Source organism: Gobius niger (genome assembly GCF_951799975.1).
Source record: "Gobius niger genome assembly, chromosome: 12".
NCBI classification, from domain to species: domain Eukaryota; kingdom Metazoa; phylum Chordata; class Actinopteri; order Gobiiformes; family Gobiidae; genus Gobius; species Gobius niger.
This window is the reverse complement of record NC_136863.1, coordinates 10,118,730-10,407,087: the sequence shown is the minus strand read 5'-3', so window position 1 is coordinate 10,407,087 and position 288,358 is coordinate 10,118,730. Positions and strand designations below refer to the sequence as shown.

The 288,358-nt window shown below is 41.6% G+C and overlaps 13 protein-coding genes across 15 annotated transcripts; 6 read left to right on the top strand and 7 right to left on the bottom strand.

Annotated features, from left to right (window-relative positions):
• Window positions 1–37,349: 37,349 nt before the first annotated feature.
• Window positions 37,350–38,728, bottom strand: foxb1a (forkhead box B1a). Its single transcript, XM_079568038.1, has one exon. The coding sequence runs from the start codon at window positions 38,422–38,424 to the stop codon at window positions 37,498–37,500; it is 927 nt and encodes a 308-aa protein (XP_079424164.1). The 5' UTR covers window positions 38,425–38,728; the 3' UTR covers window positions 37,350–37,497.
• Window positions 38,729–72,695: 33,967 nt separating this feature from the next.
• Window positions 72,696–80,606, top strand: bnip2 (BCL2 interacting protein 2). Of its 2 annotated transcripts, XM_079568036.1 has the most exons (11): window positions 72,696–73,551; window positions 74,818–74,913; window positions 75,000–75,064; window positions 75,223–75,399; window positions 76,772–76,954; window positions 77,083–77,185; window positions 77,262–77,393; window positions 77,494–77,580; window positions 77,660–77,758; window positions 78,272–78,307; window positions 79,504–80,606. In XM_079568036.1, exons 1-11 carry the CDS (start codon window positions 73,217–73,219, stop codon window positions 79,559–79,561), a joined length of 1,371 nt encoding a protein of 456 aa, XP_079424162.1. In that variant the 5' UTR covers window positions 72,696–73,216; the 3' UTR covers window positions 79,562–80,606. The 2 variants fall into 2 exon arrangements, with proteins under 2 accessions (XP_079424162.1, XP_079424163.1); XM_079568037.1 differs by lacking the exon at window positions 78,272–78,307 and having other exon boundaries at window positions 72,697–73,551; window positions 79,504–80,604.
• Window positions 80,607–81,768: 1,162 nt separating this feature from the next.
• On the bottom strand, window positions 81,769–92,684 carry LOC306971626 (uncharacterized protein). The gene is made up of 16 exons (XM_079567963.1): window positions 92,352–92,684; window positions 91,373–91,576; window positions 91,060–91,128; window positions 90,909–90,951; window positions 88,677–88,822; window positions 87,972–88,166; window positions 87,355–87,441; window positions 87,088–87,286; window positions 86,304–86,527; window positions 85,950–86,192; window positions 85,633–85,872; window positions 83,880–84,075; window positions 83,500–83,705; window positions 83,272–83,372; window positions 82,757–82,928; window positions 81,769–82,185 (listed from the first exon to the last, which is right to left on the bottom strand). Exons 1-16 carry the CDS (start codon window positions 92,527–92,529, stop codon window positions 81,839–81,841), a joined length of 2,850 nt encoding a protein of 949 aa, XP_079424089.1. The 5' UTR covers window positions 92,530–92,684; the 3' UTR covers window positions 81,769–81,838.
• Window positions 92,685–93,125: 441 nt separating this feature from the next.
• otud7a (OTU deubiquitinase 7A) lies at window positions 93,126–114,313 on the top strand. Its single transcript, XM_079568187.1, has 13 exons — window positions 93,126–93,292; window positions 97,417–97,539; window positions 98,701–98,899; window positions 99,501–99,689; window positions 100,508–100,726; window positions 101,396–101,497; window positions 101,970–102,097; window positions 102,273–102,385; window positions 103,384–103,511; window positions 104,231–104,380; window positions 109,864–109,978; window positions 111,152–111,236; window positions 112,414–114,313. The coding sequence occupies exons 3-13, from the start codon at window positions 98,770–98,772 to the stop codon at window positions 113,920–113,922; spliced, it is 2,868 nt and encodes a 955-aa protein (XP_079424313.1). The 5' UTR covers window positions 93,126–93,292; window positions 97,417–97,539; window positions 98,701–98,769; the 3' UTR covers window positions 113,923–114,313.
• A 13,859-nt stretch (window positions 114,314–128,172) lies between these two features.
• klf13 (Kruppel like factor 13) lies at window positions 128,173–137,619 on the bottom strand. Its single transcript, XM_079568200.1, has 2 exons — window positions 136,376–137,619; window positions 128,173–128,496 (listed from the first exon to the last, which is right to left on the bottom strand). The coding sequence occupies exons 1-2, from the start codon at window positions 136,869–136,871 to the stop codon at window positions 128,174–128,176; spliced, it is 819 nt and encodes a 272-aa protein (XP_079424326.1). The 5' UTR covers window positions 136,872–137,619; the 3' UTR covers window position 128,173.
• A 24,451-nt stretch (window positions 137,620–162,070) lies between these two features.
• Window positions 162,071–187,876, top strand: trpm1b (transient receptor potential cation channel, subfamily M, member 1b; the record flags this gene model as incomplete). The annotated part of the gene is made up of 27 exons (XM_079568368.1): window positions 162,071–162,130; window positions 171,103–171,179; window positions 171,842–172,034; window positions 172,729–172,942; window positions 173,516–173,640; window positions 173,721–173,892; window positions 174,289–174,463; window positions 175,070–175,193; window positions 176,467–176,539; window positions 176,643–176,743; window positions 177,044–177,217; window positions 177,468–177,602; window positions 177,670–177,720; window positions 177,855–177,995; window positions 178,074–178,103; window positions 178,168–178,460; window positions 179,230–179,458; window positions 179,671–179,793; window positions 179,875–180,003; window positions 180,084–180,212; window positions 180,368–180,619; window positions 181,727–181,919; window positions 183,858–183,878; window positions 183,968–184,112; window positions 184,864–185,069; window positions 186,353–186,485; window positions 186,556–187,876. The coding sequence occupies 27 exons, from the start codon at window positions 162,071–162,073 to the stop codon at window positions 187,874–187,876; spliced, it is 5,019 nt and encodes a 1,672-aa protein (XP_079424494.1).
• A 2,529-nt stretch (window positions 187,877–190,405) lies between these two features.
• Window positions 190,406–194,013, bottom strand: dnaja (DnaJ heat shock protein family (Hsp40) member A). Its single transcript, XM_079568199.1, has 7 exons — window positions 193,876–194,013; window positions 192,546–192,720; window positions 192,368–192,472; window positions 192,058–192,285; window positions 191,745–191,975; window positions 191,559–191,659; window positions 190,406–190,759 (listed from the first exon to the last, which is right to left on the bottom strand). Exons 1-7 carry the CDS (start codon window positions 194,005–194,007, stop codon window positions 190,532–190,534), a joined length of 1,200 nt encoding a protein of 399 aa, XP_079424325.1. The 5' UTR covers window positions 194,008–194,013; the 3' UTR covers window positions 190,406–190,531.
• Window positions 194,014–195,339: 1,326 nt separating this feature from the next.
• On the bottom strand, window positions 195,340–197,988 carry lrrc61 (leucine rich repeat containing 61). The gene is made up of 9 exons (XM_079567701.1): window positions 197,761–197,988; window positions 196,961–197,056; window positions 196,745–196,891; window positions 196,600–196,660; window positions 196,440–196,525; window positions 196,305–196,370; window positions 196,163–196,231; window positions 195,969–196,094; window positions 195,340–195,894 (listed from the first exon to the last, which is right to left on the bottom strand). The coding sequence occupies exons 1-9, from the start codon at window positions 197,786–197,788 to the stop codon at window positions 195,788–195,790; spliced, it is 786 nt and encodes a 261-aa protein (XP_079423827.1). The 5' UTR covers window positions 197,789–197,988; the 3' UTR covers window positions 195,340–195,787.
• A 77-nt stretch (window positions 197,989–198,065) lies between these two features.
• cib2 (calcium and integrin binding family member 2) lies at window positions 198,066–202,483 on the top strand. 2 transcript variants are annotated; one of them, XM_079568151.1, is made up of 7 exons: window positions 198,066–198,087; window positions 198,900–199,198; window positions 200,066–200,100; window positions 201,260–201,371; window positions 201,702–201,849; window positions 202,070–202,265; window positions 202,342–202,483. In XM_079568151.1, the coding sequence occupies exons 2-7, from the start codon at window positions 199,148–199,150 to the stop codon at window positions 202,361–202,363; spliced, it is 564 nt and encodes a 187-aa protein (XP_079424277.1). In that variant the 5' UTR covers window positions 198,066–198,087; window positions 198,900–199,147; the 3' UTR covers window positions 202,364–202,483. The 2 variants fall into 2 exon arrangements, with proteins under 2 accessions (XP_079424277.1, XP_079424276.1); XM_079568150.1 differs by lacking the exon at window positions 198,066–198,087 and having other exon boundaries at window positions 198,828–199,198.
• Window positions 202,484–204,068: 1,585 nt separating this feature from the next.
• Window positions 204,069–208,011, bottom strand: LOC306971256 (uncharacterized protein). The gene is made up of 8 exons (XM_079567478.1): window positions 207,757–208,011; window positions 207,571–207,680; window positions 206,279–206,475; window positions 205,711–205,800; window positions 205,458–205,623; window positions 204,954–205,103; window positions 204,313–204,873; window positions 204,069–204,204 (listed from the first exon to the last, which is right to left on the bottom strand). Exons 1-8 carry the CDS (start codon window positions 207,791–207,793, stop codon window positions 204,157–204,159), a joined length of 1,359 nt encoding a protein of 452 aa, XP_079423604.1. The 5' UTR covers window positions 207,794–208,011; the 3' UTR covers window positions 204,069–204,156.
• A 1,657-nt stretch (window positions 208,012–209,668) lies between these two features.
• tbc1d2b (TBC1 domain family, member 2B) lies at window positions 209,669–224,459 on the top strand. Its single transcript, XM_079567477.1, has 13 exons — window positions 209,669–210,193; window positions 211,131–211,281; window positions 211,544–211,715; window positions 214,566–214,717; window positions 215,449–215,672; window positions 216,615–217,061; window positions 217,805–217,915; window positions 218,218–218,411; window positions 220,449–220,943; window positions 221,021–221,138; window positions 222,195–222,380; window positions 222,684–222,805; window positions 223,972–224,459. The coding sequence occupies exons 1-13, from the start codon at window positions 209,852–209,854 to the stop codon at window positions 224,165–224,167; spliced, it is 2,910 nt and encodes a 969-aa protein (XP_079423603.1). The 5' UTR covers window positions 209,669–209,851; the 3' UTR covers window positions 224,168–224,459.
• A 2,910-nt stretch (window positions 224,460–227,369) lies between these two features.
• dapk2b (death-associated protein kinase 2b) lies at window positions 227,370–248,349 on the top strand. Its single transcript, XM_079567886.1, has 12 exons — window positions 227,370–227,479; window positions 228,291–228,432; window positions 238,285–238,506; window positions 238,706–238,844; window positions 240,339–240,468; window positions 240,555–240,603; window positions 240,690–240,716; window positions 240,790–240,942; window positions 242,302–242,347; window positions 245,638–245,727; window positions 245,797–245,874; window positions 247,623–248,349. The coding sequence occupies exons 2-12, from the start codon at window positions 228,356–228,358 to the stop codon at window positions 247,698–247,700; spliced, it is 1,089 nt and encodes a 362-aa protein (XP_079424012.1). The 5' UTR covers window positions 227,370–227,479; window positions 228,291–228,355; the 3' UTR covers window positions 247,701–248,349.
• Window positions 248,350–258,793: 10,444 nt separating this feature from the next.
• ciartb (circadian associated repressor of transcription b) lies at window positions 258,794–265,132 on the bottom strand. The gene is made up of 6 exons (XM_079567168.1): window positions 264,987–265,132; window positions 262,884–263,141; window positions 262,703–262,778; window positions 261,559–261,637; window positions 260,495–260,621; window positions 258,794–259,334 (listed from the first exon to the last, which is right to left on the bottom strand). Exons 2-6 carry the CDS (start codon window positions 263,103–263,105, stop codon window positions 258,984–258,986), a joined length of 855 nt encoding a protein of 284 aa, XP_079423294.1. The 5' UTR covers window positions 263,106–263,141; window positions 264,987–265,132; the 3' UTR covers window positions 258,794–258,983.
• Window positions 265,133–288,358: the final 23,226 nt, after the last annotated feature.

Genomic DNA, 288,358 nt, shown 5'->3' with positions numbered 1-288,358 from the left:
ACGCCCAGGGTGACTTCTCCGACGGCACGCGCTTCAATCTTTTCTGCTTGAGCAAAAAATGGCAGAGGGAGGGCTGATAAGCTCCGAAACTAAAAGTATGATTAAAGAAGAGGACATATTAGTCTTTATTCTGGCATATCATACATTTGGACATGTTTGTGTTGTAACTTTGGATTGTTGTAATGGGTTAATCCTTTCCATTTCAACACTTGGATTATGTGTGTGCATCTGCTGATAACAATAAGGCACTTTTAAATCACAGTGTACTTTTAGAGCTGATTTTTATTTGTTTTTTTTTTAGCACAAACATGTATAAGAATCATTTGTGCTCCTACATTTTACAGAATGATGCTTCAAAATGCAAAAATATGAAGCAATCTTTATTTTAAGTAACAATATGAAACCTATCACTTGCAGATGGTGTGTTAAAGTAGAAAACTAAACAGTATAAACTATACACTAGCATTATTTAGCCTTTTACAAATATTTTTGGAGACATTTCAGACATCGTTTGGCATTAGACTTAAGTTAAATAAAGACAAAACTAAATCAGTTTCTTTAATGATGAAGCAACTTTGTTAAATGTCATGTTATTAGAACACGCACATTTCCACATCCCCTTCAGATATCGTTTTTCAGGCTAAATCTCTACAGAGAATTCTTGTTACATATTGTTAATATTTTCAAAATAGCCGAGCATCAACATGCAATTTTATAAAAGCACAAATTTGGATTTCTGTTTTGGCCTGCGTGCCTTTTAACTCTGGGCCTAAATATATACTTACATTTGATTTCAAAGAGAGAGAGAGGGAGAGAGATAAATCCTCTCTGGCTAAAGCAGGCAGGCGCTGGAGAACTGTACTCAGGGATAGGAAACACATCATTAAGAGTGTGCCGAGATGTAACCGCGCGATCTGAAGCTGCTCTCGCCCGTGGCTACTCCGAGCGCTTCAAAAACATCTCCAGATCCTCTCCCTTGTTATTGCACTGTATTTGCTGCTCACACTAATTCGAGAGCTGCAGTTTTTGTGCTAAATAATCTATCACAAACGCCTTCATGAAAGCAAAGGCGCCGCACCATGAGAAGGGGGGGGCCGGCGAAGCTACCGGTCACAACACTCACTGAAGTCTGGTTTTACTGAGGAGAAAGTAAACCGCAAAAAACACTGACACATGTAGCATTCGTGATTACCAAACTAAAGTTCATAATGATGTATCCTTACGTAACGCTTTATCCTTCACTCTCCGCACTTCATGGCAGAGCTCGGGACTGTGTTATCAAAAACGATTTTTGATATTCCATAATGTATTCCATAATGATGAAGCACTGGAGATTTTAAAATGTAAAATACTGGAGTTTCTCTTCACATGAAAGCATTTGGACACCACAGTGTGTTAGATGCAGCCGTGACTCGGCAGAAAACTACTTTTTAATACTGCATTGGATCATGTTAACCTACACAGACATTGCTACATTTATTAGCATTTCGATCCCAAACTCTATAAGCAACTTGCAGTATGTAGTCACAACTGCCCTGACAAAACCATGACCGCCAATCTGCACCTTCCCCACTAAAAATCAAACGGGTTAAAGTGTCTTGCTTAAGAACACAATAACAGTGTGTCTCAGTGAGAGCTGGAATTGAAGCGCTGCTGTCGGACTGGTTCTCTGTAACAACTCCTATTGAAAAAGCAGATCATCACTCTACTCAAAACTGGGTAAAATTGCACTTAAAGCAGACAGGCGATTCTCCTTTATTTAAATGTACAGGATCTCTTATTACTGGACTGTATCTCACAGAGGATTCCCTGCACCATTAGGCGTTATGTGATTTCAAACAAAGCAACACGATCGAAGCGTCAGAAACAATGTAAAGTGTATAGTGAGCCCTGATTGTCCCGAGACCGTGGAGAAGACTTGAGGTAATGACCTGCTCTTCGAGTGCCGCCTTTGTCTGTGCGTGTGCCGTCCGCCCGCTCCCCCGTGTGCTCTCACAGATAATGGAACCAGCTTTGAATTTGAATGATAAACAAAATGACTTGGAGACACTGAAAGATGGAGACACCCCCCCCCCCCCCCCCCCCCCTCTCCCTCCTCACATCCACACATAAAGTGTATTATGCAAAATGTGAAGAATTTGGATGCGCCCTCAGTGTCTCGCAGGCATGTTGGACAATTATGACCGCACACACCTTGATGATATTATTCACAGTTGAGGACTTTGAAGTAAGTTGAGTCTGCTGAACATTTGCATAGTGACCCATAATAAAGGGACAACAAACGCTGCGGCCCGACTGTGTCCAGGTTAATAAATAATTCTGTGCTGTGTCAGAACAATCAAAAATAAGAGGAGAGATGAAATATTCATACCCACCTTAAATATAGTATATATAAATATATAACACTCTGCGGCACATAGCTGCAGAGCTGTTTATTTTCATTTAAGGAGACTTTCAATTCAAAACAAACTCAAGTTATTTTAGTTTATTTGTTGCTGATAAACAGCTGGGGGGATGTTGTTGTGCAGCGACTAAAAAGGTGCTATTTAAGTCTCTCCTGGAATCTCCCGTGCCGTAGCTCATGGATGCTTGAAGAGCATTCCTCACAACTGCGCGTCTAAAAGGAAGTGTTGAATATATATTGGTTAACATCCACTACAACGACAGTGCGCCGCAGCTCGGATCGCTCTCCAGCTGCCAATCACTCTGTTAGCAGAGCAGGATCACAGTGTGTCACTGCATTCAGCCTCCTTTGTTTCCACTGGATTGTGTTTACTGGGCGTTTGAAGACGAGACGCTGCGGCACAGACTGCAAAGACTGCAAATTGTACAAGGGACGTGAAAAAAGATGAGTGTGTGTCTGTGTAGGCCCAAGACCAAGTGCACACTTCTGCATGTTCCTGTTGTGGCTGTGCTTGAACTGGCACTGATGATTCCTAAACTGCCTAATGGAGTTGAAAGGAGATACATAGTCATTCTGCTTTTGCAATAATAAACTGGATAAGATTGACTTCACCTGCTGATGCCGTGGCTGAAGGCTGTGTGCAGAGCTGGGTCTCAGTGAGACACAGTGGACATGTCTTTGGGCTCTGTGCACTGGAGGAACGAGCTGCCTCAAACAGGCCCTCGGACAGACAGCTCCTCTGGCTCTGCACTCACTGTCACCGGGGGAGTCAGCACCGGTGGAGACTCCAAACCTGATTTTACTGGTCCACACGTATTTGCTCATCCGCCTGAGAGTTAGCTGACAATCACTGAAGGTGTGTGTTTAAATGTTTAAATGGAGTCTGGAGAGTGGGCACTGCAATTGTTTAAAAGCTACATTGTGGAACATTCCAGGTTAATGTTTGCCACAAGAACGACTGAACTGTTGTGAACTCAAAGCGTAAATAACATGTTCACAACTACGAGATTTTTGTTTTGTTTTGTCGTTCAAGCGTCCAACATAAAACATACTGTATAACACATAACTTAGATATAAAATGAACTATAAAAACTTAAAACTATAAGACTATAAGGGCATGCTTAAGAAGATTAAATTTAATTTGGAAGAGGTATTAAAACCTGGCTTTGGCAATTGGTATTCAAAGCAACATCATCTCCAATATTTGGGGGTGGGAGCTCACGCTGAGTGGCTTTAAGATTTAATTGTTGGTAAATTGAGTTGCATTCTTTAGAGGTAAGAGAAAACAATGAAATATATTTTAAGGTGAAGAAGCAAAGAATCTCTCAGAGTCCAGAGAACTCCTCACAATGACAAAGTCTAAAAGTAATGGTCAAGGTCAAGTTTAACACATTTTTTAAAAGTCAGAAGAATTCATTGTCTAACGTCTTCTTCGAGATAATAATAGAAAAAAAATGTGCAACAAATGTGTTTCTTGTATTTTTTATAACCCAAACACGTGCACTTGGTTAGACTTACTTTGATTTGTTTGATCCATCCATCTTCGTCCACTTTATCCAGGGTCAGGTCACAGAGGCTTCAGTCTGAGCAGAGATGGCCAGACTTCCCTATCGATTATGGTCTGACCCGTTTACATTTCATTTGTTTGCACACGGGGCTGTCCTGGATTAAAAAGATACAGCACCGGCTTTATGCATCGGCCACTTTGCTAATGAGATGGATTAAAATGTGCTCTGGGAGGGTAGCTCATTTGCAAATGAATGGCAGTTAGTGGGCAAACATGTTGAGCAGATGACACAGGCCCCGGGGGTGTTCCACGCTTAGTTTGCTACAATTTAGAAATTACACAACTCGTTTACTAAATAACAAGCTCATTTTTCCTTCACTGCGTTCTCCAGCGCATGTGTGCAAGTTGACTTTCAGATGCTGAGAAAATAGGTTAGTCTATTCCCGAGCAGCCTCCTGGTGCCGCTGCAGTAATGGCCATTTATAATTCATGAGGTGGCTAGTCCCCCAAGTTAATTTTGCCCACGGCACTGTTTACTTCTGCTTTGTACTTTGTTTAAAGTCAGTTGTTGACAACTCTGGTACATGTCAAACTATCACCGCTAATAATTGCTTTAGGAGATAGAACTTTTGCAAATGTTGGTTCCACCAGAGGTATCCTCGCCTCGCCCTGCCGCACCAGCTCTTCAGATGAATTTTTGATTTATCTTCTGCTCACTTTTGACAAAAAAGTCCTCTGTAATTCAAAGCAATCGCTGTAAGAGATTTTATAAAAAAGAATAATGTAGTATGCGCTTCATAACATCCCAGTTTCCATGTGAGATAGAAACGTTTCCCCTCCCCGTGCAGCTCCTTCTCTTTCTGAGCTTCTTTGCATATTGACCAAAGCCTGACGACTGTCACACGCACAGATTGACAGACTTTTATAGAAGAACGCAGGCCCTGGGCACTGCATCCGTGGGTCAGTCCCTTTGTGTAGATACAGACCGTCTCAATGCGCCTCTGACTTGATTAGTGCCAATTATCCGTGCTGTCACTTTCCCTGGTGAGGGTGGCCCAGGATGCGCCCTGGCCCCCACGCTTCCCGTCTAGAGCGGACGTGCACTAAAAGTCTGCGCGCACCGCTCCGGGCTGTGGGATGATTCCGAATGCACAGATAGGAGAATGAAAGAGACGCGGGGAGCGAGATGAGCGTTTGACAGAGTGATGGCACTGACTTCCGCGGCAGTACGAGATGTTGGGCTCAAAGATGTCTCCTCAGGGCTGTCATCAGTGCTTCATATTCAGATGTGCTCCTGTCTACAGGAGCCTGATCACACACTGCAGCCGGCATATGAGCCTGTGGGTTTAATGCTGCTGAAAAGGACAACATAATGAAGAATACAGCCACAATTTATTCAAAATATGTAGCATAGTAGAAGGTTGTTTAGTCAGGGTGCTCAGATGTCAATAAAGACTGAAAGAACATTTTTAAATCTTTGAAAACAATTGAATTGGTAGACTTCATGGCTACACTTATTTTACTGCTTACTAAATGCAGACTAGCTCATAATTAGCATCTAATCTATAACACTAATAATAATAATGCTTCATTCTGCATCACCTTATTTTGCAGCTAATTAGCCATTAACAAACATGTTTGCATTAATAAATCTCAAATTACTGCATCATAGTTTTAAAAGTTAGGACTTAGTTGAACATGAATTATGATATTAAACAGCATTCTGTATTAGGAGTGTTACAATGAGTTAAATAGAGGGGAATTGTAGTTCTTATCAACATTGACACACTAGTGTCTTTAAACTATCAATTATACAGCTTACCGTCCCCATTCTCCTCCTCAAACCTCCACTTTAACGTGCGGGAGGGGCATACGCGCCCAAATGTTTCCTGGAACTATATGTTGTCAGGGGTTTCGTGCCCCTGTTGGGTCCCATGGAAAACAGACCCTAGATCAGGGGTCTCCAAGTAAATTTCCCTGGGGGCCAAAATATATCAGGAGTGTATTACCCGGGTCCATAAACAAAAGCTCCAGTAAAATATGTTTTAATAAAACGATTCAGGAAAATTGTATCAATAAATGACTCATAATGAGCCGGACCTCATTAAAACGGTTTACACTTGTATTGCACTTAACAAGCCTGTGTCACAAGTTTCTGCTACACTGTAGTCATTATTTATTCACTCTACGCTTGGTGGTAAGTGATGGTAAGCTACTGCTGTAGCCACAGCCGCCCAGGGGCAGACTGTCCGTTTACCATGTGGCTATAATGTGTTGTTTACATCCTGATCATATTATGCCAATGCCCTCTGCTGGACATGTTTGTGATTCTTCCTTTTTTTTTTTTTTAATTTATGCTGCCCCCTGGACTGAGCAGTCTGGCTTTAAAAATACAAAGCTCTGCACAGGAATGGGCTAGAGACTTACTCTTTTTTGACATGCTCAAGAATTTGTGCTCTACAAGTCATGGGCTGGATTGAAACATCTCACTGGAAGTGGCCGCCTGTTGGAGACCCCTGCCCTATAGATAATGGGCCAGACAAAGAGCTGGGCAGTTCCACCAACTGCAGGAGGAGCCGTAAGGGACCAGTGATCTGGGCATCACAGAATATACTTCCCCGGGACCCGGCAACAAATAGGTGGAAGAAGATGGATGGATGTGAAAGTGATGTCATCTGCTGCAGCCTCGACCCCTCGAAGGCCTCTTCATGTTCCTGTATGCTTCCCTGTCCTTTTTGCTTAACGCCACAGTAACAATACACACTGGATTGATTGGAAAAGAGACCAGTTGCATGTATTTGAAGTATTATTGCAATTTTAAAAAAAAACACACACACAGTTTAAACTAAGCCAGGAAAGTCATCTGTTTTTCTGGTGACTTTGTACAACTAATACCTCCACCAGCATTATTCCATCAAGCTAATTGTATGTGAAAATATGTGGGTATGTGAAACCCTATGTGCAATGACTTTCGTGCACAGTCTTCAACACATCCTAGTCTCTGCTTTGTCTACATTAAATCCAGTCGTTGCTCACATGGCACGAGCCAAGTGAGATATTCAGATGGCTGCTGTGACGAGCTGCTGTTGTGGGCTGTGGCTCTGAAGTGCAGTATTTCCTCTCCTGTCTCACTGCTTCATGTCTGTGGAGCTGAGCGCAGTGCCCCCATGTCTGCAGGGGCGCACGCACAGCACGGCACTCTCTATCAGCGCACATTCATAATTCATATCTGCTTCATTGTGCGCGATGTGTCGGGATGTGTGCCAATAAACAACAGTGTTCGGGCTGGGACGAAGCGGATCCGCAGCTGTTGATCTCAGTGTGAGGAGAGCTGCAGAATATGGTGGGGATAGAGCATTCATGGAAATATTTACTCTTCGCTGATGTTTATGCGACTGATGGTGAAGATTATCTTTCAGCCGGGGGAGACTTAAAACACACAGACAAATAAGTGAGGTGGGATTCAGAGTGTCAGCTTTTTGTGGATCGTCGTGTCCATCGGTGAGACACTCCCCCTTTGAATGAATTACATGAAAGTGAGCGATCGATCCGTGGTTCCTGATCAGTCAGCCCCAGGGCAGTTGTGGCTTCATCATCATTGTTTGATCCATAGGACACTGATCGTCCAATAAATGACAGACAAACACTGCATTTTGTAGCTCAATATTTATCATCAGCCCATTTCTTTATAATCTTTTGGCCTATCTTTGTAATATTTGAAAAACTAAACTTCTTGACTTCATGTTTATTGTTTATTTGCAACTCCTGTGTTAGTAAAGATTTTAAAACAATGGAATATTGAGATTTCCATTTTGAGATTGAGATTTTGAGATTTTTTTTTTAGTCACATGACTTTATCCCTTACTCCTTTTCTATTCATTTGGATTATTAAAAAAAAAAAAAATTGCAATGTTTTAATTGAGCCCACTTTATATACCTTTTTATGAGTCATGTATTTTTAATTCTGGGTTCAGGTGACATCACAGCGTTCTAAAGGCCTATAATATTATATAGAGGTATAATTATTTTGTTTTTGAGGTCATTTTTGGTCTTGTACAGAGAGCTCGTGAACCCAGTGACTGATATTAATGATCATTTGTAATTCATACATTTTCTTTTTAGATTCGACTTGTGAAAGTGTTATGCAGTTAATAGTGAAAACTGGCTCCTGCCCCGCACTGGGACCTGTGACATCATCACATTCCAGAACCTGAAAACAACCAATATCATTGATTGCTTTGACATGTATATTCATGCACATGTTCTATGTCTACCTTATTAAACCATGATGATTGGCTGGTGGTTCTGCTGCTTTGCTTAGCTACAACAGCAGAAAGAAAAATAGTAGATTTCTTATTATTATTTAGGGGCTACGAGCCAAGTGACAGGTATTGAAACACAGCAGAATGACCCGGCAACCGACAAGTGGACGAAAATGAATGGATGGATGGATGGATGGATACAATTGCAAATAATGTGCACATGTAAACTGGACTGATTAGGATTATTGTTTGCAAAAATGAATTAATAAATTCAACTTGAAGTCTTTTCATTGGCTGTATATGAATTAATTCAGTGTGGTTGTTAGTTTGAAGTGATAAATTACTCACTGTTAAGAAAGCAAACTTGTTTTATTTATTTTTTTGAATTATTTACAACAGCGATGTTCAGTCCAAAGGAATGTTCCGGTTTAATAATAAGCAGTTTGTGTTTATTTTGTCCAAACTAAACTCCAGCTTATACACAGACACCTATAGGTCCTTAGGGTTCTTCTCAGTTTGGTCTGTTGCTGTTTTCCGGGGGACCCTCCTCTCTTTCATGCCCCCCGTGCACCCGCCCCTCTGAGGTGTCTCCCTGTCCCCCCACACACCCCTCCCCGGGGAAAACAGCGCGATCAGGACAGCATGCCCGAGCCGGCGCTGTAATTGCCATCTCCTCCTCGTACCCACAGTGCACTGCAGCAAAGGGTGATTAAATCCCAAATCTTTACCTCGCAGGCAAAACAGCGGCTCCTCTGGGACAGGGTCATCACAGCCCCCTCTGTTTTCTGTGATCTCTCTCAAAAACAAGGCACCAGTTTGGGGGTGCAGTCTATGGATATGTGCGAGGCGGAAAGTGTTGGCCAGTGAGGTGTGTTCATTTCATTAGAGGGAAGTTTAGTGCCATTTTATGTGATTTATTTACATTTTTACTTTTTTTTTTTCCGTATTTATTGTTAATAAGAAATAATAATTCCATCATTAATAATACATCATATTGTATATAAATAGAAATATTATTTCAGCCCCACTCTCTGAGCAAACAAAAAGCCTGTGCTTGTTCTCTGCTGTCACAGAGGGGAGCAGCTACTGTATTGGCAAAACATAGGAGGCAATTTGAGATTGAAAATAGTAAGAATGAGGCCAGTGATGGTGTCTTGACTTTAACATCACATAGGAGCACCCCCTTAAGGCATCAGAAGGTGACAGTTTCTTGAGCTTTTGTGAAGGAGACAGACTGGATATGCAGGATTACTCAAAACAAAGCTCCGGGAGAGCTGTATTGAGAGGAAACAGAATTGTGGGTAATTAATATGGGAAAAGCTTGAAATTGATTCCATAAATCATTTTATTTTTATTTTTAGAGACAAACCCAGGGAACGTGTAAACTGTGTGATATTATAAACACAGATAAAAGCCATTTGAGATCTTAGTGAGTTTCACCCATTTGTCATGCGACCCTGGGACTTAATGTTGGTCATACATTTGTACAGATAAGATAAGATAAACCTTTATTGATATCACAATGGAGAAATTTACTTGTTACATTCAGCTGTCAGAAACTCTGAGGGTGTGCAAATAGGCAGGAAATGTGAAAAAAAAAGTAAATAGTGGTATCTTATATTCAATGACTACCAAGGACTTTGTGGGGACAAAAATTCATTGTCATGTTCCAAGTCATGTCAGCTCAGTACTAAAACCAAATCTGACCTGTTCAGTATGTGGTGTGCCAACGTTTCTGCTCTTTAATCAACCTAAAACATCCACAGTAGGGTGATCACCCAGTTGTAGATGTTTAAGACCAATACAATCTGGAGAAGTGTTCCATTAGTGCTGTGTTTTAGATGGGTCGAAAACAGAACAAACTCACAACCTCAACAGGGAAACGCTTCCTCTGTAATCATCGGTTTTCAGGATTAAGCGTCTCACGAAATCCATTGGCACTATTAAAAGCCTAGATCAATATTTAAAAACGTCGTGCCGTGGTGTAAATCACAATTTCATGGCCGTGAATGTATTTTGATGTGCAAATTAGCATGTATTATCTTGTTGTAACTGAGACGTGACCATAAAGCAACAATGATTCGGTGAAATGATAAGGACAATGAGAGGGGCACACGGACACGACGACTGCTTTGTGACCGCTACGATGTTCCCCGCAGCTTGTGAGTGAAATGTGGTGTATAGAGAGACGTCAAGGAGAGCAGCTTTCAGACTAGCAAGACACACATAGAAATATTCATACGTACAAACTTTCTCGGTATGTGTATAAAGTTGGATTTTTGGAGATGACAATCCATACGTAAAATCAAATAAATAAAGGTCCAATACCATGCTATTGTAAACATTGGAATACCTTATAACACAGGCTATTGAACTCCTGTTTGGAGCCATAGGAATATGCTGGGTAACAACATCTTTGGTTGTTTTACGTGACTAAGGGGAACGCACAAAGACCAGACAGGTACGCATCAACTCGTCTAAGCTCAGGTAAGACAATATCTCTGTATGTAAAAAAGCGGTGGCCTATTTCTTTAACCTTTAACCTTTTTCTATTAGATCAATATAAGTCCAGCCCGACTCTAGAGATTTTCGTTTCTGACAAATCCTCTTGTGCAACATTCCAGTACGGATACAGATTAAAAAGGCTTCTGACACACACAAAAAATCACAATACTATGAATAGTATTGTTCTACTGTTTTGTACCAAGGCTTATCTTACTTTATCCAATCTTCCATTATTATAATTTTTTTTACCTCAGTCACAATGTGTAACTTAAACATTTGATATGGATGCAATACAAGTACATTTATTCCAATGTGGATGCTAAAATGATCACCCACAAAGTTGCACATGGACTCAGGAGTGTTGCTATAGTTACGGGACCATTTTCAGTGGGTCGCAAGCCTATTCCAGGGAACAATTTTTTTCAGTATTTTCCATCTGAAATTGCATGAAAACACTACCAGAGACTTTAAAAATGACTGTCATTGGGTTACTTTGGTCACTATATCAGTCTTTGTTCTTCAAGCCAGACCACTTGAGGACCCCTGCAGATGAACGCGCTCAAAAGATATGACAGAAAATGGAGGAACAAACAGAGATAATCTAGAAACCATTATACGCTCTTTGGATATCAGCCTGGACTACGCTCTTCTCATTTAACTGTTTAACACGGCAAGATCTGGATTCAGTCATCTTTTCTGCTGCAGAGTGAATAGGGTTATCTCAGAGGGAGATTTGAGAGTAACACAATTTTGACTTTGGATTATGGCATCTCTTTACTATAACTCAAATAAAAGCAAGCAATTCATTAGAAAATGTTTCTAATATCCCCTTGATTTGCAAATCTACCTCCACAACTACAAACTGCTTAAGGAACTCCACTCTTTGATTTCATGTTTCTAATGCCCAGTTGGATGAGTTGGTCTCAAAAGTCCACCTACACCTCCATTGATACCACCTGCACATGCGTGGTCTACTGTAGAGATTAGGAACCAAATTTACTGGATAGTCTGTGGGGGAATTCTCCTTTGTGTGAAAGAGCACAAAGCTTTTCAATCTTTTAACTACTGTCTGTTGCATGTGACAGGAGTGCATCAAGGGAGCGACAAATCCACTTTATTACTCGCTTTTCTCCAAATGTTTTGTGCTAATTTGTTCACACGGGGGGGAAACGGTAAAGCGTCTGCTGCTCGCTCTTGTATTTTGTCTGGTACTTGTAAGTGATGTGCATAAGATCATCCTTCAATGCCTCATTAAGTTCAGATGTGTTTGCTCACAGCTTTGCATAAATAGCTCATGTTGTTTTTGTGTCTTAGCGGGAGCAGAGCCAGTGTTGTTGGGCCCCGGATGAGGCTCCTGAGGGCCGCTGTCTGTGCCTCCGACATGTGGTGTGGGTAAACAACATGCTTAAGCCTAAAACAATGCGCTCCCCGATGACTGCAATTATTTATGAAATCAAACACCGCTCTTGTTCGCCAAGTGGCACAGCTCTCAGAGTCACTCCACAGATCACCGCTGGTTACACTCCATCACGTCAATAGTGAGGAGTCGGACTGATCGGACACTTCACGCTGGGGCCATAGAGTTTATTTTCAGGAAACTGTGCCACTGGGGGCCACATTCGGAAACAGTGAAGTCATTAAAGTCATTGGTAGTTCGACCGCTCTACTTCCACTGAGCACTCAAAGCACTTTACCCTTCACTATTCACTCTCATTCATACACCTGTGTATGCAAACACTGGAGACAAGTGTTCAGTGTCTTGCCGCTGGTCAGGAACCGGGATTTGAGCCTCCAACATTCCTGTCATAGGACACCCTGCTCTACCATCTGAGCCACTTCGCCTCATCACCACAATGTAGTTTCACTCCTCGTTCTCCACATCTGGATGTACCAATGCCCTGCAGAAGGAGGCAGTAAAGAGTTACTCATGGCTCTAGTAACTGTTTTTTTCACATGCTTGAGTAACTGTTAAAAGACTGACCTGTGACATGCAAGTGATGTGGCTTAAGTAGCTGGGACACGAGAACAGGCTGCAGTGAAACGAATACTTTCTGCCGTGAATGCTGCTGATTGGTTGCACATTGAAATGTCAGAAGTACTCACAGCCCATTTAGACAAAGGCAGCAATGTGTTCAAACGCGAACATCTTTTAAAGAGAAAGGAACATGTGTAAACGCTGCTGCCTCCGGGCCTTTTCCCTCCAGGCCACCGTAGCGTGTGATCACTGCTGCCTCGCACAGAGGGCCCAGCTAAATTATTCAGGTGCTGCTGCGGAGTGAGGAATACCCTGTCAGGACAGTATGTGCGCTCAGGGCACAGCCTGCAGGCTGCAGCTGCTGCAGATGGCCCTCTCTCAGTCTCCACTCTCACAGGCTCAACACCGCGACTCATGAAGTCTGGCTTCAAAATGAGTTGCACTGCACCTCGTCCATCACAGTCAGTGCTTTGAAGAGCTTATGAGACTGGCAGCTCTTCACACCTTAACCTCCTTCAGAGCACGACCTCTCCATGGCCTCCTGACTTGGCTCTGAGGCAGATTTCTCACAAAAAAACAACAGTTCACATATTCAAGTCTGACAGTCAAGAAATAATATATGGTTATTGCATTTTTGCAATGTCAATATCTGCCAGGTTGACTAAAGCCTTTTTGGAGCCAACAGATCTACACTGTACCCCTGTCAGGACGATTAAGATGTTTGAACAGTTTAAAAGAACTTATGACAGCCTATAGTAAGCAAACAGACACCTGACACAAACCATAACACAGAGATGGTTTGTTGTTTTCGAGCAGATGATTCCAAAGGTATGTGTTGCAGCGAAGCATGAAGTCTGGTCTAGACAGTAAAGATGACGACTATATCCCAGCGCACCATATGAGGTTCATAAATCAGTGCAGAAGATAAATATGGGAAGGCCACTAAATTAAATGGTACTTAGCCTTGTGAAGTGCACGTAATAGATGTGAGGAGAGCGAGGGTCTGTGCCACATCGCAGACCTGGTGTGGGAGCAGCTCATTTACATGTGCACAGCTCTCCCAGCATTTTCTATTGCCCTCATTGGGAATATAGAAATAAGTCTTTGTCTGCCGCGTCCCTGAGCTCTTGTCAAAATCTTCTTAATTATGATTAATTACTCGGCTACACGGGAACACCTCCTCCAAGTATACAAATAGTACAAGGCTCTCACTAAACGCTGCATTATTCATTCAGAGTGGAGCTGATGGTGGCACAATGAGCAAAATCCTGCCGAGATTGTACGACGTGTCACAAGAATAATGTTTTTCCACTTGAAACGCAGCTGGGTAAAGTGTGCCCTAGCTTGAGGCTGCTCTGGTGTCTCTGCGGATCAGACGCTTATGAATGCTGTTTATGGTTGTGCTATGACAAGTGTGAAGGGCAGAAAGACGTATCGCGGTTTATGCCTGAATATGTTACAGCACACTAAATGACCCAGTATCAGACAGCGAAATGAAATCTCTCTGTTCTCCTAAACAGTTATTTGTTACGTTTGTGTCTTCTTTCAAGGAAGATGTTTTGACAAATGCACAACTTTTCCCATAAGTTTGTAAAGAAAGAAAGTTGTTTGACAAAAAATGCGGATACGCAGTTGCAGAAAGTGACATGCAGTGAACTAATGATAAGCTTTACAAGTTCTGATTTTTTTACGACCTTTCTTCGGAGCGGCGCGCATCACTGAAGGCGTGCTCTTGAGCAACGCACTGAGAACAATGTGCCTTTGAGACAGTCGCTGCACCGCGCCGCCTCATCCCTCCGCACTCGGCGCATGCTTTATAGCTGACAGTAAACCGTTTTAGTGCAAAATAAATTGGGATCGTATTGAAATGCCGGTGCTATATATGTCATGGAAGACATACAGTTATTTTTTAGCAAAGCCGGGGCGTACATTATCACCGGCGTAGTGCACCGCATCATTGGCTGCTGCTGCGGACACGGATGGTGAAGGTCAGAGTTCTCCGAGCGTTTATGGCTGTTTAACTTTGGAGAGTTATCACTTGGCGAGGCAGAGCTGACAGCTGCACAGGCCCACCTCAGCACAAATCACTTTCAAATGTACTTGTGAGTTAGGAGTGAAAGTATCCCACACAGATTCAACTAACGATTGACTTTAATGCAAGTTATACCAATGACATTCTTAAACCAGTGGCACAGAATAGAACTAATCTGTTTCTAGTATTTTCTGAATTCACTGTTCTGATGTTTCTAATGACCACTTTACTGAATCACTCATTCAATGAAACACAGCTGTAATTCTAACACCAGAAGTTTGACATGTGGAGTACCGCAGGGTAGAAGTCTTGGCCCTGTATTATTGTCCAAACCTATGACTTACCACTTGCTCTTACAAAGACCAACATTGTTACATATGCTGATGATTTACACATCAGCTGCTATTGAGGACAGTCAGAATTAAATGCAGCTTGAAAATACTGTCAAATTACATGAAAAGGACATTTACTTATAGGGGAATGATTTCAATCTACTTCCAATAGAAATTGTACATTTCAAATTGTATTGATGTTTATTTATCCAAATACATATCTAGCTTAACAGTAATAAATTAGATATTTGAATAAACAATAAGCACGGTTAAAAAAAAGGGATGGACTGAAAGACAAGAAAACACATTTTACAATAGCCTTGTCGTTAAGATTAAGATATTATCTGACATGCACAACTATAATTGTGTTAAGTTTTAGTATTCTGATGATGCTAAAACATTTAACAGTAATAACATGGTGATGAAAAGAGAAACATAACAAGCTAAAGTGGGACTTTTAAGAGAGTCAACTACAAAAGAAAATGTGCAGATAATCAGACATAATAGTAATAATGAACAACAATACAAATGCAATGATGATGATGGTGATGATGATTAAGGAGTATTAGTAAAATATTGCTTCCCACAAAAAAGCACCTTTTTTTTCTCCATTATGACAGTTTACTCTGCATGATGTTGCTTCCTATCGACTTAAACATTCCAGTCAGTGTGCCTATGCATTAGAGAAGACTAATATTAGATCTGCTAACACACTGCTTACTTATTCATGCGCTATTGATAAGTTGGCAGGAAGTGAGTAATCTTTAAAAACATCTAACACAAAAAGCTTTGTCAGAAGAATCAACACAGTTTGCATAATTTACACTGGTTACTTAGACGCACGCACAGCCGGGCCTAAAGTAAAGAAGTTTGTTTTCTCGTGTTTGTGCCTATTAGCCACAAATTAATTAATCTACCATCCAAAACCCAATGAGGCCACAAGCAATATTAATACACAGGCTGCTCCCTTGAAATCCAGAGGAAGTGCAGCGGAGGAAGCCATTATTTTCACAAACATAATTGCTTTTTGTTGCAACAACTGCACTGGTAGTCTACATTCACTGTTGCCTTTTTTAATGAACATTGTGTGAAATCATATCCGCAGCAGTGAAAATGTACATTAGCAGTGATTGAATATTTAAGATAGATGTATATTCATTAAGGTAATTCCCCTCAAGGTGACATTTTATAATTAGACATGCCTCATAAAAGCATTTACAAACACCAGTTAATCTTGAACTAACACAAAAACAATAATGAACAAACTAACTGAATCATCTACAAATGCTAATAGGCAATGACTTAAAGGGACTATACAGAGTTTAAGTGCTACAATTAAGTATTTTCCTCCCCCTACATGTTCCAGCCATGACCTATTCACCACAACTGCCTCTAAAATCCTGCACTGTCACTCAAAAAGGTGTTAATTCGGGTCCGAAGTGCTGTCATGCTTAATATAGAAGGTGCAGTTACATGTATGACCTGAGGTGGCAGTAGTGAGTATAAAATGACCATCTAGCCCCTTGAATTATGTATGTAATTCGCAAACGTTTAGTTACAATGAATAAGTATCAGCATCCACTCACTCACTCACAGACTACATTCACACAGGCATGTTGGGTGAAGTGTCTTGCCTGATGACACACTACTGCTGCCTGCAGAGGGCGCTCCAGGCCAACTGGAACTCCTGACAAGCCCAATCTCTCACTCCTTACTGTCTTTCCTTTACACGGACATTATTTCAAATGTAAAATGTTTCTAAGCCCCAATTCTTCATTTTAAGCCTTGAGAGCTGTCCCTATAATGCGAAATAAAGACGCCTTCCTTGGGCCACCCGAGGGACGTAACCCATGACCTGTCCCTGTGTGAAACAAGAGAAGAGTGTAAGATATGACTGTAGGGCTGACAGACAGAAAAGTCTCCTTGATTATTGCGCGCCGCATTCCTCTCCTCATGATCGGCTGCTGCGCCTCCATTGACTCCTGTTTGTTTTGCAGTTTGTTTTGTTGTTTGTGGACACAACACTGATGGAGGGCGCTCCTTTATGGGCCTGAGTTAAAGCGGTGGCAGAGACGAATGCAGGCAGCGTCGCCCCGGAGACCCATTCATGTGCTAATGTGTTCATTCACAAATTTTAAGAGGATCAGCGCAGATTACGCCAAAGTTTGACGGAGATAATTTGCAGGTTTGTGTAGCAGCTTTGTTTGGCCGGACCATTATTCAAGACGCGTCCGACACTTTCACCAGTCTCACCGTGTTTAATGAAGTTTACTTTTAAAAAATGTGTATACTCGCTTCACGCTTGGTGCAGTCTGGACGTCCCGGCTGACCTCCCACTGTACTCCATTGTCAACTTCAGTTTTACAAACTTGTATCTAGCACATTGAGTTACTTGTACAGCACTGTAGCAACAACAGCACTTCACTTTACAACACAGTAATAATATGGAAATAGTATGGTAACTCTAGTAAAAACAAGATATACCAAAAATACTCTTCTATCATCAACATCCTCCATGTAAAATTGAGTGTCCAAAGAAATAATGAAACAAATTTTGTGCCTCAAGATGGACTTTAATTTGGCTTCTGTTGCTGTACTGCAGCCCTGTTTCCATATCAAGAATATATAGTAATTCACAGTCTCTATCCTGGGTTGTGGTATTAGCGTTAAAAAAACTTGCCTGTGATCTATTTCCATGTAATACCATAACAACCATCTTTTTACTCTTTTAAATACAAAGATATTTCCATTCAATGATCAGATCAAACCAATAAAGCAGTAGTACTTATTTTAGACTTATTGTCTTATTACACTATGTACCTGCAAAGTACTTATACACATTATTCCATTGTGTATCTAACCCTTAGGTACAAGTAAAAGCCCATGACAACGTACTAAATTTGGCAAGTACAATGTGTCAAGTAAAATACAATGTGTAATAACTTGTACCTAAGGGTTAGATACACAATGGAATAATATGTATTAGAACTTTGCAGGTAGATAATGTAATAAGGCATAAGACATAACTCTAACCCTAACCTTAAGTCCTAACCCTAACAGTCTTATGTCTTATTACATTATGTACCTGCAAAGTAATACACATTATTCCATTGTGTATGTACTACATAGATACACGATTTTTATAAAGCAGATTACATTGTACTAAATTGTGTTAGGTGCAATGTATCAAGGTAGTGTTACCATAAAGTGATTTTATTACACACCAAAAATATCTGAAGTTTAGTCACATTTACTCTTCTTTAACTGTTTTTATCTACTGTTGCTTTTGTATTCTCAGCGATATTACATGTTAAAGTGAACTATGACTAGATTGGTATTTCTTTTTGATAATGTTTTAGTCCAGAAAAGTCTGTGTGTCGCTGCATTACTGTGAAACTTTCTGAATGTTTATCCCGAGAGCTTACTTGGGCATGCTGTCTGCGTGCGGGAATCTCCTTATCTGCCTCTCAACAACTCGGATATATTTGCTCTTTTTTGCATTATAGATAAACGCACCATGGAGACCCCCCAGTATTCGGTACAAGGGAGAGAAACTTAAATATTTATGCCAAAGCCTCTGGAGGCCCACTATTAGCAGTAAAAAGTTTTATTTTCCGTGGCTGTCACTCTGCCGCTGCTCCCATTAACAACGCCTCTGACACGGACCTCTGGGTCAAAGACTGGCAGGCAACAAAAGCCCAATGAAATCACTCAGCGAGACCCAAATTACTTCTGTGTCATTGCTGAACAATATTTGGTCCCCCAGCGCTGCAGCGGTGTTAGCGCGCTGACCCTGGTTTACATACGGAGGAGTGTTTGTGTGCAGAAGTTCAATGTTCCCCGGAGCTCCTCCCTGTGCAGCCGGACCCCACCCTCGCTTTGGTTGTGCTTTGGGACAAAAGTTGATCAAAACATGGAGTAAATGAAGATGGGCAGTTGGGTGGAGCAGAGAAGGGGGAATGCAAATAGACAAGGAAGGTTCATTATGCTTTAATACATGTATCTCATGTCATATAACCATTGCTTTGTTTCCATCAGTTTTATGCATGTAGGGGGTTCCTTGGTAATATGTGATAATAGTGATTATAACAACACATTTTGTAATTGTGTATTGTACAATTAACTCTCTCTTAAGTTTGGATTTACACATAGTTCATTGTAGCGTAACACTGATCGGGTGTGGAGGATGTTTGGATGTCCTTTCAATTTTGTTCTGTTATGTGAGGCAGTTCTCAACAGTCCTGGTGTCAGGACCCACCATCACAATAGGATTACGAGCTGCGACCCAAATGAAAATGTATTTTGTCTTAAACTCTTACCCCCCACCTTAACCCATGTAGCACATTTTCTCCAGTGCTGCATGACCCAAATCTAAACACTTCTTGACTGTACAGCCTCGTTTGAAAGCTAAGACCTACTGTTTTTTTTACGGGTTTTTGACCATATTTGTTGCCTTTTCACTGCCTTTTTGTCATTGCTTTTTTGTTGTGTTTTTATAACTGTCTTGTCACTTTTTGTCGCATTTTTGTTGAGTTTTCACTGCTTTTTTTTGTGCTTTTTCTCCTGTTCATGATGATTTTTGTTGCTTTTCCATTGGTAAATGGTCACATTTCTATAGTGCCTTTGGCACTCAAAGCGCTTTACATCAAGGAACCACTCACCCATTCACACTCTCAATCAGTTCACACAGACAATGGAGACAGTGTGCACCTGTGAGATTCGAACTGCCGATCCTCTGATTACAAGACGACCCGCTGCACTCTCTGCGCCACCGTCGCCAGCATTTCTTTTGTCATTGCTTTTGTGTCACTTTTGTGTTATTTTTTCCATCATTTTTTAGACGCATTGCTGTTGCTTTTCTATCGTATTATTGTTGCTTTTCCAGTGCGTTTTCATCTCTATTTTGACGGGTTTTTCACAAAGCAAAATATATTTTTCCCACAAATGACTGTTGTAACCTATAGAGCTGACATCATGGTGAAAACAAGCTGATAACAGTCATTCTAACAGACTCAGGTGGTGTTTTTATACTTTTTCTAAAGATAAATATTGAAAGTAATGACAACGCACTGAAAACGGCTCTGCAGCCCACTTTTGGATCTTGAGTCCTCCTGACCTACCAGTTAAGACCCACTGCTGTAACGGGTCCCCAGTCCCCAAATGTTTGAGAACCTCTGCTGTAGAGTCTATATCGTATTTCAAAAATTGACTAATGGATGTGTTTTGAGCTCTTGAGAAGCAGACAATCTCACAAACTTAGCCAAACATACAAGCATTCACAACAAGCAAACAGATATAACATGGGCGTAAGCTCATAATAGTCTATTTAGCATAATATGGGCCTTTAAAAAACAAACAAAGGTCAATTTGAATAAGTATGCACCCCTTTGAGCACCACCCTCTTCTTAAACAGCTAAATAATGAACTTTGCAATTATAATTTCCAAATGAAGAGAGGATTTTCGGGCAGGAAATCCTACACAATTCCTTCAGACATCCTCAAAGACACACAGACGGTTTCTGCTCCCATTGACAAAGCTTTCAACTCTGAGTGTGTACAATTGGGTGAACTGCAAACAGTAGAAGAGCCTTGCACAGGAATGAGCGGGCCGCGGCTAAAAAAAAAAAAAAAAAAATCCCCCTACTGCCCTAAGTGGGTGGTCCTCACCATGGGTAACCGTCCGGAGAGCAGAAGCGCACCATACATCCTCCGAATGAGCTTCATGCTAGACTGACTTCATTTAAGCCCCGTCCTGGCAGCGCGGGGTAAGTGACAGGCAGGCCGCTCTTTCTCTCAGGATTAAAGCATGATTCAGGAGAGGAAGGCACAAAGCAGTCATTCAGGGAGAAAGAGCGGCCCAGTTTATCTGACACAAGGAACCGAGCACTTTTGGCTGAGTGCAGAGATGGAGATGGATACAGGGGGAGATGCGATCCGGGCGTCTGACAAGAGAATGTTTTATTATATACATACGGGCCACATACATCATGGGACCTAATAAAGCAAAGCACGCTGGGATAGACATTGTCACTGTTTACATCCCAGTATTTTGAAAAACACACAAATCCTTTATGAACTTGAAAAGTGCTGGCAAAGAAAAGAAAGCTCTGAAATCAGAATATTCTGATCTAATAATACCTTTTTGATCCGGAAAGAATAAACAATTCTTATTTAAGATAAGATAGGACTTTAATCATCTATCAGTGGAGAAATTCACTTGTTGCAACGGCTCCTAAGAGAAAATGGGTGTGCAAATAGTCAGGAAATGTGCAATAAAAAAAGAAGAAAAAAGAAAAGGTAAGTGTGCAAGTACTATCTTATGTATAATGGATAATATAAAACTCTAAGAAAAGGGGCAAAGAATATAAATAGTTTTAAAAGTATGACAAGTAAAAGTATCAAAGTGTCTTTGCAGTACAAAGTTTACAGTCATAGTGCAGGTAATGAATAAAGTGGCACTGATAAAGAGCTTATTGCATATTAGTTACAGTGAGTGGAAGAAACTTTAAAGGGACAGGCCACTGTTTATCCATACTGAAATATGTTCTTACCTGAGCTTGGACGAGTTGATACGCACCTGTGTGGTCTTTGTGCATGCCCTCAGTCAAACAAAACAACCAAGGATGTTGTTAGCATTTGGCCTCTCCCAGCATATTCCTATGGCTCCAAACGGGGTGAAGTTAGAAGCGACCACACTCTTCCATGGGCACACACACAGACCAGACAGGTATGTATCAACCCGTCTAAGCTCAGGTAAGAACATATCTCAGCATGGGAAAATGGTGGCCTGTTCCTTTAAAATGGGCAAAACATATAATATCAGATCTACAGAATATAAAAATAACAAAAATAACAGTTGAACCATGTAAGAATATGACTCTCATGGCGTGATTAGGCTTTCTTCTCAAGCAAATACTTTCACGTTCACTCTTTTAGGGCCACAGTTGAAGTTTGAACCAATTGTTATCATCAAAAATGGTCCAAATAAGAGGACAACACACATAAACTTAACCAGCGCATTCATACAGAGGCAAGGTGGGTGAAGTGTTTTGCCCAAAGACACAAAGGCAGTATGTTCCAGCTGGATCTAGACCTGAGCCGCACACCATTACGGTATATCCATAGATGAATGCTCTGCCACTGAGCCACTGCTGCCCCGAGCTCACAGCACCTGGTATTCCCATGTGACACTAATCAGGCCTGACCTGCGGATCCCTTCACACGCAAAATGCAATTATTCCCAGTAGAGGGAGCTCTGACTGGAGAAAAGCAGTTTAAATGGGGCTAAACACAATAGCTGTAATAGAAAACACACAGGAGAAGAAAGAGGACGCACATGACTCTTGATAATATGCAAAATGACTCACACATGAATGAAACAAAACACAATAACTTCTGTATAAGAGTCACTTTATCAACACCTGCACTATGACTGTAAACTTTGTACAGCCACGGTTGAGTTTGATATTCATAGATATTTCTGTATTTCCATTTCTATTTTATTATTTATATGTATATTTCATTTCAAACACTTCAAAGACAATAACAATTTGATTTGTTTTTGAAAATTATCTTTTAACCCCCACCAGAACCGAGCATGTTTTCTAGCATTTCTAGCTTTACCCAAATCTAAAAGCTTCTTGAAACAGGTATCAAAATAGCAACAAAAATGAGCCGAGAAAGAGGATGAAAACGTAACAGAAACGTAGCAAAAAGCAACCGAAAAGTGACAAAAATGCGGCAAAAAAGTGACAAATGAGCAAGAAAAGAGTAACAGAAGAGTTGTCATTTTTATACTCACTACTGCCACCTCAGGTCTTACGTGTGACTGCAGTTTCTATATTAAGCTCGTGCATGACGGCACTTCGGACCCAAATTAACTTTCTGAATGACAGTGCAGGATTTTAGAGGCAGTCTGAGCTCAGTCTACACCTTAGGACATGGCTGGAACATGTAGGGGGAGGAAAATACATCATTTTAACATTTTTACACTCTGTATAATCCCTTTAAGCAATGTCTTGTAGGAAAAAGGAAACTGAAAAAGTGTCTGTGGCGCTAAAGTTAAGTTATTCATGTTGTATTTTAATGAATTATGTACCCTGATATATACTTTTGCCCTTTAAAGTTTTTTATTTATTGGATGTAAGATTCCTTTGATTGCACATGTCCTATCTATTTTACACCCCCTGAGTGGAAAAGGTGATTTTTTCCATTGTGAGATCAATAAAGTCCTTTCTTCTCTTATCTCTCATGCAGGACAACTTTAGAATATGGCTAAAAGCTCAAAAATGTGAATTTAGTACAAAAATATCCTCCCATCAAATGTGCTTGCAGTAATGACCAAACAAATGACCCTCTATAATGAAGGACTGGCTCTCGCCGCCTGATGGAGTGAATTCAAACAAATAGTCAATTACTCTGTGTCTTTTGGAATGCAAGCAAACAGTTAGCGGTGCTTTGTGAGTGTATTAGCTGCAGAGGTTTTTTCTCCCGCCGTCTTTGAAGTAGCTTTTTCCTCACGCGGGGGGCGCAGGCAGATGGAGGAGTGGGGCCTAATCTGCTCTCGTACATTTGAATGTCCCTGAGCTCATCCCAGCCGCTGTTTAAAGAGCCAGGTGCAGCACAGTGGCCGACGGTGGCGCGGGCGGGAGGGGAGAGGTATGCGAGAGGCTACCAGGGGTCAAGTGGAAGTGGTTTAGGATGACATGGTGTGATAATTGGCAATGCAAACCTGGGGAACATAAGTAATAAATTACATGAGGAGAGATTTTTCAAATGCCTGCCATTGTAGGAATTCCTCCGCGTAATACCCGGCAGTCGGCTGCATAAGAGTGCAAACAAAATGACAAGCTGATTAGAATGCGAACTCAAACCAGTTGTTCAGTGATTTGGAATTAGATTTGTTTTAATTACTTATAGAGTGCACAAAAGACCAAATTTAGCAAAGTGTGTAAGCAATAAATACAGTGTGAAAATAAATCAGCAACTAAACAAGCACAAACACATTAAACAAGCAAATGAAATAATATAAACAATTAATGATAATGCATAGAATTATCAGGTTAACATCACTGCACATTGACAATGTAAGACGTAAAACACAAAGTCCAAATAAGTGTCAGCAGCAGGTGGTGACGAGCCGCGTGGGTGTTCCCCGTCCTTAGACTCTCCAGCACGGCGAGGAAAAACTCTAAAACCCAGAGCTACAGTAGGAGAGATCCACTCCCATGGACGGACAGGCTATAGAGACCCAGGGCCGATGGGAGTCCCTCAGCGGACGGGCCAAGATCGCCGAAAGTCCAGTCCTTTTTGCAGCTTCAGTTCTTCCTGTCCAATCCCTGTCGGCGGGGTTCCTCCGTTCACCGGGGTTCCTCCGTTCACCGGGGTTCCTCCGTTCGATCGGAGACAGGCACTCCCAAGGGGAAGTGGGACAGAGGACACCATGTGAATAGTAATGAACAGACGTCATAAGAAATATTGTGTCATAATGAAAAGAAAGTCTGCAGTAAGAAGAACAAGAGGAGTGCTCCATGTACCATACTCCCCATAGCAGTGTTTCTCCTAAGGCAGCTTTACTTCAGGCTGTGGGGTTAGAGCTTTACCTAAATGACCTGATCATAAGCCAAATCGAAGAGGTAAGTTGTCAGCCTAGTCTTAAATGTAGAGACTGTATCTGCTTCTTTAACATGAGCTGGGAGTTTATTCCACATAAAAGGAACTTGGAGCTAAAGGCTCTACCTCCTACACTGATTTTGGCGACTCAAGGAATCAGCCCTGAGTTTTGAGATTGCGTCTTCGAGATAGATCGGAGCCATACCCTTTATGGCTTCAAATGTGAGGAGCAGGATTTTAAATTTGATTCTTAACTCAACAGGAAGCCAGTGGAGAGACTTTAGCACAGATGGGATGTGTTCTCTTCTCTTGCAGCTGCATTTTGAACTAATTGAAAACTTCTCAGGGAACTTTTAGGACACTCTGCTAGCAGGCGCTTACAGCTTACAGTAGTCCCACCTTGATGAAACAAATGCATGTTTTTTACTGCAGAGCTCAATGATATGCTAACATTATCCAGGGAGATGATCTGCTCAGATAAGTACTCTCTCAGTTTTTGAGGGTCTAGTATAATAACCTTGGTTTTAACAGGGTTAAGAAGGAGGTAATTCACAGTCATCCATGTCTAAGTATAGCTTTTAGGCAGGAACTCAGCCATCTAATTCACTCATCTAATTTTGGCATATCAATGTACATTACATATGAGACAACATTTTCACGCATGGATCGGCGACTTTTATTTTGATCAGGCAGTGAACATCTCCCCAGTCACAAACAATGTCATACAAATAGATGTTGTTTTTTAATCTCCAAAGTATATTTTTCTAAACAGATTTCCTGACACATTGGGCTGCACCTATACCCCACGGATACATCTTTTCTCTAATCTTTCGGTACAAAACTTCACTTTAGTTTAGAAGGTAGTTAGAGCTTCTCTTTGTATTCGTCACAATATAAAGTGCTGCTCTGGTTCTTTCCTCACATTTCATCATTCTGTGCTTTTGCTAATGAGAACTCACTTTAGATCTTCCACCAAAGTATTAAAACTGATCGGGAACTTTATGTATAAGTTGTATTCAGCAAGAAATCTCTGCTGGAAACCTACAAACTGTACCTCCAACTTTGAGATATTTGTGGAAGCTAATTATAAAATATGCAAAATATGTCTTTTATTTTACATTTTAGCCAGACCTCCTCAACTGGAGCTAAAATAATTATAGCTGGAGGAGCCAGTAAACCTTGAAAGGCTTTTAATGACAGAACATTACATCACCCGCAGAGGCACTTCTCCCAAGAGTATCCCGGGATCTTCAGCAGCAGACAGAGACACGAGGGAGGGGGGGGGAGGGCGGTTTGTGTCCTCTGCTCTCTGGGATGGGGCCGCTCATCGACTGCAAGCCTGGTGTGGACGTAACATTAAAATCTCATGGCTCCAGACAAACAATGTGGTTTGTTCACACCGGTGCGCCTCAGTTTTTCACTTAAGTGCACCTGAGATGATTTAGACTGACTGGACTGGACAGAAGCATCCTAGACACATGATTCAGAACCAATATTTGTATGTTGTGTGTATTGTGTGTCCGTTTGTGGCCCAAAAACCTCAAACGATGCCCAAATATCAGACAGTTGAAGCATCAGTATAAAGAAAGGATGTTCTGTAGATATGTATCTGATGAAAAATATATGACTCTTCAGAACTTGGATTTAGAGCGTAGTGCTCAAGCGATCATCAATAAGAAGCCTATTAAGTAACAGTAACAGGATACTGAGTTGAAAGGACATAAAAGGACCTCTTCTGGCAGCCTAACCTGTTACCTGCCGTCCCCCTTGAGCAGGGGGCTCGGGTCAGGATATGATTAGGGTTAAGAACGGACAAATGTAACGAAAGTTGTGTTTCACTCACACAGATCTCACACATATTTTTTAGAAACTAGAAGGTCTTGGCTTTCAAATGAGGTATCACACTGGCACATAGTCTGTAAGCTCTCCAGTCAATATGCTCTGAGAGTTAGATGTAAATAATTGTTAACCCTGACCCTAACCCTAAGGTGGCAGTTAAGTGGCTAAATTAAAAATGTACAAACTGCTTTGTTTGTCTAAAGTTGAAAATGTTTTGAGCTGCACATTGTTAGTATTAAGCTCACAACTGACTCACTCGTGGCAGGTTGAATACATTGTCTTCTCTTGAGTGTTTTTCATAGTCCAATGTTATTCATTCATTCACCTATGCTGCTAATATGATTTACTGTGATCAATCAACAAGTTAAAGGCCCTACCAGATTTTTTCCTTTCAAACAATGAAAAAGTGAAATGCCGGTGGGGGTACCAAGTCGTCCCTAATCTTCCTAAGATATTTGTAGCATCCCAGTTCTTTACAGGGTCATGTTTATAGGTACATTTCACAACTTGCAAGGTCACTTTTCAGGGTCACTCACTCACCAATTGAGAATCACCTCTCACATCCTTGTCATCCTCTATGCCGTTCGAAAAGGAGTCTGAAATGATGGGCATACAAGTTATCCTTGCATTGCATTATTGTATATCATTATGGTGATATTTGAAGAGATGCAGAACCATTTCAAGCTTGATGAAAGCCATTGCCTAAATGTTTCAGTCCCCTGCAAAGGTTTTGCTTAATAATGCCTTAGAGAAGCTTCATAAGCATGAATAATCTCTCAAACTAAAAGAACCAACAAAATGTAAGAAAACAAGAAAAGAGATGAGCAAATATGAAGCAGTTGATCACATGTTCTGCTTTGTGGTCAAGGGCAACAAACAGCTCTGAAAAAAGTGTATAATAGTTTAGTTCATTTGGCCTTTTCAAACTGTATCACTACTTATCATTAGTGAAATGACTGGATCCACACGAGTGAACTTGGTGGACAAATACGTCAAAGATGATCGCCTTTGGAGTTCCCTGTTGCATCTTGTTTCTCTTGTGTTGAACCAAAAAATCTCTTGTTTTGTGTCACAGTTTCATTAAAATAAAGTTTCCTCTGTTTCTCTTTTACAACTGTCTATCCCTTGATGAATCTCCCATTGCACCTCCACCTTTTCCTAAGCAGACCACACTGACTCAACCAGCACTGATGCCATGTGGCCACAATAACATAGTACAGTCCACATGTGGGGACGCCTTTCGCCGCAGTGGACGACACAAAGCCTTTGTCACCTTTTTGTGTCCGACTTCCTGAAGTGACCGGTGTGTGCGATGTGATCCGCAGCTGCCCTCCTGTCTCTGATCCGCCGCTGTTGACTTCCTGAGATTTGAATGAATTACTTGCTTCAGAAGAGAAAAGTGGCCCTTCAGAGCTCCACTCTTTCTTCACAAACTGCCCCACGGACTCGCCGGGCTTTCCCAGCGAGAACAATCATGGCGGGGATTGAGGCTCCGAGCTGCGTCCCATTCGGAACCATTCAAAACAGCTATAGGGAGGTGTGTGACTTAACATAAATTAGACCACCAGGGAGTAGGCATCTGGAGACGCAGGGGCAAGATCTCACACAAGTGCACGGAAACGAGTGCTCCTAGAGAGACGAAATCAGAGTGTGTGTCACAACATCACAGTCCCTGGGCCCGTGAAAAAAACTCTTTCATTTTATGTAACCCTGCAGTGATTTTGCTAATGCTCTGATGCCGTTCCGTTCAGATCCAGCAACACCCCAGGCAAGGTATTTTTACAAAGGTGAGATTTGAACCACCTTCACAGGTCTTAATACGTTTTATTCAGGCTTCTTTTTGAACTGCCTGACCAAAAAAAAAGTCACCACAACAAAAAGTCACACACTCATATTCTGTTGGATCGCCTTTAGCTTTAATTACAGCACACATTCACTATGGCATTGTTTCAATGGGCTTCTGCGCTGTCAAAAGATCCCGCGTTGCATTCATTTTCTGCCAAGATCTTGTATTGATGATGGGAGAGTGTAACCACTGTGCACAGTCTTCTCCAGCACATCCCCAAAGACTCTCAATGGGGTTAAGATCTGGCCTCTGTGGTGGCTAATCCATGTGTGTCTTATGTCTCCTAAACCACTCTTTCAAAATGTGGGCCCGATGAATCCTGGCATTGTCATCTTGGAATATGAAAGAAAGAAATCCATTGATGGAATAGCCTGGTCACTCGGGATATTCAGGTAGTCCAGCTCTCACTGTAGAGTTGCTGAACTTAGACCTGACCAACTGCAGCGACCCCAGATCATAACAGTTAGCAAAATCCAGGTGGCATCTTATTTTTTTTATAAAATGTTTTGGTCAGGCAGTGTATAAAGTCATTTAGTCCATTCTGTGCAAAAGGTAGCCCTACACTCTCCCAGTGTTTGGAACAAGAGGAGTGAAGCTATCAAATATAAGCTGCCAGGAATGATCAGGAAAGGAAAGGAAAGGAAAGTCAAATTGTCTGGATTTAGAATCACTGGCATCAGCACGTGGGAGGATAATATATTAAACTAATCAAGCAAGATTACTCAAACGTGCATGAGTGAAAGAAAACAAAAGCTCAACTATAGGTAAAGAAAGACCTTTCACTGTGGAACAACATTATGACTTAGATTAGATTATTATCATGACTAAGTTGTTCGTGATGTGCCTCTGTTTACTTATGCATCACAAAGGTTCAAATACTTACTCTTAAAATCCTGTCAAGGAGTAAACCTACTTCTTTTGTGTTGCTAATTAGCGGTCAAGCCTGCTTTGCTCTCCTCTTGTGTGTAGTAGTCCATTGTCGACTCTCAAACATGGGTAATAATGTGGAGGGAAAGGCATGGCAAAAAAAAAAAAAAAAAAAAAACTTGTTGTTCTATGGACCTCATAGGCTTGGTGACATGAGGGTGTGTCAAATGAGCATTCTGTGTTCCATTCAATCTGTCAAGTCTTTGATTTAATTAAGTGTGATTATAGGAGTCACCTTTGAGCGGAAATTATAATGTTGCGGTCGTGTTGACACTGTGGTGTTACTTTCATTTCTGAATATTCAAAAAGCTTCCAGAATGCATAAACTTGAAGTCTCACGTCCATTTTGAAGGACCATGCTTATAAAGTAATCCCCGGGAAGAATCAATATATATGACCAAAACATGACATCCGACTTCTTGTGTCTGCTTGAATGAACCTACTGTCAGAACACGATAGCTGTGGCTGGATGTCGACTCCATCAATTGGAATGTCCACTCTATTGTTTTATTCAACCTCTTTCTCCGCACTTGGTTTGTTTACAGCGGCTCAGAGGCAACAGTTAATGACATGTAGAGTCAGTGATCCTATTTGGTCTACGCTCTGAATGAGACTGGGGCAGGTTGCTTTCCATTCGGCTTCTCCTCTGTGTGGCCGACGCGCTGAGGGCTCTTCACTGTGATGAAGTGTCCACAACGCACAGGCTACCAGCGGCTGCTAATTAACCCTGCTTTGTGCGGGCTAACAAAGAAACAATGGAACAAAGTGGATGTGAATGTGGGAGATTATCCGAATGAGAATAGGCGTGCCGTGGATCATGCTCTCTGAGGGATTTTCACACCGGTCGGAACAACATGAGATCACATCAAAGGCTTGCGATACCAACAGGACATTCAGGATCGACGTGCACTGACTAACCGCCTCCTCTGAGCTCGCAAGCACTCCGCTTTCACTGCGTTTTACGTGATGACAGTCTAGAAAACCCAAGGGTGTTCAGGTCTCCAGAAGGATTCCTTTGACCCTAAGGACCAACTGAACTGCAACAGTCATCCATTTGCTTGGACGGTTTACTGTTTAATTCATTCATCTCCTTGTTTGTGTCATCATTTAATAAGAAGCTAACGCTCTAGTGGGCATAGCTAACTGCGGGCTAGCACCACTTGAACAGTATTTACAGGCAAGTTTGAGCGGAAAAAAAATGATCTCCTTTGTGTAATTGAATGTACAATATCCCTCTCTCCCTTTGTCTCTTCTGTCAGTGATTTATTTACTTTCACGGACAATTAATGAGTAAAAAACCGCAACATGCTGCGACACCTGCAGTGGTACATCTGGCCTCTAGGAGCGTGAGTTACTTAGTTCTGCTTTAACAGGATTTTGAGCAACCAGTTATTACTTGTTTGACCTCTATTTAACATTCATGCATCCACAGACAGGATCTAAGGCCTCTGTTCTCCTATACACCTGCATCAGCGAGATCTTTATGACATTGCCGTGGTGTCGGAGCTGGCATCCTTCCTCACACAGAGGAAGCAGCCGACTATTCCTTATTGTTGTCAATGTTTCTAAATGGCAACTACCTCTGACTTCCTCTGCTCGGACCCTCCTCCAGCTGCGGCCCCCGGCCCTGTTCTGATCAGCTTGAGGAGAGGAGAGGCTCCGGCTCGGATCCATGCAGGCCCTTCTCACCTCTGGCCCTCGCACACCTTTGAAGTCCCACACCAGTTTAGTTTATGGTCCCATGGGATAAACAAGTCACTGCTAAAAGCTACATGGCCTGTTCAGGTTGTAGCGCCTACGAGCTAACGGCGCGCTGGAAGAGCAATGCTGAGATGTCGGATGTGGCACGTGGCTTCATTAGAAGAGTTTATTTGGATTCCCACAATATCAACAAGCTTTAATAGTGATACATTACAGGATTATATATCACTGCAACAATTCACTGTACTTATGAGCTGCCACTAACAATGGCTTTAAGCTATTAACCAGATACAGAGAAAAAAGCCAAACTTGTATTGATGGTTTGGCAAATACAGCAAAAAGAACGGATTATATTTAGTTAGAGACAATTATTGCAGTCAATAAATCCAAATGCTCAAGGCAAAAATACTTGTCCTTTCGCTTAGACCTTAAAGATTGTATAGATGTTTTGAATGGCGGACCCACTGTACGCTTGGTTCACACGTCTGTGATTCCAGACGAAGTAACCATTGAAAGTAATATTGACAGATTTATTTGACCTCAAATCTTAAGAGTTACCGCTCAAGAGAACTCTACAGGCCTGTGGAACTTGTGGGAGTCGATCCTGCAGGACAAGTCAGAGCAGGGGACAGGCCCAGCCCAGGTATGTCTCCAGCCCACAGCTGTAATGGAAGCAGTATGGCAAGCTCTCCGGTCCACCTGAAGCACAGGGAGGGGCTAAGCTTGTACACGCCTCTCCCGGCTTTGAACCAGCCCCGCAATTATCCGCCTGAGCTGTGCAGTGCAGAGGTCAGAAATATTGCAGTTGATGAATGTAATGATGAACATGCAAACTGCACAGAGAAAGACCCCACCTGGGAAACAAGAAAATTGGATCAGGTTTAGTCCACAACGCAACTTATTTTACCAAGCCCCCTAGCTCAGCCAAAATAATTAAAAGGAAAGCAGGAACTAAAAAATAACAAATACAAATCTGTATTTGTCAAACAGACTGACTGAAGCTGGAAGTGAATGTTGAAGTAATTGTTCGTGCTGGGAAAGTGACAGAGGAAGAGCTGCTTATTGACTTTGAAATGACGCCTCACAAACGCATTGTTTGTTGGAGAAGAGGCTCATTAGAAGCTGTTTTCCTGCTGTCAGCATCACAGTGAGACCTCCCTGTGACAATACGCTCTTATCTCGAATAACTATTATCACCCGTTTCCTAAAGTCATTAAAGCCACCACCCGCACCCCCAGCCCTTTCACCAGGCTCTCAGCCCGACACTGACCTGCTCAAACACATGTCCTGATGTCTATGTCACAGCAGCATCAGAGGATCAGATCTTCCTTTCTTTGGGCGATGACCTCCTCTCAGTCTGTATATTACCAGTGGGTTGCCACCAATAATAATAACTTGCATTTTATCAGCCCGCAGCATAATTAGCATGGTCATGTTTTGGTGAAATTGAGGCTTTGTCAGTCAGAAGGTGTGCTACAACAAAAACGTCTTCTATCAGTCATTCTTTAATGCTCTGAGGCTGGCAATTTATCAATTTATATTGCGCTTTACAAGCTTGACAAGCCTCTCAAAGTGCTGGTTGTTATTCATTCACGTCATACTCAGTGGCTGCCTGCTATAATATTGCAGCTGCCCTCGAGACGGACCATAGTGAGGCTGCCAATCTGCGCCATTTGTCCTTCCGACCACCATCATTCACTCAATCCCTCACTCACCTGCAGGTGGATGAAGCGTCTTGATACAAGGACAGTCTGCTTCAGTCAGAGCCCGGATACGAACCACAAACCTTTGGATTCGTTGATGAAGCTCTACAACTGAGCCACAGTTCTGTTTCCTAATCCCCCAAACCTCTGCCTTTAAATCTGAAATCTGAAAATGATAAATGATACACCGACATCCAAAATATAGAATATCTGCAGTATATCATCTCAGTAATCCAGGACGTCTTAACAATTGAGTTACAATGTTCTTTTTTTTTTTTTCCTTGTTACAATGAAAATATGTGTATCACTTTAGATGTCCCATTTTTACCTTGGAGTTTGAACATTTCCTTCTCATAGCCCGGGAAACCAGCCATGTCTATTTTCTGTTTGGAAAGCTGGAGCAACTGGAGCCAGGCTCACTGCAAAAAATGTCCACCATCAGGTTTTATGGAAATGCTATGACAGCCGTTTGTTTGTTTGTGCTTCCTGTATGTGGACTCAAATATCCCCATATTATTCAGAAACACCAAACATTTGCTTGTATTCCTGTCACGTTTGTTTCTCTGACTGGTAAATCTGCCAGTCAAACACTCCCATTAGAACCAGCCTGTCTCTGTAGTTTCGCTGACTGAGCTGTATCTTTCTTGGTAGTATATGCCTATTGATTATATGCACTATACTGTTTAACCACAAATTCTGCAGATATATATTTTACATCTTAATGGGGAAGGATTCTCAAACCTAGATTGTCTTGATTTTCACTGTAGTGCTTGAGATGGCCACAAGTCCTATAGTTTTGTTAGAAATGTGGCCCTGACCCTCGAACAGGCAGGACGGAGGTTGTGCATAAGTGACAGGCTGAGGCACGGGTCGAGGTGGCTCCTGCTGCTCTCATTTGTTTCTTAGTGCCGTGTAAATCCCATGTTGACACATCATTTCATGCACATGTGGGAGTTCTGCTGGCCTGCCCTCTGCCCACCACTCCTCCCTCACACCATGCCCCCAGCCCACAGTGGAGAGGGGATCGCAGCTTGGAAACTGTCAATTGGAGGGATAGGGCCTTGAAATAGGTCACGGCTATGGAAGCCCTATGAGCTGATGGCCCTTAAAGAAGTAGCTGTTTTTCTGTCCCGCAGTCTCAGGGGCCCCGGTGATCAATGAAGCAGAAAGTGGCAAGAATTGTTGTTGTCACATGTCCGGAATAAACAAATGTTCTATTTTTAAGGGGAGGCAAAAAGGATTGTGTGGCGCTGGAGGTGGAGGAGCCTCTGTCAGGAGAACATGTTGCGCTCCTAAAATAAATGTGTTTACTGTGGTCCTCGCAAAATATTTGTTTAACTTTGTTGTTTTAAAAAAGTACATGTACTCGCAGGAAATAATATATAGCTCCTGGCCTGGTTTGTACACGCCGCAGCGCGTTGGAGATTGACACTTTTGCAGAGTATAATTAATGCACCTTTTGTCTATCACTGATTATTTGGGCCTCCGCGCTGTCAGGCTCCTCCGGCTCAGTCCACGGCCCCATTCTGTCAGCGCGCAAACTCATACGCACTCTTAAGTGACCAGCGCCGCATGTGCCAAAAAAAAAAGAAAAAAGAAGAAGAAGAAGCTGCGCAGTGAGGGCAGAGCGCTCCTCATGACAGCTCCTCCTGTGTGCGCGCGCATAAATCAACAAGATATAGCCATAAACAAATAAGTTGTTTGTGAGGAGCCAAACGGCGGTCGCTGCTTTATGAAACACTTGCTTCCTCTTGACAAACATCCAAACAATAAAGGCAGTAAATAACGGCGTGTCCGTATCCGCGGCCCGCACCGGGGTTAAGTTGAGTTTATTGCGGAGGCCACTGGCTGCATGCATTAAGCCAATCATAAATTATACATGCTAATTACCTAAGGCCCCACTTTAATGAATTATTTTAATTAAACGACAACACGGAGCTTTTGCACGCGCTCTATATTTCACAGTCCTGCCTGTGATAACCTTCTGCTGTGTCCAAGTGGAGCGGACACCAAGGACGCGGCGTGGACACGTTCGTCCGCGTTTTACGCACGTAACGCGCCTCTTCACAAGCGGCTTTTTCACGGCGCAAATCTCTCACTGCGATTATGATCCAGGGTTCTCAGCTGACCCCTGACCCTGGAATCTGTATACAATTATTGTTTTTCATTCATTCCTCGGTTTTATTTGTTTTAATATTGTACCACTTCATTGTATCTTCTTCGTTTGTCTTCATGGTACTATTCACTTCATTATGAGCCGTGGTCCAATATCCATGTCATTTACATTAGACACTTTTGGGCAACGACCACCAGTTGCTTATAAAAATTCAGTAGCCATGTGACCGTGCCGTTTTGTTTACACAGTGTCGCCTATAAAAAGTATACGACCGACAATACGCATGTGAATGACTAATTCGGGTGAAGTAAGAAATGACTGCCATATAGTTTGGAGACGCGCCACACTCGTTTGATTCATGTGGCTCTGACAGTTGCATGTATTATTTGTTCAGCCCTGTGCCAGTTTTCTTTCCTCACGTCATTCTCACGGAGCAAAAAAAAGGTGCCAATTTATAACTGAAGCCGACGCAGAAAGTAACACCCTGCTCCAGCCCCCTGGCAACCACGCGGACTGGGATTTTTTTAAACTATGCAATGACACTATAATTTAACAACTGTTTGGTCTGCGCGCACTTTCAGCGGTGCGTCACTTGTTGTGGTGATAGAAACTGAACAGGCATTTTTGTTCTGCCTTTTTATATATATATTTATATATAGTAGGCCTATGGCTGTTAACTTTTATTTAATTTGTTTTAGTCATGTAGGACTGATTCGATAAAGCGCAAAACAATGTGCTATTTTGCCTATGTTAATCATTCATAGGAGGTAAGTCAAGATGCTAAAGTTAAATTGAACAGAAAATAAGACAGTTCAACGTATTAAAACAAATGGGAGAAAAATAAACCAATAGCAGGCCAATATATGTCATTTTAATAATAGGACAACTTGTTGCAAGCCTATACACGTTCCCTTAAACAAACCTGATTGCATATCAGCAGATCGTGGCTACATATCGTTTTGGAACGTTGTTTTTTTTTTTATTGCAGCAATAATAATGACGCGTCCGTAAGTGTGAAATAACTGCGGTAATGTCTTTTGCGTGTTGCTCTAAATGTCATCAGTACCCCTACCACTCCACCCCGACGCTCCGAGTGTGAGCTGAGCGCAGTGGAACGAACGGCGCGGGGAGAGGGGGGGGAGGGGCGCATTTCAATTCCAAAAGAGTCTCGCAGCTCGTTTCCTAGTCCCCCAGTCAGCAATGTGTTTGTGAGAAATCAGGCTTTTTGTCTTGCTGGAAAAAGGCCTAAGTCTACATTGGTGGCCCAGTCGAGCTTTGCCATTCTTTGCGCTTTCAATTGAGCTGAATGAGGCCGAATGAAGTGGCCAGGAGCCTTTATTTGATCTGCCCTTTGCACGACTCAAATGTATTGGTTTAAAGCGCCTGAAATGGCCTGTTTCGCACTATAGGCGACACAAATAAACCGCTATATTTTTATTTTGCATCAGAATGGGGCAGGTTTGTTTATGTCGCTGCCTGACTGAATAAACTGTTGAATGGCGCTTCGCTGAAGCGAGGCCGAGGAGCGCAAGTGCTTGGCCGCGGTGCGTCTCCGAGCGGCTGATGGGGATGAGCCACCGAGAGTTTCCCCAAATGTTTCGTGAAAGAAATGCGTGAACGGCGGCCGTGCGCGTCTGTTGCTCCCCGAATTTATTGTGTATTATTATTATTATTATTGTGTATTATTATTATTATTATTATTATTATTATTATTATTATTATTATTATTATTATTATTATTATTATTATTATCATTATTATTATTATTATTATTATTATTATTATTATGTGTGTGTGTTTTTATCAGTAGGCCTATAACTGTATGCTAGGCTATAGAGTAAAAATAAAATGATTAACGTGCAAAATTTCCATCAGCAATATCATTTACAAACAAAACAATAGTTTAAAGACTCGTGCACAAGTATTGATTGTTTACCCCAATTTTAATGAGAAAATATTTGGATGACATTTTTTTTCTCCAGTTCACTGTATAGACTGTTGGCACACTTTGTCAAAGCACGCATGCTTTAGCAGAAATTAGAATTAATTTCTGGTGTGAAAAATAAACATTGACACCATCAACAGTAACACAGATGTTTGATCTTTTCTATCGCATGCTTTAGCTAAAAAAAAAAAAAAAAAAGAAAAAAAAAAGTTTAAAAAAAAAGTACAAATACAGCGCCTGACACAGGGTCACCACAGCCTTAAATTAAATGCTTCACAAACAGCTCGTGGGAGACAGATAGGCCTGTCTCCAACATAAAAGTGCATTTGACGACATTTCAGTTATTTGCAATATCCACATTTTGCAGTCTGAGAAACTCTTACAATACTACTTTTCAACTGCGTGAAAAAAATCCATAAGTCCATTTGCTTTAGTTTTTATACAAGAACAAATTCAGTCATATCTTCTATTTGGTATCATCCATCGGTCCAGACTAACAGCAAACGAAGACGGTGCAAAGTTTGGACACACAGGGCCAGAGAAATGGCTCACCTTGAAACATCTCACATCGAAACGAAAATAGAACTATCAAATAATTTATTTTCAAGAGCAATACTTCGCTGAGCGTTTTTGTGCTGGACTTCTATGACACAGTTAAAGCAACACATTCAACACGAACACAAATGAATGATACTGCCACTCGCCTGCTCCCTCCGACCGCGCATTGGGTTGAGTCACTAAACAAGTCCCGGTGCGCAAGTCACGGTCCATATGTTCAGGAGGCGCGCGGGTCAGTGCACGGCCACAGACTGCAGTGTGGATGGGCTCGTGAGGGTCTCGCTGGGGGTGGCGGGGCTGCTTTGGCTCGTGGCTGTCTGCGGGGACGTGGGGCTGAGTGACTGTGGAGAGTTTGACAGGAAAGCGGGCAGGTGTGGAGGCAGCGCCGAGAAGCCGGCCATGCTTGTCGGTGTGGGCTTGATGGGGACGGGGATAGCGGGGAGGGACTGCCCACCGTGGCAGAGGGTCTTGAGAGGCATGCCGTACGCCCCATAGTCGCTGCTCGCCATGGTGTCCATAACACTGCTGTTGTACACGTGCGGCCAGGCGCTGGTCAGCTGGTTGTGCAGCGGGTAACCGGCCGACATGGACTGCATTGTGGAGAAGGCCAGGCTCCCCGGGACCTTGTACTCTCTGGCGATGATGTTTTCTATGGCGAACGGGTGCTTGAATGTAGATGTCTGAGACACCCCTAAATTGTAGGTTGACATCTGCGGAAGGTGCGTGCCTGTAGCTGCCAGCGCGCTCAGGCGCAGTTTGGCTTGTTGTTGGAGGTAATGGGCAGCTTCTGATTGCTTACTGGGTGCCAAGTGATCAGGCGCACCTAACACCTTGAATCTCTTTCGACGCCGCAGAAAACTCCCGTTCTCGAACATATCTCCGCAGCTGGGGTGCAGCGCCCAGAAGCTGCCCTTACCTGGCTGGTCCGGCCGCCGGGGGATTTTAATGAAACAGTCGTTGAATGACAAGTTGTGGCGCAGAGAGTTCTGCCAGCGCTGCGTGTTTTCCCGGTAATATGGGAATCTGTCCATGATAAACTTATAGATTTCACTAAGAGGGAGCATCTTCTCGGGGCAGCTCTGGATGGCCATGGCGGTGAGAGAGATGTACGAATACGGCGGCTTCTGGTCGCTGTACGTGTTCCTCCCTGGACGAGGCATCCTGCACACTGTAGCACAAACACTTCCAAAAGTATCCTCTCTTTAGTTCCTCAGAGCTGTGGTCTGCCTCTTGGCGAAAAAGGAAAAAAAAGTTGTGCGTAAAAGAGCACGGTGCAGTGCGAAGAGGAGTGCGTCTGTCTGGAAGTCAACTTGTCCCGCCCGCAATAGACTTCATTAGGCGTGTTATGTTACGAGACGAGCGAAGCGGATGCCTCCATGCTCTTCCTGTGCGCGTCTGATAGTTTTATGTAGTGACATGAGCAGAAAAGACCCCTGTAGTGGCGCTCCATTAATGTGCCACCTCTTCGCTATCACATGACAATTGCCACGGGAGGAGGGGGCGAGGGAGGAAGGCATAATCTGCTTTCATTTACACCTATTTACATGGACACCTTGGGCCAATGGAAATCATTTCCATTTGAAGACAGAATAAGGGGTGAAAAGGCTCCATAACCGGAATCGAAGCGCGATGCTCGGTGTGTGAAGGTATGCCAGCTGCTGACTTTATTCTGCGGACTGTCATTTACCAGCACGGGGGTTATGGGATGATGGGATTGTCAAATATTTAATTGTGGTTTGTGCGTTTAAAGTTTACGTATTTGCTGACATGTTTTAATTCTTCTCGTAATTGCGTATTTTTTTCCCTTTCCTGATATGTGTCTTAATATAAAACATTCAATAACAATTTAACGTGTGTCTTAAACTGTCAAATTGAGAAATGACAGAAACTTTGTATGTGTTGTTTTAATTTGTTTTGTTATTATTCCATTGCAGCACAAATACTAGTTTGATTAGAAATAATGTGCCATCCTGCTGAGTCGATGTTAGTTTATGTGCTAATTTGGCCTGGAGCTGAACGGAAGAATATGAACACATTGCACAAAGCAAACAGTGCTGTTCAAACTGAAACTTCATGAGGCTAAAGGCCCTTTGTGTCTGTGTCAAAACATTCCAATCCGGGGCTTCTTCACAAATGCAAATACACCCTTCTGGATGGTGTGCTGAAAACTGTATAAAATATCCATAAGTCAATTATATGAATGTGAAAACCAAATGGGAAGCCTATTTTGAGCTATTGCTATTCAAGCTTTTGGCCAGGGCTACCTTTCCGCTTGGAGGGTTCGCAATGGCCCCGGACCACACACACGCACCACGCAAGAATTGCTCATAATTTATGCTAATTTCCCCTCCATAAATCCACAATGCACCCCATCACTGGGCTGACGGATTAGGAGAAGAATCGCATTGCGGGGGACGCAGCGGCGGCAAGAGTGCACCGGACAAATATGCACAGCGCCTTAATAACATGTGTATCTTTCAGGGCGGTGTTAAAATGAAGTTAAAATTAGTTCCACAAACTAACCGCCGCATTTTCATGTGTTTCCCGATTTTTGCTGCGTGCCATGTAACATTAAGGTTTATGGGCTAAGAAAAGAGAATGACATAGGTAATAATAAAATAAAGTGCAGCTCAAGTGAGGGAGAACATAATGATAAACACACTCCTCGCTGCTTTTGAATAACATGTAAAAAAAGAAAGAAAGGAAAAAAAAAGAAAGGAATTATTGTATTTTTCTTTTTATTGGCATTTCAAAATTAATTCATAATGCTGTGCAGAAATAAAAGGGCCAACACACAATATGTCTATATGTTTTGTTCCCTATAGTTTCTTTCTGTTCTATTTGCACGTAGTAAAGTTAAGCCTGCAACTCGCCTTATTAACCAGCCTCTCTCACTGCTGCGCTGGCTTCTTGAGCTCCGGGGTTATGGGATATTGGTAGCTATTTTGTCCCCGTCCAATGCACACAGTGAAAATACCACCATGACTCTGAATGTGAATAGTGTTTTTTTTTTTTTTTAGCTTTTCACAAACTCCCCGAGTTCAAGCGGCAGTAGATCAAGTCTGCACTATGTTTGGTCATTTGTAGAAACTTGAACAAAGGTTGGGATAAGCCAAATTGCATTGCACTTGTGAACCGTGCCTCAGTCTGAAGTATCTTTTATTGCGGGAGGGGAGAAGGGGGGGCACCAAGAACAATTTTGTGTGAGCTTTAAAAAAAAAAAAAAAAAAAAAAAAGAGAGGAGCCAAAACAAAAGGCACTTTCTGAAACATCTTAAAGTAGAGTAGTGAGGCGTGACATTCCCAGGGTGACGAGACACAAAGGCCGGGGTCACCGGGATGAAAAAGAGAATCAAACAGCCACTTTCACACGTCTGCCCTCCTCTGCTGCGCCGCGAACACAATAGGAAACAAATGTTGTTAAAAGAGGATCGATGCCATTCATCCTAAAGCAGCGCATGATAGCCAAACAATATTGTCACAGTGAAGCGAGTTGAGATATGCTGCCACCCAGACCCCAAAGAAGCGCCATTCAAGGTGCGATTCAGAACATTTTAAGTGTTTTTATTCCTTTTATTTCCTTGTTTATAATAATAAAAGACACAAAACAAGCACAACAACCAAAAAAATGCAAGCTTTAGTTTATGCGTAAAAATGTATTCAAATGTTTCGTTTAATTTTACGCGCCTTTTACGCACAGTCCTTTCTCTGCTGTCCCTCGGTTTTCTGCGTATTTTCCACATTTTTTTTCTTCCAAACAATGTACTTATATATCCTTGACCACAAGCGATCAACATTACACACTCAATAAATAAACAAATCCCAGCTAGAGGACTTGCTCCAAACAAACATTTGTAATCGAGGACTCGTGCCATTCACTTAATTGACGCGGCTATTTCAATGCAACCCATATTGGTCTATTTCCGTCCTTAACTCATCGCACCATGGTGGGGCCTGCGTGGTTAAAGGGTGTATTTCTAGTTTGGCCTTGACGCAGGTAAAACAAGTTTTGCGCGTGTGTTCCAAACTGACTTTCTCCATCCCGACCAGTGACTCCATCCGCGCTTCTAATTAAGTCCGTGGTGGTTTCGGCCCCTGGAGATGTTTTACGGTGCAATTAAGGACGCGCTGAAGATAAGGTATGAATATTCAGCAGGATGACAATTAATTAGCAGACGAAGGGCTCTCAAATGAAAGCCACTCCATTCGCAAATTTAGCCTATGACGGGAAATTACGCACCTTCCATGTTGGACAGTACCGCGTGGCGACATATGGGCTTTCATGGAAACGGAGAAGGAGGCGATGGTTTTGTGAAACGGTGTCTGCACTCGCGCGCGCCCTGGAAGCCTGTCCCATTATTAGCGGCTGCTGTGACATCAGAGGGGCTACCTGGTGGAAGCAGACCGCAGGGCATTCGGAACATATGCTCGGCTTACGCTTAATGGTCTAATTACATAAATTAGGCATTCATTATACAGCACATCATGTGAAACAGATATCTCTATTGTACGGAGGCATGGGTTGCTAATTCAATTTGTCTGGGCAGATTTTCGTCCAATTAGACACTAAAAGACTGGGGCACTGATATGATATGGTATTGTTTGTGGACTGCGCCACTTAAACATAATGAATGGAGTGGCGTGGCCTTTACGCGCGCAGTTCGCAGTTTGTCCATGAGGTGGAGATGTGCTCTTTAGAAACCATTTAGTGTCATGGTTTAAAAAAAAGAAAAAAAAAGAAAGAAAGAATAAAATAAAAAGGAGAGAACAAGCAAAGGGGCAAAACAGTAATAATGACAAAAAATACAGTTTTATCGCTAGAACAAAGACATAGGATTAAATAAACTACAAAACATGAGCTGCATTTTATTGTGCCATAATAATATTTTTGAACATTTTGAAACATATGTTAGTTTATAGACAACAATAATGCAATGTCATAACAACAAATTGAAGAAAAATAAATAGTATGGTAATTTACACAGAAACCTTGATCCAAATGTCTTCTAACCCATTTGCACCATGTACTTGTTAAATTTATGAACAAAAGTCATGCTGTACTTGTCTACTTTCCAAGGTGTTTCCCTGTCATTATCGGGCATGATTTCCGCAGCATTTGCAGGTATTTTGGGCAGTGCAGCCGTGTGTGTGTGTGTGTGTGTGTGCACTGTGCCAGCGTGGGAGGCAGTCCCAGTTCATTGGCTCCATATGGTGGGACGCAGCAGGACAGATGAGGGCCGTACCTGGGGCCTGTCTGTGGCACTGACCCGGAGCCTCTCTCCAGGCTGAGACACCAAAGAGCCGCTCCGAGAAGAGATGTGAGGAGCGAGCAGCCTCATTACCACTGTATGATAATGAAGAACGGCCCGGGAATGTATTGTGGCTTCATCAGATATTTACAATGAACTTTGTGGAAGAATGAACTTTCTGTTGAGAAGATGAAAAGACTGTTATTCATAAAAGGATAGATTAGCACAAATGAGACTGACAGCTTCAGCATGTAAAATAATGCAGAACATTATATATTTTTACCGTCTCAGCCCCCACAAGACCAGCTCAGATGGAACTTTATCTCAAACTGAGAGCATGGATTCTCAACATGAACTTTGGCTGTTGTGTATCATCGGTCACATGTCACAGCTGCCACAGTTTAAGCAGTGACCACTTTGGCTTGTGTGTGAGTCTGGTTATATGAAAGTATGCACGTTAATTTACAGATGTGTATGTGTATGCACTAGGCAGGGGTAATAACAAAGTAAATTTACTTAAGTACCCTAACTGTGTATGTTTTTTTGAGGATCTGTACTTAATCAGTATTTTTGCTCAGAACCTACACAAAATATTACTACTTCTGTACAAAGGCTCCACAGGATTTTATTTTTATTTTGTTTGACTTGTCAGCGTTTTATTGTTTCATTTAAAAGCCTTAAGACACACACACTGCAAAACACTGACTTACAATGACAAGACAAAAAAGATTTGTCCCCATTGTGTTGCCGTACAGGTGGTGAATATGGCTCAATATTCATGTTTTAAAGGCGCAAAGTAATTTTTTATTACACTAATATGTACTTTCATCTATAGATTAAAAAACGTTTTCTACAGCAAATTCTCATACCACAAATAAAATACTGAGCAAATATTTGACCCTTAGTATCTGTACTTTTACTCCGTAGTGAGATCAGTACGTTAACCACTACTCTGCGTTCACAGGTGTGCGTGCGTGAAATAAAAAAATGAAAAATAATTTGCTGTATAAGTACACGTATAGCCTTTTTGTTTGAATATTTACTATAGTTATTATTGTAGAATATTTGACACCTTTGATGGACCTGTGAGAAACAAGAAGTGACATCTGAACCCAAACATCATGGTCCTCTTTAAAGGATCATGTGGCCCCAGAGGTCAAAGCTGTGGGTTTAACACAACCTTCTACATGAGTTGATTTGTCTGTCAGGACCTCATGACAGAAAAATCAATACCAGCTGTCTGTTAAAGAGGGAGTAGTGCGTTTTATTAACCTACAGCTCTTTCAATTCAAATGGAAAGGCCCTGCAACTGATTTTACTTTTACAAATATTGGAGTTTTGACATTGTGCTCCAACTATATTCCTAAATGTCCTTATGCAATGAAATCTTCCCAATTCTTTTTTTGTTTTGTTTTTTGTTTGTTTATTTGACAGGGACAGTACAAGAAAACATTACTCGGTGGCCGATGTTATGTACATAAGGCGTCTAGTCAGGCTAATTTGCAGCCCCCGTCCCTGGTTAGGCCTTTCAAAGTGTGTATAAAAGAATAGAAAGATGAAAAATCTGTAAAAAAGCATCAAACAATACAACAATAAAAAGAAAGAAGAGAAGACCTCTGACCACTTCCCATCCTAAGTCCAGTCATACAGTTCAGTGTTCACACTTTTGTTTGTTCTTTAGCCACAGCTTCAGCTTTTGTGAGAAAAGTCTCAGGTCCATTTGGGACTTTAGCTCCAGTGGCAAAGAGTTCCATAACTGTGCCCCTTTCTTCATTTTATCCTGTATGTATAGGCACGAGTACGATCATAACTTCGCTTGAAAGAGCTACAAAGATCTTTTCTCTCAAGTTTATGTAATTGTTCATTGTCCTTATATAAACAAATCATATGGAAAATGAAAATGCAAAGAATAAGCCTGCTAGTTCACAAAATATAATGCAATACTTACATGCACATGCAGCACACAAGAGTCTTTTCCCACAATTGTCTCTTTTTGCAATATTTTATACAGTGCTTCCGAATGTGGGATCCGTGATCCCCTGGTGGGCCTCTGAGGTACTGCAGGGTTTGCGTACAAAAAGGTTTGTGTACAAAAAAAGTACATTGAAAACACAGATTTTGAAAGGAAATTTGGTAATGCTTTAGATCAAGGTGTTCTCATTAAGTATTAATAAGCATTAGTAATCATTTTAGGGTTAGGGTAAGGGTTATGGTTAGGGTTAGGTTTAGGGTTGGCTATGAATAAGCGTATCATTAATGGCAGATTAGTATGTTAACAGATAAAAGTATAATAAGCAGTGTGTTAATACTTTACAAACATATTATTTATGCTTATTAGTACCTTATTAATACTTAACAACACCATATAAAGCGTTATTTATGAGATCATGTGAGATCATTCGTTCCATAAGCGGGTCACGACACCCAGGACTTTGGGACTGCCTGTTTTACTAAAGGACAAAAACTATGTTTTATATGGATTTAATGTGGAATATAAAGTTAACTGAATAATTGTGAATGTGTGTGCCAGCCCTCCCATTGAAATGCATTTGGGGACATTGAGATTTCTACAGATGAGAACCACATGCAAACCCACTCAAACATGTTGATGTGTGCAGGGAGAAAACACAAGAGGACCTGGCTGAGCACGGTTGGTGAGGTGTGGATGGTTGGAGGCATGTTTCTTTGCTCCAGACCTTGGTGGTGATTTGAAGGCAGCACTCGCACTGGGACTGGACCAGGGGCTTTGTACTCAGGTCTTTCATCTTATCCATGAGGGAGCAGCCTGTGTCTCTGAGGAGGATACAAGACAACAACATAACAATACTCACGTAAACACAACAGCCACCCACTGGGACAGAGAGTCTCTCACACCAACACCTGCACATAATTGTTGCGGGAAAATGAGAAAGTTCTTTTTAACCCAAGAGCTTTAAGAGTTTTTCAATGAAACAGGGCAATTACTTACTAATTCCTAAAAAAATTCTAATGTCTTTGTTTCACATTAACTCTCAGGAAACAATGCTGTCATGTGTAAACAGCAACTTAAGCTAGTTCACAATCGATAAAAAGCCAATAATCAGATCCACGGCCTACAATATACTATCATATTTTTTCCTCTCAACTTGGTAGTCAGCTGACACATGGCCAGTGGAAGCAGCCAATCGTCTGCTCAGATTGGGGCTGGTGAAGTTACAAAGTTCATCATTTAATTTTGAAACACAACAAAAAACTCTGCTCCATGACCCGGCCCCGGATAAAGCGGAAGAAAACGGATGGACAGATTGAAGCAAAACAAAGAACAGTAAACATCAGAGACTCTTTGGTAATTAAAATAATTAAACTTCATCTTGTATCTTACTGTATTTCACTGCATGCCCATATAGCTTTATTAGTCAATCTGTCACTTGTGTTTGTTTGTTTCATGTTGCACAATTGCATATGAGAAACAAATTCCTAGTTTGATTTTTTCCTATTTTGACAATGGCAATACAAACTGTTCTAATAATGTGTTCTGATTCAGAAAAAAACATTTTAAGAGTCAAGATCAGATGACTTCCTTCCAACTCATTGTGAAATGTGAGCATTATATCCAGTTTGGTCAGACGCAAGGATGTATTATAAAACTATATCAATGATCAGAGCACCCTTATGTGCATGCACGTCAAACCACAAGAGTGAGAGAACACAGCTTGTGATGCCTTTAGGTTGTGTGGGAAATAAAACTTATGCTATCACTGCTATGACATTTCTACTTGAATTGCGGACATTTGCATTGCTTCTACTTTGATTTAGTTCACATAGGTTCACTTTCATCTTTAAGCCATCAAAACAATGAAACAATATAATTTAAATCGTGTGTAACATTTTCCTGCCTGATTCTATAGTGGCTCTGCTTAGAAACTACATGGGTCTGGATGAGTGCACTTGAATGCCTCTTCTAGTCGCTGTAGGCTGTTGCATGCAGAATCACAGGTTTCCCCCATTGTTCTAAAATGTGAGAAATTCGAATAACCAACTCAATAATCCAAGTTTTCCATTTACAAGTTTTTTGGAAATCCTGTATAATTGAAGCTGGATTTACCGTCATTCACAAACGTATTGAGTGAGTCTCATGAGAAAATAACAGTGATAGAGTAAAATGTCAAAGAGTGATACAACATGCATCGCCCAAAGCCATTGCATTTCAGTGGAGTCAACACTAACACAGAGAAACAGCCCATATAAACATGATGCACTGCTGAAGGAGGTTTGGCAAAGCACTGATAGATGTGATGGAGATGGTGTTGATTACTAGAGCCTCGAGAGCCGCCACTTGAAAATAATGCTGTTGACTCTGACCCGCTCGGAACAAGTGCCTCACGGCTCTAGCGTTTGAATTGTGCACACACAAAAGAATGCAATTAGCTCTCCATCAGACGAATGCCTCCTGCCCTGTCGACGGAGAAATCATGACATGTCAAGTATTTGTGCGGCAGAGGAGCAGCACTCGCAGACGTCACTGGGGAAACGCGTAGACAGTGGTGGTCGAAGTACTTCAAAACGTTACTCGAGTAAAAGTACAGATACTACTCCTCATATGTTAAAGGAATAGGCCACCGTTTTTACACACTAAAATATGTTCTTACCTCACTTTAGACGTGTTAATATATCCCCATCTGGTCTTTGTCCGTGCGCTCTGTCACGCAAACGGAGCACATACGCAGCCTCTCCCACATGTCACATAGCTCCGAAAAAGCTCACGATAGAAGCTACCAAGCTCTTCCACGTGTTCCCTATTTAAATAAAGTTACGTGAAGTGTTTTCATGCGAAGTATATTTACACAGAAATGTAACATGTCGATTTTATAAGCAAATAAAAAGGGGGACTATATTGTGAGGCGTAATGATACGAGGAGTAAAACGTCCGCGCAGTAACTCCTGAAGGTTATTGACGGAAGTGAGCGGGGGAAGTCTTTAGGAGTTACTACGCGGACGCTGTGCTCCTCGTATCATTATGCCTCACAATATAGTCCCCCTTTTTATTTGCTTATAAAATCGACATGTTACATTTCTGTGTAAATATACTTCGCATGAAAACACTTCACGTAACTTTATTTAAATAGGGAACACGTGGAAGAGCTTGGTAGCTTCTATCGTGAGCTTTTTCGGAGCTATGTGACATGTGGGAGAGGCTGCGTATGTGCTCCGTTTGCGTGACAGAGCGCACGGACAAAGACCAGACGGGATTATATTAACACGTCTAAAGTGAGGTAAGAACATATTTTAGTATGTAAAAACGGTGGCCTATTCCTTTAAATAGAAATAAATAAACAAACCTACGAGAAGCAATTTGTTACCGCATAGAATTTTACCAAAAAAATACAACTGAAATACTGAAATTGAAAATTAAACTGAAGCTTAAATTTATTTTATGACAGATATTTACAAACAAACATGAGCCTTTGCTGTGAGCGGCTCAGCTCTCCTAAGACCTGACTGTAACTTTACCGGGAGTGGATACGTCTCCAGCTCGTCTCCATGGAGATGTGACTAAAGTCAGCAGAATTTGAGATTTAAGAGCAGTCATTAGGAGCATGTTTTGTAGTGATAGAGACAGTAAACAGTAGTCCAAAATTTTACACAGTGTGCCTGTAAGTTAAAGTGCTGTTGTATTTGTAGATAATACTTAAAGCAGAACTAAGTAACTTGTTAACCTTAATAAATCCTTTTCGTAGTCCCTCTGGGGGTAATACAAGTGTTAATGGGATGATTGGGGGGGTCTTTCATCTCCCCCGGTGTCTGTGGCCAGAAAACCACAATTGCAACTTCGGTGCCTCCGGGTCGGTGGCCCCAATGCACACTAATAGAAATATGAAGAAGAAGCTAACAGGCAAAGCAGCACTAGACACTAGAAACACTAGCGCCAGGTATGTTTGTGATGAGAGAACAACATTGTCATTTGATTTGGCAAAACAACTAGGAGTGTGACAATATATCGATTTTCCGATATATTGTGATATTTTGCGGGTCGATGCGACACTGACACTTTTTATTCCGATATCGATACTTTTGTTGACGTCATGCATATTAATGAGGCAGCAGTGCTCCACTGATTTCACAGTCAATAGAAGCCAACAATGATCAACAACTCAGTCAGACCAACAGAGGGCAGCACTACAGTTTAAGCACATGGACCAAACACTATCACACAAATATATTACTTTTAAAGGGTTGGCCATTTTATACTCACTACTGCCACCTCAGGTCATACATGTAACTGCAGTTTCTATATTAAGCTCTTGCATGATGGCAATTTGGACTCAAATTAACAACGTTTTGAGTGACAGTGCAGGATTTTAGAGGCAGTTGTGGTGAACAGCTCTGGGCTCATCCTACACATTTTGGTGGGACATTTTTAAACCCCGTATAGTCCCTTTATTGAATGTTTATAAAATTATGAATAAGATCAATTTGGGATTGATTATTCCTTCTGAAATAGGACTGTGGTTTCTTGTTTATTTAAATGTTAACTGTTAAATTAAATGTTAAATGTTAATTTTCAGTAAGTTAGAGATAATTTATGTGCACATAAAAAGGGGTACAAAGCATATGAAAATAAATATAATGATGAATAATATGTAGCATGTTAAAATAAAGGTTTAAAGCAGCATGTTAAAAAAAAAAAAGATGATGCATCGTAGATTGTTTTCATGCAATATATCGATTATCGTAGTATCGGTGTATCATGAGATTATCGTTATCGTAAGCCATGTATCGCGCGTCGTATCGAATCGTGAGCTACCCAGACGTTCCCACCCCAACACGCCACCCCTGTCATCAAACTGCTACACTCTCTCTGCACCGGAAAAAAAGAAAAAGATTCAGAGATGTCAAAAAACATGGCCTGAAATGCAAACAAATCCAAACGAACAAAGATTAACATTTTCATTTCAAGCAATAGTAACTCATGCAGAAATCTACATTCTCTTTTTTTTGTCCAACAGGCGCCAAACCAGCCCGGGTGCCGCGGCCTCGTAAACACGCCGCAATAAAGCCCATTTCACTGTGACCATCAACATGATTAATTGTGCACTAAAATTCTTGAGAGACCTCCCAGACAAGGGGCCAGCGCCAGACACTCCCGCGTCCCAACCTTCTCCGTGTAGATCACATGAATATCAAATTAATAATTAGTCGTGTAATTCCTCCTCGGGAATCACGGTGCGCGCCTCAAACCGGTGTGAGAATTTCATTATTAGCCTCCTTTTTGTTTCCACATCCCTCTCATTACTGTCAGGATCGACGCAACGTAAACTTCATTAAAAATTAAAGCCCGGCTCTTAATTACCAGGCTTCACCGACTGAAGTTCGAATTAGCCAACTCAGTGATGTGCAAATGAGAGCATTATTTAAGAAAGATGCTGGAAGTAGTTATGCTAATTTCCACGGGTTCGCGGTAGCAGACCTTTCCACTTGCCGTTGCATATTCATTAAACACACTATGCAAATTTAATGTAGCTGTCTTAGTAATACCCCTTAATTTATTCACATTTATTGAATACGACTTGTAAAAAGTATCAATTTAATTAGCCTTCTCTTGCGAAAGGGGGTTCGGCGGCGTAAATCAGGATTAGCGTAGAACGGGAAATGCTTTTAATAAGTGTGTGAAAGACATGTTGATTTATCGGAGACCACATCCAAGCAAAATCTTTGGAGAGCGGCGCGACCAGCCCAGACCAAAGACGGCCAACATATGACGCGCTAAGCTAAAGGGGCTGTCCTACATCATATTTCACGGGAGCTAATAGGCGCCGGTGCAAATGCATGTGTTCACTTGAGAGCGTTTAGCACAATGAATAATTTAGTGTCTGTTTAACCCGCCTGTGCTGTGCTATCTGTGCTCTCCTTGTCAGAAGTGACCCACACGTGCATCAAACAAGGAGACGGCCTCGTAAGGTTCATCGTTTTTGCATTCGGCAAGCGCTCACGCACACATCGTTTTGGTTTCGTAATTCTATACAGTAAGTTGCACTGATTATAAGTATTCATTACATTCAAAGGCAGTATGGAGGAAGTGTCTGGAGGGTAGAGGGAATAGTTGCCGCCTATAATTGGCCGTCACCTGACTTTGGAAATCTCCCTTTGTTTGCACTTTTGTAAATGGAGTTGTGAATTGAATCGCATTCAGATTTTGGTGTTTGGTCATGAGCAAATCACATAGAATGCGACTATTCAAATTCAAGTTCCATAAACAATGAGAACCTTTAACCTTCATAGCAATTCGATATTGTATTTCCCCTCAAAACTGTTCAACACTAATCACAAGCATAAACTTTTCAATGGTTAGCCTTTATACAATGTGTTACAGAAAGCCTAAACCTAAGTCTATAGACCCAAGACTTCACAATACAATATAATGTAATACAGTAGATGTGCTTTTTGATGTCAAGAACATGAAGCCAGACTTAACCTTTTGTTTTATGGCCATTAAAAGATTTGAATAATTTATTGATTCATATGGTTTGACTTCCACACATACCTTTGCATTTCTTCTGATAAAATGAAGAAACTACAAGGGATGTGTGTTCTTATATTAATATGTCCACTGTCCCCAATCAAGTTATGGTAGACTTTATAATCCTCATGTGGAAATGTGTCCCCTGCATGGTTTGACGCTTCCTTCAGAGCACACAGGCATAGTGAGTGACTGCAGAGGTCATCATTGTCACTAGTGTCGATGGAGGCGTGTTTTGTCAATGGGTGGGTTTATACACTTATATTTGTGCTTATCTCCAGCCAGTTTTACACTACCCTGATTCATTTTACCTAACAACCCTTGTGACACTAGTACAATGTAATCTGTTATTTAACAGTCTGTAAAAACCAGTGCCTATGTAGTGCATACACAATGGAATAATGTGTAGATTATCTTAGATTATTTAATATGACATAAGGGGGTTAGGGTTAGACTTAGGGTCTTATTACATTACTAGCTGAGACCCGGCCTTCGGCCGGGCCTCGCTAGTCTCCACATTTGATATTCAGAGATGATGAGTTATTACACAGAAATGTCCAGTATAGTCCCTATAACCCGTCACTCAGTATAGCTGTAAACCTGCAGTAAGTAGACCAGTGGTTCCCAACCCATTCCTAAAACTATGGCCACTACAAATGTGTAAAATAATGAATGCTAAAAATAATTTCAAACAAACTGCAATTGGAGTGTTTGATGCACCTGTACTCCTTTCGTATATACTACAACGACAATATGTTCCATAAACTCAGGGAATAGAATTCAAGAGACAGTGGAACATGTAGGCCTATGGATTAATATTAGGGGTTCAGCTGTCACGGTTCGGTTCACGGTGCAGGACACGTGGTTTGGTGCATCACGGTGTAAGTGCAATCTAAAAAAGAATACGTTGGTTTTTATTAGACAGTATTTATATCCTTAGAATACAATTGGCAATGCTTTCAAAGCCGCTTTATAGAATGTAAAGGAGGGAAGGAAAAATAGAAAAGAAATGGTACAGCAGCAAAGGAAAAAGAAAAAAAAACGAAAAAAAAAAACGCTGCAGTGCAGGCCATGCGCTCGTTAAGTGTTAGTTTCACTTTCGCTTTCTGCACACGGAGGCTGAAGCTGTCGGAGCAGCGCGTTTCATGTGAAGCTCGTGTTTCTGCGTGTACTTTTTGTCGGAGACATAACGTTGGAGACCGAATATGGCCAGGATGGGATCTTACGCATTTATGTGCGCTCTGACATGACGCAGCACTGGATCTATAATGAACCACAGCCTCGGTCACTGCAGGAGAGACGTAAACAAAGAGACGCAGATGTGTTGTGGAGGAGGTAACTGTACCTGTGCGGAGCGTCTACAGCTGCAGTTTAGCGGTGAGTGACGATGACACACATCGCCCTGTTTGCATGCGCGCACACAGGCACGGCAGTCAGATCTCGTGCACTCGCGTTGTTGTGACGGCGGGTTGTCCTCGGCCAGCAGCACCGCGGTCCATATGGACCCGTGTCCAATGCCCGCGGATTTTGGGGAAATGAACATGGCAAGTCTTATATAGCGCTTTGACAGACGCTCGTCGGTGTACAATTGGTTGCAGTATTCATTCAGTCCACTGCGCACCTCAGCCCCCACCACCAACCACGCACAAACTCACTACTGTCGCCAGGCTTCCGGGTGTTCCCAAACGGTCTCCCATCCCAGTCCTAACCAGGCCCGTCCCTGCTTAGCTTCAAAGTCGGTATGGGGAATAAACATGGCGGCGCCCAGGCGGCGGCCATTGAGATAGCGTTTTCTATAATAGATGTGCCTTCAAACAGCAAATACATATTTTTCCATTGTGTATCTAACCTAGAGGTGTCTAAACTGCGGCCCACTTTTAATTGGCCCATTGCAAATTCTAAAATATACTTTATCTTTTAATTTTAATGTTAATTTTTTGCTTGAATTGAATATTTACAAAATAAATGGAAATCCACTAACTAAATGAAGGCTGTTTTTTGTTTTGTTTTTACTTTAAGCATATTCAATTAAAAGCATAGTTAACATTTTATTGAATTTGCTAACTTTAATACAACAGAGGTGAAGCTATACATCTGACCTCTACTGAGTGCGGCCCAGTTGGACGCCCCCGATCTAGCCCATAGGTGCAAGTTATTACACATTATTTTATAGCACATTACATTGTAGAAAAGTGCGTAGGTACAATGAAGTGTAGTGTAAAACAAAGTGTTTCCTAGATTTGTGATATATTATTACTCTATATTACTCAATTGAAATATGAATGATCCACTGTCTCTGTCCCTCTGAGTGGGCGAGGCACCCGATCAAATGTTATGTTTGGCCTGTGCTTTTCCTGCAAGTTCCACTCAGAAAGGACCTTCTTACTGTGAGTTAAAGTGCTAACCACTCAGTCACTATGTACATTTTTCATGCTGGATTTTAATGTCTGTTAGGAAAAATTACTAAGGAGAAACATTTCTTTTCACTCTCGTATCAAAAGATGGTTTTCAATCACACAAGATAAAAATTTGTGGACCCAGATCATATAAAACACGATTCAACCTATATTACTATTTGGTTATTTCTCTCACGTGTGGAAAGTTTTTGAGTGTGCCAGTTTATTTGTCTTGTGTCTCGTGACTAGAGCAGCAGTGGCAGCGAGCTCTGACAATTACAACCCACTCAGCAGTAAATGTTTATGTTCACTGCTCTGGAGCTAATCCAGAAGAGAGACTTACTGCACACAGAGCCATGTAAATGAATCTGCATTTAATAGAACATGTAAACCCCACAGAGGACATAAAGACGTCTGTGGGAATTAGACTCGAGCCGCTTCATGTCATAAAGCCGCGGTTTACTGGGGTTCAGCTTCGACCAATCACAACTCAAATACACAGAGAGGAAGAAGAAAGGCTTGTGTATTGACTATATTTTTTAAAACGTTTCACGATATTGTCATGTTGAAGCATATCCCACATTTAACTTAAAAATAATGCTGGCACAAGATCTGTGAGGAAACCGTTTAAAGGCTTGTTCTGAGAAAAATATCCTTCAGCCATGAATTGAAAACTGACAAAAAAAACAACCTGCAGACAGGACCGGTCTGGACACAGGACATCATTAGAGTGGCCCCTGAGTGTGGCCCCTGCAGAATCCCCCAGGGCCCCGGCTAACAAGACTTACTGAAGAGCGTTTGGTGCAGGCGGGCACACATAAATCAGATATCCAAACGTGTTAAACTCACTGATGTGACACATTTATTTAAAGCGAAGAGATGTTTTTATTGCAATGTCCATAAAGAGGAAGAAGAAACACACACCACAGCTGCCATAAACTGCTGATGCAACGGGATTTCACACCAAAACACTCATAATAAGCTTTATTTTATTAGAAAATAAATAAGAGATCTCTCATTTTTATGTTATTAGTTAAATAAAATGGCTCCGAAAGAAAAATCTGTGTGACTTGAGTTGATCAAACCCCAGAATGTTCAGTTCATAAACACATGACCTCCTCATGTCTCCTGTCACAGCCCGGCCTCACTGACGGCTTCATACTCCTCATCTTCTTCAGGGCAATGCTTTCAAATGTCCACACTAAGAGTGACAGATGTGAAGCGTCCCATTGACCATAATTAATCTTTGTTTAAATTGAGGCGTCCCCATCCGTGCAGCAGGGCCCGGGGTCTGAGGGCCCCATGCACTGCTCACTCTAATCCCGTTGGCATGAATAATCGGGAGCTTTGATAGGGCTGAGATGAGTTTCATCAGTTCATTGCATGGGCCAGACCGGTGCATCTCATCATCACACGGCGCTCTTTATGTGCCGCGCATTAACAGAACAATTTATGACGTTGTTAGCTTTAAGTGCTACCTCTATTGGGACAATGCACACTTAAAGCTCAGGCCTTTGTGCCTAAAGGCTTCATAAACAGGACAGAGGCAGGAGGGGCCGGTCAGATCGTATGGTCCACGAACAAGGTTACGCCACCAAATATCGCTCTGTAATTACGCCGCGCTGAAGGTGGGGCCTTCATGTAAATGTGAGGATGACCAGTCTGTGCAATTACATCACGCAATTGTGTTTTTTTTTATTGCATGCAAATGATCAAAATAATGGTCAATGCAAAATGGAAGTTTGAAGCTTCTTTGACTGAATTGATTTATATACATACTCATAGGTTCACCCACATTGTCAGCACATGCTCTCCTTGCTCCCACCTGATATTGTGTAGTTTGGCAAACACCAATGTCAAAATTGTATTGTTTAAAAGTTACTGCTCGCCTTCATATGCAGCACACCATTGGTGCAGCTACAAAAAGAAGAGCAAGCAGGCCCTGACAGTAGCATACAATAACTCTGTGAGAAAAGCTATTGAAAGTACCAAGGCACAGCAATGTGAGTGCGATGGGACTGTGGAATAAGATCTTGTGCAGCTGGTATAAGGCACTGTATCTATACATTGATGCGTAATCCAGAATCAGTCAAACTGTATTATGAGCTTTGGTCTGTCTGAGGAAAAGTTCGGTCAGGTTTACTTCAAGAATTTGGAAGCACTGGCGCTCCTGCCTATATGTGTAAATAATGATGATGTAACTTTCTGTTATTTTTATTAGCATAATTCGCTTTATTTGAACGTTACATCAAGGCAAAGGTAAAGGGTCTTTCCAGTTGATTTTATTGGCGTCGCAAGCCAAATATTGTCTTTGCATTTTCATCTGGTGTGTGTCATAAGCAAACCAATCCATCAAATCTATTTAACATAATAAGGTCAAAATGAGCACCTCCAGCTCATATGCAAAAGCCTCACAGTCACAGGCCACTGAGTGTTGCGGACAACATTCATGCGAGTCCAGAATGACAAAGGCAGTGGAGGAGCAAACATCCACCCCCGGCCCATAGCAGCGAAGTCCAGTCTCAGCCGCTCTTAGCTCCTCACAAAATACATGTTACAGCACATTTAGCAGCCATTCATCAAAGACAGCAGATTAATGACGCCTCAGGCATGAATTAGCCCTCCTCACTCATCAAGGTGTACCCTTGGTCCGGGACATGGGGGCGAGCAGACAGCGTGGGCTCTGAACAGCATTGTTCAGACAAAAATTAACATCCCCTTATCCCCAATTTACATATGAGCTATGACAATAACAGTTCCAAAGGGGGCGCTACATCAAGGCTACTCCTTCTCAACTATTGTGCACAGTGTGTGTATTACATGGCTTTAACCAGATAGAGATCTCTCAATATTGTAAAGCAGATGATGATGTTGTGCTTATAGAGATAGGTGCAGTAATAGCTGAAGAGTGAATTAATTACAGCATGGTCCCCGGTGTGTACACATGCTGTCTGTCCCTCTCCAGCGGGTCAGCCTGTGATGAATGGACTGTGAGCTGTAGCTTCAGGCCGAGATTGGGCTCCTCACAGGTCCAGGAGCACCTCCACTCGGCTGAAGGAAGCAGATGAAACTGATTACCTCAGAGTTGTGCCTCCCCAGAGCCCAGTATCACAGAATCATTAAGGATCTAATGTGCTATTATTCTGGCCCAGCCTTCGCCCGAAAACACTGTCCTGGGGGGGCTAGGTAATAGAGCGGGGCTTTCGGACCCTTCGCACAGACAGACAGCGGCCTGGAAAAGGGCTCTCGACTTCCTCTGTGAGTGCTTCCACAAAATTGACATTGTCAAGAGAGTAAAGCAATCAGACGCACAGTGTTAGCGAGCGTTTATACTGTCGACTCCATTAATGCTGGCACCCCTTGACAAATATGAGCAAAGAAGGCAGTGAAGGTTGTTGTCGTCTTTATTTTGTTATATTTGAAAGGAAATAACACATAAAAAGACTTTGTGGTGTAGTTTACTTGTTTTATATTACATTACATCAGAAACAAAAGTATGAAATAATGGCAAATACAATACAGTGGTATGCAAAGGTTATAGATGAGCTGTGAAACAAGATGCAAACAGACTTTTACAAACACATTGGAGGAAATTCCAGCCCTGTACTGTTATTAGTATCTACAAATGTTATTAAGAGCATCAGTATCACGGCGTCTTTGAGACACTTTTTTCTCCTCCATATGACATACATGCAATATTTATGCCAATTTGAGCTTGAGTTAGGACTTAAAAAGCCGTCGTATTTGATGATGTATGTCTATAATTGAATTAAATCCAGTCCAAAAGCAGAAATATTTGTCTTAAAGGCTTCAGCGCCCCCGAGCAGTGATTAAGGATGCAGCCTGTTAAAAAGAATATATCTCCACTTATGAATTATTAAAAGCTGTAGAGTAAGTACCACGTTCTCGCCCAGTCCAATTAGAAACTGTGTCAAATGACAGTGGTAATATTGATTGTAAGTAAGGGGAGCACTTTTTGTTTTTTATTTATGTGTCTATTTTCCCTTTTCCTCATAAACATTTCTACTTTCACGCACTTGGTTTTACACAGAGGCACTCTCTGTGCCATTTCATGGGACACCGTATAATGACAGATAAAGCACTTAAGATGTTGGTTGAATTTCTTACTGTTAAACGGATGTAGAGTTATCCAGGTTAATTCAATCTGGTATGGTATGGTATGGTATGGTATGGTACGGTACGGTACGGTAGGGTACGGTACGGTATGGTATGCTTTTATGTGACAGGGACAGTGCACAACAACACACTGACCAAGACAAAAGTCAGGAAAGAAGCTCAGTGCCAGGTTATAGCTCAAAAAATATTGCACAGTTTTGTTTGGACAGCAGCCATTACTTCGTCAGACAAATACAGTAAAATCTGTGCAGGTCAGAAACTCTGTTGGCAACTGATGGCCACTGAAGAGATGGTGGATTTAGAGTCCGCTTTAGTTTGGCTTAAGAGACTGATATCCATGTGTTTTTTTTTTTGTATTATTATTTGATTTAATTTATTTGAGCAATTATTTACATTGTTTACATTGTTTACATTTACATTATCACATCAAACCAAAAATAATAACTCGAAAGGAGTTAGGTCGAAGCAAGAAAGCTTTTAAGTGCTTTTTCAAGATACTTTCATGTGTTTCAGGATAATTTGCAAGAGATTACAAACATACAAGATATAAAAGAATACAGGGCGTTATTGTTCTGGACTTGCCAGGCTAGTGAGACGTGTCACACTTTTGATGTCAGAGACACGTCGTGGATAAAGAGCTGTGGTGGCTTGAAATAAGTTTAAAGGAGACCATGTAAAAGATCAGTGTGCCCGGCCCTCAAAAGGTATGGAGTACGTATATATCTGGTGAGTGTGGCGGTCATAAAAATCAGCCCTGGAAAAGCTTCTGAGATGGCGGGTGAAACGTCAGATTTTATTCTTTACTTTAATTAAAAACTAAGTTAAGGATACAGCAGATCTAAGTAAGTAAGTGCTTTATTTGTCTTGTACAACAAAATAGTGTTCAGGTGTTAGTCCTGAGCCGCTGCCACTGAGCCGTGCCGCCACTGTGGGCCAACCTGACCAGCATCTGGTAGAGGAAACCGTAGCACCCAGAGGAAACCTGGCTGCCTTCAGTCTCCTCTGATCCTCTGAAACGGTGCAGCGCCTCTTGGGTTTGTCCCTGTTTCAGAGCGTGGTGTCCTGCACTGCTCAGCTCCTCCACCTCCTCCTCCTCTCCCTCCGCTCCACAACAGTCTTTCACCATCTTCTGGCGAGAGCTTAGCAGTTAATCTGTTTCATTGAACATTAGCCAGAGTAGTAAGGATAGAAGGCATGTGAGGCTTAGCTGTGAGTCTTGCCCGGATACCTCCTTGTTTGTCCCTTTTTTTTTTCTTCTTGTTTCCCTCTTGGTGCCTCTTCGGTGTTTCAGAAATGTTTTGGTCTCAAATGCCTCATTTGTAGGTCTCAAATGTAGGAAACATTGTATGCAATTTCCCAAAGGTTTTGATCGCATTTAGTTGTAAAATGGAAAAGTGTGGCAGCCAATCATTTTCCTTCTCTGGTATGACCTGGTTTGGTATGACCATTATTTATTTATTTATTTATTTATTTGACCAAATGAGTAGTTCTCAAAATGGGTCCCTTTGCCAAAAGTTAAATTCCAGAGTAAACAAAGACATTTCCATCCTGTGCAAACTCTTTACAATGAAAATGTCATTGCATTCGGTCCTCAATCCACCCTTACTTTTGCCGTTTAGGCTCACTAAGGAAAAAAAGTCTGAAGTGAAGTGTCTTGCCCAAGGACACAAAAGAAGTGTGCGCTTAAAACTGGGATCCATCCTCCAACCTTCAGATTTGTGGACACTGAGCGACTGCCTATTCCAAATCTGACCCTCCCCTGACAACGGCAAGGTGCAAAATATCACAAATAAAAAATAAACAAAGTCGGAAATAAAACAGCGAGTAAGGCATTTTTAACAGCGGCACATGAAAGTCTGTGCATTTATGGATAGCTCGTCTTTGCCTGTTCCAGAACACACAAAACTTTTTCGCTCCGTGCCCCCAAAGTACAGCCTGCAAAAATGACAAGAGGTCAGCCCGGCCTCACCCCAAACAACGGCGCTAATCGTCTCACACCGCACTGAATAATTAGTGCAATAATTACCTTCCCAAAATGAGCCCCCTCTCACCGCGGAATCACAATAACAGGTGCGCCCGGTGCCTGGGAGGGACAGACATGAAAGATTACGGCGTGCGCCCGCTCCGCTCCCCCCACTGCACGGAGCTTTGGGGAGCCACCCGTGTGACAGAGACCGAGTGTTGTTTAATCTGCCGGTGTGGGTCGTCCTTGAGCTTCCCGGACTCGCGTGTCCACATAACCTCCAGCAGTGGCACTAATGCGCGGTTTGAGCTGCCACATCGCCTGCTGCTGGTCCGGGGAAATACCAATGTTTGTGCGCTAAAAGTAAAGACAAAGTAGATGACAAAGGCACTAAAGGCGAGTGATTGCAAATATGTGTACAGACCAAAAGGGTAACGGGGAATGTTTAGAAGTTTTAGAGTAAAAGAGCTGTTAAAGTGTATTGCTCTGACCTGAAGAAGTTTTCATTTCTTCATAATGTTGTTCCTGTTGTATTAAAGGGACTAGCATATGATTTCTTTTCCCTATAAACATTCTATTTATCCTCCCTTAGTGTAGATATTTGTGAAAGGGGAACATTGTACATCTAAGTATAAAGCATTTTTATCAATTTCGTGAACTTGCAGGTGAATTTTCTTGCATTTCTGTGACAATGACCCCAAAAATGACCCTGCAAGTTGTGTTGTGGTAAAACAAGGTTATACTTTAAATTACAACTAACCAGTTACTTTAGTGGCTTCCTCTTTTATTCTTAGTAATGAAAAAACAGGTACAGAGCCTTTAAATGAATGATAACATTATGTTGTTGTTTTTTTACGTCGAGCAACCTTTCACCTATTGAAACCTGAACTCCAAAGTGCACCAACACTGAACTAGGGGTTAAGAGTCTTTCCTAAATGACGATGTGCACGGACAAGGACAGGGATAGATCCACAAGGCTTCAGTCAGTGGCTCTTCTAACTGAGCTACTGTCATTTTATCTTCTTTATATCATCTCTATATCAGTGATCACCAATAGGCGACCCAGGAGCCAGATCAGGTGCTGCCTTGGACAGTCCCAAGCGTGATTCCACCTTTACTTTTACAAACAGATTGTTCCTAGTTTCTGCTCATAGTGGTATGAACCCCCACCTTAACCGAGCTCATTTTCTCCAGTTCGGCATCACCCAAATCGAAAAGCTTTGTGAAAGAAAGAGTCAAAATAGCGATGAAAACGAGACGTAAATGAAGATGAAAACTAAATGTGGCAACAACGTAAGGAAAAATCTCAGCTCTGTTTTGTCGTTCTAAGCTTTCAAATGATGATGTTACTCTGGCCTGTAGGCTGTAAGCTCCAGTTGAGAAGCCGAACTGGAGAAAATGTGTTTGGTTAAAGTGGAGGTGAAGAGGTTAAAATGGAAAAAAAAATATGTGTATGTAAGTGAAGGTCATCCAATGCACCAACATGATTGTTTTATTAACAATAATCTTGTCTTGGCAGGCTGTTTTTTTTCTCAAAATGTTGAAAAGATGTATAGCCTATTGATTGTGCTAATTTGGGGCTGATTCTCCAACTTGGTGCCTGTGTAATTAGTTCAGAATCCACTGAGCCCTGGGCTGTTTGTTCTGGTGAGAATTACTTAAGACTTGTCAAGATGCCACCATTGTGTTCCCGGGCTCTTTCCTGTTTCCTGACAGCAGCAGGTGGAACAGATCCTCCGCTAAATATTTGTTTGCGATCTTTAATAGAGTGTATTTTAATTACGAAGCGTCCCCGTGGCTTTGTGGAAGAAGGGGGGGGGGGGGAAAGAGAAAGAAAAGCCCACCGCATTTCCCTCAATAGTAATAATAATAGCCAGAAACCATATGTTCTGATTCCTGCTGTCATGCTCAGGGGCCGTATTCATGTGGGATCCTCCTTCAGAATATGTGAATGTCTATGCAAAATCAAGACAAATGCGTGGCTGGAATGGACTCTTGTGATTATAATATCAGCTTGACACGGTGCACTTAATCTCTGACCATGTCCGGGTGTCTGATAATGTTGCATCATTAGTTTTCCTGACAGTGATTTAGCATGCAGCCTCTTACCCCATTGACCTGTGCGGTGTTTAAAGCTAACCTTCTCTTAGCCCCTGCCTTCATTTGTCACTTGCGCGCTGTCAGGTGCACATAAATTGGACGCAAGTTGTTCCGTGGCCAGTGGTGGGGCGGCACAGAGGGGCTCGCCAAGGAACCGGGCCAATCCACTTACATTTACATGGTCCGGGAAGGTTAGCGGTTTCCTGAAAGATTACCACCTCTAATTTCTTTGGGGAGGGTGGGACCTTGGTTCGGCTGCCAACACTTTGAATGTTAACTAAAAGCCAGCGCAGGTCAGCATGCGGGTTGGGGACCAGAGGACCGCCACGCTTCACGCCGGGCAGGAAGTTCCCATCTATCTCTGGCACACTGCTAATGACCCGTACTGGGAAAGGTCTGTGGGCACCAGTGTGGAGCGCCTGCACCAAAATGCAGTTTGGATGAATATGTAGCGATTCGGTGGTGCTGGACCAGGCCCTTTTGGTAACCTGGCTCGCCCGACTTAATCCATTTCCCAATTTGGATGAACCAGCTTCAGTACAAGAGGGTGAAGCGCAACATACCCAGTGTAGTAAAAAGGGTGTAGGGGCTATTTGTCACACTTCTTTTTCCAGAGTTTTCTGCTCATCAACAGAAAATCCCACAAGAGTCAGACCTGCATTAAATGAAAGCTTGAACCCCTTGACTTGAAGTAGACCTCGCTTCCTTTTTTCTATCATATTGCGATAAATAGTTATTAACCATCAAACAAAACAAAATCGAGTGTGACAATGTGCCTCATGTGCGGGGCAAATTGTCACAAGGTGGGGGATTGGTTGTCACAATTGTTTTCGATGGAGTTTTTGATGTTCACTTCTGTTAACTTCAAATATGATAAACCTTTGAAAGCTTTTTTGCTTTTTGAGATGAAAGGACAAAATATGTTTTAAAACAGTTTCAGTGCAATGCAGATGTAGCCTATTCATAAAACCCATTTGATCTAACTGTTGAGGTGTATAATGTACAAATTCACTAAAAAGACCCAAACATTCGGCCTCTATAAAAAACTAATGTTAAAATAAAGTGATCAGAAAAACATATCTGACACAAAAGAAAAAAAAAGATCCCTCAGGTTTTGTGACAAATAGCCCCGAGTGTCCACTTTACCAATAGTGTAAGCTAGCTAACACAACAGCTTTAGCTTGTTAGCTCTAAAACAGCTCAAATCGAAGCTAACGTCGATGTCTTTCAGATCAGTGTCTTTTGTTTATGGCACTAACTAAAGGAAAGCTCTCACTACAGAAATAACCCAAACATTAAAGTTTAGGAAAAGGAATAAAAACAATTCAAATGTGTCCTGTCCTCATGTCTTTAGTCCAAATGAGAAAATGATTACTGGAAGAGAAAAGGAAAAACAAATGCACATGTATCAGTACGAGCGTACAGTGCACTCTTGTGTGGCTTTAAAAAACAGTGGGACAAATTACCCCACGTGACAAATAGTCCCGGTCTCCCCTACGCTTTGTTGTTTGTGGATAAAAATACTAACGCAGCTCGTTATGTACGGCTTTCATTTGTTTGGAAATAAGGCAGTGGTTCTTTTAATATAGGAGGCTGCAGACCAGACCTACGGGTATGACGAACAACATTGTTGAGTTGATGGTTTTGTTGAAAAGATTAATTTGACGATTGACACCTCCAACCGAAGACAATGGAGAAATCATGTAAGTTTAGGACAGTCATTGGGTTTTCTGTTGAACTTTGTTTTGCAGTTCAGGAGCTCTGTATCAACACAGAATACAGACAAGACATACAAATGTAAGTCAATTCACAAAGACATTATGAACACTCAGCCCCAAACTGATCCAGTCTGAACCCCCTTCTCTCGGGGTCCCTGCTGCTTTGTGAAACATCATGAATAAAATAAAAAAGCACAGAGTAAAGTGAACTAGAACGTGTTGGTGTATATTGTTTGGCTACAGCCGGACAGGGTCAGAGTCTTGCAAAGTTCAGGCATTGCAGGAGCACTGTGAGATAGGAAGGTACCAGTCACTCTTGGACTGTGGCCACTGGCCGAGATATCAGTCTCAAAGTTAGTTTCAAAGAAACATGATTTGATCTTCCACCTCGGGGCTAAATGTGTTTCTTTTGTAGATAAACTGAAATCATTGTAATCGTTATTGCTTCACAATGTAACTACTGTGTCCATGTGTTTAGTAAAAGTCCTCTCATGTGCTTTATTCAGGCTTTTAGATTTGCACGCGCAAGCCTTGGTATTATTATATATTATATATTATGCATGTAGATGGACTGACATGCAGGATTACTGAAAACAACAAAACAACACATTTGATCAGATGAAACATTATATCATGGTGAAAAAGCCCCAAAAGGTCCATATTGCAGGATATCGGACATATATAAATGTGTTAAAAACTATGTTGTGTGGAGGCAGATGTAGCAATGAACCACCCCAGACTGATGCGCTGATATTCATGAGGTAAATGGGGTCTGACGAGTCACAGCATCACTCTTTCTTAACAACACGTTCAGAGCAGCCCGTCATCATTATGTAGGCTTGTAAATCATTATACATGAGCTTTGGAAATACAGACACTCTGATACTCTGTAACATCCTCTCAATCCATTTCACAGTGTTATTCTGTTTGAATTGTGACTTCTATCATTTCAAGCACATATAAAATCATTTAATCACAGCATCTTAGGTCCCCTTGCCAGGCCAGCCATCCGCTCCGCTCCTGCTTTTTGTTTCTGACCCAATCACAGACAATATTTCCTTAAATGTACTTAACAACAGTGTACCGGTGTATATTGATGCTTCATCTTCTCTAAGAGTGTTTTCTTCCAGTTACCATCTATTGTAAGTCTTTTTGTCCAGCTCCAAACATACATTGATTGAAACAGACATTGCACATTAGTGTTGATTTCTCCCACATTTAAAATCTGAACCGAGTTGCTCATGACTCCTTGTATCCTTAGTCTCCGCTCTTCTGCCCGATGCCATATGACGCATGCGGCATATTTTGTACACAAGGAAGTCAAACTATTGACTATTATATATCCGCTCTTTCTGATTGGTTAACCTCTTGAGCCCCACCTTAACCGGGCACTTTTTCTCCAGGTCTGTTTTAACCAAATCCATAAATCCACTTTTTTCACACTTTTTTCCATTGCTTTTTTGTTGATTTTTCATCACATTTTTGCCACATTTTCATTGCTTTTTGTCACTTTAATGCTGCATTCTATTTTATTTTATTTATTTTTTGCTCTTTTCTTGCTTTTTTGTGAGTTTTTTGTCACTTTTTTGTCACTTTTCTCTTGCTCTTTTTTTGGCTTTTTTGTAGCATATCAGTCACACATTTTTACAAAGTTTTTGTCACGTTTTTGTCGCTCATTTTCATCCTCATTTTCATATCATTTTTGTTGCTTTGTTGATGCTTCTTTTGAGAAACTTTTTGATTTGGGTAAAGCAAAACTGTAGAAAATGCACTTGTTTCAGACGGGGGTTTAGACGTTAATATACTTGTCAATCACGGCCATCGGGAATTCCAAGAAATCACCCGTGATCCCACACGTCTTTGTAAAGAACAGGAAAAGTTTATATTGTCTATATATGCACTGAAAGAGAACATTTTTTTTGTATGTGTTCCTGTATAATGGGAAGGAGAACCACCAAACTGAGCATCTATATCATATTTATATATCTACACAGAAAATGCAGTGGTGTCCACAACTCTCCAAATCCTTTCTGAACTGCTGTGGTTCAACCTGTTTCATCCCTCCTATACCGTAGGCTCACATTCTCATCAGTTCAAATACTTCACAATTAGAACAAAAGAACGTCCCTTGTTCCCTGTGTCGGCAGTTTGCCCGCAGCCGAATAGCGAGAAAAGCTTTTAAACATGCACTTTAAAGGGGCCCTATACTCCACTTGGCTCAGTGTCGCAGCCTGGAGGAATCTCAGTGCTGCACACACCTAAACAACTATTGCTTTATGTGAGAGTTAGCAAACAGTTAGCATTTGCTGTGACATAAAAGAGGCCGCGCCAATACCGAGTGAAATAATAAAATATTGAAATGTCTATAAAACATGAATGTACATCTCTGTCTCTGGTTAATTGAGTTGCCACTGAGAAAGTGAAGGCTCTGGAGAATAATTTGTCAGTGGAAAACACGGAATGGACCAATTTATTAGTTGCTGCGGGCTGTGGCGTTCCGACCAGCTTTGATCAACCTTTTTAGGTCAGATTCTCGAAACACAGAGCGCAGAATTACATGGCAGGGAAGAGCATTTCATCTTTTTTAAATAACAAGATTTGTAGTTAGCTGCTAGTGAGTAAATTCCTCAGAGGGGCAAAGTCAGACAGAAGAAGCTGTGCATATTATTTATTGTTTTGAGGAGGTAAGTTAAACATTTATCATGAAAATAGTGACAGAGAGAGCAATTATAAGTTTTGCCGGGCGCTGGAGTCGGCTGACGTTGAGTGCGGGAGGATGACACGCTAAATTAAAAGCGTGCTTCAAAGTGCTTCACACGGACTGAAGAGGCTTTGATTTAACAACTCCGCTGTCAGTCTCACAGTGCTGCTGCAGGAGTGTTTTGTCGAAGTACTTTTTTGCCAAACAAAAGTAAAAAACTGTCTGCTAATATTGGCCTCAGACAGGGGACCATTTAACACGCAGGTTCACAATGGATTGTGGATTGTCCCGAAAGCCTTTCACCTGATGCATTCACAAAATCTGTTCATCTTTTTTTAATTAATTAATTGTTTATTTTTTGCCCTGAAGAAAACTTGTGAGGTCAATGAAATATTTCGAAAGATAGGAATTTCTTCACCGAAAGGAAATTGTTCACAAGTTGTGTATTGTACAAATGGATCTGACTCTTTCTTCTTCTTCTTCTTCTTCTTCTTCTTCTCCTTCTCCTTCTCCTTCTCCTTCTCCTTCTCCTTCTCCTTCTCCTTCTCCTTCTTCTTCTTCTTCTTCTTCTTCTTCTTCTTCTTCTTCTTCTTCTTCTTCTTCTTCTTCTTCTGTCAGGTTTATGCATAGAAATAATGCAAAAGTGCAGTCAACAATTCCCTCTTCCTTCATTATCCCCATTCTCTCATTAACCTCTTAACCCCCACCTGAACCCAAATCTAAACAAGGATTAAAAAGCAACAAAAAAGTAGCAAAAAAGAAACAGAAGAGGCAAAAAAAAGCCATAAAAATTGCAACAAAAAAGTGGCAAAAATGAGATGGAAAAGAACGTGAACAAACCAACAGCAACACGGCAACAGCGCAAGGAAAAAAGATCCGTTTAGATCAGTTTTGTAGGTTTTAGCTTTCAAATGAGGCGTTACACTGGCTGTAAGCTCCTGTCGAGAAGATTTTAGATTTGGGTAAAGCTGAACTGGAGAAAATGCACTCGGTCAAGGCGGAGGGTAAGAGGTTAACTACAGACTGCACATCTTATACACCAACCTCCAACTTGATCTGGCATGCTGCATTTTATTTGGGGGCATTTTTTTGTGTTCATACATTTGAATGCACTTGGAACTCGAGTTACTTGAATTGTAATGACTAATATATTCCCATATTTTGTTTCAGTAATATGTTATACTCCTTAGTTTATGAAAAAGGTCATATCTTTCATCCTTCCTCACCTGGGAGGACCCTTCTCCAGATCCTGAGCTGTAGCTTCTGACTTATAGCTGAAGGAAGAGCTATTCAACTCTATCCGAAAGGTCTGGAAATCGTATCTGGGACCCTCCTGCTGACTGCTTTGCTAATGTGTCTCTGCCATCCTTCTTTTTGGTCAGGATGTTATACCAATGGACATGTGCAAGTAAACATGACACGCCGGATTGTAACCATGGCCTTATTTGCATCCATTGTCCCCTATTTGCATCCACAAACGGTTGAACAGTCTTTCCCAGAAGATACAACAACAGTCAAAGCTCCTTTTTATTAAACGAGAATTATCATCCACACACTCTTTGCACAATATGTGACGTAAAGGGACATTACTTTATGCAATTCTTCTCCACCACTCATAAATTCAGGAGCTTTTTTTCTGTCTGCTTGGTATATTTTACTCATGGAATCCATCAGCTTTATTCTCTTCCAGGCCCTCCTGAATCCCGAGCAGTCGCCGGCCGGCTCAGCTGCGTGTGCGCCGCGGCGTCTCGAAGGAGCTGTAATTTCATGAGGAAAAGTCTGCGCGTGTGCTGCGAGGTTAAAGAGTGGCTGACAAGTGAAGGCAACCACAGCGGAATGCATTAATTAGCCCGGGCTGAAAGCATATTTATCAAAGGATAGGCCATATGGGGGGGGAGCGCGCCACGGATCAGGTTAAGAAGAAAGGCCAGGTACAAGCGTGTGTTAATACATGAAATATGCATGTAAAAGGATTATCGGGAGGTACTGGCCGCAATGGTCTGACAGTGGGGAAGGCCTTCTTCATACCAGGATGATTAAAAGGTCGGGACCTCTGACCGGGTTCAACGCGGCATTTTAAAACATTCTCCTACAGCCAATATTTGTGCAGAAAAGGAGACTGTTCACATTCATTATGGGTATTAAGATTACGGCGGATTCAACAGAGGCACAGCTGGTGTGTGAGCGCACAGTTTCAACACCTGCAATAACAGACACACAAATGTTTCAGCAACAGCAATGGTGGTAAGTCAATGAGATTATACACTGGTTTATTAGAGAGGGAAAACATGTAGAGGCTGCCATCTTATTGTGAGGATTTGGCATGGTGTTTCATTGTTGTGACATTTTGATTTTGACTCGTCACTGATCTAAAAAACGTGCTTTTTATTTATCCAAACCCTTAAAATGCAACCTCTGACAGACACTGGAGGCACAGTGGGTGAAGTGTTTTGCACAACGACGCAACAACAAAGATAAAGGATCAATCCCCTGACTTTTGGACCAGCAAACAAAATCTACTATTGCATCAAATATGATTGCTGATATTGCATTGTTCATGATTGACTTTGAGTTGTAGTGATCAGGACTATGATAATAAAACATCTTTGCTCTTGTAATAATCACATGGCTGAGATAAAGTTCATGGCTCAGGACCAGAAATGACGGGAACCACTTAATGAACCACTTCATTCTAAATCCTCCTAAAAAGGGGAACACACACACACAACTCCATATGTGTTTTTGATAAGCAACATCACAAACATCTTAAAATTGGTGAACACTCATTCCTGAACAGTAGAAACGTCTTGGCCGAGTTTTATCTCACAGTACGTTGTGCTTTGTTCTTGTGTAATATTATTTTGGAGTAAACACTTTAGAATACGGCCCGGTAACTCCTAGGTATTTACTGTGGTACATCCCTGGTACATAGAGGTAATTACCAGGTACTTACTGTGATATGTGTAGGTGATTTCACTGGTACTTCATAGTGCACTGCAGTAGTAATACTTCAAGGGGTCGTTTTTATGTAATAACAGTACTAGATATATACAGGTAAGAAATGGGTACTTAGAATTGAACTGATATTGTTGCTTATGATTATGATGACTTAATAATAATAATAATAATTAAAAAAAAGAATCATTTTAATGACACATGAGTCTCTTTATTTTGATGACAGTGTTTTCCTTGTGCTTGAAACTGTTTTGAAATGGTAAGCTCTGTATTGCTACGGTCTTTTGTGTTACTTATTCCAGATACTAATAAAGCTTTCCTTTATATTACTTACTATTACTATTTTACTTTGTTTTATCAAACAATGCTGACTAAATCATACAAATCTTCTAGAAATTACCACTGAATGTATCTAGAAGTACTACATTTACTACCTATAAAAATTTCTGTTGTAGTATCCTTGAATTACCACAATAAGCACCATCGATGTACCACATTATTATTAGTAATTACCACTGTAAGTAGCATGGATTAACTGGCCTTTTTATCTATTAATAACCACTGTATGTACCTCGAAGTACCACTGTTATTACTTAAGATGTACCACATAATTACTAATTACCACTGTACCAAGTACCATGGACTTCTTCTAAAGTGGTTCCGTTTTCTGTGATTCATTTACATAAGATAAACCTCTTTACTATTATTGCACATTATCCTCTTCTCCTTTGATTGCACATTTCCCCGACTATTTGCACCCCCTGAGTGTTTCTTGAGAGCTGTGAATTTCCCCATTGTGAGATCAATAAAGTTCTATCTTATCATATCTTATTTCAAGTAATACAATCTTTTATTCCCATCCAATTCTTGCTCTGTATTCTTATGACAAATTCTAAATATCTGTGTTATTATAAGTTTTGTTTAAGCTATTACATCAGCTCTTCTCAGACATAAATCAGATGTTTGCACTAAAAAGGTTACTCAGTGCTCAAATGTTCACACCAGGATGTTTTTATTTTATTTGTATTTTCTTCAACTTGACTTGAGTATTATTTTGGAGTAAATATTTGGGTTTGTGTACTCTCCTCACCTCTGGACAAACGCCGTGTCAATAACAAAGCGCCCTCGTCATGTGTGTGACTGATGGCTCGGGCTCGGGCGTCTGTGCCGCGGCTCACTCACTCCTGCTCATGTGGATCATTAATTCATTGTGTGTGCTCGCCGCGGTCTCAGAGGCGTCTTTGAGATAATTGTTCTCATCGACTTGAATAATTATTTGTTTGCTGATTTAATTATTCGCACATTTAGAAAACAAATGAACAAACCAGTTTTGTTATGTTGCCGCCTTACAGGACGTTGATCAAATTTGAGGTTGTGATTGATACGTTTACCTTATTCAGCAGATTGCCCCATGGGAAATGGAAATAATAGCTGCTTTCATTTACTGTGAATGATGATACGCGCTGGAGCTGGGTTCCTTTATGCTTTCTTTGAGCGTCATAGGTCAGGAAAGCATGACTGACCTGCACAATATGTAGGGAAAATGATTGCTAAATTTTGCTAAATCGCTCTTACTAATTTCTGTTCAATTAAAAGACAGAGTAAGCTTTTTGTGTTTTACATCAAACTGCATCAAAATAAGAAAGTACAGAATGAGAAAATGCAAATTAGAAACAAAACAAGGCTAAAATGATACTAAATTAGGAAAATCATGACTTTAAGTTGCCATGCATTTTAGTTTTTGGCTGCGTTAATAAAAATATGTTTAAATCACAGTCAGATGAGCTCAGAGGTTTAGCATTATACAGTATAGCTCGTGGTTTCTTGTGATATTTTGTCAACTGATAATGTTATCATGATAATTTGGTGATTTATTGCTCTGCTCTTTGTGGCCTCCATATTATATAAAACATTATTTGGGCATATGGCAATGTAAAACACATTGTACATCATTTAGGCTGGTTTAGAAGCCCATAGGATTTAGAAAATGTTGAGTCCAAAATGTATCACCATTTATTGAAATCCCAGAGTTTTTTTTTATTTTGTTGCTGACGTCACTATGATACTGTTACTGATTATTAAAATAGAAGAACCCATGCTTTTTACCAGTTTAATTGTGACTTCTGTTTGAGCTCTCACTTGTGTTTGAGAGCTATGAGCCGAGTCAAATGATCAGACCTTTTTAAGCACGGGCTCGTATTCATCATGCCCTTTAAATGTTTGGCTCATTTGTTTCCATTAAATATTTCATCTTGCCTTAAATATTCATTTAACTTCCTCTTTAAATTTTTCACCAGTTTCTTTGTGGTTGCGTCTCCCTGCCTCCCTTTTAGGCTTTGCAATCATGAATAATTATTCATCAACAGGCAGAAAGAGAGCACATAAAACATGCAGACGGCTGCCTTCCTTTTTGTCTTTTCTCATTAGTGATATACTCGCAGTGCCTAAACACTTCCCGGAGCCCACATATGGAAATATGGAAATAGTCGGAGGATCTTGCTAATGACTGTGCCTCACAGAAGCAGGAGGATCATGTGAGCTCTGAGCATGTGCCCAGGAATTGGCCCTGGAATCTGTATCACACTTTACATGAACGCACAAATATACTGGGATAGTTTATGTGACCCTTTAAAAAAAGAAATGCAGTCTTTCTTCTGGATCTAAATAACTGATCTGTGAAGGTGAGGATGAACACATTACGTTACACACTAATACGTTATTTCTTTGTCATCGTACCAAGAGGATAACAGCAGCACAACAGCAATACAAATTCATGCAAATTAAAATAAATAATAAGAACTTCATAAAAAAATATAGTCAAAATTGTGATTTCCTTGATGAACATAAAATATTCTAACATTAAAATTAAAATGTACATTTGTCCGAATAGTAATAGTTTATAAGCAAACATCTCATGATAAGAAGAAGATAAGTTTGAGAGGAGTCATTTTATTGGGAGATTAATGATATGAATTAGGGCAAGAGAAAAGTACTAGATTTTCAAACGCGGATAAATTGTGCTTCCCCTAGAGATTTGCTGCCATCTAGTGGCAAAAAGAGGCAGTTGAGTTTTAGACTTTTTAATGACTGGACAAATAAATAACTAAACTAGTACTACTACTAGTTTCATTTATATAACATTTATTTTCTATAGGCTCTATGAATAAACCGACATTTTGCTTCAACTTGGACTGAATATATAGGCTGAAACGGAAAATGTGAAATACTTAAAAGCTGGGAATGACTGTTCCTGTTCAAACTATGAAATTTGTAGTTTTGACCCCAACTTGTTCTCGTTCTCACAATCTCTCCTGCACATTCGAATTGTTCAAGCAAATTAATGATATGCACGTTTCACGCCCGTGTACTGCTTTGAGCAGTGGCAAAGTGAAGCAATGGGACCCACCTCCACAATAAATTGCTCTAATTTAGTTTCTCCTGAAAACACTATACACTGTATCTTCCATCGCTCAATAAAAAACGTGCATGTATGTATGCCTCCATGTATCTATTATTATTATTATTAGTATTATTATTATTATTATTATTATTATTATTATTATTATTATTATTATTATTATTATTATTATTATTATTATTATTATTATTATTATTATTATATCTGTTAAAAACGTATGCCCTCATGCTGTGCGTAGCATGGGCCTGCAGCGCCCTCTGCCGGCGGCGAGGCTGTAGCACACCGGAAGCAAATTAAATCAGAAACAGTCCAGCGAACAACAAACTCCACCGTGCTGTAAAACTTTGACTGTGGTGTAAATATCTGTGCTTAGTGCTTTAATGGTGATCTAGTGTCCAATGCTTTAACTTTTCGGACACGTAATCCTAACATTTCCATAAAAAATGCGGTGAAGTTTGTACAAAGTTTGTGTAAGTGTTAGCTAATGCTAATGGGCGCTTGTAGCGTGACGGTAGCATTCTCCACAGAGGAAGGAAGGAAACTGAGCTGTGCTTATGCAGAGCTAGCACACTTTAGGGGCTTCGACTTCGAAGCAGGCGCCGTGACGCACTTTGGAAATGTGCAATAACTTTTTAAAGAAGCCATTGAATTAATTCGTTGTTATGACGTTCGTCAGTCCAAGTGATCTGCCAGCAGAGCTCAGAGTTAACCACAAACTTGGGTGGAACTTTTAGTATGCAGCTTTCTCGGGGATAGGTTTTCACCAAACGGGTTTTTCGGAAGATCTTTCAGTCTAAACATTGAAGCACGGGCCAACCCATGGCATCGGATGTAATTGAGAGTGAAGCAGTGCTGAAGGGAGGACCGACAACTGATAGGGCTGTGAACAATAGCGACTCCGATGCAGCAGTCACACCCAGGACAGCAGCAGCAGAGTGGGGAAACGCTCACCCGTCCAGCCCGTCCACCTCTGGAGTGTCCGGAGAAGGAGACGACGACCTGGAAGAATCACAGAGTGGCGACGTATCCACAGCTGATAATGGGCTAAGTTTAAACCAAACACAAGACACAGGGCCGAGCTGTGAGCAGACTGCGGAGAGAAGGCGCTCAACCCCGGTCAAACTTTCTCCAACGAACCCTGTGCCCGCGGGAAGGTGAAAAGACTTCATGTTCTTATGAGCTTGATCTGTTTCTGTTTGTAAAACACTGTACGTTCAGAAAGATGAAGAATGTTGTTTTCAGCTAAGCCCACATGAACCAGTTTAGTGACTGTTCTCGAGTTTTCTATTTTTAAACTTGTTTGACAGGTCGTTTATTGCAAACACCAGCCAAACTCGACCCCATCATGTGTGCCATTCTGTACATATGTATGAAGGAAAACCGGCTCTACTTTGTTTTGTTTAGCTCGTATCCTACTCTCCTATCATTTCTGCATGTGAATCAATAATGCAACAGAGAAAGCTCAGCTTTAGCACTGACTTTGAAATACTTTGAGGATTAGTTGTATACATAAGTATGCAGCTTGACTAATATCTTAGAAAATGTTCAGAAAATGTGAGCCTCCAGTCAGGTGCAAAAGTACAGCTGAGCTGGATTACCCCATCAAAGGCCTCTCTATACTGTACAGATATTGATATCATTACCAGCACAGAGTAAAATGTTTCTGATTTCAAAGTGTGCCAGAGGAGGTGATTAAACACCTTGTGTACACAAACCAAAGGTAAACCCTAAATCATTAGGGTTTACCTTTGTTATAAACGCATTATACAGTGTAGTAGTGATAATCATCTCTGATATATTACTATGCAAATGACCTCAAACGGCATGTTGCAGACTCTCATATCCAGTAAAAGTGAAGTATGTGTTGGTAAAACTAAGAGAAATAATGCAGTGGTGAACCATACATTCAAACCAGCCCTTTTTCACAGTCGTACTGTGTTATGGAATGTGACATGTTTATCGTCAACAGTATTTGCTACAAGGTATTGTTTACTGTAAAGATCAAAAGTAACGCCAAGTATTGCTACAGATTTTTTTAAAGTAATCGAGCATATTACTAATATTCATTCTTTTCCTCTTCTGTGGTTATGGGACACGGGAGATACCTCGTCTCCAGCGAGAAGTTCAAAGGCAGCTTGATAAATGCTTAATTTCTGATCAAACCTACAAATACACGGTTACATTTTTTCAAAAATGTACTTGGAAAGTGCAGCTTTTCTTAAGCTCCTTGACTCTTGCCGATTTACAAGTCACAAGCTCTCGCCGACAGATGAAAACTTCTATGGTATAATTGACTTGACACAGACTGATGATCTGTGCAAAATTCTGATCTGATTTAATCTTATTATATTTGTTAGTTATTATTAGTTGACCTTACGGTTGGAGTCTTGAACATAGTGCGTGACATGTTTGTTCTGCAGTCTGGAGCGCCAAGAGTCCATCTCCACAACAGAGGCACGTTTACGGATGGAAGGAGTGGAGCTGAAGGAGGAGTGGCAGGATGAGGACTTTCCACAGTACTGTGTTAATTACTTATTTATTTTTGCTCATTTTATTAACACAGTGAACGACTAATAGTACTTGCATATGTTTGTCATTTCAGTCCGCTTCCAGAGGAGGAGCTTGAAGATGAGCTCTTTGCTGGAACTTCAGGGGAGGGCGATCATGGTACGGAGCATCCGCTGTTCCTAACGTTAAAAAGCAGGCTGTGAAATTTGATTTGGTTTTATATATATTTTGAGAAGTACCTTTTGATTCAGTCTCTTATACTTCTTTAACAAATTAAAAATGTAATCAAACTTTCTGCCCCTCTGTATGTCCCGCAGGTTATGAGTTCGACCCGGGGACGAAGCTGAGGAAGAAGCTGGCAGCCCCAGACATCAGCCTGACCCTGGACCGCAGCGAGGGCTCCATCCTCTCTGACGAACTGGACGAGAGCACAGAGCTGGACCTGGACGCCATCGACACGCCCTCAGACAACAGCAACGAGTTCGAGTGGGAAGGTACGCCTTTCATCACCTCAGCAACGTGATACGGTTTATGTACAGGAAAGAACTAAAGCAAAGAACTGTCAACTAACCCTTATGCCTTAGAGATGGCTGTATTTATGGAGACCATTTTGCTTAAGACAGATCGATATGTTTCAGTGATCCATGCGATGACCCTCAGTTAAATATGTTTGGGTTGTATTGAATCATCCAACATAGAAGTTAATAGCAGACATTTTGTACGCAAGGATTATAGATATAAATTAAATGAGCGTGTATTAAAACCACAGTAGTTGTTAATAGGAATCAAACAGGAATTTAACAAGACCTCCTTCATGAAAATCTTCTATTTTTGTTAATTCTTGTTAAATCATATAGGTAACTGTTGCTGGACTATAGAAAGAACTATTATAGAAATAACAATGATGTTCGTGAGAATAGATGAAAAATAGGCAAGAGTCTGGATGTCATATACAGTAGAAGTATATTTACCATCAGTGTGGGACCTGGAGACATGAACTCATGACGTTGTTCCAGTCTGACCATTGAAGTCTGGCTATGCATCCACATGAAGAGGGATAAATCCGTTGTTCGTCATACTGATATGCATGCCAAAACATACAGTGTGCCTGAGAGCTAAAGTTATGGCTGTGCTACAGAGATGGTCCAAGCATACAGCATGACCCAATACGATAAATAGCCATTTAATGTTATGCTCTCACAGTTAAGATTCTTGTTTTCTTGTCTCTTACTAACCTTTGTTCATAGGGTCACAACAATGTGAGAATAAATAGGTGTTTTTGTGTCTTTTTTTTACACTGCTGCCATCATTTTGTCTTGGACGATATGTTCTGGGCCTGAAACAGGCTGCAGGTTTCTTCTTGTGGTAAGATGTGTCGAAGAGCTGCCCAACCAATCAACCCCTGCACCACAGAAATCTATGTGCCCGCCCTTTTATCCCAGTGGACTCCTGACAAATGTGCCCAGACAATTTATTCACTTTTGTGCATGTTGTTGATGTTTTGTTTTTTTAAATATCTAAATTATTTAGCCATCCACACACTCTCACTCACTTATCAATGAATGAAATGGATGGCCAATGCCCTTTATTGCATGAAAATGTTATTCCAATATTCCAGGCATACAGTAAATTGTTCACCGTGGTACATAAAAGACGATAAAGGAAATGAAATGTCTCAAAAAAAAAAATCTCAAATATGTAAAAACGGTGGCCTCTTCCTTTAATTAATATGCAGTCGATTCACCTGTATTCTGATTACTCCGACAATAATCGGACAGTTCCTGATTCCCTGCACCTCGCCTGCATGACGTGAAAATGCACAGTCCTCCAGAGTGCAGGATGTGAACTTGTGCTCTACTCTGCCAGACGACCTGCCCAAGCCCAAAGCCACGGAGCTGCTGGAGAAGGGAGTGGACTCTGTGCAGCAGCTAACGGCCTCAGAGGAGAGAGAGGAGGGGCGCAGGTGGAGGCTCTTCCGCATCGGGGATCAGGAGCACAAGGTGGACATGAAGGCCATCGAGCCCTACAAGAGGGTCATCAGCCACGGAGGTCTGTGCTTTTCCCTTCATGAGGCCTTGTGTTATGACCACAAATGCTCTCATTAAAGCTGGACAAAGAAAATATAACTGATATCAAGGAAAACCCAGCCAGTAACACATATTCTGTCTATTATCCAGGTTACTATGGCGACGGTCTGAACGCGGTCATCGTATTTGCGGTGTGCTTTATGCCTGAAAGCAATCAACCCAACTACAGATATATCATGGACAATTTATTCAAGTAAGTATCACATCATCAAAGTTAGTCTCTCTGTCTTAAATTTTAAAATGAGTTTCAAAACGTGTCTCTCTCGTAGATATGTCATTGGCACGCTGGAGCTTCTGGTGGCTGAGAATTACATGATAGTTTATTTGAATGGAGCCACGTCACGGAAAAAGATGCCGACTGTTGGCTGGCTCAGGAAGTGCTATCAGCAGATCGATAGGAGGTGAGTTAATTTTAATAGCGAAGGATTGATTAGCAGAGGAAAAATACTGCAGCCCTTTAAGATTATCGAAGTAATAAGACAAAGCCACCTTGTATTTCAGGTTAAGAAAGAACTTAAAGTCTCTGATAATAGTGCATCCATCATGGTTTATCCGCACACTGCTGGCCCTGACAAAGCCTTTTATAAGGTATGTCGATATACTTATGATTATTTCAAGATGTAATTCATCTGTGAGAAGTTGTTCATCCCTGACTTTCTTTTTGCAGCACCAAATTTACTCAGAAAATTCAGTTTGTCTTCAGCCTGTCGGATCTGGCAGAACTGGTTCCAATGGAATATGTGTCTATTCCAGATTGTATCAAAGAGTAAGTATTACTGCTGATGTTTTGTGAGAAAACATGCAAAGATAATTGACCTGTGTGTTATAATAATAAGGTACATGAAAGCTCTTGATTTGTTATGGCTGCGTTTTCTTCTCTCTTTTATCAAACTGGTGTCTTTGTTCTGGAGGCATTTTCGCCAGACTAGCAAAAACATATATGTATAATATCTTTGTGACTCTAGTTATATATGTGGCAAGAGAAATAGTGAATGTTGAAAGTTTGTGTCTACATTCCTGTCATGTTCTATCTGATTGACGTTTATCTATGTCAAGGGTAATACCAGATGTAATGTGCCTTAAAATCACTCTTAGCTTGTGACCCTTCTTGCATTTATTGAACACATTTGTATATTACTAATGAACAATCAGTTTATTATTGGAGCCACATTTTCTTTTCTTTTTTGCTGTGAATTGGAAAAATGTGGACGGTTCACATACTTTTTTCTTGCGCCTGTATATCTTCGCTTTAACTTCCTCTTACTGCCTCCTCCTTAAGGTTTGACCAGGAAAAAAATAAGAAAAGTCGTAAAAGGTATAAGCACTTTTCCTGGATTTACGAGCGTCTAAATGTTTGACTAACAAATGGATGCACAGAGCACTTTCTCACTTCAGTAGGATCTACACACGCTCCTACAAATGTGTGAAACATTTGTAACAACGTTGTTCATTTTAAAGACTCTAACTTTGCCAGCCATTCCCTGCTTTTCAATTGAGTCATAGATTTGACTTGGCTGGCCAGGCTACTAAATGAATGCTTTGTCACTGGTGTGTTGGGAATCCATAGAGTGTAGTGGCTTCACGAAAGCACACTCATTTCCTCTCCACTTGGCTGGCACTCGTTTGCTAACGGCACACTTTGCTTACGGCACACTTTCACTTGAATGCTTAAAACAATATGAGCAGCATTTTATGTTATAGAGATACTAACACTTGCTACTCATTAAATGCCTGCAGTTGATATTAACGCAAATGCTGTGTGAGATGTGGCTGTGTTTGCTGAAAGGTCAGGTGATAACTTCCTATTAGGGATGTTATATTTCTGATTTCATCTTATCAGGAACAGGCCACCGTTTTTTCATACTGAGATGTTCTTACCTGAGCTTATACGAGTTGATGCGTACCTGTCTGGTCTTTGTGCGTGCCCGTGGAACAGCTTTGTCACTTCTAACTTCGCCCCGTTTGGAGCTATAGGAATATACTGGGAGAGGCCAAATGCTAACAACATCTTTGGTCTTTTTGCGTGACTGAGGGCACACAGTTCTTCCGTACTGTGATATGTTCTTACCTGAGCTTAGACGAGTTGATACGTATGTGCGTGCCCGTGGAAGAGCTTGGTAGCTTCCAACTTCACCCTCGTTTGAAGCTATAGGAATATGCGGTTAGAGGCCAAATGCTAACAACTTCTTTGGCCGTTTTGCATGACTGAGGGCACACATAAACACCAGACAGGTAAGTATCAACTCGTCTAAGCTCAGGTAAGAACATATCTCAGTATGTGGCCTGTTCCTTTAATTGTGACTTGTTCCACAATGATAATACTATTATTTTAAATGAAAAGAAACAGTGTTACAGTAGATTATTCTGTACATGTATCCCCACTTTGACTGTGAGCTGCTCTAGTTTGGGTATAGCTAATAGATGACCAAACCCTGAATAAATGTAGTAGAAACGTCCTTTTTGTTATTATTGTAGTTTGCCGTAATAATTGAATCGTTTGAATTGTTGCAGAGTGGACCAGGAGATGCACGGCAAAGTGGAGGTTGCGACTGCTGCAACTCCTGAGTGAGGCTGTACTGCAGAACGAGGAGCACTACATGAAGAATGTCTATACTCTCAGCTTAAGAGACACATGACTGGAACACTGTTGCCTGTTTCACTGGGAGATCGCCCCCAGATCGCTGGCTCTACCGATCTTAATCCTTTTTCTGCTGGAATCATGTTGAATATTTTTGGATGTCTCCCTGTTACTCACACTTTCTTCAAGACACTGTTACTGGTGGATGCATGTTCTGCTTTGCAAATGTCTATTTATCTACAAGAGACGACATAGGAGAAAATTTAATATATTTTATGATGATTTTAAGCCTTTTGAGACATTTTCATGAAGCACACTTTCACAGTTCACTATTGGTGTCCTGTTGGAACATGTTTGGGACAAGAAGTTATTTTTGAACCCTCACTGGAACTGCACTCTCCCCTGTGGAGGGAACACTCGGAGAGACAACTCCATGTGCTTTTACTCAAGTAAAGTCTGTCTTTCACTCTCTGATGGCGCAGTTTGCTTTTTTTAAGAAGTTAATTTTCAAAAGAGGGTGTTTGACTCTACACAGATTATCCTTGTCGAAAGGTAGGACTTTTAGTGATGCCGTGTAATCAATGAATCAATCGAGTTTATATCTATAGCACTTTACAACTACACTTGGCAGACCAAAGTGCGCTCCACAAAAACAAAAGATCACTGGTAAAAGTATCTGCAAAATATAACAAACCATACGGCAACCATACAACATTGCAGTTTCAATATATCTGCAGTTAGTACAAACTGAATTGATTCCCTCTGTTTTGTAACGTTTTTAAATTAGTCAGCGCAGTCAGACAAGTATTGACAATGAAGCAAAGTAGATGTAACTCACATTTTTTAGTCCTTATTCAGCTCTCACTAATCCTTTCATGCCTGAACAAGCTTAAGAAGACCAGGGGTCGTGCATGTAATTGAGTAACTTCATGAGGTAACCCTACTTTTTGGAACATTTTAGTTCTACTTCAGTGAAATTATGTTGAAGTCATGAGTCATTATTTTGGTTATGACAGCTCACACACATTTAATTAGTAAATGTGCAGAATACAATCTTTTAAGCCACTAAAATTCTGCAAACAACCCAGACCCCCCCGCCCCCCCTGTAAAAACTAATGGTCACTTCATTAATATTAAAGACACAAAAGAAAATCTGTGGATTTAAATGGATGATTGTTTTTCTTTTTTTTTTTTAGCTCAGTTCACAAATGTGTTGTTTGTACCAAAAACATTTTTTTTATTAAATGCCCCCCCCCAGCGCCTCACAACCCTATGATGGGGAAATAGCAATGTACAGCAGCTCATATCATGCATAATACAGGACTGCAGAATCATTTCAGAGAGTCCATGATTGATCTATGTTCTAAGATCATTGATAAATGTTAGACATCACAACATTGACTTAGAGATATCCTTATACTCCTCAAACTGAAAACCTTAAAAAATTGCACTGACAGTGGCTATTTTCACCATGGTCAATAAAATCAGATAACTGGTGTAATCAGATAAACCAAAAATCACATCTGAGGCATTTACATTCACTCCAAGGATATTGCATCTTCGACATTTGGTTCTGTTGCATGACAGTTCAGTGGTCACTGCACAGGTCGAGTAAGTCAGAAGGTGCAGGGTTCAAGCCCACTTTAATGTGTGGCACTTTCTTTAGCAATTGTAGTGATCTCAAAATTAGCTTTATCGTTTGTTCTAAGGATTTTTTGGGGAAAGACATTCAGCAAATTAGCCGGGACTTGAACTCACAACGCGGAGGACGGAACATCGTTCTGCTAAATGAGCATCAGCAAACTGATACAAATTTCTGATTTATTTTATAACTTAAATTAATTATTTTATTCTAATTTTCATAGGCACATGTGTGAAAGATTACATTAATATCATTTTAAATATATCATATATAAACGTAGCATAGATAGTGAAAGTGTCTTGAAGATCTATATCCAGTCTGATTCTCAGAAATTAAATAGTAAAGAAAAAGGCATGCTTTAATCAGTTCCCAGTTTTCTGTACAGTACGCTTGCAATTACTATCCATCCTCTGCTGTTGTGCTGCTTCTTGTGTTTCAACGTTCATTGCACATCTGTATAAAAGAATCCTAAATTAAAAGAAGTGGTAAATGAGTTGTTACTGGAGCACTTTTGAACTGGTATGTCGAACTGAGGGGAACAGGCCAAAACATTCACTGTAACATAAAAATACACAAAAAATGAAAAAGAGAAAAGGAAATATGTTCATCCAATATGGGAAATGAGTCTAAAGTTCCTCTGGCTCATGGATGAAGCTGTAGCGCCTGTACACGCAGCCTCCTCGGCTGGTGTAGATCACATCCACCTCGTCTCCGCTGTCCGGCTCTGGGACTCCGTGGGGCATGGCGGTGGTGGTGCTCCCGCTCAGCCTCTCATAGCTAGTATGTCTCCAGCACATTTTCCTCCTGGAGTGAGCCCGGTACAGCATTACCCCTCCACAGACCAGGAGCAGGGCGAGGAGCAGGCACAGAGGCAGGGCAGCTGAGGTGTGCTTCAGAGCCCTGGAGGCCGAGCTTAAGTCTGCCTCCCCCTGGTCTGCACCCAGCCTGGGCAGCGGAGCCTCCACACACAGGGCTGGAGGGGAACAGGCTTGGTGTTACTTACATTGCATGACAGGTTTAGACCACTCATAACAATCTTGCTAACAGGAAATTCACCCACTTTCCTTAGATTGACATGTATTATCATTTTACTTCTGCATTGGGAATTGGCGGCAGGATACATTATAATTCCAAAACTTATAATGCAATACTGTGTGTGTTTTTAACAGCATCTGAAAGCCAATTAGCCAAAGAAAGTCAAATACAAGGAGAAAATTCAAGTCATTTTTGGGGGTTAATGTCTTTAACTCTTAAGTATTAGTAGCTCTTTGATGATTTTGTAATGTAAAAGTAGCTCACCAGGTTAAAAGGGTGGAGAAACTTGCATTAGAAGAACATAAAACATACATACATTGATATATATGCATTAAATTACATCATTGTGAGACACTACAGCCCAAGTTCATCTTATCTAAACAACAATGACAGCTACTTTGACAGCGATATGGTGCATGATGCTTTTTGGAACAGCGATAGTACAAACATCTGCATCCTCCTCATTCCCTGTTTGTTTAAACTTGATGTACTGGGTTTGGCTTATTTACCTGTGCGTCTGTCACACACACAGCAGCCCGTGGTGTTGCCGCTGTTATGGCAGCAGGGGGCGCAGCGGTCCTCCACGGCGTGCAGGCCGGAGTGGACGGGGCAGGTCACACACTGCTGCGGGCTGGGACCGAAGCAGTACTGGCAGGAGCTGTGGCATGGCTCGCAGCTCTCCTGCAGTGAGCAAACACAATATGTATGTATATGTCCAAGTCACGACTCAAATAATAATGCAAATTTCAACATTGACTTATTGATGTTTATCCACAACCCACTGTATATTCGGTCCACTATTAAATCACGATCGATCAGATTAAAACCACTTCTCTACAAGATATTATATTCCCTTTCACTGCACATTTTCATATTCATCATAAGCTATTCTGTTTGATGGCTTCTTTTAGTCAGAGTAGTTGAAACAATCTTCTCATTTCTCTTATTATAAACTTTCAATGGATTCTCCAAAGAACCATTTCATCTGAGCTCTGAAGTGTATATTATGATGCCTTTTACACACCTGATCTGAGTAATGTGTCCCCCCTTCACAGCGAGGGAAGCAGATTTTGTCCTTCAGAGTGCTTCCATGATCACATGTCAGGCAGGACTGAGGCGAGGCATCTGCAAACACAAAGAAGCTCTGTAAGGCCAGTCTTTATATTAAATGCATCATCTGAATCACTTGTCGATTCAGATTTGTTTTCCACACATAGATTTCAGCATAATAATCCTATGTCATGCCACATACCTGAGCAGGTCTGGCAGCTGATGTGGCATTGCTTGCACACTTGTTCGCTCTGGTAGAAGCGTTGAGGGCAGCGCTCCACACACAGGTTAGTTCCTTGTATCTCCAGCAGAGGGGGGGCACAGACCCGGCAAGAGTCTGGACCAGGCCCGGAGCACATGACGCAGGAGTGATGGCACTTCACACACCGAGAGCTTTCATTGTAGTACCTGTGGACATATGTGTGTTAATATACAGCTGCAATAAGACTTTTATTATTCCTTTTGGCTGCTTACTCTTTAGTAACTCTATGAATCCATTAAGATGCAACAGTTAAATGTGCAATATAGTATTATATTTGTATAAGTTCATTTTTGACTTTAAAAGCACAGTTTCCCTCTCACCCTGTGGGACAGTGGCTGACGCAGAGGTGCAGGAGGCGCAGGTATCCCGGAGCACAGGTCTGGCAGTCTTTAGCCGATGCTTGAGTGCAGGAGGAGCAGACGGGGTCACAGGGCAGACAGAAGCCCAGCTGTTGTCCAGCAACATCCTGTGTGGAGCTGTACGTCCCGAGAGGACATTCAGGAACACACGTACTATCTGAAAGAACACATTCACCTAAATATAATCAACAAAATTCCCTGAGCTTATATTTTTCAGGAAGCAGGAGGCATCTGACGGCTGCATTTGATACAGTGGACCACGCAATTCTCCTCTCACGGCTTGAACACTGGGTGGGAATTCGTGGCTCAGCCTTGCAGTGGTTCAAGTCATATTTGACTGACAGATGCTTCCGTGTAAATTTCGGTGCATGCGTTTCCTCTCAGGCCCCTTTGTCATGTGGGGTACCACAAGGATCAATACTTGGCCCTTTATTGTTTTCCTTGTACATGCTCCCACTTGGTTCCATTCTGAGAAAACATGGCATGACTTTTCACTGTTATGCTGATGACAGTCAAATCTATATGCCTTTAAAGAAGGGTGATCCACATGCTGCCAGGCCCCTTTTCGACTGCATCAGCGATTTCAAAGCATGGATGGCCCTTAACTTTTTATGCCTAAATCAGGACAAAACTGAAGTCATGGTTTTTGACCCTAGTGGCCCAAATTGCACCCCTCCTGACCTTGGCTTTTTGTCGGATTTTGTCAAGCCGGTTGTTTCCAATTTGAGTGTAAGAGTGGATCCCGAACTCAAATTTGAGAAACAAATCAACGCAGTCGTTAAGTCCAGTTTTTTCCACTAGAGAAAACTGGCGAAATTGAAGTCCATTTTATCAAGGCAGCATTTTGAGACTGTAATACATGCCTTTGTAACGACCAGATTGGATTACTGTAACGGCCTTTATGCTGGTGTGAGCCAGGGGGCGCTCTCTCGACTGCAGCTCGTTCAGAACGCTGCAGCTCGGCTTTTAACAGGGACACGGAAACATGACCATATCTCACCGGTTTTAGCTTCTCTCCATTGGCTCCCAGTCAGATTTAGAGTTGATTTCAAAATTCTTCTCTTTACTTTTAAAAGTCTGAATGGCCTCGCCCCCTCCTATCTGTCTGACCTGATTCAGCCTTACGCCCCCTCTCGTGCTCTCAGGTCAGCGGATCAGCTGCAACTGGTTGTCCCAAAAACCAAGCGCAAACTTCGGGGAGATCGGGCCTTCTCTGTTGCTGGCCCGCGGCTGTGGAACCAGCTGCCATTAGAGATTAGACAGGCCCAGTCCCTTCCTGTTTTTAAATCTCTCCTAAAAACGCACCTTTTTTCTCTGGCGTTTAACGCAAATTGATGTTGCTGCTGTTGTGTTGTACTTTTTACCTCATATTTTTTACTGTAAATATTTGTATCTGTTTCTGTGTGCGGCACTTTGGCCAACTGTACAGTTTTTAAAGTGCTTTATAAATAAAGTTGGTATGGTATGGTATCAGTTTTACACATTCTGCCACTAGTCCAGACTCCCCCACTACCAATCTTCATGAGAGTGGCTTAACTCTCATTATTATTTCAATCATTACAATTTATTTTTAGCAAATCTGGAAGGGAATAGATTCTTGTTGTTGTAATTAATTGCCGTCTTTATGGAGTGGAATGGCACTAACATTTGTAATCTTCAGCTAAAATCCCTGTCACTGTGTTCGGTAAAAATGTAAAAACTGCAGTATTCTCACTGTGCAGGTAGTGGGGGGCAGCGCAGGTGGAGCAGAGCTGGGGCCCCTCACACGAGAGGCAGCCGCGGTGGCAGCTGGAGCAGGTGAACTGGTTGTGGTGCAGGTACGTCCCTTCAGGGCATTGAGCGTCCCCGGTCACACCACACAGGAGGGAGCTGGGATCCAGCACCAGCCCCCGCTCACATTCAGTGCAGTGGTGAGGCTCGGGGCCCCGGCAGCTCGCACAGGTCTGATGACACTCTGCACACATCGAATATACGTTTTACAGTAAAGGGTATTGTATACAAAGATTTGCTGGAGCTTCGATGTTGTTGCACCTTGACACTCGTTGGCAGTAGTCTGGTAGTATGTTCCAGCGGGGCACTCTCTGAAACAGGTGCCTTTGTAAAGCATAGGGCTGACAGAGGAGCAGGTGTCGCAGTCGTCCCCCAAGGGCCCGGAGCAAGAGCCACATGTGGGGTGACACGGTCCACAGCGACCCTCCTCCATGTCCTCGAAGTAGCCCTCAGGACACCTGGCTCTGCACACTCCGTTCAGCATCAGGTAGAGGAAACTGCACTCTGAAACAGAACAAGAGCCCTTATACATTCCTGTGTAATACAGTTATACAGGGAATGGCAAACCGCATCTTTGGAGACATCATTATCTGGAAGCGGTGACCCGTAACTTACTGAAGCAAGTGTGCAGGTCGGAGCAGACGTCGCAGTGGGCGGGGCAGTGTTTACACATCCCATCCTCGTCGGGGAACATCCTCTCCGAGCAGTTCAGTCTGCATGCCCTGTCCTCCAAAAAGTACCCCTCTGAGCAGGACAGGCACTGTGAGCTGCCCCCATCACACGTCTGACAGGGGCGCGCACAGGGGTCACACGCGCCCTCCTCAGACTCAAAGAAACCACTGAAACAGAACAGGCTTGGTCTAAAAGGGAAAGATAGACTCCCTCCGTGTTTGCAGGTATTCTTGACAAATATCAGCAGAGAAAATGATTGTGTTCATTGAAAATGTTGATCTTACGCCTAAGAAATTGGGAAAGAAGAATGTAGGGCTGCAATTGCAGGTCCAAGATCATCAACATTTGCAAAAACGCTGAAATATGAACTCCCAAAATTAATGCAAGAATATGGCCTACACTACAGAGTTTGCAGGTTTTATACATGATAAAACCACAGGAGATGTTGAATAAAGGAGTGACTAAATAATTGATCTTCTTGATTAACTAATTGCAACTATAACTATAACCTGTAATTGATAGGCTAATTAAAAAATAAAAAGTTGATGATTTGATAAATGTATCTGTATTCGCACTCTCAACTTCACATCAACATGGCTTGATTTAGGAGTCAAAAAATCATGAATTGCTACTTTGAAAGATTTTTGGGACAGAAACTTTCCTAAACGAAAGCAGACATTTATATCACTAATATTGGATGTGCATTACAAAAAGACCAAAGACTTACTCAGGGCATTCAGACCAGCACTTGCCCTGGTGGAGGAAGGGGGTATGCCCATGTTTGGAGCAGCTGACGCAGTTATCTGTGGAGCCGTCACAGACCTGACAGTTGGGAGAGCAGTTCTCACAAAGGCCGATGACTGGATTAGGGAAGGAGCCAGAGGGGCACTTGTCCACACAAGAGCCGTCCTGGTCCAAGAAGAGCCCTGACACAAAATTACTTTAGCGTTATAAAAAATAATGAAACTATCACTCACTAATAAATCAGGTTTACCTCTGTAGCAGGTGGAGCAGTCCAGGGACGTGGAGCCAAAACAGGTCATGCAGGAAATATCACAGACTGAACATGCACCAGCTCTCACTGAAAACACAAGAAGAAACATTGTCTGTCCGGTGTGGGGGAACAATAACATCAGCTGAAAATCTGTTCTGGTTCGCTCTTTTCCCATGTGGTCCAGCAGAGGGCACTAAAGCTTTTCAATAGAGATAAAGTGTGTTATATTGTTTCACAGCACAATAATGTTTCTAAAAGTGTAGCTCCTTTTGATGCTCAGGGCTTTCTTCTGTTTTCTCCCATTTGCTTTGACAACACATTATCTGCATAGATAGATATACATATTTATTTTTTCTTTAAATAAAGTGCTTTAAAATTGTCCTATGGCTTTGAACCCCTTTAGTTTTCATTTGGTTCTGGCTTTGGACAATTTTAGTCTTAGTTTATTTTGGATTTAGTTCTGATCTTCTTCTTGTAGTACACCTGTACATCCTAGTCATTTATGAGGCGGTACTTGGGATTAAAAGTTTCAGAACCACTGAATTAATAATTAGAACACACTTTCAATGGAATAGAGAGTGATTATACCTTTACATAAAAGTCTAGCATGTACTGACCATCAAAGTACTGTCCGAGAGGACAGCTGACCCCTGGACACTGCCCCCCAACAGGAGAGGCCCCTCCATGGCACTGGTCACAGTCTGAGGGCCCTGGGCCCCAACAGGATTGACAGGAGGAGTGACAGGGCTGACAGCGCCATCCGCTTTTGTCTTTGAAGGTCTGCACAGGGCACTGCTTCACACAGTTTCCTCCTGAAAGACAACAGAGGATGTGTTCATATATCACAGAGGTTTAAAGTAGATATGTACTGATGAGGATAACACAACACTCATAGTGTGTCATGCAGCAGATTCACTAAATAAACATCACTGAGGAAGAAGGGGGTTTGGGGCAAACTGCAGGAGCAACTCAGTTTCCAATTCCCAGGGCATCACTATGGTAACTTTAAACAAACCCAGTCTATGTGAAGAAGAGCTTCGACGGAGAATCCATTCTGTTGAGCAGTATCACTCCAATCCCTGTGACTTCATCATATCAGTGCACTCTGCCTGTGCGAAACACATTCTTCTCCCTGTCTATTTGCATTAAGTGTCATTTGCATATTTCCTGTGCGTGACTTAGAGCAGAGTTACCAAACAACTGAACAATCGTGCTTTTATTACTTACTGTGTAATTGATAGAAATGTATTTACAGAAAAACAAATAATTCACACTCAGCTACAACTTTAGTGGTGCCATGTAGATAATTGATGTAGCATTACCGTTGAGGAAGTATCCTGTCTGGCAGGCCAAGCACAGGCTGCTGCTGCTGCAGTCAGAGCAGGGAGTGGGACAGTTCACACACATCCTCCTCTCAGTGTCCGTGTAGGTGCGCTGGGGACAGTGCCTCCGACACTTGAGCCTGAAACTACAAGCAGCATTTACTCATGTCTGTGACTCGATTCAAATAATCTCTACCGTTGAACTTGAAGCACATTGTTCGACATTATAACATGAATGAGAAATGTGTGAAAGCTGTCGAGTAGTATTTTTTGTCGGATCAAAGGTTCTTCGTACACCAGTTAAGGCCCATTGTATAAGATTTACAGCTTATTGTTGTTTATTTCCATCTTTCAGATCACGTGTCAGAATGTGGGTTATCCAAGTGCAGCTGCAGCCAAAATCCTGTGTTCGTCGCACAGTGAAAACCCCCCTAATCTTTATTAATGCCCAAATGGAGGCTAACCGTTTGGCAGTAGCGCATGGTGCCATGTAACATTTTTCAATCTCTTGTCTCTGATACTGGCACCGGGACATGTTTTTGATATTCAAATGCACAAATGACTATCTATATCAGAGATTCTCAAATTTTCCCACCAACTACCAACGGATTAGACCAAAAACAAGTCATAAAATCCTAAATTATGACTAAAGTGGGTGTACATAGATCTAACTCAAGAAAAAATTGAACTTCAATGCACTACAAGAATTATAATTGATCTTGACTGAACCATGGAACAGAACAGACAAATAAAGTTGAATATATTTGAGCAAAAGTGTGGAGTAGTTTTGTTCATTTTTTGTGCTGGGATTTCCAAATAACTCTGGCATTGTCTCAGGACGTGCCTGGCACAGTATTTATACTTGGTACTGAATAGAAAAGCGTTTGATAAGGTTTAAAGGAATGTGAGGCGCTCAGAGGCATCGACTCCTGTATGGGCCTCGGCAAAGATTATTTGAAAGATGAATGCAACAACAACAACAACAAAAAACGAATTAGTGACACTCTGTGGTTGAAAACATCAAAGTGAGTATTTGTATTGAACCTGGAAAAGGCACATTAATATCCCAGCATGCACTGCTCCACAGCACTCCCTACTGCATTGTCCTCACTGGAGCACACAGGACACGCCCAGCAGAGACAGGCGACCTCAGCAGCCACAGAGATAAAACTGAATGAATCTACCTTTTCCCTTTGTATTATGACTTTGGCTGTAAGATATGAGGAATACAATGCCATATTCCATATTATTGCGATATTTTGATAAACCATTTCAATACAGTATGTTCAAATCGGAAACAAAATGCTTTCTTAATCAAAAACATGTCTATCTGCACTAACATGGGTGCATCATCAACCAGAGAAAACTAAAAAACCTTCAGGTCACAAGAGCATTCGCTTCAGTTGACTTCATCCATGGTGGACGACTCTCCACCAATAACCTGTAACATGGGTAAACAATCCGCAAGGCGATAGTGATATAACATTTAAAGCAATAATTTAAAGCGAATAATACAGCTGCAAGAGCCAAACTGCATTTGTCACCCATCATAGCGATCTGCGTTTCTCCTGGAGACAGTAAACGCATCAGGGGTCAGAGGTATGTTAAAGACCCTCTGTAAACACTAGAGTGACTGCAGACATTCCTGCAAACATCAGTTTTAAGTGGAAAAGGAGGGTAAATAATGAGGAAAAAATTAGCATTGAATTATTCGTTTTGCACAAATTAGGAGATAAATGTCAGCAAATACCAAACATCCATCATCTTCATCCATCAACTTTTTAATCAAACCCAAAGGAATATTCCTACGGCGTTCTAATGCTCCGGTGTAAACAGCATAATTGTAAATATGTGTGAGTAAGACTTAGGTGTAAGATTAAAGGAACGTTACAGGGAATTACAATCAATAAAAATCACAGTGGGATTATCAAGGGAAGCATGATAATCATGGAAGCGGTTCATTAATTTTGCACTAACATTTCACAGCAAGCAAAAGCATGCATTTTGAATATAAAAGTATATTTGAATATAAAAGTGTCATAATTTGTGAATATTCAAATAATATTATCCTGGTCCGACATATCCTCTACTTTATAAAATAAACAAATAAACAAACCGAGGAGAGGCCAGGCAATGAACACAACGATCAATGTGAGAGTAAAAGAAAAGATGATGATGACAATGATGCATACAATATTACAATACTATTCAATAATAGAGGGTAACACTTACAGAAAGTAGCCTGCAGTGCAGCTGACGCAGATGGCTCGATTTTCTGTGTGTGAAGAATGTAGATAATGACAAGTTTAAAATGTTTATGTAAAGTAATGTTCTGAGCTTTAACACGATTTACACTTTGATTTTGTTGAGTTGAAAGACTGACCTGTGGCGCATGTTTTACAGCCGACTTCACAGCCCACACACTCCCCGGTGTCTGGGTCATGAACTTGGCCTGGCACATGAACGCAGAAACATCAAATTATTCTGACCAAGAACCACTGCAAGAGTTACAAACCTACAGTATTTTGTCCTGAAATAACACTGATTAAAGGCTGAGATAAAACATCCATTTCCAAGAACTTGTTTGAGGTCTAAGCTCAGGGTTTGCAGGTTTTGTGCAAAGACCCCACAGACAATCTACTCAAATCTTTGGGGCAGGTCATCTGTGAAGCTGAATCACTGCAGGTGTGCAGTACCTATGTCACAGGAGGCTGTTTGGCAGCGTCCATTGTGTAGCTTGAAGTTGTCCTGGCACTTGGCACAGATACTGGCGTCGGTGCACAGCTCACAGTTGTTGAGACAATGCAGGCAAGCAGACACTCCTCTGTCGGGGTACAGGCCCCGGGGGCAGTGAGGCACACAGCGACCCATGTATAAGAACCGCTCCACACCATCCTCATCTGAGAGAACATCAACACACTGTTAGAACTGTCTGTCGATGCTTTAAAGGCACAGTAACGCTACACTTATATGCCATGATTGTTCACACAGATGATGTGGGCAATATGAAAACATCCACACCACTGTATCCTATTGCAAAAAGAAATAATTGAGCTACTGATTCACATTTCATCACATTACAGTTCTTATATGGCCATTATGTTCTTGGACAAAACACTTGGGGAGTGAATAAAGTGAAGCCCAGTAAAGTAAAGCCATAATCATTATTCCTTGATCTCATTGCTCACTCTTTCCTTGGTAACTTATGCATTAAGCTCTCTAACTCAATGCTTATGGTTAGTTGGTGAAACTCAGAGAAATGCAGCAGGTTGTGCAGCCTAGGGCCATATTTCCTCCTGTCCTTTAGTTAACAAAGGCTCCATTGGAAATGATCAGATTACACCCAAACCCAGTGTTTCTCATCCACCACACTGCTGCCTTTATGAAGCTGACTCAAAGTCATTCTTCAAAAATATCTAACCTGCAGAGGGCTGTTCCTTTAATACATAAGCTTTTGGGCCATGAAGTAGAACATTAGCCTGTATACTAATGTTATTGCAATGTACTGGTTGGATATTCATAGTTGAACAATTGCCAAACTCAATCCCCTTAAAATAAGAGGTTTACTTAATTAACTACCCAAAAAAGTATCAAGAAACTACGTGTTTGTTTGAATCAACAACTTCACCAGTCTTTTACAGCAGTCGATCATACAAATAGGAAGTTTTTACTCACCAACTCCGCAGACAGTGCACTGGAAAAGCTCGTGTCCGCTGCACTCGGAGCAGGTTGGATGGCAGAGGACGCACTGGTCTCTCAGTAAAAACTGCCCACTTGGACAAACTAATGACGACGATTTACAAACCACAAATCCCAACAACAGGTACAGCGAGGTGTGCGCAGAGAAACCCATGACTGTGTCCGGAGGAGAGTTCTTCTGACCCGGCCTGCCTTCGGAGACGCGGCAGGTGGACTCCGTGCTGGCACAGGTGTACGCGCTGGGGAGGTGGAGGAGCAGTCTGGGGCTTGGAAGCTCACTGACTCCAGACCAGCAAGTGGCCAGCTCAGTTTACACACGGCAGTGAGCGTGCACATACGAGTGTGTATTTTTGCTTTAATAAAAAAAGAAGGAAAAGAGATATTACACTGATGATTAATAATACTAGTAAAATAAAATAAATGAGCGTGCACAGAGTTTGTATTTTTGCTTTAATAATAATAAAAAATATAAATGTTTAATTTATTTATTTTTTATTATTTTTAATGCGTGCACCTCTTTCCGCACACCAGCAATAAACTTTTGACTATTTCTAAGTTACTGGCCTGAAATAATTAACTTATTCATCAATGTCTTGGCAAAACACGTCAAATTAAAGCTCACGCGGGATCTACGGAGAACTTTGATTTGGCAACACATGAATGAAGAGTCTCAAAGTGGGTTAACTACCTGTTTCGCCCATGTGCGGCGCCCTCTGGCGGTGATGCGCAGCAGGTGCGTGCGATGCGTGTGCATGACGTCAGACGGCGGCGGAGGAGGCGGGGAGAGGTTCTGCTGCAGCGGAGAGAGACCTGACATGGGGCTGAGCAGCGCCAGACAGCCCGACAGGAATTAACGGGACACGGGCAGAAGCTTCCCCCCCCCCACGGACGATGGCAGCATGACCGGACACAGCACGGTAAGGAACCGACACGCGCCTTTTATCCTCCCCCCCGTGCGCACACCGACTGAGCGGCTCGTGTCCCGGATGAGAGAGACACAATAGAGCGCTCCCGCAGACAGGTGCACCTGCCTTTTATGCGAGTACGTGCCTCGATGGATCCAAATACACTTTTACGAGCGGATACCTTTGATTCCGAGATGAGGCCGAAGTGAAGGAGGCCACGCGCCGAGGCGTTATAGTGCGGGCTCCATCAGCGTCAGTCGGTCCCGGGCAGGAGACATGGATGGAGAATTTAAATGTACATGCTTAGTCACAGACCGTAGGAGCCCCACTAGCCTGGATAACACATCTGATCATCATTGGGGAAAAAGAAATAGCCTATTCAAAAGATATCAAGCCTGCCCCAGACAATAAACCGGTGGCTATGTGTCTTTATGATCTTCCGAATTAGGCCACTCATCATCCTGTGTGAAACATGTACCCGGCTTTAATTGATCTGAAGGCAGCGGAGTCCTTTTGTGTTAAATTAAGCCTCAACATCGCGAAACTAGCACAGCCCTGCTCCATTTCTTTTCCATACATTTGTGTCGGTGCTGGCCTCATTTAGCTATACTCTTACCTCCCAAACGAGTGGACAAGGCCTTCACTCATCCCTGTCTGCCCAGCCTGTCCTGAAACCAGTGCGTTAAGTTGCCTGGCTAAAGAAGGGCACTGGTCCCAGGATAAAAAATGATCTTGCAGTTGCACTTGTTTTTTTTTTTTGTTTTTTTTTCAGTCAGTGGCCAGGGGTTGCTCGATTGTGCCCCCCATTCAAAATAGATGGTTAATGAAAGCCTGCACAGTTGCCTTTACATGGGCTTGTTTGTGTAACTCAGTCTTTCATGCTGCGTGTGTAATGCAGAGTAAATAGGCCTTTGTTGTGATATTTCATTTCAATTCCCATGCACTTCACTGGGACGTGTTTGTAGATGTGTGCACACAGTTGTCACAGAGAGAACATCTGTCAGTGAGGGACGAATCTAGGATACGCTTAAGTTATTCATGATACAGTGTAATTGCATTGCTGAACTGCTATTGAAATGAACCTAATCGAGATGAAGATCGCAGCCTACACTTGACACCAGAAAGTTAAGCCTTGACTAAACAGGCTCAGTCGCTTTATGGTTGCAGACAGAGTGTGTGCGTTCCCATATTGAACACAGACATGGTCAAACATCACACAGTTTGATGGGAATTGCATTGAAAGAGCAAACACAAGCATTAAAGTCATCGTGCCGTGAATATACCAGGCACCAGAGCTGACCACAGAATGTTTGGGGGGGAGTGTGGCCTGCTCCCTGTGCCGTTAGCAGGGCTTCATGTGGACAGGTGAGGCGCAGGGGGTCAGGCTCGGCGACTGACTGTGGGGCAAAGATCGCACTGATGTGGACCGACTGATGCTGAATGACAAGCCGCTGCCCACAAGACACAGCCTCTGAACAAGCCATTGTTAAAAGAGGAGCTGGTGTAGTAGCCGTATTGTTACCACCTGCTATCACGCCATCTCAACATCACCAGGGCAGGTACTAAATAGCGAGTGCTACTTTTTGGGCATATTGCACCTAATTTACCATTTGAAATATCCTGTATTGCAGAATTAGGGCCCCAAATCTGATAGGTAAATGAGAGTGTGCTATGTGTGTGCTTGCTGATCTACTTTTACACATATACCACACATGTTGCACTGAGCAAAGGCTTGGTAAATGACCCCAACTGTGCAACTTTGAACAGTGTCCCATCAAAACTGCAGATTGAGTTGCGATTAGTTAAAACTTTCATTGTATTAATATATTGTCTTAAAAATATCCTGTTTTCTCTGAGTCTTATCATGTATAAAAATACATACTGCAGTTTTCATCCCTACAAATACATTTGACTTTTGTAGTGACTTGAGCTGTTCATATTTCAGTCTCTTTCAAACTGATCATGATTTTTTTGATGCATAATATGAACTGAGTCGTTAAAACATCAATTGTTTTGTATAGCCCAATATAAGGAGTTGCCTCACAGAAAAATATTTCCCTAAAATTGTTTTGTTATGTTGCATTATGAAACTGTACACTGAAATGTGTCCTTGTTACAAATGCTACTGTAAAAGCATAATTTTGAGTATATTATTTATGAGGCATCACTTTGAATCCCTGATTACTGAATACTGAAGACATGTTGAAATAAATGAAAACTGTTCCATCTGAGCAAACATAATTGCCTAATAATGAGTTGCTGCTAAAATAATCACTTGCAAGTATGAGCGTTGCCTACCTCCGCCTCATGTCTCGGGTCTCGTGTGAAAATGACTCACCGTGGAAACCAATATACTTCGCGAAATGTTGATTGAAGCTTCCAAAATCGAAATTAGATTTATTGTAATTGTTATGTTATGTAAACTCCCAGTTTCATCAGTTTATTTTCTTTTTTGTGTGTGTTATGGATGCTAAAATATTATGCCGTAATTCCCATAGTGCATTGCTGCAGCAGAAGATTAGCACAGTGTCAGTGGTGCTCGACAGTGCAAAGTAACATCGCACACAATCATGATAACTGTGTCTTTTGTTCAACATCATCCTCATGTGTTTATTACATAAGCATAAACGTGGTGAATAATGGATTTGAGTAAAGAGCTTTGAGGAGCTAAAGCACAATTAATCCATCCTTTGTCATTATCGTCTTCATCTTAGAAACACTTTCTCGGCAAGACATTGGCCTAAGTGTAGCCACATCTTTGGCTCCATGTGCCTTGTTTAGGTCAAAGTGTGTTCATTTGTACTCAATGTTTACACAATGTTACACGATGTTACACAATGTTACACAATGTTACCAAGATCAGAGGCACAAGCTGGTGGTTATAGTGTAAAAAAAAGTGCTTTCTGAAATAGGTCATTGTTTTTGTCATGTTTGCAAACCATCAGAAAAGAGACAGAAAAATCACTTTGTTGATTCAAATGTTTTTCCCCAATTTATTTCCTATTTTTTCAATTTTTTTCCTCCTATTTTTAACATTTTTCCCCCATTTTATTTTACAATTTTTACAATTTTTTGCCATGTTTTTCCTGAATTGTTTGTCTTCACATTTCTTGACATTGGCGATGCACTCAATATTGTACATTTGCATACCTTCCAAACAACTATTTCAATATTATCTTATCTCGTAGACGATATATTGCCCGGTACAGTTTTTAATAAATTCAAATCATTTCTCTGGTCTCGAGTGAATGAAAGCAATTGTTCACAGCAAACGCGAAACAATTTAAGTTAGTTATCTGGAAGGCAGACCTTTCGCTGTTCCTTATGGCTAATTCTCTCTTCTCCAAAGCGAGCTGAGTTTTCTGCTCGCCGTCGTCTTCGTATGGAGAGTGTGAGTTTGTGACCTGAATATAGCTGTGGGCGTACAGTGCAGTAACAGTCTCCGGGGCTGCTCTGGGAGGACACCCTCAACGGAAACTCCAGCTGCCTCTGCTGCTCTGTCTCTTAGGAATAACATGATGAATCTGCACAGGACAGGCCTTCCCTCCGCAACCCTCGTCTATAAGATCATGAAAACAACAGCAGCTTCTCTGTGTTGTTTGCATGTTCTCCCGTTGTCTGCGTAGGTTTGCTCTGGGTGCTTTGGTTTCCCCTTCATTACCCTTTTATACGATTATTGATAGTGTTTCTTTTAATCCATGAACTGAATAACCACGAACATCCCTAGTTCATAAACATACACGGTCCCAATCGGATCGGATAAACTATCTGTGTGCATAAATGACCTGGATAAGTCGTCGTTGAAGTTGTCTTGACTTCAAAACACAGAGGAGCGCCGGATCACCACACAAGTGCTTTTTATTTGGCCTCTTGAGAAGCAGACGAGCTGAATACGCAGAATAACTCAGATGTGCAGGAATGAAACAAAACACAAGTCCAGCAATAGAACATGGTTAAAAGCTCAGTCAGCAAAGTCAGATTCGCACAACGTAAGTCTTTTCAAAACAGCTCTTACAAAAATGTACTGTAATAACCTATCTCTCTTTTCCATGTAGTAGTACAGTAGGAAAATATGATTCTTTTTTAAATATATGTCATTTTAATCTGATTGCGTGTCCGCTTTGTGTGTGTTGCAGGGTTCTGTCAGTCCCCAGTGTGGTCCTGTCTGCTGAGGTCATGGACTAGCCCAGCCCTGGTCCGGACAGTGCTGTGGTCTTCAGATGGCCTCACGACAACAACACTCAGACGAAATACAGACAGTAGGTTTGATTTTGCATTACGACAGTTTTTTCTCCTATTTGTCCTGTGCAAACTATAGTGCACGTACCACATCATGACTGAGTGTAACTGGGTCAGTAAAACTTCCACTACTGTGTTGGTCTACATTCATAATGAGGAAAACTCTCTGGTACATGTGAGAAGTTACAATGACATGACGATTCTCTTCATTCACTGGTGCATTAAACGTGTCTGGTTACGTCATTTATCAGAATATGTGCTATATGACAATGTTTTTTTTATCAATCTCATGGACACATTGGGCGTTGACCTGCTCTTTATGTTTTATCAGTGGCTTTTTCTCAAAGGATCTTGTCAAGAATGTTTTTGCTTTTATCCACAAAAACACACCACTAGGATAATGAAAGACAAATCGTGGGGCAGTTTAATATGTGTCAATAGTTTTGTCATTGTTTTTCGTTGTAACAAATGAAATGTGTTTATTGAAATGATGCAGAAAGGATTGCTGTGTTTATGGACTGGAAGGACGTAGATCTCAGCTGTCGACTGACCTGAAAGTGCAGGCCCGCGCTGAGGCTGACTGTCGTCCTGTGTTTAGATCTAAACCAGTGGGTGTTGTTTTCCTCTGACAATGTGCTGAGCCGCGGCGTCTCCCACTCAGCCTCCACTGGAATGGAACACATGCAAGAGCTCATTCATTCCACAGGCCGGAGGAGGAGCACGTCTCAAACCGGGTGTTGTTTATTACACAACAAGGCAGCAGTTGTGATCGCTAAAATCTTAAAGTAGCATCATCATGTAAATCATAGTCATGTTGTCTTAAGACAACTGTCAGAAAACCAATATATGTTCACTTTAATACCAGCATTCTGGGGGAAAATAAGTCAGATTCACAGATATACTGTGAATTATTAAGGATGAATTTATTTTTAGGTTGAATTTAATGTGATGCTCAGAGCAGGGTGTCTGCCAGTTTGGCAGGTCCTGTTTGGACTGTGTTGGGCACAGTGTGCTCTGTTTTGGCTGCTCTTGAGTCACTGATTATAAACAAGTGATTTTTGTTTTGTTTTTTAGTTTATGTATACTATGTGTGTTTGTTGTTCTTCATTAATTGTATACATTCATGGTTGTTGTAATTCTGTGTTTCTTAATTATACATTTCCTCCTTTGCTTTGTTGCAGATGAGAACGTGAAGGCTGGCATCCACCAAGGCCTCCGCTGCGCCCTGGCCGGCGCTCACACATGGTCACATGACACATGGTCACATGACTCATGGTCACATGACTCATGATCACATGACCCTGGACATGGACGCAGTCCTGTCAGACTTCGTCCGGTCCACAGGGGCAGAGCCAGGTCTGGCCAGAGACCTGCTGGAGGGTAAAGGCCCACACTAACCACATGGTCAGGACACTCATACAGGACCTACAGGCTCCATCCATTATCAACATATGAAGACTAAAGTGATGCTCTTCTGGTGTCTCACTATGGGTCCATTAACTGTCCATTATCTGGACTCTCTCGTTACACTCGTCCATTCAGATGCATGCACTGGAAGCATTTATGGACAATGTTCATAAGAACATCAACATTAATGAGATTAACCAGACATTGTCTCACTGCAGCACTGCACATTTCCAGGAATCACCATCTGACTGTGGACGTTTTTTTGTTGAGTTAGAATGCAAGTCTTTAAAAGACTTTTCTAAACTCACTCATGTATCAGTCTACATTAAGGATGAGTACATGAGTACCTATTCTACATTAAACCAAATAATAGTTCCGAAATTATATATTTGTACATAGTATTTCTTAGCTCTTTCAGTCATCACAAACTGCTATCAAACTCTGTATTTATTATTTTATTTAGTGCCTGTTTCTGATGTTGTTTTGTTCAGAGGCATCTTAGTGTTACTGCAAACCTAAAACCTGTATCAAAAAAAATGTCTTCATGAAAATTAATTCATTTTATTTTGCTCAGGGAAAAACTGGGACCTCAGCGCAGCCCTGAATGACTATGAGGAGCTCAGGCAGGTCCACACTGCCAACCTGCCCCAGGCCTTCAATGAAGGGCGCTACTACAAGTCCCCCCAGGAGAGCCGGGACACCCCCACTCACGTCAGCAAGAGCGAGCGGACCAGCACACACAAGCAGGAGGACAGTGCACAAGGTACAGGCAGCACTCAGGGGGTGTCAGCCAAACAGAGGCATGGAGTTGTTTCTACTTTGAATATGGACGTGGGCGTACAATAGGCTTAAATCCCACGCCTGCAATGGTTGCAGTATATAAGCTATTTTGAACGCAGCAATAAAATGTTCAAAACACATTTCCATGTCCAGATACACACAAATACAGATAATAGAGCAACTACCTTCATTAAAAGCATTGGTTGTCTATGTTCAATTATTCATGTTGTTTGATCTGTGAACGTTGTGGTTGAGTTGAGCATAAGAGTACAGGCACAGTGCCATAGCCTGGTCTCTATTTACTTTATCACACTGGAGCAACATTCAACTTAGTTTAAATAAACATAAGTGCTGATCTGGCTTTTAAAGGGGACATCTGAGCAGTCCAGAATTATCATGGGGTAAGAGAGTGGTGTTAGTTGAACAAAAACAAGAAGAAATCTCAAAAATTTGGCAATTTATATGTTTTTAACAATTATGGGTCACACTTTGTTTCACCGAAGTGTAAGGATTTTTGTTTTTTATGTGTGTTCTGTATGATTTGTTATGTTTATGTTTATCTTTGTGGGCCCTACTAACAATAGTCTTGATAATTAGAAGTGTGGTTAGGGTAATTACATGAAATAGGACTGTAAATGCATTATCCCTCATTGATCTGATTTCCATTCTGTTTTTACTGTGCTGTGAAGTAAAGAACAACCATTAATCAATATCAACAACAGTTTTTGTTCATAATCTGTGATGTTACTAGGTGGCGCATTATTAGGCAGACCCAGCTCACTATTTGTTTCTTTTTCACAGAGAAGCGCCTGTCCCGGGGCATCTCCCACGCCAGCTCGGCCATCGTGTCCCTGGCCCGCCTGCAGGTGGCGTCAGAGTGCACCAGTGAGCAGTTCCCTCTGGACATGCCCATCTACACCTTCCAGCTGCCGGACCTGAGCGTGTACAGCGAGGACTTCCGCAGCTTCATCGAGAGGGACCTGATCGAGCAGTCCACCATGATGGCACTGGAGCAAGCAGGTCAATACTCCACTATCCCTCCGCCATCTGAAACGCACGTAATCAGATACATATACTTCGAAACTGTAAGTGAGAAGGAGAGGCTTTGTGCGTAAAAGCAGCTACACGCACTTGGGCCAAACGATTATTGAAAAAATATCCAGTTACAATTTTTCTGAGTACGATGCAGTTCATAGTGCACATCATGAACACAGCAGAACATTTGAGAGAAATACTTAAGGCCCTACATCTGATTTTCTTTTTTCTTTTCACAAACAATGATGGAGGGAGCATTTACTATTGTGGTTCAAACTCATTCTAATGCATTTCCACCATCCCAATTCTCCTCAATACTGACACATTGATGTGAACAACAACAACTAGGCCTGCTAGTTTATGATCAGACACAGGGCCTTTAACCACTAAACTTGTTCAAGAATCAATACAAGGACGTGTGTTAGCGGAGTATTATTGCATTATGAAAGTTGATATTTGTGTGTATTTGACCTTGTAGTGACCCAGCAGCTGTATAAGCAGCTTTAATAAGACCCTATGGAGACGGAATATTTCGTTCTCCTCAGAGGGCATTGTATTATAGCTGCTTTTGCGATTTGCTAATTTTGACCCATTTATCTGGCCCATTCTTTTGTTTTAGTGTTTGAAATGTTTAATTCCTTTTCTTTTGAGCAGGTCGTTTGAACTGGTGGTCCACCATGTGCACGAGCTGTAAGAAGTTACTTCCGCTGGCCACAACTGGAGATGGGAATTGCCTCTTGCATGCTGCCTCTCTGGGTGAGCTCTCATCCATACCACACTCAAGCAACCATAAGGGTCACATGCCAAATATGACTCACTGAGAGAAAAAGATTTGGGGACCACTGGTTAAGTCTGTAACACTCCACACTCAAGCAAGGAAAACCAAACAGTGGAAGTGGCTGCATCGTTCTTCCCCATTCTATTCTGTTGCATGCTAATTGCCTAAACCACTTTATATCTGTAGCATCTATTCTCTGCCTTAAATCTACACAGACTTGAGTGCTTACCATGAGTATGCTTTGAGTTGTTCACTGCAGGGTTTTGAGATTATATATTCATGCTCTGTGTCCCACGAGACAGCAGACCTTCAGACCTTCCCTGGGCTCTCACTGAAGCTCACATAATGTGATCCGACAGTCGACCAGGGCGTTTTAATGAGAGCGCCAACTTTCCTGCAGCCTGTTCATGTTGTGTCCAGCAGGGCACTGACTGACGCTGTGTGTTTCAGGGATGTGGGGGTTCCACGACAGAGACCTGATGCTGAGGAAGTCTCTGTACACCATGATGAAGAGCGGAGCTGAGCGGGACGCCCTCAAGAGAAGGTGGCGGTGGCAGCAGACGCAACAGAACAAGGAGGTCAGTAACATGTGGTACCTTACATTGATCACCTCTATCCACAGGTTTTAAATGTTATGAAGTTTGGGCCGTTGTCATACCAATAAACAATTCCATCGATGTTCTTGAGTGATGAAAGATCAGCATGTCGTTATTTCTGTGACTAAGATTACCTTGTATGCTTCTGTGAGCACAGTCAGGGCTGGTGTACACTGAAGAGGAGTGGGAGAGAGAGTGGAACGAGTTACTGAAGCTGGCCTCCAGCGAGCCACGCACTCACCTCAGCAAGAACGGCAACACCAGCGGAGGGTGAGACTGAGCGTCATACGAGCAGGCAGCCGCCTACAGTGTACACATATCCCATTACTGTAATGTGCAACTCAGAGTACAACCAAACCGATTCATCACTGCTCTGTCGCATGAAATTCAATGAGAGTTAAATAGATGAATGTACACTAGGCTCAGGAAGTATTTTTTCTTCATTCCTGACGTTTTAGATTATTCAGTGTAGAATTACAAAATACATTTCAGTGTCTGTTTCACGGTTTGTGAAGGTCACAGTTGCAAACTATATTATTTGAAGTGCTTGCTAGTGTAAGGAGTTAATTCTGAGCTCGCACAAACATATCTGGCCTCTGTGTTTTTAGTGGTAGTATCGCACAGTGTTTAATGTTTTTGCGTTCTTGTTTAATTCTCGGTTCGGTTTGGCCTCAGCCCGTTTCTTCGCCTGTGCTCGAAGTGTCTGTGAGATTCGCTTGTTTCTGATCCTCCTACACACACGTACTGCACCTCGCTGTTTCCACTTTCGCTCTCAAACAGACTTAAGTACAGAAGGCAGTTCAATGTTAGTATATTTGCTTTCGCTTCTCACATTAGGCGTTGTGGTTGCAGGAGGTTATCCTTGTAACATTGGGGTTAGTCTCAGCTACTTCCAGGGCCAGCGAGGGAAGGGACCATTCGCTCTCATAATTCATCCTTAGAGATTACCTCGTAAGAACCCCCATAACAGGGCACACAGACTCCAACAGATTTATTTCCCCCTGCAATACACGCACCAAGAGAGGGGTTAGACAAGATTGGGTATGTAAGTTTGCCTGGTGGTGGGCCGATTGTTCTAGAAATTGACATTAATAGACCTTGAAGTCGCTCTTGGGTGTAATTTTTGGAGCTGGATTTGGCTCACAGGCCTGACATTGCCTACCTTTGGCCTAAGAGTTAGTTTGCAGCCTGCATGGCAAATTGCCTGCCTCAGCTCTGGCTTTGCTGAATTTGCCTCTGCCCTGTTGTAAGGCTGTTGTCTCGCTCAGGGTGGATAACTCGGAGGACCCGGTGTACGAGAGCCTGGAGGAGTTCCATGTGTTTGTGCTGGCCCATGTGCTGCGCAGGCCCATCGTGGTGGTGGCCGACACCATGCTCCGCGACTCAGGAGGGGAAGGTACCAGCATATATTTAGAGTGACAGTAATTAGAAGCACCGCACATACTTGTACAATGTGAGTCCATACTATATATATAACACCTGCCATTCCATACCAGCTTTACAAAGTATGAACAGCAGGTGGCGTTAAAAAAATGCGACCCAATGTCAGGCTTCAGACATTTTCAGGCCCTAGTGCAGACGGCATTCCTTCAGCTTGCTCACAAAAACAACAAATAATGATTCTTTTTTACAGAATAAACAGGGCCTTATTTACAAGCACATGTGAAAAATAAAGTGGTGCAAAAACAGGTGCAATTGTGATTTTTGTCTCTCAATAATATGAACAATTTCTAAAGTAAATTAGACGCTGCACGCTAGTTAGTACCTGGCGTAGTGAATCAGGCCCTAAGTGTAACTAAGTGTACAGTTTAGGCAGCCCTTTGCAGTTTTTAGCCCAGTCTTCATTACTCTCAAGCTGAATTGTTTGTTTTCCTCTGTTTGAAGTGTATGAAGACTATAATTGCAATATATTTTAAGTCTTGTTTGTGCTGGGACATTGTGAACTGAGTTGGCTGTATCCAATCCTTCAAACTGTGGGCCTCTCATTTTACATGTTGATCTTAAACTAAACCCAATGATTTGTAGTCTTACCTGCTCAGTTGTTAAAATTGTGTTTATATCTCTAACTATCCCTAACCTTTTTTCCAACAATAACCTGAATGTCCTCTGCCCCAGCATTTGCTCCCATCCCGTTTGGAGGGCTGTATCTGCCCCTGGAGGTGCCCCCCAGCCGCTGCCACTGCTCCCCCCTGGTCCTGGCCTACGATCAGGCCCACTTCTCCGCCCTGGTGTCTATGGAGCAGAGGGACCAGCAGCGAGAGCAAGGTAAGCTCCTTTGTAATCTTACAGGGTTGCACAGTGTCTGTATGTTGGAGTATGAATGAGAGCGTGCATGGGTGAGTGGTTCCTTGATGTAAAGTTCTATGGGTAAAAGCACTATATAGGTTGAGACCATTGATCATTTTCCATCTACAGACATGAACATGTATGTGACTGACATATGTGCGTGCAGTATACTTATGACTGCATGTCACAAGGCAGTTTGTGGCACCTGTTGTCTCTACTTGACTTCCTTTGACACATGGCTGCTAGAAATCAGAGGCCAAACACTTCCAAGAGTATCAGAACATTTTAACATTCAGTGCAGTTGTAATTTATTGGGCATTTTACTAGTTTTAAGTTACTGCGCTCCAGCTCCAGACTCGCTCCCTTCCTTCTCTGTCATGGAAAGAGTTTCATATATGGTTTTGGATTTGAGGATTTGCTAGTCAAGTGATTTTTTTTACTAACCATTAGGCCAGGGATGTCAAACAGGCGGTCCGCCAGATGATTTAATCCGGCCCTTGCCCTGTAGAGCATAAATTCCAGAGTATGTCCCAAAAAGCCCATTCCTGTGTGGAGTTGTGAATTTTTAAAGAATAACCAGAGTGCTTATTCCAGCCACTAGGGGGCAGCTTAAAATTTAAAAAAAGGAAAGATTTTCACCCGTGTCCAGCAGAGGGCACTGATATAATAATAGATCAGGATATGAACAGCATATTATAGCCATGTGGTAAACTGACAGTCTGCCCCCTTGGCGGCTGTGGCTTCAATAACAGCTTATGACCACCAAGTGTGGAGTGAATGAATAATTACCAAAATGTAGCACTTTGAGAAACTTGTAACACAGGCTTGTAAAGTGCAATACAAGTGTAAGCTGTTGTTATTGATTAGGCTTTGACCAAATCACATCTTATTATTATTTATTGCAAAAAAGTATTTTCCTGTTTACATTACATGTGGCCCGCGACCTGGCGTGGGAGCTGAATTGACACCCAGGCATTAGGCTATAAATCACACATTTTACCTGCTCCAACACGCAGACATTTTTTTTACTCGTGTGAACTCTCAAAAAGCAGCTTAACTGCCTTAATTTCCACAAGATCTGGTCACCCTGCTTTGACTAATCTTTTCTTGCGGTCTGTGAGGCCAATCAGAGTATTAAAACTTGCAAAATGTGCAAATGTGCATAAAAAATGTTAATGGTGCTCTTCAAACTTTTTACACCAAGTCCCACCTCGTAAATCAGTAGACCTAAGTACCAGCAGGCTTAGTCTGGGTCTGAGCATAGTCAAAATAGACCTGAATTGGACTAAACTGGGTGTGAACCATGAATAAATCACTAAAACACTTCACCTAAATGCATTTCAAAAGCAAAGATTATCTCTAATTAACATGAATAAAGTCTGAAATTGCAGATGAGCCGCCTAAAAGGCCCCAGTACAACATGTGGCGCATCTACCAACAATATTGCAGCACAATGTTGTGTAAGCTAAATACCGTGCAGTGGTAGAGCTTGCTTTCGTCCAGAAGGTGGCGCCTCAGCCCTTGCTACATCAGAGCAGTTCAGACAGTGCAGCTCAGGCCGGTACACTGTGTGCTGCTGAGATGGGATCAGGACGTTCAGGAGCATGTGCTGTGAGCTGTTCAGGAGACAAGAACCCTGTGTCCATCTGTTCATCCGGAGAGGAAACCAATACACACTGGAGTTTTATTTAAAGAACTCCAGCTAGTCTAATAGAGTAATCAATAGTAATAACACTAATTAATTTCATGTGTAACCTCAAGGTTACACATGAAAGACCCATGTATGTTCGTTAACATGCACTGTCCCGACCAAATAAACCAATAAATAAAATAAATAAGGTCAACGGTTAATGTATTTATGGCATTGGTTGTAAATGAGGGCAGATCTGCGTACCTTTCTGTATCTGGTCTATTAAGATTTCCTATTTTATGAAGACATTTTTGTATCCATTTTTGTCGCAGAACAATTTCTCCACATAAATGTCAGCTTCTTACATCGACCCCAAAAGTGCTCTGGTTTGCTTAGTTTATGTAACCTCTCAGTCATAAAGAAGTTTCCATCGTGGACAAAGGTTCTCGAGCTGTCTTCTGTACTGGGTTGTTGTAACATTGAGGACGTTTCACCTCTACAGCTGTATGTATTCAGACTAATCTAGTAGGGAGGAGTTTGTATTGTTAATGGTTTCACTCATCTTTGTTCTAACAAGCTGTAGCTCTCAACCTGTTTGATATACTGTATTGCAAATACTTAGGTGAACATAGTGAAGTTTTAAGAGGAAACTCAAGTGGCAGCCTGTGTGTCCAAGACAGATTTGTTTTGGGATAAATTAAGAGATCTTCTATCTTGAATCCTGAACTCATCTTCTATAATTATGTTGAAATATCACCTCATTTATAAACTCTCCAGGGTAAACTCCACCTAAGTTGCATAGTTACCCAAGAGTCTTCGAAGCATAAGGATTCTCTCTCATTTTTGTTACGTAAAAGTATCCCGCGGGGTAAAATAAAAGGGGGAGGAGACCTGCTCTATTGTATAGTGAGTACCAGTATAAACAACTCTGTCCCACTATCTGTTGGGTTAAATGTCTATTGTTTTATTTTTAACTTTTTATTTATGAACATAAACAAGTTTCATAAGTTTTATATTTTCTACAATAGATGTAAAAAGATTCAGTGTGGGTGGCTGTTTCTTTAACCAACATTGTGTTATGGCCTTCTTGGCTGATGCCACAAAGATTATCAAAAGGTAAACTTCATCTGCAGTCAGCTCATCAGGAAGGCATCCCAGATATAACAGATTGAAAGAGCAGTTGATGCAAAAGCCCAATGTTTGGTTAATTGTCTTTTGTCATGGCCTTGACTATGTCTTAGACTCATTAGGTTGACTTTGGCCGACCATCATGTGTCCTTTGAAACAAAACTGACATAATTTAAAGGCCACCATCGGCACACGGCTGTGGTCCTTCGCGAGCAGACTATCTAGCTACATAGTCTGCTGTAAAAACGTAAGATTTCATGACACAAAGTAGAGTCAGGAACAGGGATATGGTTAACTTTAGGAAAGGAAAAGGACTTTATGTGTAGCGCCTTTCACAGACATGGTCACAAAGCACTTTACTTGGGGTTTGGGTTACGGTTACTCATATTTTCAGACAAACCAACTCATAGATCTATCTTAAATCACAGCAGACCGTCCCTACTCCCTTCTGAGCAGACTATCTTGCACTAACGCGGCTGAAACCACAAAACTGTGGTTGGGCTTGTTTCTCGTCTCTGTTAAAGACAGCTTATCTCATCAGAGTAAGTGGCTCAAAAGGGCACATGATGACTTTACATACAGCAGTATTTTCTTATAGGGAAAAATATGAGGGGAAAAACTTGAGGCATGATTTTACATTGCAGAATCCAGATAGGTTTGTATATTATTACTAGGGGAAGTAGCAGTTGCTGTTGTAGTGGTAGTGACAGTAAGGCCTAATATGACGGTATGCTACTTTACTGCTATAATCACATGATTATTCAATGGCCTTTCCTTTAAATGCAGCTCTATGCTCAACCACAGACTCTTTTTCTCAACTCCTCCTCCTCTTGGTTAGTCTTGTCGGGTCCCGAATGAGTGACAGGGGAATTTAGCCAATAAAAGTGAAGGGTGAACCTTCAAAAGCCGCGGTTGGCTTTACTTTGAGGCACTATAACGTGGTGTGACTCATGTAGCACTGAGCTGCTAAGTTTGCATTAGTAAAAAATGACTAAAATCCTTAGCAGCCGTAGAGCATGGAGCTGCAATCTTCTCCCAGCTGCTGACTGACTGTGAGTGACAACCGTTGGAGAGAGGCATTTATCACTGAGCACTCACAGGCTGACGGATGATTCATGACGACTGTTGCTTATATTTAGATGCAATTATTGTCTGCCCTTGACTATTATCGTCAACCTTGAAAAATATGTGCAAAGAAGGGTGTATATAAATGTTAGCTATTTTAAAATGTGTATCTGTTGTCAAATGCTGTCACAGAGGAAAAGCGATTGTGAACTGAAAAGAGTTTTAAACATGAAAAACAAGAAGCATCCTGCTGATTCGTGTTGTTATTTTAGGAAATATGCTAGGAAATGTACTAATCAGGATATTCCACTATCATGCAAATGCACTCTGGAGAAAGGTTCCTGTTGCTAAAACGTTGAGGTCTGAAAGTCTCCAAAACTGAAATACAAAGACATTACCATAGTTTTTACTAGACGCATCGATTTTGGATTTGGATTTGCCATTTATGTTTCAGAGACTAGATTCAGTTCACAGCGGCCATTTTGAACAGGTCTGGACTAGTATTAACGTTTGAAATTAAAGCAGTACTAACTTGTTTACCTTAATGAATCCTTTCTGTAGTCCCTCTGGGGGTAATACAAGTGTTAATGGGATGAGTGGAGGGTCACCACAATTGCAACTTTGCTGCCTACGAGTCGGAGGCGCTAACAGGCAAATCTAACTGTGGGCTAGCGCCACTTAAACAGTATTTACAGCCAAGTTTGAGTGAAAAAAAATCTCCATTGTGTAATTGGATGTACAATATCCCTCTTTCCCTTCTTCTTTTCTGTCAGCGTAGTATTTACTCTCTTGGACAATTAATGAGTAAAAAAACGCAACATGCTACGACACCTGCACCTTGCGCTTATGGCCTCTAGGGGCATGAGATACTTAGTTCTGCTTTAATGTTGAGAATGAAATTAAGACTGAAATCTGAAAAAAAAACACAAAAATGACATGCATTGAGTGGATATTTATGGTTTATGGTTTTGATTCCGTACTAGAGGTCAATCGACATGGCTTTTTCTCAGGCCGAAGTCGATTCTAAATGGCCGATGTCGATATGCACTGCAGATTTTTTGTCTATAATCGTGTATGATGCTTCTAAACTGTAAAATGTGTCAGTGTTGCCTGTGACAGCAGTGGACGATTTATTAGACATAGAGGGTGGATTTATTGAGAACATTCATGTTTAGAAGGCATTTTGAAGGAAGCTCATTTTCACAACGAGAAGTCTCTATCACTTTCGGTTTCGGAGATATTGTTGTGGCAGCCATATTGTAAAATACCCAAATATCGACCCGATATATCCTCGACCTGCATTTTGTACTACCTAAATAGCAGAAACCAAAGTGTGATTTAGATTTAATTGCTTTATCAGTCCGAGTATGTATTGTAAAGCAGTTCACTGGTAAAGTGGTTGGTGCGTGTGTCCTGTTCACTCAGACAAGGGTAGGACAAAGCGTTCCCAACTGCCTCTAACCCAGAAATTCCAGGCCATAGAAAAATGTCTTAAGCTTCTTTACAATTCAGTGAAGATTGTCAATGAAAGAAGTCTAATTTGAGTGCTTAACCGAGCTATGGATTTACTGTATTCATTTCAAACGAAGAAGTAACTTGACAAAACTAACCATGTGATGATAATCTGCTCTTGTTCCAGCTGTTATCCCTCTGACCGACTCCGAACACAAGCTGCTGGCGCTCCATTTTGCCGTTGACCCTGGGAAAGACTGGGAGTGGGGGAGGGACGACAATGATAATGCCAAGCTCGCCAAGTAAGGCCAATACGGCACATGACTGAATAACCATATACTCAGGGCTGTGAAAGAGAGTTACGACATCTCCACTGACTGCATTCTGAGCATGGCTTATGTTCTCTGTCAGATTACGTCAAACTCCACATACGCATGGGTACTTAAATCATGTGAGCATTTTTATAATGGACGATCCGTGGCTTTTAAGAATTTAAGAACAGAACTGCTGCTATAGCAAACATTTCAAAATATACAGTATATACATACATATATATATATATATATATATATATATATATATATATATATATCATTATTATAGTATATATATATATATATATATATATATATATATATATATATATATATATATATATATATATATATATATATATATATATATATATATATATATATATATAGTATTACTGCTCAATCTACAGTCTTCAAAATGTAGTCCATAACAGGAATAAGGCATGTGACTAAAACCAATGAATGCAAATTCTTAGGATCGTGCAAGTATAAACATGCGATGTGAAATTTATATTTTTAGCATTTCCACCAGTTGCATTAATTTATTTACCCATGCAAGCAAACATACGGTTTGTGTGTAGCTATTTCATCTAACAAACACATGTTTTTCTCTCATTCATAGATCTTATAATATAGTTACATTATGGATACAGAACCAAGCAACTGATGCAAAACCCACACCCACTGCACTAACATATCTGATAGCTATAAAAGGACATTCATATCATAATATGTTAAATGCAGGATGCTTTAAAAGTAAGTATTTATTTTGACAATTATTGTTTGTATGCATTAAATAACAATACCATATTGTGCAAGGACGTAGGTTTGGTGTGAGCTTTGATAGGGACACTAAACTTACTATTATAATTACAATCTTGATTGATTTTGATCATTGGACTTTATATTCTAGCCGTCTAGTAATGCTCCTCTTCTTTATGTATAAAGTTAAATGTGTCTCTGTGAAAGGTTGCACGATGGCATGGATCTTTACATCTTTACTTGGTGGGATAGTTTGGTCGCCTTGAAATATTGGTGAAATATACACTCATATCTTGCTATTTTTTTTAAGTCAACCACTCAAAGATGACTCATACAATTGTTCGCTTCATGACTGATTAACAGTTGCCTGTTGGTAACTGACCTTGTGTTTGTGCGCAGACTCATCCTGTCTCTGGAAGCCAAACTAAACCTGCTGCACAACTACATGAATGTAACGTGGATTCGGATTCCCTCAGAAACCAGGGTAACTTTCCACACACATGTGTTAGTTTAGTCATGGATCATTCAGCTGCGAAAAGCTCCATAGTCATTGTTATGTCAACCACATGCTTTACATCTTCATCTGTGCTATGGAGGGAAGTTATTGTGGTCAGCAATCCAAGTGAGAATTGAAAGGCCTAAATGACATTACGCTGTAAAGCTCCTTTACATATTTGCTTGCCTTGAAAATAGAGTAAATGTATTGTTGGTCTTGTAAAGTATGTTTTAAAAGCCACTGCTATATTGTAATTGATTAAGACACGTAAAAAGCACTGGTTGTGTGGTGGATGTTTGTAATTAACTCATGCAGAAAAAATTGTCAAATGTACATCAACATTCCTGCACATGAATAATCAATATGCCCAGAAGTTTGTGACAGCTAGAAACAAGTTGGGGCTTATTCCTCTCCCTTTGTCATGTACATGAGCTTTAATAGGAATTGCTCATCATAGCTATTATATTGTTATAACTGTAATGTGTAACTTATTTTTAAAGGTTTTAAAGTAACATTGTGTAAATCTATGACATTCTCAATCTGGAAAAAAAAATAATGTCATTTTCATGATCACAACATTGGATACTTCAACTGGAGAACTTAAAGGGACTAGATGGAAGTTGACATTTTATACTCGCTACTGCCACCTCAGGTCTTGTGCGTAACTGCAGTTTCTATATTAAGCTTGTGTAGGACGGCACTTTGGACCGGAATTAACACTTTTTTGAGTGACAGTGCAGGATTTTAGAGGCAGTTGTGGTGAACAGGTTTGGGTTCACCACACATTAGGACATTGCTGGAACAAGTAGGGGGAGGAAAATGCATAATTTTTACATTTTTGAACTTCTTCTAGCCCCTTTAAATAATTCTACCAGCATATCCTGTTTTATGAAATATACAATAATGTTCTTTTTATCAGATCAGTTTGGTTTTGTTCGGTCTGCAGTAAAGATAACCCATCATCTAATTTTATTATAATAATAATAGTGTTGCACGGTATTTTGAAACATATATATGGCGACCCCTTATTTAAGACAGTTATGTTAATATCTCTCGTGGGTTTACTTGACTTTGTAGTAAAAAGACATGACCACCTCAGAAGGCTTGGCTACAATCCACAGCCTATTTAAGAAACACTCTTTAATTCATATTTGGATTTCTACAGGCTCCGCTGGCCCAGCCAGAGTCACCCACGGCCTCCGCCGGTGAGGACGTCCAGTCTCTGGCTGAGTCCATGGAATCTGACCGAGAGTCTGTGGGCAGCAATTCCAACATCAACATGGTCAAACCCACCAAAGAGAAGGACAAGCAGCGCAAAGAGAAAGACAAGAGCCGCACCGACTCGGTAGCCAACAAACTGGGCAGCTTCAGCAAAACATTGGGAATCAAGCTGAAGAAGAACATGGGAGGTCTGGGGGGGCTCGTGCACGGCAAAATGAACAAATCCAGTTTATCCTCAGGTCGCAACGGTGAGAACGGAGCGGAAAAAACGTCTAAGAAAAAGGAGTCTAAGTCAAGTAAAGGAAGCAAAGATGAGTCCGGCCAGTCGGCGAGCTCCACATCATCAGAGAAGGCTACAAGCCCCTCCCCGACAGACCGGCCCTCGAGCTCTTCCCCCACGGACAGACAGGACAGTTCCGGGCGGAGCTCCGGGGACAAGAGCCTGGACAACTGGAAGTACAGCACGGACGTCAAGCTCAGCCTCAACATACTGCGGGCGGCCATGCAGGGAGAGCGCAAATTCATCTTCGCCGCGCTCCTCCTCACCAGCCACCGGCACCAGTTCCACGAGGAGATGATCAGCTACTACCTGACCAACGCCCAAGAACGCTTCAGCCAGGAGCAGGAGCAGAAGAGGAAGGAGGCCGAGAGGAAGCCCCCGACCACCAGCGAACCGGCGGGTAAGAAGCCCGAGCACGAGAGCGTCTTCCAGAGGGAGCGTTCGGACAGCTCACCTCCAGAAAGCTGCTCCCCCGTCCTGCCCCACAGCACCTACTCCACACAGCCGGCTCTGGCGCTAAAGACCCAGGGCAGGAACAGTCCGATCCCAGCCACTGCCCTCGCCACGGTCCCTCCTCTCACCCCGCCTATAGTCCCCCATCACGTCACGCACCCTGCCCCGGCACCTTACTCCTCCCCAAGTATTGGTGCTAAAAAACTAGGGCCCATCCCCGTGTCAGCTCACTACAGCCATACTCCCCCCATCCAGCGGCACAGCGTCATACACTTACAAGATGTCAACCTACAATCATCCATCTTCCACGACGAGCCCTACAAGCCGTTGGTGGGTACGCTCAAGACGTGCGCCACCTACCCCCAACAGAACCGCTCTCTGTCCTCCCAAAGCTACAGCCCCGCTCGCTTGTCGGGGATCCGCACTGTTAACACCATGGAGACGCTGTCCTACGGGCTGTCCCACACCTACACAAACGGCTTCGACGCGGGGGACATTCAGGACTGTCTGGAGTTCGCCGATGAGGACAACACCTCCCACACTTGGCTCAACCAAGACAAGAACAAAGTGCGCGGCACCGGGAGCCCCCTGTACTGCTTTCAACAACGCCGCTGCAAAAGGGAGAACTGCTCCTTCTACGGCCGCCCCGAGACGGACAACTACTGCTCCTACTGCTACAGGGAGGAGCTGAGGCGCCGGGAGAGGGAGAGGCTCGCATAGCCATCACCGACACTCGCAGCCTGGCCAGCCAATCACACACTAAGCTTGTCTGTTCACTTACTACCATACTTACTACCAAGCTCCCTTTTTATACTATATTTTATACAAACCTTTTAAACATGTTTGCTCAATACCTGAATTAGTTTGTGTTTATTCACGCACAGCAAGACTAGTCTGTATGAGGACATCACCTCCTTCTGAGCAGATAGAAAGCGCTTGGTTTCAACACTAGATAGGCACCAGGAAGGGCTCTAGTTAATTCATACACTGCAAAAAGTAAATATCAAGCATTGGAGGAAATGTATCTTGTTTTGAGCGGTTTTCACTCATTTCGACTTTTTGTCTGATCTGACCAAGTTTGCTCTTTTAATGACATTTAAAAGTAGTTTTGAGGTCATCTGGCTTGAACTAAGAAATAAAATAACCAATGGGATAAGACTTTTCTTACCCCATTCGCAAAGAAAATGACCTGAATTGAAGACGAAACGTATTTTCCGGACTATGAGTCGCTCGCACCAGCCAAAAAATGCTAAATGAAGAAGAAAAAATGTATATAAGTTGCTCCGGAGTATAAGTCACACCAGCCTTGCCAACTACCTGGGCATGCTGGCATAACTGCACCGTTGACAAGCCTCTCCCGGCAGCACGTGGTTCAAGCACCCATTTGCAAACTCTTTCCTCTGGCTTTGGCCATCTAGTTTTAGATGGCTTTTTGCCAGTCCCTCACAAGTTTCTCGCTCCAAACTGTCTTTCTGCTGGTCGATTACTCTTTTTTTAAATCTTCAGTGGTACAAGAATAGCAGATACTGATACAAAAGCCATGAGTGCCCTCTAGCAGCTGTCAATGTGAAAAAAACATTGTGGGATTATATATGGTAAATGGACTCAATTTACATAGCGCCTTTCTACCTTTATCAGGCCCAAAGCGCTTTACAATAAGGAACCAGTCACTCATTCACACTCTCATTCACAAGTAAGGTGAAGTGTCTTGCCCAAGGTCTCAACGACCGTGTGCATTTTGCGGGGGCTGGGTTTCGAAACCCACGACCTTCCGATCACAAGACGACCAGCTCTACCAACTGCGCCACCGTTGTTGATATATAAGTCGCACCTGAGTATAAGTCGCACCCCCAGCCAAACTATGAAAAAAAGGGTGACTTATAGTCCGGAAAATACGATATTGAAATGAGTCAGAAACATCTCAGAACAAGTGAAATAATCTCGGTCAAAGGCCCAAATACATGTTCACCAGTCAAAACAACTCAAATTTGGATTATTATTTATATTTAAACTAATCTTGTTAATTACTTTTTGCAGTGTAAACTCTTAACCATTCTTTAAATTTACTTCACTATGAAGCATCTTCATGTTGCCAATAACAGTATTTGTACTGAGATATTGTTGATGTTATAATACCATAGCAGAGGAGCCCAAAGGTTTAAAGCCCTGAATAAAAATAATTATATATGATTATTTGTTAGTGAGACAGAGGCGCGTGTACACACTGTCCTGTAGATGCCCACACATGTCTAGCGCTTAGGGGCACTAAAAACAATATTTCCAAACAACTTTTAAATGTCTGTATTTTGCAAATGTATGTTACGAACATGTTTTGTAATTCAGCGCCCGCGTGAGAATAACCGACTGAAACAAAACTCGATGAACAAACCAATAAAGGACAAATTAAAAAGGAAAAAGGAAAAAAGAAATTAGAAAGTCGTACTACAATCATACCAAACATAATGTACGTGAAAAAATGTATTAATAATGAACAAAGTAAGTAAATAAAATGCGTGTGTCTGGCTGGCCCAGGCTCCAGCTGCCAGACGGGCGTGATGACTGTAGGATAACGTTTCTGTTCTGATGAAGAATGCCCTTGTGTCCCTGTCCCTGTCGGAGACGGTGGAAGCCGAACTTTACACAGTGATCAGCTTTGGCCAAACGTGTGCTCCTCTGTGTTTTTTGTCTCATTTAGTCTTTTACTTGTTTTAGAGTAAAAGTTATTTCTCTGTGATGTGATCTAATGAAGTCGGGGGGAGGGGGGGAAGTTGTGTATTTTCATTTTGAGGGGGTCCGTTCCGATGCAATACCTCTGCTTAGATCTTCAACATCTCTGTGGACAATTTGTAGTTGTTTTGCAATCATAAAGAATCTCAATGGGAGATTAATATTAGACTAAAGCAATAAATTGGTGGTTTTTGCTACACCCGCTCCCAGTTTCTGTCTATGCACCGGTACTGTAACTTCTGTAGGTCAGCCGTGTCTTGTAATTTGTCACAAAAAAAATTGTCACAGTGTGATTTTGTAAACTAAATTGAAGCACGGGATTATGAGAATTTGATGTGCAAGCATTTTCAATGTTCAATTAGAGTCATATTGCTCTCACGTGGGGTAGCCAGTCCGAATGTCCTCCCTTGTTATACGGGTACTCGCTTGGTTCTCCAGATAGCGAAGAGCTCAGTGATTTCGCGATATATATTGTCCTCTTGCCACATGTATTTTACCCCCAAATATTACAATACTGCAAATTTGGTGATGTATCGAACATGCAATTCTGTCCGTCAATCCTCGATTTTGCAAACACAACATATACAAAGGCTGAGAACCGTGTGAGTACCCCATAGTGGTCTGAGTAGTGTCTGGTGGTGATTCCCTCGTGGTGAGTAGCACCTTGAATCACTGTCCCGTGTGAGCCTGTCTCTCTTCCCTGTTCTAGAGCAGTGGTTCCCAAACTTTTCAGGCCGGTACCCTCAAAATCACCTCGCAAACAATTTGGGGGCCCCACTCTAAAATCTAAAGAAAAATAGATATAATATCTTGCAAAAATTCATTAAATTTGGTCTAGTGATACTGTATGTGCTATGTAACAATGTGTAATTACTTGTACCTATGCAGTACATACACAATGGAATAATGTGTATTAGTTCTTTGGAGGTACATAATGTAATAAGATCCTTAAGGTTAGGTTTAGAGTTTGGGTCTTATGTCTTATTACATTATGTACCACCAAAGTACTAATACACATTATTCCATTGTTTATGTAACCTGTAAGTACAAGTTATTACCCAGTGTTACATAGCACATTACATACGTACTTAATGTGGCAGGTTCAATGTTTCAAGGGTAGTGTAAAATAAAGTGTTCTCATATCTTTTTATAATATGAAGGATCTTGGGTCCCCCATGTCTGTGCTCGCTTTGGGAACCACTGCTCTAGAGAGATATTTGCTGCTACAAGCACCTACAGCCTTTGTGACCACAGCGCTTTACCCAGTCAGGGCCAGCGCCCGGTGTCCTACTGCAGTGGGCTCAGAAAATACTTAGATCAATTTTTAATATGTAGCAGTCTGATACAATATGGAGGACTATAAAGGCCTTCATTTGAAATGAGTAAATGAAGGAATAAATAACAAAATACATTTTATTTATGTCATTATTTATGTTCATATACTTTATTATTTATAATCAAGTTCTTTTAAGTTTCTCAAAATACTAAAGCTGTTTGTAAAAATAAAGACTTTCCGTGACAAAAGAACCATTTCTCAATTAGCGGATGGAAGCTAAAGTAAACATTACTCCCTGAAAGCAGAGCTCATAAACATGTCTCTTAAGTACAGGGCCTTTAAAGAATCAATATCCGAATGCCGCATATTAAAAGCTGAACTGATTGGTGGTTTCTGAGCCGACTGCAGATCTGGTGTGAGAAGCGTAGTCCGTGTTGCTGGATGTACCATGTTGTCTCGTTGTGTGTCCCGGCCAAGGATGTGCACTGCCCCTGGGTTCGCTTCTGTCTCTCCGCACTGTCCTCCTGTTCCCCCCCTTTGTGACCGATCAATCCATGGACTCATGTCAGGACTGTAATATATCATTTTGTATTCCTTTAAGAGTTTACACTTTAAATGATTAATTTGCACATTAGGTACAAATGTAAATATGGAGAAAAAAAATAGTTTATTGTTACAAACATCATGTGTCTGTGTCGTTTTTTCCTTTTCCGTCACCTTTATGTGAAGAGGCTACTGGAAGTCTCCTAAGGTTTGAGCTGAGATTAGCAAGACAGCAATATATTTACGACATATTTAAGTCATTTCAAGTTTTTGTAAAAAGTAGTTACAAAGAGCAAAAACATTTTACAGCTTCAGTGAGAGGAAAATGTTTGTGAAAGCTTTGAAGTATGGTGCAGGGAAAATCATGGTGTGGGGCTGTTTTGTTGCCTCAGGGCCTGGATAACTTGCCATCATATAAAAAAAAAAAAATTCACAAGGTTAGGTTAGGTTAGGTTGCTTTATTTGTACCTGTGGGTAAATCTGTCTCGCTGAGAAAAACTAGTCAGACATTAAAACACATGATACAAAGACAAACTTGTAAGCGCTCCAGACACCAACAGGATGTGCCCCTGCCAAAGACACCACAGAAATTTAAGCCACTTGGACGATTTCAAAGACAAAAAGCAAAATGTCATGAGCAATTAGATGCCTACTTATTCATCAAGCCCTTTAGTGTTTTCAATCATAAAATTGGCGACTTGGTCCAGGAACATTGGACTTAAGTTATTCCTTCTGTAAAACGTTATGTGCTGTGAGCCATGGGTCGTTCTAAGGCAGCTTCATGGATGGCCCTCCTTCATTTATTATTATTCATCAAGATGTTTTACAGAAAAACCTGAGACATTCCCAACAGCGTGGAATAAGTAAGTGAACCCCTGTATTAAATAGCTGGCTGATCATTCCTCTTTACAAAACTTCTGCAGTTCAGCGAGATTCAGGCGGTGTACTTACTTTTTCCTCCCCGTCCTGTGACTGTTTACATGCTATAGCCAATAAAAATCTATTAAAATGTAAATGTCTTGGTGGTATTAGTTTAAGCAGACACTGTTTACTCATTCTTATGATTTTGATGAAGATCAGATCACGTTTTATGACCAATTTAAGCAGAAATGTGAGAAATTCCAAAGCATTCACATACATTTTCCCCCCACTGTTTGTCTTCAGCATGAAAAATGACAATTGTATATCAGCTCAAAAAGTTATTCTAAAGCCCAAAATGATCCCTCTTCTTTACTTGATGGGCGATGTTGCTGAAGTCGACCCTAAGTTATACCATATACCGTTGATTGTGTGTTCTGGGGTCAGTGTTGCTCATGAGTCTCTTGACAAGAGCTTGTATTCAGATCATTTCACTGTCAGTAGTAAAACAATGCCTGATTAATAGTATCATAAAATGTCTTGTTATTAATCATCTGGAACCAAATCTGAATAATAATGCTCAGAAATTCAGTGAGAGCCACCCACCAGGTACACTGTATTGTAATATTTATTTTGTTGCTAATGCTTTGTACCAGGTTTTTACAAAATTCTTATAATCAAAAAGTTAGTCATACCATAGGCCAGGGTACTTAAATAAAATGTATAGATTATTTTAGCTTAATATAAATGCACAACACTGTAGTTTTAGTGAATATTTTCTATATTATCAGCACAGACTTGAGGTGGGGGGGACCTTAGGATATCGCTCAAGGTCCCCAAGACAAAAATGGTTGGAAGTCACCAACACAGAGGAATTGTTCAACAGGACCTGGCGTTATATTTTTGATAAATGTTTACGTAAGATCATAGCTGTGTTCTCAAAGGTTCTTTAGATGTTTCAGGGCAATTAGAACTAACAGGTTTGCCTGATTTTAACCTCTGTTTGGACCTCTTTCAGTCTTGCTACAGACAGAGTTTAGCCCTGGTGATAATGGAGCTGTGAAAGTTCGAAAAGCATTGGTGTAAAATAGCTCAAACGTGGCCAGTCTGGCACCACGCACGGCCTCACTGTGGGAGATTCGCTCGCTTACTCACCGGTTCACCCAGACTACACGTCTTGGTGACTACTCAGAAGTCTGCCACCAACACACGGTCAGCACGACACAGCACGATTCTGCGAGGAGGAGAGCGTGTGTGGGCACAAGTGTGGCACAGACTTCAGTCTCGTGACCACTTCAAATGTCCTCCTCCTCCTCATCAGACCGCCCCTTTCCTCAGCACATGTGAAATAACCAGTTAGGCTGTTCAGATTATTGAGCAACTATTGTTTCATTTGAGGTGGAGAGAATGATAGATTTAAATATTATGGTTAATATCTCTGTCATTACCGAACCTATCCACTTGAAGCAAAAACTGCCTGAAAGCTTCATTCATTTTTCATTTATTTCAGGCAATAGCACAGAAAAGTACAAGGTAGACAAATTATACTTAAGTCAAATAGAGCAAAAAGGAATATACAGTATGTGAACATGGTCCAATTCTACCTGAAAGGGAAGATAACTTTTATGTACAAGAACAGAGAAGGTTTCCCTATGTCTTTATTAAGACTATATTTATTCATTCATTCATTTGTGGTGGCATTACTGAGTCACAGAGCAATTGTTGCAGCTGAAAGAACTTTAAGCCGCAAGATGAGGCAAGTTTTTGGACCCAATCTCAAAAGATGATTAAGTTGAACTTCAATTAATTTTCTATTTACTTATTTCATTGTGAATCCCCCATGGAGTTACTTTAAAAATCCATCCTCCACCTGAAATGATGGCATCAAGATGTGGAAAACACTCTTCCTTGCACCCGGCAAAAGGCTTTGTGTGGATTTGCAAAAGGAACTTTCTTCTCCCTTATTGTTGGTTCACTGTCCTTGATTTTCAAAGCCACAATGTGTTTATTCTTTGTATCTTTATATAGCTGTAGAATTGAATGAGGATTGAGTGGTATGGGTCACAAGAATGAGATCCATGTCCTCTTTGTTTGGTTTATTTTATGTAACTGGGAAAGTCCCACTAAGGTTCAGACCGTCTTATTACAGAGGGGGATATTATTGCACGTTTTTAGGGACCACCCAGAGGAAAGCTACACAGTCTGGGAACACATGTACCCTCCAAGATCTCTATCTGATCTCAATTAAAAGCAACACTGTTTTCACTAATGAGAAATAATACATTCAAGTATCTTTTATTGATGAGAAATACCTCTCTGTGAGAAACAGTGATGGGTCGTCTCATCTCAGCTCCTACAACCTTCCTGCTATGAGGTGTACTGTGCACCCAGACCACATACTTTACTGCTCATATATGATAAGTTTGATAAACCCACTCAAATTTGCTGTTTATTATTTTTGACTCAACGTAAATAAGGAGTTCCCTTCAGCCCCATCATGACCCCCATCCTTGCACCACTGTAAATATTTTCAGCAGCACATCCAGGGAACAGCGCGTACACGTTACATCACGATATTGTCTGGATGGCTTTAATAATAGGTCATTCTCCCGACCCCTTGACCTCCCAGAGAAATGTTTGTGACACAGAGCGACAGGAAATGGCCTCTCCATAGTTCCCTTTGTTTAAGAAGTCAGACACGTAGATGCCGAGATATTCCATTTCAATAGGCACCGATGCTTTCAACAGTGTGCAAGAATGTGTTTTTTATTTCTAAATCTAAATGCTATATGCGAGATTTTGGGAAAGTTATAGGAACACGTTTTAACCATGAAAATGGACACAGAGCCTTTTAACCTTGCACTTGGTTAAGGCGGAACCAAGTGCATTTGCTCCAGTTCAGCTTTACACAAATCTAAAAGGTCGCACTCTATAGACCAATGTAAAGCCTCATTTGAAAGCTAAGACCTACAAAACTAATTTAAAAAGATTTTTTTCCTTGCAGTTTTGTCACATTTTTGTCACTTTTCTGTTGCTCTTTTATGGCATTTCTGTCACGTTTTTGTCACATTTTCAACGCTTTTTTGTCACTTTACTGTTATTCTTTGGTTGCTTTTTTGTTGTGTTTTGTCACTTTTCTGTCACATTTTTGTTACATTTTTGTGACTTTTTCAACACATTTTTGTCACTGTTATTCTTTGTCCCTTTTTCATGTTTTTGTCCCTTTTTTATTGCATTTTCATCCATTCATATGTGTTGCTAGTTTTTTCAAGCAGCTTTTAGATTTGGGCAAAGCCAAACTGGAGAAAATGTGTTCAATTCAGGTGGGGGTTAAGAGGTCAATTGACCGAAGAAGCTTAACTCCTCGTAAAATCCTTTTCATTCATAATAAAGACACACACTCACGATATCCACTTATTTTATGAATTTATTTACAAATGTAAACTTCACTATTCCATGCATACAAGTTAAGACAACATACATTATCCAACAATCTGTTATTTTTATATTTGCATAGGACATGTTCACCATATATATCGTTCTAACATGTAAAAAATAATGCCATTAATAAAAAGGTACAGCAGAGCAGCTAAGACCAGCACATATAGCCTGTACATGTGAAGTAACCGGCTCTATACAACTGTAATACTTTTGTAGACGTAGTAGTGATTTTGGCTTGAAGAACAATGGGAAAAAGTCTTTGATACCTGAAGGTTATTGAGGTCCGTGTGGATGTACTGGCCAAAGCTGAGAGAGGAGTATTTATTTACATATGAGTTAAACTGGCGCCTCGGAGAGCACCAATGGTCATACACACAGGCAACTGATGGTGATGGGCAGAGACAGAGGTACGGAGAGAGCAGTACAATCAGATACACGCAAAACAGCTACAAACCGAAGCTAATGGGTCCGCTAGAGCTCGGGTGACCACCTCCAGGAAAAAGGATTAAAAAGCTGGACAAGTGCTTTTTGTTGGGGCAATGGCCTTGCCAATACAGTATGTCTCAGTTTAGACTAAATCAGGGGGTGCCCAAAATGCGGCCCTCAGACCAGTTTGGGTGGCCCTGTATGGCTTCTTGTTGAACTTGCACTATTTCATCAATTATATCGTCAAAAAACCCACATTGCATCGAGACAAAGAGGAGGCGTTATAGTCCCAAAGGAAAGAGCAAAGGCTAAATCTCATTTTTACTGCATTGACCACATGACGCAGCCTTCCATGAAGAGTGAAGAGTTTGGACACCCCTGGACTAAATGAATAGATTATCTCCTTTTAAATGTTTCCCCCCATTAGGTTGCGTTCTTGATTTAGAATGTGATTATGTCATAATGTCAGGTGGAGGGCAGGGGCCAATACAACTCTATGGAAGAAATCACATTATTTTTTATGTCTGAAAGTCATTTCTAATGGACAACATCATGCTCATGTTTTTGGTTTATATGCGCTGACCGGGAAGACAATGAACTGTGTGACAGTTTTTGTTTCATGTGGATTCTTCCAGTAATGACTGAGATATTAACCAAAAACAAAGACAAAGAAATCTGTAGTTCGCCAGTTACCATAGTTACCACCATGGAATTTTCAGTTGCCCTCCACCTCAATTTTAAACTATAGGCTCTTTAGAATGTTGCGATGTCACGTGAACGCAACCTATTGTCTAAGCACATTGGGATTTTTACGTTTTGCTTGAAGTAAGAAAGTAATTAGTGTAGCCATGGATACGTAGCCCCTCCCACACACACAGAGAGGGCATCCATATGTAGAAGCTTTTTGTTTCATAATATATATTTGTATGTGGAATGCCCTCCCGGATCTAGGGTGTTTTAACATTTTTGGTTTCAAACTTTACATTTTTGTCAGATTCATGATGAATAGGAGCATTCAAAGGAAACAAACACCACGGCGGTCACCCCACACTTCGAACCCACATTCGCTGCACAGTAACTGGCTAAAGCAGAACCACTCCAGTAAGCTTAGTACAATATAAGAGCCACTCGGCAAAGGACCAGGCTAGGCCCACCTAAAACACACACATCATTTTTACACCGTCCGGCGAGGAAAAAGGTCCGTAACAACACGTCGACTATCTGCATTCTTGAAACATTCACCTTCCCCCCTTTTCAAAACTTTGGTAGCATCGTGGCGAGCCAGGCGTGGAGCTCCGATCATTGCCCAAAATCTTTCTCGCCCTTTCTTCTAAACATTTCGGTAACACTTTACATGGACATTTGTAAAAAAAAACAAATATTCTGACACATAAAACATTCACACAGCATTCCTAATTGTTTATGAATGATTTATAAGCACAGAAATCAGGATTCAAGTTATTACTCGGACCACAGCATCTATGTAAGTGCTTATAAATTATGAACACATGATTAGGAATGCTTTGTAAATGTTTTATAAATGAAGATACTAATGCTTTACAAATGTGTTGTAGCCATTGTGTTACCGACGAGTATTTTACAAACTGAATGAAGCTGTGTTTGTTGAATATTGCATGTACGCTGGTCATTTGAATTAGCTTAAACGCCTACAGGGACGAGGAGCGACTGGCCAAGGGAAGCATAGAACTGTAGGGGGGGTACCACGACTCACTACAGAACCTCACGGTACGACAATAGCACTACTGCTGACCAACGGAAGCAGCACATTAGTAAAGAGGCAAATGCTTGATTTGTCCTTTGGAATGATGGGGGCAATCGAAGCCATACATGGGCCGGATTTACAGCACAAATTAAATCAAACAACACAACCCAATGCTTACAGATAGAAATGTTGAGATCTGCACTTTCCATAGGCAGTCTTAAACCTGTACATCATGCTTCATAGAAAACTGTACATGTTAAAGGTGGGCGTTCAGCATCGTGTGGTTGCTGTGTGTGAGTTTGGCACACGAGCATCACAGGCCGGGATCTCTCAACACATACGGGGTGAATGTGGTGTTTCCATTTCAGCGGGTTAGTTTTAGAAAATCAGCAAGGCTTTACAATTAGCAAAGTATTGACTTACAGTATATACACTGTTTTTTCTCTGGTCAAACTGGTTAAATGTAATAGTATTACATCTTTAAACAAAACCATATAAAATGGGGTCCTGAGCGTTTCTGCAGGACATGATGTGGCAGCCCAGTGTCACTCGATTCAAGTCATTCTATCACACGCTTCGGCTACAGTCTGGACAACGCTACATCATGGTTTAAGAACAAAAAAAATCATATAATTAGAGGTATGACTTTTCAAAATTACACGTTTCAAACCAATATCAAAAAACAAAATGCTAACAACTGTACATTTAATTCACAAAGTTATGAATTAATCTTAATGAACATAAAAAATGAAGATGTTTGTGGCAGAGCAGTGTCCCCGGAAAAGCCCAAGGCGCTGACACAGCAGTGTCCTGACATCAGAGAGAAGCTTTACAGGGTGAGCCCTCAATGGGACTGAAACATGACTTCAAATGAAACACAGAGAGTGTGAGCAGTTTGTAAATAATAATAGAGGAATACAGAAGTTCAGACGGACATTAAAGACACATACATCAGGAGTCAGCTACACATGAACTGAGCACTGTACAGTCTCCTGTAACATAGACCATGAAAACAGGACAGAATGTGTATGTGGCCATTTGTGAAGGATTCAAGTACATTTGGGGAGTGGGACCAGTTCAGACTGAAGTGTTGGTCAGGACACATACGGCCCTCTGTAAATGCTGGAGACTGATATCTAAATGAGTTGAGGTGATGCTGTCCACTGTCCCGCAGTGAACACGCACTCTCTCCTGTGTCTGGGTAAATCCATGTGCACTTGTGGCCCTGAGCTAACTGTGCAATACCAACTAGCAATGATTACATCTACCAGGCTAAACTACTGTCATTTATACAAATCAGAAACTAATGAGACAGCTCATAAACAGGCTGCACAGCAGCACTAGATAGAGTCCAAATGAAAAGTCTTTTTAGACAGGCTAAATGTGAGCCTCTCTAAACTGAGAGCTCCGCTCTGTGGCATTCAAAGTGTCATCCTGCAAGCAGGAAACTGTTTAGTGAGGACTTGGCTTCATGGCAAACCACTGCATTGATCTAAAAGGGGCTGTTCTTGGAGATGTGACTGAGGAGACTCTTCTATAAAGAGAGATGTCTGTGGTGGAACGTGGTGCACAAGGCCCACCATTCATGAACTTCCACCTGCTCTCCACCGTCAAGCCCCGACTATTCATCAAGTAGTTGATATGCATTAAAGCAGAACTGCAGAGACTGGAGGTGGAGCACATGCCTGTGTTTATGGTCAAATCTAACCACATAAAGGAAAGTGTATCGGGGCATAGAGCTGATGCATTCTGGGAAACACAGGCATAGCACAGAAAGGGGGGCAACATCAGTTTGGATAGTGGAGGCTATTTCCACTGAAGTTTGACTGTGGACTTATTGAGGCATGTGTGTGTAGAAACACAAGGGAGCGTTCTCACAGGATGACTGAGTGCTGGATATGTTCATTTGCCTTTACGTTTGTACAACAGTGTAAAGCCCCTGGTGGAAGAGGCAAGTTTAAAGCAGCTGTTTCACGCTTAAAGCTAACAGTGTTGTCATTTGGAGCTACATTATCCTTGGCATAGTGAAATCTGACGCCAGCAGAAGTGGGAACATCCCCCTCAGACGGCTCGCATTGTCTAGGTAGTACACTCTACATTCTCTCAGCCTTGCATTTGAGGTTGGATAAACCCTCTAATTACAGGTCCTGTTCCACCCGCAGCTCACAGTTAGGGGAGAGGATGGGGAGCCACTCCTGTGTGCTGCTTTGGCCCTGATAAGTCTACTTTATCAGAGCACTGTCTTACTGCAGATGTCTGCTTTGTTCTGACCACGTTCATACGTCACAGCCCGGTGTGAGGCCGCTCATATTCTTTCAGTCACTCCGGTCTTTGGTACATTTTCCATGTGCTTCAAAGATACTCTTTTTCATTGGGTTGAATGATTGAGACAAGTTGTACTTTTATGGCTAAATGAAAGCATCAACAGCTGCTTTAAGTCTTGACCTTTTCCATCAAAATGATTATTTCAGTCAACAATGCCACAGTGCAGGCACTGGGCACTAGTTTGTTTCAGAGCTCATGTTGCTCATAATCGGAAAGACACATATTCAAGATTACAGAGTACAGACATCAAACCCCGAGAAACATCAGGATGATTGAACGTAATTTGTGAGAATGAGTTCAAGCAAACAAACAGAAGAGTGCAAACGAGTGTAAGGCTAAATGTACTGGGTGTGGATCATTCTTTCAAGCTAAAGCCTTCCCTGAGTGGGGCGACGGTCACGCCGACTATGTAAAGTGATCAGTCTATTGTGCAGTCAGTGTGAATCTGATTAACAAGTGTGGTTTACAAAACTGTCTGTCCTGAGGTGTGTGTGCCCCTCTCCTCCCCTGTTAAAACACAATACAAGCCATCATGGACAATGATAAGACTCTGTGTGCTTCATGTTAATGTACACTGGACCTCTCACTGTGATCAGAGGCAGAAACTACACAGGCTAAAGCAGACAGCAGCCTCACTTCCACTGGAGGTACGGTACAGCAAGCTGTGGTTTTGGTTCTGAGAGATTAACAGCTCCCCCATCGTTACAGACAAATCATGGATTTATGCCCCAAAGCAAGGTCTTTACTACCATAGGCGCCGATCCTGTGGGTGCCGCGGGGATCAAGCACCCACCCAAACCTTTGATCACAAAAACCCCCAATGAACAACAAGATCATCACGACAGCCACCTTTCTATTCCTCTTTTCACGTCCGGGCGTAAGTCTAGCCATCACATTAGTCGGAGTGTGGCGGCGGTGCAGACATGAGGGTCTGACTTAAATGCCGTTGATCATGAGTTTGAGACTGATACTCCTCAAACTTTTCTTTACGTGTATAATACCATATTGCGAGTACATCGGAAGTTTAAATCTTGCTTTTGGTTGACAATTGCAATTCATGATTTTAGGCTAATTTTGAAATGTCTAAGCTGAGAGTAAACAGTGCACTGGGGGGGTTTGTCGGGTCGGTGGCTCAACGGGGCACCCACAGGGAATAACATAAATCGGCGCCTACGTTCACTACTGCAAACTGCTTCTGCTCGTAAACAGATTTGTTTCATTTCAAAATAATTAAATCATCTGTGTATTTCACTTGTCGTTGCCGCTCACTCTTGATTCTTCCTATTTGACTTATCCTTGTGTGTGTGATTTGATCAACACATTGAAATGTTTAGCTCCACCTTTTCATTCGTGACCACAGATCAAAGGGATGTTTAAAGCAGCGCTGCGTAATTCTCCACAGCGACTCTTTTCGACATTGGAATGTGACCCGTACTGAACAGTGGAAATTCGGCTGATATTGCCGTCTGAGAGAGATGTCGCCCTCTTTAAATATCACACAGGACATTGCACTACCATAAGCAGTTATGTACAGAACGGTACACCACAGCAAGTGCAGGAATAGCAGGGGGGGGTTGGCGAGTACTGTGCAACACAAGTGTTATGAAGGAACAGGCCTCTGTCGTCGCGAGGCAGAAAGTGCGAGTGTGAGTTTAAGGCGAGCTGGCAGGGCTGAGGGTGTGGCTGTGGGCGGGGCTGAGGGCGGGGCTAAGGGCGGGGCTGGATGCGTCCGAGCGGCTGTAGTCGCTGACCGAGCTGGGCCGGGTGCTGTGGTTGCGTTTGAGCATGGCGGGGTGGAAGTCGGAGTGGCGGCGCGCGTGCTTCATCAGGTGGTCACTGCGCATGAACCTCTTGTCGCAGAGTGGGCAGCCGAACTTCTTCTCCCCGGTGTGGGTGCGGTAGTGCCGGGCCAGTTCATCGGAGCGGGCGAACTTCTTACTGCAGTCTGGCCACGTGCAGGGGAAAGGCCGCTCACCTGCCAACCACAAGAAGAACACGGTTAGAAGAAAAAGGACACAACTGTATTTCAAACCATCCATTGACTGAGGAAATCATAAACATTTAATTGAAGTGCTATTACTGTACAATGGGCACGAGAGTGTACATGGAGCTCCTTTGTGCTCTCAGCACTGCAGAGTTAGATTTATTTCACTTTTGTTTTGGATTTTTGGTGGTATTTCCTCTTTACTGTAGGAGGTAGCAATGAAAAGACCACAGTTACCATAGTAACACAGATTTTTGTAGTAATTTACCGAATGTCTGTTAAAGTGAAACCAATAGTTTGTAGTCATTCAGAGCCTTTAAGAACAGAACATCCAGGTTACACCCCTTTTTATGGCTCTGCTCACATTTCACGAGTTTGTTCCTGCTACACAAGAAAACAGCATCAGGGTGTACTTTGGATATAAGGGATGTACTATACACTTACGATCATACCAGCAGCATTTGCACGATAAACTAACAAAGCCGAGGCCCAGGATGGAACAGTTCCATGCAACAATATCATTAGGTGTTTACAAGAGTACGAGTCATCAAGCGTTCACACGTGTGCATAGCTAACAGACATGTCAGACACCAGCTGAACAAGCCTGTGCTGTCTGTCGACGCGCCGAGGAGCCGTCACAATGCTTTCAACGGGACATTGTTCAAAACTCATATTCTGCATCCACTCTTGAATTTGCAATCTCACCACCGAGATTTGTTTGCTACACCGTTGGCATGACGACGTAAAAGGAACCGATTGGGTTTTTATGGAAAATCCCCCCCGAAAAAGGACTCTGCAGTGAGTGAGTCTGCGTAGCATGTCACCAGGCAATAAAAGCCACATGGCGCTATATAAATCTAGAGGTTTATTCCATTTTGATGTGGAAACTGGGCATATGCTCGTTGGGATATTTTGCATTTGTTAATGGTGCCTGGTACCATATGCCTATCGCTGGAGCATAGGCAAAAAAAACGTGATATTCAAAAACTGTCCTGAACATTGCGATGACGACATCATTATACTGCATAGAACCTTTTCAGTGCAGTATATGTTCTGTTCCATTTTTGATCAAAAAGAGATAAATGGGATTAGATAATAAAAATGACAAAATAAAATATAAAACTGAACATTTGCTCATTGAAAGTCACTGTGTTTTTTGTTCAAGGTTGCTAGAGATCTAACGCATTTCCATTTCAAAAGAGACACACACAGATGTTTGCATATCGCATGACAAAGTAGCACATAACCCGTTGCTATTGTACCGTGGTTTCCCGCAGTCTCAATGGAAACTGTTTATCGTGCAACAACGCTCATCGCTACCTGATGCCATAAAGTCTCCAACCCCTCCCACTTTACTTACTGTAGGCTTACAAAACATGCAGACAGACACAGCAAGTCTAGACAGCCAGTCTCCTGTCAACCTGGCGCAGCGAACGCAAACATCACCTGCCGCACGCACCCCCCCCCCCCGGTATTTGGGTCTCACGCTATTTCTGGAAACACTTCCGCCAACAAATAACTTAATTTTAGACTTTGAAATGGTTCCTTTAAGATTCACGCATAGCAGGAAGACTAACTTTAAAGCATACAATACATAGATGCAGACTATTACCACATGTTACCACGCTGTTTCTGTGCTGTGAAGTAAAGGGAAGGTTTTAGGAGCACAGCCGACAAAGACTTTGTGGCACATGCCTTCCTGGAGAACAGCCAAATCGTGTGGCAGTTGCAGTTCAGCTCATCTGTGTCAGGGATCCACCGACATGAATATTTGAGTGGAACCAGAGGAACCGCCAGCTACAGTGAACGCATCAGGTGTCCAAGACCATGTCACCACATCTCAGCAAATTATTCAGCTTATTTCCCATCTGTGCTAAAACTCTAGGCTTAAGGTGTATTTTGATGGGAAATTTGTATGTAATTTGTACTGTATGTGTGGAAAAACAGTTCAAAGAAAGTCGTAATTTCTGAGCATACACAATTCCTGGGCTCATTCTGCTGGCATAAAGGGGAGTGAAACCGCATTAATGGGGCTTAAACCATAGCATGCCACCAAATATTAACAAGGAATGACTGGAGGTGGAGAAAATTTGAGCACTGAAATGAGTAGAGTTCAGTTTTTAGAACAAGCACCACCTCGTGACATCAGGTGGATGAAACAAAAGAAACCGTTAGTGAAACTTTAGTGTAGCTGCAGATCGATGGTGACTCTAGTCCCGTTCGGATCATCATGTCCCTGTTGTCCGGCGCGTAGCGGAGAGTCTTTCTCAGAGCGTGCAGCAGCGGCAGCAGGTGGGGGGTGGGGTGGGGCTCTTCTGAACACAGTGACCCAGTTCCCCTAAAGTCAGTTACATCACGCACGCGAAACTGCACCTCGTCGGGCGCAACCCCTCCAAGGCTCCGCGATTATGTCACAGGTGCTCACTCTTATGTAAGTGTTCCATCCAGGGTCACCGGGTCAGTAACTGCTGTCCTCCCCACATCTTTATCCCATTCACAACTTCATCCACTGTATATATATATATATGCGCTTTGGGGCTGGTTCTCTCTGTGACTGCAAAAAAAAACAGCTCCAGTGTTATCGAGCCTAACACGAACCTGAGAGTCAACTGAGAAGACGGCATTCCTGGCGTGTCCTCGGGCATGGATCACATTCATGCTCCTCGTGCGACAACTCTGCAACCTTAAAGAGTTTGTGTAATGCTACGGTTATGTTAAGATGTTGCTGATTCGTGAAAAACAGACTTGTTCTACCGACTGATGTCATGAGATGATGAGAATTCCAAGGATGCTCCTTTATGTTGTAACGTGCTCAAATTGCCTTCGAAGTTCACATATTTTGCTTATAGGTATCAGCCCTGAATGCAAACCAGCAAGGTGGGCCCATACCACAAGTTTTCAGTGTTATTTTAAGCTCTGAACAGGCTTTTTGAGGCCCCTGCTCGCCGTGGGACTGGGGAGAACAGTGCCTTTCACCCCTCTGGTCTGGCGTCTCTGGGTTTTCAGCTTTATATCTGATTCTTCTCGGTGATGAAGCTAAAAGCACACTTCACACTGTTCTGGGGGCATAGCAGTACGGTACTATTTGTAGCATTGGCAATACTTCCCGTTTACGATTGCTAAAAAAGAAACGCAGCTGCCATTTCCACAAATGTCACAAATACAATATACTGCAAGAGGCAAAATTGGATCTCACTCTACTACAACTTAGAAAACCGGTACGTTCCCATCAAGAGGACATTTCGGGTGAGTTTTCCACGCTGCAGATACCTTTGTTTTTCTATCGCTACGGAGTGTGAACACAATGAAACAGGAAATATGTATTTGCATTTCGCAGAAAGAAAACTTTTTTTTCAGACAAACTCATTCATGTCATTGAGCATCACAGACCGCGACCTGCACCAGAGCCCACTTCACCTTTCTGTATGACGCAAACAACTGACTTCAGGCTTCACCTTGAATTTATGCTTTGTTTAAACGACCTGCTGTATTTTAGATGTATAAGTATGTGACTAATATGGCCATGCATTAGAGATACTCATTCTATTAGCAATACACTTACGACATGGAAGTGCGATTCCCAGCAGAAACCTCACCACAATAACAAATAATCGTTCTGTTCTATTGACATGGGCTGTTCCATTGTGCTGACAGAGTGTGAACAAAGTCATTCACTGACGTTTCTACAGCCCAAGCTCTCGACTTGTTCCCATTGACCATGAGATGCACTTACCATACATTAGCCTTTTTTTAACCCTATAGAGGAGAGGGGCTGCGCTGGATTGATTACTTCATCCATTTTGGTTCATTAAGTCAAAGTAGTGTGTGCTAAGATGACCTGCAGTCTTGATGTGCAGTTTGACATAATCATAGCAGCTGTGAACTATAAGCACAGTCTGACCCATGCAACAGCCCTCCAAGCATCACACACAACAGGCCAATGGTGCTCATGAGTAACCGACACTGGTTTCTCCTGCACAGCTGAACCCGAGAGGAACTGAAGCAAAGCAGAAAAACAAAGATGTGTTTCCTCCCTGCAGAATACTCCTCATCTCAGTGAGGGCCACACCCCTGTGAGCCACAGCCTGATTTATCACACATAGAACGGGACACACCTCACACAGTACAGACAACAGCTAAGGCACATCAGAACATTTGCTGGTGATGATGAGGTGCTGTGTACACACACTGGACCAGGGCTGTAGAGGAGCTCTTAGCCCTCTGAACGTTAATCAGATTAGCTGCAGACGCAGCTGAATAAATGACCTACATCAATGGAGGGCATTGACAGTGAATATCCTGTATGTTGACCCACCCCCACCCTCACTGTACGGACAGTCTCTTTGTAAAGCACATTCCTCTCTGAGAAATGGAGGTCAATGCTACCACCGCACTGGTCTGCATCTCTTCTCTGTACCTATGTCCCAGTGTGTATGGAGGGCTGTAACAGAACGCTCTTTATACCTCTGTCCAAGCGCAGCTAAAGAATACATAAGCCCTGTGGGCCACTAAACCCACGTCAGTACAGTGAGCACCATTCATGCATGGCTGCTTCCTCAGATCCCATCATGTAAAGCTTCACATGCTCCTGCTTCACAGATTGTTATAGGAGGCAGGGTTGAGCCAGTGCCGTGTGTAGCAGGTACACACTGACCTCTGTGTGTGAGGGTGGAGTCTGTGCCACAGTCACCAGGAAACCCATCTCTCCACTGGAATCTGCCCAACACTAGCGCTCTGTGCACAGGCTGGCACACAGACAGGACCTACACTAGAGCCTGCAGCTCGCTTTGCCCAGTGAAACATACATCATGCCAGAAACATGTCATTAAACATGGTTTGGCTGGAAATAGAAGCTTGATAAACTGTGTGTGTCAGTTAGCAGGTCATCCAGGTGACGCCACTTCATTCATTTAATGTGGAACATAATGTGCTAGGTCCATCTCAGGCTTTAGAGGGACCCCTGGTCCAACACAAAAGGCTGGAGACAAAATGTCAAACCAACTGTAAACAATCCCATTATGCTCTTTGTCTTTGAAATATACTGCCACTGTTCATTCTATAGCTTTGGAGGGGCTTAAGTCAAAGGGCTAGAGACACATTCACGCATTGAGTGTGCTTCTAAAAAAAAAAAAAAACTATAACAAAGAGAACATCCAGACTCCACACAGAGAGCTCAAGGTTAGGCGTTTCAAACATAGATGTAGTTTTCTGCATCAGGAATTAGTTCAGTTTGGTTTATTAACTAATAACATGCATTGTTGGTGAAGGGGGTATAAGTTTACAGACCGCATGTGAGACAGATGGGAGCAGCACAGGAGCAGACAAAGGCTACGCTAGCATTGGTTCTCCGCCCATCAAACTCACAATCTGCACTGTGTGACTGAGGCACAACGGCAATCGCAAGTACTACTTAAAATTAGCACATGCTGTTCCTTTGGACGTTGCACCTGATTTATCATCAGAAACTGCTTATGTCATTAAAGGGGCAAATCTTATATAAAAATGAGCTTGTCCTGTGGCCTTCATTACAAAAATCTCAACTGCACCTGGTTTTTGCACTACTTTTGAATTTATTTTGCACGTGTGCAGCTAGAAAATCAGGCCCCAGGAGAATAGAGGAGGGGGGGAAATGGGTACATGGGTTTGACCTCAAGGAACTCCAGTATAAGGAAGTTTGATTTCAAAATGCAGAACGTGAAAGCAGCAAGTCTGTGTAATGCAATAGAATCCATTTTCAAGCACAAAACAAGATTGTCACGTAGCATTGGGTCAACTATATCTCAGAGACATTCAGCAAAACATGGCAATAGTGGACCTAGTAATCCCTGCTACAAATAAAGGTAATGACTAATTCATAATTAAGATTCTTTACATTAATAGATCCTGCATATTGACCACAAAATCTGCCGCGCTAATTCACAGGCATTCATTTATTTCAAGCAATACTTCTTGAGTGCTCAGTAATGAAGCCTAATATTTGTAATGCATTATATCACAGCTTTTTCTATTGGCTTGCACAGAGATGGGGGCATTTTATCTATTAATATGTTTAAATCTGAACACCACCACCACCTTGAGTAACCACACAAATCTCGCCTCTGCTGCCTGAAAAGACTTTGGCCATCGTTCATAATTCATCTAAGGCGAACACATGGCACAAAATAAAGGGAAATAGCAGGGCATTTCGGAAGTCATGTGAGGACACTGCTCCCTGTCTATTCTGTTGGAGGGTGGCTGCGATCTGCGCTCTCTTCACTCGACTAGTGCTGGCTGAGAGGAAGCCCACACTGAGAGGGGTCGGGATGCTGCAAGGTTGGCTGAGACTGAGCGCTTGAACTTAGATGACCCACATTCTGGTGCCATTCGATTCAAACCATCACCACCAAGACCTCATGGGACACAGCCCAGTCATGAAGCAGGCACAAAGGCTATATAGACAAGAGGGGGGGAGACACGGAGCAATAAAAGTGTCCCAATATGCAACGGGGCGGTGGGTGGGGGCACAGGGAGAAGGAGTGGGGTGTGGAAGAAAATGTTGCTTCAAATTTGGCAAAGCCGTTTTGTCAAGATGACTAATATGTGGGAGCAGTGGAGTCGGTACAGTGTGTTCTCCTAGTCAGACAACGCAGGAGTCGATCACAAAAGCACAAAGGGAACCTGAGCTCTCTGCAGGGACAAGGCAACAGCACCATTTAACCACAGTCTTTTGAGACTTACCCAATCAAAATTTCCATTTATTGCCTCTAAGGCTGTCTGTCTGGCTGTGAACTAAAAAAATAATAATACACGGCGCTCCTACTGCAAGTGTTTTCATTGTATTAAATAATCTATACATACGTGTGTTTGTTTTCCATCATATATCAATGATTTTGCAGGTTTTAAGCCAGATGCCATTTCTACTGCAACCTCCCACTTGTTAATATTAATGCACCTCATCTGCACATTCACAGTATGCAAGCCTGGCACGCATGGCACTTTGGTATTCACTGGTGATGCATGTGGTATATATATATCCATAATGTCTAAATCGAGCACTTCCCCCTGGCCTGAGCTAACCCTTTCAAAGCGAGGGTGTGTTTTAGCCCTGACTGCATAGTGGAGGGGAAACCTGCAGTACAAGCCAGTGCGTCGAGGCTCTGCTAGCTCAGTCTGTTGCTGGCCAGATCAGCTGGCAGTGTGCGTCTCGCGGGGGTGTGGCACATCACAACAAAGGGCTGTGGGCAGGCGGGCACCACTCTATACCAATACTTCCACCATATACGCGCGCTGTCATGTCATTTGCGTGTCCAGCGGCGGAATGCGCACAGCCAGACGTGGACATACGCGCGTTGAATGGCTCCAAGGATGGCGGGTTTTCGCTCTCTTTACGCACCGCATTGCCACTGTGGTTCTATGCGATCACGTTTGATGATGACACTATAGTGGAGATGTAAACAAACGCATTTAAGAAGACAGGAAATGTGGAAACGCGCACTGCAGCCTGTTCTCAGGGCAAGACGCACGGGGGGTTGCGCGAGTGGTTAACGCCCCGACAAAGCTCGATTTGAGTGGGAGTGGCACGTTTCGCCTCTCGCCCTCCCCCTAGATTAAAAGGACATTTCTAAAAGTTTGCACGACTAATCAGGAGCAGCAAGCGCACATAAGAACCGCGGCGATGTGGAGCACACACTCTGCCCTTGCGTGTTTTGGTTGGGGTGTATCCTTGACCGACCGACTCGACATCCCCCGCCTCCCCCTAAGAATAGGAGACTGTGTGTTTTTACAGTTTTAACAGACTGAAAATAAACCACAAACCTGCTCCTAAAAGGAATCCTGTCATACCAGATGCACAAAGTTACAACAACAACATTCGTCGCAGCCACTCACTGACCTGTGTGTGTCCTTAGGTGGGCTTTGAGGTGGGATGATTTGCCATAAACTTTTTCGCACCCTGAATAGTGGCATTTGTGCTTTTTCTGAGGCGTTTCGTGCTCACTGCGCCCTCGGCTCCTTTTGCCTCTTTGTTTGAGCGCGGGGTCGGAGATGGTGGTAGGTGTGGCACAGTTTCCATCATCATCTCGCTTAAGGTCCATGCTGTCATCCTTCATCATTTTAGCCTGTTCGATCGCAACATTGTTGGTGGGAGTCTGTTGTTGGTTAAAATCCGCCAGGATTCTCGCCACGACGAAAAGAGAAGAGTTGTCTCTCACCAGAGGCTCTTTGAGGTCCTCCCCGGGCTTTGGCGAGCACGGGATCTCAGGCTTAATCTCTCGGTTCCCTTTAGGAGCGTGGACAACTGCGCGGTGGGACATGGAGACAAGGCACTCTGCAGCAAAGTGATCCATTTTGTCTTTGAAACAGCCCCTTCCGCTTCTTATGAGTGACATTCAGAATGAAACAGTTGTGGCGCTGAAAAGTTGTTTTCCGTGGTTCCCTTTGTGTAGCGAGCACAGCTGAAGGAGGAGGAGGTGGTTCTCATCTGAGTTTATGATCTTACCCACCGGCCTCCAGTATCACCCACATCCTGTGAGAGAAACGCCTCTTACACAAACCCGCGCACACCTCCTTCCCGCGGATAACGGACGCAAAGTAACTCTTCTTATTCCACTACAAAGTGTCTGCAAGCGTTAATTCCCGGCTCGGATGTGTGAAGTGCCATCGCTGCTCCAACACTCCAGCACAGAACCGTGAGCGTGTCTCTGGAGCGCCTGTTCCTGCTCTCTGTATCCATGCTGGGGGCGTGCCGCTGCTGCCGCCGGTGCGCAGCGTCACAGTGCGCGCTCGCTCATTGGCTACAGCCTGTCCCCAAATGCTCTCTGCTCCACACTAGACTTGACTTGAAAAGTTTCACCGCAGGTTGCCACCGTGCATTCAGATGATGATGAAGCTCTCCGCGCGGTGCACATGCACTGCAGTGACATTCACGAGCGACCAGGACCCAGGGATGCTCCGAAGGCGAGGGTACACACTGTACTTTTTCCCAATTTCAAGTGCGCCACCCAGTCTAATCGCGTTTAAGGACGCATTAGCGATTGTGTCACCGACTACGGACACATAACTAACCTATACCTCATTTCGGGACCATACCCACCTGTATCCCTCATAAAGGGGGCTTATAAGGACACACACTGTGACGCGCGCGAAATTCGGTTGAACAATGGAGATGACCTGAAATGACCCAAAGGAAAACGCCGATATCAAACATCCCTGTGTGGATAGACGTTACCTCTCCATAACAAATAAAACATTAAATCGTATTTCAGTTGCTCAATAATCAAAATGTCAAGATTGTAGAAACGTTCCGGCTGTACCAAGCAGTGCCCATGTGCTATGGGGGCATCTGAGGACTCCATGTAGACTCGAGCTTTATTCCAAAATAAGTTGTCCAATGAACACCTGCTACTCATGTTTTACCCTGCACTTGAATTTCAACCTCGGTTACAAATACATCAATGACGATTAAATGTATTCATGTCGTTTCATTCATTTTTCAACAATAGACTAGGTGATGATTAGTGACACCCAAGACAGCAGTGTGAAGACACATTTTAGCACATATCAAATAAGAATCCTGAATCATCATTATCAGATAAGCTTGTGTATGTGTGTGTTATATTTATGTCTGAAGCAGGGGTTCAGAATCAACATTTTACCTGCCAAATAATAGAGGTCAGAGAAGACTGCATGAACATATTTGATTTACACATAATCCCTGATGAGAAAAGTAGAACATAAAAATTAAAAATCAACAAAATACCACTCGGTACACACAGTATTTAATTTAGAAGTTTAATTAGAAGTACACTGTTCCGCTTTTCTTGAAGATAAAATCATTTAACCATACAACCAGCCTCTGTGAGGTGCCATCTTTATCTAGAAAAGTATCATGGAAGTAATGTACAGCATTAGTTGGAGATAGTGGAATCTAGGCAGGGGGAGATTGGAAAACAAATCCATGCTGAACTTGTCCTTTCATATATTGTGCACAGGTCAGTATAAGACATTTTGTTCTGCATGTTTCTGTTCCTGTAAACTTGAACTTGTGAAGTGCCTTTGAGCCCTGACCAATATGGTGCATATAGAAATGACAGCTCAGGATGGGCAGCTGATGCTCTCCTAAGTGAGTGAGCGAGTGAATGAATGAATGAACGGCCATTTTGAGCTGATGCACAAAGCCCACACAGAACGTTCCAGTGTGGAGAGTGAGTAAGGCCGTGCGGCATTCAGGGGCCATCTGGCTCTGGTATTTTACATATTCTTTCAGCACAAAACGCTGTGTTCACTGCTGGTGTCTGCTGGTGCACGTCTGCTCAGAGGCTCTCTTTGACAATTTCCCACAGCGGTTTATGGTTGACAGTGGCTGGAGACCTACCATGTTAAGCCTGCAGAGCTAGAGGCTCGTATAACATCAGTGCAGGAAATGCAATGTCAATAGAAACTGATAAACTATATCACAAGAACAGACTGTGTATCGTAACAGAATTTAGTGTACTAAAGTGTGTTTAGAGTTTCATGATTTCAATCCAGATATTTTTTTGTGGATGTTTTTGATGTGTAGGATAGGGAACCCCAGGTCCCCAACTGGTGGTCCAGATCTCTAGAGACTTTGATAAGGACCCCAAGTCCTTGACTTTTGATTTATCAGTCAAAGGACATATGTCAGTCAACAAGCCAAACTGAATACATTGCAATACTGTCTCAAATCCAAAGGTTGGAGAAATAAGTGCTATTTTGGAGCAAAATGTATATATGTATTGTTGCCTTTTGCAATAAACACGAGATTAATTGCACATACAGCATAGATTAATACAACATTTCAACAAATATAGATTTGTTTGAGTATGATCAGATTTTTTCCTTTTTTCCTCCAAATAAACCATGTTACACCGAGCAATGACTGCAAATGTCTAGACCCCGGATCCGTTGAAAAGCAAAGTTTGTGAACCTCGAGCAGTTTTTGTTGAGGAACCCTGTAGAACCCGTAGCCTGTTGACAATGATGTCATGCATTTGTTCGTGTGTTTCACTGTTGGATATCTGTTCCATTATTGACTGTCAAACCATTTGTCTTCGATCACATTATAAATATCTGGAAAGCTCCGAGAGGCCACTGCTGTAGTGATAATGAGCTGTTTTTTCAGTTATGCTTTAGTAAGTGTTTTTGTCGAGTGGTTTGATGTAAGATATAATTTAGACCATTTTCACACTCGGCTTAGTCCTGATTTCATCTTGATCCAGGCCTGGTGGTAGGAGGGCAAATATTTCATGAGCTGGTACTCGGTGTGAAAAGTTTCAGAATCACGGGATTAGATGATTCAGCGTGGAAGAGGGCAAAGAGTGGGGTGAGACCATCGGTAAATTGACATTTACCTCATAATGCCACGGTTGAATATTGCATTGCTTTATCATTTTGCGCAGCATATTTTTTAGAAAGAAATCTAAACTATCTGCTGTCAGGGGTTACATAACTTTAAATTGAAGTTTTGTGGGCTCTATTGACCTAGCAATTGATTTCATGACTTAAGTAAAAGCACAAATACAACTGATCACGTTACTCCAATAAAAGCAAAAGTTGCTCAATCAAATGTCACTTAAGTGAAAGTACTGAAGTATTAGCTGTAGAAAACACTTCAAAGAACAGAGTAATCCCATCCGACAAATCTGTTTAAAGTAAATTGACTTTGTTACTGATTCATCCACTTCTGCTGAACAGGACAGTCTTGCTTGTTTTGTGGTGATTTGTTGATTTTTCTAAATGCTAGAGCAAATTTGGTGGTAAATCCCCTTTCTTCCAAAAGCTTCACAGAATTGGTGTCCCTTGGCACAGTGTAATTATGAGGACCCTCTGTTCAGCAGTCGGTTCCAGCTGCCCCGTGTGCCAATGACATGGGATTCTTGAACACTCACAGCCATTCCTTTGGCTTCTTCTCTGCGATTTTGCAAAAGAAAGCCTGGTCTCTGGAGAACTCTTGTTTGGAGGCTGAGCTCAACGTTTGAATCCAAAATGCCAAATGGGGAACATTAACATTGTGTGTGACATACCTCAGCAGCACTTAGACTAATACCAACAGTCTGCAATCAGCTTTCAACTGAAATGTTTCCTGTAGCTGTATTCACATACCTTACACCAGTGGTTCCCAAGTGTTGTTGTCATGCAAACCCCTTGGACCTGCCATTTTGCACCCCTTACCTCATAGGTGCTGACGATTATTTAGACAGTGCTCAACTAAAACAACAGTAAAACACATTAAGCCAGTCATTGTGTTCAAAATAGAGCTGACTCACTTAAATTCACACAAATTCACACAAATGATGTTCAAAACGTATTCCTTGTCACTGTCACTGTTTTTTTTGGCTTGCTTATCCCTCCATGGGAGACACTGCTTTACAAAACGATTGGGGAAGTGACCCAATATTTGTTTTTTGGAATAAAGTTTGGACTAAAACAGGCCCAACAAGCCCAAAATCTAAAAATGTAATCCATGTCTGACTGAGGTGTAAACCAGCCGTAACATCTGTGACCGATGATCTCTCTCAATAAATCACACCAACACGTGAACATGCTTTCTGTTTATCTGAACTCTGTGAGCTCTCAAAATGAAAACGAAGGATATCTTATCAGAACAAAGCGAGCCATAAAGCACTTAGCTTTATGCCCCTTCTGGAAATGTCACGCATATTATCTGTAGCTAACACATTAACACAACACAGGCCAGAAGAGGGGCAGCGATTAACAAACGAATGACATGTGACCGTTCAACCAGTACTTGTGAATCCATCGTTACCAGACATCCATCTTCTGTTGTTTCTTTACAAAGCTTACTCATCCACAGTGGCAGGCGGCAGCAAGGCTCATGACTAACACTGACTGTACAAGATGGAGTTTCACCTGCCTTAAAAAAAAAGAAACTCCATTAGTCATCGACAGGTGTAAACATATCCAGCAAAGCACTGACTCTACTCACGTTAGCTCATGTTTTTAAACCTATTGTTTATGCACCTTTGGATGGCCTTTAGTAATGGCATTTCTGTTAACTACACAATCACACGCTCCAGTATTAGTAGCAATGATAATAGTGTTTACAGCAGTAACACAATGAAGAAAAATGAAAACGGACTGTTGTGGACAAACTGTACTTTAATTGTAGAGTAGGCTAAGGCACATACCTGTCAAGTTTTGCATTTGAAAATAAGTGGAATTTTCTGGCACCCTCTGCGAGCCGTCCCATCACCACAACCAAGCTCTGAGATGGGGTAAAATATGGTAGTTGAAACTGAGTAAACAACAGGTGAAACTGAGTAAAATTTCAACATTATTTTCAAAAACAAGTTAGTTTTAATGATGTTTTTTCCATAAAAGATTTGACTTTGAGAGTATTTTAGCTTTATTTTAAACATAATACTCTGCTAAATGAAGGGTCTTGAGTCGTCATCTGTACTCTGCTGAAGTGTAGAATCTAGCAGGAGCTACAAACTTCATTGTCGCTAACGAAGCGAATGAGGAATGAGGGGCAAAACGTCCAACTACAGAGTACAGAAGATGACTCAACCTTCATTGAGGATTTTTTCATTTATTGGTTTATTTGGTCGGGACAGTGCATATTGATGAACATACATGTGTCTCATGCATGTCAACAAGCCACATCAGATTGTAGCCTTGGGCTAATTTCCATCCGTCGACCCCCATGCGCACTCTCAAACACACTCTCATTCATCCTGGCCTATTGTACATGTTTTTAGCAGTAGGGGAAACCGGAGTACCAGTAGGAAAGCTACGCAGACACGGGGAGAACATGTAAACTCGTCTCGTCCAGGTGGAAATCGAACCCAGGACCTTCTAGCTGTGAAAGCTGTGAAGCACAAGTGCTAACCGCTGTGCTACCATGCCGCCCGAGGATGGACAACTTCTGTGCGACTGAGAGCCTACACAGACACTCTACTAAATACTGAATAATCTTTGATTAGTTGCTCAATTTGTTAAAAGTTTGGCAGGATCCTCGAGTTATTAAGTTAAAAAGATTGGGAACCACTGGGCTATGGTGTGACTAGAAACAAGGGTGTATTTCCACTTTAACTAGTTACTCTTTAACTAGAGACTTACTTACCTTTATGAATAGCTGCATCTGAACATGAAGGCTTCCACTGTTCAGCCTGAGTATACACCCTATTGTGTATACAGAAACAAAAATGAAATTAGGCATTAAAATCAATTTCAATTTATCATCTATTTTGCATCTCCTGCTTTTGAAAGAGCCATCTACGTAAGACGAAAGCCAGTATTTCCTTTATAGCCATCGGATTTTATTATGTTAAAGTTTATAAGCAAAAATGTCATACTGTGGCTTATAAACGGCAAGTCTCTCACCTTTGAAAAGGAGAAGACGTTGTAGACTTAGAAAAAACAGTTAATGAGTAGTAGTAGCAGTAGAAGTAGTCGCACTTACAGTGACTACCTCAAAACCGTATTAAAAGTAGGGCATGATGGGACGGATTTGTGATGATAAAACTAATATGAGACTGTTGTAGAATCAATTAATGTGCTTCTTTAGCCCTGAAACACACATAATGATAGTAATTAATCACAAAATACTCCCAGATCTAATCTCCAAAAAAGAATCATCACAGTAAATCTAACAATCTCTTACAGGTGACCTCGTGGCAACCTTGAAAATATGGGACATTATCTAAATGGGTGGGTCAGGGGGACAAAGGCTGAAATGGCTGAGCAGTACAGCCAACAGAGGGGCAGGTTGTAACCCTAGCAGTAACATCTGCAGTAGAAATAGTCAGTGAAGTAAACAATAGTGTTGAACCGTGCAGTGCTGTAACATGTGAGACTGAAGGGCCACGTGCAGCTTCAACGGGTCAATGAGTCAGCCACGAGCCGTAAACAAGTCCAAACTACATGTTATTGTAGAATGGGGAACTGGCTATTCCAGTTAGTACCGTGACATAACAACCTCATTAAACACTTGTAGCATAACACATTGATTGGCAGAACATACTTTTATGTTGCATACTCAAGCCTGTAACAATGTAATGTAACTGTATCCAGAATGTATTGTACAATATAGTGGTAAAAAAAAAACATGAGTACACTGTTTCGTGTGTAATTGGACAAACAGAAGGAACCTGTGTACAGCATTTACAGAATCAATGCAAAGTCACGTTTAAAGTTTGTGATATTACTGACTTTTAATATTACACTTTTGTGGTACAGCAAGAATCGGGATATCTTTAATGGGACACAAAAACATTTATGTTAACGCATCAATAAGCCTGTTACTGTGTGAGTAATACTGGTTCTTGGTTCAGATCTAGTAGATAAAACGGTCCAAATTCTCAGTCATCCAGTCGGTTAAATCTATCTGCAACTATACTGTATGTTTAAGCCGTTCAATTGGACTATTTTGGGCAGATATCAACATTTAGAGATTGTCATGTTTGATAAAGAACATGGTGTAAATATGTTAAAATGTTTGTGGGAACTCCAATTGCCATGCAAACCATTTTTCACTTTTTCAGACACCAATATTTCCCAAGAACATCTTTGTGACAATCAAACCCACCAGATCATGGTTTTAGCTGTTGAGTGCCTGGGACAGAGCCGACCAGAGGATGTCTCATGGCTTGGATCCAGCCCATGCGCGGGGCCCCCTCCAGTGACGTGATCTGACGACTGGAAGGGATCCCGAACCACAGGATCTCATAGCTGCTGTTTGTAGATGATGTCCTGTTGAACGAGGAGATGATGAAAGACTGTTGTGGAGTGGAGGGAGCTGCAGGAGGAAGAGGAAGGAGGAGGTGGGGGAGCTGACCAGTGCAGGACACCACGCTCTGAAACAGAGACAAACCCAGCAGGTGCTGCACCGTTTCAGAGGAGACAGAGGGCAGCCAGCCAAGTTTCTTCTGGATGCTACAATTTCCCCGTCCTCCGAGGTCATGTGGGTCAGGTTGGCAAACAGGGGCAGCGCGGGGCAGCCGCAGCAGCTCAGGACTGACGCCTGAACACTATTTTCTCACTATCTCAGGGTACAGCTGCTGCTCCTTCATATCTAAAGGCATCAGTGGAGGTGGTTCAAGTTTATATTTTGGATGCCTCCTGGACGTGGACAACCCGGAAGGAGGCCCTGGAGAAAACCTGGGACATGCTGGAGGGACTATGACTCTCAGTTGGCCTGAAAAAGCCTCGGGATCAGAGAGTCTGGACATCTTTGCTGAGACTGTTCCCTCACTAACCCGACTGATGAGTGTTGTGGATTTTCTTACTTAATAAAGCTTAAGAGAAGTTTGTCTAGTCAACATGTGAAGTTTATTACACAATGCATCGCGGAGAAGTTACCCATAACGCAGGTAGAGTTATGTTTAAGCTCTACTCTGCTCAGCCCTGGCACTACCTTTATAGGTGAGTGCCACAGACAGAGCAGCATGGACAGGGGTCATACACAACAAAGGGAAGCCCAGAAACACAGAGAAATGGTAATACAGTTGGAGATGTTAATGCAGCCACCACAAGGCACTTTGCATGGTAATGAAATCATGGTGGCGTTTGGAGGCAGAAGGAGATCTTTTGCTGTTGGGGAGATGGGCCATTTGGGACCTTTGTCTAAAGGTGCGAGGGCCTCGTCTGGGGTCCAGGAAAGGCCGGTCTCTCTACCTGGTTTAGTCAAAGGCCCAGCAGGGGACCCAAGACAGGACGCCACCTATCTGGTGTGGTCACCTATCTAACTAACTAAATACTAATACTAAAATGCCATAACACTCCTTTCCCTTGATGATTACAAAATCCAGTTTTTGTATAAATCACATTCAGTTAAGCATCAGAGACATTGAAATCACACCACCGTCAAACTTGTGTTCGGGAGAAACATTGACACAAAGTAAAACAGGAGTTGTTTGATGGGCAAAATGCCGTCACCCAAGTACAGACTCTTCAATAAGGGACAAGTTCACGAGAGAAGAAACACATTTGTCAATAAAAGGAACACATTATAGCTGCAAACATTGTGTCACCGTAAACCTTCAGCCAAAGGCAAAATTAGCAAGAAACCTGTAGAATGTGTGAGGCCTGCATATAGTGCAAGAGTCAATGCCAGCCTTATCTGTCCGAGGCATGCTATGCGGGAGTTCAGCAGTCTTTCCTGTGCAAGGCAAATGTTCACGGCTTGTTCTCAGGGGCGCCGCTCTCTCTGAGCGTGTGCAGAGCATCACTGGTCCTGGCGAGGTCTGGTTTCTTTTTGGGCGACGAGACTCTCTTTGGGGCCTTCCCCACACTCGTTTGGGCCGAGTCTCGGGGGTCAAAGATATGGCCTTGGGCAGGAGAGTTGGACACGTGGGAGTCGGAGCGTTGTGTTCTTCTCGGGGGTGTCTCTCGTTGTTGTTGTTGTTGTTGTTGTTGTTGTTGGCCGGTTCCAGCGTCGGAGGTCGCACAACAGCCCACCCCTTCAGCGTCGGGAGCCGCGGTTGTGCCTGCTCCGTCCCCACACTCGGTGTCAGCGTTCTGGGGTCATCTGTGGCAGCATCCCCTAGCAGTGGTTGGCGTGGATCCATGTCGTCCCCTCGGCGGGCTCCATTCATTCTGTGAGGCAGATCTTGTGACACAACAATTTACTTTCTGACAGCATTAAAATATCTTCTTATTCAACCAACACCCAATATCCCCCCTTTTGACACGTATTATGTGTCAAAGCGTTTGTCTGCAGCTGGTCTCCACCTGCTATAGAACAAAAAGTTGTTAGTTTCAGGTTTGTTAGTGGTTAGTGGTTATTATATACGAGGCTCAGCCTGTTGGAAGAATTTTGTCATCATGTTCATATTACAGGTCGCATCTACGCCTGTAATCAGTACCAGAGATGCATGACAAAACAAACAGACACACGCACGCACACAGCAACCGACAAAGACACAAAACACAACACAGAAGTCGCTTGCGCAGATAGTCGTCAGGTCAGGTAAAAAAAGTCAAGTTTTGTGTGATGAGGCCTTCATCATGTTTTTTTTTTTTTTTTTTTCATCCCACGGAATCTGTTGGAAAATTTCTATTTCCTTTGGGCTGGATTTTCACATTGTTTGCACAGAATTTGGTGAGCGCTCTTATTTTGAAAGCCTGATTGTCTTTCTTGTAGGGATGCATCCATGTACTTCATCATGGGGGACTTAAAAATAAAGAGAAAAAATCAGAGAAAAAACAACCCCAAAGTACACAAAAAAGGTAAACTCAAAAGCATCAGAAGTTAGCTGATATCTTAACAACAACAAAAAGAAGTAAGACGAAGACCTGAGTTACCGACGTGACATAAGATTTGCACAAAGAAAATGTGAAACCACATTATACAATACGTTGTTTTGTTTTGAAGATGATTAGTCCCATTTTGATTTCACCTGGTTCACGTGACAAATATTTGTAGTAATGCAACCTGTGTTTTTTGCATTATGTAGAAAGAACATTTTAGGCCTTTGTCTAATTCAGTCTAGAAGATCAGCTCTTGGCTGCCAATAAAAGTTTTAATCCTTTAATCATTCTGAGTTGAGGCGATCCTCAGCATACATTTTGGCATCTGTCCATCAGATTATGAAAAAGATGTCTGTTTGGATAAAATTTCATCCCTTCCCATCTTTTTGGTGAAGGTTTCTCTCCAATTTTTTTTCTTATCTATCTATTTTTTCCCTAATGCAAACCTGGTGAATAGACAAAATGGGGCATAGCTGACATCAAATCACATTATGTAAAACCGCCTGTACCTCTTAATGTACGGCAAATAGTGGAAGTGTTTTTCTATTTTGATCAACCCAAAGACGCAGCAAAATAAAACAAAACAAAAGACTGCGTTTTACTGCGATGCAGCATCTCGCTCTACTCACACCATGTGGATCCTTTCTAAGTCGTCTCATCCTTTCTGGTCTTCTCCACCTCCAACTGCCCAGTGATGTAATGTCCGTATAAAAGCCCACTTCGAGTTGGCTTCACTGCCAGCGTCCTCCACTGAGGATAATAATGCATATTTGTCCATCTCTCGCTTTGCCTGTTCTTCGGCCACAGTCCTTTACCCAGCTCTCATGGCTGTGTCCGGTGTCCATGCAGTGTTACACTTTGGTCTTCCAAAGTGTTCCAGACTCTTCTGCTGAAGAGCTGGTTGATGCAGTGTGGACGAGCCACGTGTCCAGTGTGCTGTGGCTGGAGTTGTTGTAGCAGGCAGGCACTTACGAGTTTGTCTTTGTCTTCAGGGCTATTTGAGTGGAGTTTCAGGCACAGTTCAGGCGTGGAGAAGACCGTCCAGTTTGAGCTAGCTCCAGAAGAAAGAAACATCTGTGAAAGACAAAAAGCAAAATCTGCCAGTATGCTGCTCTTTTACACATTGCGTTCAAAATAGTAAAGTATTAAATTTGTTATGGAACATTATCTGTCCATATTAAAGTTCTGCAGTCATTGCTCTCTTAACTTTCCCATTTTATTTCATTTATTTTGTATGGTTTTTTTGTTTGTTTTATTTACTACTTACTTATAGGTTGGCAATAACAGTTCCACATTACAGTTAACATTGTTTTCGTCTAACAAAATGTTCACATTACCTCATAATTGTCCAAAAAATAAAAACATTTCTAATCACAAAGGAATCCAACTAAAAGAAAGAGGCTTAAATATTTCACTGTGGGACCTATACCTTTGTGTCTAATAACATCATGGTCAAACGTTCTGGACGTGAAATCTCTTTTCTTTTTGCACATTTTTTGTTTTTTGTTTTTAGTATCTCTACATTGACTTTTCCCCATTTTCTTTCTCAAAGACTCAGGGGTTTCTAGCCCGCTTAGTTTCATTTTACCTGCTCTTCCCCGCTTTCGGGCGTTCGGATCCCCCCCTGTTACAACCATAACAGGCGCGCGTTTTTGGATCGAACGGGCCGGCTGAGACGCAAAGAGTTCAGGCTGCTTTTCAAAGCAATCACTAACGCGCAGCCGCCAGATAAGTCTTACACACTCTACGCAAATAAACAAAGTACTGAAAAACATTTCTAACCACAAATGTTCTAGACGTGCAATCTCTTTCTGCACGCTTTTTTTTTCTTTTTTTTTTGTTACTGGTTTTGCCTTTGTTCAGCTGTTTTTCAAGCCAAACCCACCCGTTTTTCTAATGCCATTATAATGGGACTCCTGAAATCCCCCATTGTCTCTTACAGACAAATCGCGCTAACCACACGTAGCCGCTGCCTTCTGTCTCGCGTTCTATGGATCGGACCGGGCCGGCTACACAAATGGCAATGAACAGAAATACCTTAAAATACGAAAATGAAAAAAATAAAAAACGTGTACACTCAAGCGCTGCCCTGGGCTTACACATTTGAAAAGACAACAAAACTCACCACAAGCAGGTTCTTTTAAGGTCCTGTGTTAGCCAAAACTTGTCCTGCGGGAGACGAACGCGTGCCCTCCTTCGTCTCAAAAGCTAGCTGAGGTACTGAGGCTGGTCTTCCCAGGTTGGCCAAAACGCACCGTCGTCTCCACGCCGAAAACAAATTATAGCTAAAGACTTGCCAACAACGCCAAAATTGTTGTGGATTTTCTTACTTAATAAAGCTTAAGAGAAGTTTGTCTAGTCAACATGTGAAGTTTATTACACAATGCATCGCGGAGAAGTTACCCATAACGCAGGTAGAGTTATGTTTAAGCTCTACTCTGCTCAGCCCTGGCACTACCTTTATAGGTGAGTGCCACAGACAGAGCAGCATGGACAGGGGTCATACACAACAAAGGGAAGCCCAGAAACACAGAGAAATGGTAATACAGTTGGAGATGTTAATGCAGCCACCACAAGGCACTTTGCATGGTAATGAAATCATGGTGGCGTTTGGAGGCAGAAGGAGATCTTTTGCTGTTGGGGAGATGGGCCATTTGGGACCTTTGTCTAAAGGTGCGAGGGCCTCGTCTGGGGTCCAGGAAAGGCCGGTCTCTCTACCTGGTTTAGTCAAAGGCCCAGCAGGGGACCCAAGACAGGACGCCACCTATCTGGTGTGGTCACCTATCTAACTAACTAAATACTAATACTAAAATGCCATAACATGAGGCAGAAGAAAATGGATGTACAATATCGGCGATAATGGGGCTGTTTTTAGAGCTGATGGGTGAGTAGACGATGGTGCTGATGTGGGGCTAATACTGATGCCAACGGTTGGGCTGATGGTGTTGCTGGTGGCTGATGGAGGGGGTGCTAGTGCCCGGCCTTGAATTCTCTGTGCTCTGTGGAGCCCCAGGCTATCCATTCAAAACACTGCCTTTTTACCAGCCCCCGCTTTGCTGCGCCCCCCGCACCAGAGAACAGAGAGCTGCCCAGAACCCATCCAGCTCCACTCTGCAGCCGAACTTTCAACAAACCACTTGTGATAACTGCTTGCTCTGTTCATTCATTCCATACTGTCATGTATGCATAAATTAGTGCATAAGGTCAGGCTAAACTCCTGTCAGTGTTAACCCGAGGCTGGGGCTGTCGTAAACTGCAGTGCCATCTTTGTGCAGCTCACAGAGAAGCCAGCCTTTGTCCATCACACAATGCAACTGAAAAGAAGAAAGAGGCTCATGTTTTTGCTTCCTTTTGCAGGTCAGGAGAGCTTCTATTCACAGTCTATTGATCAGAACTGGACTGGTGACGCTGGGGCCAGTCCACAGGCACTGCATTAAAACTTACACACTACCATTCAAGGGAGGCACTTAAGAGTGGAGAAGAGGACCGTGACACAGAAGCCTGGATCCGCGAAGGGGGCAGCTCTAGGGCGGTTTGCCCCAGTAACTCCTCAAGAGGCCTGTATTTCACTCAACTGTGTCAGAAGGGACATATCCAGGTCTTTTGAAATCAAGGCCAGGCAAAGTAACCAATTAGACCCAGAAGGGGCTGTATACGGTTTCCAGAACACCCATGCAGTGTTTAGAGAGACACCAGAATACAGTGAATTATTAGCAGCTCTCAGTTTACTGAAAGAGGGAAGCAGTAGCTCAAAGTAAGTCATTCATTTACAGAGGAGAGAAAACGCTGCTGTGTCATAAAGGGGTGAAGGTAGGCTTTCACGATTGCAATGTAAATATTAGTAATGGAGGCGTCGTTACAAATATATGATTTAAGACCAATAAAAGAAAGGGAAATTGTCAATTATTGTCCAAAATTTATTCCTCTCCTAATGCATTTCTAACAACCCAATTCTTCACAGGGATGAGATGATAAGAATGTTTCACAACTTTGAAGGCACAACAATGTAAACAACAGCAATACTAATTCAAGAGTTTCCACATGCTTAAATTTGTAATAATCAAAATCTAAATGTTATAAGTTCACCTTTAACCTGACCGCAAACAGTAGCAGCATGGAGCTCATGAACCGTATAGGTCCATCACATTTCACACAAAGAATGATGTTATAACCTGGGTGATATGGCAGGGATGTGCTTGTGTAATCATTTCTTTCTGATAGGAGGCTTATTTAGGCTTCACATCAAAGGTCAAGAATCATGGAGGCACCAGTAAGTTTTTGGGTCAGGTTTGGATACAACATTTAAGTATCTCTTCACAGATTCTCAGTCTTTTGATACCGTCATTTGGTCTGCTGCTTCATGTCAGAGTGAAGATCTAACTTAAAAATCAACATAAATGTCCCGTTTTGCAGTTGAGGTTACAGCGCCTCTACAGCTCAAAACGTGCGTCCGAAAACCCCCGACACGACAATATGGCACAAAACATATTAACCCACATTTTGCAAACACTTGAATTACATCATGCCTGTTTGACCCTCAGACCTCGGTGCGCGCAGGAGTCAGCGAGTTCACGAGAGGGCGAGGCTGCAGTGCATACAAGACAAGCGCGGTGGAGAGGGGGAGCGCGCGGTGAGTGACTGGAGTGGGGGTGGGTTGAAAGACACGTGCAAAAAAAGTTGCCTTGTGTCCAAACTTCCGCATGTGTTTCTCCAAACCCGCCGTGTTTCCTATAATGACACGTCCTGTCCGAGTTCTCGCTCTCTGACTTGTTTGTCCTCGAATGACCCCAGAGCTGAAGTGAGAACATCCCGTTCCCTGAGATATTAATAGCACCCCTTGCGTCACCAAACTGTGGTGGACCGCTTTTCAAGAAGACACGCAAACTGTGCCAGCGCCACGTTCCCCTCTGGGCAAAAACACTTGATAATGACAAATAGTCAATGGAACTGGCACTGCAACAAGTTTTACGCACGCCGCAGAATGAGACAATGAACGCTGTTAGACCATGTAAGTAGCCTAACAGTGACGATACAATTACTGCTCAAGTAGCCTAGAAGTAAATAGAAGTGACCCAAATAATTACTAGGGTAAACGTAGGACTAAATATTGTTGAAAATACAATCTGTGTACCCTATTATTATTGTTTTTACGTGATAACGTCTGATTTGTCTTTTAATAGTGATATAATCCAACAATGACAACATAAAATAATGCTGACATTTCCAAATTTAGTCTACCTATCTATCTTATGAACATAAAGCCAGTTGCAGACAGTGGGCATACTATTATTATAATTATATATATATTTTTAAATCAAATTTATGATTATTTTTTGTTGCTCTAAAATACAGTGGGAGGAAATGGTGAGTACACCGTTTGGAATTTCTCATATTTCTGCATAAATTGGTCAATAAATGTGGTCTGATCTTCATCAAAATCATAAGAATGATTTAACAGTGTCTGCTTCATCTAATACCACCCAAACATTTACATTGATCATAATTTTAATGGCCATAACATGTAAACATTCACAGGACAGGGAGGAAAAAGTAAGTGAACCCAGTTTTGTAAAGAGGAATGGTTCAAGATTGTTGTGCACGTCTAATCTGCAACTGCAGGAAACGTCTGCCAAAAAACAGCTATTTACTACAAGGGTTCACTTACTTATTACTCTTGTGAATGTCCCAGGTTTTTCCGCAAAATATAGTTAAACTTGTGAATTTATTTTCTATTGATGATAGCAGGATGTCCAGGCCCTGAGGAAACAAAACAGCCCCACACCATGATTCTGCTCCATACTTCACAGGGGGGACAGGGTTTTGATGTTGGCGTGCTGTTCCATTTTTCCTCCACACATGATGCTGTGTGTTCCGCCCAAACTATTCTACATTGGTTTCATCAGTCCATAGAATATTTTGCCAGTAGTGCTGTGGAGCATCCAAGCCCTCTTTCACAAACCAAAGCTGAATAGTGCAGAAAGAATCATGGTGTGGAGACGTTTTGTTGCTTCTGAGCCTGGACAGCTTGCTATCATCAATGGAAAAATGAATTCACAAGTTTGACCAGATATTTTGCAGAAAAACTTGAGACATTCATCAAAGCTTGGAATATGTAAGTGAACACTTGTATTAAATAGCTGTTTTTTGGAAGCAGTAACGTCATCCAAACGTTTCCTGTAGTTGCAGATTAGGCGTGCACAACGATAAGGGGAAACTTGGACCATTTCTCTTAACAAAACTGCTGCAGTTCAGCAGATTCAGGGGGTGTACCTACTTATTCCACACTCTCCTGTGAATGTTTACATGTTATGGCCAATAAAAATATGATCAAATGTAAATGTTTGGGTGGTATTAGTTTAAGCAGACACTGTTTACTCATTCTTGTGATTTTAAAGAGGGGGTTTTATGCTTTTTTCAATCACATAGCACCAGTCTATAGCACACTACAATGATGACGAAACCTTCTGTTGGTCTGTAAATCTGGAAAAACTGCCTTGTATAAAATTGCTCTCTCAAAATGACTGTAGCAAATGTCTTGAAATAGGCCTCTGTCTCTTTAAGAACCTTTGAAACTTTCCGACACGCCCCCTCCACACGCTGTCTGTGGCATCAGTGGGGAGGGGGTTCTGCTGAGGAACAGTGATTGGTTACTCGGCTGGTGACGAAAGCTCGGAGGCGTCTCCAGGAGGTGGGGGCGTTCCTAGGAGGACTCAGGCAAACCTATCCCTAAAATGGCTGCCATCAGAGTTTTTACAGATTACTCAAAAATGCGTGAATGTGCCAAGGCAACACTTCAGGCATGTTTTTAATGAGGGATTGACATAATACCATGATGTAAAGCTTGAAAAAGTCGATTTTTTCATAATACCCCCCCTTTAGTAAAGATCAGACCACATTGTATGATAAATTTAGGCAGAAACGTAAGAAATTCCTAGCGGTGTACTCACTTTTTCCTCCCACTGCAGTATCAAGAACATGAGAAATATGTATACTATGTGATAAAACTGCCCTAAAGGATGCAGTTAGTTCAAAACATTATGCACTTGAGTAAATCTAGCATATTGTGGCCTTATTCCCACATCATGGCGGTGAAATAGTGAAATAGTTTAGACGTGCAAACTTTTTGGGTGTCACAAAGTACGCCCCTGGCCTTGTCCTGTTGAGCTGAAAGCTATCATGTCTACAGTGCACAATAAGCCATATGTTAACCTCTTAGGACTCCCTTCCCCCTAGTCTTGAAAGCGCGGGGAGGAGGCAGTCATTCAGACAGGGAGGCGGGCGAGCGGGAGGAGCACAGAGCTATGTGTTGCTATGTGTTCCCTGGGTGTCTCCTGTCTCTGGGTCGCGCTCAGCCTGACATGGCACTGGTGGTGTATATAGGTCAAAAGCATATAGCAGGCGTTCACTGCACGTCACGTGGCCGAGGGGGAACCATGGCCTCACCCAGTATTTACACTGACTCATATGACTTTGAGTATGAAGTGAAACCATAAATCCTCTGCTTTTTGGTTCTCACGCACGGGGAAACTTACAGGCTGTAATGATAGCACTTTACTTTACAGTACAGTGCTGTATGGTAGAAGGATGGACAAAGGATGGCGCTCAAAACATAGTAATTATAGTATTTACATTGAAAATTCTAGCCCTAACCCCAGTATAGGGTCTGTCAATCACAAGAAATCCTTGTTAGTAATTTCTAATACAAAATGCAGTATTCCTTGTTATCCCAGTTACCAAGCTATTTCCAGTTATTACTGTGCTTTAAAGTAAACTGCTCTGACTAATTTTGTTTAGCCTATACCAGTGGTTTTTAAACTTTTCAAACTAAGTACTACTTAATAAAGTAAATTTACCTTCCAAGTTACCCCAGGCCATGGTCAAGGTCAAATCTGAGCTATACCATGTCTAAAACGGTCTAGAATAGATCTAAAGTTTACTAAATGATGGAAACGCTGGGTGTGAACCAAACCAGAACAAGCGTCTAACTTGAAAACATTACAAAAGCATACTGTACATGATTAATTAAAAAGAATAAAGTTTTAAATGGCAGATGACCTTGAGAGACACCTGATAAGCCAAAGCACTGAAACAACAGCCTATTTGGACTACACCAGGTTTAAATCAAGATTACTAAAAGGACTAAGGAGACCCAGTCTGAAGGTAAAGACTTCACTGAGACTAAGCCAGGATAAACCTAGACTATACATTAAATCAGGGTAGAAAGGACAAATCCAGTTCCAAAATCCAAATCCAAATTCTGAACCAGACTTTCTTCCAGAATGTACAGACTATATATGTCCACAAAGACGGACACTGTTCTCAATTATGTGAATCCTGTTTTCTTTTTATTTAAATTAAGTGCATTGTTAAGTCAATAACCTTGCAGCAGGTTATTACTTAAAGCAACACCTCCTTATTGAGTGTTGAGGAAAGTTCAGCTGCATAACATGTTATTTGTCCAGGTCCACAGTATTTGCACTCGTTCCCACAATCCAGTTCTCTCTGACTCGACCCGTGCAGGCCTGTTGTTTTAACCTTGTGCTGGGTCAGTATTGGACAGCTGATAAAATGTGATTAAATGTTCTTTCAGTGTTTACCACATGATGCTTACACTTATCAATGAAGGTTTTCCTAGAAGTCTTTGTGTGAATGTGATCTGTTGGAACGGGACCATTTTCAGAGAGTTGAAGGCCTTTCACGAAAATGATTTTGATCAGTTGATTTGTGATGTTTATGATTAATGCCTGAATTAACAAGACTGTTTGATGAACCTGTATGTCATGGTAACAGGTCAAAGTGCAAAATGTTTAGTTAGGTTCAAGGTGTTTCTTGAATAGCCTGTTCAAAAGCAGGAGAGTCTGGTCGTTTGCCTGCAGCCAATCCCAAATCCGCTAAGCTTTGTATCACTCCAATCATTGGTGCAAATTTGTGACGTGGCTCTCAAATGCAAAAGACTCTCAAATCATTTAGAATGAACTTTATACCTTCTCTCACCTGTAATTAAAACAGTGCAGTAATTTGCCTGTTGATTTGGCAGAAGATGGCAATTTTAAGTCCAATATTTCTTGTTGTCTTTATTGCAAAGATGGCTTTTTTAAAGGATTGGAAAAGCATGTAGTCTGGCTGGCCAGCTTTGGTCCCGAAGCTACAACACCTGAGAACCACTGCTTAACAACATGCAAATCACTCAAGGCTTGGAGGAAAATGAATGAGTGAAACCGGTCTAGAAAGAGTAGCCTTCCATAAATACGTTTTATGAATCAGGGGAGACAGGTAGAGTGCTTGGCCCCATAACGCAAAGCTTGACTTCACCCACAATGTCGTCAGAGTGCACTTCTCCCACTCGAGCATGTTTGACAGTGCGGATGCAGGACAATGCACCCACTTTTCAAAGTCGTCAACTGGACCGGGTTGATTGACCTGAGGATGTCCTTGGAAACTGCTCCTAAAACAGCCCTGGCGCGTGCTCATGACACCCAAGTTCACAAATACGGACAACTTTGACTATATGATCATTTCTAAAAGATTTTACAGAAAAAGTTGAATTGCGGTCAGTGCTCTCACCGGAGGCCGTGTGTGACCCAGCGGTGGCACTGCTCTGGGTTAAGCCTCTCACATGTGGCACCAGAATATTGACTATGTTTGGCTCATAACAGTAATCCTGCTCTGAGCTCCTCTACTGCAGCTACACCCTCTACGCACACAATCTACAGCTGCCTAACTGATGTGACACTGACGCGGGCCAAGAGAGTCTCACTGCGACATCAAAACATGGCGGGATCCGGGGCTTCCGAGAACCGCCTTATGTATTGCGATAACAGTATTTCTTGTAATACTGAACACTGTATTGCATTATATTTTAACACAAATCATGAGCAAGCACATTATAAAACAGAACTTTACTTTGCACATTTTTAAGTTGCCATGTGTTTTTGTTTCAGGCCGTGTTAGCTAAAAGTGTGTAAATGTCAGTCAAAATGAGTGCAAGACCTCAGGGAGTTATTTCACAACATGATATTGATATTATTGTGTTACCATAACAATAAACTGTTGATACACTGTCATGTCCAAACTGAATCTGCTCTGTCTTTGGTGGTGGGCTATTGCTGGAGCCACAGCTGCCCTTGGACTGACTGGTGGAAATCTGCCTCAACAACATCTCCGATCACTATGAAGTAGTTAAACACATATACACAGACACCTATTTTTGCTTTCACAGTGCCATGACCGCAAGACTGTTGGATCTTACAATCTTCTATTTAAAAAATCTGTTTTCAAGTGATCATTCAAACAGTTGCTTTTTTAGCTTTGAAGGGAAAAGGCTTGTGCAAGATGTTCTGGTTTAAGGTCAGGAATTTGCTATAATATATTAAGAAAGACTAACTGACAATCTTACAATAAGTATCAAAGTAAGTTAAATATCCAGGTTGTTACTTGCTGAGGCGGCTTATAGCAAGAAACGCCCTCGACTGCAGAGTCCAGTTCCCAGATCACTTCCCTGTGAGGTGGTGCTTTGCTTGTGTTAGCTGTTTCAAAGGTCGGCCAGAGTGTGACAGGAAGAGGCTCAGAGCATAGATCCAACATGTGTTTGTTTGAAGGAATGGAGAATGTGAAGTTTTTGCAGCTGAGCACAAAGCCTCATCTACTGTTTCCTCAGAGGGCTCAGAGTCCAGTCCAAATACACAGAAAGGGATCTAACAAAATACTTCACCCCTTCATATTGTAGAGTAGGTCAAGCATTAAAAAATGGAGTAAACTAGTCCCTCAGAGGTGTCCAAACTGTTTTGTTTTGAGGGTTTTTACTGAAAAACATTTGAAGAGAACAGTAAGGGCTACAAACTGATGACATGATTTCAAAGGCTGGTTGTAGATATTCGTGTATTTAGTCTTTTCTGCACTTAATTCTGGCTTGGAGTGTTTGTGTCAAATCTGTCTCGCACCAGAGACACATTTGGTTCCTGGACCATTGTTTGGACACCCCTGCCCTTGATGTTATCAAGCGTTTCACTGTTTAGCAGAACTGCACCTGTGCAAAGAATTGATCTTAGCTTGTTGAAACAAGCAATTGTGCAATTTTGACACTGTCTGTTTTGAAAGGTGCCTTTTGGGCCTCAGTACCTTTAATACTATATTCAATACTACATGACAACATGATTTTCAAGTACACATTTATAGTCAGAGAGTATCTCATATTCAAAGTTTTTGTTCCTCTCCAATAGATTGTTAAAGCGGATTTAGAAAAAGGCAGTTCAAGTGGATGCATTTCTACACTGAAAACAAATGCCTCACGATCCCCCTGGATAAGCTGAAGGAAGTGTGCGTGGAAAGAAAGTCTAGGCATCTTTGCTCAGACGACTGCCTCTGCGACCCAACCCCGGATAAAGCCGATGAAGAAGGATGGATGAATGGAGTTATAATCTGTACTTGTTTTGAAATATTTCAATAGGAATTCTCCCGGGTGGGACACCTGTTCCACCTCTGCCTAACACCACCCAGTCTGAGTTGTAATTGTTGCAACTTCCCAATGACACAACAAAATACCTGAACTTAACCGTCTTTAGTTGGACGTTTCACAGTGACAGGTTAGTCATCTTTGCAAAATGACTGTAGACCTTTAGGTGGTTTTATAGCAACAAATGATGATTTACTGTGTCAGATTTAATGAGGTTATTTTCTTTTCTTTCTTTTTTTAGTTGGAACTCATGAGCAGAGAGAACATGTCCTAGCGTGACCTGCCTACACGCGTCTGTCTGCCTCCTGCCTCACATTACGCCTCGCGCCCACACGCACATGTAAAATATTGTGTCATGTGTCTGTACACAGAAAGCACCCAACGCTCAGGTGAGTCTCAGGTGAGGTGTGGCATATTTCTATGGCGACACAAGACAAACACAACGCTTTTCCCCTTTCTCTCGTTGAGCCACTGCGGTATGGGTCCTGGCAGGTGAATAAAAGTACCACAATACACAGGCCTACAGTATATGAACCACTCATTCACATTGTATTCACACACCTGTGCACCAGAACCGGAAAGAAAGTGTCGCTCACTGCCCGAGGGCACATGACAAGTCCTTCAGGGGCATGTCCTGACTTTTCACTAGGGTGGTTATGCTTTTTCTGTGTTTTGTTCTTGTTGACTATTCACTTGAACAATAGGGGACAATTAATCTAACATTACAACATATTAGTACAATATCACTACTTTTTAATACAATAGGGTTTTATTTAATTGTTTTGTGTTTTGTTTGTTTAACCTATCTGCTCAGGAGTGAAATTGAGTTGAAGTAGCTGATCCAGAAACTGCCTCAGCCCCTCTGGTTGCCAGTGTCAGTGCACCTGAATGGACAATCAGATTCCAGAAAAAAAACTTTTGCCAACCTTGGTTTATGCCAGGGCACATGCTGAAGCATTGTTTCAAATGTTTAAATGGCTTGGCACCTCTGTATCTGTCTGAGCTACTCTCTGTCCATGCCCCGTCCAGAGCACTTCGCTCAGCTGACCTGCTCCTTCTGGATGTGCCCAAAACGCACATGAAAACCAGAGGAGACAGAGCTTTTTCCGCTGCTGCCCCCCGACTGTGGAACGGTCTGCCCCTCAGCATCCGTTTGGCCCCGACTCTAAGCAGTTTTAAGTCCTCCCTTAAAACCCACCTCTTTACACAGGCCTTTTAATATGTTCAACTTTCTCCATTGTATTTTTGTTTAATTGATTTTGACGTAAAGTTTATTATGCCTTGTTTGTATTTGTATTCATAGTTTTTATCATCTGTTTGTGTTGTGAAGCACTTTGGGCAGCCGGGGTTGTTGTAAATGTGCTATAGACATAAACTTGACCTTGACCTTGACCTTGAAGCTGAGATTGAGCCACCAAAACTTTGAATAAGTGTAAAAACAACAGCATACCTATATCCACGTGCCGCTTGGATGGCGCAATGGATGAGGTCTCTGGATCAGCACCACGGCAGTCATGTGACCTACCACGAGCCACGTTTTCCACCTGTTGCTCGTGGCCGGCGTGGTTTATGGCTTCACTGATGACTGATGAAATAAGACAAACCAAAGCGTCTGAAAAAAGTGATTGTTGAAATTAAATGTACAAGCAGATTAGGCCTACCATCGGTTAGGGGGAAATGCATTGTTTACCAAGATACTTCAGACAGTTGATTTTAGTATTCTATTTCCTCACAAGCATTGTTAGCATACAAACCAATGTAGGATACATTTTCTTCATTCAAATAACGTAAAAAGCAAATATATTTGATATGTTTTCAATTTGCAGTCGTCTCCACAAAGGGTGAGTACAGTAGCATATGTGAGTACGGGGCGCCCTCTACAGGTCAATGAGAGTAACGTTTAATGAAGGCTTGAAACGTGTCTAAAATGAGGCCTACATTATATTATTTTCAGAATAGAGTATTCCTAGAGTCAATAAGTTTCAACTATTGTCTTATAGGCCTACTTTTACACATCATTTTGCAGTTTCTGTGAATATGGAAAATTTGCACAGGTTATTGTATTGTTTTTTGTTGGCTTTTCAGTCACTTTATTTTACACTACCTTGATACATCGTAGTAAATTTGTACTATGTAATCTGCTTTGTAACAATCTGTAATAACTTATACCTATGTGATACATACACGCGTATTAGTCCTTTGGAGGTACATAATGTAATTAGATATAAGACGCTTAGGGTTGGTCTTATGTCTTATTATATTATGTGCCTCCAATCTACAAATACTTATTATTCCATTGTGTAACCCTTTGGTACAAGTTATTACACACTGTTATAGCACATTACATTGTACTAAAAAAGTACAAATGCAATGTGTCAAGGGCATTGTAAAATAAAGTGTTTGCTTGTGCTTTTATACGCTCACACACAACTTCATGTTCTACATTTATATTGTGAAGTCACTTTCACCTGGACAAAATGTTAAAATGTTAAATCTCATCTGCCTGGAAAGTGTGCCCACAACATTGTCACCATATTTATTATCACTTATAAATAATCTGTATTATACTGGTCTTAAGCAGAATGAAGCTGCAGTACAATAATTGTTTCACTAGAGGGAGTCAGTGGGCAGTAAAAAATATCTTAGGGTAAGTAGACTGATTTTCACTGGCCGGGTATATTACATTCTATGTTATAAATGCTCCTATCTCTTCAGACTATTATGACTCCAATTAAGATTTTACATTACCTCACTTCGTTGTCTTCAACGCGAAGGACGGTCAAACAGCTTGCAATATGAAAAAATTAAAAGTACTGTAATGCAAACTCTTAAACTCTGATTTGAGTCATGCCAAAATATGTTGATTATAATTAATTATATGTAAACTAATGCATGTATGTTTTATATAATTCACAGCATATTATTGTTATATTGATGCAGAATAGCAGATAATCTGAGTGACTTTCAAGTGCTCTGATACAGCTTCTCAGTGTTGATGGGGATTTACCTGTGTCTTCTCCTGATCACCATAGATTTGAAGATATGATGGCACTGGAGGTAAATAACAGTACAAACAATTAAGACCTTATTTGCTCTAACTATAAACCAGTGCATTCTCGTTTCCGCCTTTCGCTCTATGAATGTGGCCCTTTGTCTCTCAGCAGTTACAGGAGTTCAAGTTTCAATATCAATAAATCATAGAATAGTTTATTAATAGCTTATTGATGTTTTCATGCAGCAGTTTTCTGTGATTTCCTTGTGCTGCTTCTGTCTCCTCTCTGCCTTGTGTATGTGTACAAGTGCACATCAGTTTAATGGTACTTAAGTATTTTTTTGTGAAATACCTTCTTATTACTGCTTTATTTGTTATTGTATAATACATCAAAATTGCATTCAAGTGTTGGGTTTACCTCTATACTAAAACTAGTCTGTTGGGCCTGCTGGAGACTATTTGCCACGAGAGCATCTTCATCACATAGAATCTCTCATCAACCTTTATTTATACCAGCAACTTTACACTGTATGAACATTTTCTAAGAAGGATCCTTATGTAATACAGCCATTTCCCTTCTGTCCTGAGGTTTAGTTCCTGGTCTGAGGTGTTACACTGCTCTCTGCTGTGACGGCAAAGTGAGTAGATTTAACTCCAATAACCATTTATGAAATCTCCGTCCATTAGACACGCTGCCGCGGCGTTAAGCCTGATTATGAAGCGGAGGCAGCCAGGCTCAGCGGCACAGAGGCAGAGGGTCCGCGTGATAAGTGCGGCATCACTTCTGACTTTCACATGAGCTGCTGCACGTACCAGGGAGTCGCACCGCCAACCTCTCGATGTTCCTTCCTTCCGACCAGCAACCTCCGAGGATCTCCTGCTTGGACACTGCGCAGATCTGAGGGGAGGTGATGGACCCTAAAGGACCCAAACGCTCGTCACTCAAGCGCTCCACGTCAGGCTCTCAGAAGGTAACACTCTGCGTCACCGCACTTTATCAACGACTTTGTACTTTTCTCTCTCATAAAACTAGGGACTTATTTCATTTTACAAACATCACACACTAAAAGCTGGGAAAACCTAAAAAGACCAGATAGAAATAGTGTTTGTTAGAGTACATTGACTAGTTTTGCAGTCATCTATTTCTTGTGACAATAGACAATGTGTGGAAAGTGTCTTGCTTAAGAACAGGCAAGGATTGAACTGGCATCTCTCTTGTTGGCGGGCAAATGGTTTAACAGCATCCTTTTGAAACAAGATGTTATTGGAGCTGTGTGGAACAGTAATGTGGCGTTCCTGACACTTTCTTTCAGGTCTTTGAGCAGTTTTGCCCAAATTAACTCAAGAATTAACTCAAGAAACAGTCAAGCAAACACACATGAAAGCTTTTACACTAAGAACTTTTTGGCAGAGCAGCTGTGACATATTTTTGAATAAAATGCAAAACAGGCATAAGTTTGGATTACTTTAACTACAACATATGCATATCTGGGATTAGTTCTCAGAAACTATGATTTTCTTTTGATCTACTGTATTTCTTTTAGACCTATTTTCAGATAGTAAAAGATAATAATTTAAAGTACAGATATATACAGTAACAGCGTTCCAAGCCTAGTTAGATATCCCATGTGGTAAATTCCCTTTACTCAAAGCTTTTTTTTTATTATTATTGAATTTGGGAAAGCACGGGTTGGAATATTATTAATTTGTCCCCAAAAAAAGCCAGTCTTATGCACAAAGCTCAAAAGAATTGGCTTCCATTAAGAGCGATAAATCCCATTACTACACCTTAATGACTATTGAGTGCACACTTTATGAGTTTTTAAAGTTCCCCAAACTTTAAAGGACTAGGCCACTGTTTTTAAATACTGAGAAATGTTCTTACATTAGCTTAGACGAGTTGATATGTAGCTGTCTGGTCTTTACGCGTGTCCTCAGTCACGTAAACAGAGCACAGACGGTGTTAGCATAAAGCCTCTCCTCTTCTCATCTATGGATCCAAATGGAGGTGATGTTAGAAGCGACCAAGCTCTTCCACGTTTTCCCTATTTAAATATGGTTACATGAGCCTGTACACGATCTAATTATAGTCACACAAAAACTAAACATATACATTTTCTAAGCAGATAAAAAGGGGAACTATATTGCAAGGCGTAGTAATATTACTAGGCCTTGCTATATAATAGTATAGGCGTAGTGATATATACTTTTTGTCCACTTAGAAAATCGACATGTTTAATTTTGTGTGACTATAATTGGATCATGTACAACTTCATGTAAGCATATCTAAATAGAGAAAACGTGGAAGAGCTTGGTCGCTTCTAACTTCTCCTCCGTTTGGATCCATAGATGAGAAGAGGAGAGGCTAAATGCTAACGCCGCCTGTGCTCTGTTTACGTGACTGAGGGCACGCGTAAAGACCAGACAGCTACATATCAACTCGTCTAGGCTAATGTAAGAACATATCTCAGTATTTAAATTATTATTGTAGACCATGCTCCCGCTCTCTGTGATATGGAAGGTGTCAGGGCAGAGTGAGCGGTGCTGCACGTGCTCCTCTTAATCCTTCTAATGGCCCAGTGCTCAGCCAGCGCTTCTGCCTTTGTGGAGGCTGCTCTCATGTGATTAACACATTCCAGCCGTTCTTCGAGTGCAAAAGTAACCGATGTGCACACAGACGTGAGCGCCTTTAGTTTAGCAACTCAAGTGTAAGACAGTAAAATGATGAATCTTGAAAGATATTCGAAATTTGTTTCTTTTGTTTTTAACGATAAGTTATAGTTGTACGACACACTGTTGTATTTATGTTAGCTGCAACCCCATAAAATGAAACAAACAAAGGAAAAACATTTAAACATTTAAAGGAGCTATGCCTGATTTTACTTTTAGAAATGGAAGGAAATGTATTTTACCCTGCTTTAGTGTATTGTAAACTCATACATTTGTTGGGAAAACACTGTGCATCAAATTGTAAAACATTTGCATCAATTTTATAAACTTTCAGGCTATTTTCTAGTATTTTTGTGAAAGTGACCCTGAAAAGTGACCCTGCAAGTTGTTAAATAATCCTATAAACTTGTCCCTGTAAATAAATTTGGAAAGTTATGAATGAGTTTGGACCACAGCTAACATTTTAATTAGTGGCTTCCCCTTTCATTGTTTGCAAAAAAAAAAAAAAAATCTGTTATAGGGCCTTTAAACTACAAATATAAACAGATAAAGTCCAGAAATGTATTTGCAAAAAGAACCTTTTATGTGAGGAACAGAGGCTTTTTCTATTTCTCTTCTTGCTCATGATGAGTTTCTTGATCATTTTATGTCGAGTTGAACTGCCTCTTTGCATGAGCACTATCTGTTTGCTGGATACCAGTAACTCTCTGTTACAATTTGCGTTAAAACTAAGAATATTTTACGATCTAACCCTCTTATAGCAAGTTCTCAAAATGCCGCATTTCCTCACTTCTCTGCAGATTTGGGCAACATGATCATTTGCCTTGAATCTATCAATCATATTTGGCAAAAGCCAGCCATTATATTTTAACACGCACTCGTACTTTGTATTTAAAGCCATTTACATTCTTACCTGTATGATTCTTTGGATGCCAGATTTTCCCTTTTACTTGATAGAAATGATAGCGTTATCTTACATGAGTGAATATTGCGGCCTCTCCACTCGCCTCTGTAATTATATCCGGTGGTTTAGCCATCTGCTGTCCTGCCGATATTCTTTCTACAACTTTCAGGCGACCGTTCTTGCCACTCATTTGGTCTGGGTAAAGACATAAGTAATTTGATGTATGTTTCACAGGGATCATCGTCATTTTAAAAGGCGCTAAACGTTTTCCGCCTGCATCACTAAGGCGATGAGTTAGATTACCACCACAGCAGTAATTACTGGAGCCCGTCCCACTATGTCCCCCCCCCCCGTCCCGCTCACAACTAGTCCAACTTGTACAACATTTTGAGGTGCTCGTACATATGTAAGTCCCCGGGCAGGATTCTTACATGAGAGGGAGGGGACATGAGTGCACAAATGCGAGATTAATATTCTTTATATAATCCACGGCCTGCTGATATGGGCTTTTACCGAGGAGCAATCAGTGAAGCTCTCAGCCAAACGTGCCACACTTTTAATAAGACCTGATGCACTCTAAATATAAACCAGCGCTTTCTCTCCTTTCGCATCATTAATGTGGCCCCAGAGTCGCTCCGGGTTCAGTGTGGCTTATGTGTCTCGACTCAAATCAGGGTTTTGCTGTGAACAATGGGCAAGAAGTTATTTGTAGAGCACAATTCATACAATCTTTACAAACATTTAACTAAAGAAGACACAACAGTACAGTAGTTACATTTTGGGAGATAAAATATGTTATTTCAGTTTTTCTGACAACACGTCCACATCAAGACATGAGCACCTGCATTGATTCATAAGACTCTTATTATTTGAGATCTATGTTTTCAACTCTCAAGATTCAGTTCACTGTGCACATGTTAAACATAGCATAAAGTATGAGCATGCATTTTATTACAGATATTTTTATTTTTAGAAAAACTCTAAAAATGACGATGTTTTTGCTGTGAGCGGCTCATCTCTCCTAAGACCTGACTGTAATGGTGTGTTCCAGGCAACTTGTTACTGGTATTTTCCCCACAAATTACAGCTTACAACCTCAGAGCGTTCCAGCTGAATATAGTCGTATCGTATTTTCCTGACTATAAGTCGCTCCGGAGTATAAGTCGCACCAGCCTTGGCCACTATCTGGGCCTGGAGGCGTAACTGCACCGTTGACAAGCCTCTCCCGGCAGCACGTTGTTCAAGCACCCATTTGCAAACTCGTTCCTCTGTGGCTCTAGCTTTTAGCTCGCGATTAGCCTTTTCGTCCCATGCGCACTCTCAAACACACTCTCATTCATCCAGGCCTTTTGTACATGTTTTAAGTGGTAGGGGAAACCGGAGCACCCAGAGGAAACCTACGCAGACACGGGGAGAACCCCACACAGAAAGGCCCCGTCCAGGTGGGAATCGAACCCGGACCTTCTAGCTGTGAAGCACGAGCACTAACCGCTGCGCTAACGTGCCATTTTCTTCATTGCAGTTAGACCTCCAAGTTTCTCACTCACTCCAAACTTTGCTGTTTTTTTTATTTTCACTGGTACAGTAAGTAAGTAAGTGCTTTATATGTCATTGTACAGCCGTACAGGAGTAGCAGATACTGATGCACAGGCCTAGAGTGCCCTCTAGCGGCTGTCAGTGTGAAGATAACAAAAGTAAAATTATATATTTTGATATATAAGTCGCACTTGAGTATAAGTCGCACCCCCAGCCAAACTTTTTTTGAAAAAGGTACGACTTATAGTTTGGAAAAAAAGGTAAACAAAACGGCTAATGCTACAACAATTAGCTAATACGATGCTAACATTATAGGAATGTTTCTCCACCCCAGTTATGAGTTAATTCAAAACATAACATTATATAGACCAAAAGGTCACTCGACCGATGTTGTGGTTTTGTTACAGTTTTATCATTAGCTACACTCCTCCACTGGGGGCCGCCATTACTGCCTTTGTCTCGTATCTGAACTCGGAGCAGTCTGGAGGTCTTATAAGTTGTAATTACCATTTCAAGGACGTTCCAAGGCATTTTTCCAAGTGCGATGTCTGAAATGGACTACTTACCAGTTGCCTGGAAAGCACCATAACTTCACTCGGAGCAGGGACGTCGCCAGCTCGTCTCCATGGAAACTTTGATTAAAGGCAGCCAAATGTGAGATGTAGATGAATTATTTAATGGATTCCCCTAAATCCATTCTTTGATTTCCCATTGTAAAAATAGCATTTTCTAGCTGGTCAGAAGGAGCATGTTTGTTTTTCTGGGAACTTGATGATCCAAAATGTTGCGCAGTGTGGCTTTAAATACTTATGGGTTTGAGAGACATCTTTTATACATAAGGAAAACCCACAGAAACAAGGACCTTTTTTTGTTTCAGAAAAGAAAAAAGGCCTTATCATAATCCCAACCTTTGCGATTTTCTATTTGCACCATCACTTCATTTAATCTCACAGTCCTGGTTTCATCGTCAGATTAAACATCAGGCTCTCAGCTGATGTTTGAGCCTATTTTAAGCCAATTTTTGTTGAGGCACTGGCTTTGACAATCACCTGACTCTAGGACGGGATCATGAGGCCCTTTTTAAACCTTTAGTGCAAGTCTGCAGCAGATTTATAATGGTTTATGGTTAAATCTCCCAGAGGCTCATAATAACACTGGTCTTTAGACAACACCTCAAAATCCTTGTTGCGGTTGAAGAGTTTATTTGTGTAATCAGATAAGAGCCATTCATATTGCCTGTGCTTTTCTTTAGTGCGGTAGAAACGTTCCTTATGACAAATCACTCCTTAATTATCAAATCCTCTCAGTTTACCAGTACGATACACTAGCAAAAACATGACTGCACCTTTCGCAAGCAAGAGAAGTCACCAAGTGCTTCACAAAAATGACACAGAAAGCTTTGAAAGGTATAACGTACCATATCCTTTGCCTTATACAGAATGTAATATTGTGACTCAAGAGACTGAGTGAGATGAGGTCAAGGCGAGATAATTCAGACTGTCATAGTATGTAAAAGTCCAAACGTTGATCCAAAAAGTAGCAATAATAAAAACAGTTGTCGAAGTGATGCGTCTGATTGTGACCGGAAGGAAGCCTCAGACAAACAGCAGCGGTTAATGCGGGTCTTGTGACTGCCGCGCTCTAATCAGCGACATGCCGCACTCGTGATGGCCGAACCCTCGGGACAAGGAGAGCTTTATACTCACAAGACAAAAACGGCTTCACCAATTATTGTTTAATGTGCATGTGTTGTGTTTCTGCAGGACAGCCCCCCAGTGCAGGACATGTGAGGTGCATTTGGGTGTGAGGGGGGGGCGAAGAGGGTCTGGGGGGCTGGTGTCCTTAGACTTATCTAATGCTGAAAACCAAAAGTGGATGTAAAGTGCTTGAATTCAGAAAAAAGGTTTAGGTGCTACTGGTATCGAAAAAATCACTTTTCCCCCCTTTTTTCATTTTTTTTTGCCCGATTTTCCCCCATTTTTATTTTCTTAATGTACCCCAATTTTATCTAATTTCCCCAATTTTTTCCCTAATTTTTTGCCAATTTTGTATTACTAATATTTTTGTAATTTACCCCCAATTTTTCCCTATTTTTGCCCCCCTTTTTTTCATTTTTACACTATTTCTCCTTATTTTTTGACACCATTTCCCCCTATTTTTTCCCAAATTATTCACCATTTTTCACACACTTCTTGACATAGGAGATGTACCCGATATTGTAAATTTGCAGATCTTCCACACATTATTGCTCCGTTTTCTGGTTCTAGATGACAGACAACGTTAAAGCATCGGCATCGGAAAAAAAAAGTAAAGGTATCCAGCCCTTCTTAAGATTGATTAGCGTAATCAGATTTTGTTTATGGAGAAAAATCTAACTTTAAAGCCTTTTTATCCATTATTATGAACTGCCTTATAAACTCAACCATGTGAAGAAATGGGCTGTAGAAATGTGTCAGGAAAGTTAGGAATTAGATTGAACAACCACTATTCGTAATTGTGCATACCAACTCAAATCAAGGCCAAATCTTCCACACTAACTTTTAGCTTTACTTTTTGCCATATGCTCCATCTCTCAGTGTTTCTAAGCAAAATAATATAGCTTTTAACTTACAGATGAATACTACATCAACATTACAGTGACTAAAGTCTAGTGGTTTGGTTGGACTCTTTTCTCCTCACTGCAGTGACATTCCTGAAACAGTTCAGTGCAGTGATTCCCAACCTTGAGGTCAGGACCCCGAACTTAGGTCACTGAAACTACACAGGGGGTCCCCCCAGCTTCTGAAACAGACTGAATTCTAACAAAGCGAGGTCGTCTTACATTCATTTTTACATAGATTTGTGCTGTAGAATATCTCTTTGAAACAAACATTTTAACTGAAAACACTGTAGTTTGTAATAGGGTTGGAGGTCCTCGATGAACCAATACAAACACATTAATTTGGCTTTAGTCCACGCATGTTCCTGAATGAAGCCTATGTGTTCTTGGTTGTGTTTGCACTTGCAATTAACACATGTAGTTTATTCAAACGCCGCTAAGCCTTTTTTAACCACATTTTTGCTACACTTTTATCTAGTGTCTGTTCTTGCTCTGAGCACATATTCTATGGCTGTTCACGGAGATTTCATGCCGTCCATTCCTGACCGCACAAATGCATGTTATGGCAGCCTGAAAGCAAACATTTGTATGCATGAGCAATAATATGCTTGGTTGAATGTCTGTATTGATCTCTTAAGCTTCGTTTTATGAGCTTGTGTTGCTGAATGTGTCTATTATTTCACAGTTTTCCAAGCGCTTCTTAAGTGGACATTAAGTTTCGTGAAATGAACTGAAAATTCAGCTCGAGACAAGGTTGATCCATTCAGTTCGTTGCTGTCTACACCAAAAAAGGAGAGTTCAACAAAGCGTTTGACGGGCAGGGGAGGGAGGGGGGCTCTTGTCTTGTCTTTCTACTTTTGAACGCAAACTCACTGCCTTTTCCTGGTGCAAAGTCAATTTAAGCTTTGTGTAAAAACAGTTTTGGGCGCAACCTTCCCCACAAAGACATTTCCTCGTGTCTGTCTTCTCAAAGGACGACGTCTACAAACTGGAGAATTTGTTGAGCCCAGTCTGTGCGTAGAAACATCGCATCCACTGCGCTTTGCCCCCCACAGGAGATCAGTAATGTCTTGACAAAGCTCCAGTCGGAAAGAATGCCTTCACCCAATTCTCCCAATTATGCTAATGGTCTTGAAATCAAAGTGGCAGCGGTGGGCAGTGCAAGGGGAGACTGCCACCCCACAAAAAGAAGTTACAACAAACGTCAGATTAGGGGGCCACTTATCAAAGTCGATTTTCTTTTTTGCGAGCTGTTCAAGAGGCGGATGAAAATACCCTGTGGGCTGGAGAGGGTCATGGGACTCCCAAAAGGATTACCTTCCACTGCAAGTCATGGGACCCGGGCCCAACAAAGAGCTGCTCACATGCTCCTCATATTAAAGTGGAGAGTTTGAAGTGGGGCGTCTCAGAAGGGGGCTGAGGAGGCGCGAGGCACACTTCGCTGAGACGGACCAGCTGCAGAGTCTATTCTTTACCGAGCAATGATGAGGCCAGAAGTTCTGATTGAGATCTTGAAGAAGAAGAAACTCACATATACTTGGGGTGAGTCAAGTGGGGAGTAAGATGAGCTGCTAAAATTGTATAAATATGTAGTTTAGATTGATAGAAGTTGAAATTACTATTGTTAATGTGTATATTTTGTGGCGTGAATTGATAGAAGTAGTGTGAAGGTGATGTTGATATTTAACCAGTGTCCCATTGAGATTCAGAATCTTTTACTCAGAAGTCAGCTTGGATCCTACTGTGCACGTTTTTAGTGATACCCAAAGGACTCAAACTCCAGGAGAACATGCAAACTCCACTCAGAAAGGCCTATCTTTACAGTATGATTTTATATAGGAGTTCTGGTGCCTATTTCCTTTATAAGAAGTTAATTCAGTGTAACTTCGATCACTTTTTTTGTATGAGAGAATCTTTTCAGGCTCGTCACGGCTGCTCAATTATCTCGATACAGATTTGCGATTTAGATACAGCCTCCGCCTTTCCCTCTCGCTCGCTACAGTCACAAGATCCAAATCAACATTCTTTACCATTTAGTTATTAGATTAGCGTTAACTGTTTCCTGTGTGGGGCTCTGGTTTGGTGTGACTTGACGCACACAGGGCACGACAGGGAAAGGTGGCCTACGCGTTTTTCCGATGTTGTTTTGGAAAATTGTGAACAAACACTCGACAAAATCACCTGCCTCTGCAGTCGTGATGAACTTTGTTGCATTTTGTGATCTCTCTTTACAGTTGCAGAGAGCTTGGGTCGAGAGGACATTCTGCAAGAGGGAATGTGTTCAGATATTTCCCACCAAGGATCCGCTCAGGTAATTCCCAACTCCCGCAGGACTCACCACAGTGATTTTGCTAAACAATAATAATACAAATATAGACAAAAACGAATATGATAAAGTAGAATAAAACAAAGATTTAAAAATGTTTGGTCCTGTTTTGATTGAGGTTGTGTGGACTCAATGTTAATGTATTGTATTATGTGTTATTTTTATCTTGAGTTATTTTTGAAAAGTCTGCAAAAAGTTGTCATTGAAAATGTCGAACTCGGTTATTGCCACCATGATGCACTTTCGCATGACTTCTTGCCCTTTTTGTAAATATATTGTACAAAGCAACACATTTACTTAAGTATCAGACTTTCTACTGAAGTAAAACCATGATAGTGTTCACTTTCAAGTAAAAAAAAAGAAACAAGTACACACAAATTTGGGAAACTATTGAAAGAAATAGATGTGCGTCATTATGAAGGACTGGAACTGAATGTGCCACTGGTGTTTTTTGACTTTTATTCTGATGTTTAATCTTCTGCATATTTACATATTTTAAATAGCAAAGTACCTTTAAAACACTAGAGAATACCATATATTTGCCCTGAAATACTCGATTTCCACTGCGTGTGCTGCCATGTTGTTTTTTGCCAGTAATTAAGTGTTTTGTTGTTCTCCTGTGGCTGTTACTGTCTTGATCGTACTAGATGTGCGTGCGGTCAGCTCAGCGCACAGCACGTGGCCATTCCTCCCGGAGCCACTGCGCTGGAGGAGCTTCAGGCGGCTTCGATTGACCCGACCAAAGACAAATGGACCACAGTGAAGCACACGCGCACCTACCCCACCGATGCCTACGGCATGATCGAGTTCCAGGGCGGGGGCTTCGTCAACAAGGCCCTGGTCAGTGCTGGTGCTCTCTCACTGACCTCATGTACTTCTCCAAAAATAGATACTACATGAGTTGGGAAAGATTTTAGACCCAATATCAGACCCAATAAATGAATCAGGTGATGTGGAAGATGTGGAAAACTTATAAATGTATCTTCTATTGGTAAAATTATATTCTACTATACCCTATTATAAAACATAAGAAAATTAAAACCATAACCTAAAAGTGGCATAAGTATTCAGACTGTGCACCATTGCTCTCAATCAAAGTTTAGCTGTTTTTGACCATTCATTCACTGAAAAAATAAAGGTATGCAGCCAGGGTTGCCTTAAAGGTGCACTATGCAACTTTTTATATGGAAAAAAAAGTTGATATTGTGCATATTTGACCTTGTAGTGACCCAGAGGTTGTATGAGTGGTCAGCATAGCACTTTCTTTTTCCATATAAAAAGTTGCATAATGTGTTAGTTTCACCCATAGGATCTAGCAAACCAAAGCATTTTTTCTAATATGATTAAATTAACCTCACAAAGTACAGTTATTATTTCATTTGAAGATGTACCACATAACTGGGGACATAAATAGTCATGTTTTTGTTATTTATGTATACGTATATTTATGTATAATTACAACAGTCCAACATACCCAACCTTTAAAATCTGTTGCCAACATCAACACCGCCTCTCTGCTCTGCTCGTTCTCCAGTACATCCGCTGTTCCTTCGACACCAAACCGGACAACCTCCTCCACCTGATGGTGAAAGACTGGCAGCTGGAGCTCCCCACGCTGCTCATCTCCGTCCACGGAGGTCTGCAGAACTTCGACCTGCAGCCCAAACTCAAGCAGGTCTTCGGGAAGGGCCTGATCAAAGCGGCGGTCACCACGGGAGCTTGGATCTTCACCGGCGGCGTAAACACGGGTACCTGACGCCTTTCAGCTGAGCGTGCCATGAGCGCATTATCTAAATTGTGATTGCGTAACACCTTTGTCTAATTTCCTGGGAGAGATTTGGGGCATTTTAATTAACGCAAATGCAGTATTTCTATTGCTTTTGGCCCAACATGCACCTTGTAGCTTATTTGCGTGGTAAATGACCTACATTCCCAGAAATGTAATGTTAATGTGAACGCATTAGTCATATTATTAGTCACGTTTATTCTCAACACTGCTGCACACTTGCTTTGATGCAAAATTCCGCCACATTCTGCAATGGAAGCGTGGCTTTCAATCTGTGCCTATGGCCTCTTTGACCTTTGCAGCCACTTTAACACATTCACGCAGGAAGTTCAATTAAAGCCTTGATTATTGTGACAATGTGCAACATATTTAGGCTATGATTCCAAACCATTTCAACTCAGTATGATCTTTTTTCAATAAATTCTGTTTCAACAAGAAATATGAAGTACTAAATCATGACCAAACCATAACTATCATCAACTAACTACAGTAATTGCTAAAGTTGCATTGGTAACGCTGCTGCTTTTGAACCCAGGTGTGATCCGCCACGTGGGAGAGGCTTTGAAAGACCACTCCTCTAAGTCCCGAGGGAAGGTCTGTGCCATAGGAATCGCTCCGTGGGGCATTCTGGAAAACAAAGAGGACCTCCTGGGGAAAGATGTAAGGATCTTTGTTCATCACCGCTTTCTCCTTGAAAACAACAACACATTATTCACACGCAATTGTTTTTCTTTGATCAGGTTACAAGACCCTATCAGACCATGGCGAACCCGCTCAGTAAGCTAGCAGTGCTTAACAATAGCCACTCCCACTTCATACTGACGGACAACGGCACCTGCGGGAAGTACGGCTCGGAGGTCAAACTGCGGCGCCTGCTGGAGAAGCACATCTCCCTGCAGAAGATCAACACTCGTAAGTGGATTGTGGGAACTCCTGCTTTGTGATTTTATTTTACCCTGTGTTGGAAGTTGATGGCGCTCCTCCTGTGACTCGTGGGCTTCCCTTTGTCATCCTATGCCTGGGGCTCAGAGAAGGCAGGGACAGCAAAGGGAAGCCCAGCTGTCGCACCTGACTCCAGATCATCGCTCTGAACAAGGCCCATGTTCTGTGTACATTATAAGATGGTGGCGCTTGTGTGCATTTCAACTTAAAGTTTGTTTTGACTACACCCACTAACCAGAAGAAAAAGACCTTGAGAGATCTAGAAAAGCAGAAATGAACTTTGTGCAGCTTCTATATAACGATGACTATAAAAAGGCTGAAAAACTGTGTGTTCTACAGCTAACCTCTGACTTTGTTTTGCTGCAGGCCTGGGGCAGGGGGTGCCTCTGGTGTGTCTGATCGTGGAGGGGGGGCCTAACGTGATCTCCATCGCTCTGGAGAGCCTTCGTGACGAGCCGCCCATCCCCGTGGTGGTGTGTGACGGCAGCGGACGCGCCTCAGACATCCTCTCCTTTGCTCACAAGTTCTCAGAGGAAGGAGGGTAAGATCAGGCCCACTGCTCTTCAGAATTATGCTCTCAAACACTCCACACTAAGCGCCACTTTATGAAGTCACTGATCTTTCACAAGGTCACGATCAATATAGAATCATTAAATCTATAACACTCGTCTCAAAATTGTCCAAAAAATACATAAATTGGACTCCATTTTGTCTAAATTGCAGCTGTAAACCATGCCTAAACCAGACGACACATAATTCAATGCATCACTTAAGCCTGCATAACAACGGCGCCCACTTCCTGTTTCGATCCAGCACGCCAAAATAAAAGCACACAGCTCGTCACATTGATTAGTTCAGCAGGTACTTGCAACATTACAAGAATATAATTACATACACACATTTGAAGTGTTTTGTCTGTTAATAGTTAGGCAGAAAGAAAGTTGAACTAATGAACTGCTGAACTAATGAATAGGATGGTGCTTTTATTTTGGTGTACTGGATCGAAACAGCGCACCAATGATTTGAAGTTATGCAATTATCTCTTAAGTAAAATGAATAAAGTCTTCAGATAACTGTGAGCACCTCCTATGTGCAAACATGACACCCTGCATTAAAATGACCCTGACATTGACATTTATTCTTTCAGCCTGATCAGCGATGACGTCAGAGACCAACTCCTGGTGACCATTCAGAAAACCTTCAATTATAGCAAAAGTCAGTCCCAACAGATTCTGCTGATGGTTTTAGAGTGTATGAAGAAAAGAGAGCTGGTGAGTCGGACAATGTATCAAATCTATCCATGCCATTCATTATCATTTCATTGTGATTTCCTTGTATCTATATTGCCACCAATAAAGCTTGACTTGTGCAGCACTGGTGTCCGTGGTCATCTCTTCCATCCGCTCATCCCTTGTGTGTTTCCCATTAACATATTGAATAAAAATAATCCATGGCACCTCCTCGTCATTTCCTTCTTGCCTATGTGTGCAGTGTCACATAATCCACGCATTACTCCCTCACCAGGGCGTCTGCTCAGCTGTTAAGTGCTGGCCTGTATGCCTGGAGTGGTAAAGTCTTTATTTATTATCAATATATGCTCATTTAGACAGATCTTTCTCATTAATCCTTACAAGTGTTGTAGTGTTAGGCCAAGAACATGAGGCATAAAGTGGAGTAGGTCTTCCATATTTGCTATGATTAGTAGGCTGTAATACCCTGTAATGTTACCGCTGTACATTTAGGTGGGAAAGAGCGGTCTTAGCCCCGTTAAGAGCTGGCTCTTACTGTATCCACTGACTGTAAGCATGGCCACAGATGGAGGATAGCATGGTAATCCTTAGTATGGTTTCTCTCAGCCTTATCTATGATACGGGCTCCAGTTATAAGTGTTAGACCCCCTAATGCTCTAACAAACTGAGATACACTTAGATGGTACTTTGGGTGTGCTTTACGCTGGCACTGAAAGCTGTGCCAGTCGTGGTACAGCTGATTTGAGCAGGGTAAATTTCAGGACAGGGTTAAACTCAGGTGAAGCTGAATTGCTGTCTGTCTGCACATAATCTCCTCATCCTAAGTGCATCCACGTCGAACAGCTGGCCAATGCAAGCACAAATCGAGACTGTACCGTTTAGTATACAGAAATGTAACATGAGACGAAGAGAAGCATGTTGGCCATACCTTGAAGATGGCAAAAGCATAAAATTAAGTTCACTAGAATTGTTAAATGTAAATGTTCAATTCAGCAAAACCCTAAGATCAAGCACTGAAACTTGTGCCACCCATGACCCACTCCAGTGAAAGGAGTCTGGACACGCCGCGTTTCTATGTGAGACTTTTTGTGTGAAGTTCCCATTCTCACCACTTGTCTAATGGATTCCCTTGTGTGCCTTCTGGTGGACTGTTTGTTCCTCCATCCTCCAACTGTAGCAGGTTCTCCTGAACTGCACATTGGCCCATACACAGGGATGGGCATGATTGTCTGAGCTTCATCCATAGTATCCTAATCTTACAGGACTACTGTTGTTGTTTTTTCACGCTCTAAAGATTACAGTGTTTCGAATGGGCTCAGAGGGACAGGAAGACATCGAAATGGCTATTCTGACAGCATTGTTAAAAGGTACACCTGATATACCTGAGCTTTACACATCAGCTCTTCTACATGTTACACAAATTGAGGTTGAAATAATAATGAAATACTAACCACTGTTTCGCTGCACCAGGCACAAACGCATCAGCCCCAGACCAGCTCAGCTTGGCTCTGGCCTGGAACAGAGTTGATATTGCTCGGAATCAGATTTTTGTTTATGGACATCATCTACCGGTGAGCAATTTTAAGATAGAGGAATTTTGGTAATTTTGGCAAATGCAGGTCGACTGAGTGCAGTGAGTGCATGCACCAATGTCAGGTCAAATCTGCATTGTGTGATTAAATGTTTACCCTTTGCTCTGTTTGCTCTGGAAGTTGACGTGGGTTTTTGAGTCAGGCTTGTGTGTCTTTATCATGTAAATATGTTCTAACTGGTCAATCAAAATGTTTAAGTTTAGCTTCTCCTAGTATGATATTTGATAATTGTTCATGTTAAATCTTAAATCCCCCAAACCTCAATGTGTGCTTGTGTAGCCTGCAGGTGCCATGGCCAACACTGCCGCTGGGTCTGCCACCCAAGACAAACAGAGGAGTCCTGCCGCCGCGCCCCGCAACAAGGCCCGGGCCAAAAAGGGCAAAGGAAAAGGGAAGGCCAAACCAGAGCCACCGGAAGAGACGGACCCTCGCAAACTGGAGCTCATCCGCTGGGTATGTCAGGAGATCCCCTGCTTCACTCCATACCACAACTAAACTGTCACACACTCAGTCAGAGCCATTTTGTCCTGAGAATCAGCTGTGGTGTCTCCAATGAGCTCAAAATGTATTATTATAATGGGTTTTTATGTTCCAAGCCAATAAATAACTCATTACTGTCTGATCTCTTATTGCATAACACCATAGGACCAACACTTGACTAAATCATATCCCATCATTCACTAAAATCCCTTCTCTCATCCAGGTGAACTCTCTGGAGCAGGCCATGATGGATGCCCTGGTTCTGGACAGAGTTGACTTTGTAAAGCTTCTTCTGGAACATGGAGTGAACATTCACCACTTCCTGACCATCCCCAGACTGGAGGAGCTCTACAACACAGTAGGCAAACATTTACAAACAAATATACAGTGTGGTCATGCTGCTAAAACATTTCTGTAATCTCTAGAAACTGGGCCCTGCTAACACACTGAATGGCGTGGTTCGAGATGTTAAAAAGGTGAGAAAGCTTTTCTAATTTCTTCTTTGGTGTATTTTTGCAATGACTGTCAAAGGAAGGAACTGCTTCTGAAAAAGGAATGTGAAACAATACAACAAATGATGTGTCTTTTTCTTTTTTTCTGTTCTTTTCAGGGAAACCTTCCTCCCGATTATCAAATTACTGTGATTGACATTGGGTTGGTGCTGGAGAACCTTATGGGAGGAGCTTACAGGAGCAACTACACACGGAAGGCCTTTCGCAACCTTTACAACAACCTGTATGGTCTGAAGAGGGTGCGCCAAAAGAACTTTTGTCATTAATCATCATTTCATCTGTTCAAAAACATTAACTTTTATTTACGTCTTTCACAGCCCAAAGCACTCAAGCTTTTAGGAATGGAGGTAAAGTATTATTATCAAACTCTTTGGATACAAAGTAATTGCTTTAATGCATACACTGTTGTAGGATGATGAACCACGAGGAAAGGGGAAGAAAAAGACAAAGAAGAAGAAAGAGGAGGAGGTGGAGATTGATGTAGATGACCCGGAGGTGTGTCGCTTCAAGTTCCCCTTCCATGAGCTGATGTTGTGGGCCGTGCTGATGAAGAGGCAGAAGATGGCACTGTTCCTGTGGCAGCGTGGGGAGGAGGCCATGGCCAAAGCTCTGGTGGCCTGCAAACTGTACAAAGCGATGGCCCATGAGTGTTCTGAGAGCGAGCTGGTGGACGACATCTCCCAGGACCTCGAGAACAACTCCAGGTAACAGGCTCTTTAGGGGTGCAAGCCTTTTGGACTGGGTGTCTGTTACCCTCTGCAGTGGGGGATGGTACATGTGAAAAAGCAATCAACAAACTTGATTTGTTAATTGCATTTCCACATGCAATTAATACATTAATTGCATTTAATACTAAGTCAGACCTTAGCAACATGATGCCAACAGATAGATGGTCAAAGTCAATGCTGGTAGCATAATATGAAAGTGTCAGAAGTATGAGTCTAAAAGCCAAATGGCGTTTGAAAGCAAACTAGCTGCACAGATAAGAATCATGGAATCAGACTCGCGAAGGACAGGGTGATCAGACGTGTGCTGGATCCTGGTGCACAATTTTATTTTAAGCATGTACACTTCATCAGATGTGTGAATCAAAAAACCTCCAATTAGTTTTAGAGAGGCAAATGAAATGTTACAGTTAAAAGATTTAAAAGTAATAATAATTAATAATGCATTAGTCTTATTTAGGGCTTTTCCTGATACTCAAAGTCGGCTCACAAGGCCATGCATGATTCATTCACTCCATACTTACTGGTGGCGAGTCATGACAGCAGCCACAACCACCAGCAGATTGGCAGCCACGGGGTAGACCGGACCCTTGGCTACCATTCAGCTGCTTCCTTCAACCACCACCAACCACGTACACATTCACATATATTCTTGCTTTTAGTGGTAGGGTAAACCGTAGCACCCAGAGGAAACCGCTCACAAGTGCTAACTGAGTGAAAGTGTCTGTTATGTTGTTGCTGTGCACAGGGAGTTTGGGCAGCTGGCGTACGAGCTGCTGGACCAGTCGTACAAACACGATGAGCAGGTGGCCATGAAGCTGCTGACGTACGAGCTGGTGAACTGGAGTAACTCCACCTGTCTGAAGCTGGCCGTCGCAGCCAAACAGAGAGACTTCATCGCTCACACCTGCAGCCAGATGTTGCTGACCGACATGTGGATGGGCTGCCTTCGAATCGGAAAGAACCCTGGACTAAAGGTATCAGTAAAGACAAACTAACATTTCGACACAGAAATAGGCTACCCCAAATGTGAAACATACTTCACTAGTCAATTGGTCCTTCTTGAGGAGACTTTCTGTATTTGTTTTCCTGTTAAACCATTAGCATTAGCGGACAAGTAACAACAAAACTATGTAGAGCTTGAGGTAGTCACCTCGACTGTATCTCATAAGTCCTTCATTTTTTCCAGGTTATTTTGGGAATTATATTTCCTCCGCTAATATTGCTGCTGGATTTCCGAATCGGAGACGAGGCGTATCATGCAGCTGCAGAGAATGAAGACGGGAAAGATGATGATACAAAATCCAGCAAGGTTTGCGTGAGATAATTACAAGATTGTTGTTTTTTTCATTGGTTATGATGAACATTTTTATAAGACTATTTGTTGTGTCAGGAAGCCGCTGATTCCACATCCCGAAGAGGAGATGAGGAGGAGGGCAGCACCAAAGTCCGTAAAATTCCTATTGGCAGAAGATACTTTGAGTTCTATGACGCACCCTTTACCAAATTCTGGTTCAACACTGTACGTTTCCTCTTTCATAAACTAAGCAAACTGTTTTTCCTCTTTCTCTGACAACACTAACATTTGTGTCATTTTGCCAGATTTGCTATCTGGGTTACTTGATGTTATACAACTATATTATTCTGGTAAAAATGGAGCGGTGGCCTTCTCTTCAAGAATGGACTGTTATAGCATACATCCTCACACTTGGCAGTGAAAAGGTCCGACAGGTGAGTATGTTCAAGGTGCCATTTTGAGTGTAACAAATCCAGTATTTTATCAGGCAACTATGATTCAGCAAGAGAGATCGAAATGCAGTCTCTAAAACAAGCGAGCTGCCTTTGAAGCACCAGCTCTGGACAGATGTTTGTGTATTGATCCCCAGATTTTGATGTCGGAGCCGGGGAAGCTGAAGCAGAAGGTGAGCGTGTGGATGGAGGAGTACTGGAACATCACTGACCTGGTGGCCATCTGCACGTTCCTCCTGGGGCTGATGCTGCGCCTCCAGCCGGAGCCGTACATGGGCTACGGCAGGGTCATCTACTGCATTGACATTATCTTCTGGTACATCCGAGTGCTGGACATCTTTGGTGTCAACAAGTACCTGGGGCCGTACGTCATGATGATCGGCAAAATGGTAAGGGAAACACTGGGGAAATGTACGCAAATTCAAAACGAAACTCTGTATTTAACCTCTTACCCCCTGCCTTAACCGAGCGCATGTTCTCCAGTTCAGTTTGGCCCAAATCTAAAAGCTTCTTGACTGGAGCTTACAGACTATTGGTCAGTGTAATGCCTCATTTGAAAGCTAAGACCGACACAATGGATCGTAACTTTTTTTTGTCATCACTATTTTGTTGCATTTTGTCAGCACTTTTGTTGTGTTTTCGTAGCCTTTTTTGTTGTGTTTGGTCACTTTTTCATTGCATTTTTGTCACCTTTTTGTCACCCTTGCGTGTCCCTCTTGTTGATTTTTGTTGCTTTTTCATCACACTTTTGCCATGTTTTTGTCGCTTTTTCACGACTGTTAAGTCACATGTTTTTATCATTTTTTGTTGTGTTTTAGTCACATTTTTTGTGCTTTTTTTCTTTTCTTCTTTCTTCTTTTCTTTTTTGTCACGGTTTTGTCTTTTTTGGGGGGGGCTTTTCTATTTTGTTTTCATCCTTCTTTCCATCGCTATTTTGAGGCTTTTTTTCAAGAAGCTTTTAAATTTGGATAATGCCAAAATGTGCTTGGTTCAGGTGGGGGTTGAGAGTTTAAATGCATTGTTTGTGTAGATTATCCTTAAAACATTTTTACAATAATATATTTTAATTTATTGGATTATCGTTTAAATTGATAGCTTTTTATTGGGGTGATAACAGTGATAATAACATTTGTATGGGGAGTAAAAAAAATAGTTTCGCAGAAATTCACAAAATTTGGCAGAAAATTCCATTCCAAAAAAGTAAATGAAACCCTTGTCATATGTTTCATGGAGTTGCCGTAGCGATGACCAGAACTCCCCATTTATTCTGGATGGAAAAATTGTATAATTGCACAATTTTACCAAATGACAAGGGCAAATGGAAACATTGTTTTTCTCATTGCTTATACCATGTTTCCAAAAATAGATTTTCCTATAGTTTTCATAGTTTTCATACTCCGGGAAAATCCCACAACAGTGGAAATCTACACATAGTGAACCGGACTATAAAAAGAATGTCCTGAATGCTTAGAGAATCTGATATTTTTCTCTTACAGATGATAGACATGATGTACTTTGTGGTTATCATGCTGGTCGTACTCATGAGCTTCGGAGTGGCGCGCCAAGCCATCCTTCACCCTGACGAGGAGCCAACATGGCGTCTGGCCCGCAATATCTTCTACATGCCGTACTGGATGATCTATGGGGAGGTTTTTGCCGACTCGATAGACCGTAAGACTAGAATTCATAGTAAGATTCGGTTTCCTGATTCTGGGCAGATGATCAGTGTTGCACAATTTTTGTCATTTCCATGTGTTGGTTTGTCATAGTAATCTGTCAAATTGACCGTGAATGGGTAAAATACAGCACTAAAACTGTGATCATCTGCCATCTCAAAAGAAACACTACTACTACTTTCATGGCTAAACAAAGCATTTGAAGCCTGTGCCTCTTGTACTAATTATATTAACGACTCCATGCCAACTCTATTCAACCTGGAAATTCTGACATTTTAACAATGTGGTGTGAAAGTTAACAAATCTAACCAAAACAATGGAACTAATGCATGACCAGGGGCAGATTTAGAGGCATTGTAACATCATTCTTCAAAACTAATATTGAAAACTGACTTCATTCACCATAAAAGGTTTAATAAGCAGGATGCTGTATTACACTGGCTACGTTTACATGGAGACCAAAACTCTGATCATAATCTGATTTCTGGAGTTCTCAGATTATTGATGTGACATATAAACAGCATAATCTGATATACATGATCTGATCATCATATAATCTGAATATATTGAAACTAACCAGGAATACAACAAAGAGGCCAACGGCATGAAGACAAATATTAAAAGATTTTAACTATATGTGCATCAGCCTTAACCGCTGATGCCATATGTGCATCAGCGGTGAAGGCTGATGCACATATGGCAGAATATTACTCCATCCTCAGCGTTGTGAGTTCGAGTCCCAGCTATGATTATTTACTGTTTAAATCATAGCTCACTTGTCTTCACCCTTACATTTATAGTAGAAGTTGAAGCACAGTTTGTGCTATTTGTATTTTACTTTACTTTGCTATCGCCAGACTAAATATCATAAGTTATATTTAGTCTGGGGACCACCAATTCATTTTCCTGTAGGAGAGGTGTGGTTTATGATTGTCTATAGCCGTTAATTGGGAATGTCTATAATGTGTCTAGAGTAGCCATAGCCAATCGTATCAATTGTACAGATGACATATGACGTACACGCTATAAATCTTAGGCTAAACTATTTAGAACACTGTCTAAAACTTGATTGAAACATGGCGTCGCGTCTGCTGCCGTAAATAAACTTCTTTTTTTTTTTTAAACAAACTTCGTCATCGTCTTGCCGTCCTTCCTCGTTCTGTGATTGGTCCCCAAATCCATGTAAAAAGTTTGGCCATGGTCCCCAGACCGTTGTGAAGTTCGAAATGATTCGAGCGCACACAGCAGCATGGGCAAACTACAATTACTAAAGAAAATAAGACATAGCCGACTGAGTTTAAACCCCAGACCTTTTGAGCTACTAAACCTGTGCCATATCCACCAAGCACAAGAAGCTGCTGCCACATGGAGTTTGAAATCCAATCATTCTCCACCTGGTTCTGCAGGTGAGCCTGACTGGAGGGAGGGGCAGGGAAGAATTTCAGTTGCTCTAAAAATCCAAATCTGCACTGGGAGAAGTAGAACCCGGAGTTTTGGATTCTCAGATTTCTGAAGTGAATATAAACGCATCAAATTTGATTATTATTATCTGATTTCTCCAGTTATCAGATTTTTCTGACCATGTAAATGTAGCCTGTGTATGATCTTTTCTCCTATTTAAATTGGAGAACATGAAGTCCTGCATATTATTACTTTAATATGACAAATTGTAAATGATAATAATTGCATGTTGTTGTTACATGTTCACTGTTGCCTATAAAGGAATTAGATTTTTACCTCTTGTGAAATAACAAACTACAGTATTACATTTGATGAATTGAAACCCTGTGACTACTAAAATACAAATTAAGACCAAACTAAATGATTGAATCTTTATAAGCCACAGTGCACCAGCTCTGAATGACATTGATAATGCAATGGCCTACATCAGTGTTGTTAAATATCTGTACATTCTTCTGTTTTCTGTTGCGTCTCTGGGAATTCTTTCAAGTCTATGCCATGGAAATCAATCGTGAGTCGTCGTTTATCAGACACAACCTCCAAAAGTTTTGATAAATGGAGGAAAAAAACACGCAGGCTAACTTGTTGTCCTGTTGGCAGCCCCCTGTGGTGAGCATCTGTATGATGAGGATGGGAAGAAGCTGCCCCCGTGCATCCCTGGCGCCTGGCTCACTCCTGCCATCATGGCCTGTTACCTGCTGGTGGCTAACATCCTGCTGGTCAACCTGCTCATCGCTGTCTTCAAGTAAGTTCACTTTGCAGGCCCGAAACAGTGGCTAGAGTCTGTACCATTTACGTGAACTGACACAGGGCATCCTTGATATATGAAATTTGAAAATAGCTTTTTGTGCAATAATTGTTATATTTCAAAGGATGAAGGATACATAAAATAAACTCGAACATGTTAACAGAAATAGAGGCTCTTCTCCAGTCTTCATCTGGGTAAGCCCTGGGGACTTTCAGTGTATCATCAGAATGACACAGACTATTTATTGTCTGCTGGAACATCTTTGGACTCAAAATAATGTTGCTTTTGTTCTAGAAGAGCACCAGATTATTTTTACTTTTTTGGATCCACTGATGCACTCACCCTCCTGTTGTTTCGTAAACTACAAAAATATTTTCTTCATGTTGGTAGCAAGGATCAAGGATCATGACAACTACAATACTTTATGTGGGAGATTGAGGACTCTTTTAAAAACAAGATGGCGTACCTTGAGGGGATTTATCCTCTCAAATAAATACATAAAGATGAATAGTTCCCTCTGTTTTTCACAACACTGAAATGGCCCTAGACCCAGGAGCTTACAACTAGAAATTGACAAGCTACCGGTAATGTGAGGCTGTTTGTATAGCTTAATGTTACTTTCGTAAAACAACCAACCTAAAAAAGTGTGAAGGCATAGCGCTAAATAGTCGACTCTTCGTTTAAAACTACATGACAATAATAATAAAAAACACAATTTCATAAACTGTGTAAACTGTGCATCCCTCAGCAACACGTTCTTCGAGGTGAAGTCCATCTCAAACCAGGTGTGGAAGTTCCAGAGGTACCAGCTGATCATGACGTTCCACGACCGGCCCATCCTGCCCCCTCCCCTCATCATCTTCAGCCACCTCTACATCCTCCAGAGCCGCCTGTTCAAGCGCTGCGCCAAGAAGAAACAGGAGGGGGAGCTAGACGAGAAGGACCGGGGTCTCAGTGAGTCCACATTTATTTTATGATTTTAATAAAAAGCCATTTCTTGTCAAGACTTTTCAGCTGTTCTAATGACTGATATATTACCATGTGCGGGATTATGATTTGTGCTGGATTTTGACTGACACTGATTCCATTACACTCCGTACAAGAAATGTACAGCAAGGCCACAGCTGACATTGTGCACACCTTTAAGACCGGTAAACCCTTTCATGCCTGCACTGTAGCTGCATGTTACAGGTGGGGGTTAACCTCTTAACCCCCACCTGAACCAAGCACATTTTCTCCTCATAATACAGTAGCAACAAAAACGTGACGAAAACATGACAAAAAAGTGACACAAAAAGCCACAAAAAAGCAATGAAAAAGTAGCAAAAATCTATAAAATCATGGCAAAGAAGAGACCAAAACACGACAAAGTTTTGTACTCACTTTTGCAGGTCTTAGCTTTCAAATGAGACATTACACTGTTGCTCTTCAGTCAAGAAGTTTTTAGATTAGGGTAAAGCTGAACTGGAGAAAATGCACTCGGTGAAGGCGGGTGGTAAGAGAGGCATATGGAGGATTCAGTAGTTCTCTGGCAAATAGCTCAATATTTTAAAATTACATGTTGGAAAGCCCACTCCTGGAACCGCCACCTTAACATGGTCGAGGGGTTTGAGTACCTGAATTATCCTGGGAGCTCTGTTGTTGGGGGCTTGGTGCCCCTGGTAGGGTCTCCCATGGCAAACAGGTCCCACCACCTGCAGGAGGAGCTATAGGGGCTGGTGCAATGTGATTTGGGAAGCGCCAACATCTGCCCCCACGACCTGGCAACGGACAAGTGGAAGAAGATGGATGGATGGATGGATGGATGGATGGATGGATGGAAAGCAAGTTTCATTGTAATAACCACATAGCGGGCATTCAAAACTGTATGTACAGAATCAAATAAGTTGTTTTTTTCCGTGGCTGTTTTGCCTCAAACCATAGACAAACTAATGAGTTTGTCTATGGTTTGAAGCCGCATGTCTGTGAGCATGCAACTTGTGTGCCTGCTCTGCCCAGGGGGAAGTGACGTGACCATGAATAGGGCCTATATGATTAGCGCTCCTGCCTCATGACAAAAAAGTCCTGGTTTCATTTCCTGGACCTTGCAGGCCTGTCTCTGTTGATGATTTCTGGATCTAACAAAAAAAAAGAAAATGCACAAATAAGACAATGTGTTGGAAGCTGGAAGCACAGACAATCTAGTATAATACAGTCTAACACTTAATCCTCCTGTCATCTCTGTTTCCTTGCCTTAGAGCTGAGGCTGAATCCAGAAGAGCTCAAGAGCCTGTATGAGTTTGAAGAGCAGTGTGTGGAGGAGTACTTCAGGGAGAAAGAGGATGAGCAGCAGTCGTCGAGTGATGAGCGCATCAAAGTCACTTCAGAACGGTGAGTCTCTGCACAATGTTATCCCCTGATCTCACATGGCCCTGACCCTTGACCTTTCCCCCCCTGGCAGAGTGGAGAACATGTCCATGCGTCTGGAGGAGGTGAATGAGAGGGAGAACACGATGAAGGCCTCGCTGCAGACTGTGGACCTGCGTCTGGCCCAGCTGGAGGAGATCCACGGGAGGATGGCCACGGCTCTGGAGAAGCTCGCCGGAGTGGACAAGCTGGAGCTGACAAGAACTTACTCCCGCAACTCCTCTGTGTGCGACCCCTCCTCACTCATGCGGCAGGGCAGCATCAACAGCGCCGACGGATACAGCCTGTACCGCTTCCACATGGACATGGAGGAGTTCTCTCAGAGGCCGAAAGAGGGGGACGAGAGCGCCAAAGGTCGTCTGGAGACACAAAAGAGTCTTAGTCTTAGTCATGCGGGCCTGAATAAAGACAGCCTAGACGTGTGCGGCATCGAGCGATCGCGGCCCAGCTCTTGCGTGGACATTCTCATATCGCCGTGTGAGCAGAGGCCTTTGTCCGAAAGCTCAAGTCAGGAGACAGTGGCAAGGAGTTTACGAGGAAGTACGCAGATCCTGGACAAGCTCATGGATAAGAACAGACTGCAGCCTTCGTCGCCTCCAAAACGGACCAAATCTTTGCGACACTATCCCGCAGAAGAACCAGCTACCTCGCCGCTGACTAAACGGAGGTCTATGAGCACAATCATCATCAGCCCCCCGGATGAGCCAGACGAGCCCCTGGAAACATGTACAACGTCTGATGTGGTGGTCAGCGCCCCTCCACAAAGGACTAAGTCTCTGAGATATGATCCTCCTGAGAGCGCTTTCCCCGTTACAAAGAAGAGAACTATGAGTAGCATCATCTACAGTCCTCAAGAGCCTGTCGACAACATGCAAGCAGACTACAAAGCGTTACAGGAGCAGGTCGGCCAAACACCGAACCAGTGGCCGGCGAACTTAGAATACCAATTGCATCCGAGCGTCTACGGCCAAATGCCCAAAGTGTCGACAGTGAGAAATCTAGCGCAGCAGTTTCAAGCCACGTGTGAAAAGACTGAAAAACAAGAAAGTGTTGAAAAAGGCATCACGTATTTTCAACCAGCAGAATTTAAAGCAGAGCAGATTAAATCTCCAGCCAGGAGGCACAAATCGGATTCAAGCGACTACCTGGCTGTAGACGATGATAGATTTCTGCCGTATTACAGGTCACGGAGCTTCAATGCGAGTGACAGAAAAGCTAAGCCCACAGTGAGCGAGCCCAGAGCTGCCAGCAGTGATACAGACATCAGAGAAGCAGGTGGTGGTGCACCTGCAGAGGGGGGTGCTGCGGTGACTAAAGAAGAGCAAACAGAAGAGAAGGGACAAGAAAAGGATTAAATGCAGAAGTGACTTTTTGTACTTCAGTTAATAATGAACAAGATCTAAATGCCACTGCACACTCTCATGACAGTAATCTGATTCAAAGTCGACTTTTTGCAACAAATAATGCAGCTGTTTCAAGGCTGGATTGGTGACTTTAGCTCCCACAGGATGTGAAAGTGGGCGGGCACTGAAATTAATCCAGCCTTTTCTGGACACTCAAAGACATGTTACATTGTTCATTCTCTCCACACTTGGTGGTTGTAATCTAGCCACAGCTGCCCAGGGGTAGACTGACAGACAGCCATTGGCCCCTCCGACCTCCACCAACAACTCACTCACCTAAACACTACATTCACCCCAGGCTTCCTGGTGTTCCCAAACGGTCTTCCATCCAAGTATCGACCAAGTCCTTCCCTGCTTAGCTTCCGAGATCTGACGGGATCGGGCAGAGCAAAGACGGTGTGGCCTTTTTCGACTGATTGGATTCAATAATAGGAAATTGTTTTCGTGGGTCACAGTAAAGAAAGGCCAAATAAATGTTAAATGGCCATATTTCAAAAGAGGTCTATGCTTTCATGTTTTATTTGTTATTCTATTTCTAAAGTAAATCCAGGAGCCACTTGATATTGTAAAAGTCCATAATAATATTGTGAAACTTGCAAATTTGTGATTTGAAGTCCCATATCAAAACTACATATTTACACTCATTATTATTCTAAAATTGTAGAGTATCTGTGTTTGTGATGGTGAATCAAAGTTTGAAGGGATGGGAAATGTTCAATTAAAGGTGCTGTGGAATGAGGGCCCGGCTGGGCGAGATGTTTTGCTCAAGGACACCAAGACTGACTGTCTGAGGAGGGAAAATACCCTTCTACCCTTACATTTGAGTCATTGTCGGCCCACTACAAATAAAATAGTGTCTGTCTGCCAGTCCTGTCTCAATACCGTACATTTAACTGACCTGTCAAAAGCCAGATTGATGATTGTTTAGGACTGTCAACTCACAAATATTGCGAGTATTCAGCTTGCATGTAGGGTTAACATAAACCACAGCAATAAAATGGTACAATAAACTGTATACCCACTCCATTACTTATGTCATGAGCACCACCTACAGGCCACCAATGTCATTACAAAGTCAGAGTACAGTCTCATTTTCTTCCTAAACACATAAAAGAGGTTATTAAAAGTACAATGTTGCGTACATGAAGTGAATAAATCTTTGTCCTAGAACCTTGATAAAGGCAGCCCTGTTTCTGCAGGGGTCGAATAGACCAGCCTCATTTAAATAAAGGCTAGACAAAGAAAAAAAGAAAAAACCCTTAGTTGTGTTGCATCATTTTGCGCCCGTACACTGTCCCGGGGGGAAAAAACTAACAAAGCACAACATTAAAAAAGATTCTTTCAGAACTGTGGCTCATTGTGTAGCATCGCAGTGTACTTTAATAGAGGTTATGCATGTGATAACATAGCAATAGAAAATTGAGTGGTTATGTCTGCAATGTTATTCTTGATGTTATTCTCTGATTTGTCACTCAATTCCGTTTCTATTTAGATTTAGGTTTGGTTAAAGAGAAATGTATCTTGGACTTGCAATGCTGAGGTTCCTACATTACACAAACACTTACAGCAGCTAGTTCAGTAAAATAGAATAGTATAATGTGCATATCCACTATAGGATTTCTGCATGATGCAGAGCAGTGTTAATTTCGTCGACTAAAATATTTAGTCTTAATTTTAGTCAAAGTGATATTATTGACGGCTAAAATTGGACTAAAACTAAATTAAAAGTTTCTCATGAGACTAAAACTGACTAAAATGTCCAGATATTTTAGTCGACTAAAATAAGACTAAATAAAAATGAAAAGGAGACTAAAATCAGCCAAACTTCTATTGACCGTCTGAAAGAACCTCAGATCATGTTAATTCACAGCCAAATGAACAGCTCTGAGCTTTGTTCATGTGGAGCAGCTCCATGAAGTCGAGGACCTTGATTAAATATGATTATAATGAATATTATAAATGCAAAGTCGACTAAATTTGTCTTAATTTTAGTCGACTAAATTGACATGCAATTTTAGTCGACTAAAACTAGACTAAAATTGAAAAGGTTTTTTTGACTAAATCTTGACTAAAATTAAATTACATTTTAGTCAAAAGACTAAGACTACAAGTAAAATAAAATATGTTAAAATTAACACTGATGCAGAGTCATCCTCATGAGTCATTTTGTTCTGGAGCTGACACTACAAAAGAGGTGAAAATCTCTTAAAAAAATCTCTTAAAATGTACTTACATGCATGACAGTTAGATTTAATATTTCTACCCCTTCAGTATTTTAATAGGATTCCTCACTCGTCTCCAAGATCTCCATTTTCTTTACTGCCAAGTGCAAAAGCTAAGACCAATTAATGTGCCTCATCGACACGGTTTTAAATACTATAACATGGCCAAAATGATTATTCTTGAAGGTTGAGAAGTTGAACCACTGCTGCAGATAGACAAAATGCAGACTATTTGAAAATGTGAAATGTTTTATTGAAAATTACCAAAAATATCAATTTACCTTCACAGAAAGCATAACCTGACACACAATTCACAGATTTAAATAAACACAGCTGCAAACGGTGAGAGTAACATACAAATACAGACAGTTGTTGGAGTCACAGTTCACTGGGTCTGGCACTGCACCCCTGTTTGCGGGCTGCCCTCGTCCTCGTCGTAGGCCTCTCCCTGCTGCTTTCCCTGCTGCTTCCTCTGCTGCGCCTGCCCGTCCACGTCACCAAGGTCCACCTCCTCCATGTCGTCAGTGAGCATCACGTCTTCTCGAGGAGGCAGCAGTCTCTCCAGCTGGTACATGAGGTGTTCGGGGAGCCAGTCCTTCTCTGGAAATTCGATCTGCAAACAATAGTGCGATTAAGAAAACGGCGCTGGGCGTCAGATTACACCGACACATTCTGTAAAGGCTTTGTAGTAATGTGATGAAGAAGGGGACAATTACTGCCATTTACTTTGCTCTGTGGTCTGATAAATACAGCGGGGTCAGGAATTAAGAACTTCATATTTTAGTGTATCGTTACGAAATGTGCAGTTAATCCTAGAAAACCACATAATCACAATCCCAAAGTCTTTAAAGGCTTTTCATTTTTGTTTCATGGGCAATGAATGGAACTACATTTAAAGGCTTTATACCTTTTTACTACTTCTTTTTTTCGAACAATGAAGGAGGAGGAAGCTACTAAATTAAAATGTTAGTTGTGGTTCAAACGCAGTCCAAACTTTCCTAACAATGGTAGCATCCCAGTTCTTCACAGGAACAAGTTTATAGGCACACTTCACCACTTGCAGGGTCACTTTTCAGGGTCACCGTTAAAGAAATTGAAGAAAACTAGCCTACACCATCATAAAATTGATACAAATGTTTTATGCAAAGTTTACAATATACTATAGGAGGACAAAACCTAATTTCATTCCCCTATAGAAAATCAGGTATAGTGCCTTTAACTGTGTCTGTCACTTATCATTTTAAATATTTTCTTAAACCATTTTTTCATTTCTGAGAGTAAGTAGAGTATTTTGCATCAATTCAGTATCTTACAGCTACATCATAAAAGAGGCATAATGAGGAGGTCTGGCGACTTTCTGAACCACTGTAGAAGGGATTATTATAAGATTATTAATAAAAAGAAGTTCATACCTGGAAATTGACAAACAGCTGTCCTTTTTCACATGGATCTTTGTAAACGGGCATTCCTTCATTGTCAATACACTTGATGTCATTGGGTTTGATGACTTGCCCTGTTAACATAATAAAGCATTAATAACACATGAATTAACAGGTATTATGTATGTCATATTAATTATTTTTTAAACTTTGGGTTACCTGGTAATGAGCTGACAATAAGCGTCCTGTTGTCCAGTGTTGTGATGGTCTTCCTGAAACCGCAGAGAGCTTCTACAATTTTGATATCCATGTTTGTGATCAAATCGTCTCCCCGTCGTTGGTAAAGCTCATGGTCTTTTTGATCCAATACAATGAGGACATCTCCAGCCTCAAGCCCAGGCTCCTGGTCGCCCTCACCGTGGAATGTGATTTTCTGTCCATCTTTCATACCTTCGCACAGATTAAGAGTTTATATGAATACGTGGAAAAATACAAAACTGAATAAACAGAACATGAGCAGAGTGAGAAGTACCTTTGTCAATGTGGACCTCGAGAATCTTCTTTACGCGCTCCACTTTGCGGCCGTTGCATTTCTTGCAGCGGTCCTTGGAGTTGAATTTCTCCCCCTGCCCCTGACAGTCTGTGCACATGCTCTGAACCTGTTGAATCATGCCAGGGCCAATCTGCTGAACTCTGATCTGGACTCCTCTTCCTTTACACGTTGCACACTTCTCCAAGGCACCTTTCTTTCCACCATAACCTGCGCAAGAAGATAGTAACAGGTTAATAAAAGACAAGTAAATATAAAAGTTAAAGCCTACAGTGTGGCCGGATAAACTTACCTTCACATTTTTCACAAATGACATTCTTCTGGAGGGCAAGCTTTCTGGTGGAACCATTGTACAGCTCAGCTAATGTAACTGCAAGCTGATGAACTACATTCTTTCCTAGAAGAGATAACATTTAATTAGCTACAGCTCCAGTATTGTGTTGCGTGTTAGTAACAAAAAACTACCGTACCTCTTCTCTCTCTCTGCATTCGGCTACCACCACCGAAAAACATGTTGAAAATGTCCATAGGAGACTGTCCTCCATTCATGCCGCCCTCTTTGATGGCTTGCTCGCCTCCCTGATCATACAGATCCCTCCTCTTTGGATCGGACAGTACTTCATACGCCTGGGATATTAGCTTGAACTGTGGAGAGAAACACAAGCTGTTTACCTTCATAATGTCATACTAGACAGCAGCCTGTTTTTCTAATCAGATTACAGCCAAAACCAATAATAGAAATCTGCAGACCCGGAGCCGAGACAGATCCACAAGGGTGAGGCGGATCCGCCGTGATACGTTTGCCCTCTGCTGGTAGGAGCAGATCCACGACGGTATTATTTGTTAATAATTTAGGTTTAACAATTAAGACTAGGGTTAGGTTAGGGTTGTTAGGGTCAGGTTAAGATTAGGTTAGGGTTGTTAGGGCTAGGTTAAGATTAGGGTTAGGTTAGGGTTAGGTTAAGATTAGGATTGTTTAGGAACAAAAACAACAACCATGCTGTTCGAAGTTATGCTATCTTTATCAATCAACATAAGCATCTAATTACACTTTCCAAATTTCTTCATAAGAAGTTTGTTTTGTCTTCATGAAAAAATGTAAATAACTAGCCTACTAACCACTCACGTGCATGAAGTAAATCAACATCAGGGATCTCCAACCAGTAGCTCGGGAGCTACCAGTAGCTCACCAGGCCTTTCTAGGTAGCTCACCAAAGACTTTTAAATCTCTATACGCATGATAACTCAAATTTTAGAAGCAGTTTTTGTTTGTTCTGAACTTGCTGAACACAATCTGCAAACAGTTGGGTCAAAATTGTAAAGTATAAGGACTAAACTCAAGCCATTTTCTTTGAAATACTATATTTGCTACTAATTCTTCAGGGTGAAGTCCAGCTAAGTGCCATTTTACACAAGTGTTTTAAGCAGCTCTTCGATATTCTTGTTGTGTAAAAGTAGCTCGCTGGGTAAAAAAGGTTGGAGACCCATGACATCAATCAACCTTCCTAAAAGCTGATCGGTCTAGATCCGCCTTATCCAGCAGAGGGTGGATCTGTCTCGGCTCCGGGTCTGCAGCTTTCCCCTACTCGCCAAAACAGCAGTCATAGTTCACATTAATATTACCTGACCTGGGCGTTCTTATGTTATTGCTATGATTGAACGGCAGGGGGCGCTGTCGCCGTCCTTCTTTACGGGGACATACAGCTTACTGACACATTCCAGAAAGTTCTCGCGGTCCACTCTCCACCAGCTAAACTTAAACCTTATGTAACAGTGTGTGGTTTCTATGGTGTAACTTACCCTTTCCCCCTCATTGGGATTCTTGTCAGGGTGGTATTTCAGGGCTAGTTTTCTGTAAGCTTTCTTGATTTCGTCCGGAGAGGAGCTGGGACTGACGCCCAAGAGGTCGTAGAAGCCGGTTTCATGAACCATTTTGCTCTGAAACAGATGTCAGCATGAATTTAGTCACAGTTTTGAGAGAGTCATGTTTAACTGAGAATCCTTGGGCACAGTGACGCAAACGTGGTTCAGCTGCAGCCAATCAGTTTAGATAAAATACTACGTCGCAATGCCTGCTTTCCACATCAAAGTAAAAACAAAACATTGTAACAAGTAATGGTTGACACGAGCCCAAAAGAAAGCCCGAAACGTAAAGTAAAGTTACACAGTTGCCAGAAGAGTCACGCGTAGTTACTTTCCAGGATTGTCACTCTACTTACTTGGAAGGACGCGTTCGCCTCTGTCACGTTGCTCGGGCAGTAATGGAGCAGAGAAGGGGAAGCCGGTTGTTTCTTATAGTCCCGGGTTCATGTGGAACGTTCTGGAGGCTCGAGGTGGTCCACGCGCAGCCGGAAAAGGAGCGGAATCTGGGGGCGGGGCGGGACGGGACGGCTGCTCCGCTAAGATCCTCCTGCAGCTTCTAGAATAACCTTGATACACATATATGACTGGTTTTGACCTACAGGACTGCTCTTCAGAAGGAGGTTCTGAGGTCCCCATCTCTTCAGTGAGCAATTACTTATTATTCTAAAATACACCTAAAACAGACTATATCAAGTTCAGTTTTTTTCTCAAATTGACTTGCAAGTGCAATAATTACAATAAGTTGGATCCTGTTTTTGTTGTTTTGTTTTCTTGTTGATTCATACACTTTCTGCCATCATCAGACATTTATAAAATAGGATAGCATTGCTTTTAACCTAAAGGAATAGTTATTGCATACTGAGATATTAACTGAGCTTAGACAAATTGACAAAGGACAATAGACAAAAACGCACCTGTCTGGTCTTTGTGCATGTCCGTGGAAGACCTTGGTCACTTCTGACTTCACTCCGTTTGGAGCTATAGGAATACATTAGGAGAGGCTGAATGCTAACAACATCTTTGGTCTTTTTGTGTGACTGAGGGCACACAGTTCTTCCATACTGTGATATGTTCTTACCTGAGCTTAGACGAGTTGATTCGTGCCTGTCTGGTCTTTGTGCGTGTCCGTGGAGGAGCGTGGTAGCTTCCAACTTCACCCCTATTTGAAGCTATAGGAATACATTAAGAGAGGCTAAATGCTAACAACAACAACTTTTTGCGTGACTGAGAGCACGCACAAACACCAGACAGGTACACATCAACTCGTCTAAGCTCAGGCAACATCTCCGTATATAAAAATGGTGGCCTGTTCCTTTAAAACTAACTCGGTTTTTAGATATGAGTGCACAAAAAATACTTCAAGTGTGTGAAGATTTATTCATTTATTTATGTAAAGTTCTACATTTTGCAGGTATACAGTACATGTTTGTAACCAACCATTTAACACCAAAGAATACTGTAGATGCTGTACCTTCGCGGCTCAACCAACCTCTATAAATGGTTGCAATATAACAAATAAATAAACAACGATCCAGCATGGCGAAGCAGGTTTGGAATGACTGCATGTTATAAAACGTTTTCTAGATGCTTTCACTGACTAGTAGAAGATGTTAGAAACACAGGCTCCAGTTGTAGCAGAAAGTGGGCAAAGGTCCAAACCACATAGGTTGCTCCCAGTATATTTCGTTAATAGATAGTGCATAGAAAACAAATGGCTGAGGCTGTAGCAGAGGGCATGTGTGCCGTCAATGACACTTAAGGATAAAGCTGAAACCAACCGTACGCACACCATGAGGCAGAAGAATCATGGAACAAAAAGCAGCTAAAATTGTTTAAAAAAAAATACAGCTTATATGGCGTACTGCTTGGACTGCCTCTTCAGGCTCATGGACCTCTCAGTCTGAGAAATTACATGTGTGGCTCTGTTGTTTAGCAGCCTGCATTCATGAAGAACGTCTGTAGAAAAAAAAATAGTTTTACATAGTGCAAGAGTGTAAGCTAAGGATAAATCAGTGTTCAGAGAAGCGCACCGCTGAATTGTTTATAGGCTTCATCCACTATGGCGTTGTTAGACCTCTTGATTTCCCAGTAACTGTCTTCTACCCATGGCTTGCAGTCGGAGTGCTCAATCAGCTGTCCGTTTTTGTATGAACCAGCTGCAGAAAGCAAAATGAAGTCATTATCCAGCACAAACAAACAGTTAAGGTGTTATGAGATACTGCACCTTTAATCGTATCATCAATGTCTTTGCATAATTGGTACAAATCACTTCCACGTCCAACCACTCTTTCACCTACAAATACAACTTCACACTAACCAAAATTTGCACACAAAAAAACAGAAGTAAAGCAAAAATAAATACCTACCGTCTAGCACCTTGATGTTAGGAAACATTTCTAAAACATGCACTCTGTAGGAAGGGTTTCTGCAGACTGAAAAAACAGGGTTTGTTAGTCGATGTTAACGCATCGTCGCAACTGCCAAAAGAAGAGCGAACATACCTGGGTTGGTGTAATTATATGTGTTGTCTTTAAGGCGAATACTTTCAAGTTTTTTCAGAGATTGAAGGGCGTAAAGGCATTCAAAGCTGTTTCAAAACATAATGTTAGTAACCGTGTATTCAATCTGGGCATATATATTGCTCATCATGTAATGCCATACCTGTTTAAAACATTACCAGCCAAGTTTAAGGTCTGTAAAGACTCAAGATTGCGAAGTGGTTCTGCAAATAGAGTTACCGTTTACACATTTTGTTTTGTTTTTGTTTGTGCAATAAATGCTGCCTGTAATAGACATAAAAGCTCACCTAAGTTAGAAATCCGGTTTGCAGACAAGTTCAAAACAGCAAGTAACCGAAGAGAGGTTAAACAAGCTAAATTTGTGATATTATTTCCAGACAGGTCCAGTCTTTCGAGATTTATACATTCCCCAATGCATCCAAGATCATGGATTCCTGTAATAGTAAAAGCCACATAATAATATACAGTCGTAGCCAAAAAAATACAAAGCTTGTTATGCTTACCGTGATTTCTCAACTTAAGAAACAGTATTGATTCCAAGTCAAATTCCCCTGTGCGAGATTTGAGGAGCATAGGAGTTACCCTTTCGTGGTCTCCATCTGAGGAGAAAAAGGCAAGAATAGTATCTGGGCTGAAGCATAATAAAGGAGAGATTCAATTTTCCACCCAACTGCAGAGTGGTCATTATAATGCAACACAGTGAGTCAGGACATGAGAGAGAAAGCGCTGGAGGCATTGTTTGCGCTGTGCATGATGGGATGCGAAAAAGAACTCTAATCCCGCATGAAAAAAATATAATCTGATGTGATAGTGACTTTAAACCCTGGCCGTGCCTTTGCCTTCACATCTGTGGACCGGGTTACTTCACAAGAATGAGAGCAACTATTTCTGGCATTGTGTGATTATTATATACAGCATTATACTGGCAGAAATGTACTTGCACAACAAATTTAACAGGCTTGTTGATTTCCTTTAATTTACCTGACACATTGCAGTCCATAAAGTAACTGTGTTATGTTGTTCATGAGAAGAAACATAATCAACTCGAACAGAAGTGATTATATGGCTAACATGACTAGCAACCTGTTCCATAGCTTGGAGCGTATGGGCATCTTGTAAAACATAGCATGTTTTGGCAAGTCTGTAACCTTTTCATTTTCTCTCAGTGATCGGGAAACAAATCTCTTTTAATTCCGCTATAAACACATTTTAGCAGAAGCTAACATCAACCTCCTAGCATAGCCTATGCTAATGTTACAACCTAGCAACAGCCCATAGCAACAACCCATCCATCCAAACTTACCATGCTCTCTCTCGCGCTTGTGCTCCATGGCAGGCAACAATGGCTTCTACTAACTACTGCTCCTGTTATAACATTCAGATTAAGGTGCAAAGGTGGCGGTTTTGTTTTTTGTATTATGTCCAGGATGGCGGCAGGACCAGCTGTGCCGCGGACTGCACTGCAGGTGGATTATAGACTTCTGCCTCCTCTGCAGCGGATCAGCTGAAAGAATCAGCCCGAGGGGGAGAGGGTGAGGGCAGGTGAAGGAGAGGACACACACGGGCCGAACAGCAGAGGGCAGCAGGAGCAGCAGGATGGAGAAAATGTTTAGAAGTTTCTATTCAACAGGTTCGGAGTCACAAATGAGTCTATGCCATGTGATCGTTTGAGAACAACACACACAACAACAAATTGATCTGGGTAATCAAAGAAAGAATTTGGATGAGAACCCAACTTATTTAAATGTCATATTTGGCTGCCAAGTTTAGTCAACATCTCCGTGGAGAAGAGTTGGAGACGTCCTGTTCCAAGTAAAGTTACTGTCAGGTCTTCTGCTCATAGCAAAGATACATGTTTGCTTGGTTATTGTTATGGGGTATTTTTCAATATTGAAAATATCTTTAATATAATAAATGCTTGCATTTTTTTTCTCTATTTATTGGGTGAAATGTTACGCAGTGTGGCTTTAAGTTTGACGTTATTTTTATGTCTATTTGTTTGATTATAATCATTATACCCATTAGCCTACTGTTTTTATAAATTAAAATTCATGAGGAAAAATCCATGTGGAAAATCATTTCATAGGCTACTCTTTGAATAGATTGAATTCATATTGAATTCATATTGTTTGGCAATCATTGGATCTATAGGGCAGGGCTGAGTTAGGCTATTCATCAATTCTTTAATTTATTATTCCAGTAGAAGCAGCATTCACTCAGCATACAATGATCAACTTTAAAGATGACATAGGCTAAACCCTTTTTTTATATATACCTTAAGCACCATAGAGCTACTAAGCTCCAATTTATGCTCCCATCTACTATATTAGGGTTTAAATAGGCTAATGACAATTTGAGATTACACTCTCCACCGCCCTCTCGGTTCAAACTCATTAATTATTTATTTCCTCTCCTTCTGGTTTGTTCAGCTGCTGCTTAAAGAGCAGATCTCCGCTTGCAGTGCACACATACCCTCACAGGCTCCAAGACCCAACACACCAAAGGAAGGACCCCGCACTATTGTCATGTTTTGGGGCTTCATCACCATGGATTTTACAATGTTCTGCTCCAGGCTTAAGATCAGTGGTTTCTGACAGGGTCTGTTTGCTCTGGACCCTAAATGCCTTCACATAAGGGGAGGCTGTGGACATTCAATGATGTGAATGTAAACCTAAAGCTCCAGAACCAGGATGGGAAACAAGCAGACCATATTCACAGATGAGCAGCTGGATGCCTACCAGGTATGTGTCTTTGTAAATTTTCTAATATATTATTATACGGATATTATACAGTAATATTTATCCAACAAAATCAGCATGCTATTTTACATTTTGCATAACCTGTATCTCACTTAAATATGTATGCCTAAGAGTGTTTAAATGGTCTCTTGAAACAATAGCAAATTAAACAACTTACAAAAAAAATAACGTAAAAGTCAAATGGTATCTTCAGTATCAATTATGGTAATAAACTAGAGACTAGTGTGTTTATGACATAGTTAGGGGGTAAAATAATGCATTGTATGTAGCATAGTGTTACAAAATGATAAGGTGTGACTTTAATTTTAATGGGGAGTTGATGCACAATGAAACTCTACTCTCAGGAGGCTTCTCAAGTGCTCGTTCCTGTAACCTAAAACCAATCTCCAGTCCCTGTGTTTGAAATGAATGGGGTTGACTTTCTTACCTCTGCAATACACCAACTTGTCCAAAATCGAACATCGATGTGTTGTACTTCTTCAGATTACACCAGTTTTTGATAAACACTCTTTATACTCATGTTACTGTGAGACAGTCGCATATGTTTTACATTAAACTGCAAGTACATTACAGAAAAAATTATCTATCTGCTTTAAATGACCTGAATATAGATCTCCGTAATTTGAGTTGACAAATAGATATTTTAAATAACTATCTTTATAAAAGACCATTAGAAAACAACACTTGTTATGACTTTTGCAAATAAAACTGAATAACCAGAAATAAAAAATAAATAAATAACATGCTTATTTTATTTGCCTCATTTGCCAAAAAAAAAAAAAAAAAAAGGGGGGGGGGGATTGTGAATATCCAGTAATGTTACCTTTGTTTGTGTTTTTTTTTTTCCAGGACTGCACATTCTTTACTCGTAAAGAAATCCTTAGGTAAGTTACAGTTTTCAGTGTTTACTGTTAATAGGTTATGTTCACTTTGTAAACTTTCTTAACAGCCCATAAAAAATATTATTATTGATATTGATGGGGGAAATGCTATGTTCCTTTAATAATAGATTTACACCAGCAAAGTGGCAATACTTTGTAAGACTGTTTGCATTTTTTTATATATACTTGTGTTAACCATATTCTGATCAATTTAACCATGTTATTTGCTCTTTATTATTGTGGAGGAGGGTGGATCAGAATTTCTTGGTAGAATCTGTTGTTAAATGTCATTCTTCAAATATTTTGAATACTGTATCTAAGAGTTTGTAGTCTTCGTTCCACAATTAAATGGTCAAATCATTGTCTTTCAGACTAGTTATTATTCAATCTAATATTGTTGTTTGGAGGTTTTGTTTGAATTCTGAAATTCAATCATGAAACTGACCATAGACAAAGGTCCTTGAGTCATAATCTGTACTTGATACTTGGGCTGTTGGCTGAATATATGTATATGTCCATGGATCCAGTAAGCAATGATACCACCCATCTTTATAAAAAAAACTACCAAGTAAACCTAATAACATTTGTCTGCAATGAAAATTCCTGTATAACTGAGAGCTTACAAAAATATCATTTCAATTTATAGCGTACACAACTTCAATTTGATTGTTTATCACAGTTATAGCTTCAACATAGGACCAACCGACCCTATCTATCAACAATAACCTCACAGTCCTTTGCTGACACCGGGTAGACCTTAGTGACGTCACGTTCCAGCACATTCTGACGCCTAAATCCAACAGAAGAGAGTTGAGTAATCTGCTCGAAGTAAAGTTACGCAATGGTGTTCTTTTTCTCTGAAATGTAAGGTCACATTTCAACATCCTTCAACAGAAGAAGTGTCAGATATAGATGGTGCTAAAGCAGGACTTATTTCTATCTAGTCCTGTTTTCTCTTTTCGCAATAGCGTAGGAATAAGGAAGTGCAAAATGGAAGTACAGTATTTGAAAATGCTCGGCAGACAATATGACCTGACCATAGATACATACAAGACAACATATGACCCAACAAAACTCTTGTTTCAGGGGATGTAAAATAATGATGAGGATGTTTATAATTGTCACATTCATGTAAAATGTTGTCTTATCATTTTGACTGCAGGCTGCATGGCCGATACCATGAGTTGGCTCCACACTTGGTTCCGATGGACTACACGAATGACCCTGACTGTAAAATCCCTTTGGCCTTGATAGTCAATATGCCTGAGCTCAACGTACGTCACACAGCACTACAGTGTTACTGGGTATTTTTTAACTGTATGAAGAATTACACTCATGTACATATGAAATATTTATTTCATTCAAAAGGCTTTAGCAGTCAACATTTTTTTGTATTAGATATATTTGTGGAGGCACACACTAAAATTAAAACCTTTATCTTTATTGTGTTTATAACGCAGCAATCCCTTGTAATTGCTAAAATTTAAATCTTTTCTGCTGCATTTTTTGTTCTTTTTACTATTGAGAACTATAAACTTTACAGTTCAAACGGTTAAAACTGAATTCATTCACAAAATCTCACATTCTATCCTTTTCATCTGCAGGAAAATCCATTTCGCAATAGGATCGTTGAGTCGTTCTCTGAAGATGGCGCCGGGAATCTGAGCTTTAATGAGTTTGTGGACATGTTCTCCGTGCTCAGCGAAACAGCTCCAAGGGAACTCAAAGCAATATATGCCTTCAAAATTTATGGTAAGCACATCATGCAACTCCTATAGAATCTGCAAGTAGTGACTCGCGATGTGATAAGATCCAAATCTCATGTTAGGGTATCACGGGACCAAGAAGTTTTCCATTTCTGCTGCTAATATCTTAATTACTAGTGGTCCTTTCAAGACACATAGGCTACATTACCTTTAAGTAAGATAACATTGCATAAAACCATCTAACATTGTTAAATTCCATTTTACAGATTACAATGTGGATAATTACTTGTGCAAAGAGGATCTGGAGAAGGTGCTGAACAAGCTGACCAAGGAGGAGCTGACGCCTGAGGAGGTGGACCTGGTGTGTGAGAAGACCATCGAGGAGGCCGACCTGGATGGAGACAACAAACTTTCCTACGGCGACTTCGAGAACATGATCTCCAGAGCTCCGGACTTCCTCAGGTAATGCACCTCTACGCCTGCACTAACTACATACACATCTTATGGTTTTTACTAATTTTGAAATTGTATTTTGTAGCACTTTCCACATAAGAATCTAAAGACTTTTTGATGACCTGCTACCTCCTGTCTGTACTGGCCCAAGACGCCATTATCACATATGCTGCAATAAAAACTCTTGAACTTGAACCACTTTGTGTATGAGAGAAGAATTCAATCAACAAGACATGACCACAAGGGCTTAGAAATGTTTGTGTGTTGAAAATAAGCAATATACGGTATGATGACACATATACATATTGTCTCTGTCCTGTTTATAAGACTTATGATTAATTCGCTGTTTGTTAGTACATTTTCTTTCTCCAAGTTTTAGTACATGGCAAAACAGTGTTGTCACATGATCTGTTATTGGATATTTTTGTAGTATTGATTCATGAATTAAAAATAAAATAAAAAAAAATCCTCACATGTTTGTTGATTTTGTGTGAGTCAAATTGAGTCACTGAGTCAAATTACAAATAGTAGCTCCTTTGGGAAACACACAGCAAATATGTTTATGAATGTCCAGTTTAGACATAGCTTTGTCAAGGCTAGACACATTTTAGACTTGGATATGTCCTATTTTGATCCTGATCTAGACCTGGTAGTACTTAATTAAACCCTTATCTTATTTTATAGGGTGATTTATGAAGTTTGAGAGCCACTGATCTGACTTACATCTTTATAGGAAGGAAAGTAACAAGTTTATGATTGTTATCTCATTCTTTGTTTGCTTTTTTGTCATGCAGTTGTTATTTTATGTGGATATGTGGAGACTGTGTTTGTTTCTGTCGGTGAATTAATAATAATAATTAAAAAATAAGGAATTTATTTGTATGAGTGGCCTGGTGGTGAAGGTTTCCACTATCACTTAAAACATGTACCAGGATGAATGATGTGTGTGTGAGTGAATGAATGAATGGTGGTGGACAGAGCAGATGAATGCAGCTGTGTTTCTATCTGTCCCAAAGGGCAGCTGTGGCTACACATACAGTATATATATGTGGAGTGAATGTAAAATTGGTTCATGTTAAGAGCTTTGTGACCCTGTCTGTGAAAAGCGCTATACAAATAAATACCTTCCTTCCTTAAATGTTTGTTTGCCGATAAGGCAATCTTTGGGATCTGCTGGATGTTTTGGGTCCCTTGTCCCAAAACATTTTAGTATCTCTGATTAGCAGATGCTTTGAGCTTTGCAGGTCAGTCATGATCAGTGCTGTGACCATGCCGGAGAACTATTACCCTTAACTCATAAGCCATGACCATTGGCTGCACATTAAACATGATGAATATGTGCGCAGAAGCAGATGCCTGTGTAAAGAATGTGCCGCCTCAGCATTCTCCAGCTGCTCCTCATCTCAGCTGGAAGTGATAGAACATATTTATGAACATGCTTTTAGAGCCGGTGGAATCACCCCCTTCAAGGGACCTGATATCTTTATTCTAGCATCAGACACACACAGGCCATGCCTTTGAATGGGCAATTATCTTTGTTTTTATTAACACCATCACTTATTTATAGGCCCCTCATCAGAACCATCAAGACACTTTAATTTCAAACTGAGAGCGGTGCGATACAGATACCAGGACCACCATCATTATTGTTTAAATGGTAGTACAATCTCCAAAGGTGACAGTTCGCTATCTGTTTGCTGTGTTTTTGCTGACAATGACATTCTGGACAATCATTGTGGCCAAATGCTACTTTACACATAACAGATTCAGACAAACACCGGTGATTAAAATAAGTCACATTTTAATGCATTTATAATCAGCAAATTGACCTTTGCTGTAAAGCAGGACTGAAGACCGTACACTCACAGAGCAGAACATAGTGTTATTAAGAGGACTGATATCACCGTTTCTTTTTGACGTCAGGAAAAAGTCGCTTCCATTTGCCGTTCTGGAAAAGAAAAAACGTAGTAGGAGTGTGGAGGTATTTAGAGACACTGGACATGTCCAGTGAAACTGATATGGCACCAGCTCTACTTCGTGACAGATAGTAACTTACCTTAACACCCCGGGCAGAGGGCTCATGTTTTGCCCTTAGGAGGCCCACCGGCTCATAGGGATTGGTGTCAACTGGGATCTGCTCATAGGTGTTGTCCTCTGGGGGGCAGCGTTCCCCAGGGACCTCTGCATACACCCCTCCATCTTCTGCTCTGGTCCCAGAGTCTGGACTTTGTTGTGATGCCAGACGGTAAAAGTCCAAGCTGAGTACACTAAGGGGGCGCCCATGTGTGGGCTCCGGGCTGGGAGCCCTGCAGGGCCCCCTGTGTGAAGGCTCCGGGCTGGGGGTGTCTCTGCTTGGCAGTGGGGGGGTCACACTGAGCCTATAGCTCTGTTCCTCACTGCTGCTCAGGAGGAGGGGCATGGAGCGACTGCGGCTGTCCAAGAGATCCACCTCAGAGTACACAGATGAGGGTCTGGAGGAGTTTTCAAGAGCCGCTCCATTCACTTGACGCTCTCGAAGCTTTTTGGTTCTGACCTGGGCATAACAAACCATGTCTGGGTTCTCAGAGGTCGAACCACTTTCTAAGTGTCGGCTCCTTCTGGGAAGAGCTGGTACTGCCTGCTGACAAAATTTCATGTTCAATGCAAAAGATAAAAATGTTATGAAATGTATGAAGGCTCTGCATGAACTCTTCCCACCTCAGTCCTATTCTTCCTTCTGTTCCTTAAAAGCACTTGATCTGATCCTTGGCTGCTTTGTTGTTTTTTCGCCTTCAGAGCGTGGACTGTGGCGACTGGTCTCACTTTAGGACTGACCTGAATTGTGTCATACAGATCTTCATTTTGAGGCTGGAAAACAATGCACACAAGTCATTAACAACTTTTGATGGTTCTTTTAGAAAGGCAATATGTAAGAAAAAAGTAAATGTTATTCAGTAATGGACAAAATAGAAATGCTTTTGTCCAGATCATCACTGGAAAGGTTTTCCACAGGGCTGTCAGTGCTAGAGGCAGATTTGCATAAAGTTACATAGTGGAATAGATCATGCATGTAAATCTGGAAATCAGTTACCTTTTATTCATCGGCTCATATTATACCTAGTTATATTCTGCTTTTATTTTTTCATGCTATCTTCATCCCCAGCAGGGAAGAGCAGCGCTAGTGTTGCACAAAAACATGTGCTGTGTGAACAGTTGACTCACCCCAAAACAGGAAGTAGTCAGATATTCCCCGAATGGCTCGATGGGTTTTTCCTTGAAGTATCCAATCAGCTCAGAGACAGTGTTGTGTCCAACACTGTCCCCCTGGACAATGAACAGTCCCGATTCACTTTGGTTGATCACAAAATGTCGACACCGGTCCCTGCCTCTGAAGCACCATTGAGACAAGAACAAATAATAATGTACATTTCAGCAAGGGGGCAACATTTGGTAATTGTGCTATGACTCAACTCACCTGTAGGAGAGAATGTAACCCAGCGCTTTGTCACTGAGACGGATGAGGAAAGAGCCAAGTTGTTGATCCGTCAGAATGTCTTCAGCATCTCTGTGAATGAGGGAAAACTATTTGAGCTATAGCTGGTACAATGCAGAGGTATTATAATAATGGTATTATACTGGTGGCTATTATTATAACTTAAGAGACCATAAGAGTATGTTTATGTTAAATATCTATCTTGTTAAATATTAGCTTAAAGCACTAAAACTATCAATATTTAAGCATCAGGATCGATATTCTTGTATCTTTAGTGTTTTGGTATTGATCACTGATGTGAACTTTGTATGTCTCTTAAAGGCCAAAAAGTAACAACTAATTTTACACAAACTGTAATCAAATTATAATATTTGTTGTTGTTAATCTAACCAAGTATTTCTCAAACATTTTTTACATGAAGCCCAGCGAGCACAACTGGAGACAACCCAGGTCCCCCCAATCCCAAAACGCGACTCCCGCAAATGCACCAAAACACAATTCCCATTTAGCTTTTTAAATAAAAAGATGAAATTGACCCAAATGCACTCACTTCCTAGAGATAAACCCATGGAACCAGTTTGGGAAGAGTCCGTTGTGGCTGATGAGTGAGGCCTGTGTCTGAATGAACCAGGAGGAGGTGAGCTCTCTCAGGCCCCCCTCAGCAGCAGCAGCGGCGGCGGTGGTGGTGTTGGCGAGTTCAGGCGAGGGGTTCATCGTGACTCCTCTCTGCTCCATGTCTGTCCGCTTCTGTTCAAAACACACACATTCACAACAGGTCAGCTCCTCTTCCTCGTGCGCACATATTTGCATATATATTTTTGAACAGTTATAAATAGGTCAGTGTCCCTTTTTGGCCTTTGGTTAGACAAACTCACACACTGCAATAAATAATACAATAAATAATCAATGGCTTGACATTATCTAACACTGCAAACAAGCCCATATGAGATTTCAACAATTCTCATATATTCTGTGCCTTTTTATATCACGTTGTTGCTTTACTAAACAGATTAATCAACATAACCATATATAGGCTTTTATTTTATTAAGAGATAATCCTAGAATGTGCCTAACAACACAATATGAGGGTAGTAACATTTGAAAGACTATTCACAGTCGTCAAAACAGAAAAATCCAAATTAACGCTATTAACGCAATGATTCAGGTTTAATTGAGCTTTCAACACTATTATACGAAGTATCAGGGAATTCTGATAGCGGGTCATTAATAGTGTTGGGAAGTAACTAAATACATGTATTAAGATTATGTATTTAGAACACTCATTTATTCTGTTATAGTTACACTTTCATTTCACTTTCCAAATATCAAGGGAATACATCCCAGTATCAATCATTAAATTTTAGCTCCATATGCACAACATTATAAATAAAGAACCTGTAATGCTGAACTATTTTTACTCCTAATAAAATAAAGATCTAAAACACCACAGTTCATACAAACACTGCACATGTGTTACATGGTGCTGTATCTGCTGCTCCTGTACATTTGCCAAGAGAGTTTTTGAGTTCCAAATTAATGGTAAGTGAGTTTATAACAGGTGTTCCCTTTATCGTAGTCTTAATTTTTGTAATTATACGCCATATTTATACATACATATAATGACAATCAAAGTGAAAGTATTATAAAAGTATTCAAAGTATTCAGAACACAGTACTCTGATTAGACAAAGTAACGGAATACATTACAAAACACATGTTAAAGCAAGTATTCAGTAACTAAATACTATTTCAAAGTATTCTCCCCAACACTGGTCATTAAATGCAAATCCAAAGAGTGACTTCAGACTTGGGTTACTTTCATTTCTGGTTGCATGAAGCTTACCTTGAAACAGAATTGTAAGCAACTCCTCAGACAGTGCGAGCTGTTGTGTTTCCTCTCCTTCAGGTTGGACTTGTGTTGTCTGTACAGTCTGCTGTGGCTCTCTGTGATTTCTGACGGGAAAATAAACTATAAAAAATGACTATGTTGTGAATGCGGCTTACCCCTCTTCTCCTCCGCACTGCTCACCTATGCTGGAGATAAACTCATCTGGCTCTTGCATCATTTCAGCAGACTTTACCAAATGCCTCTGTCTCTGAGATGTCTTCTCTCACCTTGAAGCAAAGATTCTGAGAGTTACGGCACTAAATCAGGCATGACATTTGGATTTTTCCAGCAGCCTGGAAAGCAGCAGAACTTTTAGCACATCAGAGCAACAAGGTTTGCACAAAGGTAGCAACTGCCGAGCAAGACGAGCATTTCCTGAAGAGAGTGGAAACTGAGATGCAGCAGCAGAGTGGTTAGCTGTGCACAAGTGGAGATGTTTACCACACAGAGACTGCGCGTCACTTTGTTCCATCGGCTTCACAAACAGCAACATCTGAAGTGACAAAATTAGGATGGAAGCTGTGAGAAATCAAAATTACCCGTTTATATAGGGATGAATCACTTAATCGGAGGTCATTACTGTATTGTGGGGTCAGAGTTCAGAAATCAATCTATTTTAATAGGAAACAGCCCCATATTAAAATCATATACAAACAAACAAACAAACAAACAAACAAACAAACAAACAAACAAGGTAGACCCTGTGTAACTGTAGACAATGCTATGGACACATTACGAAGATATGAGAAACTAAACTGCAGCTCTGTTGACCCATCATTGTTGTGCTGGGTTTGAACATTCATACAAGTTCAGGTTTGTGCAATAATCTTGATTGTATCTTATGTTGCATGGAATCAGATTACTGCTCAAATACAGGTGCTATAGTGAAAAAGTTCATTTATTTCTGCAATTCAACTTAAAATGTGAAACTAATACTTGATGTAGACTCATTACATGCAAAGTGACATATGTCAAGCCTTTATTTGTTATAATTTTGATGATTATGGCTTACAGTCCATAAGATGTTTAATTTGGGGGTTTTACAAGCTGTGAGCCATTATAATCAAAATGATAACAAATAAAGGCTATATCTCATATTGCATGGAATGAGTCTATCATGTATTAGTTTCACAGTTTAAGTTGAACAGAAGTGAATGCACTTTTTCATGATATTCTAATTAAATGACGAGTCGAGCACCTGTAAAGCACAGGTGGCACGGTAGTACAGCGGTTAGTGCTTGTGCTTCACAGCTAGAAGGTCTGGGTTTGATTCCCACCAAGGTCTGGGTTCGACACATTTTCTGTGTGGAGTTTGCATGTTCTCCCCGTGTCTGTGTAGTTTTCCTCCTGGTACTCCGGTTTCCCCTACCACTAAAAACATGTACAATAGGCCAGGATGATTGAGAGTGTGCATGGGGGATGGCGGAATGGAAATTAGCCTAAGGTGGTGTGGCTTGTTCATTAACATGCACTGTCTCTACCAAATAAACCAATAAACTAAACTAAACACAGTCTGCATAAAAATGTAGGACTACTTCTAATATTATATAGAAATATCAATAGTTATAAATGGATTAGGTTGAGCACCTGAGAGTTCAACAGACACAAACTAGATAGATGGATGGACGGGGCTTGTGTTGTGTTTCCAGTTATAGCTGTGCATAGGTCACAACAACCTGTGTGAGACTGTGCTGTGCTATTTTTATACTTCCTCAACAGCAAGGCTGAGCACATGTACAGTTTGTCCTTTCTTGGTCAGTTTAGTCTGACACATACAGCTGGTGTTATTCATGTTTTTGTGTTTTTTACTGTAATCTGTCAACAAATAAATGAAATCATGCAATTATTATGGATAGATCATTAGAAGTGTTGTTTATTTTTTTCCAGTGCAGGTCATAATGCAATACTACTAGTACATATTTTAAATAAAATTAGATCTACCTGAAAATGCAATGAATTAGAATTTGAATAGACCCCTGACATATTTTGCATATAGAACTGCTTAAACTGCACTGCAAATTGGTTAATGAGTTGCTAAAAGATGTCTTACATTGTATCACAAAGTCAAAACTGCCACCTAGCGGCCAGCAATGTTGTCACTGTGACGTGACTACATTTCCCATGGTTCCCCGCGCGGAGCAGTGGCAGTCATGCGGATGGAAACAGGCGTGGACATCCGTAAGTTCTTGTACACATCCATGCAGCCGCTGCTCTGCAAGAAGTAACTTCAGCAACGATGCACGAAGAGGAGGATGGCGGCGAGGCGGGCCCGTGCACATCTTCGCGGATGGTGGCCTCCAGGTCTCTGGAAGTGTCCGACGCGGAGGGGGGGAAGGAGCAGGTCTCCAAACTCTGCGGGTACCTCAACAAGCTGTCTGGCAAAGGGCCCCTCCGGGGGTACAAGCCGCGCTGGTTCGTCTATGACCCCAGAAAGTGTTACATGTATTATTTTAAGACTCCGCAGGACGCTCTCCCTCTCGGAAACATCGACATTAGCGACGCCTGTTTCAGCTACGACCTGGAGGGAGAGGAGGGCCAGTTCGAGATCAGAACCGCTGGGAAAGAGTTTCTGCTCAAGGTAAACTTCAGCCCAAACACCAAACCTCACTGCAGACACTGACTCACGCTCTCTCAATGTGACAAATTCAGTCACAAACAGTGCACTTCCGCCGCTGTAAACTGTCTGGAAAAGTAGATCTTAAATCAGGCCATTTCAGTTCAGAGTTCTGCTCAATGCACTCTGAGCTTTCTGGCATTAACCCTTCTTTGGCCGTGGTGTTTGTGCTGCTGCAACGGTTTGCTATTCTTTCCAGATTGTAAATTGTACTGTCACGTGGTATTTTCATAACAAATCCATAAAGTCCATATCCTCATGCCTAGATTTATGTTTCTTCATAACATCTCTGTATAACACGTATCCAAATGAGCCAATGGGAGTCAGACAATTTGACACAACTGACAGCTTGTGTATGTTGTGTTTAATGTATAACATAACAAAAACATGTTACCAGATGAGGAAATAATCTGAGTATTTGGGGGTTTTTTGGGGTTTTTTTTGTCAATGGCTTGGGTGTTGAGTTTAGCTGGCTGACAATGCCAGGCCATTGTCCGGTGGTACAATTTTAGCTCTGATTAAAATGCACATGAGTTCACAAATTCTCATGACATAGGCCACTGACACATTACAGACTCTAGTCACATGACCCTCACATGACTGTGGGTCTACAGACAGGTGCCAGCCTCAAGCTTTCTCTCTGCCTCCTTCTTTGTGCCATGTTGGCACCAGATGGTCCTAATGGTTCTCCGTCAGAATGAAACTGAAGCACCTCAACTTTCTTTTATGATGCATCAAAGAAATACCTCTTGTATTGTTTGTCGTCCTACTGTGGCTGTTTTAAATAGTTACATACTGTATAGAAACTGGACAGGTATTTGGTATTTCTTTTAAAATGTTGGTATTTTGGCTGAAGAAGTGACCCTTCAGTTTGTGTGAGATTCTGTTGTGTTTTCCTCAGGCTCCGAGCAGGCAGGTGATGCATTACTGGCTTCAGCAGTTGCAGCAGAAGCGCTGGGAGTACAGTAACACCCGCGGGTCCGGCCAGAGAGATAGCTGGAGCTCTCCAATCACCACCCACCCTCCTTCAGGTCTCGTGGCTAAAGACATTGGTATGTACCACATCACTGCATCTGTACTGTTTTAAAGTTTTTAAACTAGGGCTGCGCAACATTTCAGCAAATTATCATTATAGCAATATTGGCTGATGTAATATCCATATTACAAGGAGCCTCAATTTTAGCATTGGCAAATATGCACTGTTACTTGCTTTGTGGGTAGCTGGTATTGTTTCACATGTTATCTTGTTCAGCCTTAGTTTTGGTTCTTGGTTGTAATGTAATAAACTTCTGAAACCTTTTAAAATATTTTCAGGTGGTATAGTTTTTGACCCGTTCAGTGACAGTATGGAGAAGGTGCGCAGTGACTTTGCCATGGAGGCCGAGGCGGACAGCAGCGTGGGCGTGGACAGTCCTACATCGAGGGGTCCCACTGGGGCACCTGCCAACCCACTCAACACACTCCGAAACTTCGGCACTGAACTCAGGTACAGCCATTATTACATATGCAGGATTGTGGCTTCGAAACCTGGTTTTGAGCATCTCAGTATTGTTATTACACGTTTGTTTCATGTCTGTGTAAGACACTAGATGAGTAAACACTACTCCCTTGGCATGCTAACAAATCATTAACGCTGTGAGTAATGCAGTGTGTGTGTAGAACAGACCTGAGGATGGTTTATGGACTTTGAAAACGCATAAAATGCATATCTTTCAGTAGAAGAAATTTCCCAAAGCTTTTTTGAACAAAGGAAACTATTTCTCCAAGTAACATGCTAAAAAGCTCAAGAAAGTCTATTTTGCACAATATGATTCCTTTGAAAGCTGCTCTGTGAGGCAACTTTTTTTCTGGATGTCCGAGAATCTACTGTACACTGATATCTTGTCATATCTAGACAATGGAAAGACAGTTACTAGGTAGTCATTATTTCTAAAAGATAAAACCCTTGCTTGTCTATTTATGTGTATTAGCCAGTTTCAGTTTCAGCAGTCTTTTCGTTGTAGTGCTTTTCTTAGTCTTCCACCTGCAGAGTCTGTTAAGCCACATATAAATGAGGTTAAAAGTGACGGGATTATTTTAAATCACCTAAAACACACATAGCATTATGGAAAGCCTGACCAAAGAGAAGTGTCAACAGCTGCACTGAGTTGTGGTTTGCCTTATTTAAGCAAGTGTTAGTTCAGAGTCTTTCTTTCTGTTGCACACAGAGAAGTGAGGCAGCACTGCGTTAGAAAAATATAAGTATTGTGATTGCAATTAACTTTTTAAAGAATCAATTCAGTTCACAGTACACATTTGAAACCAGTTCAGGTATAAACATTTCAGAGGAGATAGTAATAAGAATCACATTCCAAGTGAGATTATTCTTTTATTTTTCCCCCAGAAACATGTATTTTGTAAATCAGTGGCTCTCAAACTATAGTATGTGAGAACCAAATGTTTACATACATTTTTCTCACTGTCAGACATGAAACCAGAATGAACTTTTACTTTTATTTTGCTTTGGTCAATTAGAATTTAAAAAAATATATATTTTTGTCAAATTTTCTATACATTTTTTTTTTTTTAATGACTCTTTACAAAATCTAAAGTTTACATACATTTCATTAATATTTGGTAGCCATTGCCTTTTAACTATATATTTTGGGTTTTGGATATCCTTCTACAAGCTTCTCACAATAGTTGGCAGGAATTCTGGTCCATTCCTCCAAACAGCACTGGTGTAACTGAGCCAATGTTTAGGCCATCTTGCATACACATGCCTTTTCAGCTCTGCCCACTCTTCAACTGGATTGAGATCAGGACTTTGTGATGAACACTTCAAAACATTAAGCCACTTTGTAACCAGTATTGGCCGTTTGCTCCATTTAGAAGACTCATCTGCGCCCAAGCTTTGGCTTCCTGGCTGATGTCTTGATATTTCCACATTTTATGACACTTTATGATGTCATCTATTTTGTGAAGTGCACCAGTCCCTCCCACAACAAAACAACCCCACAGCATGATGCTGCCACCCCTGTAATTTCACAGTTGGGATGGTGTTCTCAGGCTTGCAAGATTCCTCCCTCTTCCCCCAAACATGTCATTATAGCCAAAAAGAAATATTGGCTATTTTTCTTTTTGATGATTCTTTTGGAGTAAGGGCTTCTTCCTGGCAGAGTACCCTCTCAGCCCATGTTGTACAGTACTTGTTTCACACTGGATGATGACAAACTCTTACCAGAGTGCATTTGTTCTTGGGTTGATATTCACATTTCAGACCACAGCTCATCTCTGGGACACAGAACCCGCTTTCTTTCTGATTAATTTCCATCATTGTTTTAACTAATGAACCTTCAAGTGTCTAGGTATTGCACCCAAGGATGAGCAAGAAAGTCATCATCTGGGCTTTCCCAAATTGTTTAAAGGGACTATACAGGGTTTAAAAATGGTAAAATTATCTCAGTTCCTCCCCCAAAATATTCCAACAATGTCCTAAGGTGTAGAATGAGCCCAGACCTGTTCACCACAACTGCCTCTAAAATCCTGCACTCAAAAAGGTGTCACTTCGGGTCTGAATTGCCGTCATGCACGCGCTTAATATAGAAGGTGCAGTTACATGTATGACCTGAGGTGGCAGTAGTGAGTATAAAATGGCTAACTTGCATCTAGCCCCTTTAAAGGTATAGTAATCTTACAAATTCCTTTGTAAAAAGGAATTTAAAAATGTGTAGAAAATTCTATCTCTCATTCTTCTGGAATTTGACAAATAGAAATATTTTTTTTTAATTTCTAATTGACCTAAAAAAAAGAGTTATGTCTGGTTTCATGTCAGGCAGTGACAAAAAATACAAATGTGTCTTTTTAGGAAGTGTTTGTAAACATCTGGTTCTCACTGTATATACCACTAATGGTACTTGAGCTTCTCCAGGTGGTACTCAATCATCTGCAATTTTATTAATAATTTTAACTGGAGATATTTTAATTTATGCTTTACTAATGCATTTAAGTTTGGCATTTTTCCCGTTTTGTCAAATATTTTATTAGCCATACTTTGTGTGAAAGGTTTGAGAACCACTGGCCTAAATAATTGCAATTTTTACAATTTGATAACTGCTACCATTCATTGCTATTTGATTTGATTGCAGTAAATTGTGCAGTCTAACACCAAGATATGAAATGTTTATGCAACTTATAATGTTCTACTCTGCCTTTGAATTATTTTAGAAACAATTCAAAAGCAGGAAAAGGGCAAGACCTTTTCTGTTGCCCTTTTACAGTAGCAGCTGGCTTCCCCCCACGTCTGTCCTTGCTCTTTAGATTGGTACAAAGTAGCATCTGGTTTCTGTTCTCTCAGGAACTCCATGTCTTCTCTGCGGCCCGGTCGAGGAGCAGAGAGCAGGAGGAGCGTCTTCTACACGTCCAACAGTAACGCAGTGGAGGAGTGGGAGCTGCTCGACCATCCGCCCAAAGAGCTGTCCGATCCCAAACACATCGAGGCCCACAGACGTACGTACTCTGTCCCCTTGCACAGATATCGCTCCTTCTTTCTTAAAATAATTACAATGCCGTGTTTACGAGCAAACATACAAATTATGATGCACTGTCTGAAACATAGCCTTATGCTCACTTCTCTTGAAAATTAAAAAGATTAACATAAGAAAACAACCAAGGAAGAGAGTGTTTAAAGCAAAAGGCAGAAAGTTGTTTTAATCAGTTCTGTTCAATTAGCTTTATTGTCGGATCTACCACATGTAAAGCACATGTAATAAGGGCAGCATAGAAAGGAAAGGTGAGAGTTCAGTTTCCTAACTGTCCTGACAGAGATAACCTTGTCTTTTCTGCTATATGAAAGACCGTTGAACAGGCCCTGTCCAGATTATTGTTGTTGAGCCAAACACGACAACCTTGCACAGTCCAGTGAGAAGAGCATAGTCCTTGATGTCCCAAATTACTCATGTGACAAGCCCTTGGGAACCCAGGGTGCTGAGAGTGCTGCAGCAGCCCCTAGTGGGTAGTTTACGCATTGCAAGCAATTTTGATAAACAGGAAATATGTATCCTTCAGCACCCCCTAACTAAAATATGTTCCCACGGCTCTGTGACAAGTGATCCTACTTTTTCCTATTATTTTCTGACTGTAATGTTATGTATTTAGTTAAGAAACTGCAAAACAGAATCAGATTTATTGACGTGTTTTTAGAGAAATGCTTAGTTCTAACATTCTGAATTTTGTTTCAGATTCCATCGGCTCATTCACTTTTGACTTTGGGCGCAATTCTGGTCGGAATAAGAGGCCGTTGCTGTCCGGGCGGCTGGGGCGAGCCAGCGCGGACATGTCAGCGGTGGAGTGTAACGGCAGCCGACCTCTGGACCTGCTCCTGCGCCTCCAGAGCCAGCAGGAGGAACTCAGCCGTGTGCAGCAGGAGCAGGCCCAGCTCAGGGAGGAACTGCTCACTCACAAGGTGCACTTCCAGCATGTGGCTAACTACTGTGCATCCAATACCACATGTGTGAATAAAAACAACTGTGAGCCCTGTAAAAAGCAGCTTTAACTCCCTGAGAACATGGCTCATTATGCAGAGATAACAAAGTGAGTGAACTCTTAAATGAAGTAAATGAAAGCACCAAAGAGATGCGGAGCGTTGTTAGCAGTAGCTTTAGCCACAGCACAATAAACGGCTTTCTATGCATCTGTCAGGTACTTTTTAAGAAAAGACAATCTGGTATCTACAGTATTATTGAGAAATTCAATTGAGAAGTTGCCAATACCGATAAATTTGTGGTATCGGCATGAAATCTGATGCCAGCATTTGCATCGGAACAACCTTTTTTTGTCCACAAATATTTAACTGAAATAGTAATTTACTTGATGTTATTGTTATGTGTTACAACTAACCACTAAACGGGAAGGCAGCAGGTTTCCGCAAATTCTGCTGGTAAATACTACACACTGAATGCAACATGCATAAAGCAATAGCGAGTTTTTGGGAAGTGACTCACTGAGGTGGTAAAGGAAACAAAGAAATGTGCAGCTGCAAAGTCAAAGGGGAATAGTGTTTCTCATGAATGTTGTAATTTGTTGGTCATGTTTTTGAAGAACTTTGGTTAACTGTGAAATGAGGCAGCGTTTGTTGCTTTAGCCAGTTTAGTAATGCCTTAAATACATGACAGATTTATTTAAACGTCCAACATTATGCATTATTCTGTCTCTTACTACTACTAATGTACAGTGCGGGGAAAGAAAGTTTGACCACAGACAGGATCAGTTAAAGATAAAGATGTCTTGGTCCTTAAAACACAGATGGGCTTCACGGATTTCTCTGAGTGACTTATATTTTGAGCCCTTTAAACAACTCTGCTGACTCTGTTACATTGTCTTTACAATTATGTTTTTTTTCGTTCAGGAGCTGGTGAGACTTCTGCAGCAGACCCTCAGGACCTCTCAGTGCGACTGGCAGTCTGTACGTCGTGGCGCCCAAACTTCTGCTCCACTGTCTCCATCAGATACAAACCCGCCTCCACCCTCGGAGCAAACTGAGCCCCCTGCAGTGACACCCGAGGCCCTGTCCCGGTTGGAGCAGCTCCTGCAGGACAGGGACGCACAGACCCAGTCCCTGTGTGTGCACATGGAGCGGCTGGCTCTGGAGAAGGACAGTCTGGTGCAGGAGCTCAGGGTACTGAAGCTCAAAGTGGGAGAGATGAACGAGCAGCTGGGGATGCTCATGGAGACCATCCAGGCCAAGGATGAGGTCATCATGAAACTGTCCCAGGAACCGGGCACCGAGGCGAGCCAGAGCGAACCTAGCTCCCCTTCCTTCGGCAGAGAACAGAATGAAGTGGACATACTCAAGGTTCACTGCTGTTAATAATTGTTTTTTATTGTGGAAATAATTATGTCAGACTCTGAGACGGAGCAGGAACCAATAACACTATTGATAGTGTGAAATGAAATCATAGAGATGTCCCACAAATGTTGAACCTGATTATGTTGTTATGTATGATTATATTGTGACATTACATTACACGACAGTAATAACGAAATGAATAATGGAAATAGCATGTTTCCATATTACCAAGGACACAAACATGGTCATTTACTTTATGTTAGGCTATAATTAATCATAACATCATGTCTTGTTTTCATATATGACCAAATGTTATTACACTTTACTACTACAATGCTGTAAAGTGCTATCGTTAATTCTTGTTAATCACACGGTGCTTTACTGAACGACATTTATCCAATTATACAACCACATAGATTAACTGTAGATGAACCAAAGTAATTGTGTTATGTCAGATGAGGTAATTAGAAGCTACAAATCCCCTATTGCTTAACAAGGGGTTTTCAAGTATCCATTAAGAAAATCCAATGTTACATCAGACCTACTGTTTTATTAGTAGTAGTCAATTATCCTGCATTATATACACACTGTACAAACAAATCTTCATATTGAGAATACATGTGTGTCCTCATCTAAAATGGCACAGGTCTATAGAGTGTTGTGATGTCATTTGAAACACCTCAATGAGTGGTCTCTTAACATATTCTTCTGTATATGGACTAACCTGTTGATTTTGATTTGAATTTTAGGACAGCCTCCAGGGATACAAAACCCAAAACAAGTTCCTTAACAAAGAAATCCTGGAGCTGACAGTGCTGCGGCGAAACTCTGAGAGCAGAGAGAAGGCTCTGGAAGCAAAGGTACCGTATAAAAAAGAGGAAGTGTGAGTTGTCATGGTAAAGAGAACGTTTTTTTTTTTTTTTTTTGTAATTGGCATTCTAATATACTTTTGTTCTTTGTTACAACCAACCACTGAACAGGAAGGAAAGGGAATGTTTTTTCTCATGTTATTTGTCGTTCATTATGTTACTTGGGTTAACCATTACAATGAGGAAAAGGTTGTTGCTTCAGTCAGTATTGTAATGCTTTAGAAGGGTTTTGAATGTAATATTATGGAAAGAAACATCACAGTTCTGATCCTATGCTGTCATTTGCTCTTCAGTACACCGCTCTGGAGGCCAAGCTGTGCCAGGTGGAGAGTAAGTACCTGGTGCTGCTGCAGGAGGTGAAGACGCCCGTGTGTGGCTCGTCTGAGCAGAGCCCGGCGCGAGAGGTCATCTCCAGACTGTTGGAGGACGCTCTTCAGGGCGAGGGCCCAGAGCAGGAGCAGCTACTTCTCAAGCCGAGCACTGTCAGGTGAGACACGCTGAGCCAATGGGTAGGGGTGTGCAGTAAGAGATCACGGTTTATGCACTCTTTGTAATCTTGTATTACTCTAAAGCGACATTGGCTTCTTCAGAACAGACGGTTAAAAGTTGGCACAAGTAAAGTGAAAGTCATAGAGATGCAAAATAATCACTGTAATTAGTTTGCATCTCTGTCACTTTCACTTTATTTGTACAGTCATGTTTCTAAGGTACGTGGAGAGATTCAGAGATGTCCTGCTATCACTACTGTAAAAAATCCAGGCACTCCAAACAAATATGAGCAGCACGAGGAAATACTTAAAAAGCGGGTCTACCTCATGTTTCTTGAGATATGGTTTGTATTTCTTTTATGGTTGTTTCTGTTTCTTGTCGTCCTTTGCTGTTATGTATTTTTTTCCCGCTGTGTTGGCCCTTTGCTGACACACATGTAATATGTGGCACAATGATTGGGATGTTTGTTGCTTGAACATTTAGAGCCACTCCCAAACCTGTTTATTTAGTCTTGAGAAAGACCTGGTGGTCGAAACATGTTTAAGTACTTCCTTGTGCCGCTTTTTGCAATTTGGATCCCTTTCTCTTGAAGCAGTACTAAGTAACGTGTTTACCTTAATAAATCCGTTGCGTAGTCCCTGTGGGGGTAATACAAGTGTTCATGGGATGATTGGAGGGTCTTTCATCTCCCCCTGGTGTCTCTGGCCAGAAAACCATGTTTGCAACTTGACTGCCACCGGTGCGGAGAAAGCAATGCACACTAATGTAATCACGAAGAAGAAGCTAACATGCTAACGGGCAAAGCTAACTGCGGGCTAACGTCACTTTAAACGGTATTTACAGCCAAGTTTGAGTGAAAAAAAATATTTCCATTGTATAATTGGATGCACAGTAACCCTCTCTCCCTTCGCCTTTCCTGTCAGCGTAGTATTTGCTCTCCAAGACAATTAATAAGTTAAAAAATCGTAACTTGCTACTACACCTGCAGTTGCGCTTATGGCCTCTAGGGGGAAGAGTTACTTAGTACTGCTTTAAGCACCTATACACATTTTTGGAATGCGTTTTGGCACCTAGAGCATATTGCTCTGCATACTGAGAGTTTTATTGTGTTTCATTCACAAGTGAGTGTGAGAGTGCCTATGTAAACCTATCAGCGTCTTATCTGAGTAAGCTTAAAGTAGGGCAGGGCGATATGACCTAAAATCTCTATCACGATATAAAAAAGAAATATCTCAATAACGATATTTTTGACGATATAATTAACAATGGACAAATTACTTCAAAATTCCAGCCTTACGCCTATTGGGAAGATTCAGCCAAAGACATTTAATTCTTCTTCAAATATGATCTACTCAAGCACTTTACATCCTTCATTTCATTTTACTTTATAAGCCCTTGCCCCTGTGTCCTACACTGTCAGTGATTATGCTGCTCTGATGGAGCTGAGTGTAACATAAATTATATCATGTCCATCCACCCATCCATCCATTTTCAACTTGTCCGTTGCCGGGTCGTGGGGGCAGCTCTTAGAGTGCCCAAATCACATTGCATCAGCCCCTTTATGGCTCCTCCTGCAGGTGGTGGGACCACAGAAGGACGGCCTCATATTTCTAACCGGGCCTGTTGGTCTCTCATAAGGCTTCTGAAGCGCTCTTTGTCTGACTCGTCACCTAGAACCTGTTTGCCATGGGAGACCCTATCAGGGGGCAGAAAACCAGAATTGCAACTTTCCTGCCTCCGGGTTGGAGCCACCTATACACACTAATGGAATCACGAAGAAGCAGCTAACAGGCTAACGGGCAAAGCTAACTGTGGGCTAGCGCCACTTAAACAGTATTTACAGCCAAGGTTTAGTGAGAAAAATTATTTCCTTTGTGTAATTGGATTTACAATATCCTATATTTTCCAACATTAACTAACGGTATCACCTACCCTTTCCGTCCATGTTGCATAGTGGATGGACATTTATTTAAAATATCTGACACTATTATTTTCTATAAATATCCTGATCTGTGATTTTGATTGTTCATTTCAGTGAGTACGATGTTTATGGCTTTAAGACGGTCCCTGAGGAGGAGGAAGAGGAGGAGAAGCTGGTGGCGAAAGTGCGGGCGTTGGAGCTGAAGTCCTTGTCCATGACTGATCAGGAGGTGTCAGTTGGGGTGAAGTGGGAGAACTATCTGGCGGGCACCGTCAACCGAAGCCTGCTGCGTTCCCCTGAGCTCAAGAGCCTGGTGCGCTGCGGGGTGCCTCACGAGCACCGCTCTCAACTGTGGCGCTGGTGTGTCTCCTTCCACGTCAAGAAACTACGGGACCACCTCGCACCCGATTACTACGAGACTTTACTGAACGTGGCCAAAGAGAAACCCAACCCCGCCTCAAAGCAGATCGAGCTGGACTTACTGCGTACTTTGCCCAACAACAAGCACTACGCCTCTCCCAGTGCGCCGGGCATCCAGAAGCTCCGCAATGTCCTCACCGCGTTCTCCTGGAGGAACCCAGATATCGGATACTGCCAGGGACTCAACCGGTAGAAGCATTGAGAGTTTCCTTCTCATGGTTTGCAAGTTTTGTTAGATCTTTAACTTGAAAATTGTTTATTTTTAGTTTGGCAGCCATCGCTTTGCTGTATCTGGACCAAGAGGACGCCTTCTGGACACTAATCGCCATTGTGGAAGTTTTCATGCCAAGGGATTACTACACCAAAACTTTGCTCGGCTCTCAGGTAAGTTATTTCTCTCGCCCAAGTACAATGCCTGACCAAAAAGAAGTAAGGCCACTCACTCTTAATATTTGTTTGGACCGTCTTTAACATTGATCACAGCTCGCATTCATTGTGGCATTGTTTCAATAAGCTTAAGCAATGTTAAAAGATCCACTGTTGCATTCATTTTTCACTAAGATCTTGTATTGACGATGGGAGAGTGTGACCACGACGCAAAGCCTGCTCCAGCACATCCCTAAGATCCTCAATGGGATTAAGATCTGGACTCTGTGTTGGCCAATCCATGTGTGAAAATAATGTTTCATGCCCCCTGGATCACTCATTCACTATGTGAGCCAGATGAATCCTGGCAGTGTCATCTTGGAAGAAAAAATCTATTGATCGGATAACCAGGTCATTCAGGATGTTCAGATGATCTCATTCTTTGGGCACATAGTTTTGCTAAGCCTAGACTTGACCAACTGGCCCCAGTTACTGTAGTACAGGTGGCGACCTTCTTTTGATCAGGCAGTATATCATTCTTACCTTATGTTATTCTTGATATTCATCATTTCATTAATACATCATGCTTTCTTACGGCTTGTTCATCACACAGAGTTATCTGCAGAGTTTTAATCTCTTAACCACCGCCTGAACTGAGCATATTTTCTCCAGTTTGGCTTTACCCAAATCTAAAAGCTTCTTGTAAAAAGCTTCAAAATAGCGACGAAAAATTGCAATGATCAATCAACAAAAGCCACAAGTGAGCTACAAAAAAGTGACAAAATAAGTGAAAAAGAAGCAAGGCGAGAGGTGAAAGTCCACACTAAACCTTATCTTCTTCACGGTCGATGTGTCTAACTGAAGATTAGCATGTTTGTCAAGCTCTGCTATTTTTTTTCCATTTGTACCATTTCCTGTGTTACTTCAGCAGTATGACATGACATATACTTTAGGGCTATTTTGTAGACACATACAGTATATTTCAAGTTATAGTACAAAATATCAAGTCCTATGGTAGTTCAAAAAGCCTGAGTAAAACAAAACAAATATATTGTTTTAAACGTGTATGTGCAGGTTGACCAGCGGGTGTTTAAAGACCTCATGAGTGAGAAACTGCCCAGACTTCATGCCCACTTCGAGCAGCACAAGGTGGACTTCTCCCTCATCACCTTTAACTGGTTTCTGGTGATTTTCGTGGACAGTGTGGTGAGCGACATCCTCTTCAAGATCTGGGACGCCTTCCTGTACGAGGGGCCTAAGGTACAGTGGAACGCAGCACTCCTCTACAGGCATGCTTTTATCTGCTGCACATCATGGGAACGCAAACACGTCCCGACATGTGCCCTGTCATTGGGAGGCCACCGAGTAAAGTTATATGCACACTTCCTGAACTGTCACTAAACTGCAGCTCCTAAATGTTTGTCCAGAACAGTGGATCATTGCAGTAACTGGCCAACACCTTCAGAGAGAACCAACTTATCACAATTAGGCTACATTATGACAGTTGTCACACCTGCAAGCTGTACAGAAAACATTTATTGACTTGTTTGTTTTGCCCCTCAGATCATATTCCGCTTTGCTCTGGCACTTTTTAAGCACAAAGAGGAGGAGTTTCTTAAGTTACAGGATACAACTGCCATCTTCAAATACCTTCGATATTTTACCTGCACCATCCTTGATTCACGGTAAGGTGCCTTTTTCATCAAATTACAAAATTTATATAGCAGCTAAAGGAGAGACTTGTAGAGAAATTTAGTTTTACTCTTTTACTTTTAGTATTACTCTTTTACCATATTACAATGTTCCTGCCTTATAAAAAACATACACTGATTTGTGTTTTTTTTTTAAACCACAGTGAGTTCAGAAAGCCTTTATTCTCGGGTCTTTTTTATTATTTTCTTCTCCTTTTATTTGAGCAGTTGTTTTTTTTTATATAATCGACATGTTTAATTTTGTGTAAATGCTTGTATGGTGTAACTACTCATATAAATGTAATTAAATAGGGAAAACGTGGAAGAGCTTGGTCGCAACCAATTTTAATTTCAGAAAACATTCAGCTGCAGTTTTGACTGAAATTGACAATTTTTTTTGCAAAACTACCCATTTTGTCCAATTTTCCTTCCTCTGTTTGATGAAATGTTTGCAAATCTTAAGAAATCAAATAAGTGTTGATTTTTTTCTGTATTTGTGGCATTAAAATATAGTATTTGGGCATTAAAATGGCATTAAAATTATTACATGGAACTTGCTTCTGCCTGTATAAACCCTGAGTAGGCTTAAAGGGACTATACAGAGTTTAAAAATGGCAGTATTTTCCACCCCCTACATGTTCTAACAATGTCCTAATGTGTAGAATGAGCCTAGACATATTCACCACAACTGCCTCTAAAATCCTGCACTGTCACTCAAAAAGGTGTTAATTCGGGTCCGAAGTGCTGTCATGCTTAATATAGAAGCTGCAGTTACATGTATGACCTGAGGTGGCAGTAGTGAGTATAAAATGGCTAACTTGCATCTGGCCCCTTTAAGCAGAAAATGCTTATTGATGCCTCCCTCCCTTATACTTGTGTAATTATTCCATTTATAAAATGTTTAACTTTAATAGTTGATTGATTGATTAATTGATTGTTTATTTCGAGTTCAATGTACATTACATACATACGTTTTTTACATTAACATGTGCAGCTTTTACGAAATTTTAAAATGCGCTCATGACATTACCACGTGATTCCATATATATACATAATACTGTACAAGAACTCGAAAAGGAGTGGGAAGAAGTAGTTGTTTTACTTATTATATAGTTGAATTATTGTATCTTCCAATGGAAACTGTTTGTTCCCGCCTGTAGGAAGCTGATGACCATGGCGTTTGTGGACATGAACCCTTTCCCCATGCGTCAGATTCAAAACCGCCGGGCGTTTCACCTGGAGAAGGTTCGTCTGGAACTAAACGAGCTGGAGGCCATCAGGCAGACTTTCCTCCGAGAGCGGGAGAGCAGCCAGGACGGGCGCAGCTTCGTCAGCGATGATGAAGAGGATAACTAAAGAAGACGGACCTCAGCGCCTACGAAGCAGGGCTCAGTCGCAGCCGAGCGTAAAAGAGGAGCCACTTCAGAAAAACTATTTCACAAACAGACTTTCCACGGCCAAAAGGCTGCCCCTCAGTATTCCTGCCATTCATTTAGTGTTAATATCTTTTGCTGTTTTGTCATGAGACTTTGGGCTGCACAATAGGAGAAAAAGATTGCGATATTCCGTAGCTGTCTTAAATATTGCAATAAAACCATTTCAGTTCATTCCAAGTATATTAGTATATTACGAAAAATCACCCCTAAAACGGAACTTTTACACAACTTTTACGTGTTGGCAAAACATTTGTAAATCCCATTCCTCAGTCATTTTGCAATATACTTGGTGACATATTGTGCAGCCCTAGTCCACGCTGTATCTATGCTGTGTTAAATGCTTTCTTTTTTATCTTCGCATTCTTGCACACGTGGCTGTCTTTGAATGATCGGCTGACTTAAATCTGATGAAGGACTTACTTTTAATACTTCTTTGTTACTTGTTTAGTAATTCTTTATATTTCCTGCCATCGCTGGACACATTTGCTCATTGCACTTTGGGTTCTTTTGCTGAATCATTGTGTTTACTGAAAAAGTCTTAAAGTGCATCTGGTCAGGTCAGAGCAGAGGTTTCCTTTCTACCCGTTTTTTTTAATGTTTTGACACTTAAATGTGCACTTGGGCCGAGAATTTATATAAATGTTAAAGACCGTCCATGAAATATGAAACTCTTCCTCATATCACTTTTTCCCAAACTTTTCTTTTGTGTATTCTTACCAAACACATTTTTCTATCATCAAATACTAAGGGCAACAAAAACCCTTGAGATGCACTTAAAATCTTGACGATTCTTTACATGTGTGACAGGTATGTCTGACTGTTTATTGATGGTGCACTTGCAGGAGTTGGCCATATGGTGGCAGCAGAGCAGCTTCAGTGTTTACTGAGACTGTACAGTGCCATCAGAGAGGAGCTGGATAACGTTGGACATATGGACCTCAGTTGGTGTTTAATCCTGTGAAATGTTGACAGATGTATTTCAAGAGTTTGCGAAAGCTCCAAAAGGTACTGCAGATGATTATGGCTGTGTTTTCATTGTTTACATTGAGCAACAGAGGTGGTCAAAGTACCTGATTTCATTACTTGCGTAAAAGATACTGGTCAAATATTACTCCCAATGCAGGTTAAAGTTGCTTTGTCAAGTTAATACTTAAAGGGACTATACGGAGTTTAAAAATGTTAAAATTCTGTATTTTCCTCCCCCTACATATTCCAGCAATGTCCTAAGGTGTAGAATGAGCTCAGACCTGTTCACCACAACTGCCTCTAAAATCCTGTCACTCAAAAAGTTGTCGCTTCGGGTCATGCACGGTCTTACTATAGAAGGTGCAGTTGCATGTATGACCTGAGGTGGCAGTAGTGAGTGGCCAACTTGAATCCAGCCCCTTTAAGTGAAAGCACTGAAGTATTTACTGTATTTAGAAGTATTAAGTGTTGAAAGTGCAAATCAGTGTAAATTAGTGTTATGTGAAATAACTTTGCATCATGTAAAGCACAAAAATGGAAGCCCGACTGCACCTCCTGTACAACACGACGGGAACAAACCCTTTGATGTGAGTCTGGAATTGACAGATTGTCAGCGCAGCGCCACCTACTGTTCTGGAGTGTGCATTATAAGGCTTTTAAAATTAACACATTGCCAAATAACTCTTTTATAGAAATGTAATGGAATAGAAAATGTTATGTCTTTCAAATATAGTGGAGTAATAATTTCTCGACAAAAATGCAAGGATTTACTTTCCAAGTTTACTTTATCGATCACCTCTGTTGAGCAGTGTAATAAGTGTGACACACAAGTATCAAAAACTGGTGAATTATAAATTTACATAGTTATTGCCTTTCTCGGGCCTAATTTTTACAATGCTGAGAAATCTGATTGTATTTTCTATATCTTTTTATACAGCTGTGTGCCTTTCTTTCACATAAAAGACCGGTGGTATTAGCACTTGTGAAAAAACGGATTTTGGAAGACGATGGCGTTGAGAGCAGGTCTCTCAAGCTTCCGGCAGGTTTAGTTTGAGTCGGTTTGTGCGACACAAGTTTTTCATCATTCGTCGGTCATTTCATGCTTCAGTTCATAAGCTACATGTTCTTTTCCTGTGCTTTATGTTATTTCCTTTATTGCAAAATGGTATTAAGCAGCTCTTGTATATCAGTTCATGCTTAAATCAGTATCTTTCCTATTCAAAAGTTGTCTCTGTCAATCAATAAACAGCTGACTGAATGTATTTGCTTTTTCACATTGTTTTATGTGATGGTCTGTGATAATATTTCTGTATGAGATATTAAGGCTCGGACCATAAAACCCTCTCCTTAGGGTCTTTTGTGTTAAAAGCATGTGGTATAAACCAGTGCTTCTCGATTTATATCCAATTACATTTTCGTCCAAAGACTAAGACTACGTTTGAATTCAAATGTGTTGCCGAAATCAACACTGAAGCGAGTTAAAGTCTTATAATTTTAGTCACAGCTCCCACAAAAAATTTAGTTTACTCCGTATTTGCGCCTAAAAGTTGGCAGTTGGCAGTAATGGGCCTTTTCTATTTTACACTGTGTTGCCATGGTTGCTGGAGCTACTGGATACAGATGACCATAGTACAATACATATTCTGAATAGTCTTCCAAAAATATCTTATAGGTTCACTTATTTGAGGTTCTCTATTTAGCTGAATATGCTCAGCAATTTAAGTCTTATATTGCAGTAGTTATTGTGCGTGTTGTGATTTCAATGCGTTTTCAAAAAAGCTTGGGGTCAAACAAGCATATAAAATAATAATATATTTGTATGTATTACGATACAGGCGCATATTGTTAAGTGATCTAACGATATGCCGATACAATATATTGAGCAAAGTGAATAGAGATTATATAGTATAGATCGTTTACAAAGGTCTTCAAAGAGCTCTGAAAGCCATAATGTTAATGACTTCTGGTAATCATTTGCTGTCATGTGAAAGCCAGCGATTGTCTCTCTACCTGCAAATAGCGAAGTTCCTTTGGTGTCAGTTCCTGAAATGCTCAGACATGTCGGTCAGTGCGTGTGTTGTGTTGACAGGCTGCTGCAGTGTCATAACAGAGCCATGAGGGGGAGGGACCAGGGGGCCACTGAAGAGAGAGACACACCAGAGGAGAAGCAGAGAGCGGCTGAGGCACCGGAGGAGAAGTCCCACATGCAGACAGTCATGACCCGAGGACCGCACACGTAAGGGACGAGGGAGAGAAGTGACTAAAGGTAAGATTTAAAGACAAGCTGATGCTACTAAAATGATTCTTAGTTTGTGGGCATGTCATTCAATGTTGCTGTGAGTTAAATTCCCAGACAGGACCCAGCTTGAACACTGCATTGGGACACAAATTACTGAGTCAGAGTGTTTATACATCCACAGTAATCTTGCTCTGTGTGCTTTGAAGCTTATTGATTTGATGCTAGACATACTTAATTTTGTGATTTAACCAGAAAAAATAGATGCAAGTGCCAATGTTTGATTGAATCTATACAAATTAATACCGAACTTGTAAGTAAATTACTTTTAGCAAAATGTAGACTTAGATTTTTAAGTAGGTAGCTATGGTGTCAGTTCTCTATCCATTTAAGTTGACTTCAAAATGCACAGATCCTCCTAGGACTTCCCACTTTAGCATCACGATCCACTGGTTCAACCATTAATGTCATTAAATGTGAATGGCTGAGGCTTTTGTGGGGCTTGCACATGAAATTGGCATCCTTTTTCTGTTTAGACATTTCACAATCAGAGCAAACTGTTCAGATACCGTGCCCCAATTACCCAAAACAACCTGCTATTTGTAATCCCGTCCCGAGCTCAGCAGCAGAATGCCACAACACTAAGCACTTGTTTAGCCCCCTTTTACTGGGGTACTTCACCACTCCTTGTGAACTTTATGTCAATGGGTGTTCTGGAGGCACCGAGGTGAAAGTCATTGCTGCTGGAATGTCTTTTGCTTGCCCGAACTTGCAGTAACAAAACATTTTCTATCTCTTGTGTGGCAACATTACATCTACTGTTACGTTTCTCCCCTTCAAGGAAACTACTCGCTAACGGAACACGAGCCGAGTTTGCCGTGGTGTGTCAAGAGGAAAACCACATCAATGAGGACGTCTGGCATGGCTGTTTTCAAACAAGAGAACGTGGAGGATTTCTATGAGATCGGAGAGGCGCTGGGCAGGTGAGTCTGGCTGCTTCAGGTGACAGCTGGACAGCATGGTATCATTTTGTTCCTCATATTGGTCAGTTTTTTTTTATATAGATGCTTCAAAACAAGCCCTCAGCTTAAACCACAAATGAATGCTCTCTGCTGCTGTAGTATTAACCACAAAATAGTTTCCATTTCATTACGTCAAAGTCTAAACTCCACTCCAAACAATGAGTTGTAAATCTACTGAAGTGCTGTAGTTTTGGAGGATCTGTACTTTACTTGTGTAATATTTTTGTTAAGAACTTTTTACTTTTACTTCACACATTTGAAAGATAAATATAATATTTCTAAAAAGTCTCCAAAGTAAGAAGTAAATGTGTCCATGTGTTGTGTTTGCTTTCAGAACCTAATAACACACTCTATGAACAGTAGGTGGCGCTGTGCAGATGTACTGTCAAATACCACTAACTCACAACAAGGAAGAAAGTTTATCCCCGTCGTGTTGCCGTCCATGTTTTTTAAGCTTCCGTTATTTTGCATAACACTTATATAAACAGATTTCTACTTTGAATACTTCACATTTTATTCTGAGCAGCTTTTATTGGAGTAATCTTTGGCCAGTAGTATCTTTACTTTTACTCAAGTAATGAAATCAAGTACCCTTGGCTGTTAAAATGGCTGTAGACTGATTTAAAGTAAACCATGCCAATACCTGAGATTGGTTATTTTAAAAATCCCGTACAGATGACGACTTGAAAAACCCCTCTCTATGAACTTCTCTGTGTGTGAAAAGATGAAGTAATTTTCTTCCAATTGTTGACAAAAGTTCTCAATATGTCATCTTTACTAGGTTGTATTGAGGACATTTCGTCTCTCACCACAACGTAGCTTTGTCGGCAACTATCGCCCTTTTCGCAGCCAGCTGTATACATATGCAAATGTAGTTGGGAGCGGTTTGCCTTGTTGTTGGTTGTTGTGGATTTTCTTGCTTAATAAAGCTTAGGAGATGTTTGTCTAGTCAACATGTGAAGTTTATTACGCATGCGGAGATTGTACGCACAGGAGGATCTGTGCGTAAATCTGCGGAGCAAGGTTTCGTAGCTGGTTTCATACACATACATGAAAGGGCGGTTCAACAGAACAAAAACATGGTGATACATTTGGAGATGTAATGAAACCAGGCTGGCGGTGAAGGGAGAGTGAGATCCTTTGTCATGCTTTATAAGATGGGCCATGCTGGCCTATTGTCTTTTAGGTGCGAAACGACCATGCCCAGGATCTTTTGTGAGATGGAGATGGCCCGTCTGGGGGCCTGGCCCCCTGGTCACATTGCAGGGGGCCAGGCCCGCATGGCGTTAACTTAGTTACCTGGCTTAACTTTAACCGAAGTTGTCACAACATAGTGCAATAGTTACTGATGAAGTCTCTTCAGGTGAGAGACATGTTCTTAAAGGAATAGGCCACTGTTTTTGCACACTGAGATCTGTTCCTACCTTAGCTTAAACAAGTTGATGTGTACCTGTCTTGTCTTTACGCATGCGCTCCGTCACGCCAAAACACCAAACATGTTGTTAGCATTTAGCCTCTCCTCCTCCTCAATGGACCCAAACGGGGATGAAGTTACAAGCGTCCGAGCTCTTCCACATTTTCCCTTTTTAAATACGGTTACGTGAGCGGTTACACCATCCAAGTATAGTCACACAAAATAAAACATGTCGATTTTTTAAGCGGATAAAAAGGCGTTCTATATTGTAAGGCATAATAAAACCTTAATAGAACTTTGACATCCGCGCAGTAAAATCGAAAGGTGTGATTACGCCTTACAAGATACCACCAACCACTCACTCACTCACTGCATTCACCCAGGCTTTCTGGTGTTCCCAAACAGTCACCCATCCAAGTACCGACCAGGCCCTTCCCTGCTTAGCTTCCAAGATCTGACGGGATCAGGCAGAGCAAAGGCGGTATGACCCTGGATTAGATGACAGCTACTTTTGGCCATGATAGAAAACGCCTGTACGCCTGAGAACTTATACAAACATGTTTCTCACAACTGTATAACAAACCGACAGCATCAATCACACAGGAGCTCTTGTTTTGTCATATGCTGAATGCACTTTAACCCATGAGATTAATATGGTGGGTTGCAAATGCAATCACTAACTTTGGGAAACAACCTTTTGTGAATTTCTTTGGAGTTTTCTTTCCAAAACTGTGTCCCTCTCATTGTGTTATGTTGGTCCCTGCCCAGATGTCCCACCAAATCTACACAGTGGGAGCGGTTAGGGTCGACAGTTTATGGCACAAAATGTTTAAAAAAAAACAAGTTTTTACAGAGCAGGAAACAAAATGAAGAAGACAAAGTCAACTCATTAGTCTCTCGGCACAAGGAAGTTAGCGGTCTGCTGTCTGAGTAGAAGGGGCAAGAGGTGGGACATGGCTGCTAACAGATTGAAATCATTCTGCTACATCAAATCACAGTTACATGTAGTTACAGGCCAGTATGACTATGACAGACACACCCTGACACAACAGACCTTCACCTTAACACTTTGTTGAAAGGAGAGCAACAGCTGCAACAGCTAGCTCTCCGAGGGAAAGCCTGAGAAGTGACTAGTTTAAGGGAGTTTAGGGATTTATTCATTATGACCCTCTGAACTGAAAGACAATTCTAGACTAATACATGTATGTTTTTGTGATTTCACAGGCAATCACTATTTAATAACACCAAAGAGCATCAAACCTCAAGAGCATGCTGAAACATAGATTGCTGAACTCATGCAGGAATCACATGCTTGTAAAAGTCTTAAGAAAAGCCTGAAGTAAAGTACAGTTAGAAGGTTAAACTTGTTTAATCTTGCAGCCCTAACTGGTTATATTCTATTAATCTAAAAATAACCCTATTTCGGCTTAGCATTGAATTCATGTTTACTTAACAATATGAAGCATCAGAGAATGAACAGGCTGACTGTATCACCTACTACTCTCTAGTAAAAGGTAGTGATTTGAACTGCAAAGTCTTATAGTGGTCTGTGAGCAGGAAGTCGGCTCACATTGTCTTGTTGACTCAGTAAATGTCAGTCACACACACTTGTACTCATAGTGTTCGCTTACACTTACACTACTAGAGCAGCGGTTTCAAAAGTGATAATACTTGTTTAGATTTTTAATCAAAAAAACATATATTTGTGAATTAAGTCGCGCCGGAGTATAAGTCGCACCAGCCAAAAAATGCATAATGAAGATGAAAAAACATATGTAAGTCGCACCAGCCTTGGCAACTACCTGGACATAGAGGTGTAACTGCACTGTTTACAAGCCTCTTCCGGCATTATGTTGCTCAAGCACCCATTTGCATCATTCCTCTCGCTGTTTCAAGCTTTTGGTTTTCTCCATTGCAGTCAGCGTACCCACCGCTTTTTGCCAGTCCCTCACAAGTTTCTTGCTCACTCCAAACTTTCTTTTTCCGGCTCGACTACCATTTTTTAAATCTTCAGTGGTACAGGAGCAGCAGATACTGGAACACAAGCATATAGCGCCCCCTAGCGGCTGTCAGTGTGAAAATAACAAACATGTCAACAACAAACAAGTGTATAAGTGCAACTTATAGTCCGGAAAATACGGTAACAATGTAAACTATGTGAATGTGTAGATATTATACTTTTTTGTTACTAGATATTATTAGAAGTGCCAATAACCTTTAACATTGGAGGGTTATCCATCCATCCATTTTCTTCCACTTACCCGTTGCTGGGTCAAAATCACATTGTACCATCCCCTCTCCTCCTGCAGGTGGTGGGTCCACGGGAGGACGGCCTCATGATTAAACAGGCCTGTTGGTCTCTCATAAGGGGCTTCTGAACCGCTCTTTGTTTTTGTCCTGGGTTATTTCCATGGTTATTTGGAGGAGTGCCTGAAAGGTTAGGGACCCCTACAGTAGACTTGTTTCTTAGCCTTGGGTGCAGGCCCTTTGAGCTGGAGTGGGCTGGCCTGTGGAGTGTGGAGATTATTTGTGAAAATGTACCTTCTGTCAGTCCAGGCAGACCTTTTTCTGTCAACATAAGTGTCATTTGGTCAAAGCCTCATGAATTTATTTCAGATTAGCCACTACTATTACTGTTACTGCTTCTCGAAATATGTGGAATGAGTAGACATTTGCGTCAGCAGGAGAGAATGTAGATGAGACGATCTTTAAGGGGAACAGGAAGTATCATTGTTAACACAAATGCCCGTGCAAAAACAAGAAGCTGCTCCTAATTTTATATACCATCATTTCTGCGCCAAATGACGTGGGACAAGGATTGTGAGGGTTGTGTCCTAATTGGTCGCTGTTGAATTCAAGCTTATCAATTGTGCACAGCCAAATTCCTCACTGCATCATATAGTATAAAATAACTTGTGTCTGTTCTGATTGAAATACCTCAAATACTGCTATAGTTCCATGATATGATGGAAAAACGGGAATGTGGAGCAATCTTTATGATGCTATAATAATCCCTACACTCAACTGTATTCTCTTTCATTCACAATCTTCTTTCAAGCTTGTGTTGATGAATCCGTGAGGAAATTATAAAGTCTGGCAAACAGGTGTGTGGAAGTGACGTGTTCCCCTGTGGACTGTGAATAGTCCAAATGACTGCTGCATCCTTGTTTATCTAAGGGGACTTCAAACATTCTTCCTCTATGAGCTGCTTTTACGAAATTAGCAGTTGCGGGATCTTATGCTTTGGGATTATATGAATAGCTATTAGAGCGAGGCGGAGTACACTGGGGAAAGTGGCCAATATTTTCAACACCAAGAAGTAAAATTAAGTTTCCTCTTGAATATCTCACAGAGAAAAATACCTCTATAACTGTGAGGTAAAATGTAGAAAGTCTTTGAGGCGCTGGTGTAGAGCGATATTGGAAGCTCTGGTGCTAAAAGTCATGTTTATTCACGTGGGACAGCATGACCTTACCCGGGACACTCCTGTTACTGTGGATGCACATGGGACACCCCGGGAGGATAAAGACATGTATTTGCACTGGTGTGACAGGTTTGGATCAATGCTACAGAATAATGAACCATCCCAGACCAACAGACATAGTGTTAAAGTCTGTTGGGGATGCAGCATCGAGAGAGGTGACAATTGTGATCAAATTGCCACTTGCATCGTCATGAAAGGTAAATCACAAAGACTGCAGTGATTTAGGTTGTACAACATTATTTGCAAACAGTAAGATATCCTATTCCCATGTGGTCTCATGCATTTTGAAAGGCCCTTCCCTGCTTAGCTTCCAAGATCTGACAGGATCAGGCAGAGCAAAGGTGATATGGCCTTAAAGGGATGTTTCAGGATTTTTTACCTAGGGCCTAATTTCCTAGTTATCCAGAGTGTTAATTTCTTGAGAATATATATACATATATATATTTATATATATATTTTAATTCATGCAGTCCTTATATTTGAAGAGTTTAGTGGTGCTAGGCTAGTGCTAGGCTAGCGCATGTCTATGGTAACTGGTAGCCTGCATTAAAAACCTCTTCAAAATCATGGGGTAGGCCTCCAAACGTTGCCATATCTGATTTGTAGAAAACTCCTTTGTGAATTCCACGTGTAGTAATGCCGGCCACAGGTAAACAAACTACTGTAGATCCGGTAATCTAGCAGATCACTCCGCTGCTGCGTAGCTTGCAACCAGGAAGCTGATGCTACTCAAATATAAGTTCTTCTTAAATGCAAAATGGTTGTAATTCAAAAATTATCAGTCAACACAGACATTTATATCAGCAGTCTGGTGTTACAAGTGATTTGCCTCAGGTGCACTGTGCTTGGGTCAGACTGTTTTTAATGCAGGCTACTAGTTACCATAGACATGCACTAGCCTAGCACCACTAAACTCCTCAAATATAAGGACTGCATGAATTAAAAAAGTGTTTATCTTCAGAAATCAACGACACTATAACTAGGAAATGCCCTATGTCTAAAATCCTGAAATATCCCTTTAAAACTGCTATATGAGCTAAATCTTGATTGTAAAACAAAAAGGTTTTTCAAATATGGTGACCACCTGCTCCCTTTCTTGGTACTGCACTGTTACTTTGACACTTCACCTCCGGTTTCTGCGTGCACTGGTGTTTGAATGAAAATGTAAATGCGTGAGTGGTTCCTTGCTCTAAAGCGCTTTGACTGCGTCGTGTAGGTGGAAAAGCGATGTTCAGACCAGGAACCACTGATTTAGATGATGTTCCAGTTTTTCAATGTTGCCGAAAGAAATGTAAAAAACAAAAGGTTTGATTTTCAGAGAATGACATTATCAAATATCTGCTTTTGGGGTTGTAATATTTTGTGACCTATTGCTACATCAGCGTGTGTTTTGAGGCTAACAACAAATTATATGATTATATGGCGGTCTTTAGATAATAGTTAGAATTTTTTAGTCTGAAGTCCATCCCATTATGGCCCACCACACGGCACAATTTGTTCCATTCTTTTGTGAGGTTTTCAACCAATTTCCAAAACCTTTAATCTCTTGGATATGAGGCGTATCGTCTTTCTTCAACAACCCTATCCATATAACTACTCTTTAACTACTCATGGAGGCCAACATCAGCGTCACAGTGATAATTCCACCCCAGAGGTTGTCCATTTGAGATATGTTCTTAAACACTGGTCCACCATTTGTCGGGGCATTCCTCCGATCGTGGTTTTGGGGGTAATGACCTTCAGCTGTTTGAGGTGGAAACCTTGTGGAGAGATGGTCGTCCCGTTCAGACCAGGACTAGTATTCCCGGAGAAACCACAGGCCCACGTACTCCTCGGTGGACACGCACACTCGGTTACTCTCTGTGCTTCGGTCTGGTTGAATGCAGGCCATCTCTGCCACGTGAATGCCACGCGTGCCTGTAGCTGTTTTGTTTACTCGATGAAGGGACTTAAGCTCCTCTTTACTTCACACATCATTATAGTGATTTCTTTCCAACATGTCCCTGAGGTAGAAATCTTCCTCCTTCATCTTTAAGCCGGTTTGTTAAAGCTCTGCCTGAGGGAAAGGTCATAGCAGCTGACATCAGATAATAATCTTTGACAGTTATAAACCACACATAACTGTTTAACAATGTGGCTTTTTTACCTGCATAGCCTGAGACTCTTTTAAATCCTAGCCTGTATATCTTTTTAGAAACCCACAAAAAATTAAATACACATAAGGATCAGTGAATCAATTCTGAAACCGTCTTGCTCTAAGGCAGTGGTTCTCAAACGTTTTAACACCAAGTACTGCCACATGAAATATTGTACCTTCTTTGTTCCACCAGGCTTAGATTACGATCAAATCAGTTCTGAATCAGGTCTAAAATAGACTTAAATTGGGCTAAATGATGTCTAAACCATCCATCCATTTTCTTCCGCTTTATCCGGGGCTGGGTCGTGGAGGAGTTTGAGCAGGGATGTCCAGACTTCCCGATCCAGGCACACCTCCTCCAGCTGTTCTGGGGGGACCCAGAGGCGACACCTGGCCAGCTCAGAGACATAGTCCCACCAGCGATGATGTCTAAACCAGAGGTTTAAATGCACTATTCATTATTCTTTAGGAAATATCTCTTACCACTCTTTGAGAATCATTGCTTCAAGTCACTGTGACCCCAAATACAGCAAATGGCAGGAGTTGATGTAGCCAAGACAGACCTCCTTATTCCTCAAGCATCTGCAACCAATGGGTTCAGAGGCACATGTCGCTCTTTAGCTCTTTGAATGTTTAGTGAAAGGTAAAGTTCTGGTTTAGAAAATCTATATTCCTGTAGCCTAGCCAGCCATACACATCTTTCTTGAAATATAATCTCCAGTTTAGAATGAACATGAGAAAGGCTGGTGTGTCAGACTAATATTCCTGGTCCTTTGTCCTGGTGAAGTTTTGGTTTAGTTTTCATGGAGTGGCTGTGGCTTGTTGATATGTCGACCATAGTATTTTGGGGCTGAATTGGCTCTTTACAGACCAGTGAGTGTCAGTTGGCTCTGACACTGTTTTGACTGAATCATAATCCAAGGTTCATTACAGCAGAATGTAAAATAACATTTTGCTGAAATGATTGTGTGCGCTCTGTTAACATTTGGCTGGTCACGCCTCTGGTCGAGAGGCTGTAGACATAACTACATGGCTGAGTGAAGTGTCAACCCATAATCCTCTGAGTCAGTTTGTAAAAGTGCTCCTCATGTTCCACTTGTGCGGTTCGTGAGCCTCGTCTCTCCTCCGCAGCATTAGCAGCTGGTGATGCTGCTCTATTATTAACCCGTAGGCGACATGATGATAGCAGATAGTACAAGAATGTGGCCTTTCTTTTCATTTCTTAGGCAATGCTGTGGAGTCCATTAGTGTATTACCCAGGAGGCTTTGAGTTTCTACAGTTATTTATGTGCCATAAATGACAAATGAATCTCTGTTCCAGCCTGGGCTGAATGATGAAGCCGTGAACTATGATTTTTCTGCAGTTTTTGTCAAGAATACAGTCATAGTGCACTGTTTAACACAAGCATTGACATTTGAGAAAATATACATTGCACACTAATGCTGTGAATCCTTTTGTTCAGGTGTGAAACCTTTTTGTTTTTCATCATGTTTTAATTAGTCTCAGTAGACAGTATATTTAGCTCTCTACAGAGCGCGTTATGTTACCTAAATACAGCTACAGCAAACCATTTTATTCTCTCATCATCGGAAACATGACTATAAATGAAAATGCTATGTTAGTTCAATTACAATTCATTTTTGAGACCCAACTCAAGTTCACAGAGGCAGATAAGAGCAGTGACAATTGATTTCAATATATTTTTGGCCTCTATAGTTTTAACAAAAAGTTCAGATCTGTTTCTTGACCCGTATAGGGTTATAACAAATCATCAGACACCTTTATTCATTATATTCTCCAAACACTGCTGCATCTTTAGATATTCTTCTGTCTGTTTATAAGTGTTTGGAGTGTTTTTATTTACTATTTACCCAAAACCCTTAAAACAACAATTATGCTAGTAGATTTTCATAAATATTACGGCGAACATGGTTTAAGCTCTATCTTTTGCAGTTGAAAAATGATCACGGCGTCATCAACACTGCCCATGTACGTCCCTCCTCAGTGTTGACCAACTGTCAGTGGGCAGATGGCGGCGAGCCCAGTCACTTCCCAGACCGAATTGTACCGTACTGCTAATCTCATGCCCCATACCACACATTTGAACCAGGGGACAGTTTTAGACACTGTTTTCACACTTCTTATTTCCTCTGTCAATGACTCGATTAGAAGCAAACGTGTCTGTTGTGGCAACAAAGAGAAATTTCCATTCTCTGATCTCAATCACAGGCCATGTGCCTCCACACTCTACACGTAACTGAGATGTTTCTCGTGAAGCGTGCGGGGGGATAGCTGTGACTTGAGTGACCTCTGAGGAGTTGGAGAAAACAGGAAGTCTCACACATAGCTTCCTCTTAAAGTAGTTTGTCTCCTTCAATGCTATTTCCTGTTTAAGACCAAGTAACAGAATATGCAGCCATATTATTGAGAGTGAAATACATATTAGAAATACATGTATGAGACAAATTGCTAAATATGAAGGGAATGTTAAGGGGTTTATTTCATATTGTGCTGAATTCATTGAGCTTTCACCTGTATTCAATGCAATTCTCATGTCAAAAACATACCTGGAGTTACGTTTCATTCACACATGTTTTAGTTATCTGCTTTTCATAAACACGCAAAATCAGGAAGTGCTCACTCAATTGAATTAGCTGCATCATGTTGCTAATTTCACCTCTCACCTATCTCAGTGGTTTGTACATTTGTCACACCAAGATTCGCCCAACTAATAGTTAAAATGAATGACTGCATGTACCGTTTCTTCTCATCCCTAGTGGCCAGTTTGCCCTCGTGAAGAGCTGCTTGGAGAAGAGCACCGGCACGGAGTATGCGGCCAAGTTCATAAAGAAACGCATGACCCGAGCGAGCCGGAGGGGCGTGAAGAAAGAGGAGATCGAGCGGGAGGTGTCCATCCTCCAGACGCTGCAGCACCCCAACATCGTGTCTGTGCACGACGTGTTCGAGAGCCGCACTGAAGTGGTGCTCATCCTGGAACTGTGAGGACCGATGTGACAAGCTTTTCTTGATAGATGGGACACTGAACGCACATAGTGTTTTCCTAAATGCCAAATGCAGCCCTTCTGGCCCTTTAACCCAAGCTTGATCAGCAGCTTTGATTCTCTCTCTTTATTCATTCCTTGGGTAGTGTCAATGAGTGATTGTTTGAGGCCGTGCTCATGTGCTGTGTGTCTGTAGTGTCTCTGGGGGAGAGCTCTTCGACTTCCTGGCTCAGAAGGAGTCTCTGAGTGAAGAAGAGGCCACTCAGTTCATCAAACAGATCCTGGATGGGGTCCAGTACATGCACTCCAGGATGATTTGTCATTTTGACCTGAAGGTAAGCAAACAAATTAAACCACTTTAGCTATTCATATATCAAACATTATGTGTATGGCTTTATATTTGACTTTTATTAAGTCTATTGAAAAAATAAATGATAAATGAACTTCCAGAACCAGAGAGTGGGTGGGCACTGTTATGCTCTATTATACCCGTATATTTATAGACATATCTGAACTCCCTGTCACTATTTGAGAGTGTGGATGCCAGCTACAAATCACAAAAGACTCACACAAAGAGCAAGAGAAGGTTCTGCCTCGCTGCACTGCACAGCATGTTCCACGTTTCGTCAGAGAGTTAATTGGACCCGCAGACTAATTCGTTGTCGACACAAAAGGTTAAAGGTTGAGAGAATGAAGCCAGTGGGAACATGGGGCCACTGACATGCCGAACGTAAAGAGAAAAAGTAAAAGCTTCAGAATGAGCGTATACAAGTGGGTTATAACTGGATCTTCTTGTTCATGAATGGTGGGAACTGGAGCCCATCCCAGTGCTGAACTAACTTAACAATTTTGCTATGAAACTATAGATAGGTTAAAAATAACAATATTAATTAATAAAAAATAATAATAATAATAATAATAAGTCCTATAGATTCAGAATCTCTTTTTTCAGGGGAATCCTGGCCTCAGATGGGACTTTGTTGTATTTGTTAATAGTGGTAAAGGAACCCTGGTAACCCAGAGGAAATGCAGCATGTGGAGAAAAGCCCCACCTGGTCCGGGATCAAACCAAGTTTATTTATTTACAGCGGTAAGCGCTTGTGCTTCACAGCTAGAAGGTCCTGGGTTCGATTCCCACCTGGACTGAGCCTTTCAGTGTGGATGTTCTCCCCGTGTCTACATAGGTTTCCTCTGAGCACTCCGGTTTCCCCTACCACTAAAACATGTACAATAGGCCAGGATGAATGTAGTGACTGGCTGCCTCACTTCCGTCAGTCTACCCCAAGGGGCAGCTGTGGCTACAACAGTAGTTTGCCACCATCAAGTATGGCGTGAATGAATGACGTGTGGCGCTTTGAGAAACTTGCCAAAACACAGGCTTGTAAAGCGAAATACAAGTGTAGGCCATTATAATTATAATAATTATTATTATATACATTTACAAAACATGCATAAATATTTCCATATACATCTAATGTCATATTGTCGACCTTAGATGTTTCATAAAATGGGACTCCCCAGAAGCTAAGAAGCTTATAAAAAAATACAATATACAAAATAAAACAATGTTTCCAACTATTTACATTCAAAACCATTTATAACTAAGTGCTAGAAATTCCACACGTCAGATTACAAGAGTTATCGATTATAGATTGTGCAAATTACTCTGAATAATGTATCTTTCATTCATTGACTTTGGTGACTTTGCACTGCCTCAAATTAACAGCTAAAATAAGGATTTGAAAATTATTTTGATCTTAAACCAGGCCCTGAATACATGTGATGCCAAAAACCTGACTAATCCACATACGACTTGTTTTGTTGTTCAGCCTGAAAACATTATGCTGCTGGACCGCGATATTCCTCTGCCGCGCATCAAAATCATCGATTTTGGGCTGGCACACAGAATCGAACCCGGGGCCGACTTCAAAAACATCTTTGGGACGCCTGAGTTTGTTGGTAAGCCTGTTCATGCAGAAAACTTTTTTATTTATTTATTTTTTCTCATCAGACTTATTTTTTTCCTTTGTCTGCTCTATTTGCAGCTCCAGAGATCGTGAACTACGAGCAGCTGGGGCTTGAGGCGGACATGTGGTAAGTGCGCGTGACCCGGGCTGTTGCTGGCCACACTCCGCTCCACAATGGCATAACTGTGGATTAACTGGTGTTGTTTTTCACAGGAGTATCGGAGTCATCACATACGTCCTGTGAGTGGAGGCTTAGTGCTTATGAATGAAGTCTAATGTCCTGCGGTCCTGAGTGAGTGTGTCCATGTTTCAGTCTGAGCGGGGCGTCGCCTTTCCTCGGGGAGACCAAGCAGGAGACGCTCGGGAACATATCAGCGGTCAACTATGATTTTGATGAGGAGCTGTTCAGTAACACAAGTGAACTGGCAAAAAGCTTCATCAGACAGCTCCTGGAGAAGGATACAAGGTACATATCATCAGATCTTAGCTCTACTGCTACTTGGGTCGATCTAAAACATGCACAATAGGCTATAACCTCAAGCCTTCAGGTTGTGATAAACTACAGTTCAATATCTGGTATTGAGTCCCGGAAGAAGGATGGACAGACATGGTCACAAAGCGCTTTACATGGGACAATTTTACATTCACCGAGCCTATACTGGTCTATTGTACATGTTTTTTGTGGTAGGGGAAACCTATGTAGATGCGGGGGGAACGTGGCATTGAGGGATGGGTTTAATGTAGAGCCAGTGCTGGACACTCTGGGGCCCTAAGCAAAAATCAACTCGGGGGCCCTACATTGCACAACCCAGGGCTATTCAATGAAGAGCGAACTCATTTATGTTCAAAAACAGTTACACTGTTCAGTTGTGCATGGCAGAAGGGCCCTGCCCCACTGTGTGAGAACCACTAACCACTCAGCCACTGTCAGACTACGGTTTAGGACAACACTAGTCTATTGCCCCCACTTTTTAAAATGATAATGGTCACATTCTCTCAGCTCTGGTCCCTGACCCACAGTTTGGGAAAAACTGATTTAAAACTAACTGAAACCTGACGGTTATTTTAGTCTTGCCACTGAGAATTAGCCAGACAGTAATTTGTTTTAGACCAAGCACATTCAGAGAACTAGAGTTACTGAAAGTAACTGCGCTCATGAGAACCGTGTGGGTTCAACTCCCCTTTGAGACGACGGCTTTAATCTCTTGTATTCATCGAATTACTGTCCTGATACTCTGATAGAAACAAGAAGATAGTTTAAATGAGTGTGTGGCCAAAGCAGTCCTGAGTCCGGGCAGAGATAACATTAGGCAAGCAGCGCCCGGGAGACGGGAGACATGCAGCCACGCGGGATGCGAGCATGAGGCGAGCACCGGGAGACAGACTGTGCAATATCGCGATAACGATATTATTGTGCCAAATCACAAAACCATTTCAACACAATAGGTTCCATTCTTATTAAACACACATTGTGAGTAACTAGTTTTTAAACACTATATTTGGACCAAAACAAGACTGAATTTGAATCAAGTGGAATTATTAAACTTGCAGTAAAAAGTACCTGACAGTGTATGACAATTCAACAGGGAGCCTGAGCGTCACCAAAACTTGGTCTTAGGGCCGCATTTAGCCCTCAGGTCGTACTTTCGGATTCCCCTGATCTAAAGCATTAAATGCATAATGTAGGACTCTAAAAGAACATATTTGTGTCCTGATAATACATTCATCCACTTTTCATTCCACATTGTCACAGCAAATATACTCATTATGTAGAAGTGTGAATGTGATGTCTCTTTTTCTTTCTCCTCTTCTTTATTTGAAAAAGAAAACGGCTGACGATAGAAGCAGCTCTCGATCATCCCTGGATAAAGGTAGGCCTGGCTCACACCAGCTCACGCGCATGTTTTGATTGCTGTCTTAGTCTTCCAAGGCAATTTGCATTTGTAAGTGATCCCTGTGGTAAATGTGTTCCTCTTAGACCACACAGTTAACAAATATATAAAGCTCATGTTTCCAGACGGTTTGAGATCAAGGTGAATTTGTTCCTCATGGCACCGATCCTTGTTTCACGTTTTTAATAATCTTACCCTCTTGAGGCAGACCTGTAGGCTCAGTAACATCTGTCTAAGTGATAAACTTATGATGTAATTATATAATATATGTTATATAATAGACCTAAGCCAAACAAACCCCGTATAGACCACAGTGAAAGAAGGTCTTGTCTCCTAAATTCAAGGACATGTATCATCAGGCGTCGTACTCACGCCCATTAACTGAATATTTGCTCTGGCTTGTCCTCAGGCTGCAGTGCATGTACATTGTGTTGTTGCTGCACCGCACCCTTCTCCAGTGGGAATACTCACTGTATAACCTCATCTGGCATAGAATGTACATTGAGATTTACTGTGCTGATTATTACACTTTGTAGACGATTGATACTTGAGCACTACTTATCTGTGGAACATCACTACAAGCCTGGATTTATGAAACTCTGTTAACAAATCTTGAACAATGGATAATAGTCCTTTCATAATCTAGGGCTCCAATCTGAGAATTTGGATGCATGTGCGCCTAACTATTTACTGTGTGTGACTAAATATCTTCCTTAGTTGCACCAGTGCGACATGTTAGACCTAATATAGAGCGGCTCTGCAGAAGAGGAATGGCCTAAATGAAAATAATACATGCCTTTATCCTATCTTTTCTATGAAGTTCATTGTTGATTATATTTATTATGCAAAATGTATGGTTATCGAGGATTAGAGTAAATAGAAAACAGCATAAATAGTAGAAGCATTGAACGCCTAAGTTTTGATTAAACCAACCCAGGTTTTTAGTCTGGCGAGGTGAAATGAGACCTATTATTTTAGAGACATATGATCCTCTAAAATAAGGATATATCTACAATAATTTGATAGAATAAGGATAACAATGTTGCCTCCAATTTACAGCTGACACAGACCTGCTAAAACCACAAGTTTGCAATGTCAGCTTTATGACCACTAAGATGGTTCAAAGTGACAAATTACACATTTGTCTTAATATTAAGTTGTTTTGATGATGCACCCTTCACCTCTACCTCAACTTTGCTGACACATTTGGCACAAAACTGGAACAAGTCCCCTCCAGCACGCCTCATAAAATGCATGTGAGTGCTTTGCATTTGACATCACTTACTAATCTCACCACTGGAGTGTTGAAAGCCCCTCCTGATAAAAGCCTCTCACTCCATGTCCCTCACCATCCTATCTTAAGTCCCATGCCGCTGCTGAGAAGACGGCCACGCTGCTGAAGGAGCGCCCTGCCACGCCCCTTTCCGACTCCGCCCCTGGCTGCACCTACGCCAGCTTTGAGAGATTTGCACGTGTGGTGGAGGAGCTGACTGAGGTGGGCTCAGGGCTTTCGGAGGTGGAAGGAGACCACAGTCAGATCCGCCGGGACGTCGAGGCACTCCTCTGTGTTTGTGGAGACGGAGAGGCCTGGGAGAGGAGCAGTCTGTGGCTCTCTGAAGCGCGTTGTGAGATTGTGAAAGTGGAGGCAGAGAGGAGGAGGCTGCAGGAGGACATGCGAGCCGTGGATACGTCCCTGGACAGGATTAGAGGGAGCTACAGGCAAAGACAGAGGCTGCTGGAGGCTTTGAGGATGGACTCTGAGCTTCTATTGTCTGTGCTGCTGACTGAAGAAGAGGACCATCGCACAAGATCTACAGAGGAGCGCTAAATAAACCGGAGATAAAAGTTCTTAAGCCGTTATCTGTACTGGGTTGTTTTCATGTTGTGGATGAGATTGTGTAACAAGCAGCAGGCTCAAAATATACTGATCCTGTAGGTTTGACATCTTATTGGGTTGTTTTGATCATAATTTCACTTTAAGCCTATGGCATATCGTTGCTCTCAGGAAACAAACTACCCCTTTGGCTCTAACTGGCTCACTGGCTTTTTAAAGTTTTTTTCTTTTTTTTTCGTATTTCTGTAATGTTACCAGACTTGATTCTGTCCAATGAAATCAGGGGCTGAAGTAGGTGGGGGCGGAGCAGCTCCTTTCAGAATGAAAATTTACAGGTTACAATGGAAACAGAATTATCACTTTACTACAGGTTTGAATTGGAATAACCTGATAAAATAAATATGTGCATGTGCATGAATATGTCAAGAAGCATATTAGATTGTTTACATATGTTTGTTTGTATTTATTTACTAAAACTGTGCTTTTTCAGTTTATTGCCTCAACGCAACATCATTTTAGTTGGAAAAATACAATGTTGGAAAGGGGTGAGCTGGAATGGAAACATTTCACAATACCATTTTGTTTATTTTTTGCATTTCTTCCTTCTATTCTGTTCTGTCAACCCAAAAAGTCGGTTGGAATATATGTATGTATGCCATAGAGGGCATATCTACTGCTTGCTCAATAAGAACGTGTGTGGAAAATACAATATTGACACATTACATTTTTATTTGGGTCGCGGCTTGTCATCCTAGGTAGGATAATGGTGCGTCCCAAAGCCATCCCACTTGAGAACCACAGTTTTAGGAGAGAGAAATTGAAAATTAAAACAGTTATACCATCATCTAAGCGTCCTGCCTAACGACACTATGGCTGTACACACTCTTGAACCATCAACTTAAATACCTTAATTGAACTATTGTTAAAGTCTTATTTTTATTTATTTATTTTCTTGTTTTATTTATTGTGTATTGTGTAAGTGTCATGAAAATAATCTTAAATATTCTTATTTAATTTATGTTTATTTTACATTGCGCATATCTATCATTAAGAGGGCGGTTATTTTTATTTGTGTGAGCTAAATACCATCTCCTTGGAACATTTCTCACATGTGTGCTGGGTTGTAAAAGGATGTGCCACAGATAAATGTTGGAACAGTTTCACGCATTTCACAACTGCACACAGCAGCGGCTTTTCAAAGAGCATGAACTTGACACATGGACACTTTATTTATTCATTTCTGACAGTTTTATGTGTTGTCATGTGATTTTTGAAGGAAGCCACTGTTTTCGCTCATGCGTCATGTCGAAAATAAACAAGCGCTGAATCCTGGGCATGTCTGTAACTCATTGGAGAGATATTCTGTGCTTTGACTTGTGCTCGTAACCTGCTGCAGTGTAGCTCCCGTGATTTAACCCTCGCCTTGTCCCCGCAGCCGCTGAACCCCCGACAGGCCATGGTCAAGAGACTGTCTGTGGTCAACCTGGAGAACTTCAAGAGGCAGTATGCCAGACGAAGATGGAAGGTAATATGCCACTAATAAACACAGTCTGATGCAGCCACATGCTCTATTTTTTACCATTGCTTTCTGCAGCTTTCTTTCAGAATTGTCGCCCTCTGCAATCATTTAACACGGATCATGAAGAAGGGTCCGAAGCTGCTGGAGGATGAGGTATGGACTCCTAAATTATAAAAGAGCTTTGATTTGGACTTAGTTAGACAGCAAATAGAGGTATCCTCAAAAACTTCAAGGGGGCAAAAAGTAAAATAGATAAAATAACCTAAAGGGGGGCAAAAGCATACACAGTCAAAATAAAATGAACATAGTAAAAAATGTCAGTGTTAGCAGTGCAGGTAAGGTCATTGTGCATGTGGTTGATGAGTGACGCAGATAAAGTGACGTAGATACAGAGATCATTGCACGTAGTTTGCAAGAGGTTATTGCACGTTACTTTACAGTCTTGTTGCACAGTCTGACAGAAAAATGAAGGATCTTGAAAAAAATATGACTGTCTAATTTTAAGAAATCTATCCATGAGGCAAGGTTTTTACATTTCTCCGTGGACAGATTTCTTGAAATGAGTAACTCAAATCAATAACAAATTTACTTTACTCTAGTTTACTTTTTGCAGCGCATGTGGAAAGCGTCTTATGTAACCACTGCTGGGGTAGACTAACAGAGATATGACTGGCAATCCACATCAACTGCCCTCCTAACCACCAACCAACCAACCACTCACTCATACACCACATTCATGCTTAGGTAAGGATGACAGTGTGCACCAGTCAGAGCTAGGATTCTGGATCTGCGGGAAAAATGCAGTATTTTTGACATGCTTTTGGCCTTTTTGCTGTATTTTTCTGGTTAGTTTAGGCACATGTGTGAAAGATCAGTGAGAAATCAGAGTACAAAAATATCAGATAATGTATATCATATTATGCTGTTTACTCCAAAAATCAGATTACGATCAAGGCAAGGCAAGGCAACTTTATTTATACCGCGCATTTCGTACACAAGGCAACTCAATGCGCCTATCGATCAGATTTTTGGTCTCTATGTAAAGGTAGCCACTGTCACCAATCAGCATGTAACTAAGCACTCTGGAGATTTTCTGTACTCACAAACTCTGTAAAGAGAAAAATCAAAAAAATCTAATAATATATAATAACATAATATATGGTGCTCGACTCGTCATATAATTAGATTATCATGAAAAAATGCATTTACTTCTGTTATTCAACTTTGACTATGAAACTAATTTGTGATAGACTCATTACATGCAAAGTGAGATATGTGTAGCCTTTATTTTTTATCATTTTGATTATTTTGGCTCAGCTTGTAAAAAACCCAAATTAAAAATCTCAGAAAATTACAATATTTTAAGAATGGACTGTAAGCCATAATCATCAAAATTATAACAAAGGCTTGACATATGTCACTTTGCATGTAATGAGTCTATATTAGTTTCACATTTCAAGTTGCATAACAGAAGTAAATGCACTTTTTCATGATATTCTACACAGGGGGCAGATGTTAAGAGTGGAAGCAGATAGAGAGAGGATAGAACCTTTATACTAGCCACACGTGCACCCTAATTAAGCTGATAAATTGCTTGTGATCTTACTGGGGCGACAGTGGGGCAGATGGTAGAGCAGGTCGTGTCATAATCGGAAGGTCGGGGGTTCGAATCCCGGCTCCTGCAGGTGCAGACTGTCGTTGTGTCCTTGGGCAAGAGTGGTTGGTGGTGGTTGGAGGGACCGCTGGTGCAGATTTGAGCTGCCTTGCTTCTGCCAGTCTGCCCCAGGGGAAACTGTGGCTCCAAATGTAGCTTACCACCATCAGCATGGAGTGAAGAGCACTATACAAATAAGATTCCCTTCCCTTCCCTTATTAACTGGACCCTGTATGTGTTTGTTCAGAGGGACTGTGAAAGTGACCAGGAAGAAGACATTTTGAAAAGGAGACCACGGACCCGAAAGAGGAGCAGCACCTCCTGAAGGGACCTCGCTCGATCGTCTGACCGGCTCGTCCTGGTCACTGTGCACACGGATACTCGCAGTCTGCCTCCTGTGACTTGTGTAAACCATCTGAAAATGCACCATTTCTATTGGTCCTTGTTTACCTCCAGTCAAGTCCTAGTTCTCTGGAGCCATTCAAGCATACAGTATTTCTGAATTTTGGTTTACAAAATGAAAAACATTAGTTATTGTTTATTTTTTCCTGTTGAAATCTATCTTGACAATGGACAAGGTTGGCGCGCTCTCTGCAAGACTCACATTATTACAGCATGATTAGCATTTTTGAAATAGCGCATTTGTGGCACAAGAAAAGGCTTATTGTGTTGACATGAACTGGGAAGTCCGTATTTGCATGTCCACAGCTTCCTCTACCAACGGCGGTCCTAACCACACTGTCACATCTGAACAAATCAAGTATTCTCTACAGAGCCACTATGTTTAAGAATACTGTGGCGGATTTCCATAGCTAAATGTTTACATCCTGCCCTAAAACCAGCAAGCACGAGTTTGTCACCTCTCCTTACAATAATGAGAGTGCCTGGACTTTTTCCAATGTTATTGTTAAGGATAAATGAAATGTTAGTTTTGATATTTATGTTGTAAATACTAATGCCAGATGTCTTAATTTCTTTGTACGTCGGTCATTAAGTGAACAAACTGTGCCTTTTGGTTTGCACTGTATGAATTGTGCTATTGTCATTAAATGAATTTCTGAACAACAGATTAGTCTTTAACGCTTTGTGGGAGTTACATTTTTGTTGAGGAAATGAACAGTGTTGTGGTTGATGCAATGGGAGAAGCATTCAAAGGAGAATGTACATAATAAGAGACTTAATATTTGTGTTGTTAAAACAGATCTGTCCAGATGATGCTGTCGTAAGCGCCGCTAAAGGGCAGGTAAGGTAACTATGGGAGCGGTGCAGACTTCTGAAAGAAATCACAAAACATAAATTCTCCAAATGTTTGATCATTATTTAGAAGCTTAGATCCACAAACCTGCTTTATTGATCTTTTGGTCTTTCAAGTGGCCAACATAAAGCCACTTGTTTTTTAAATACTGTCACGCCTTTTGGACATTTTTTGTGAGAGAATAGTTTGAAGAAGAACTTTTTTTTTGTATAACGCCTTTCACAGACATCAGTCACAAAGCGCTTTGTGTTTAGTTCATTTCATTTGACAGAGAATACGTTTAACTTTGTGGCAGCTTTTGTTTCATGTGGATAAGCCGAGTATTTACAGATTTATTAGCCATGAAGAAAGGTGTGTGTGTGTGTGTATATGCCATAGTCACCATAGCCCTCTTCTAACAACGCAATATATTAAGAAAAAAGAAAATAACAGGCCAGTTGTTTTCAGTGGCGCATAGTACCAGTTAATGCACGTCAACTCTATTGCTCATTTTATTCTCATATTGTGAGAATACTTTACTGGCTGCAGAAATATGTGATAGGAAATGGTTAACCTCTCATACCTGAACCAACCACAGTTTCTCATGTTCGGCGATGAGAATGCAACAAAAAAGTGTCCAAAAAAAAAAGCAGCAAAAGAGCAACAAAAGCATGCCGGAAAAGCAGAAATAACACGACTAAAGAGTGATGAAAAGGCATCCTAAAAGCCACATAAGAGCGACCAAAAATGCTACAAAAAAGTTACAAAAGTGCCACGAAGAACTGACAAAAACAGCAATGAAAAAGCAACAAAAAAACGTCAAAAACACAGCAAAAAATCAATAAAAAAGAGACAAAAACACAAGAAAAATGTGATCAAAAAATAGGGCAACAATGCAACAAAAGAGTCTTCAAATGAGGCATTACACTCTCCAGTCGAGAAGCTTTCAGATTTTGGTCGAACCGGAGAAAATGTGCTCAGCCAAAGTGTCATGTAAGAGGTTATCGGCACTTTTTTTCATTGCTTTTTTGTCATGTTTTTGGAGAAAATATGCTCGGTTCAGGTGGAGGTTAAGAGATCAACCATTCAGAACTTCTGTCATCATGAAGTACTCCGAGTCATCTGAAATTTTTGATTTCATTCAATATAATTACAGATAATTTAATGTGTGCTTTAGTAAGGCAGATAAAGACACACCATGGAACATTTCACCCAGATATTTTTTTTATTTATGGAGACTAAAGGCAGCCAAATGTGAGGTTTAAATAGTTTGCATCATCATCTAAATCCATGCTTTCATGTGTCGATAAGTGATTGGGGCGATAGTGGCGCAGTTGGCAGAGCAGGTCGTCTCATGATCGCTCTACCCGCTCTACCTACTCACTGTTGTTGTGTCCTTGGGCAAGACACTTCACCCACCTTGCCTCCAGTGTCTGTGTACACTGGTGTGTGAATGACACTGTGATTCTGTAACTGGTTTCTTGCTGTAAAGCACTTTGGCCCTTTGGCATGTGTTTGTATTGCAGGTGGCAACAATTCAATCCAAATGCAGTGTGCCTTTAAGTTCAGTGTTTTTTTTTTGGTTCAGGCATGGTTTACACCCACTTATATATTATTTTATTATATTATTGTATTTCACTCACATTTCAGGTCTACTAAATGTTGAGAGTTTGAGAACCACTTGCCTCAATGGATATAAGTTTGTTGTTTTGCGTTGTTTTGTAAGTCTTGCAGCAGCATTTTCCAGGTATGATAAGGTAGGTGCTTTATACCCTGAAAGTGGACCATCTTAAACCAGAAATCTCGTTAAATTATTTGAATTTATCCTTGTTTTGAACTGGACTGTAATGAAAAATGATTCTAGATACATTCTCCTAATTCAACCACATGTCATTTTTCTTTGATTCCAGACCAAATCTTCTCCCTTTAATCCAGTTGGGGGCTCTCTAGGACACTCCTGGTCCTTAAGTGAGAGACTATAATAAGGCTTACACTACACAGATACTGTATTTGCCAATCAATTCTGCGGTGGTGCCAGCCTCCATTCCTTACCAGCTTGTAATGCAATAAGGTGCGCGCGTCACATCACCGTGACGCGCTGGGAGTTCCTGGCACATGGATCAAAGCGTGCATTCACAGCCTCGGTCTTCATTTGTCCTCAAGCCACTCTTACAGTAAATATGACTCCCACCCATGCATGCATGAAATATGAAGCCTGCGCTCTTTTGTGCGAGTTCAGTGGTGACAGAGAAGAACATATGCCTTATAGTGGAGAGGGCGGGTCAGAGCTCAATCATTAAGCTTCATGGAGAAATGACGCGCCTTCTGCCCAGTAATAGAACTGAAGTCATAACCTAATGCCTTAAATGAAAGTCAGATACACTAATGCTGAACTAAATTATTTGCATGCTGGTCGTTTTGGTCATAAGGGTAAACATATAAATAAGCATCTGTTTCTTCATACAATTTGTCTTAAGTTAAAGATTGAAGTTTTTAGTTGAAATTATTATTTAGCTATGGAAAACTCTTGCTCATATAAAATACACACGGTACAACCAGTAAACTGTTCATCAATATTCGTTGGGATGACAAATGAATCTAGTAGAGAAATTGGACTCTTTGGCTTCTGGATTAGAATTGGCAGTGGTTAATCATTGAACCTTATAGACTTTATAGACTGTCCAGCAGCCTGTATCATCATGCTGTCCCTCCTATAGACAATAACCACATCCACAGGAACAATAGCTCTGAACTGGACTTTGCATTGTCAGTATGTCCTTGCCCTGCACTTTACAATGATTTGCCTGACGTTGCTATAACTGTATTAATATGTTGCACTGATGCCAATGTGAGCTAAATGTTTACACTGCGCTGGAGTATTTCGGGGTTTATGTGGCACTTTACATCAAACTATGACAGTGCTGATGCTCTAAACATAATTTCATTGTTCTCAGTGACAATGACAATATATCTCTTGAATCTTGAATCTATATGTGGGGGCACAAATAATGAAATAAATGAAAAGTCTGAAAATCACTAGCCTGCCTTTGATGGAACATAATAGTCACAAAACAATTTATCCGACACAATCACGCTCTCTGGTGGCCAAAAAGAAAAACTATTTCATCCTATCCATGACTTGGATTTAATTTAATGTGCTTCAATTAGGGCTGGGCCATTTCAATTAATTCCGATTGAGGTTTCATGCGATTAAAAATATTAATCAAAGTTAATCACACTTTACTTTAGCGGCACAGACACTTTTTCGGTTTCCTTTTTCCTGCAAGACGTTGCTTAAAGGGACGAACATGTTTAGCCAAAAACAATTTTACTGTCAAACGTGTTTATTCTCACAGTTAAGCCGACATAAACTTACTTAAAAATATAATTCTCCAAAATAACACAAAAAGTGTTTGAAATGATTACACAGGTTTCACATCTCAAATAAGTTCAAATGTAGGAAAATACAAAGAAGCATCTAAAACATACCTCTAAAATATAAATACAACCCCTAAATAAATTAGTATGTGATTAATTGCGATTTTTCAATTACAAAGGCCATAATTATTATTTTTTTTAATCAAGTTTTAATTCATTAAAAATGTAATCGAGTCCCACCACTAGATGAATTTTTGCTTTTAAATCGAAACATGACAAAAACCCTTTAAGCACGCATGAAAATATACGAGGATATCTAACATGTGAGGATGTTGGGTATGCACACTTCAACTAAACAGAAATAGGACCTTCAACATTGCAAATCTAGGGGCAAATCCATGAACAGCATTGCACAGACTGGAATAACTGCTTGTTTCTGTTGTCACACATAACCTGTACAAGATCTCAGATCATTTGAATGGGTAATTGGATTGCTATTTTTGCACTGGCCAGCAGGAGGCACTAATGGCTCGAGGTCGTGAGGTTTAAACATTCACACTAGGGATGATCATGTGTATGGGTTAGCTTCTCCTCGGAATCACTGAATAACGTACCTATATTATAGTGTATAACCATTATTCATGTGTCATAGACTAATCTATTCATTCAAAAAAGATCTCGGGTCAATATATCGATGACAATGTGTCGATGATAATGATGGTGATGATGTTGAACTCACCCCTGCAGGGTTCCAGCTGGAAACTTTTGAAACTACCTTCCGGCTTAGCTTTGATTGCAGGCCCGAACACAAAAGCGCATTATAATTTCTGACAAAATGGATTAGAATAGAGGGAAATTGGCAGACTCATTAACTGCCGCGACTTTGGCTTCTTCCGGCACTGAACGAGCCTGACTCCTATTTCTAAATAAGGGCCCCTCGCAGACTCGCCATCTCTCACTCAGCTGGAGCTCGCATCAAGGCCAATTTTCCCTGAAAGAGTGCGCAAGAAGCGAGAAAGCAGCTCTATTATTACTCTCTCTGCTTGTTGCAACTCGTCCACTCGGCTTGTACCCAGTCGTCCGTCAGCTCTGTAATCCCACATGATTTTCTGGGATCCCACTGGCAGCGGTCACCTGTAGAAGTAACATGATAATTGCGTCTCGACATGCCCTATGTACCTCATAATCAGACATTTGATTTGAACTGCGGGTGGTGCTCTCTGCTCAGTTTGATGTGCCAGTCTCCTTTCTGCAAAGCTCAGAGAGAACGCTCATGCATCAGTGTCGATCAATGTGCATCCACTGGTCAAAAGAATGAATGGCGCGCTTACTTTATATAACACGCAACAAAAAGCGACACAAAAAAGCAATGAAAAAGTATGCTTCAAAAATGTGACATAAACTGGGGGAAAAAAATGGAAAATTGTACTCAGTAAGAGGTTAAAGCAACCAAACCAAAGAAAATGTTTTGTTCCATTTTAAATTAGAAAGTGTTTTGGCCAAAAGGAAGCATCACAAATACAACTGCAAACATTAGACATGAGATAAATAGTAGAAAAACTACTTTCACTGTATTTGGCTATAAAAAGACCCAGGCCTTATTTTCATGCATAACAGATCATTTGCTATTAAAGACCTGCATGATGTTGCTCAATGTGCGATGTTTGTTGTTCTGGCCAAATGAAAAAACACAGTTAGTTTGTCACCAGATGTCACTCTAGATCTCTTTAAGTTGGTCACACCAGTTATGCTGTATTTCTGTGAGTTCAAAGATAGGACATCCTTTGATTTCTTGTACTGAAATGAAGCAAGATTACACTTGAGAACAACTTTCTTTGTGAGAACCCTAGTTTTGTTGAGCCCTAATGTGTACAGCTTTACCTCTGAGGGACTTTGTAGAGACAAAATGATCCAATAATGCAGAGTGGAGATGTTTCCATCAGGCAGCAGAAAGGACAGTAGTTGCAGAGCTGACGACCTACAGCTTCATGTTTGGCCAGTGCTCCAGCTTTGACTAAAGCTGTGTGGAGGACCGAGCAGAACAAAACAGTCTGGCACCTCTCGGCTAAACTGTAGGTTGGATATCTGTTAAAAACACAAAAAAAGTATCATAATTGATTGATTGAGCTGTTTATTTGAGCTGTTTACATTCATATTTTTACAGTTATTTAAACATTTCATCACAATTATGCTCAAAAGGTGTAGGCTGAAGCAGAGCTTATGAGTGCCTACCCCTCATTCACCATTATTAATCACCCTCGTGCTGTACATATTCAGTAGTGACTTTTTATAATTTTTTTTTTTTTTTTCTCCTTTTTCCTTTTTTGTTCAACATCCTGTCTATTTGGAATTGATTTTGTTTCCACACGCAAGTAGACACATAGTAACACGTGTGCACTTGCCTATGAATTTCATTCAGTTCATTCTTTCAGTTATAACAAGGTCATATTCACTGACATCATATGTATTTTACTGTACATTGTATATTTCATAATGGAACGCATTGTACAGGTTATCAGTGAGCATCAATCTGGAGCGAAATACCTGTGTGGTGACATGGAGCATTTCCTTAAACATGCAGATGCCCGCCCTTTGCTGATTGATTTACTCTGCTTACTGTTTGCTTGCACATGTACCACTGTGGGAAATGTAATTGACAGTGCGGTGACCAGACTCGCTGTGGGCTCACCGCCCCAGAAAGCTAACTAGCTAGGCTGTTTCAAAGCAAGACACACGACAACAAATACTCTAAATCACCAACCATGTTAGAATTATTTTAATGAAGCAATCCTGTGCTATTGTGACCCTGCCCAGATGCGAACCCCTGCAGGACCTGGAGCTGCTCAAATCCCACTGCACCAGGCCCTTATGGCTCCCGCATGTGAAGGTCCACGGAAGGACGGCCTCATGGTTACAACCCGGGCCTGTTGGTCTCTCATAAGGGGCCGTCACCCAGGACAGGACCTGTTTGCCACAGGAGACTCTACCGGGACACGAAGCTCCCGACAGCATAGCCCCCGGATCGTGTCGGTTCCAGGAGGGGTAGAGTTGGCATGTGTTCTAAGAAACTTTGATCACTAGGGTTGATTCGGCTGCCTTGGAAGCCGTCCCGCTCTCCTCCATGGACCACCACTTCGTTAGTAGCATGTGCTCTGAGAGAAGGAGGGATGGTTCTTTATGTTCAGTCTACAATTTGGTCTGTCAGTGTGAGCTGTGGCTGGGACCGCAGCGACTGTGTTTGGCAGCTTGTGAATGAATAAAGCACCTTAAGTTTCACGTCGGCTGGTAATTGCCTAAAACTGGCATGTGGTTCTATGGTGGTGCTGAAGTGGACAGCTCCTCCTGTGGGCTGCAGATGACAGAAGTCTCATAACTGTCCACTTGGCTGGTGTCCATAATGAAAGTACACTTTAGCTATTGCGGTGAGGGTCAAAACGACCAGAAATCAGTGACAAGAACAGTCTTTATCACTTTGTTGAGGTGTCAAAATCAGTAAGGCGACAGTCAGTAGCTCAAAGAACTGGTCAACAAAGGCCAGAATTACATTCGTACTCACCAATTCGTCTTTACCTCACCCTCTCATTTGGCCGTTTCTTCTTTGTAAGAAAAGGCAGATTTGACTCTTCCCGGCCGTGTACGGTTCACGGTTCGATATATGGTTCACCACATGGGGTTTTTCTGGGCCCCATCACTCCTTGACATCGGCCAGTGCTACCGCGAATCGTCCGGGACTTGAACCTCACACTTGAATCTCAAACTTGAGGACTTGAGCTCAAAGTTTACCAGTCCCGCACGGAACGTGATGATGTAAACACCGCCTAGTTGCATAGGCATGGCTATGTTATTATATCTACAACAAATTTGAAGTATCCTGCATTCAAATGCACTGAGCTAACCGAATTAGCAAGTAGCTAGCATGCAGCGAACCAAAACATTAGCTTCGCGGTTAGCATCATGGTTAGCATGTCCTCGCCATTAAAATTGCTCTTTCAAATATATCACACAACAGTGTGTTACAGGTTCAGAATGTGAAAAGACACACTTAGGATGAGAGGATTAGGATTCTGTATATGTATTTTGGGCTTTTAGTATAGTTTGTTGACTAGACTAGGCCTCTGAAAGGCCTTTAGACACATCCAATGTTCCCCTGCAATAAAGACAAAGCTAATATTTATATTATGAAAAAAATTACAACGTTTAAAAATGAAGTTTACACAGGCAGTAGCAAGTCAAAGTTAAAGCTTTCGTTAAAGCTAAATGCCATTTAAATGCCCAAATGATATATAGGCTATTTTAGTACCCTGTAAATCAGAGCACATTTTTTAAATCTTTGCCAACATTCCATCAAACAGATGAATGGGGGAAAATGTAAGTCACAATATGTGTTTACCTACTGTTTTCAAATAGATAACAGGAATGACATAGATACAGGTAAAGTTCCATATCAGTTTGACTCACTCATTTGCTCATTTCCCACGACATAATGTAGTCGGCACGCAACAGTTTAAAATAGTTTGTTTTTCTGTGTAATTTTCTATCAGTTTCCACAAAGGAAGTGAAACTATAAAAAAGCCACAAAAAAGAAAGCTGGGTCAATTTTTTTTTTTTTTAGCAAAATCTTAAATGTAATTGTGTTAACTGTGTTCTAGCAAAGAAAAAAGGAAAAAAAAGTGTCATATGGAACAAAATTACTTCTGTCCTCTAATACATTACACACACCGTCATTTGGGAGAAAAACACTGCATCTAACCCTAAAGCATTTATATCAATTTCCTAAACTTGCAGGCTAGTTTTTGAGCATTTCTATAACATTATGTCTGTATAGTATGAATTTGTTTCAATCACAAGGCCTTTTCCTATATTGGGCATCATTTAAGACTTTGTACCATCCAAAGGACACTTTTGAATTCTTAATTGCTAAGGAAACTGTCTTTATATTTTAGTACAATAGACATAGGACACAACAGACATGAAAATCTGTATCTTTGTCCAAATGTAACCAGGGCTAATTCAGTGAGTGCACATGATACGAGACAAAAACAAGGGCCACAAAAGCTTTTGATCAAACAAATATTTCCACATTTATTTTGAAAGTATAAAATTTGACACAATAAAGGCCACTTATTGGGGTTTTAACTGACAACCTTTAAGAAGTGTCTGCCCCACCACTGGTCTATCATACTGTCCAATTCAACGGAAAAACAAAACAAACAAAAAGACTTGTTCTACTTCACCACGGAACAAAGTTGGCAAGATCGCAATAAGTTATAAATTACAGGAGAATGGCAGGAGAGAGTGAGATTTTTCCTGATTTGTAGCAGGTCTGAACAGTTCCGGTGTGAACGCGGCTTAACGGGTAGGCACAGCATGACGTCCCAGGCACTGCTCGCACATCTGCCCGAGACGCGGAGACTCGGATCTGCAGTGGACATTCACGGCGATGGCACCGGCCCAGCCACCAAACCCCCCTGCCTGCCCCGAGGAGAGGACTTTCCTACGCACTAACTGCCCACATGGTGTCACTGAGGTAGAACAGTTGTACCAAAAGAGACTTGGAAGGGTTCAGGAAGTTTTCATACTCAGTTTTTTCCAAGGTTATTACTTTGAAGTCGGAGAGTAAGGATGTTCAAAATGCTTTTGTATGATGGGTAATGAAGGGAAAATACTCCACACCTAAACCTGTTAAATCAGCACAACTATAATCGAAAGGGTCTGACCTCGTTGTATAGACTTTGTATACTTATGTCATTCTCAAATCCTTTTACAACACTATTTTTTGTATATATAGCACTAAAATGATCATTAGCACTATGTTAGGTGACACTAAATTCATATTACAAGAAGCCATGATAAAGATTTTGTCAATTTGATGGAACTTTCTCATATCGTGCAGCTCAAATTGTACATTCATTAGATTTTTTTTACTAATGGAAAAACAATTCATATCCTTTCCGTAGTAGGAGTACTAGATAAGTCGCCGTGATCAAAAAGATGAGTGAAAACCTTCTGAACCTGCCACATTTCCAAGTATACAAATTAGTAACAGTCACAAAACGTTAAGAATGGAGTCATAAAGGGGGAGAGAGAGAAGGTCACATTTCAGTTCGACAGTATGTAGACACAAGCTGCTCTGATATCGGAGCCGACCCATGTCCCTTCATTCACCTGCAGCTCTTTCCCTTTGGGCAGCTCTAAAGCGCGCACACTCAACTGCGTTATTGCATCTACAAACCAGCTGTGCTATTTTTAGCGCATAAGAACCCAACTCCTTACGACTTTCGCACATGCTGCTCAAGAGTGCAAACAAAAAAAACAAAAAAAAGAATACAGAAAGGTCTACAGCAGAGGCCTGGACCAGACACGGACTGCCAGAGCACATTCCTCATTCTGAAATACAACAGAAGTCCATATTACTGCAAAAAGTGAATATCTGGGCTCAAATTCAGAATGTTAATCAAAAAATTGTGTTGCCTTGACTTTGCTCTGGGATATTTCTGACTTGTTTCAACATGTTGCTTCCGATTTCAAGTTAACCTAGTATTTGTCAATGGGGGATGAATTTCACTTTTCCAATTGGAAGTTTTATTTTCTTATTTCAGGCAAGATTACCTTGGAACAAATCATAAAACATGTGGAATGATCTCTGTAAATGGTTCTCAGACTCTGTTACTTGGGCTTCCAGGTTTAGACCTGATTTACGCACATTCTAAGAATAATTTAGTGTATTATAGGTTTATTTTAGACCTGTTTTAGTCCTGATTTGATTTTGATCCAGGCCTGGTGGAATTCTGAAGTGAATTAACAAGTCAAAACTACTCAAAGCATGATTAATATTCTGATTGTAAGTCCTTTTAAACCCTTCGCTTGATATTCAGTTTTTGTTGAGCATAATCTCATCAGCGTCCCATGTCCCCCATGTCCCAGAGGGATCATCGCGGTCCCTTATAGAGGCTCTGTCCTGAAGGCTGGAATGATGAAGCTGTGATGAGCCCTGGACTACGACGAGCTGCTGTCCATTCTCTGTGTGATGATGCTCTCTGTGGACCTCAAGAGCCTCTCCAGGCAGGGTGCGTTGATCTTCCCGAGCGGGGGACCCCTGGGAGTGGGGGGCAGATTTGTCTCTGTGGGGCAGTCTGTGCTGGAGGACACTGCACTGTCCTGGGTTAGGTCTCTGTCTTTAGCCCGGCTTTGCTCCGCGGTGGGAGAGCAGATGGGGGACGTGTGGAGCCACTTCATGTTACTGGCAGAGTAGGCTCCAGGAGGAGTGAGGTCGGTGACACTCAGGGTCTTGGGGCCCGATGCAGGCTCCGTGTAGGTGAAGGGGCCCACCGTCGCAGAGGAGCACAGCTGTGAAGAAGAAAGACAAGAGTGAGTCTGGGATGGAACATTGTAAATTGAATGCTACAATAAAAATCGTAGGTGGCAACATGATGATAAAAAGTTAATCATGATCTGATCCTGGTGATGACCTACTAATTCGGAGGGATGGTGATATCATGGTGCAATGTGTTTTATGTTAAATGCAGCTAAATGGCTGATATACAGAATGTGCTCTCAGTTCTAGAACAGTCTCCCATCATCAATAAGAGAGACTCCAACACTGGCCACTTTTAAAGGGACTATACGGAGTTTAAAAATGTTAAAAATATGTATTTTCCTCCCCCCACATGTTCCAGCCTTGTCCTAATGTGTAGAAAGACCTGTTCGCCACAACTGCCTCTGAAATCCTGCACTGTCACTCAAAAAGGCGTTTATTCGGTCCGAAGTGCCGCCATGCACGAGCTTAATATAGAAGCTGCAGCTACGCATAAGGCCTGAGATGGCAGTAGTGAGCATAAAATCACAAACTTGCATCTAGCCCCTTTAAATCCCACCTATAACAGTGGCAGAGGAAAACCAGTCACCTTCCTAGAGATGGAAACTAGCATCTTTGCTATAATCTGGCATATTTACATTGCAAATTGTAGATGTTAATTCATACACGTTGTCCCTATCAAATGAATAAATAAATATAAATTATTTCAAATATAAAACCAGCACACTAAACAAAGATACTATCCCCTTAACCAGGCAGCAGTGATACAGCTATGCAACTTAGTCACTACACAACAACTCCCTACATATATAAAAACATAAAAAAAAATATATACTTTTTTTTTGGACATAAGGCTGTATTTCAAATGTCTCAAATTCAAGAGCCTCAGTGGAAAGTATGCCGTGAGTAACTCTGTTGTGGCGGGTGTGTCCAGATAAGCCGCAAAAATAATGCCACATTAATTAAAGGTAGTGGAATGTTCCAGTGTATTATGACCTTTTCTTGTGCCTCGAGGGAGTCCGCTTCAAAATGACATTTTCTCCACAGCCATTGTTCTCTGAACCTGACACCACTCCAATGCCTTTGTATAAATAGCCTTTAATCTCTCTTTCCCTGGCGTAGACCTGTGTCTATACAATGACAGGCATTTCACCATGGTGCTGGTCTTGCCCACTTCAGTCAGCCACTGTACCTTAGGTTTCTTGGAGGGAACAGGTTCTTCAGTCTGAGCGGCAGGAGGCTGTTCCAGAAGCTTGACTTGAGGGAACCAGCTCTTCAGCATTACTTCCATTTTGAGAAGAATATGTATGTATTTATCCCTGAAATGAAAAAGAAATCACCATAACATTAGAGGATATTAAGTCCTCTCCAACAGTAAGCATGGCCTCCCTGCAGCTGCAGCGTGGGAGTGTCAGAAGTTCAGGGCTCACATGTTTGAAGCGACACGTGGCCTGCAGTCTAACAGTTCAGCCTCTAAATAGAAACAGTGGAGCGGCTGCAGCGTCACTGTGAAAACAAAGCTCCTCTGACGCAGAAATGAAGAGGTGGGCCAACGCTAACGTCCCAGTACACACACACACACACACACACACACACACACACACACACACACGTTGGAGGATTAGTTGATCATATGATCACGTCTTTTCTACTCCCTCTGTTTAAAGCATGGCAAATGGATGTGAAAGATTATCCACTACAAGACACTTTGATCTGATATGCCATTGTGAAGCCGAGGGCCTGCCGGCTGGCTCCACACAGCAGCACAGGCCATGAGCACAGAGAGGGGGGGGCCTCTGAGGAGGCTACTGTGTCGCCCACAGGGAGGAGACACCCACCCCTTTGTCTCTGCTGAAGACAGCAGCTGCGGCTCAGGGCTCCAATTAGTCTGCAGTGAGCCAGCTCGCACTTATCTACATCAGAGCACTATGCTCCTACGCACTGCACAGGCCTTTAATAAAGCAAGTGTCAGCACGATGACGGGGACAGAGCAAAAGGTTACTCTTATATCAACAAAATAAATATATCTGATTGTACATGGAGAAGTACTTAATGTGCTGCGATAAAAAAAAAAATCCTGCAGTAGAATCGCAAGGAATTGGGCTTCTTTGCTGACATCTGGTCCCACACACACACCTCTGTCAGCAAACTATTTCATGTCTTTAATTAAAACTTTAGCAAAATCTCAAACGTCAGTGTTTGTCTTCTCAAAGTGCTATGACATGTCAAAGTAGGAGGCTGTAAAAAGACACTCACCCCAGGCCAGGGTTCTGTAGGACGCCCATGATCCTTTGAATGCGGTCCATGGCCACACTCTCCTGGAAAGTGCTGAGCCCTAGAACAGGAAGTGAGAACAGGAGACACGTGAGCGCTGCTGACAGACAGACAGAGGAACACACTCTTCCACCAGTAACTGCGGGGTCAGATCAGGACTCAAGCCACAAGAACGTGCTGCATTTTTATAATACCTTCACAAGTCATAATTTAAACAACCGCGGTTGTTAGGGGACAGCATTATGATGTGCTTTCTATTTCAGCCCAAAATTATCCATCATAACAAGCACAGGCAGACATGCTTGTCAAAAAAGCACACAGTAGTAAACACATTCTATAAAGTCTGAAGGCTCTCATGTCGACCACACACTAATTGTCATGCAAACAGTCTAAGTGTAGAAGTAATAGGACAAGTATGATTCATTACAATCGATTCAAAGCAACAACATCTTTTCTGCTGTCTACACAATGCTACTATCTGAACCTGCTACACGTGTAGACCTCTTGAAAAACATCTTTGAAGGTCGCTATTTCAGTTACTTCACTTATCACAGATTACAATGCTATTGTGTAAGTGCATACATGTTCATTTTATTTATCTATGTATTTTATTTGTACTGCATTGGAGTTGACATTTGTTGCCAGATTATTAATACGTTGTTATAAAGCGGAAAGACTAAGGACATGGAAAAGGAGGAAGGAGTTTCTATTTAGGTCAGGATCTCCAACCTTTCTTCCCTCGTACTATATTTTTATGAAATATAAAAAATAAAAATCCTATGAGAGTATAGTACTAAGGCGAAATAAAACCTCCTCAGTTATCAGCCAAGATAATGTTCACTATGCACCAAATGTTCACTGATTTGGTGCATAAACAAAATGCATCTATAACTTGATACGAGTTGTTTTTCCATAACAATAATCAAATGTGACTCATGAAGCTGATATCGAAATGTAGGAAGCCTATATAGGGCGAGCTACTTGGGAAAAGATGGCAAGCTTTGGGTTGGAGACTCATGCAGAAAAAAAAACAGAATCAAGTTTGACATTTTAGCATTGTGACAGCACTACAAGAAATGCAACAAAAATTCATATCAATAAAAAGGACCAGAAATAGTTTACTTACTTTCTCTGTATCTCCCTGAACGAAGTCCATTCAAGATTATAGACAGTGGAGGGATGTAACATTGAAGCTCTCTGCACTGCAAAAATAGCACATTACACATTAGCTTTTGCATCAGCATCGGTATTTTGTGATGCGTGTAAGGAGGTATTAACAACACGTTCTGAATCGGTGCACTGCTCACCTTTTGGGCAAATAGCTGCTCCGTTTTGGATGTGCTGGGAGGGCAGCTGTGGGTGCTGTGCTGCCTCTTCAGTGTGTGCCGATGAGCATCGGGTGACCCTTGTGACGGGGTAGCCTGGTTCTGTCCCCTGTCCCGCTCCTGAAGACTTTCCTCCTGATCGCTCTCCTGCTCCTCATGGTCAGACTCCAGCCAGTCAATGGAGCTCTCCGAGTCTGTAGACATCCTCAGCTGCTGCTCTAAGCAATGAGCATCACTGACCTGCACAAGAGAGAGCGAGTGTTACTGCAATGCAACAAAAAACACAAACTGAGCGCCTTCACTGGCACTCTTTTAGGTCCAGATTTCACAAAAACTAAGAACGGGCCAATATGAGTAAATCCTTGAATAGCTCCAGGTCTAGAGAAGTGAAATTTAATACCTCATTATTTCAATGGTTCACCAAGCCTAGATCACCATCATAATATCGGGAAACCACGTCTAAAACAGATATCTAAATTGGGCTAAATTAAGTCTGAACAGGATGTAAGCCATATCTAAACTAGAAAAACTAGAACGTAAGTGCATGTCAAAATCACAAATGAATAAACCAGCGCAAATATTTACTTTTGATTAGTTTAATAGCGAAAACTAATAATGAACATTACATTACAAACATCTTCAGACCAAACTAAACCAAACTTGAGCAAGACCAAACCAGAACTTGACCGGTCTAAACCAAAAAGGCTTGGGTACAGCAGCGGAACAGGTCATTACGGTCATCAAATTGCGGCAGTAAGAGTAGACATGAGACAGAGGGTTCAACCACAAACAACCCGTGTGCTCCGAGTCCTCGCCAATGCTCTCATGAAAAATATCTCTGAATTGCTGGCTGAGGCATGTTCACACATCACAACAAGCTAAGCCTGTGTGTCTCTGTGTATTGAGCTCTATCAGCTGGGCGTCCAGCTGCTGCCACAGTCTCATTCATAAACATTCAGGGCCTGTTTGCTCCGAGGGCCCGGGGTCTGCCACCATGACAACCACCGCTTCACCCTGCCAGCTCCCATCAGCACAAGTGACACTGGAATCAAAGAGACTGACTGATGAGAGAAAAGCTTATGATGTTTTGGACACCGCTGTGGTAGGAAGACGTTTATCCTGATGAATACAGATGCACCAAAGCACAAACAAGAACTCCTCATATGTCCTCCCAAAATTTTGATGTGGCCGTTTTGATTGCTGTTGTTTCAAGTTCTCATTTAAGCACTGACAGTCCATTAGTGCTAGTCCGGGACTGTCTGGTCCATTGCAGTGTCATAAAGTATCTCTGAGCTGAAGCCACAGTTTTATTATCTTACTCTAGCGGTGGATAAAACTGCAGGTCATTTCCCCTGTCCTCCATTTTATGCTTCCTAAAATTGTATGTCACCATTATAAACCCAAAAAAAGAACAACCTATGAAACACGCGTGTGCAGGCAGTTGTGATTCCAATGCCAATGTGAGTCACGTTCATTACTCACTGAGCAGTACCTATTCTGCAGCACCTGTCCCTGGCTGCTAAGGAAACCTGCCAGACATAAAAAAAAAACACTGTCCCAATCACTAAAACAAGCACATCGGGTTAATGGCTGCGGTTGTGTTGTAGTTTGGAAATTGGATTTTTTTGTCAGCTATGTCTAGATCCCCAGGGTGACATTGATTCTACAGCCCCAGCGATGACTTAAGATGGCACCTATGATCAAATGGGTCAGAATAAGCCCACTCTGAAGCCTATTTAGCTCATCAGAGATGCCCCAGACAAAGCCGCAGCGTGCGCCCCGGGTCGGTGGAGCAGTTGGGACGCAGACACAATAGACCTCCTTATCAGCCCCAGTCATTTTCGAAAGGAGCGTGAACGGAGAGATTTTCGGGAAATTGAAATGTCACTATCGCACCGCAGCTGTCGAGTTATAGAGCCGTCTACAATTTACGCGGTCCATCTTTTAGGTCGCCAAGAGTTCCACCAGGCCCAGGGTTGAGTGAATTCATGAATTCAATATGTAAAGGCATCTAACAAGATTTAAAGAGGCTAATGTTCAATGATATTTCGTGGGTAAGAGAGGGTAATGAATGGTGGCCCGTACCTCGGTCCGGAAAGTAGGGTCCCTGTATTCCTTTGTCGCGCGTAAAAATCCAAAGCCCGGAGCGGCAGGGCGCACCTAGTAAAGTCCCTCTCGGCGGCGGCTGTGACGGCGGAGCAGTGCAAGTGTGTGAGCTACTGAGCAGCCCGTGCAGCTTCTCCCAACGCAACGTGTCTGCGGGGGCGGGTCTACACGCGACCTACGACGCCATTCGTTCGTCACACGGTGCACTCTGGCCAATGGCGGCGCGCTCCCGGGACAGCCGCGGAGCGATAGGCACAGGGCCGTTTACATACGCAAATAGCATGGAAATGACACAAACACGTGGACACGCGGATCGGTTTCATTGCAACAGCTGGGCCCAAAAGTCAATCGAGGCCTAGTTTTGGTCACTGTACAGGCATTCTTCCTCATTATATCATCTGGACGACCGGAGGGTGAGGGTATGCGGTAAGCTGAGCCTCCTGCTAAGAGCACACTCAGCACATTCTTACCATGGACATGCTAACCAGGCGTCCTCTGCTTACAGACCCCAGACCATACCCCAGACATGACATTTTCAGATTTAAAGGTGCATTATGCAACTTTTTATGTGGAAATTGTTTTGACCTTGTTGTGACCCAGCAGCTGTATGAGTGGCCAGCATGGCGCCTTTACTTCACAACGCTCCAGGATCAGTTGTTTTAAAGGTTTTCTGGTCAGAGTGAGAAAACCTTCCAAACAATTGATCCAGGTGTGTCCTAGAGACCACTGTGATGGAAAGTAAAGGTGCCATGCTGACCACTCATACAGCCGCTGGGTCACAACAAGGTCAAAACAATTTCCACATAAAAAGTTGCATAATGCACCTTTAAATTTTGTCACATTTTGTTTTCAGAATATCTTAGACTATTTATTTAGGTTAGGAGATGCTTGACATTAACCCCAGCCAAACACTGATAGATTTCTATCTTGGCCTCTCCAGAGCCATTTTGGCCAGTGTACCAAGATCAAAGATTCAGGGTGCTTCTACTCAAAATATAGCTATGTTTTGTTGACTCATTCCCATAGGCTTTACAAGATTTAAAACAAAATGTAGTAATCAAATTGGATGTAGTAAAAAGAGCACAGTTGGAAAAGACTAGCCGCAGAGGCCTGTTAAAAGTTAAGCCAAAAAAAGTGCATGTCAAGCCCTGATTAGGAAACTTGGTGCATGATGTAACCTATTTAAACTACTGTGAAATATAGAACCAGCTGGCTTAATAATAGCCTTTACATTTTCTATCTATTGACAAATTTTGTTTTTCTTTTGCTTTGGTTATATCTTATAGTACAATGACTTTGAAGAGAGAAGAGTGCTTATCTGTAATAAAAAAGGCCTTGTCTGTTTCTGGAAGCATGCCAAAATAATAGTTGTTCAGTCGTTAAGGCTGGATAACGTTCATCATTGTTCTCCTATGAGCCCAATTCCCACCTGTCTATACGATCATTGTGTTTCCTACATTCTGAATGAGCACATATAGCTTTACAGTAACAGCTGACTGTGCTGTGCTTTTCCAGTGATGGTAAAGGCGTGACTCACTCACTGACTGCCCGGCTGCGGAGGGTGGGGTCAGAGCGCCCCATCAGAACGGAACGGGAGAGAGATACGTGAGCCTGCAGCCACTGTGAGTCACAGCTTCTCTCTGAGCAAACGTGATCGGGTTTGGGATACACCCACTGGAGCGCTGGCCTCTCTCTCACTTATGAAACACTCTGACGATGAGTGGCTTTCCAGTGCGTCCAAACCTGCACGTTCCCTCGCCTGCGCAGAGGTGGGCAGTGCATGTAAATAATGCTCATGTAATAACGTCCGACTCAAGTAGAAGACGTAGAACTGAAAAGTTGATAGATTTATTATCAGGGAAGTTTAACTAAATGAAATAGCGAAGAACATCTGGATCATCTTAAGAATTAGGGATATGTCTGTAAAGTTTGTAAACATAAATAATATCTTAAAGAACACAATATAAACATAAAGATTTGATCAATTATTTTGAATAAATTGCTCAGTTTTTATTACGTATTATCACTCCACAAAATGACAGAGTGAAGCTATATTCCATAAAGAGGGGTGTTGTACTTTCCATTGACTTTCTAAAGTTTGGAAAGTGTGGTTAAGAGTATAAAGCAATCTTGGTCACCTTTTTAAGTTTATTTCTTTCAGATTCAGCAAACTTTATTGATCCCAAAGGACTACATTTGAAGCAAACCTTGAGGCATTTCACAAAAACATCCACTGTGTGTCAGTCCTTGCAGTTCATGAGAGACATGTAAGTCCCAAAGATCAGCAACAAAAAGTACCATAACAATAAGATCTGGTTTCAAATACCCCACCTAAGGAATTCACTACCATCAGAACATAACATTCTAGTAGCAGAAGGAACCACAGAGTCAGAGACGTGATTAGTTTTCCGTGAAGGCACATAAAGTGACATCCAGAAGGCATCGGCAAGATCTCTGGACGGATCATGAAGAGGCTGACCCAAGACGGCCTTCTTTAGCACCTGCTCCTTTCACAGGGAATACAAGTCTCTTTGACAGGGGTTGACAATGCTCTGTGGTTTGTTTTTATCGTTCACAGACGATCCATTGAACCAGCGAATAAGATGAGATACAAAATGTTAAAAGCTCGTAAGAGTGATGAAACTTGTTGAGGATCGTTTTTGTTTTCATTAAAAATAAGTTCAGTTTCTTTAAAGATTCTTAGCTTAATGCGGAGTAACAATGGGGCGTGTGTTTTAGTGTCGTCAATCCAAGTACCAGGATATTTGTACTTCTCAGCAACAACCACTTGAATGATGACACTGCTCCCCGGGATACTGATGTGGTGCGTCTAAAATCAATAACCATGCCTTTGGTTTTTGAGACACTTACGTCAAGGTGGTTGTTGTCGCACCACTGGACAAATTCGGTCTGCGCAGGAGAATGATTCATTTCAGTTCCCGAAAGTAAAGGCACCAGAACTGTGTCGTCCGAACACTTTACCAGGAGCCCTTTTCTCCTGATAGCAAGTTCCTGGTAAATTATTGAATAACCTTACAAAACATTACAGGATTAATGGGTGCAGCTCTCCTGTAATAGTCCAAATAAAAACAGAAGAGTTATAAGGCGGGAAGGGGATAGGAATGTAAGTGCCCAGCCTTACTGATTGACCGCAGCTGAGATTAAAGGATTACTTATACATGCGTGAATGAAAAACAACTTTGGGTATGTTTTTCATGAAGAAGCATATTTATGTGTACTTTACTTTCAGTGATTGGGGATGATCAGGACTCTGTGCTGTCAGTCATGGAGAGGAGAACACTTGGAAAAACTGCTCTCTGTGATGGACAACAGCAGCCAACTCCTGCATGAGCTGGTGCTGAGGCAGAGGAGCTGATTGTTTTTAAAGAGGGAGTATTATGCTTTTTGCAGGTATTTGGTAATAATCAAGCACATTTACCACTGTTTTACACTTAGTTGGTTTGAAAATGTAATACAGTGGTCCCTCACTGTAGCGTGGTTCACCTTTCGCGGCCTCTTTTAGCCTGGCCTTTTTTATAGTACAAATTTGCATGCTTTTTTACAGCGTATGAATTGTGTTCTGCGTCGTGATTGGCTAAGGGAGAACCCGTGTGACCTAGTGAGAAATGTGACAAATTGTCAATGCCTCTATCAGTAAAATGTATGTATGTATGTAAGTATATGGTGAGGGATTTTACAGCCTTAAAACATAATAATAATGGGGAAAAAATAAAACTGACTACTTAAAAGGGCCTATACGGAGTTAGAAATGTTAAAATTATGTATTTTCCCCCCCTGCATGTTCCAGCAATGTCCTAATGTGTAGAATGAGCCCAGACCTATTCACCACAACTGCCTCTGAAATCCTGCACTGTCACTCCGAATTGCTGTCATGCACGAGCTTAATATAGAAGGTGCAGTTATACTTATGGCCTGAGGTGGCAGTAGTGAGTATAAAATGGCCAATTTGCATCTAGCCCCTTTAATTTCATCTGTTGAGGGTTATTTTTAGAACGTAACTCCCGCGGTAAATGAGGGACCACTGAATAAAACAGCTCAAACAAAATACCCAGTTGTTTCACTTCCTGGTTTTCACGCAATCTCCATTTAAGCCCCTCCCACACCTTTCCTCTTGCTCCTGGTGAGTGTTTTTTCTTTCTTTAGCTAGAGATCGAGAGATGAGCATTTCCTTAATACGTAGGACCAATGCTTTTTGGGAGCTGCGGCCACGGTGCTAAAAAGAGCCACTGGGGTTGATCCAGAAGAGATCCAGGTGTGTTTTTGATGAAAGAACAACCTTGTGACATGGTAAACAAACATCTGGTTGCTGTTTTATGCTTGGCTTATGTAAGCAGCTGTAGAACTGTAGATCTTATTTTGTAACGGAATAGAAAAGCTGAAAACAAGTCCCAGTTTTTTTTTATAACATCCACACAACATAAGAAAACATCTTCTTGCAAAAGTAATTGAGAAAAATGCCAGTCATTCTACCAACCAGAGTTTAACACACCCATGAGTTGTTTACAGCGCCAACAGCGTTTCCCCAGACGCTTTAAACTCCTGGGTGCAAATGTGTCTTAAACGAGAACGCTTGCGTCAGACCTCTTAAGCGGGCCGGTTCAGCCAATTAGCGTCATTTTGTGGCGAGGAGATCATACTGTGTGATGCGGCCAGTTCTCCAGAGGCCTATAGTGAGAAATAGGCAGCACCAAACACATGTTGACTTTTTAATTATCCCATGTGACCACTGTAATCTGGGCCGCAGCGGGAGTAAACATGGGCCTGCTCCGAGCTGACCCCAGACTGTGTGACGACCCAGTACTTCCCCTGCATTCCCACAAAACCATCATTTCCCTTTTTTGTCTGAGTGCTCGCATGTCGCCGCACTGTATATATCACTTCCTCTTCAAAGCACAGGAAGCACACATGTACAGCTGCGCGTAGCTCCGTGTAATTATTTCTCCGAACTCAACAAAGGCACGGCCAAATCATTTACTTTAGTTCCAAGCATCTCCGGATACATCTGTATATTAAAAATGAAACTGCTATGTTAACAAAGCATAATAATTGCCCTTTTTTTTCTCCTTTTCAACCCCAAATAGTCTCTGCATTTTAGGGATGAACCTTTTACCTTTCGTCAGGTCCATCTTCAGGAAAAAACATAATTTGCCATCCCCTTGTTTTGTATTTCCCATTTGCTTGCTCTGTGATGTAAATCAAAGTGAGTTAGGGGTTATGATTAGGGTTAGGGACAGCAAATGATCTTACTCATAATTTGTAAGAAACTAGAAGATCTTGGTTTTCAAATGACGTATCACACTGGCATATAGGCTGTGAGCTGCCCAGCCAATATGCTTTGAGATTTGGATATGCATGATTGCTAACCCTAACCCTAAGACAGTGTTTCCCATTGGTAAAAAAGACTGTTTAATGTTAAAACATCTTCCTCACAGTCTCAAAGCGTATAGTTTAGATTTTTAATAACCTATAATTTTACCTCTTTTGACATTTTGGTTGTGACCAGTGTTGGGAAAGTTACTTAAACATTGTAATACATTTTATATTAGTGATTGCATCAGCTTTAAAAATTTAAGTTCTTTGCATTACATATTACACTACTGTGAGTTACTTTTGAGTTACTTTTGGCAAAATATAAATTGAATATAGTAATAATGTCACATTGCACCAGCCCGTTATGGCTCCTCCTTCAGGTGGTGGGTCCACGGAAGGACGGCCTCATGGTTCTAACCGGGTCTGTTTGATCTCTCATAAGGCGATTCTGAACCGCTCTTTGTCTGACCCGTCACCCAGGATCCTTCGGGTGCTCAAACCCCTCCACCACGTTAAGGTGGCGGTTCTAGGTGACTTTTTTTAATAGATTATAGACTGAGCTGCATTGGAGAAAGGCAAACAGTACAGTTATTGTCAGGTTCCTAGAAAATGTTGGACCCCAGTTTTCTCCTGGGTCCTCCAAGAAGAGATCCACAATTGGTGATAGAAACAGAGCAACAATTACACTCAATGTCAGCCAAAGTTCCCTGTTTTCATTTGGTTAAAATATAACAAGCGACAAAATCAAGACGGGATCAAGTTTAGAGTTGGCTTTTAACTTCAAAGGCAAAGCCACTCAAATCATTAATCATATAAAGACATTGCCAATATTTCTCTTTACTCATTTCTTTTTCATTTGTTCCTTGTGTAAACAGATTGAGAAAGCTGACTGTGCTATCCTCATTGTCTTCTAAACTTCTGTAATCATTAATTTCACAACTGCTTAATCCTGTCGCGTGTCTTATTAAATATCGAGAACATTTTTGCTTATCTTCCAGTGTGCTACTGAACCATTACCATTTCCTTTCATCTGACGAAACAAAGAAGTACTCGCAGTCCTCTCCAAGACTCCTTTATCTGTTTCTAGATCCAACGTGAGTCATCGACGCACAAAAGACTGGCTCAGCCTCTCTTCCTCACAGACTGTACCAGGCCGCCCCCATTCAGAAATATGCTCGTCCCTCCCACCAGCAGAGATGCACTCTTCATTTGTGCAGCACGTGTGAGTGGGTTTAATAAATCAATATTTCATACAGTCTCCCAGCCGCGGCGGAACTCAAAATCTATATGGCCACATGGAGTTGGAAATAGGCCGAGGTTGGAGTCGGCCTAAGTGGAAAGTATTGCAAAATATAAATATAAAGAAACTATCAGAGTCTGTTAAAGGAATAGGCCACCGTTTTTTCCATACTGAGAAATGTTCTTACATGAGCTTAGACGAGTTGATGTGTGCATTTAGCCTCTCCTCCTCTCCTCTATGGGGCCTTTTTGCATGACTGAGCGCACGCGTAAAGACCAGACAGGTACACATCAACTCCTTTAAGCTCAGGTAAGAACATATCTCCGTATGGAAAAATGGTGGCCTATTCCTTTAAAGGGACTAGATGCAAGTTGTTCATTTTTATACTCCCTACTGCCACCTCAGGTCTTGCAAGTAACTGCAGGTTCTATCTTAAGCTCGTGCATGACGGCACTTCGGACCCGAGTTAACACCTTTTTGATTGACAGTGCATTTAGAGGCAGTTGTGGTGAACAGGTCTGGGCTCATTCTAAAGATTAGGACATTGCTGACATGTAGGGGGGTGAAAAATGTATAATTTTAACATTTTTAAACTCCGTATAGTCTCTTTGATGATAAATTGTGCAGCTCTAGTCCAATTATTGGCGTAAACAACTGTTATGGCTCCTTCCTGCACCAAACCCTTACACTGAGCCCAGGACCCTGGTGCTGACTGAAAGCGTTTTGTCACTGAGGTGTGGTGCCAGACCAGTTGTGTCTTTTCCACAGGCCGGCGTGACTTGTGCCTGTGCGAGAGTCGGCAGCGGGGTGTGGACAGTGCGCTCATGTCCCGATGTGCTCCTGTCCCGGGATGACCCTTGGACGAGGGCGGCGACAACGTGCCTTTACCTGAGTGAGTGTTTACATGCAGAGTCTCTGAGTGTTTCAGAATCTTGGGTACTCAAACTTTTCACGCCACACTTTTCAAGTGCCACTTTATAAAAACATTTGACCTTCGAAGTACCACACAACATGTATGCTGGAAAACGAATCTAAAAATATGTTATCTTCTTAAATATATGAACAGCAGCACTAATGGAATCACGAAGAAGAAGCTAACAGGCTAACGGGCAAAGCTAACTGTTGGCTAGCGCCACTTAAACAGTATTTACAGCCAAGTTTGAGTGAAAAAAAAAAGATCTCCATTGTGTAATTGGATGTACAATATTCCTCTCTCCCTTTGTCTTTTCTGTCAGCGTAGTATTTACTCTCACAGACAATTAATGAGTAAATAACCGTAACATGCTACGACATCTGCAGTGGCACTTAAGGCCTCTAGGGGCATGAGTTACTGCTTTAACCTTAACCCCCACCTGAACCAAGCACATTTTCTCCAGTTCAGCTTTACCCAAATCTAAAAGCTTACATGGCTATTTTCTCCACTTTTTATGCTGTTTTTAGCTAATGTTAGTCAATGGAAATGTTGACAGCAAATGCTAACAGCTGCAAAGATGGCGGATCTCCATGGTAACTGTGGAATTTCCCAAACTCTATAGGCCAGTGTATGAAAGCTTTTTTCATCACTTTTTTGTCACTTTTTTGTCACTTTTTTGTTGCATATTTGTTGCTTTTTCATCCCTTTTTGTTTCATGCGTTTTTGTCTTGCTTCTGATGCTTTTATTGCTTGCTGCTTTTTCCTCCTTGGTTACGTCTCGTTTTTGTGGCTTTTTTATGTTTGGTTCAAGAAGCTTTTCGATTTGAGTAAAGCCAACCTGGAGAAAATGTGCTTGGTTCAGGCAGGGGGTAAGAGGTTAACCTTGATTTGAGTTGGTAAGTGAAATTACCAAGTCTCTTTTGTGTTTAAAAATTAACTGTGAAAGTACTTGAAATAAGAAAAATACAATCTTGTCCCATTGGCGGATTTTTTTCACCACATGGAATGACTCAAATAATGGTAAAATAATCTCGATTTTTCTAACCACGTCTAATCTCGAAAACAAGTAACTTAAATGCATAGCTAAATAAATATAACCCGGCGTACATAAACCCACTTGTACACAAACCACTGGTGTACGGGATGTCTCTGTGCCTGCTGTCCTGAACTGCCCCACAATGTACTGTACTGTGCTCTCACGTCCATGTGTGGGAGAGCGAGAAGTGCATTACTACGATAAACAATGCTTTTCACCGCCGCACAATGAAGGGGTTTGTCACGTTCTGGCATTAGGCTCGACATGAGCAAATTAGCTGACTGCTGCGAACACTTCCACGGACAGAAACGCGAACAGGATGACACTGAACAGATTGCAGATGTGTCTGTTTGGTTCAGTGTGTGTCGATATGATCATGTTGTTCAGTTTTTGATGACAAGCTCTGGCCAAGTGCAGAAGATTGTATTGAGTTAGAGCCCCCACAAAGAACCTAACCAACATTGCAAGAAGCCACAATATATCGGTTAATAACTGAGGTCTTCCATCTGGCTGAAATTTATACATATTTTGTTTGGGGGGGGTTTAAAAGCATTAAAAGTCATTAACAGAATTGTGCCAAAATTAAGGCCTTAACTTCTTACCCCCCACCTTAACCGAGTGCATTTTCTCCAGTTCAGCATTACCCAAATCTAAACGCTCACAGCCTATAGGACAGTCTAACACCTCATTTGAAAGCTACAGACCTACAAAACTGACCTAAACTGATCTAAATTGATCCTTTTCCTTGCGTTGTTGCTGTGTTGTCATCGGACTTTTGCCACTTTTTCATCGATTTTTTTGTTACTCTTTTATTGCTTTTTTTTTTTTTTGCCGTTTTTGACCCATTTTTGACACTTTTTCATGTGATTTTTTTTTGTTCCGTTTTTTTGTTGAGTTTTTGTGGCGTTTTATTGCATTTTTGTCACTTTTTTTAGTAATTTTTTCAAATTTTTGTCACATTTTTGTTGCAATTTTTATGCTTTTTTCAAGAAGCTTTTAGATTTGGGTTATGCCAAATTGGAGAAAACGGGCTCGGTTCAGGTGGCGGTTAAGAGATTAAAGGTGCATTATGCAACTTTTTATGAGTTGCCATATTTTTCCAATTATCTATTTTTCTAATACTGTCATTTGTACTGGTTTGTTGTAGTGTTGTGGACCTTTCACCTCTCACCTCAATTGGCTTCATCAGCAACTAATCCATCTCTGAGCAGCTATCAGGTTCGATTTATTCCTTGATGAATTTGATGAACATTTTCTCTTGTGAAATCCCTCATGTTTAGGCACATTACACTGTCATTAGTTGCTGTTATTGTATTCCCTTTGTGGAATGTCACAGCAGTTAATTTAAATAATGTAAGCGGTTGGTGTAAACTATAAAAAACTCTATAAACTGGTCCATAACAACCTGACAATGAATGCATTAATGCCTCTGCTGTCGAGTGCACTGTACTAATGCTGCACCAGTGTGGGCCGATTACATAAGGGTTTCTTCGAAGTGGCCTTGGAGCTTTTGTACATCGCAAATCCTTCAAAACTCACTGCCTTCTCAAACCCCTTCCTCACCTCAGCGCTCCGCCTCGACTCTCTCTACGTAACGTACAGCGTGGTAGAGACGAGCATTTGTTTCTTGCATAATAACTTGAAAAAAAAAGAAAGAAAAAAAACGTGCCTTCGCTTCTCACTAGTGCGGCTCACTCCTCCACATATGCCACGCTCTTACAGTAAATGCTACTTCCTGCCAAGTTATCCCCGCCCACACGGCCCAAATGTACTGCACTTATGAGCGGGGTGGGGGGTGGTTGGTGACATGGGTGGGGGAAGGGGGGTTTGGGGGCGCAAACCAACAAAAAAAAAAAAAGTGTGTGACAAAAGTCCAGCCAATAGCATTCCACCGCAGCGATTATGTAGTCAGACAACAAGTGACAGGCTCTGCATTTTTTTGTGTCTTTAAAGGGCCAGGCCAGTGTCTGCTCTGTGCCCTCCCTTCACCACCCGCTCCCCCTCCCTCCCCACCTCGCCCCCCCCCCCCCCCTCTGCTCTCAGTCACATGCGGCGGAGTGAAAGCGCCCCGGACAGTTCACATGCAGCAGTGGAAATGTCTGGCAGCGAATGCGTGCGCGCTGTTTTATGGCCGTGTGATGTGTGCTCGCGCTGTCTAGTGTCGGAGCGCGGCCAGAGTGGGATATCTCGGCACGGAGCGAGCTACATGTGACCGCGGTGCATTGGAGCGGGGGTTACGTAAGTGCTCCACGCTCAGACCGGGGAGAGCATGATGCGGGGAGGATCTGAGCCCTGCCTCTCTGCTCTCATAAAGTATTACACAATGTTTGAAAGATGGACTGTCAAAATCAATAGCGTAAGGGGCAATATAGTTTTATCGCATTTTTGACACGGGTACTAACGCAGCGTGAAGGAATGGAGAGAGATGTTAAACATGGCTGGAGAGCACATTTAAAGGCAGAGTATGAAGGAATTTTCCAGACGTTCTTCGTAAAAATGACCCGTCCGTGTCCCCAGATTGAGGCGAACACGTTCAAATCAAATATTGAGTTTAAGATCATTATAACGCTGAGCTATTCAATTACAAAAACATGTAAAAGCTGTTTCTGTGCACATTTATTTATTTAGTCCATGACCCAGATTGAAGCCCACACTTTGGATTGCCAGGTCATACAGTTAAAACCAGCTTGCCGTAACCACAGTAAATGTTTTTTTCACAAACAAAAACTTGATTTGCAGGAGTCCAGCTTGGAAATGAAGTCTCTGTTAAAAGTATCTTGTGTTTCAGGGAACAGGTTTCAAATCAAAGCAGCCTTTATTTTAAATTGCTAACTGGATTAAAAAGCCGACGTGCTTCCTCGGGGCAAGAATAAAACGTTTCTCTCTGATCAAAGTGCTTGCTTTGGACTGGGAATTGGAAACAGGGGGATCTGCCAGATATTTAGTTCTGGCAATTAGTTCTGCAGGTAAAAGCATTCATTAGTTAAAGGGACTATACAGAGTTTAAAAATGTTAAGTATTTTCACCCCCCTACGTGTTCTAGCCATGTCCTAATGTGTAGAATGAGCTCAGACCTGTTCACCACAACTGCCTCTAAAATCCTGCACTGTCACACATTTCCCCCAGTTTGGCTTTATCCAAATCTAAAAGCTTAAAAACACAAATAATGACGGAAAAAATGACAAAAGAGAGACGAGAACACAACAAAAACACCTCAAAAATGCAACCAAAACACAACAAACAAGTGACAAAAATGTGGTGAAACTCGAAGAAATCAATAAAAATGACTAAAAACATGTCAAAAAAGTGATGAAAAAGAGGCGAAAACTACACTCACTACAGCTACACACTTTTTTGAAACAGCTGTGCAGCAAAGATGAGCACTTATGTCAGCTCAATAAAAAATACTACATCTGCGTAAGGTCTCCAACCATTTACTTCCATCCTTTTGCAGAGATAAAAACTGCAGAGAGCAACTTACACTGCTCATAAAAACTTAGGGCACACTCAAAAAACACAATGTAACTCCAAGTCAGTCAAATTTCTGGGATATCAGACTGTCCAGTTTGGAAGCCACGCTTATTGTGAATCAGTTTCACTTGGTGTTGTGGAAATTAAACAGACAACAGGTGGAAATGAGAGGCAATTAGCAAGATCACTCCAAAAGAGGAATGGTTTTGCAGGTGGTGACCACAGACCATTTCCCTGTCTTCATCCTTTGTACTGTATTTTTGGAACACTTTTGCATTTGTCCAGTGTTCTCACCACTAGAGGTATCATGAGGAGCATCTACAACCCACAGAAGTCGCTCAGGGAGTGATGCTCATCCAAAATGGCACGTCCATTCGTGCTGTGGCAAGAAGGTTTGCTGTGTCTCCCAGCGCAGTTTTCAGAGCATGGAGGAGATACCAGGAGACAGGCCAGTACACCAGGAGACCTGGGGGGGGGGGGCGACCGAGGTCAACAACCCAGCAGCAGGACCGCTATCTGCTCATTTGTGCACGGAGACACAGGAGAAGCACTGCCCGAGCCCTACAAAATGACCTCCAGAGGGCCACAAATGTGCATGTTGGTCCTCAAACGGTCAGAAACCGACTCCATGAGGGTGGTATGAGGGCCCGACGTCCACAAGTTGGGCCGGTGCTTACTGCCCAACACCGTGCAGCCCGATTGGCATTTGCCCGAGAACACAGCGATTGGCAGATTGGCCAATGGTGCCCTGTGCTCTTCACGGATGAGAGCAGGTTCACCCTGAGCACATGTGACAGACGTGACAGAGTCTGGAGACGCCCTGGAGAACGTTCTGCTGCTGCAACATCATCCAGCATGGCCGGTTTGGTGGTGGGTCAGTGATGGTCTGGGGAGGCATTTCATTGGAGGCCCGCACAGCCCTCCATGTGCGAGCCAGAGGTTCCCTGACTGGCATTGGGGACCGGGATGAGATCCTCAGACCTATTGTAAGACCATATGCTGGTGCTGTGGGCCCTGGGTCCCTTCTGATGCCTGATAATGCCAGGCCACATGTGGCAAGAGTGTGTCAGCAGTTCCTGCATGATGAAGGTATTGATGTTATGGACTGGCCTGCCCGTTCCCCAGACTTAAATCCAATAGAGCACATCTGGGACATCATGTCTCGGTCCATCCATCAACGCCACGTCGCACCACAGACTGTCCAGGAGCTGACTGATGCTCTAATCCAGGTCTGGGAGGAGATCCCTCTGGAGGACATCCATGGTCTCATCAGGAGCATGCCCAGGCGTTGTAGGGAGTGCATTCAGGTACGTGGAGGCCACACACACTACTGAGGATGATACAGACTCGTTTGGAGGAATTTCTACAGAATTTGGATCAACCAGTGACCTGATTTGTCACTTTGATTTTGACTATAATTTGGATCCAGACATCTAGGGGCTGAGAATTTGATTTCCATTTATCATTCTTATGTTATTTTGTTCTCAACACATTGCCCTACACTATGAATAAAGATTTTCATCCGAAAAATCGAATTGATTGACATCTAGGATGTGTTTTTTGAGTGTGCCCTAAGTTTTTGTGAGCAGTGTATTATTTGAGGATAGGTGAGTACCTGAGGGGTGTGTACCTTACAATGGCCTGAATATTTAGTGGCCAAGGGAGTAAGAAAATGAATTTAGTTTCCATTAGCAAAGATAGTAATCAAATTTGACTCATCAAGCGTATGTATCAATGTAGAAAGTCTCATCATAAACTAAAAAATGAAAACAATTATTACCACGCAGATATTTCCATAAATGTTGGCTACAGAACCTCCTGATATCCTCCGCCTTCATTGATTCCCTTTTGGACAGTGTTCTCACTCTCCAAAAGTGCCCCTTAAAGCCACTTCCTGGGTTATTTGTGGTTCTCTCAGAGTGAGGAGCGGGTGGAAAATGCCAGCTGCCAGCATCGTCGTGCCCGTGTAGTGCTGCCCACGCTCCCTCTGCTTGCACCCGTCTGTGGGAGTGTGTGTGGCATCGTCTCCACAAGTCAAAAACCTGACTTACACTTCCTCTGCTCCCCTCTCCATTAGGGATAGATACTTTCCATAACAGTGTCTACTTATATAGAATCAATACAGAGAGGGTCGAAAATGTGCATTTTCTCCGGTTCAGCTTTACCCAAATCTAAAAGGTTACAGCCTATCGGCCTCTGTAACGCCTCATTTGAAAGCTAAGACTTACATCACAGCTGATCTTTTTCCTCGCATTGTCGTCACTTTTTTGACATTTTTTCCATTGCTTTTTTGTTTTTGTCACACATTTGTGTCACTTTTCTGTTGCTCTTTTGTGGCTTTTTTGCAACGTTTTCGTCACATTTTTGTCACTTTTTTATTGATTCTTTTATCACATTTTTGTCAATTTTCTATAACTTTTTCATTGATTTGTCACATTTTTGTCACATTTTTGTCACTTTTTCATTGATTTTGTCACATTTTTGTCACATTTTCATAGATTTTTTGTCGCTTTTTCATAGATTTTTTGGTCACATTTTTGTCATATTTCCATTGATTTTTTTGTCACTTTTTGTCCAATTTTTGTCACTTTTTCATTGATTTTTTTGTCACTTTTTCCATTGATTTTTTGTCACATTTTTGTCACTTTTTCATTTATTTTTTTGTCACATTTTTGTCACTTTTACATTGATTTTTTTGTGACTTTTTCATTGATTTTTTGTCACATTTTTGTCACATTTTTGTGACTTTTTCATTAATTTTTTTGTCACATTTTTGTGACTTTTTCATAGATTTTTTTTGTCACTTTTTCATAGATTTTTTTGTCACTTTTTGTCACATTTTTGTCACTTTTTCATTGATTTTTTGGTCACATTTTTGTCACTTTTTAATTATTTTTTTTCAATGAATGAATGAATTTTTTCATTAAGCGTTTTTGTTGCTCTTGTTGCATTATCAGTCTTGTCTTGTTTTCGTCTCATTTTTGTCAATTTTGACACCAGAATGGGAATCCCAGTCTGGTGTCGGATCACTACTTAGCGGTTTTGGGGTTGGCTTTGAGCAGCATTAATTTTAAGATTTTAAGATTACACTTACAAAACGATTAAAGGAATTAATGGTTGCAATAGGGAAATGTAGCACAAATGTTCTCTTTTCACTATAATCTGAATAATCTGTATTTGTGTTTTGAGTCGTTTATTGCCCCGCCCAACATTTTTTGTGACTTTGTGCCGTCCTCTGTGTGAAATCCAGTTAACTCAGTTTCTCTCCTCCTTCTAGGACATTCTTGTGTTTTATCAAAAGAAGAAATACTATATCTACATCATGATATTCCTTTTTTTTTTTAACTTTCTTTATCTGTGTGTGCGTCCAGTCTGTACTTCAGTAAACGGAAGCTTTTTGTGGCCATTTTTTAATGCGACTGCTTGCGTAACTCCTAAGAGCCCACATTAGGGCCGGAGCTGGAGTGGTTGGACATTTTCCTAAGCTTGAAATAAAAGTACCTGGCATCCGGCCAGCTGGATTCTAGGAAGCGGTTCAAGATACAGTTTGAAAAATCGATTAAGCCTCTGCACGTAAATGATTATAGCAAAGATAACATTTCTGATGCACAGGTGACATGTTGCATAAAGCGCTAGCGTGTTGCCACATGAGTCTATTATAAAACTAGCTGGAAAATGCAGTGTTCCTCAGTAATATAAGGCAAGGCAAGGCAAGTTTATTTGTAGATCACAATTCATACACAAGGCAATTCAAAGTGCTTCACAGTTGAAAAGAAAATGACAAGAAAACAGATTAAATTAACAAAAAAACATCATCATGAAATTAATCGATTACAGTAAAAGGCAAGAGTGCAGATAAAATACTTTCAGTCATATACATGGGCAAATAGAACTGTTTTCAGCCTGGATTTGAACATCGTCAGAGTTGAGGCCTGTCTCACATCCTCGTGAAGACTGTTCCAGATTTTAGCTGCATGAAACTGAAGCGCAGCCTCACCGTGTTTAGTCCTGACTCTGGGACCCCTCCCTGAGTTTCACAGGGCCCGAGATGGTACATACGGCTTTAACATGTCAGAGATGTACTTTGGCGCTAAACCATGAAAAGACTTGTACACAAGCAGAGCTGTTTTAAATTTTATTCTCTGAGTGACAGGAAGTCAGTGCAGAGACCAGAGCACTGGACTAATGTGGTCGTATTTCCTGTTTTTTTTCAGGACTTGAGCAGCAGAGTTCTCGATGTGCTGCAGCTGTCTGCCGTTACAGTAGTCTAACCTGCTGGAGACAAATGCATGGATAAGTCTCTCTAAGTCTATTGACACTATTCCTCTGATCTTAGCAATGTTTTTCAGACGGTAAAAAGCTGCTGATGTTATTGCTTTGATGTGGCTTTTTAAGTTCAGGGCCGAGTCCATGATCACTCCTAGTTTTCGAACCTGATTTTTTGGTTATAGAGAGAGAGACCCAAGGTGACTGACAACACTTTGTCTTTGTGTCTGTGGGCCAAAAACAATAATCTCAGGAGAACATCACAAGAGGCCACAATGTAATAAAAATCACACAGCCAAAACAAAACCACATTGTATCTTAACCTCTTAAAGGAACAGGCAGTTTTTACATACTGAGTACCTGTCTGGTCTTTACGCTTGAGCTCAGCCAAACATGTTGTTCGCATTTAGCCTCTCCTCCTCTCCTCTACAGGGCCAAACGGGGGTGAAGTTAGAGGCAACCAAGCTCTTCCACGGTACACCTATTTAAATACGGTTACGTGACGTGTCTGAGCTAAGGTAATAACATATCTCAGTATGCAAAAACGCTGGCCTTTAACTCCACCTTAACCGAACACATTTTCTCCAGTTTGTCTGGAGAAAAAGGATGAACAGAAACAACAACAAAGAAGCGTCAAAGAAGGAAGGAAAAAAGGCGATGAAAAAGCAACAAAAAAAGAGATAGAAAAAAATGCGATAAAAATGCGGTGACAATAAAGTTTTGCAGGCCTCAGCTTTCAAATGAGCCGCTACTCTGGCCAAGAAGCTTTTTGATTTGGGTAAAGCCAAACTGGAAAAACTGCTCTTGGTTAAAGTGGGGGTAAGACGTTATAAATGTGCAAAAGTTCACTTTCAGTCATGATTTTCCGACTTTAGTTCCACTTAATCCTTGTTTTTGTCTTGTTTTCACATAATATAATGACTTAACATAAAGTGACCCTGACTTTTTTCCTATAATGAAACATATTTGTTGAAATGTTTTCGAGAAATATCTCAGTATCGTCATGGGAATATTTGAGACAGTTATGGGATATTACACATTTTTCCCATTTCATGCAGCCCAAATGATGTAAGTTTTGTTATTGTTTTTTGAATGAGGGAACAATATTTTTGAGCTGAAAGAGTCAATGTGTAATGAAACTGAAGTCTCTTTTCTATTTACCCATGAGTGGATTTTCTGTTATCTGGTTGAAGGTGCACTGAAGAAGAGGATGTGTGTGACATATTAGAGAAGACTTCATTGCTCTATTGACGACTAGAGTCATGTGACGTTATATCATGTGAGTTGAAGGGGTCTGTGGGTCATAAAGGCTGGGATGGAGTGAATACTGTGTCAAAGGTTACAGCTGATTGTCTCCTCTAAAAACAAATCATAAGCATCACATTATATCTTTTGTCTGAGCCATATCCACTTTTGTGTTTCATGCGAGGCGGGGTTTGTAACTTGCTCTAAGTTTAAAAAAGCCATTACAGTCATGGCTCAAACTGAGTTTCCTGAAGCTGCTTTTTAAGATTTGAAAGCTTAGTACCTTGAGAATTTAGTCACTGAATTTGAGTAGTGAAGGCCTGCCCTGCACAGCGGTTCACTGAATGGTTTTAGCCGCAGATAGATACAGATGGCATCTCTGGAAACGCCCATATATGGTCATGTTTGAAAACAGTTAAGGGGGAAAACAATTTGGAGAAAAATCTAAACTTTCTCTAATTATTCAAAAAATACTTTAACAAATGCTGAATTATGAATATAGTTTACTGCAAAATAAAGATGCAAAGACATGGGGAGGAGCAAAGTGGTTCAACAGAATGCTAACAAGATTCTGTTTTCCCTCTCGGTGAGACCACGCCCCCTTCTATGACGCAATGCCGTCTGTATCTATCACATAGATTGTATCAACTGGATGTTTGGCTCATTCAGCTTTGTGATCAGAAAATCAGATCAAGAACTGCACCAAACATTCTGTACAAACATCTTTGCAATTGTGAAATGTTTTTGGAATTATAACAATCTGTAAAATCAACGGATTCAAACATGTTTATCTGGGGACACAGAATCATACATAACCTAGCTTTAACTAGAGCTTCCTCTCCGATAGCTCACTCTGTAGGACGTGGGAATGGACGAAGCATTGTGTGCTTTGAGGCCAATATGCTTCACAGTCTCATGTTTCTTGCGTGGCCGGGATAGACTTTTCAGGACATTCTTCTTAGACGAGAGCTGTGCTTTTGTGTCAATATCTGGTCTAAATTTGATCTCTTTGTCAGCAAACATCACTACATTGTATGCATTTTATTGTAATGAGCAGCAGACCTATACTTTTGTCACAGAGGAGTGGTGAAATCCCTACTGTATGAATAAGCTGGTGCTGAAGAGTGGCTGCAGATGTGACATCTCACTGGGGGATTTGTGTGTGAAGTGTGCTGGAATAGTATTATCTTGTGGTGACCTAATTTGTGTTTTGGGACTTTTGTCTTATCATACAATTCAAGGTTAAACTCACACAGAAAGACTGCATTACCAGTCACTGTCGTCACCTGGTTGCAGTGTCCTCAACTAAAATATAGTCATAATTTTAGTTTAGTTTAAATAAGTTTAAATATAGGACTGAGACGGCTTTGGTTAAAGTGACTAATGATCTCATGTGTGCTGCTGATGAAGGACAACCATCCTTGTTCTTTTAGATCTTAGTGCAGCTTTTGACACAGTCTCTCACAACATCCTTCTCACCCGTTTAACTGACATCGGTATCTCTGGAATTCCCTTGACCTGGTTCACATCCTATCTTACACACCGCACACAATTTGTCCAAATCAGCCATTTCTGCTCCAGACCCTCTTCTATCTGCTGTGGGGTCCCACAAGGCTCTGTCCTTGGCCCTTTACTATTTCTAATATATCTCCTCCCACTCGGCAAAATGTACAAACAATTCACCATTAACTTCCACTGCTATGCAGACGATATGCAGCTGTATATCTCTGCTAAGCCCAACTCCACTTTGCCCCTGGATCACCTTAATCTCTGCCTTTCACAAATTAAAATCTGGCTCACATCCAATTTTCTTAAGCTTAACAGTACAAAGACTGAGGTCATTCTCATTGGTACTCCCTCAACCCTGTCCAAGGCTCCCACACTTACTCTCTCCATAGACAACGCCACAATAACCCCCTCACAACAAGTAAGAAACCTTGGTGTCATTTTTGACCGCCCCCCTCACATTTGAAGCTCACATCAATAATGTTACAAGAACCTGCTACTTCCATTTGCGCAATACAGCTCGTCTCCGGCCTTCCCTTACTTCACACAGCACTGCTATACTGGTTCACTCACTGGTCACCTCACGCATAGATTACTGTAATTCATTACTACATGGACAACCTCGCAAACTCCTGCATAAATTACAAATGGTCCAGAACTCTGCTGCACGAATAATAGCCCGGATCCCATCTTCAGCTTATATCACCCCAGTCCTTCACCAACTTGCCAGTTCAGGAGAGAATCCAGTTCAAAGTCCTTCTGCTCACTTACAAAGCCCTCATTAACCTTGCTCCGTCATATCTTTGTGACCTACTTAGACCCTACACACCGTCTCGAACACTTCGCTCCTCTCAGGACCTTCTCCACACTCCGTCAGCTCATCTGTCCATCATGGGCCACAGAGCCTTCAGCTACTCTGCACCGCCACTCTGGAACTCCCTACCCCAACACATGCGAACCATACAGACCATAACTCTGTTCAAAACCTCTCTTACAACCTACCTGTTCAGACAGACCTATGGCCCCTTATGAGTCTACACCCCACGCTGTGTTTTAGGCTTTTATCTCTTATATTGCGCTGTGATTGTGTGTTTTAATATTGTAACTCCCTTGTATTTTGTTGTACGGTGTTGAGTGTCTTGAAAGGCGTATTATTACTATTATTAAGCATAAGCTATATTTTTGCTGACTAAAATTAGACTAAAAGTTGTTTATGAGACTAAAACTATGGCTATAATGTCCGGATATTTTCATCGACTTAAATATGACTAAATAAAAATGAAAAGAAGAGGCTAAAATCATCAAAACTTCACCAATATCGCAATCTGAATGGCTGTGAATTACGAATGGCATTTATGACATTTATTATTTATTGCTATAACTGCTTTGTGTAAATCACTTATCCTAAAATGCATTGCCTCCTCAGCCTCCCCATCCCCTGCATTCGCCATTGCCACTATCGGCCCCAAGAGGAGATCTGACAGTCTATGATTGATTACGTTACTGTCTCTAACATCAAACTTTATCCATTCATTATTGATTGCCTCTCACTCATTAGTTGGTTCCTGGTTGAATAATTTATACTCTGCTCCACAGTGACCTCAGAGCGGATGCGCGGTCCAGCTGTGTTTGATCTACACATTGTCCACATTTCTGTCTCACTGCCTAAACCTGACTAAATATTGATTTAGTTTGATTTCAAATAGCTGATGGATAACGTTATCGCCTTTTGTAAGTTCCACAATGTGACAAAGAGCTCCTCAACATAATAACAGCTCGTGCCCCACATTCAGGCCACACAAATAATCAACTCAAATTGCTGTTTGAATGGCTGCAATTAGTAGAATAGCACATGATTGTTTGCAGACAACACACTATCTTGTCTCATCAAGTTGTTATTGTGTTGACCCTGTAGTTAGATCTATACAGACATGTTTTGAAACGTGATTTTTGCAAATATAACTGGTCATATTTCAGTCATGTCTCAAAACAATACTTTAAAGGGATATTTCAGGGGATCTATTTATTTTTTAAATTCATGCAGTCCTTATATTTGAAGAGTTTAGTGGTGCCAGGCTAGTGCTAGGCTAGCGCATGTCTATTCACCTTATTCCGCCCCGCCCACTTTTGCCACTTTTTGCGTTGTCTCGGCACTTCCGTTGTCCAGACACTTCCGGTCGAGCGCGAAGCCCGTTCATTTTAACGGAGAACGAGGGAAAATATTCTCCGCTCAAATCTGATGTTTAGTCGATTGATTTGTGTAAAATGTCCGATGTTCATTTGCACCGACATGTCAACACTGCACCGTTTCCCTGCACGGCCGAAAAACGGCTTTGTTTTCGTGTAGTGACTGATTTTATGTGGACTTCTCCAGCCCCATGTTAACACATAGGAGAAAAGGGGCGGGCATAATTCATGGCGGCGCCCGCGCGAGCCTCCGGAATAAGGTGAATAGCAACTATTTTAACTATTTTAATTTCAATTTATGCAGAACTGACACTTTCAAAATGATCTGATGTTGCATTTTCTTTGAGTTAACAAATGAATGAGGTAGAGTCACTGTAGGACGGTGCTGTAGATACAATTGTTGTTTTGCTCAATATTGCTACGATGGTTTGTAGCCATGAGTCAACTGGCTTCCATTGCCCTATTTGTAAGTAGTCGGGGAAAGCTACGCAGACACGAGAAGAACATGCAAATTGTCTTGGTCAGAAACACAGCACCAGGTATTGAAGAAAAATTATATCAATGACACAAATACAGTTGACAAATGAGTTAAAATCCAGAGACATTCGACTCAACTCACAGGCCAGTGTGGATTTCTAATTATGTTCAGGAAAATCAAACCATAAAATCATTGACTTGACCTACATTTCAAACATAAAGTTATAAATCCAGTACAAAAACACAGAAAGCTAGCAGCAGGTCTGATCGTGTTTTTGCCTGTTCCCGAGTCCTTTTCGCTGCCCTGGTAAACTGGGAGTATGGCATGTGGAAAATTCCAGGTTTCTGGTAAGTAGCCCTTGTGTTTACTCGTCCACCTCTCCGGGGACATAAAGTAGGTCAAGCACAAATGAATCTGCCATCGGCCCTAAAGACTTCTGCTGACAGGAGGGAAGTGATCGAGCACCCCCCCTCCCCTTCACACCTCTCCCTAACCCTGTCTGTCTTAAGGGTCCGGTCTGTAAAGCCACAACATGAGTCACTCAAGGACACTCTATATTATGTTCCTCTACCCGCAGTGCTCATGGCCATTCGAGTCGTCAACATTATGGTTGGGGCAGTGGATGTATGTATGTAAACACACCCCGCTGGATTGTAACCATGGAGTCACTTCCATCTGTTGTCCTGCTCTCGCGCTCACATCACGCTCATTCACTCACTGGCCTATAAGATCTGTGCACGGATGTTTTTGGATAACTCTCTGGCCACTCCCTCCTGTCCACATTTACATAGATAAAGAATCAAATAAGATTTAAAAACAGATGATAACTCAAATAAATGTCAAGGTGAGTGTTTATCATAAAATTAGATGATAACAATTAGTTGGTGCTACCGTTTCTTAGCCTTTATCTTTTAGGCGACAACACTTAGTTATGAGCACAGAAGTCTCCTCCAGTGAACTAGTTACATATTAAAGTTTTAATTAAGTTTTAATTAAAGTTTTAATTATCCAACAGCTGCTTGTTTTCTGCCACATACAGTTTAAATATATATTTCAACAAGACGTTGGCTAACTCTCCATAAGAATAAAACACAGACAGGAAACAGTTGTTAACCTTGAATGATAGCATCATGATGCTGTAAAACATCCTGTGCACAGCCTATTGTACATGTTTTAGTGGTTGTGGAAACCAAAGATAAAAAACGGAGAAGCGTTGTTTTAGCAAGTCGTCTAGCCCGGGAAACTTTTCACAGTCAGTTTGCCTGCTCAATGTATTTTTCCTATAGCTGTTAGCATTAGCCACCAAACATCGCAAATTATGAACAATCCAGATGTTTTCAGCTTTTGCCACCCATCGACCACATTTAGGTGCGGTCAAAGCCTAGTTAGGAATCATTAATGAATGTACAGTCCTTTTGGAGATTTGACTTAAGATACAAATTAGCGTCTAAAAATGTCCTCTGAGCTAAACGCTAACTCAAATTCAGTGAAGTTCCTGCTTTTTGGGGGTTGGATACACATCAAATACTACTAAACATCATCTTCTAATATGTTGATGACAAAGAAACCACAGAAATTATATAAATACTATGAAAAGGACAAAACACACCCATAAGCTGGGCTTCCCTATTCATTTGTTTGAGATGGAATGTAACAAAAGTCCGCATTTATAGGAACA

Excerpts from the sequence above, each read along its gene's own strand:
- foxb1a (XM_079568038.1), bottom strand. The coding sequence starts at position 38,424 with ATGCCTCGTCCAGGGAGGAACACGTACAGCGACCAGAAGCCGCCGTAT.
- dnaja (XM_079568199.1), bottom strand. The coding sequence starts at position 194,007 with ATGGTTCATGAAACCGGCTTCTACGACCTCTTGGGCGTCAGTCCCAGC. Across the intron at positions 192,473-192,545 it reads AATGCAGAGAGAGAGAAGAG|GAAAGAATGTAGTTCATCAG; the intron begins GTACGGTAGTTT and ends TATCTCTTCTAG. Across the intron at positions 191,660-191,744 it reads TATTGTCAGCTCATTACCAG|GGCAAGTCATCAAACCCAAT; the intron begins GTAACCCAAAGT and ends TTATGTTAACAG.
- dapk2b (XM_079567886.1), top strand. The coding sequence starts at position 228,356 with ATGAGGACGTCTGGCATGGCTGTTTTCAAACAAGAGAACGTGGAGGAT. Across the intron at positions 240,469-240,554 it reads TGGGACGCCTGAGTTTGTTG|CTCCAGAGATCGTGAACTAC; the intron begins GTAAGCCTGTTC and ends CTCTATTTGCAG. Across the intron at positions 245,728-245,796 it reads ATGCCAGACGAAGATGGAAG|CTTTCTTTCAGAATTGTCGC; the intron begins GTAATATGCCAC and ends TGCTTTCTGCAG.
- lrrc61 (XM_079567701.1), bottom strand. The coding sequence starts at position 197,788 with ATGGAGCACAAGCGCGAGAGAGAGCATG. Across the intron at positions 196,232-196,304 it reads TAACATCAAGGTGCTAGACG|GTGAAAGAGTGGTTGGACGT; the intron begins GTAGGTATTTAT and ends TTGTATTTGTAG. Across the intron at positions 195,895-195,968 it reads AGCCTATAAACAATTCAGCG|ACGTTCTTCATGAATGCAGG; the intron begins GTGCGCTTCTCT and ends TTTTTTCTACAG.
- LOC306971256 (XM_079567478.1), bottom strand. The coding sequence starts at position 207,793 with ATGATGCAAGAGCCAGATGAGTTTATCTCCAGCATAG. Across the intron at positions 206,476-207,570 it reads GCTTACAATTCTGTTTCAAG|AAGCGGACAGACATGGAGCA; the intron begins GTAAGCTTCATG and ends TGTTTTGAACAG. Across the intron at positions 204,205-204,312 it reads CCTCTGCCCGGGGTGTTAAG|AACGGCAAATGGAAGCGACT; the intron begins GTAAGTTACTAT and ends TTTCTTTTCCAG.
- otud7a (XM_079568187.1), top strand. The coding sequence starts at position 98,770 with ATGACACATGGTCACATGACTCATGGTCACATGACTCATGATCACATG. Across the intron at positions 100,727-101,395 it reads GATGGCACTGGAGCAAGCAG|GTCGTTTGAACTGGTGGTCC; the intron begins GTCAATACTCCA and ends TCTTTTGAGCAG. Across the intron at positions 109,979-111,151 it reads GATAATGCCAAGCTCGCCAA|ACTCATCCTGTCTCTGGAAG; the intron begins GTAAGGCCAATA and ends GTTTGTGCGCAG.
- ciartb (XM_079567168.1), bottom strand. The coding sequence starts at position 263,105 with ATGTCTACAGACTCGGAGAGCTCCATTGACTGGCTGGAGTCTGACCAT. Across the intron at positions 262,779-262,883 it reads AGCAGCTATTTGCCCAAAAG|TGCAGAGAGCTTCAATGTTA; the intron begins GTGAGCAGTGCA and ends CTATTTTTGCAG. Across the intron at positions 260,622-261,558 it reads CTACAGAACCCTGGCCTGGG|GGATAAATACATACATATTC; the intron begins GTGAGTGTCTTT and ends TTTTCATTTCAG.
- bnip2 (XM_079568036.1), top strand. The coding sequence starts at position 73,217 with ATGGCATCGGATGTAATTGAGAGTGAAGCAGTGCTGAAGGGAGGACCG. Across the intron at positions 77,394-77,493 it reads TATCAGCAGATCGATAGGAG|GTTAAGAAAGAACTTAAAGT; the intron begins GTGAGTTAATTT and ends CTTGTATTTCAG. Across the intron at positions 78,308-79,503 it reads AATAAGAAAAGTCGTAAAAG|AGTGGACCAGGAGATGCACG; the intron begins GTATAAGCACTT and ends GAATTGTTGCAG.
- klf13 (XM_079568200.1), bottom strand. The coding sequence starts at position 136,871 with ATGTCACTCATAAGAAGCGGAAGGGGCTGTTTCAAAGACAAAATGGAT. Across the intron at positions 128,497-136,375 it reads CCACCTAAGGACACACACAG|GTGAGCGGCCTTTCCCCTGC; the intron begins GTCAGTGAGTGG and ends TGTGGTTGGCAG.
- LOC306971626 (XM_079567963.1), bottom strand. The coding sequence starts at position 92,529 with ATGGGTTTCTCTGCGCACACCTCGCTGTACCTGTTGTTGGGATTTGTG. Across the intron at positions 91,129-91,372 it reads AACAGCCTCCTGTGACATAG|GCCAAGTTCATGACCCAGAC; the intron begins GTACTGCACACC and ends TTCATGTGCCAG. Across the intron at positions 86,193-86,303 it reads CGACCTGCACACTTGCTTCA|AGTGCAGTTTCCTCTACCTG; the intron begins GTAAGTTACGGG and ends GTTCTGTTTCAG.
- cib2 (XM_079568151.1), top strand. The coding sequence starts at position 199,148 with ATGGGAAACAAGCAGACCATATTCACAGATGAGCAGCTGGATGCCTAC. Across the intron at positions 200,101-201,259 it reads ACTCGTAAAGAAATCCTTAG|GCTGCATGGCCGATACCATG; the intron begins GTAAGTTACAGT and ends TTTTGACTGCAG. Across the intron at positions 201,372-201,701 it reads TCAATATGCCTGAGCTCAAC|GAAAATCCATTTCGCAATAG; the intron begins GTACGTCACACA and ends TTTCATCTGCAG.
- tbc1d2b (XM_079567477.1), top strand. The coding sequence starts at position 209,852 with ATGCACGAAGAGGAGGATGGCGGCGAGGCGGGCCCGTGCACATCTTCG. Across the intron at positions 214,718-215,448 it reads ACACATCGAGGCCCACAGAC|ATTCCATCGGCTCATTCACT; the intron begins GTACGTACTCTG and ends ATTTTGTTTCAG. Across the intron at positions 215,673-216,614 it reads AGGAACTGCTCACTCACAAG|GAGCTGGTGAGACTTCTGCA; the intron begins GTGCACTTCCAG and ends TTTTTCGTTCAG.